This window comes from Brassica napus, chromosome C5, assembly GCF_020379485.1.
Source record: "Brassica napus cultivar Da-Ae chromosome C5, Da-Ae, whole genome shotgun sequence".
NCBI lineage: Eukaryota > Viridiplantae > Streptophyta > Magnoliopsida > Brassicales > Brassicaceae > Brassica > Brassica napus.
The window spans coordinates 10857620-11138673 of record NC_063448.1 but is presented as its reverse complement, the minus strand read 5'-3'; the positions used below and the strand labels follow the sequence as shown (position 1 = coordinate 11138673).

General features: G+C 37.6%; 38 protein-coding genes, 3 long non-coding RNA genes, 1 other non-coding gene and 2 pseudogenes across 65 annotated transcripts; 23 read left to right on the top strand and 21 right to left on the bottom strand.

Moving 5' to 3' along the window:
• Positions 1-23950: 23950 nt before the first annotated feature.
• Positions 23951-24847, top strand: LOC106413747 (auxin-responsive protein SAUR50-like). Its single transcript, XM_013854491.3, has one exon. The coding sequence runs from the start codon at positions 24043-24045 to the stop codon at positions 24496-24498; it is 456 nt and encodes a 151-aa protein (XP_013709945.2). The 5' UTR covers positions 23951-24042; the 3' UTR covers positions 24499-24847.
• A 10742-nt stretch (positions 24848-35589) lies between these two features.
• Positions 35590-36914, top strand: LOC106413534 (myosin-17-like). The gene is made up of 2 exons (XM_048756709.1): positions 35590-35751; positions 35826-36914. The coding sequence occupies exons 1-2, from the start codon at positions 35590-35592 to the stop codon at positions 35982-35984; spliced, it is 321 nt and encodes a 106-aa protein (XP_048612666.1). The 3' UTR covers positions 35985-36914.
• Positions 36915-41267: 4353 nt separating this feature from the next.
• Positions 41268-42152, bottom strand: LOC106413535 (glutathione S-transferase T3-like). The gene has a single exon (XM_048757209.1). It carries the CDS (start codon positions 42150-42152, stop codon positions 41268-41270), a length of 885 nt encoding a protein of 294 aa, XP_048613166.1.
• A 2228-nt stretch (positions 42153-44380) lies between these two features.
• On the top strand, positions 44381-45629 carry LOC106413536. Its single transcript, XM_048757208.1, has 3 exons — positions 44381-44561; positions 44679-45244; positions 45324-45629. The coding sequence occupies exons 1-3, from the start codon at positions 44381-44383 to the stop codon at positions 45627-45629; spliced, it is 1053 nt and encodes a 350-aa protein (XP_048613165.1).
• A 3467-nt stretch (positions 45630-49096) lies between these two features.
• On the bottom strand, positions 49097-50242 carry LOC125587077. The gene is made up of 2 exons (XM_048757207.1): positions 49465-50242; positions 49097-49323 (listed from the first exon to the last, which is right to left on the bottom strand). The coding sequence occupies exons 1-2, from the start codon at positions 50240-50242 to the stop codon at positions 49097-49099; spliced, it is 1005 nt and encodes a 334-aa protein (XP_048613164.1).
• A 3128-nt stretch (positions 50243-53370) lies between these two features.
• On the bottom strand, positions 53371-54627 carry LOC106413843. Its single transcript, XR_001282676.3, has 2 exons — positions 54154-54627; positions 53371-53997 (listed from the first exon to the last, which is right to left on the bottom strand). It is a non-coding gene; the product is annotated as an uncharacterized LOC106413843 (long non-coding RNA).
• Positions 54628-69112: 14485 nt separating this feature from the next.
• Positions 69113-73377, top strand: LOC106415184 (filament-like plant protein 4). 6 transcript variants are annotated; one of them, XM_013855823.3, is made up of 6 exons: positions 69113-69253; positions 69988-70068; positions 70156-70375; positions 70477-72610; positions 72688-72745; positions 72828-73377. In XM_013855823.3, the coding sequence occupies exons 2-6, from the start codon at positions 69988-69990 to the stop codon at positions 73176-73178; spliced, it is 2844 nt and encodes a 947-aa protein (XP_013711277.2). In that variant the 5' UTR covers positions 69113-69253; the 3' UTR covers positions 73179-73377. The 6 variants fall into 6 exon arrangements, with proteins under 6 accessions (XP_013711277.2, XP_013711276.2, XP_013711275.2 ...); XM_013855822.3 differs by having other exon boundaries at positions 69129-69283; XM_013855821.3 differs by having other exon boundaries at positions 69130-69398.
• An 11362-nt stretch (positions 73378-84739) lies between these two features.
• LOC106414541 (auxin-responsive protein SAUR50-like) lies at positions 84740-86562 on the bottom strand. Its single transcript, XM_013855180.3, has one exon. It carries the CDS (start codon positions 86256-86258, stop codon positions 85917-85919), a length of 342 nt encoding a protein of 113 aa, XP_013710634.2. The 5' UTR covers positions 86259-86562; the 3' UTR covers positions 84740-85916.
• Positions 86563-105248: 18686 nt separating this feature from the next.
• Positions 105249-106963, bottom strand: LOC106411591 (protein TRIGALACTOSYLDIACYLGLYCEROL 1, chloroplastic). 2 transcript variants are annotated; one of them, XM_013852377.3, is made up of 3 exons: positions 106803-106963; positions 106439-106532; positions 105249-106363 (listed from the first exon to the last, which is right to left on the bottom strand). In XM_013852377.3, the coding sequence occupies exons 2-3, from the start codon at positions 106489-106491 to the stop codon at positions 105352-105354; spliced, it is 1065 nt and encodes a 354-aa protein (XP_013707831.1). In that variant the 5' UTR covers positions 106492-106532; positions 106803-106963; the 3' UTR covers positions 105249-105351. The 2 variants fall into 2 exon arrangements, with proteins under 2 accessions (XP_013707831.1, XP_013707833.1); XM_013852379.3 differs by having other exon boundaries at positions 106439-106554; positions 106803-106927.
• A 6129-nt stretch (positions 106964-113092) lies between these two features.
• LOC106412421 (protein SHI RELATED SEQUENCE 7-like) lies at positions 113093-114921 on the top strand. Of its 3 annotated transcripts, none has more exons than XM_013853343.3 (3): positions 113093-113439; positions 113553-114215; positions 114452-114921. In XM_013853343.3, exons 2-3 carry the CDS (start codon positions 113561-113563, stop codon positions 114835-114837), a joined length of 1041 nt encoding a protein of 346 aa, XP_013708797.2. In that variant the 5' UTR covers positions 113093-113439; positions 113553-113560; the 3' UTR covers positions 114838-114921. The 3 variants fall into 3 exon arrangements, with proteins under 3 accessions (XP_013708797.2, XP_013708796.2, XP_022558712.2); XM_013853342.3 differs by having other exon boundaries at positions 113095-113439; positions 113556-114215; XM_022702991.2 differs by lacking the exon at positions 113093-113439 and having other exon boundaries at positions 113456-114215.
• Positions 114922-115734: 813 nt separating this feature from the next.
• Positions 115735-118111, top strand: LOC106413538 (transcription initiation factor IIF subunit beta). The gene is made up of 6 exons (XM_013854297.3): positions 115735-117004; positions 117164-117275; positions 117347-117474; positions 117592-117639; positions 117758-117895; positions 117988-118111. Exons 1-6 carry the CDS (start codon positions 116717-116719, stop codon positions 118078-118080), a joined length of 807 nt encoding a protein of 268 aa, XP_013709751.1. The 5' UTR covers positions 115735-116716; the 3' UTR covers positions 118081-118111.
• Positions 118112-118264: 153 nt separating this feature from the next.
• Positions 118265-119835, bottom strand: LOC106415558 (purine permease 14). The gene is made up of 2 exons (XM_013856307.3): positions 119593-119835; positions 118265-119482 (listed from the first exon to the last, which is right to left on the bottom strand). Exons 1-2 carry the CDS (start codon positions 119630-119632, stop codon positions 118401-118403), a joined length of 1122 nt encoding a protein of 373 aa, XP_013711761.1. The 5' UTR covers positions 119633-119835; the 3' UTR covers positions 118265-118400.
• A 15582-nt stretch (positions 119836-135417) lies between these two features.
• LOC106415274 (purine permease 14) lies at positions 135418-138777 on the bottom strand. Of its 2 annotated transcripts, XM_048756707.1 has the most exons (3): positions 138592-138777; positions 137396-138517; positions 135418-135812 (listed from the first exon to the last, which is right to left on the bottom strand). In XM_048756707.1, exons 1-3 carry the CDS (start codon positions 138629-138631, stop codon positions 135799-135801), a joined length of 1176 nt encoding a protein of 391 aa, XP_048612664.1. In that variant the 5' UTR covers positions 138632-138777; the 3' UTR covers positions 135418-135798. The 2 variants fall into 2 exon arrangements, with proteins under 2 accessions (XP_048612664.1, XP_013711385.1); XM_013855931.3 differs by lacking the exon at positions 135418-135812 and having other exon boundaries at positions 137257-138517.
• Positions 138778-143571: 4794 nt separating this feature from the next.
• On the top strand, positions 143572-144820 carry LOC106415277. Its single transcript, XR_001282992.3, has 3 exons — positions 143572-144007; positions 144095-144293; positions 144549-144820. It is a non-coding gene; the product is annotated as an uncharacterized LOC106415277 (long non-coding RNA).
• A 72-nt stretch (positions 144821-144892) lies between these two features.
• On the bottom strand, positions 144893-146628 carry LOC106415275 (purine permease 14). Its single transcript, XM_048756700.1, has 2 exons — positions 146161-146628; positions 144893-146075 (listed from the first exon to the last, which is right to left on the bottom strand). Exons 1-2 carry the CDS (start codon positions 146198-146200, stop codon positions 144967-144969), a joined length of 1149 nt encoding a protein of 382 aa, XP_048612657.1. The 5' UTR covers positions 146201-146628; the 3' UTR covers positions 144893-144966.
• Positions 146629-148082: 1454 nt separating this feature from the next.
• On the bottom strand, positions 148083-149154 carry LOC106415251 (lon protease). The gene has a single exon (XM_013855904.3). It carries the CDS (start codon positions 149152-149154, stop codon positions 148309-148311), a length of 846 nt encoding a protein of 281 aa, XP_013711358.1. The 3' UTR covers positions 148083-148308.
• A 135-nt stretch (positions 149155-149289) lies between these two features.
• Positions 149290-150484, top strand: LOC106415252 (thioredoxin H-type 2-like). The gene is made up of 4 exons (XM_048756706.1): positions 149290-149525; positions 149610-149709; positions 149977-150102; positions 150173-150484. The coding sequence occupies exons 2-4, from the start codon at positions 149620-149622 to the stop codon at positions 150314-150316; spliced, it is 360 nt and encodes a 119-aa protein (XP_048612663.1). The 5' UTR covers positions 149290-149525; positions 149610-149619; the 3' UTR covers positions 150317-150484.
• Positions 150485-150812: 328 nt separating this feature from the next.
• Positions 150813-154442, top strand: LOC106414502 (pentatricopeptide repeat-containing protein At1g19720). Of its 2 annotated transcripts, none has more exons than XM_013855149.3 (2): positions 150813-153630; positions 154245-154442. In XM_013855149.3, the coding sequence occupies exon 1, from the start codon at positions 150928-150930 to the stop codon at positions 153607-153609; it is 2682 nt and encodes an 893-aa protein (XP_013710603.1). In that variant the 5' UTR covers positions 150813-150927; the 3' UTR covers positions 153610-153630; positions 154245-154442. The 2 variants fall into 2 exon arrangements, with proteins under 2 accessions (XP_013710603.1, XP_013710602.1); XM_013855148.3 differs by lacking the exon at positions 154245-154442 and adding an exon at positions 153709-154017.
• LOC106414503 (jacalin-related lectin 3-like) lies at positions 153883-156707 on the top strand. Its single transcript, XM_013855150.3, has 7 exons — positions 153883-154124; positions 154245-154448; positions 154535-154981; positions 155074-155307; positions 155401-155772; positions 155869-156090; positions 156184-156707. Exons 1-7 carry the CDS (start codon positions 154122-154124, stop codon positions 156484-156486), a joined length of 1785 nt encoding a protein of 594 aa, XP_013710604.1. The 5' UTR covers positions 153883-154121; the 3' UTR covers positions 156487-156707.
• Positions 156523-158563, bottom strand: BNAC05G15290D. Its single transcript, XM_013855151.3, has 5 exons — positions 158175-158563; positions 157942-158084; positions 157597-157868; positions 157349-157503; positions 156523-157277 (listed from the first exon to the last, which is right to left on the bottom strand). The coding sequence occupies exons 1-5, from the start codon at positions 158443-158445 to the stop codon at positions 156685-156687; spliced, it is 1434 nt and encodes a 477-aa protein (XP_013710605.1). The 5' UTR covers positions 158446-158563; the 3' UTR covers positions 156523-156684.
• A 1396-nt stretch (positions 158564-159959) lies between these two features.
• On the top strand, positions 159960-163153 carry LOC106416020 (BEL1-like homeodomain protein 10). Of its 3 annotated transcripts, none has more exons than XM_022702813.2 (5): positions 159960-160033; positions 160921-161734; positions 161817-162214; positions 162305-162365; positions 162450-163153. In XM_022702813.2, the coding sequence occupies exons 2-5, from the start codon at positions 161015-161017 to the stop codon at positions 162828-162830; spliced, it is 1560 nt and encodes a 519-aa protein (XP_022558534.1). In that variant the 5' UTR covers positions 159960-160033; positions 160921-161014; the 3' UTR covers positions 162831-163153. The 3 variants fall into 3 exon arrangements, with proteins under 3 accessions (XP_022558534.1, XP_013712298.1, XP_013712297.1); XM_013856844.3 differs by having other exon boundaries at positions 159974-160380; XM_013856843.3 differs by lacking the exon at positions 159960-160033 and adding an exon at positions 160519-160841.
• A 30-nt stretch (positions 163154-163183) lies between these two features.
• On the top strand, positions 163184-165255 carry LOC106411863 (protein YeeZ). Its single transcript, XM_048756701.1, has 8 exons — positions 163184-163574; positions 163654-163746; positions 163839-163917; positions 164010-164088; positions 164170-164209; positions 164280-164414; positions 164499-164636; positions 164735-165255. Exons 1-8 carry the CDS (start codon positions 163375-163377, stop codon positions 164994-164996), a joined length of 1026 nt encoding a protein of 341 aa, XP_048612658.1. The 5' UTR covers positions 163184-163374; the 3' UTR covers positions 164997-165255.
• A 512-nt stretch (positions 165256-165767) lies between these two features.
• On the top strand, positions 165768-167423 carry LOC106416159 (chlorophyllase-1). The gene is made up of 2 exons (XM_013856994.3): positions 165768-166203; positions 166579-167423. The coding sequence occupies exons 1-2, from the start codon at positions 165934-165936 to the stop codon at positions 167281-167283; spliced, it is 975 nt and encodes a 324-aa protein (XP_013712448.1). The 5' UTR covers positions 165768-165933; the 3' UTR covers positions 167284-167423.
• Positions 167424-167918: 495 nt separating this feature from the next.
• LOC106412282 (zinc finger BED domain-containing protein RICESLEEPER 3-like) lies at positions 167919-171171 on the bottom strand. 8 transcript variants are annotated; one of them, XM_048756705.1, is made up of 7 exons: positions 170998-171171; positions 170809-170871; positions 169159-170275; positions 169097-169119; positions 168683-169013; positions 168509-168600; positions 167919-168181 (listed from the first exon to the last, which is right to left on the bottom strand). In XM_048756705.1, exons 3-6 carry the CDS (start codon positions 169526-169528, stop codon positions 168524-168526), a joined length of 801 nt encoding a protein of 266 aa, XP_048612662.1. In that variant the 5' UTR covers positions 169529-170275; positions 170809-170871; positions 170998-171171; the 3' UTR covers positions 167919-168181; positions 168509-168523. The 8 variants fall into 8 exon arrangements, with proteins under 8 accessions (XP_048612662.1, XP_013708649.1, XP_013708650.1 ...); XM_013853195.3 differs by having other exon boundaries at positions 169097-169843; positions 170169-170275; positions 170998-171143; XM_013853196.3 differs by having other exon boundaries at positions 169097-169832; positions 170169-170275; positions 170998-171143.
• Positions 171172-171666: 495 nt separating this feature from the next.
• Positions 171667-174364, top strand: LOC106414994 (bifunctional nuclease 2). Of its 2 annotated transcripts, none has more exons than XM_022702851.2 (11): positions 171667-171906; positions 172175-172466; positions 172546-172716; positions 172812-172861; positions 172941-172997; positions 173089-173154; positions 173247-173321; positions 173421-173539; positions 173630-173721; positions 173862-173940; positions 174037-174364. In XM_022702851.2, exons 2-10 carry the CDS (start codon positions 172175-172177, stop codon positions 173921-173923), a joined length of 984 nt encoding a protein of 327 aa, XP_022558572.1. In that variant the 5' UTR covers positions 171667-171906; the 3' UTR covers positions 173924-173940; positions 174037-174364. The 2 variants fall into 2 exon arrangements, with proteins under 2 accessions (XP_022558572.1, XP_013711039.1); XM_013855585.3 differs by having other exon boundaries at positions 174032-174364.
• A 242-nt stretch (positions 174365-174606) lies between these two features.
• LOC106414993 (phosphatidylinositol/phosphatidylcholine transfer protein SFH4) lies at positions 174607-178124 on the top strand. Of its 2 annotated transcripts, none has more exons than XM_013855584.3 (13): positions 174607-174997; positions 175168-175477; positions 175596-175695; positions 175779-176123; positions 176216-176317; positions 176407-176456; positions 176537-176636; positions 176721-176798; positions 176877-176990; positions 177073-177196; positions 177279-177655; positions 177758-177832; positions 177911-178124. In XM_013855584.3, exons 1-13 carry the CDS (start codon positions 174964-174966, stop codon positions 177929-177931), a joined length of 1830 nt encoding a protein of 609 aa, XP_013711038.1. In that variant the 5' UTR covers positions 174607-174963; the 3' UTR covers positions 177932-178124. The 2 variants fall into 2 exon arrangements, with proteins under 2 accessions (XP_013711038.1, XP_013711037.1); XM_013855583.3 differs by having other exon boundaries at positions 177261-177655.
• Positions 178125-182478: 4354 nt separating this feature from the next.
• On the bottom strand, positions 182479-183171 carry LOC125587076 (secreted RxLR effector protein 161-like). Its single transcript, XM_048757206.1, has one exon. It carries the CDS (start codon positions 183169-183171, stop codon positions 182479-182481), a length of 693 nt encoding a protein of 230 aa, XP_048613163.1.
• A 6249-nt stretch (positions 183172-189420) lies between these two features.
• LOC125588254 lies at positions 189421-189527 on the top strand. Its single transcript, XR_007324641.1, has one exon. It is a non-coding gene; the product is annotated as a small nucleolar RNA R71 (small nucleolar RNA).
• Positions 189528-192329: 2802 nt separating this feature from the next.
• LOC106398547 lies at positions 192330-193355 on the bottom strand. Its single transcript, XM_013839083.1, has one exon. It carries the CDS (start codon positions 193353-193355, stop codon positions 192330-192332), a length of 1026 nt encoding a protein of 341 aa, XP_013694537.1.
• A 612-nt stretch (positions 193356-193967) lies between these two features.
• Positions 193968-194783, bottom strand: LOC125587075. Its single transcript, XM_048757205.1, has one exon. It carries the CDS (start codon positions 194781-194783, stop codon positions 193968-193970), a length of 816 nt encoding a protein of 271 aa, XP_048613162.1.
• A 1553-nt stretch (positions 194784-196336) lies between these two features.
• On the top strand, positions 196337-199145 carry LOC106398052 (jasmonate O-methyltransferase). Its single transcript, XM_013838650.3, has 4 exons — positions 196337-196498; positions 196659-197093; positions 197785-198075; positions 198636-199145. The coding sequence occupies exons 1-4, from the start codon at positions 196424-196426 to the stop codon at positions 199011-199013; spliced, it is 1179 nt and encodes a 392-aa protein (XP_013694104.1). The 5' UTR covers positions 196337-196423; the 3' UTR covers positions 199014-199145.
• Positions 199146-205395: 6250 nt separating this feature from the next.
• BNAC05G15210D lies at positions 205396-206385 on the bottom strand. The gene has a single exon (XM_013839084.1). The coding sequence runs from the start codon at positions 206383-206385 to the stop codon at positions 205396-205398; it is 990 nt and encodes a 329-aa protein (XP_013694538.1).
• Positions 206386-216358: 9973 nt separating this feature from the next.
• LOC106401762 (uncharacterized sugar kinase slr0537-like) lies at positions 216359-218364 on the bottom strand. Its single transcript, XM_013842341.3, has 8 exons — positions 218099-218364; positions 217776-218024; positions 217602-217673; positions 217480-217518; positions 217288-217395; positions 217070-217167; positions 216873-216984; positions 216359-216795 (listed from the first exon to the last, which is right to left on the bottom strand). Exons 1-8 carry the CDS (start codon positions 218240-218242, stop codon positions 216544-216546), a joined length of 1074 nt encoding a protein of 357 aa, XP_013697795.1. The 5' UTR covers positions 218243-218364; the 3' UTR covers positions 216359-216543.
• Positions 218365-218829: 465 nt separating this feature from the next.
• On the bottom strand, positions 218830-222815 carry LOC106401763 (annotated as a pseudogene).
• Positions 222816-224150: 1335 nt separating this feature from the next.
• LOC111205528 lies at positions 224151-226197 on the bottom strand. Of its 2 annotated transcripts, XR_007323403.1 has the most exons (3): positions 225704-226197; positions 224812-225598; positions 224151-224725 (listed from the first exon to the last, which is right to left on the bottom strand). It is a non-coding gene; the product is annotated as an uncharacterized LOC111205528 (long non-coding RNA). The 2 variants fall into 2 exon arrangements; XR_007323402.1 differs by having other exon boundaries at positions 224812-226197.
• Positions 226198-226408: 211 nt separating this feature from the next.
• LOC106401061 (glutathione S-transferase DHAR1, mitochondrial) lies at positions 226409-227518 on the top strand. Its single transcript, XM_013841492.3, has 3 exons — positions 226409-226573; positions 226679-226769; positions 226873-227518. The coding sequence occupies exons 1-3, from the start codon at positions 226516-226518 to the stop codon at positions 227363-227365; spliced, it is 642 nt and encodes a 213-aa protein (XP_013696946.1). The 5' UTR covers positions 226409-226515; the 3' UTR covers positions 227366-227518.
• LOC106401060 (isoflavone reductase homolog P3) lies at positions 227497-229530 on the bottom strand. Of its 2 annotated transcripts, none has more exons than XM_022701510.2 (5): positions 229250-229530; positions 228679-228813; positions 228169-228412; positions 227866-228069; positions 227497-227790 (listed from the first exon to the last, which is right to left on the bottom strand). In XM_022701510.2, the coding sequence occupies exons 1-5, from the start codon at positions 229424-229426 to the stop codon at positions 227600-227602; spliced, it is 951 nt and encodes a 316-aa protein (XP_022557231.1). In that variant the 5' UTR covers positions 229427-229530; the 3' UTR covers positions 227497-227599. The 2 variants fall into 2 exon arrangements, with proteins under 2 accessions (XP_022557231.1, XP_013696945.1); XM_013841491.3 differs by having other exon boundaries at positions 227497-227766; positions 229250-229519.
• An 896-nt stretch (positions 229531-230426) lies between these two features.
• BNAC05G15160D lies at positions 230427-231539 on the bottom strand. Its single transcript, XM_013840043.3, has 4 exons — positions 231428-231539; positions 231159-231265; positions 230960-231021; positions 230427-230854 (listed from the first exon to the last, which is right to left on the bottom strand). The coding sequence occupies exons 1-4, from the start codon at positions 231477-231479 to the stop codon at positions 230722-230724; spliced, it is 354 nt and encodes a 117-aa protein (XP_013695497.1). The 5' UTR covers positions 231480-231539; the 3' UTR covers positions 230427-230721.
• Positions 231540-234008: 2469 nt separating this feature from the next.
• LOC106401174 (protein NUCLEAR FUSION DEFECTIVE 5, mitochondrial) lies at positions 234009-236790 on the bottom strand. Its single transcript, XM_013841635.3, has 2 exons — positions 235499-236790; positions 234009-235269 (listed from the first exon to the last, which is right to left on the bottom strand). Exons 1-2 carry the CDS (start codon positions 236594-236596, stop codon positions 234232-234234), a joined length of 2136 nt encoding a protein of 711 aa, XP_013697089.2. The 5' UTR covers positions 236597-236790; the 3' UTR covers positions 234009-234231.
• A 1633-nt stretch (positions 236791-238423) lies between these two features.
• LOC106425561 (probable replication factor A 73 kDa subunit) lies at positions 238424-240709 on the top strand. Its single transcript, XM_048756698.1, has 9 exons — positions 238424-238718; positions 238797-238887; positions 238968-239092; positions 239213-239294; positions 239404-239521; positions 239622-239779; positions 239863-239977; positions 240065-240250; positions 240335-240709. The coding sequence occupies exons 1-9, from the start codon at positions 238667-238669 to the stop codon at positions 240524-240526; spliced, it is 1119 nt and encodes a 372-aa protein (XP_048612655.1). The 5' UTR covers positions 238424-238666; the 3' UTR covers positions 240527-240709.
• A 912-nt stretch (positions 240710-241621) lies between these two features.
• LOC125587074 lies at positions 241622-246621 on the top strand. The gene is made up of 5 exons (XM_048757204.1): positions 241622-241928; positions 242010-242129; positions 242272-243630; positions 243727-245847; positions 245942-246621. The coding sequence occupies exons 1-5, from the start codon at positions 241622-241624 to the stop codon at positions 246619-246621; spliced, it is 4587 nt and encodes a 1528-aa protein (XP_048613161.1).
• A 911-nt stretch (positions 246622-247532) lies between these two features.
• On the top strand, positions 247533-250040 carry LOC106400122. The gene is made up of 10 exons (XM_022702089.1): positions 247533-247676; positions 248065-248338; positions 248451-248541; positions 248643-248767; positions 248837-248918; positions 248992-249109; positions 249196-249353; positions 249432-249546; positions 249626-249811; positions 249894-250040. The coding sequence occupies exons 1-10, from the start codon at positions 247533-247535 to the stop codon at positions 250038-250040; spliced, it is 1440 nt and encodes a 479-aa protein (XP_022557810.1).
• Positions 250041-253199: 3159 nt separating this feature from the next.
• LOC125587073 (ATP-dependent DNA helicase PIF1-like) lies at positions 253200-257884 on the top strand. The gene has a single exon (XM_048757203.1). It carries the CDS (start codon positions 256226-256228, stop codon positions 257882-257884), a length of 1659 nt encoding a protein of 552 aa, XP_048613160.1. The 5' UTR covers positions 253200-256225.
• A 24-nt stretch (positions 257885-257908) lies between these two features.
• On the top strand, positions 257909-261106 carry LOC125587072 (annotated as a pseudogene).
• The last annotated feature ends 19948 nt before the right edge of the window (positions 261107-281054 follow it).

Here is a 281054-nt window from a genome sequence, read left to right as displayed (position 1 = left end):
TGGTAACTCTAATTTGTATCCGATTGCATTTGGGGTTGTTGATTCAGAGAAAGACGATTCATGGGGATGGTTCTTCAGACAGTTGAAAGTGGTTATTGCTGATAGTCAAGACCTAGCTTTTGTCTCAGATAGAAATGCGTCCATTTCTAAAGCGATTGGGACTGTCTACCCTCGATCAGCAAATGGAATTTGCATTCATCACTTATTGACCTATGTGGTTGCATTTTTCAAGACAAAAGGGTTGACTGCCTTGGTGGAAAATGCTTCACGGGCATATAGGTACACTGAATTTCAAGAACGTATCACCGAAATTTTTGATATGAGTCCTGAGCTTGGAAGATATCTACGGGAGGCTGATGTGCGCAAATGGGCTCGTTCTCTCTTCCCTGGCTCCGGGTATGATATTAGGACCACGAACCCTGCAGAGTCGATAAATTCAGTTCTTAGAATACCTAGAGAATATCCGGTTATTCCTTTGCTTGATAGTATAAGATAATTGTTGACTCGATGGTTCTATGAGCGTCGCTTGTTAAGCTTAAAGCATCTAGATCCCTTAACCGCTAAGGTGGAGAGAAAGATTGATAGAAGAATTGTGAAGGCAAAAGGATTCCAAGTTTACAAGGTTGACAACTTCAGATCAGTTGTAAAAGGAGACATAAATGATTGTCATGTTGATTTGGAAAGAAGAACATGCACATGTGGGAAGTATGATATAGGAAAAATTCCTTGCCGACACGCCATTCCTGCAATTTATTCACGAGGTATGGAAGTATAAACACAAGCATACTTGAGACCTATTTATTTTCAGCATATAGACTCCATGTTGATCACGTTTATTTTGAGATTGACAGGTATGGAAGTGCACAGAATTACTGACGCCTTATACAGCCCTGCAGCGTGGAGAACCGCCTATGCAGAATGCATTAATCCAGTAGCAGTTCTAGAGTCTGAATGGAATGTCCCAGCTGAGGTTAAACTTGCAAAGGTTTTATCACCAAAGACAAGAAAGAGTGCTGGTCGACCAATAAAGAGAAGGTATGAATCAGTAGAAGACAAGATAAAATCTTCTCAAGGATCAAGAAAGAATAAAAAGCACAAGTGCAGCCGTTGTGGAACCGAAGGACACAAGAGAGGAACATGCGATTTACCCATCTATTTTGTTATGTGTGTTCATCTGTCTCTGTTTTTGTTTCTTATTGCTTTTGAAACAATTTGATCTTCTGTTTAAGAACCTATTTGACAATTTGGTAGTTGCTAAACTCTTGAGACAAATCGATTTATGTTAGTAACAACCAAAGTATTTGCAAAATTATTAGTTTCGGTAGATGATGATCACCAAGAAATAACAAGAAACATGGTCTTAAACTTCTTTGAAAAAAAGAACAACCAATTGAGGAAGCACATAAAAGTAGTTGGGCGTGAACTTGCTGCCTCTGTTGAACATCATGCATAGGTATGGTACATGAAGACCATCACCAAACAATACACAAACAAAGCTTTTTATGCTCCTTAGTTCCCTAATGCATTCTGAGGTCTTCTCTTCGCAATGTGCGATTGCATCTTCCATCTCTTCAATTCTACTCTCATGGCATTTCATCATGGCCTCACCAGCTCTCACTGATTTCTGAAACTCGGAATTGTCAATGAGCAGCATGTCAAACAGGTCCTGAAAATCTTCAATTTCCTCAACAACTGACTTGTCAGTCCATTTGAACAAGTGGGTTTTGTCCTTCATCAGTAACATCCAATAAACAGTTAGATTGACCAATTCTACTCTCATCGGACAACAATGAGACAGTTATATGATTAAACGACTAACCTTTTGAGATCCCATAGGACAACAATGAAATAATCTTCCCGGATTTTTAACTGTTTTTGAAGTAAAACGAGACACTGCCTCACCGCAATTGCATCTTGTGGGAATTCCGCGTTGTTTGGCGAGTTGATCTCTTGAAGTGGATGAAGAATTTACTGAAGACATGAGGGAGTCGTTCTCCAAATTTTCGCCTCTGTAAATCTCTGTGTCGAGGAAGAATGAGGAACAAAAGGGACTAGGTAAAAAAAATAGCCAAAACTACGTCGTTTCAGACTCCCATAACGCGTACTCTAGCTAAGGCAGAGCAGAAAAAATCATTAAATTTATCGACCAGACTACAAGAACTTTGTCTTTGAACCCTCAAAATTAATGTTAAAACCTCTTGCAAACGAACGTACATAGCTAGTGACCAATGTACATAAATAATGAATAAATAGATGTCATGTGCGTTTGGAGCGTTGGATTAATTTTTACTTTGGTTATAGTTAAGGGTTTGGTTAGGGTATGGCTACGGTTATGGTTTTAGGGTTTGTTTATGGTTTAGCTGACTACGAATTATGGATTTAGGGTTTGTTTAGGGTTTGATTATGAATTATTATTGTATTTTCAATGTGATTGGGTCCTCAGGTGTTATGATATTGTAGCACACTATTCTTTGTAGAAAATCAAACCCAAAGCAGGAATTGTCACATAATTGATAGAAAACCCCGAAGCTAAAGTTGTTTCATAATTCATAGAAAACCAAATCTAGAGTCATTTCATAATTTTAAAAAAACCAACAAAGCCAGAGTTGTTTTATAATTCTTAAAAAACCAAACTACTAATTAGACAGTTAATCAATCATCCTCGAGGTCAAAGACCTCAGACCTCTCCCATGGTGAAGGCACATATCGTGTCATAACCTCAGTGAAGATGGGGTCATGTGCAGCCTCCCATAAGTCCACTCAAATCTTCTGTCTGCAACCCATGATGATTTCATCATCCACTAAACTGACGTCGAGACCAAGCAGCGAGTATTCCAAGTGCTTGAGCGCGTATGCACCGCAATCACAACAAATTTTGTTCAATCTCATCTTCATAGGCACATCCACGATAGAATATGATGAGAGGAGTAGCTGCTTCTGTCTTTCTGGTGGTCCAACGGCCTTCACTATCCTAGGAATGATAGCAGCAAACTTCTCAACGTATTGTCTGTTCTTTCCCCGACCGCAATCAAAGACTTCCACTTTTCTTTCAATGATGTTGACACAAACACCAATCCAGTGATTACCTGCGTTGGAGTCCACTAAATATTGTAAATGAAGAAATGTAAACTAGGATGTGCAGAGGAGTGAATGATTACCATTTACAGACAGAGGAAAGTAGAGACGATCAACATCAACACCCCAAACTAGATCAGTCCGTCCATGAGATGGATGCTCTCCTCTGCCGTACCCAAGAAGGAAATCAGGCAATTGATAGGCTTTTTTGTTTGGTAAAAACTTTTGGTATGCAGCGTCGAGTTGGAGGCAGAACATAGCACTCATGAAAGCAACACGACGAGGGGCCCAACGATTCAAAGTAGTGTTCACACGCCATATAAACATAACTGCATCCATTTCCTGAATATTCACAATAAAAGTTAACTAATGTAGCATAGAAGAAGTGTTAGCAAGATAAATTCACTAATTAGTAGAAGATTCATTACTTCGTTTCCAAGCCATTTTCCAGCACTTACTACTCTTGTAGCTACAGACAAATTTAAGCATGCAGGACCAATTGTTAAAGGTATTGGATTTAATGCCCATTCCGTGAATCCTTTCCATGACTCTTCGGAGATATATTACAGTGACGCCTGCGGAGAAGCATCTTGGGGCAATGGTGAATCGCTAAGCTGAAGTCATTGACCTTTTCCTTTACACCATTTCTCCCACCGTGACGGCGGTGGAGCTGTATTCATCTCTGTTTTTTCTTTCTTTACTGGATTATCCTTTGAACCTCGACCAAAGTCATTGGAGTCCACCAGTCGTCTTCTTTTTTGGTCTGAGATGGATCAAAGCCTGGCACATACGACGCCTGAGAAAGCCCTTCAACCCTTTGCGTACCTATCCCGCGAACCATATCATCTGTTTCACTATAATTCACATCGAATGTAGTCTGGGATGCATCATGTTATGTCACGATAAATAAGCAATATTTGACACACCAAAATACATTATCATAACATAAATATCTTACTAAAAGTTCACAACCATTACATAAATTCAAACAAGACACTTACAAACCAAGGACAAGTACACACCAAGCACACTTACAAACCGAGACCTTATAAAATACAACAAAATTCAGGCCGATAACTTAGATGTCAATAAACAAACAGACACGCAAACCATCTAATAAACAAGACAAAATAACATTTAAGAGAGTGGTGAAGACTAGTGTTTCTTTACCACGCGTGTGTACCTCCTCAACGGTGTCTGGCTCGTCGATGGCTTTGTCGGTGAAGGCTCTCCAAGCTCAACTTCAACGCTTGCTTCCTTACGTGAATCTTTAAGCTCTATCTGCATCTGCTCAAATGTCTCATCCATCTGTTTCTGTAGCCTTTGTTCCATTCCAGAGAAATTATGCTCAAACAACTGTGTCACAAAAACCTTCATGTCTTCATTAAAAGGTTCTTGCTTTGGGCCACTTGAAAGAACCTTATGTTTCCTCTTTTCCATACCACGATCCGGAAGCCTCTTCTTACCCTTCTTTGATCTAGAACCAACGTTCTTTGATCCTTTCGGAGTCTGAAAGTCTTCATCACTCTCGGTTGCTTCAACATTCACGCTTGCTTCATCATTCACAGCTGATTCGTCATCACGAGATAAAGAAACCACTTCATTTTCCTCAGTTTCCCAAACATGCTCACTAAAATCATGCCCATTCTTTATCAACTCCATCAGAACCTTGATTCTATCATCCTCCACTTCATCATCTCTGCGAAAAGCCTGAGCTTGGGCAACATCATAATTTCCGGTCCATGAGATGTATGCATAGATGTCATCCTACACAAGAAAGGTAAAGAAAGTTAGATCCTAAATACTCATTTCAAACCGGATGGAGTCATCTTAAATAGAGATAATTACCTCGGGTGTAATAATTTGCTCCAACCAAATGATCTCCTCATATGACACCTTTGCAGCTCCCATCCAGTTTATGCATCTAGGACTGTTCTTGAAACCCTTGTCCAGTTTTTTTCCACAAAGCTTCCCAATCTTTGGTACCGCTTCCATTGCCCAAATCTGCAAGGCGTATGAGAATCCATCCAAGACATAACTAGTAGTCTTTTCCTTCAGTTGGTCACAATTTTTGGCTATTGACTTGCAGAGAAGGTCATAAGCAGCAACTCCCCAAGGATACTTTCAAACTTTGTCAAGATCCATGACCACCGTGATGTATTTGAGGGGGATATTAGCCTTCTCATCTCTCGCTAATACCACACAAAGAATGATGGCCAAGTAGATCAGGCGTATGCGATCTGCATTCCTCCACTTCTTAACAGCTTCCTTGTCCTTAGTCCACAGGTTGAAGAGTGTAATTGTTCCATCTTTCTCCTCAAAACCTTGCTCCAGAAACCACCATCATATTTCCACTCTTCGAACTCCTCAAGCGAGATACGAGTATCGCACTCAAACCCGGTTACTGCATGGAACTCTTGTAATGAAAATCGAATTGGTCTCCTCGCAAAGACAAACCAAAGCTAGTGTTGTAAGTAAGTCACCAGCTCCCTACACAAGAAGCTGTGTATCACTCTCGCGGAGTATCCAAGACCATTCTCATGCAGCTTAAAAATCTGATAAAAAACCGGATCTTTCTTCACAACATCCAACTCCTTTGGCAGCCACGCTTGGAACTTTCGGATAATGTAGTTGATCCTGCAGTTGTTATTGATCTGAGTCACTCGGGGCTCCTCGCCCTCCTTAAAAAGCCTCTTTGGTAACTCCTCGGACATATCTACAAACCATGAAAAAATTGTTAGTTCAACATGTTAAAGTATCAATATCATCACACAAATAATGATGTATACGATGTTTAACCAACCCGTGAAACAAATTTACTTTAAGAAACATGACAAATCGTTTTTAAAAAAATCTAGTTTAAATGGAAGAACACTTCGATTTCGTTTTAGATGAGAATCAATAGATGTAATCGAATACCTTGTGTGGAGAAATGTGAGATTTTGACGAAATTGATTGAAGAACACGACGTAATTCGATTTGACCCGACGAAGAGGAAGAACGCTTCGATTTCGTTGTGTCTTCAGTGAGATCGAAGAGGATGATGACGAAGACGAGAGTAGAGACTACGGGCAGATGAAACACCGACGAAGAACAAGACTTCTCTCCGTCGAACCCTAAATCGTCATGGAAGAGCGACGACTCTACGGCAGAGAAGACAAGGAGAAAAAGAAATTAGGGTTGCGGGATGGCAGCGTCTCCCTTTTTCCCCATTTTTTTTTTTTTTTTTTTTAATTTTTAATATTTTAACATTAAAAATATATTACGAAAATTATTAGAATTTATAAATTAATTCAACTTAATTGGTAAATTAAGGGTACTTTGGTATTTACTGGAAAAAAAATCTTATTTTCCTAAAACATCTTTTATAAATCCTATTATGACAAAGTCAAGTTCAAAGTGTCTCATTTTTTCAATTTTTCCTTTAAATAATTACAATGCTACATTATTTTATTTTTAGAAATATGAAAAGTGTATAATTGATGGCAGAGTTTGCAGGTAGATAAAGATGGAAAGAGGTCTTAGCGTATGATGCTTGAAAGTACGTTTGAATAACTAAAGAGAGAATTGAACCCGTAACTCATCCTGATGCATGCCATATCTTGGATTATTTTCACAATGTGTATTTTTAATTGGAGCTGAATCTGATTTAACTGTTATAGTTTATATGAATTGATTCATACATATTAAAAAAACGAATTTCACACACAAATATCATATATGATTCATATATAGTATGAGTATACGACATTCAAATTAACTCTGATCTTTGCAGAACTATTTATAATAAGGTATAGGGCCAAATGATCACGAAGATAAAATTTAACTTGTAATGCTCAAATCTATTTTGGATTAGTTTCTCCTTTTCCAAATTTATATTAGCGGAAGTATAATTGTAAACGAAAATCAATTAACTGAATATTTGAAATGTCCGCCGGCCACGAACGGCAATTCTTTTTAATGTATGTATAGTCAAGTGTCATAGACACTGTGTTTGGGATTGTCCTAAACAAACAAAATCATAAATGAATTGTGAAATATTCAGAATCTTTTTGTAGAGTTTTTGTCAAATTTTAGGCTATATATTTGTAATTAATACAAAGAAAATGCTGCTGGTGTAATTGTTTTAGTCTGTTTCTTACAGCATTTCCAAAAAGACTCTCTATTTTAGAGTTTGAAAAACTCTATATTTGAATTTTTATTGTGTTTTTCTTCAAAATCAAAATTTCAAATATAACTTCAAAATTATTTATAATTTACATTATAATCTTTATATTTGTCATAATTAATGTAAATCCATAAAACTTTTAAAAATAACTAGCACATGTAAAACACACAACAATAATATTAATTAATAAAATTTTACACTAAAATATAAAGTTATAAATAAAAATACATAATTAAATATTAAACTACAAGCAAAATACCACATTATTCCACAAAATTATTTCCGTAATGTTCCATTTTTGGTTATACAAAATTTGTTTGGACAATATTTTAAAGGTTCCAAAACAAATTTACTAGACTATAAATGTTGTTGTAATATTTAAATTTGTGTAACAATTATGTTTTCATGTATCTTTTTTAAGAAGTTTTATTAACTTTCTTTTGTAATATTATTGTTGTCTAATGCTAGTTTTAAATATAATAAATCTTATTTTAAAATTTTGATTTAATTTTATGTGTAAAATTTGAGTTTATAAAAATAATTTTGAAAAATTTATGATATACAAAAGTTTTAAAGATTAAAACGATAAATGAGAAAATACTTAAGAATTATAAATGTGATGTGTAATTAATTATAAGAATCAAAATGCAAATAAAAAGATGAAACTTCAAATTTAGAGTTTTGAGTAGTGAAATTTTAAATATGAAGTTACACTCCTTAAAACTCTAAATTTGAAGTTTTGAAATTCCTTTCTGGAGAGAAAAAAACTATATATTTAAAGTTATAGAGTTTCTTTTGGAGATGCTTTTAACGTCAGTAACGCGGGTTTATGCCTATTTTGACCAATTAGGGTTATTTGGTTATTTTACTATTTTTACTTATGAAGGCCAATTTTGTAAATGCACATCCATCTTCTTTTTGTATCTGTACAAATCTAAAGCGACATCCGTAGCTTTGATATATTCATGGCCCATGCTAGGGTTGGCCAAAAAAACCGAATCCGAAGAACCGAAAAGAATCTGATCCAAAAAAGTAGTATTGAATCCGAACCGAAATTGATTAAATATCCAAACAGGTTCAAAATTCTGGTATCAAAAGAACCGGAACCGAACCGGAACCGAAGTATTTCGGGTAGGCATGGGCATCCGGGTCTTCGAGTCGGGTTCGGGTCGGGTATTTTCGGGTCCGGGTCCTTCGGGTCCTAGCAATTTAGACCATATAGGTACCTATAACTTTTCGGGTCGGTTCCGAGTCGGATCTTGTCGGGTCCGGGTCGGTTCGGGTCTATAATTTCAATACCCGTAAAATATCCAAAATTTTTGGGTATATTTCGGATCCGGGTCGGTTCGGGTATTTAGGACCCGAAATAGACCCTAAATACCCGAATTGGACGCGAAAACTCTAAAAATACCCGAAAAACCGCAAAAATACCCAAAAATTTATCCAAAATCAGACCCGAAAACCCAAAACATACCCAAATTTTACCTGAATACCCAAATTATATTTTCTAAAAATCTAAAATTTCACCAAAAACCTACAATTATACCCGAAAATCCAAACCCGAAACTTAAAAAAAAATCTGAAATACCAAAAAATACCCAATCACCCAAATATACCTAGTATATACAATTATTTGCGGGTACTTCGGGTATCCGAACGGGTCTCGGGTAGGACCCGGACCCGAACCGAGACCTGCGGGTCCAAAAAAAAAAGATCCAATAGGTACTTAGCATGGACCCGGACCCGGACCCGAACCTGTATTTTCGGGTCGGTTCCGGTTCGGGTCTTCGGGTCCGGGTAAAATGCCCAGACCTAATTTCGGGTACCCGAATGTATCTGAAATAGATTTCTATACCCCCTATATAAATATATTTTAGATTTAATGTCTATTAAAAACATCCAAAATGTATAAAATACTTTTAAATTGTCCAAAATACTTGAAATATATACAAATAGTCAAAAGTAAATGTCTAAAATAGCTAAAATATACTCAAAACACAAAAACACTTGAAATATCTGTTGATTATCTATCCAAATATTCAATCCAAATCAAATTATATGTTAAGTATAGGTATTTTGACATATGTTATTCAAATTTGTATGTAATATATTATTTTGCTTATAGATTTTGAGAAATTTAAAGTATATAATGAATTTTAAAATTTTAAAAATAATTTTAATGGGTTATCCGAACCCGAACCGAACCCGCAAAGATCCGAACCGAACTCGGACCGAAACTTAGAAATACCCGAATAGGACTGAAATATTTGATCTCGAAAATCCGAAATCCGAATAGATCCGAGCCGAATCCGAATGGATACCCAAACACCTACCCCTAGCCCAGACGGTGAAATTGTGGCATATAGACGGTTAAAAACTCGGACCACCGTATAATCTTTCTTATTTTTAGAACACGGTATATAATAGGAAAATTTTCAAGTTTACCACATTGTTGATACTATTATTCATGTTTACCTTCACTAAATGAACATTTTCATAAATATATTTTTCATTAAAAAGGTAAAAGATTTTTATATATTTGCTTTATATGTATATAAATATAAATAATAATTTAAATAAATAGGAAAATAAAAAAAAAAATTATAGTTTTTGAATTATACGTTTTAAAATTCAATTTTTTACTAAATTTTCTCTTTTTCGAAATCTTTTAAAAATTTTCTTTTTGAAATTCAAAAAAAAAATTGAAATTTTTTTATCAAAAAATTGAATTTTTTTAAAAATATTACTTATATATTTATTAGAATACTAAAATTCATTTTTTAAAACTCTATTTTATCCATGTACTGTAAATCATAAGTTTAGATTATTATGAATGTGGTAGTTTAGGAAATTTCCCAACATAATATACATATACATAATGCATATATAGTTTCATGATCTAAGATACAATTAATAAATTCGAAAAACACTATTTTCATCCATAATTTACTGTTTTATTTTCTGCAAACGAAGAAATAAACCATTCATATTCTCTATCGTTTATTGTTGTTTAGAGTAATGGTAGGGTAAAATTGTATTGCATAATTTATACGAAAAATTCTCATCCATTTTGTCTTAAAATACTTCGGTTCTTATATATATATTTTTTAAGAATTTGACAAGGCAATTACATATCATTTGATATTTTCCAAAAATCCTACATTTTTTTTCTGCTAAAAATAATCCTACAGATGTGGAAGCCTCATTGGTCCAGTGGTTTGACCAATGGTTCATTAATGCTTCTACACGAGGAGGTTTGGGTTTCAATTCCCGGAGAATGCATAATTATACAAATTAAAGGAGAAAAAAACTTACAAGAGTTTTGCAGCATGGCGCAACGAGTATTGTCAAGCGTGGATCCTACAAGGCGGTTCAGGTGAAGCAGTCAGACGTAAATTCTCATACACCAGGTAGAATTGGTAGCTGTAGAATCGTCTGTAATATTTCTCATAGTTATAATAACATAATTATTCAGCGTTAAAAAAAAAAATAATCCTACATGTTACAAGTTATAGGATAATGGAAAGTCTAACTATTAATTAAGTGTTGAAATCAGATTCAAATGAGGCCTTCTGAGATTTATAATAGTTTTAGTAGACTAAATTTCGATGAGCTGGTCTATGGACTGGCTTGCCCATTGACGTTCTTCACGACTCGATCAAAACCACTAATCATTTTCTCGATAACATATCATATTTGGCCTCTTCTTTGTTTTTTTTGCACATTTATCTATATTATTAAAAGAGAAGTACTCTTTTGAAAATATTTTTACTTCATTAATTAAACTTCTTATTTTTTAACTTGTCATTTTCAGTTGCATTTATAAAATATCCTAAAACAAATAAAATTACCTAATTTATTACTTGTCTTTTCAGTTACATTAATGAAATATGCTTAAATGAATTTAAACTTTCAATTTTATTGTTTGTCATTTTCAGTTACCTTAATGAAATATCGTTTTAAATAAATTTGGACATAATGTCATTTAATCAACCAAAAAAACTTATGAGTTATCTTTACGTGCATAATTTTAATAATGAAAATTTAAAAAACGTGCATCATTAAAATGTTACCTAAAACATGCAACACTAATTTATAACATGCATCAATAAAACTAGAATTTGACTCACACAATTGTACGGATACTATTTTCAGTTGATTAAATTTAAAACTAATTATTTATTCAAAAAATATTTAAAAATGACTATGTTTTTAAAATTTATATGGTATTATTTGCTCATAACTCATTTGTTATTTACTAAATTGTTAGAAAGAAAATTTTAGCATAATATAACTCAGTTGTCATTAGCTAAATTTATGGTTTTTATTTATATTTTTTATTATTTAATTATAATATTTTCATTTTATATTTGAAAGATAAATGAATTTTCTTTCAAACAATATTTTTGTAAATGTATTTTTTTTTAAATAATCAATTTAAATTGTTATTATCATTAAATATATTTATTTTTGACATAATTTGAGTTTACGTTTACATCAAAACTTATCATATTTTAGTATAATTTTAATTTAAAATGTAATTTTAATATTTTTCAAACAAATTCTACAAATATTTTTTAAATATTTTGTTATAATTTTTTAAAAAATATTGAGTTGCATTTCAAATAAAAAGGTAAAGATATTAAAAATATTCTAACTAAAATATGTAAAATTTAATATAGTTTTAAGGAAATGGTCAAAATAAAAAAATTACACATAAAAAAAATCTTGATTTTTGTTAACTGGGCGGATCATTATTTATATGATATCGCACACAAAAGAAAAATTTCTGTTTTTACAATTATCTAATTAATTCTATATACTCATTTTTTAAAAAATATTTTTATATGATATCACACATTCGTAAAAAAATAGATAGTTTAAGATGCAAAAAAAAAATATTTACTTAATGAATATAATATGAACGAATATTACAAATACATCATTTAATAAAATAAATAATTAAAAACTGAAAATTCATATCCGCGCTAGCGCGCATGTCAGGGTCTAGTTTCTATTTATTTAATTATTCGATTATACTATTTTCTGAGCTGTTATTATTAACTGTGCTTATATTTAATTATTTTTGTTTAATTAGAAAAGATAGTTAAGTACTACTCCCTCTTTTTCTGAAAGTAAGATTTTCTAAAGTGTTCAAGCTTATTAAGAATTCAATAAATGTTTATAATTTAATTTTTCTTTTACTTTATTATACACTTTTCAATAACTTTTCATCAATGAAATTTAATCAATTCAAATATTTTTATTTAATGTTTTTTTAAAATATAAAAAAATATCTTAAACATATAGAAAATATATCTTTGTGAAACAACTAAAAAATCTAAAACATGTTACTTTCAAAACGGAGGGAGTATTATTTTATATCCGCTCGCAATTTCCATTGCTTATTTGTTTTCTTTTGCATAGATAAGTTTGAGTAATTAAATTATTTTAGGTAAAGACCTAAGTATTTGTATGCTATCTTTGAATAAGTTGTCATTTTTCTGTTGCACACAACTGGATTCTCTATTTTTCTTTTCTTTTTGTTTGTCTTAGCTAACTCTATTTTACTAAATTTTGTTTAATTATGAAATCACATACGTCATTATGAAATCACATACGTCATTCCTCCACTCTTATAATCAATTCTATAAATCTTTGTTTATATAATTCCACTGCAAGGCTGTTATCCCTTTGCATTCAATTATTTCATTTTCTTTATTGCAGCTTATATCTTTCGGCCTATTTTCTTTCCATTCTTTTCGAACATTTTTTTATTTCCATTCTGCAACCCGTAATTTTATCTAGTACACAATTCATTAACTATAAGAAAAAGAAAATTCTACTCAGACACATTATAACATCGTAAATAGTTATCCTTAGGCCTGGGCATTTTACCCGGACCCGAAGACCCAACCGAAAACCGACCCGAAAAATCCGGTTCGGGTAGGAACCGACCCGATCAAATTACCCTATCGGGTCTTGTTGCAGAGGACCCGCGGGTTTTGGACCCGACCCGACCCAAACCCGAAACTCGATGGACACCCGAATTAATAATGTAAATTAAATAAAATGCATCAAGGGGGAATCGAAGACGGATTATTCGTCTAGAGAACATGGGGGTCAACCACTAGGAGACAACAAATTGTTGTTGTAACTCGCATAGTTTAATATATATACACATTTTAATATAATAAAAACACAATTTTTGAATAAAATTTCGAATATTTTCGGATATATAAATATTTTCAGATATTTTTTTGTATTTTTAGGTCTTTTTAAATTCGAACCCGAACCGAACCCGAACCGAGAATTTGAAATTTCCCTATCGAATCCTAAACTCTTAGACCCAGACCCGAAAAGATCCGATCCGAACCCGACCGGACGACCCGAATGGCCAGGATATATAATAGCGATGCAATGCTATGTCCTCTATCTGGAGGATGTATACAATTTATATGATGATGGTTAAGTAGGTCATTATATTTCCTTGAACTCGGAGGATTCAATTTACTTTCTTAAATCTCAGTTTACTATTTTAATAAATTGGGTAGGAAAAAGTTTTGTTCACCAATCAATATTTCATACTCTTGACTCATTTTCATCATCTTCGACTTACTTACGAGTAAATTGTAAATGTTTTCGTTAGAGTCTACTACTGGAAATGTTACAATAATTACATAATATACTAATTTTATAATAATTTAAATGATTAATTCCTCTCTTCTTTTAATAGGAAACTGTGGGACAGAAGTCCATAATTTCTGGTTATAAATATGTATATTAGAAAATTCCTTCAATCAGCAAATAAAATTACGTAAAACTAAATTATGTACGAAAATTATGTACGAACTAATGATATAATAGCGATGCAATGCTATGTCCTCTCTCTGCTTTTTTCATTCCCTTACAAATTGTCTGCTTCATTTTTTATTACATTTGGCTTGTTTTGTTTCCTGTCTACCTCCCGTGATGTGATCAAATCTAGTGTTACACATGCTAATAGATAAAAGTTTAGTTTCTTAGCTTTTAAACAAATAATCAGGAAAGGAGATAAAGACGTGGCTAAACCTCAGAAGTTGTCAGAAAACGCCGAAAAGATATTTGCCTAAATACAAAGCATAATCCTGATTAATGTCGTAGTGATTAGTACGTCCCTTAATGCCTTTTGCTAAACATATGGCACATCATGTGCCAGCTGTAAACCACATACGGCCGCTTAATTACTAATTAGTACACACTCCGTGTTTTAATATAAATCGTTTTAGACAAATTTTTATGTTCCAAATTATATAACTTTTTCGGTTTTTTACGTAAAATTTATTAACAATTCATGTTATATGACCAATGATAATATACCTTCTATTTTATTATTGGTTGATTTGTAATTAGGTAAATATTAATGATATTTTTGTTTAGAAAATATAAAAAATTAATAATTTTTTAATCTATGTGCATAATTATAAAACGATCATATATTAAAAAACGGAGAGAGTAGTAGTTAATGATTTCTCTTTTATCCACGTTTTTAGTCCAAAATTAAATAGACATTACGGTTTAGTTAAGTACCCAGCTGTAAACTGTTAACTGAAATTTACTTTTTTCCCTTATGTAGTTGAACTTATCAGCTCTCAGTAAATTTTAGAAAAGATTTATATGTTTATTTTAATTTTAACAGGGCAAGATAGCGAACTCAGTTTTATTTCTGATTGATACTAATCAATGCCGTATGGTCCGTGAAAGCTATGAGTACATGTTTCCTAGCTTGGAAAATAGAGGCAGGCAAAACTCTAAATTAGGTTCATCCCCTCTGCTTATTATAGCTAATCACCGGCTCTGCGGCTTGTAATGGAAACAAGTTAGAATACGGAATACTTAAGGCGACGATCGTTTTAAGGAAATTGAATAAATAGTTTTAAATAGAACAAAAAGAAATAGCTAGGCCTGGACACGGATCGGATATCCGGATTTTTTTAAGTTATTTGTGATTTGCTTCGTATGCCACGAATATCTAATTTTCCGATTTGCTTTGTTTCGAAAAAAAAACGGATATTCGGAAAAACGGATATCTGAAAAATAAATAGATATTTGTGGATATTTACGAATACTTACGGATATCTCATATGTTTTGATTAATGCAAATAATCTTAAAATTTTGATACAAATTTGTTTTGTAACATGATATATAAGATAAAAATTAAAAGAAATAGTGAATCTACATAGTTTATAAAGTTTTTAAACTTAGTTAACAATTATAATAAGACAAAACGTAAGAAAAAAATTATAATTGTCATAAATTTATTCATTTTCTTTTATGTAACATTTTTGTATAAGTAATAATGTGAATAGAATTTGTCAAATCATATGTTAGAATAACAATTATATAATTTTATACATTTAAAACTTTAAATATAATCAAGATATACATGTATTTATATATTACCGGATCGGATCGGATATCCGCTTTCCAAAATTTTAATATTTGTGATTTGCTTCGATTTTAGCGGATATTGATTTTTAGTATTTGCTTTGTTTCGAAGGTTTACGGATATCTGGAATTTTCGAACGAATAACGAATCGAATCAAATTTAACGGATAAAATGTCCAGCCCTAGAAATAGCAGAATGACGGAGACGTTCCGTGGGTTCGTAGGTATGGTTAATGCTTTGAAAAAAATACATGAACTTGGAACAAGAAAAAAACGGAATCAATGGTCTATGTATACGTTCGTTTAAATTTTAGTTACCCTATTGTAAAAGAAAATTAATATCCAGATCTCAGTGAGCGAATGGCCTACCTGAAATATTAGGCATGAACGTTCATATACACGTTCAGTTTCTGATCGAGTTTTTTGGATTGGATTCGGGTTGAATGCAGGGTGCATCCTCCTCATGCAGTATGTGCTTATGCAATAGAGTGTAAGCTGTTATGCAATATAGTCAAGGAGGGCAGAAAGAGACAGTACAATGCCGATGCATAGCACTCGGATGGATGGTCATGCAATTATTGTAAGCAATAGTAATGAAATATGCATAGGCAAAGAAGATTTGGTTATAAGAAGGAAAAATTGTAAAGAGACTAGAAGATCCTTAAATCCAACAAGTGGGGTTACGTCGGTACCGCATGAGGGGGATGCACCCTCCTCCTACCCTCCATATCATGCACTTGATTGACCCACTTATGTTTGTTTAATTATTTTGTTATGTTTATTTCTACATATTTACTGTTATAAATCATGGAGTGGATTACCATTAACCAAGACAAGAGGAGAAAGCCCGTCGGCCACATCAAGCCCAGCCGCGGCCGCAAGGAGGAAAGAGAGTCGGTCAATGACCTAGCCGACTTAGAACTTAGGATGTTTTCCTTTTCTATGTTTTAGTAGTTTTCCTATTTCCTATTGGATTAGGATATGTACTATTTCCATTTATCTTCATCTTGTAATCCTTATATAAAGGAACCCCCTTGATCATTAATAACACAGAAATATTCAGTCTCTAAACTCTCTAATTACAACACGTTATCAGCACGATAGACTCCCAAAAACCCTGAGAAAGAAAAACCCCTAACCCTAATCTAAAATCCGTCACACATAAACCCTAAATCAGACGCAACTTAAAATCAATCTATCTCTCAAAACTTGAAGAACCAGACAACGAGCCACATATCATCTTAAAGCTCTTGACGAGACGAATTCATCAGCGCAAACCGTTTGTCGATCCGATCTCATACGCGCTCTCACTCGGAGGAACAATACGTGGCACCGTCTTGGTCTTATGGAACTTGGTCTTATGGAACCCTAATCCGAACCAACAAGATTTTCTAGCCAAATTCAAATCCTGTGAAAGATAAGTTTATCATACCTTAGTTGTTTGATGATATCTTGTTCAGATTATGGTGTTCATGTAATCTAATACTCCTTGTTTTTATTTCATGAGCTGAGAGGAGTTGGTGCAAAGATCTAATCCCGAAGAACCCTAACTTGTTCTTGCTTCCGTTCCGGCTTGCAAACACATGATCAGCTAAAGCCCGTAAGCGTTCCTGATCCTATACATTTGCAGTTTCATGTTCACAACAGAGCCAGCCCACATTCGCATCACAGCCAGCTTGCAATTCAGATCAGCCGCTTGCGAAGGCAGCAGCTCGCGAACTAGATAAGAAGAAGATGCGTCCCGGTCGCGTCTGACTACCTCAGCACACATCCGTGACCAGACGCAAGACCGTTCCAGACAGCTCGCATCCCGTCCCATCTTGCGACCCGATAAGGAGCCAGCTCACCTCCATGTGCAACTAGAGGTTCATCTGACTTGGGTGGTCCGGTTCAACCCTACAAAATAAAGGTAATTCGAAATCTGAAAACAAGAATCGAATTTGGTTGTTTTGTAAAGATTGAAACCTTAAAATTTAATCTCTAAAACTAAAAGCCATAGGTTAAATAGATCAATCCCCTATGAGTAAATCGAAGCTCTATAAGTTCGATCTAAAACCTAAAAACGAGATTGATCCATTGATCAATTAAAATCAGAACCTTAAAGGTTTTTGAATCTCATATCAAATCTCCTTGATCAAAGATCAAAGTTTTCGAAATCCCCTAAAAACCTAATTTTGGAAAATCAGTTTTAATTTTGATTTGAAACTTGAGTGTTTGATTGATCGCCTAGAGCTATGATTAGGATTTTTTTTAAACTTGAATCTGAATCTTGTTTAAACTAAAACCCTAATCTCGAATTTTAAAATTTCTAAAGGCCTTGAAACCTTAAATCTCTCATTACTTAAAGCTTGAAAGAATGATTAAAGAATTTACATATTGAATGAGAGTTAGGTTGCTAGATTATTTAATTCTAAAACCAAATAGATATGCAACTAAGAAATAGGATTGAATGCATCTAGATCCTGTTTTGTATATGGCCGTGTGGCCTAATACATTGTTCATACTTGCAGCCTTGTGCCCTTGATTGATTAAAAGCCGTGTGGCTTAGTGCATATCAAAGTGACCGTGTGGCCTAGTATCCGGATGGTTATATAAACCGGATTGCATCATGGTTCGATCCTTACGATCGTTGTATCTTATAATGGCCGTGAGGTATAAGCATCACAATGCAAAGCCGTATGGCCTAAGCATCATAGACAGACTTATGAAATCATATGCACTGATTATTTTGAATTGGTTGCATTCTAAATCAATGAATTGATTGATAGTATGATTTCAGATGCCGAGATTTGATCCCATGGATTATGCCACTCTAAATCTCTCTGGAAATAATTATCTAGAATGGGCAATGAACACTTCAGCTACCCTGAAATCAAGAGGACTCGGAAGGAGTATCATTCAGGGTGATTATGAACCTAGAAGTGAAAAGTTAAGAGCCATTACAATAATGTGCTATCATCTCACTGAGGAACTGAGAAATCAGTATCTACATATTGAGAATCCTCGTGACCTTTGGACAGAATTAAAGTCCAGATACACTATGGTATTATTACCAAAGGTCAAACATGAATGGATGAGTCTCAGATTCCAAGACTTTGAGACAGTGGCCGAGTTTCACTTTGCCTTGTCCAGGGTCGTGTACCAACTGAGATTATGTGGAGAAGAGCTAACAGATAATGATTGTCTATTCAAGGCATACCCCACATTCCATCCAGAAGATTTGTTGTCAAAACATATCTACATAGAAAGAGGTTCTACAACTTACAATGACCTGATCTCTTGCCTAACGGTGATTGAGAATAACAAGGTACTAAAAAGGAGCAGTGAGATGAGATATCCTGATACAAATAAGACTGATATGAATCAGGATGAATCCAAGGGAGCCGTGTCCAATATAACTCAAGGAGTGGCCGGTATGTCTATTGACTAAGAGGGATCTCGACATTTTATTTTAAAGTCCTTGATTTGTGATTTGCTTTAACCTAATTGTCATTCACGATTTTATATATACAATGGAATTGGTTTTGAATTCATTGTCTTGCCTGATCTTACTTGAACATATAAATGATTTTAAAGAGTTTCCTAAAGGGCATAAAACCAAGGAATAAATCATGAATGGGTATAGTAAGCATAGTAAAGATACTATGGCTAAGGCATTGCCTTAAAAGGCATTATACACACCCAAAAGAACATGTGACCCATTGAAGTTATAATGTATGGTTTCCAAGTAGAAACAATGGGTAAGGAAGGAAACAAGTTCCTTTAGATTTTAAGAAGAAAAACGCCTAAGACCTTGAAAGAAAGTGGTCGAGACTATACCTTATGATCTCTACTGATTTTTAACTATGCTACAAGATCAGTATGATAAGAGGCAAGAGAAGTGGTGACTATACTGATATATCCCACGAAATTTTACACTATATGGCATGATAGGATTAGCCATCCTAAAGTTTAAACCTTATGCAAAGATTGAAAAGGCACAGATTTATCCCGTAAAAGATCTCACGTTGTGAAACATGTACACAAAGGGAAACTCATTAGGCTTAATTTTCCCAAGCACCACGACCTTATAGTATGGTCATGAGGGGGAGAGAGAGGATAAACCCATGATCAATACTACAAGTTCGTGTACCACTATGGTCTAAGACCATGTTCCCATGATCAATACTACAAGTTCGTGTACCACTATGGTCTAAGACCATGTTATATGGCTCGGTCATTACTCGGCCATAAAGGACCATTCCTCGGCCGTAGAGGCCATGATACAAACGGCCAAACCAAAGAGGCCATTACCCGGCTGAAGAGACCATGAGAATACATGGCTCGGCCGTGACTTGGTCGTGACTTGGCCGCATAGTGCAGTCTTGGCCGCACACGTTCCATTACCTATAAAGGTTCGGCCAAGTAAGCTATTACCTATAAGTTATCGGCCATGTAAGCCATTGCCTATAAGGATAAGACTATCAAGTCTATAAGCTTGGGGACATTATGTATTTACATGTATAGAATGATAATATGATCATATGCATCAGGCCATATAAGTGAGCATAGATATTCCCATCTCAGATTATATACGGGTCATAAAACCAGACATACACCATCTTAAGAGATTTTGAATAAACCACCACATACATATATGTGCCGTCTAAGATGGAACCTCAGAAGAGGATTGGGAATATATAAGAATAAGATCTTCTCCAAGAAATCAAAAGGACCAAGAGCCAAAACATGGGTGATCAAATAGTGTCTAGGTACGGATTGCATGAAACAAATGAATCCGAATATTAAAGGAGAAAGATTATAAGCTGGATAAAGAATGTTAAAAGTACGAATGGTTTTAACCATCATTGTCTTGGCAAAGATCATCGGACTAGAGATTATAATTTAAGACGTCCAAAGAAAGATTATATAAAGCTAGCTAATTGAGAAGCTAATTGAAATGCCAGACACTGACTCGAGAAATGACTAACCAGCTTAGCACCAAATGAATGTCCTAGAAGAGACATAATCAAGTTGCTATAGAGTCTATACAAGATAGACCAAGTGTTCCATAAGATAAAGGAATCTCGGATAGAAAAGAATGGTGCATAGAATACATATCCGAGATTATAAGAGAAACCATACCAAGACATTGAGAAAAGGCTGCGCAGCTACACATCTAAGGTACCAAACCATGTGGCTTGGGACACCAAGCTACTAGGTAACAAAGGTCATGGATAATGAAATCTCAAATCTATAGATCATGTCTGGAACATAATGGAACCACATGAAAGTGTCGACACGCACACACACACATTTGTATAAAGATACATAAAGTTATAGCACTTGAACATAAAGAGATGAACGAGGATCATGAACCCACGAAAGAGTACTCATACAATCATAAAAGATCATAGAGATTAGAAAAGATAAAACGTGGAGGTTCAAAGTATCTAAAAAAGAGATGGGCGTATTGGCCATATACATATACAGAAACGCCATCTGATAAACCAGTGAAATAGATGGATCTTGTGAGATAAAAAAACCGTGAGAGAAGGCACATGATCACGAGATCTAAGAGTGTTCATGTCTTCCTACTTACCAGCATTAGATTATAGCTTGTTACACAAGGTACTCACAGAGATCAAAGGAACAGATTATAAGGAGATAAACTCCTATGTGGTGGATGGTGCTACAGATTTTCGAAATTGAAAATGGTCTGGTCATAAGAAAGAAATTAGATACAATGATGTAGTAAGCAGCATATGGATCACTGGATAAGATGAAAGAACAGCTTCGTTCCTAAGCTGATTCATGAACTGAAACATAAAGCAGCTGCATATAGTATGTAAAAGAAATTGATCACGCATGATCATTGATCTTGGAGTTGTATAAAAGACAATCAAATACAGTTCATATATTTGAAATTCCTTATGATTATACTAAACCTTAAGGAGGTTAGTAGGCATTGAAAAAATCTATGTGGGTGTCCGACCAAAAGCGTCCGGCCCCGGCCCTTCAAACTAAAGATGTCCGACTCTGTCCGTCTAAGGGCGTCCGGCTCTTCAAAAAAAAACGTCTGGCTCTTCTACTAGACGCGTCCGGCTTTTAAGACTAAAAGGCGTCTAGCCCTTCTTCTTGATCACGGGCTAGTAGAGACAAAAGATCAATCGGATACAAATGTATTGTAGTCCATAAGCTTGTGAGAGCCGAGATCTATGACCTAATAATATATATTTCAGTGTGTGACATAATCCACAACAACAAAGGTCATGAGACACCATCAAGAGATGGATAAAGGACTGCAATGTCCGAGATAAATACATATGGTATTGCCTATAGCAAGAAAGATCGATGACCATATGTATGGATCATGAATATGTTTTGGCCAATAAGCCATAGTATGGTAAAATTATAAAGCCATTGATGAACATCTGTGTATAGAAGATACACCGAGACATAGGTTCATGATAACCATGTTTAGTACATTGTCCATGAGTACTTGGTATATCCGACCATAGTAAAGAGTTAAGCGTAGACGATCACGTCTAGATTATGGACATATGCAAACACGATTTGCAAAGACCCAATAGTGATCCCCGAGAACAATATGCTTCACATTATTTAGCACACATGTTTTACCGGGACACTCGATGTCAAGAGACATGAGAAACGACCTAAGAGGTCGAAGTGGTCTAGTTACGGCTTAGTAATGAAACTCGCCGATTATTTCCCATCCTATACATACAAGAAATATTACGCACAAGATGCGTAGAATGTAGAACCTACACTGAGGTTCACATCAGGGGGAGTAGTGCGTGTTGTACTCTTTTTCCTTCATCATGGTTTTGTCCCACTGGGTTTTCCTGATAAGGTTTTAATGAGGCAACATGAAGCGTACTACAGATCCTGTATGGTTATGGCATCCAAGGGAGAATGTTATAAATCATGGAGTGGATTGCCATTAACCAAGACAAGAGGAGAAAGCCCGTCGGCCACATCAAGCCCAGCCGCAAGGAGGAGAGAGAGTCGGTCAATGACCTAGCCGACTTAGAACTTAGGATGTTTTCATTTTCTATGTTTTAGTAGTTTTCCTATTTCATGTTGGATTAGGATATGTACTCTTTCCATTTATCTTCATCTTGTAATCTTTATATAAAGGAACTCTTTTGATCATTAATAACACAGAAATATTCAGTCTCTAAACTCTCTAATTTCAACATTTACCATCATAGTTCCAAATAGTTAGCACTATTATTTGTTGCAGATATTTACTATAAGCCTGTAGCATATGTACTATCGGGTTTATTCAAACAAATCTTTCTGTTTTTTTTTTTTGTAGCGAATATATACTATGATGTTAAAAATAGAAATATTGACTAGACCGAATTTGGAGAAATAGGCACAACATTTTTTACCTAGAGTAACAATTGCATATGAAGTTCATTGATTTATGATTCGCATTAAAATTTAAGATATATAATGATTAGTTTTTGCATATTTGTTTTGGCTGCTTGTTGTTCTGGGAATATTTTTCAAAAGTAAGATAGAAAAAAAGATTGAAATGGGTCATCGCCGCACATGGGGGCATGAACACATTTCCAAAACTACAAAAATAAGTGATTTGGTACGTCGTGTTATATAGTATTTCATTTAATTTAAAACATATATTCTGAAAAATAAATTTAAGTTGTTTGGAAAAAAGCATCTTCTGTTAACATTTAACCGCTAGTGGCAAGAGACAAGCTTATACACTTTTTTCAAGCTTGTACAGTTTGATGCTTTGTTATGATAAAATTAGTAATCTTAATAATTCCTGCTACCCATGTGGTGGGTTTTATATATTTTCAAACTTTTAACTTATTAACTTAAAAGGTAAGAACTTGAATTTGTTCTTTTCCTATGCAGTTTTTTTATGAAAGCTTATTCAGATCTAAATGTATTTTTGTTTTGTCAACAAATTTAATGCCTTTTGTTTTCTGCCAACAAATTAAAACATCTTATCAGTTCTAGTGTTTTAGAATTCTAAAATGTGGGTACGTATAGTCAATAAAGTGATAGTTACATCAAAATACGAATCTTATCTTGTGTATAATCTGAGGGCCAGATAATTCTTTCCATAATCGGTTCATTAGTAACAAAGACTCTTAATACGAACCATAATAATTAACAAAAAGATAAGTATAATAAAACCATAATCAAAAATTTATCACTAACTCGAAAAGACAGAAAACAATTTCGTAATTATCTCGAAAACTCAATGGCAATGTTGTATTCCCTTCACTATTTAAACATCGTCTCTCCCAACCGCTCAAATCCCTCCCACCTGACATTTTCTCTCACTTTCTCGTGAAAAAAAAAACATCTCAGCTCCCGAAAAAAAAAGAAAACAATGGCCGGAAGTGTTGGAAAATGCAGCAAGATCCGCCACATTGTGAGGCTCAGGCAAATGCTCCGGCGATGGCGCAACAAAGCTCGGTTATCTTCAGTCAGCCGTTGTGTGCCGTCCGATGTTCCATCTGGACACGTGGCAGTTTGTGTAGGTAGCGAGTGCAGGAGATTCGTTGTGCGCGCGTCGTACCTGAACCATCCGATCTTGAGCAATCTCCTTGTCCAAGCCGAGGAAGAGTACGGTTTCGTGAACCAGGGGCCGTTGGTTATCCCTTGTGAAGAGTCGGTTTTCGAGGAAACGATCCGGTTCATTTCTCGGTCTGATTCTTCCCGGTCAAGCCGGTTTACTTGTCCTGAAGATATCCAGAAATGGCACGGAGGAATCAAAAGCAAGCTAGATCTGTTGATCGAATCTCGGCCGTTGCTTCACGGCGTCGTCGAGAAAGCCGTCTGGTGAAGAGTGTCGGTCTTGTACGATTTCTGACCCGATTTGACTGGGAACGAGTTTGATCGCCATGCGAAGGAAGAAGACGAATTTTCGAATAAATCGTCATTGAGTTGAGTCGGCCGGGTTACCACCGAGTCGGGTGGTCCTAATTTCGGTTTAACTTTTTATATTTTTGTAAATATTTAATTATATTGGGGCCTGTGGTTTTAATCTGGTGGCGAGTTACTCACTGAGTCGAGACAGAGGAGATGGCGGTTAGCAGGTGGGTGAGTCGTTCCACCGAGTCATCCCGGGTTTGAATCCGAGTTCAAAGATTGTAAATGTAAATAAGATCAAATGAAAATTTTGAATCATATTATTTCAAGGGCTTTTGATTTTAATATTATTTTGCTATTTAGTCAAAAAAAAAATTATTTTGCTATGGATATGAACTTAATATAATAAATAATGTAATATATATATGTTAACACCAAATTGTGCAATATATTAAAAAAAATATAACCATAGTTTTGCAGAATTTTTTTTAGTTTTTCAAAATATGAAAAGGTAATAACGAAGTTGTTCGAAAAAAAAGAAAAGGTAATAATGATAAATATAGTTTGCAATACTGCATTCCGACAATGGCCATGTGACGGCAAGACTATTAGCCCATTTTATCTGGTTCGCCTGACTGTGCTCAACTTCTTTGTTTTGTCTTCACTTTCTCCATACAGTAAAAAGTACAGGCTATGGTACACATAATCTTTTACAGCTTACTTTAATTAGTGTACTGGAATTATTTGTGTACTTTCCATAGTTTTATCTAAACTCTGAATTAATGCTCCAACTTAAAAGGTAGTTTTTGCTGAGCTCTTTTGTGCTGGTTCTGAGTGCAGTTTCTCAAAAATATATTAATAATAAAAAAATTTAAAAAAAAGTAAGAAAGACTAAGAGCATGATTAATGATGGGTTTTTAGTAGGGTTGGACGTTCGGGTACCCATTCGGGTTTCGGGTTTTCGGAGTCAAAGATTTTAGCTCTATTCGGATATTTCTAAGTTTCGGTTCGGGTTCGGTTCGGATCTTTGCGGGTTTGGTTCGGGTTCTGATAACCCATAAAATTATTTTAAAAATTTTAAAATTCATTATATACATTAATTTTCTCAAAATCTATAAACAAAATATTATATTACATAAAAATTTGAATAACATATGTCAAAATACCTAAAATTAACATATAATTTTATTTGGTTTGAATATTTGGATAGATAATTAATAGATATTTCAAATATTTTTTGGTGTTTTGAGTATATTTTAGCTATTTTAGACATTTACTTTTGACTATTTGTATATATTTTCAAGTATTTTGGACAATTTAAAAATATTTTATATATTTTGGATGTTTTTAATGACAATAAATCTAAAATATTTTTATATAAGGGGGTATAGAAATCAATTTTGGATATATTCGGATACCTGGAATACTTCGGTTCGGGTCGGGTTCGGTTCTGGTTCTTTAGATACCAAAATTTTGAACCCGTTCGGATATTTAATCAATTTCGGTTCGGGTTCGGTACTACTTTTTCGGGTCGGATTCGGTTCGGTTCTTCGGATTCGGATTTTTTGCCTAGCCTTAGTTTTTAGAGTGGAGTTCTTAGCGGAATATAAAAAACCGTCACTTAACTTTAACTAAGCACCGGGTATTAAATTAAATATTTAAGAGCCGGTTCTTAACTTTTTTAGTTAAAAGTTAAAAGACGGTTTCTTATATTCTGTTAAGAATTTCACCCTAAGAACATTCCATTAATCATGTTCTAATATATAAGTTCTTATTTGTCGTGTACAAAAAAAAAAATTCTTATTTATAAAACTTTGGAGATACTCGAAGAACTTCAGAAGCCGTCCGTCCATTTATAAGTGGCTATTTCTTTTTAAAATTTAAAATTGTTTTGTGTTTTAGATATTCAATGTAGGGTGTGTTTTAGATATTCAATGTAGGGTTGTAAGTTGTAACTGTTGGAGTTATTCAGTGTAAGTGTTTTCGTCTACGTTTATTTATGTGAGGAGAATATTAATAGTTTTAACTAGATTTATAATCTTTTTTTTTTTTTGTATTGTAACCATAAAGTGAACAAAACCAAAAACGCGTGAACAAAACCATATAGTTGATGTACCCTAAAGTGAACAAAACCAAAAACGCAAATGCTCAAATTATTAATTGAGCGTTTGACATCTGTACAAAACCGCACTTACGTAATGACCATGAAATAACTAGCGTATTTGGTCAAATACGCACTTCTTCTGCTGTTAATATTTTATCTTTATATGAAATATTAATTTGTTACTTTTATTTTTAAAAGAAACTAATAAATTAACAACCAGCACATATTTCAACTAATTCTAAAAGAGTTTTTAAACTAATACATAGTTAAAAGTATCTCATTTGCAATTTTAATTTGAACTACAGTGATTCAACTAATGGCATATGGTCTAACATTAATATTAAAAGTTAGTTCATTACATCAATAATCATATTTAAATAAATAAAAGTATTCATATGATTATCAATTAGTAAACAGAAAATTTATTGGAACCAAACAAAAAACAAAAATTTAGATATGGTTTGATAATAAAACATTGGTTATCTCAAATTCAAGTTAAAAATAATTAAATTTTAATTTTAAAAGATTTCTTAAAAAATTATATTAACTTAGATATATTTACTTTAAATAAAAACATTATAATATTATAAAAAATTTATTTTGTATTTTGATTTCAAAATAATTTTAGTAGTTAAATTTATATTTACAAAAAAAAATTATATTTTTATTGAAAATTAATTTTAATTTTCAAAAAAATATAAATTATGATATCATTCAAATCAAATTAAATTTCTAATTGTATTAATATATTTATTTTACATTATTTTCTTTCAAATCCGCATTACCTTTTAATTAAAACCACACTATTTTTTTATTAAATCCGCACTTATCCCGCGAACCGCATGAACCACAGTTAGACCGTACCGTACTTCAATTCCGTACTGCTGATATTACAAAAACCGCGGTCACCATTCGGACCTTTAGAGTTTGGTGGGTGTGGAACAAACATACGGGGGAACTGTTTTATAAAGGTCAACATGAAGTAAAGTAATTTTGTTCAAACTACTAGTTAAGTTTGAAAGTAGAATAACAACTGGATTTCTCTTTTAGCGGTTCATCTAAATAAACTCTAAATCCTTTTTTTAGCAACTAAATAAACTCTAAAGATGAATTATTCATACGCAGTGCAATACCCCTCCCCACAATCACTAATGTCTCTCGTTTCAAGGGATATGGTGCTTCAAAGTCATTTCATATACTTTTCAACTGATTGTTATTAGCAAATAATCGGTAGACGTGGAACCAATCTGTTTTCAGATAAGTATTAGTGATTTAAACCTCCGACTATTTTCAAATCGGATGAAAAACCTCCAACTAAAATTTTATGTTTTTAAACCTCCAACTATTAAACTGTTAATGCCGTTAACTTTCCGTTAACAAAATCATTTTTTTTAACAGAGACCCGTTAAATCGAAACGCAGCGTTTCATGTAATTACGAAAACGACACGAGGTTCTTGTAATCAATGGATATTTTAGTGATTTAAACCTTCAACTATTTTTAAATCGGATGGAAAACCCACAACTAAAATTTTATGTTTTTAAACCTTCAACTATTAAACATTTAATACTTTTAACTCTTTGTAAACAAAGTCATCTTTTCTAAACGGGGAACCGTTACATAAACGACACGAAATGCTTAAAACCTCCGTATATCAATGGGTAATGATGATAAACTTATATTAACCCTAGAGTCAACTCTCTCAAATAAGAGATCGGATGTAGCACTAGGGAATCAGAACACAATAGAACATATTTTAATAATATTGAATAGAGAGAATATAAATGTACAAATATTAAAATTAATACTATAAGTTATCTTTATGCATTGAAGTTTTTTTATTAAACATAAATCATATATTCAAATATATTATCTCAACTAATTATAAAGTATTAAAAATAATTTATTTTAAATTTACTTTATGTGTATTTTTACATATTTAATATGAAATCATTTCAAAATTATTATTAAATGAATAAATGCTTAATTTTAAATTTAAATCATATAATTTTTAGTTCTAGATTTTTAAACAAATTTTTATATATACATATATATAATATATATATATATATATGTATATATATATATATACGCTTCCAACACGTATCCGCTTTCTAATTTATTTAAAAATTGTGCTTATGCGCTTTCATACGTTTCCGCTTCCACGTACCAGGTTCCGTTTCCATGTAATCCTATCTTGATATCAATTTAACAGTTTCCTTCAGAAAATATGACTTTATTTACAGAGGGTTAAAAGCATTAAAAGTTTAATAGTTGAAGGTTTAAAAACATAAAGTTTTAGTTGTGGGTTTTCCTTCCGATTTATAAATAGTTGGGGGTTTAAATCTCTAAAATATCCATTGATTATAAGAACCTCGTGTCGTTTTCGTGATTGCATGAAACACTGCGTTTCGATTTAACGTGTCTCCGTTAAGAAAAAATGATTTTGTAAACAGAAGGTTAACGGCATTAACGGTTTAATAGTTGGAGGTTTAAGAACATAAAATTTTAGTTGGAGGTTTTTCATCCGATTTGAAAATAGTTGGAGGTTTAAATCACTAATAACCCAATAAACTACTGAAAACCGTGAGAAGTCGAAATACAGAAATAGGATGCTTCACTGGTTGCATGTCTGTATAAGATATACATACTTTTTATTTTAAAGGTCAGAAACTTTTTGAGGGGGGAAATCAAAGACTGAGGAAGGTAAGATCTGTCACTTTGGTTGGCAAATGAGAAAATGGTTGTCAATTCTATGTATATATGTCTCTGTTAGTTTTTGGATTACTTGCATGTCTTTCTCGTTTGAAAAGCATTGTTTGGACTTTTAAAGAAAGGATCTATATCGATACCGTCGGGTAGTTTATGTGACTTGTAGTAGTTGTAGGGGTGAGAAATATTGATTCTAGACTTAATTAGGACTTATTTTAGCTGTCATTCATGAAAATGACCTGTGGAAATAAAACATAACTTTTTATCAAAAAAATAAGAACAATAAAACATAGTTCGGTTGTATACTTGTATATCTTTTTGAATCTTATGACAGTGAGCAATTTTGAATGCTAACTCAAACTGTTTTTACTGGGATGTGTCCTGGTCTTTCACGTATAGATTCAATCCAACTTCTCTAATATATATATATTTCTAAGTTTACTCAAACATTATACATTTTAGGACATTACGAGAACCATACAAATTTTTTTTTTATTACTATTTTTTTAATACCTAACGTGTCCTTTTATTACGTTGCGAGAAAAAAACTTATTTACAAGAATTTCATTATTTTTAATGCCATGTAAACAAAAAACCGGCGCCACATAGGAATGCGCTGACATGTATTTATGAATTCAGCCGTAAAGCGCTATAAACTTCATTACAGCTGAGTTATGGTTACTTTGCGGCTGAGTTAAAAAACGCGGCTGACTTATGAGAAATTGGCTGACTTACGAACATAAGTCAGCCGTTAGTGATGGCTGATTTACAGATTTCATGCTGATTTATTGGATAACGGCTTGCTTACGAACACAAGTTACGACTGACTTATATATCGGCGGGCTGATTTCTCGAAAATTCGGCTGAGTTATAGTTAAGACATGGCTGAGTTATGTTTTGCCGGCTAATTTAATGATCATCGCCTAGCTAAGTAACTAAATTTACGGCTGACTTATGAGAGGTTGCTACGGATGAGTTATATTTAATCAGCCGTAACTGGCTAGATTAACAGTAAACTCAGCTTAATTACAACTGACTTATTAGCGAAAGATTAATTACTAGAATATCATTCATTTGACGACTGATTTATTCGACGCTACAGCCGACTTATGATTTTTCATCCTAATTACGACTGATTTTTTAGCAAAAGATTAATTACTAAAATAGTATTCCCGTTTCAGCTGACTTACATTGTACTTGATGGCTGATTTATTTAGGCTGAGTTGTGTTCGTTTGGTGGCTAGCTTACCAATTTTCCATGTCATCATCCATGTCATCAGCTCTTATTTGCCATGTCATTACTAATGTTACAACAGTAAAATAATGGTCTATGTTATTCTTCATTTTATTTATCTATCTTCTTCATCTTTCTCTGAGATCTTATGGATATGGTCATTATTGTTTCCGCAACTAGGTCTAAAAACATAGATTTTAAAAAATTGAAAATCTGAAACAGATCTACAGCAGTTGTCGTCGTTTTCGATGATGATCAGTTAAAGAAGAAGCTTCCTCTCCTCCAATGTCATGTATGGTGGTCCGACACCCTGCTGCTCCCTCTCTCATTGGATTCGTCGTTTTGCAGAAGAAGAAAGACTCAAAGAGAGAGAGAGATGAAGAAGTTAAGTCCCGTAAATTGTAAGAAAAGAAGAGAGTTGAACAAAAAAAAGTAAGAAACGGAGAGAAGACGAAGAAGATGATGAATTTGAAAGCTGATTTTATATGTTTGATGACTCAGATGGTGCGTCATGAATATGATAACTTTACTTCATACAGTGAGTATCCAACACATACGTTATGGCTGAATTATGCATACGTTACGACTGATTTATACCATTCAGATATGTTACAGCTGAGTTATGCATACTTTACAGCTGAGTTATGCATACGTTATGGCTGAGTTATAATCAAATTATGGTTGAGTTATGCATACATATGACTGAGTTATGGTTACTCTATAGTTTCGGTGTTTGAGGTTCAAATTTAAGAAAAAAATAAAGTTTTAATATTGTGTTCAGAGTTGAAGGAATGGTCTTGTTTCCGCCTAAAATACAAAACGTCGCGAAACAAATTACACTTGACGACTGACTTATACGAACATTACGGTAGACTTATACCATTCAGATACGTTACAGCTGAGTTATGCATACGTTACAGCTGAGTTATAATCAAATCATGGTTAATTTATGCATACGGTATTGCTAAGTTATGGTTGCTCTATAGTTTAGGGTTTGACGTTCAAATTTAAGAAAAAATTAAAGTTTTAATATTGTGTTAAGAGTTGAAGGAATGATTTTGTTCCCACCTAAAATATGAAACGTCGCGAAACAAATTACACTTGACGGCTGACTTATAGGAAGGTTATAGCTGACTTATAGGAAAGTTACGGCTGACTTATACATATTTTACGGCTGAGTTATGCATATGTTACGGCTGAGTTATAATCAAATTATGGTTGAGTTATGCATATGTTATGGCTGAGTTATGGTTACTCTATAGTTTAGGGTTTGAAGTTCAAATTTAAGAAAAAATTAAATTTTTAATATTGTGTTCACAGTTGAAGGAAAGATTTTGTTCCCGCCCAAAATACGAAACGCCGCGAAAAAAATTATGATGTCTGACTTATAGGAACGTTACGGCTGACTTATGAATACTACGGCTGAGTTATGCATACTTTACGGCTGAGTTATAATCAAATTATGGTTGAGTTATGCATATGTTATAACTGAGTTATGGTTACTCTATAGTTTAGGGTTTGAGGTTCTAATTTAAGAAAAAGATTTAAAGTTTTAATATTGTGTTCAGAGTTGGAGGAATGATTTTGTTCCCGTCCAAAATACGAAACGTCGCGAAACAAATTACACTTAACGGATGACTTATATGAACACTACGGCTGACTTATACCATTCAGATACGTTACGACTGAGTTATGCATACGTTACGGCTGAGTTATAATCAAATTATGGTTGAGTTATGCATACGTTATGGCTGAGTTATGGTTACTTTATAGTTTAGGGTTTGAGGTTCAAATTTAAGAAAATATTAAAGTTTTAATATTGTGTTCAGAGTTGATGGAAAGATTTTATTCCCGCCAAAAATACAAAACATCGCAAAACAAATTAAACTTGATGGCTGACTTATAGAAACGTTACGGGGGACTTATGCATACTTTACGGCTGAGTTATGCATACGTTACAGCTGAGTTATAATCAAATTAGAGTTAAGTTATGCATATGTTATGCATACGTTATGGCTGAGTTATGGTTACAATACGACTTTGTTATAATCAAATGCTGAGTTATGGTTACAATACAGTTTTGTTATAACCAAGTCCACAAAAAAAGCTTCTAGCAGGCTCAAGATTCATCATTCAAACTTTAATTGAATTTAGAAACCAAAAGAGAAACTAAAAAGACAAGTCTATAGATTAGTAATCAAGAGACAAATCAGTCGCATAAACAATATGTATCTAAAAACTCAAAAATCTGAGACATAACTATTGTAGTGGTTGTCGTCTTCGATCGTGCTCGGTTAGAAAGAAGTTTTCTCTCCTCCAGTGTCATGTATGGTGTGATCCGACATCCTGCTGCTCCCTCTCTCATCGGATTCATCGTTTTGCAGAAGAAGAAAGAGTTAAAGAGAGAGAGATGAAGAGACTAAGTCCTGTCAATTGTAAGAAAATGAAATAATGATTTTTAGCCTTTAGATTTCATTTAATCATTGACCATAAATTGTGATCCTTGGAAAATAAAGATTAACCAATGAAAAAAAAAATGAGGATATACAAAAAGATAATTTTGAACTCTTAGATTAAAATTAATCAGTGGTCATGAAAAAAGCAATATAAATTGTAATTTAGTTCTTTTCAATTTGTTTTAAAAATTGCTTAAATTTAAAGAATGTAATTACGGGTTTAAATCAAAATTTAAAATGGAATTTAAAAATTAAAGATTAATTTTTTTAAAAATGATTAAAATTTGAGTTTAACTCTAAACTATAAACCTAAACATTAAACCTAAACCTTAAACTTTAAATAATAAAAAATATCAGATTTAATGTTCAAAGATAAACTTTATAATTTTTATAACTTTATAATTCTATAGTTTAGGATTAGAGGTTTAGATTTAAGAAAAGATTAAAGTTAGACTTTTGTAAGTAAGAATTGTATAAGTGATTGTAAAAGAATATATATCTCAAGATCAAGTTAAAGTCTTAACTTGAAAATTCAAGAAACTATAGACATTCAGTTGATTTATATTCACTTGATATTGATAAAATGATCTTCGGTATAATTTTCTAAAGTACTTGAATTCAGTTTTCCGATTTTTGGGTATGTTTGAGGTATGGCTGCGTTATATAAATGATACGGCTGAGTTATCTAAACGATACAGCTGAGTTATCTAAACGACACAGCAGAGTTATATAAACATTTTCTGATTTTAGGGTATGTTTGAGGTATGGCTGAGTTATATAGACGACACAGCTGATATATATAAACGACACAGCTGAGCTGTGTAAATATAGCATAAGTCAAATACAAAATACATGGGTGAGTTATGTTTCTTACATAGAAAACCGAAATACAGGTTTTCTGCACCATTCCGGTGATAACTCCTCCATGTCTCCAAGCTTCATTGAATTCTTCTGTGTCGCCTCTGCTGAATCCGTCACTTCTTTCAGTCTCCTCCATTCTCTTCTTGTTTAATCTTTTCTTTCACTCAGATCTGGAAATTGCTTTTTAGATTAACCAAATATGAGTATCAAATCACAAACAAACTTAAATGAATACATCCCACAATTGATAATTTGGGTGTTTTTTGGAATGTATTTCCCTTTTCTCCTCGGAATGCACATTTCTTATAGCTAGGTTTTCGGAGATTGGCGGGAAGTAACTCAGTCACAACTGCATATATAAACCAGCCGTAAAAGAAAAGTAACTCAGCCACAACATAAATTAAGACTCAGCCACAAACTCAAAAACTCAGCAGAGAAGATGATTTTGGGCGATTGCAGCGAAGAATATTTCGTAAAAACGCTTGCGGAGAAGACAATTTCGGTGAAGACGTTATCGGAGAAGACAGTTTGAGAATTTTGAACGATAAACAACAATATCGACTCAAAAGATTAGGGTTTAAGCGACGAACGATGAAACTTGTGATTTTTTTTTTGACGATTCATTGTCTTTCGTCTCTTTTGATCAAAATAATTACAGTTATTAATGTCGTGGATATAGTAATTAATGACATGAATTGTTGTTTAAAATAGTCTCAATTAAATAAAAACTAACCAATGGCCTTAGTTGTTATTTATTAAGAGTATACAAACATTATATTAGTTTTAAAAGATATATGTTATTCTAGTCATATTCCAACTTTTCCATAACATTCTAGTAACTTTTTCTCTCGTTTTTGACAAACAAAAAAAAATGAAATAGCTGGGTGGAACCCAAGCAATGAAGAGAGTGCATCGGAGTACTATAATCATCTTTTCTAGCTCATTTTATAACTTCTCTAATAGATTAAGTGTTTAAATACTCGTGGTACATGTAAAACAAATACTTCTCTAAAATTATTAGAGAATTATCAATAGTAGGTTCTACTCTCAAGTATCTAAAAACATATATATATATATATATATATATATATATATATATACTAGGATAAGCCAGCCCTACAGACGGGAATCAGATCAGTAAATAATTTAAGTAATCAAACTTAATATTTAATATTAGTTGTTATTATTTAAAATATACATATTTGTTAAAAAATATATATGTTATTAGATTTTGAAGACTAAATAAACAATATTATCTGAATAATTGGTTATGATTTTAAATATAAATACTACCTATTATTTTTTAGAATATGATTTTTTAAATAAACCATGTTATCTGAATAACTGGCTATGATTTAAAAAAAAAATACTACTTATTATTTTTTAAGAGGTTAAGATGCTTTTCTTTTGTTTAGTAAATTTATATTTTAATTATAAAGTAATAATTAGATGTGGTTTTACATCATTTCTTGTGATTTCCCGGGGTTGGATGACCAAAAAATTAAGTGAGATCCCTTTTTCCTTTTTGTTAGTAAATAAATTAACTTGTAAATAAATTAAAATATTTTTATTTCATTTAATTTTATATATATTACTGGATTATGTTATTTTTTTTTTTACTAAATTTAGTTTTACGGTTGGCTCTGCAAGCAATGCGGTTGCAAGTTTTTTTTTTTTTTGTTTTTTTGAAAAAGGGCTAATGCGGTTGCAAGTTGAAGAAGCAAACGCTGCTGTGATTAGGGAACGAGAGGCTGCAAGGAAAGCTATTGAAGAAGCACCTCCAGTCATTAAGGAGACTCCAGTTTTGGTTGAAGATACTGAAAAAATCAATTCATTAACATCAGAGGTGGAGGCTCTAAAGGTATTTGTCTTAAGCTTATTATATCATCCTTCATATGTTCATTACTAAAGTTCAGATCATATTTTTTGTTACAGGCTTCGCTTGAGTCTGAACGACAAGCTGCAGAAAACTTGAGAAAAGCTTTCTCAGAGGCAGAGGCTAGAAACTCAGAGCTGGCCACAGAGCTTGAAACTGCTACTAGAAAAGCAGACCAGCTTCATGAATGGGTACAAAGGTTCGTAAAAATATATTGATGGAAGGAAAAACAAAGAGAGAGTACATATTCTAATTGTTCACATTTGTTGCACTTGTCAATATACATTTAACTATTTCGTCTTTTTTTTTTAAATCTTGATGCTAATAAATTATAACTATGTTTCTCCTGTTATGAACTTTCACATATTGATTTTACTTACTGCTTTCAGACTAGAAGAGAAGCTTCCCAATTCAGAGTCAGAGATTCAAGTGCTTCGTCAACAGGCACTTGCTATATCTCCAACCAACATATGAATTATTTTTCTTCTTTCACATATTAATACAAGAAGGCCTGTTTGTTCTTGTAATCTTTTCTTCTCAATGTTCAGAGAACTCCAGAGAATGGAAGCCATCTTAATGGAGAAACAAAGACTACACCGGTAAGGGGAAATTTTTTATTTTCAAAATTAAATTTAGCTATTCAAAAGGAGACCGAGATACTTTCTTGTTTCTTTAATTGCTTACTGTCTATGAATGTCACAGGACATGGCTGCTGTACGAGAACCAGAGTCTGAGGAGAAACCACAGAAATATCTGAATGAAAAGCAACACGTAACTACTCTTGTAACGGTCCCATTTCTTGCAGTATTGCAGTCTGATTTTCTCTTAATATATGTTATAATCTTTGCGTTATTCAGGAAAACCAAGATGTACTAGTCAAGTGTATCTCACAAAACCTTGGATATGCTGGGGGCAAGCCTGTAGCTGCATATACAAATGTCTTCTTCACTGGAGATCATTTGAAGTCGAAAGAACTAGCGTCTTTGACCGTATCATTCAAACTATAGCTTCAGCCATTGAAGTAAGTCGATTCTTTTTTTTTTGCGTCTTTCCTCAAAAGCATTTTATGACACTATTTCAACATGTTCTGCACTCCATAATGTTGATTATTTTTGCGACTAACTTCGCTCAACCACCAGGCTAGCGGAAGGCGCGTTCGGCTAGCCGGTTTCTAAATTCCTAAACTATCCAACACCATTCTTAACCTTCGATGTTAAGCAAGAGGGTGACGTTCACCTCGTTTCCTCAGTTACCGGAACTCAAACGACACCTCCAGAGTAGCTAGTGTTAGACGGCTTCTTCGAGCTTGAGCTCTCCATTGATCATTAGGCACAAACCGGATAGATAAAAGGGAGAAGGAGCATACCACACGGCAAGCACTGCACCACTAGGGAGAAGGAGCATACCACACGACAAGCACTGCACCACTAGAATCTATCGGCATGATTGACACAAACGCGAGTGTGAGAACGACACAGCATCGAGCAACCCGAGAAAGACAGGCTGCGGCGAAGCACCACCAAGGAACAAAGCTCTGTGTCCTGCAAAAGAATCGAAACATTAACCTGCCAACTGGCCAACAGAGCACTGGGATGGCTAAAATCCCACTAGGTCTCCTCGCCGGGAGAGCCTCAACTGACTCAATCAAAACTCTGAACCAACGTCCTAGCCCGGGTAAGAGAACCTGACCCAGTATTCTTAGCGCTGAGCCGTTACGCCACGTTGGAGAGACGAGACAGATACGGCTGAGCGGACACAGAGAAGATGAGACACCGTGAATGACTCGAACACCTTGATCTTGCGAAGAGATAAGCCAGACAAACAGAGAGAAGCCTCCAAAGACATTGCTGTATCCGCCATAGACGACTGATCAACCAACGACTCGGAAACTTCATACGCCAAAATCTCAGACAAACCGCAGCCACGCGACCACCAAGCTGGCTGAGCACGCACCACCAGACCGAACTGATGCCTCCATTGAGAGCCAGCTAAACCGAAAGACGAATCAAGACGCCAAGTTCCGTCCCACGGAGAGGAAGAGAAGCAAATAAAAAATGAGAGGCAAAGGATAGAGAGCCTCCGGCGCCGGAGCTAACGCGAGCCTAGACCGGAGCCGAGGCCTCCGGACGCCGGAGCAGTGACGGAAGATTGATGTTTTGGGGCTAGAGATGGAAGAGAGGAAAAGAGAGGAGAGAGAGGGTAGTATTTTCTCAACTGTTTTTTTTTGGTCTACTAAGGAAGAACGGTAAGAGCATGATCATTCGTGGGACTAATTTTAAGTCCTTAGCATTAATGAACTTTGAAGGGAGTCATAATTTTAATTTTTTATTATTTTTTATTATTTTTTATTATTTTTTATTATTTTTTATTATTTTTTTTTTTTGATTTTTTTTTAAGAAAAATAAAAAATAAAAGAAATAAGCGGACCAATCGCGGGCCACCACATGGCGTGGAGTCCGCGTTACAGGGGTGAACTTGTATCAGTGGAGAGAGCTCACACGAGCTGGGTTCACAATTTGTGGATTATTATAATAGTTTTTTTTTTGGGGAATTGTGTGAACATTATACATGATCCCTTAATGCTGATGCTCTTAGATTAGTTTATTGTTATTTTTATGTTAAGGACAATGGTAAAAGTTAGGATTATTGGTAGGATTTTTAGATGTCTTTTAGTAAATAAATTATATATTTTTAATAAGTAATAACATTTAAAAGATAAAATTAAAATAAAACATTTAATATTAAAATTTAAAACATGAAAAAATTACAAAGTTGCAAAAAAAAAACAAGGAAAAAAATTTCAAACATTATAAAAAAAGCAAACAAACATTTTATTGAATTCATAGAAACTTAAACATTGTAGATATTCGGGAAATGTCCAAATTTAGCCCATATATTTTCAATCAAATCTTCTTTAAATTGTTGATGGTCTTGTGTATCCCGAACTTCTGCTCGACGACCCATTGTAGTACCGAGATTTGTAGTCCGTTTGACTACAAAAGTGGGATCCACATCTTCTCCTTGTTGAAATTCTGAAGCGTTAATGTAGGAATCTCGTTCATCTTCGACAATCATATTGTGGAGTATGATACATGCTCTCATAATATTTCCTATTTTGTTTTTATCCCATAAATTAGATGGATTTCTAACAACGGCGAATCTAGCTTGCAGGACCCCGAATGCACGCTCAACATCTTTTCGCACGGCTTCTTGGTTTTTAGCAAATAAGCAATGTTTTGGACCTTGTGGAAGTCGGATAGATTGAATAAAAGAAGCCCATTTCGGATAAATACCATCGGCGAGATAGTAAACCAAATGGTATTCCCTTCCGTTGACATGGAAATTGACTTTCGGAGCGTTTCTGTTAATTATTTCATCAAAAACAGGTGATCGATCCAGAATATTAAGATCGTTCATAGTACCTGGAGCTCCAAAAAATGTGTGCCATATCCAAAGGTCGTATGAAGCTACCGCCTCCAACACAGTTGTTGGTTTTCCGGTTCCTCGTGAATACATTCCTTTCCAAGCGGCTGGGCAATTCTTCCACTCCCAATGCATACAGTCGATGCTTCCAACCATTCCTGGAAATCCACGTTGTTCTCCAATATATAGTAGTCTTTGTAGATCCTCCGGTGTTGGACGTCTTAGGTATTGATCGCCAAACAAGTGGATTATTCCGGTGGTAAAATGGTGCAAACATTTTCTAGATGTTGTTTCACTTAGACGAACATATTCGTCAACGGTGTCAGCCCCACCACCATACGCCAATTGACGAATTGCTGCGGTACATTTTTGGAGCGGAGATAGGCTAGACCGTCTGGCTGCATCTTCTCTTGGTTGGAAATACTCAACTTCTTGGGAGAGACTATGCACAATACGCAAGAACAATGTCTTGTTCATTCGAAACCGTCTCCGGAATATATTGTGCGGGAATGTCGGAGTCTCTCTAAAATAATCATTCCAAAGCTTCATGTGGCCTTCTTCCCGGTTTCTCTCAATAAAAACACGTTTTTTTCGCTCTTTCGGTTCGGGAATAATATCTGGGATTTCTAAGAGTTCTTCAAACATAGATTCAAATTCAGCATCATCATCTTTGTGGTAATGATAATCGGAAGAATATGCCATTTTGAATGAAAAAAAAAGAGGAAATGTTTTTAATCTGAGTACTAGAGAAGTTGTTTTTGATATGAGAAGTAGAGAAGTTGTAATTTTAACGAGAATATGTTTCTCTTATTTATAGGCTCAAGAAGTTCATATCTTGTGATTGTATATTGTTTGTCTTGTGACCCGTTAGTACATCTTGTGACACTTGAAACTACTTTTTTTGACATCTAGTGAATTATGACACGAGTAGAATCAAGTAACATGTTATTCTGATTCAAATTTCACATGTTGATACTGTAGAGGGAAACTGTCACGAGCTTACAGTAACATGTTACTTGAGTCACATAAAAAGTCACATAAAAACGTAGTTTGATTCTTGTGATCAAATGATCCAAATACACATTACACATAAAATGATCCAAATACAAGTACACATTACACATAATTTGCTTCTTGTGCACAAAGAAACGATGCATACAAAGAGTTCCCATTAGTCATTACACATTACACATAGCTCATTACTAATCCGAGTCATAACTAAACCATAACCATAACACATTAGATAAAGATGAGGACGATACCTATGAAAATTAAGACCATAACCATAACCGCAACAAAGTAATCAAAGCTAGACCTTGATTTATTCTTGGCCAACTCACACACCATGTTCTCTAGTCTAACAAGCTTCTGCTCAGTCTCATAGTCACTCAAGAAGTTCAGAGAATCTACCTTCTCGGCTAACTGAAGTGTGTGTCTATCCCTGGCTCTCATCTCCTCCATTACAGCCTCATCCCACCATTTCCACAAATGACACTCTCCATCATCAACTTTAGTACATGTGTAGTATGTGCGACCTGGATCGGTTCTACTGTGAGACGTAGCTATCTGAGGTTGACTCCCACAGTAGCATGTATGTGGAAAACAGAATTCAACCTCAGGCTGCGGAGGGTACACAAACTCCTGAGCGTTCACGTAGTCTAACTGAGCTTGGTCTTGCTGAATCAGAGCTTATATTTCATTGTAGTCACTGTCCGACTCATCCCACCAAACTCCTCAGACTGAGAAGGTTGGCTATAGCTGTAATCAAGACCCATGTTTAATGAAACCTGTATAAATTTACAAGGTAAATATTAGAGGGTTAAAAAGTCGTTGACAAAGATTGACATGTATTTATAAAGATGGACATTCATTTTAATTAATCAACGAGCAAGTAAACATAATAGATTAATTTATAAAGGTAGACATACAAAGCAACCAGGAAGTACATTAAAAACATAGACACCATTCACATTAAAAACATAAAAAGCAAAGTACTTAAGACACAAATTAAAGACACTGCGAATAAAAAGCAAAGTTCTTGCACAAAGGTTTTAGGAGATATTGTATGAGATATTTCTCTAGATATACTGGGCGAGGAGCTTGTTTTTGGCTACTTCTTCAGCCTCACTGAGTGGTTCAGTTTTGGCAAGGAGAGTGTCTAAGATGGCAAGCTTTGACAGTTTCTCTTTCCTCTCCAAATCCTCCTTCCTCATTTCCCAAACCGTCGTATACTCAGCAAAAGACTTCCCCTTCGCATTACTCCGTTTAGATTTTGCAGCCTTTACACCTTCCGGTCGTATCTCTTGTTCACCAACACTTGTGGTTGATGTTTGGGAAACTGTTTCAACGGTTTTCCTCTTTGAACTTCCAGAAGCTTGAGTGCTGTTGAAGTTAAGCCATTTCTGCTCATACCTCAACACACACCACGCATGCTCAAGTGTAAATTTGGACTCCTGATCAGCGTAGAAGATGTCATGGGACACCTTGAGAACATCATTCTCATGCTGACCACTACTAATTTGTCGCTCCGCAGCCGCATATGCACCACAAAACTTGTTAGTTTGATCATTGATTTTGTGCCACCTCTGCTTATAATGGAGATGCTCACTACTTTCACCACCATCTCCACAATTCAGAGCTGCAAAGAAATAATATCCTACTCGTTTCCAGAATGTCCCTGACTTTTGGTTATTGCCGACTATAGCATCCTTAGATGTGTTTAACCAGGCACTGATCAGCATCTCGTCCTTGGCTGGGGTCCATTTATGTCTCTTCCCACGCTCCACGGGTGTGTCTGTAGGTGGAGTTGGAGCCTCACATTGTTGTGAACTGAATTGAGGGATCTGTGAAGATCCAGAATGAAAACTCTCATAAGGAGAGTTCTCATGATGAACACTTTCGTGTTGACTGTGAAGAAGGCCCATATAACCAGCAGACTGGCTATACAGAATCCTTGGATCCATAGAATTAAGAAGAGAGAAGTGATAAGAGAATAGAAAGCGGAATCTGACAGAGTTATACCAGAGAAGAGAGAAAGAAGATGATGGAGATTAAATCGTTTTTTGGAAAGATGGTTTAATAGGTGAAACTGTAATTAACACTATCATAATGACCTAACTACAAAAGTACATCTCAGTTATTACACATTACACAACCATAATGACCTAACTACTGAGTGCATTAACTACCAAACAAACTAGCCTTGCAAACAAACTAGACTATCAATTCAGTATACAAACAAGAATACTTCATAACGGAAACAAGAGTTCAAGTCTACACGCTTTGGTTGCAATCAAACTAGAGATTTATTTCGGTATAGAAACTAGATTATGTCATCACAGAAACAATAGTTCATGCCTACACGAGTTAATATACCAACTAGATTACTTGGGAGCTGAAGAGAAAGTATATTACCTTGAGCTGTGGACGAAATGGTTGTTTCTCTTAGAGCTGTTTACTAATAGAAACCGGGTTATTGTAGACGAACCTCACCTCACCTATTAACCTCAGAATCAAAAGAACACACATATCAGTAAATCAAAACAGAACACGAAATAGAATTGAAATCCCTAAATCTACACGATAACTACACATATCAGTATCATCAAATAACCACACTCTCTCAAAGACTCTAGAGACGAAAATCGATTTTTGAAATCCCTAACTAGTAAAGCAATCAACGAGTAAAAATTACTATCAGATTAATAACACAAACAAAAAAAATACATGCAAATCCCAACGAAGTAGATCGAAAACGAGAACCAAATACATGAAAATCATACGGAGGAGGAACACCTACACTTTCACCTTCGAATCGCGGAATACGATGTTTATGAGAGAGGAGAACCGTCGAGAGATCCGTCGAGAGAACAGTCGAGAGAACCGCCGAGAGAACCGTCGAGAGATCCGTCGAGAGATCCAGAGTCGGGAGGAGATGCCTCGGGAGGAGATCTGTCGAGAGGAGAACCCTCAGAGAGGAGATGCGCCGTTGAGACAAAATCCCCCTTTCAATCGCCGCGAGAGAGAACGAAAGAGACGAGGAATGTCAAACTCGATCCAAAATCGATTTTGCCCTCACGAATTTTCATCGGCCATTCCCAGCACGCCACGTATCTCCTTAGGACGAGACCAAACACATCTTAGTTAAGCGGCGTCCTTCATGATATTGGCTAATATTGATTTAAATTAAATACGATTAATGCTAAGATATGTCATTAGGGACGCCGATAATGTTGCCCTAAGAACAACACATCACCTACAAATTAAATAGAGACTTCTTAATAGCCATAAGAACATGCACACATCAAGCTTAACAAAAAACAAACGTACCTCACTTTAACTGAAGCAAACATAGTTTTTACTAAGTTGGGTTTGGTTTAATTAAATAAAGGGAAAATTGAGAAAAAGAGACACTTCCAAGTTTGATTTGTCTCAATAAGATTTTTTGAAGATTTTTTTGGAAACTAGGATTTTATTTCCTGTTAATACCATAATGCCCTTGTAATTAACCAAATAATATGAATTTTAAATATAAATTATAATTTTTGTAATTGATTTACTATTAATTAAAAAGTAAAAAAAAAAAGTAAAAACAAGGAAAAAGAAATACGGTTAAAGAGTTTAGGGTAACTCTAATAATCCTTTTTTTATCTCGTCTTCTCCACCGTTTCTCTTCACTCCTTCCATGGCGATTTAGGGTTAAGAGTTCTTCATCATGATTCTGTGAATCCTTTCCTCTCTAACCTCGTTTTCGTCAATTTCCTCTTCGTTCTCAAACACTACATCCAACGAAATCGATGTCTTTTTCCTCAACGAGTTTCGTCCGACTGTTCTTTTCGAAATCGAAGTGTTCTTCCGTCAATTTCATCAAAATCTCACATTCTTCACAGTAAGTATGTGATTTCTTCTATTGATTCGCTTAAGAGATCGCTTCTCTAAACCCTAGATTTGATTAAAACCGATTTGTCATCTTTCTTAAACTAAGTTAGTTCCCTTAGTTTTATGGGTTGATAAATCATCTTAAAACCGATTTGCCATGCATGTTACTGTTTTTGATTTGTAAAGAGTATTGATTTAGGTTTTTGGAAAGGGGAAATTTGTGGGTCTCGGTATATTATACTAGTTGTCGTTCGATTATAATGTTATCTTTTGTTTCTGCTCTCATTTCAATCTTTTATCTTTGATTGTAGGTATGTCTGGGGAGTTACCAAAGCGGCTTATTAAGGAGGGTGAGGAGACCCAAGTGACTCAGATCAATAAGAACGGCACAATGGTATGTTATATGGAGAGGTTGGAGGAATGGCTGCCAAATGAGTTGAAAGAAGTGAAGAAAGATCGGGTTTTTGCTCCAATTTTTAAGTTGTACAAGAATGGTTTGGGTTACTCGGCGAGAGTGATACACAGCTTCTTGTGTAGGGAGCTGGTGACTTACAAGAACTTTTAGCTCTGGTTTGCGTTTGCGAGGAGACCACTTCGATTTTCTTTGGTAGAGTACCACGCAGTTACCGGCCTTCAGTGCGATACTAGTCTATCATGTAAGGAGTTGGTTGACTTCGAGGATGATGGTGGTTTCTGGAGCACAGTGGTGAGGAGAAAAGAGGGAGTAACTATCTTGGACCTTTGGAAGAATCGCCACGAAGCTGTTAAGAAGTGGAGTAATGATGATCGAATAAGACTGGTGTATCTGTGCATCATTGTGACTATGGTTTGCGCGAGAGGTGAGAAGGCTAATATCCCCTTCAAGTATATCAAGTTGGTCATGGATCTTGAGAATGTTCGAAAGTATCCCTGGGGAGTTGCTTCTTTTGACCTTCTCTGCGAGTCAATAGCTAAAACACGTGACAAACTGAAGGAGAAGACTACTAGTTACGTGTTAGATGGCTTCTCCTATGCCTTGCAGATTTGGGCAATGGAAGCGGTACCAAAGATTGGAAAGCTCTGTGGAAAAAAATTGAACAAGGGTTTTATGAACAGTCCTAGATGCGTAAACTGGATGGGAGCTGCAAAGATTTCATACGGGGATTTCAATAGGTTGGAGAACATCTTTACATCCGAGGTAAATATTCCAATTTAAGGTGATTACATCCGGTTTTAATGAGTGTTTAAATCTAACTTTGTTTACATTTTATGTGTAGGATGACATCTATCCATACATCTCGTGGAGTGGGAATTATGTAGTGGTTGAGAATGTTGCTTTTCGCAGAGCTGATGAAGTGGAGGATGATAGAATCAAGGTTCTCATGAGGATGATACATACTAAGCATGACTTCAGTGACCACATTTGGGAGTTCGAAGAGACACCAGAGTTTTCTTGGGGGCTTCATGACAAACAAGGAGAGGATGACAAACAAGGAGAGGATGATGAAGTAGCTGAGAATGATGAAGAAGCTCCCAATAATGATGAAGAAGATGGGAGTGATGAAGACTTTCGAACTCCATGAGGATCATCGGACAGAGTCTCCAGAGCTAGAAAGGGAAAGAAGAGGCTCCCGGATCGTGGAATGGAAAAAAGGAAGCAAAAGGTTCTCTGTTCTAGACCACAACATGCGCCGTTTAATGAAGATATGAAGAGCTTTATGGCGCAGTTGTTTCAGCAGAGGTTCACTTAAGGATGGAAGAGAGGCTACAGAAACAGATGGGTGAAATATTTGAGAAAATGCAGTCTGAGCTTAAAGGTTCACTTAAGGATGCAAGCGTTGAAGTTGACGATATAGAGCCATCGACAAGGAAGCCATCACCTAGGAAGCCATCGCCTATCAATCCATCGCCGAGCAAGCCATCGTCGAGCAAGCCACCACCGAGCATTCCAACTCTAAGGAGGTCCAAACGCTTGGTAAAGAACTCCTAGTCTTCACCACTCTTCTCAATGTTGTTTTCACTTGTTTAGTTTGCATGTATGTTTGTGATAATTTCATCTATGTATCGGCGTGAAATGTTGTGTTTAATGTAGTCTCATTTTGGAAGTGTTGTTTGTTATGTGAACTTTGTATAAGATATGCATGGAATGGATGTTATTGTATCAGTTTTTTATGTGTTGCTTGTGTATTTTTGAATTAACATGATGTGAATTTGAGTCAAGTAGATGATATGGACGAAGACATAGGTACCCAAGGCCTTGAAGGGCTTTCTCAGTCTTCGTATGTGCCTGGTTTTGATCCATCGTAGACCAATAAGGACAACGAAGCACGTGATTGGTGGACTCCAATGACTACTGTCCGAAAACTACCAAAAGTTGAACCAATGGAAGAAACCGCAGCTCCATCACCGACTAAGTGGGAGAGATGGTGTAAAGGACCAAGCAAGAAACTTGAGCTTAGTGATTCACCAATGGCTGACGATGGTTCTCCGCAGTCCTTATTGTATTACTTCAACGAAGAATCATGGAATAGATTCACGCAATGGGCTTTAAATCCAACACCTTTAAGGATTGGTCATACAGCCTTTAATTTGACTGTCGCTCGAAGGATATTAACTCTTGGGAAGTGGCTAGGAAATGAGGTATAGATTTCTAATACAATTTCAATGGTCGTAGGTTCTTAACATATCTTTGATTGTGACATTGGTATTTGTCAATATTCACGAAATGGATGCGATGATGTATATGTGGAGAGAGAACACAACTTTGAGGCGTTGGAATATAAAACGTGTTGCTTTTATGAGCGCCCTTTTCTGCCTCCAGCTCGACAATGCATACCGCAAATTTAATCCTAACAAAAAGGCCTACGAATTGCCGGATCTTTTTCTTGCTTACGGGAGAGGATAGCTTCCGTCTCATGGCCGAACTGATAAAGTCTGGGGTGTTGATATTGATCGTCTCTACTTTCCTGTGTTTGTAAATGGTAAGAATCCCTGCTTCTTATACACGTCTCCACACTTATGTATCTCTATTTACAAATTTAGTAATGTCACACGTAGGTAATCATTAGATTTATGTCTGTGTCAACATCATTGAAAAGAAAGTGGAAGCCTTTGATTGCCAACGGGGAAGGAATAGGCAATACGTAGAGAAGTTTGCTGCTATGATTCCTAGGATAGTGAAGGCCGTTGCACCACCTGAAAGCAAGAAGCAACTACTCCTCTCACCATATTCTATCGTAGATGTACCTATGAAGTCCAGATTGAACAAGTCTTGTGCCGATTGTGGGGTATACGCACTGAAACACTTGGAATGTCTGCTGCTTGGTCTCGACCTCAGTTTAGTAGATGATGAGATCATGCAGGGTTGCCGCCAGAAGATTGCTCTGGATATATGGGAGGCTGCACAAGATCCCATGTTAATTCAGCTTATGGCAGAACATGTGCCTTCGGAGTATGAGACTTCTGATGTCTTTGACATCGAAGAAGACTGATTATGTGTGTTTGTCTTTGTTTTACTAGGATTTGTGTGACAAAACTCTTGATTGGTTTTCTAGGAATTATGTGACAAAACACTTGGTTATTTGTTTATCAATTTGTGGTTTGCTTTTGCATGAAAGAGTTGCTTTAATCAAATTGAGAAATAACGAACCCTCACTATACCCTAAACCAACCCTACCTAAACCCTAAACGAAACCTCACTAAACCCTAAACGAAACCTCACTAAACCCTAAACGAACCCTAACTAAACCCTAAATGAAACCTCACTAAACCATAAACAAACATTGACGAAAGCCTTCATAAAAGGTCCTTATACTCTAAACTCTTATCATTGGTGATGACAATGTATTGAGATTCACCAATTATGTACAGTTTTATTCTTTTTTTGCTTCATGTATTAACAGTAATTTAGAGGATTAGGGGTGATAAGCACCAACGTTTAGTAGTAGGTTTGCGTGGCTTATTTGGCACATTTTATCGATCTACTTTAGGTAGAATACATGTAATCTAATTATTGAAACGATGTCGTTTTTGTTTATGTTTTGACCTACTCTCCTTTGTTCCTCATTCTTTCACGACAGAGAGAAACCCAGGGAAGAAAACTTGGCGACCAAATCAATCGTGTCTTCGGTCAATTCTTCGTCCGAATCAAGAGATGGAATCACCAAACAACGCAGAATTCCCACAAGATGTAATTGCGGTGAGGCAGCGGCTCTTTTCACTTCAAAAACAGTTAAAAATCCGGGAAGATTATTTCATTCTTGTCCGATGGGATCTGAGAAGGTTAGTCGTGTAATCATATAACCTTTCCTTTGTTTCACTCTAACCGTTTGATTGATGGTAATGATGAAGGACAGAACCCACTTGTTCAAATGGACTGATCGGTCAGTTGTTGAGGAAATTGAAGACTTCAAGGAACTGGTTGACGTGCTACTCATTGACAATTCCCAGTCTCAGAATTCATTGACAGCTTGTGAGACCATGCTGAAACGCCAGGAGAGTAGAATTGAAGAAATGGAAGATGTGATTGGACGTTCTGAAGAGAAGACCATCGAATGCATTAGGGAATTAAGGTTCATAAAAGCTTTGTTTGTGTTTTGTTTGGTGATGGTCTTCATGTACCTTAACTATGCATGATGGTCATTGTGTAACTCAATCTGTTGTTTTTGGTTTCTTAAATAAGTGTAAGAATATGTTTCTTGTTCTTTCTTGGTGATTGCTTTCAGTGTTTTTTTCTTGCGTTTGATGTTGTTTTTTAGTTTGGAGTTTGTGGTCCTCTTGGTACCTACCATCTTCTACTATTTTCACGTTCACTTTTGCTTCAGTTTTATGTTATGAAGAAGTTACAAAGCCTTTAAAAAAAAATCCAAAAAGTTTTGAAAAAAACTAACTGTCAAATACCAAGTTCGATTTGTCTCAAAAATACCAATAGAGTAATAAGCAAATAAAGACAACAGAGAACACACAGAACATACTAAATAGGTAAATCACAAGTTTCTCTCTTGTGTCATTCGGTACCACAGTGGCTGCACTCGTGCTTTTTGTTCTTTTTTTATCCTTGAGAAGATCTGATCTTGTCTTCTACTGTTTCATACCTTCTCTTTACTGGTCTACCGAAACTCTTTCTTGCCTCTGGTGGTAGGACCTTCGCAAGCTTAACCTCAGCTGGGACATTCCAATCAACTTCTGGAACTGCTATTGGATTAATGGATTCAACATTGGCAGTTCTCCATGTTGCAGTGGTGTAGACGCCATCAGTAAATCTATGTACTTCCATACCTGTGTCAAAAAAACGGAGACAGAGTAATGTCTATATGCTGCCAAAACACCCAAATAAAATTAGGCACCAAGATCATCTAAGTATACTTCCATACCTCGTGAATAAATTGCATGGTATTTTTCCTAACTCGTATTTCTCACATGTGCATGTTCTTCTTTCCAAATCAACATGACAATCATATTTGTCTCCTTTAACAAGTGATCTGTAGTTGTCAACCTTGTAAACCTGAAACCCTTTTGCCTTCACAATTCTCCTATCAATCTTTTTCTCCACCTTAACAGTTAAAGGATCAATATGCTTCGAGCTTAACATGCGACGCTCATAAAACCATCGGGTCAACATTTCTCTTATACTATCCAGCAAAGGAATAACTCGATATTGTCTAGGTGATCTCCGAACTGAATTTATGGACTCTGCAGGGTTATTGGTCCTAATGTCATACCTGGCTCCAGGGAAGATAGAACGAGCCCATTTTCTCACATCAGCCTCCTGTAGATATCTTCCAAGCGCAGGACACATTTCAACAATTTCGGTGAAACGTTCTTGAAATTCAGGGAACCTATATGCCTGCGAAGCCTTCTCGACCAAGGAGGACAACCCCTTTGTCTTGAAATTTTTTACCACATTGGTCAACAAGTGGTGAATGCAAATTCCATGTCTTGAACGAGGGTAAACATTCCCAAGCGCTTTAGCTATTGACGCAGCCCTATCTGATACAAAAGCTAAATCTTTACTATCAGCAATAACCACTTTCAATTGTCTTAAGAACCACTCCCATGAATCCCCAGTCTCTGAATCAACAACTCCAAAAGCAATCGGATACAAATTGGTGTTACCATCTACAGTTGTAGCAACAAGTAGCACTCCTTTGTATTTATTTTTCAGAAAAGTTCCATCAACAACAATCACCCTACGCATTGCATTGTAGAATCCTCAAACTGATTGCCCAAACGACATAAATAGATACATGAATCTCCCATCCTCAGTTGTTTCATAGTGCGTGTGGGTACCAGGATTAGCTTCTTTAATCTTATGCAAATATTTTGGTATTTTAGCATAACTTTCATCTGGTATACCTCGAGCCGCTGCAATTGCATACTCACGAGCTTCCCAAGCTTGCCAATAAGTAATCTCGCAAGTATGCTCCAGTCTCATGAACTGAATGATGTCATTTGCTTTTGGGCCATCATAGGCATCATCAAATCGATGTTGTATCAGCTTCCCAATTGTTCTTGCCGATGCCGTTTTTCCGAATTTGCTTTTCTTCGAAGGAGCACATGAATGTATTCCCACACACTTGTTGATCATGAAGTATGTAGACCCATCCAAACATTCCGCACGCAGAGTCCAGTTGCACAGTTTATCCTTACATCGAATATACCACCATTTTCTCGTTGATTTGAGAACAATGTAATCATAATTATTCTTCATTGCCCAAATTTCCATTGTTGCCTTCAGAACACGTTTACTTTTGAAAATTTGATCCTTCTTCACGAAATCTATGCTTCCATATTGGCCGTTGCTTTCACGCTCTCCATTGTTTTCACTCCTTAAAACAGCATCACCGAAACCATCTTTAACGACATGATGCTTCGTTTTATCAGTCGACTCTTTTGACGGTATGGCAAAGTCTCCTTGATTTGTTTCAGGAACTTCTTCATCCTCAAAATTGCTTGAGTCAAACGGCTCCTTATTCAAATCGATATTGACTCGTTCCTTTTCTTTTGCACCAGTAGCAGACAACGTGACACACAAGGTTGTAGACGAACTCTTCGTCGTGTAGCTCACAAAATTAGATACTTGTCGATCATTGCTGATAATAATGGGAGGATTCCCTCTTGATTCACCATCTCATAACTGAACTCGGCATTAACGAGCATATGGTCGACCCCATAATCCTCACACACGATGATCTTGAGCTGCTTCAACAAAGTAGTAGTTTCTAATGTTACCATTCTACCGCCCCTTGTTTTGTCTGCCAAGAAACTCCACTGATCACCGCAACTTGAGATCCATTCACCAGATTTAACATAGATTAGAACCATGTTTTATTGATAGATAGAAGATATGGTTATGTCGATGAACAAGAGAGAGAAACTAAGAACGAAGGAGAGAAAGATCGTGGGGTGGGAGGAGAAAAACGTGGGAGAGAAGATACTATGAGAGATTTAGGGTAGATTTGGTTTAGATTTAGGAAAGATATTTATTGAAATATGGAAGTTTCCATATTTTTCGTGATTTACCTATAATATGTAATGTACGTATATCAGAGCGCTGAAGAGAGGGTGGGAGGTTTATTCTTCCTTACGCATTTGATAACGTAAAAGACAGAAAACGTTATGACACATAAAAAAAAGGAGGTATTTCACAGAGTCGAGGTTAGAACTTGTAAAAAAACTTTAAGTAGAGTAAAGATATCTTGTTAAAATATCACCTGACGAAATCTAGCTAGCATAGAATATTGAAGAAAGTTTTATTTGTATTTTGTACCCAGGATAAATCTGTGTTTAATACTTACTATCCGATTTCTAGACTAAGTAGATGGCTAGAATAAATATTATATCTCTCCTAGAACATAAAAAATACATGATTCCACTATTGTTAAAAATAAAATTTAAACATATAAATAGTCATACTAATGTTTACAATGATTTACATATTTTTTTATATTTTTAAAACTTAGTTTACTATTTTTTCCATTACAGAAGGGTGAAACATGTCCAAAATGACCAAAAATATCAAAAGTCCTATTTTGATAAACAAAAGTTGAAAGTGTCTATTTTTTTCCAATTTTCCCTTAAATAAATTTGGTTTACATGCTTTTGGTTCAAATTATGGTTGGTTTGAAACGTTTTGGTTTAAATCAAGTTAAATTACTGGTATATGAAATAATTTCAGAATTAAATGTTTAATCTGGTTTGGAATAACTCGGTTAAGGGTAATTAAAAAAAAATATGTGGCCAAATCATAAATAAATTTGTAGTTTAAGTTTAAACAAATCTGTCAAACTCTAACAAATATGTGGTCAAATAATAAATAAATCTATCAAATTGTAATAAATATGTTATCAAAGAATAAATAAATCTATCAAATTCTAATTAAGTCTGTCAAAATTAAGTAAATTTGTGGATAAAGAATAATAAATCAATCAAACTGAAATTAAATCTGTCAAAAACAAGTAAATCTGTGGCTATAGAAAAAACAAATTTATCAAATCCTACGTAAATCTGTTCAAATTAAGTAAATTGTGGCTGAATAAATTAAATCTGTCAATATTTAATAAATTTGTGGCCATACGTGACAGATTTGTTATAATAAGTCTGTAGAAATTTTATTAAGTCTATTGATTTTTAAATAAATATGTGGCTAAAGAAGAATGCATTTTAGTCTGTGACTACATTAAACGTAGACAAAATAAGTTTGTGGATGGCAAAATCGTAAATATTCTGAAAATTCAGTAATGGCATTTTTGTAATTTTGTTTTTTGTTAACAAAAGAAATAAATGTAAATTAGGTACGACTAGTAATTAAAATAAAATTAGAGTTAAACTAATAATTAATTGATAAATAAGGGTCAAACTAGTATATTGTCTCAAAAATAATTTTCCCCTGGCATCTGCGACGAGGGTAACATTTGTTATGCTTCCATGTTTCTCTGTCCCTTATAGAATTGAGCATATAATATATTAGACCATAGTTTGTTTATAGTCATTCAATTGCTTACTTAATTTAGGAGAACTTTACAGTCGAAGTCCTTAAATAAATATGGAGATGATTGAATCATGTTTGAAAAATCACTTGGTCACATCTCATCTCATCAATACATTAAAAAATAAGCAAGCATTACAATTATGAAACGGTACATTCCATCAAAAAACAAATCGCAAAGAAGCTCCTGAGACTTAATAACTTATTCACATAAAAATGCAAGAAGATGATCCAAGCAACAATTACTATTCTTCACAAAATAAACTTAAACTAAAAAGCCGAGACTTGAGAATACTAAAAAACCATTCCCGCAAACAAATAATTGTGATAATCTTTGGTTTCAGGGAATAAACTGTATTTGTTACCACCATGATATATCAACAGAGACTTGAGAGATTCACAAATAGCAGAACCACATCAACAATACTTCTTTTCTTTATCAACAATAATATTTCTACATGTCCTAAGCTCAATCTCTTCAAAGTTCTACAGACACAAACATAAGAAGTCTACTTTCCAATGGTTCAACATGATTTCAGACTCAATTTCGTTAGCTTGCTCCATCTCTTCCATAACCAGTTAACTTCAGTATGATCTGACCGAAACTGACTCCAAACCAATTCGACAACTTATGGGTATGGGTTAGACCCGGTTAAGGAATATGAAGAATTTCTCGAGCAGTCATCGACGGATAAGTCTTAGAGGGCTGGAAACAAAGCAACCCAGAAAGGGGTCCCAACCGATTAACAATTGAGACATAGCTAAGAGTCCTCTTCCTTCTGGTGGTTCTCGCTGGAGACATAGCTAATCGAGTCCTCTTCCTTCCGGTGATTCTCCCTCTCCAGCGAGAACTTCCACACTGAGAAGATTCATTCGACGGACTTTTCCTCCGACGTCGTCATCCAAACACATTAAGAATTCCTTGATCAAACGGCTTGGAGTGAAGCATAAGGAAAGTTCAATCCCTGAAGAGCGAGGAGCCGAGATTGAGCAGTTGTCTTGATAAGAACAAACTAAACGAACTAATTTTTTTAGAACAGAGGAGTAACCACTTATAATGAGAAAGAAATTTCTACTGCTATTGGAATTGTGAGGATGATTTCTCAGGAATGATGGATTACCTTTTTATAGGTGTAGATACACCGCTTGGAAGATGATAAGAATCATTGAATAAGTGAACATTAATGGCGTTAAATCAATGCAGGTTGTAAAGCATGTGAGGAGATGAATCGATATTGAAGCAACCGAAGAGATGAATCTATACGAAGCACATGAACCGACATAGACGCGACAATCACAGACAGAGCACGTCTCTCTGATACTCTCGTAACTTCCATGGATGGTAGACCTAATCAGATTAGGTAGGAGACGATGAACCCTAAAGATGAACGGTGGTTATAGGTTTAGAGAGTTAAGGCCATATACGGGCCAAGTTTGTGTTCGTGTTCAGCCTAAATAACTATACTCAAACCCACATTAAACACATTCGTCTAAGCCCATCACTCATCTAAACCCACTTGAAACATTAACAGAACCGTGCAATTATTTTATGGACACGTGGCAGTTCCACGGCATTTGAATTGATGACATGTCTCTGTAAGAATAGAGACAAAGTCTATTTTATATAATAATATATATGTATATATAAATATTAGTATTTAATTGCGGGTTAGATAATTTCGGTTGTGTTTTTCCTAGTTTTTAGAAATCCACAATTAAATACTAATATTATATATATGTATTTTTAGAGGCTTGAGAGTAGAACTACTCATTGGAATTGCTTTTACAATTTTAACATATTATTGCTTGTAAAGCCTCAAAAAGGTAATGGAAGCTTAGGATGTTCTCAAGAAAAAAACCCGTAGGTGCATCTAGGTTCTGCTCTCTTTTTTTGCATGGAATATTTTGTTATCTACTGTAAATTTCTGTAAAATGAGATACAAGCCTAAATGGGCTAGGCACGTACACCAAAAAAGAGTTCAGTGGAAAAGTTTATAGAGATATATACCAAGTTTGGTACGGCCTATACAACAAGGCCTATTAAAGACAATTATTAAGAATATTATCATTTATGGGCTAGGCCTTTATTCACGTGGTTTTATTTCAATTCTTTTGAAACCCAAACAAGACACCTCCGCTGGAAAGAACCGGTTCGGGTCGGCTGGGATAGATGGGGACAAGACGTTGTCACGTGATTCAGTTACGAAACATAAACCGTTGGTTAATCACGTGATAACCGATTTATAAGGTTTGGTTAGGCTGAGACGGAGTTTGGTGAAGGACAGCGACACCACACAAATGTGCACTTCAGAAGTGTGTGCAGTGTACAGTACAAATCTCTCCATACCATCTCATCATTCTCTCCAATTCTCTTTTTTTCACACACTTGAGTTTATGATTGTATCTTGTTGTAATCATTACATAAAAGAAAAGAAAATTTAACGATGAGGACCCATTTGAGCTCTCTTCCGATGCTATATATTTTCATGTTTTTACAGTAGTACTACATAAGAATGAAATATAAGTAATAAATTAAACCTTCTCTTATTAATGGTTAAATGTAAGCAAATTTTGATTGAAAAATTGATCATTGTGCTTCATCTAGTTAAATTTGTCGTTCTTTAGGTTGAAGGTGGACATCAATACGTTCCAAAGCATGGACGTACTTGCTTGGCTAACAAATAGTTTTTCTTGATCACTGCAATGAGTCACAATTGTTGGCAAACAAGATATACATATCAGTCCGTAATTTGATATAAAAACTAGTTAAACATATATGTAACATCCCGAGTTGTGATAGGTGAAAAAGCTTAAGAGAATTAATTTGGCTACATATGTCACCAAAGTTGACTTACCTTTTCCGGAGCACATCCTGAAAGAACTCCAGAGTTAAGCGTGCTTGAGCTGGAGTAGTGGAAGGATGGATGACCTATCGGGAAGTGATTCGCGATAGCGTACGAGTGAGGCCAAAACATGGAAAAAGGTCGGGTGGTGATTGCAGGATCAGTAAACAAAGATTTCGAGCCTTTAGAAAAATTAACGGACCGATCGCTGGAACGGGATGGGGACAACGGGCCGAGAGAGCGGGCGTGGTTGGCCCATTAGCCGTGGGCGGTCGGGGCGTTACAAGTGGTATCAGAGCTGGTTAGTCATCTCAGTTCTGACCTGAGAGGCGTCTTGAGACCTGTCGTGGGCCACAACGAGGACGTTGCGTTTTTTGAGAGGGGGTGAATTGTAACATCCCGAGTTGTGATATGTGAAAAGGCTTAAGATAATTGATTTGGCTACCTATGTCACCAAAGTTGACTTACCTTTTCCGGAGCACATCCTGAAAGAACTCCAGAGTTAAGCGTGCATGAGCTGGAGTAGTGGAAGGATGGGTGACCTCTCGGGAAGTGATTCGCGATAGCGTGCGAGTGAGGCCAAAACATGGAAAAAGGTCGGGTGGTGATTGCAGGGTCAATAAACAAAGATTTCGAGCCTTTAGAAAAATTAATGGACCGATCGCTGGAACGGGATGGGGACCACGGGCCGAGAGAGCGGGCGTGGGTGGTCCATTAGCCGTGGGCGGTCGGGGCGTTACAATATAATCGTAGAGAAACACTTTAATGACTATTAAAAATTACATTGTCAAGAGCTACTATTGTAGTGTTTGAGTCGATAGAGCATGTTGAACGTTGCGGTTTCTTCCTCGTCGGTAACTTGGTATTCAAAACTCTGCATCTTAAAATACCTTCCTAGGAAATGTTTTTAAAAATCTATATTTAATAACTATCGTGTAAACAAACAAACTACACGTACGATATATAAATTTGAACCTATCCACACACCTTGGTTTAAAAAAGCGCAACAAGAAAAAAGAAGGGTGGGGAAAATCGATAGAAGGTGCCATGAAGGGATCATAAAGACACAACAACTGCAGAATAGAGCCAATTCATACAAAACAAAATAAGATTTACATCAATGATGAATTTGTGGGTCTTGCATTTCATAATTTGTTTTCCGCAGAATTTATATGTAGATATATATGATTCAGTCTAAAGTTTGGACCACTTAAGTTTCTTTGGCAATATCTGGTGTGGCTGAAGATGAAGTTGTCTAACAAAACTTGAATAAAAAACAATTCCAGAAATCAATGATACTATTTTGTTTCTTTAATCACGAAAAAATGTTTGTTGTTCAAATTGGTTCATATGTTTCTCTTTTAAAAACATTTTCCCCTAAATAATATGGTGAATATAAACAACACTAAAAAGAATGGTTGGGACATGAAGACATGGACTATGAGTGCTTGTAGTGGAAGTATGGAACGTACATATATGTGTATGTATAGTCTTTGTTTCGGTTTCAGTTTCTCTTCTCTGTTTCTCCTTGTTCTTTGTCTAATGAGGAATTGCAACGTACGAACGGACGAGGTCAGACGCACATGTTCGTTAGCAATTGTTTCAGATTCCCCGCATATATTTTCCTAAATTTGTTTATTTACCTATTTTGTGAATCATATTCACGGTGTTACTTAGTAAAAAGAAAAACTAGTGATTGAAGGTGGACATCAATACGTTCCAAAGCATGGACGTAAAAAGAAAAAAACTATTTTATGCAAATTAAAAGCTTGTGATTTAATTAAGTCTAAGTAATGTCAATATATAGATCAAACGTCCGAAATTTCTTAATCAACACTAAAAGTTATGTAATCAACCAAATTTGATTTTATCATACATATATATACTGCTTCTGTGCTTGGAGGCTTTAACTGATGATGTTAGTGCAACTGGCTAAAACTGGTCACATGACATGGTACGTCGGTTTTGATAGATTACGTGTTTGATAGCTTAATGGTTTATCACTAACCAAGTTTTAGATGCCAATTAACGAATTATAATGCATATAACTACCATGATTATAACATGAGGAAATCTCAATATCTCTCTCTCTCACTCATTATTTTCCAAAGTATTTGATTAAAGGTAAACTTGAATACATATGATCATTAGTAAGTACGTTGAATTTAGGTGTCCAGCGGCTGCCATATCCAAGAAAAGACACATTAGCCCTGTTCGTTTGGTTGCCGCAGGTTTCAGCGTCAGCGGCAGCGTCAGCGTCAGCGGCGGCAGCGTTAGCGTCAGCGGCGGCGGCAGCGTCAATGAAGACAGTTGTTGTTCATTTCGCAGACGCTGACGCTGCCGCATATTATATCACGACCGCAGGTTTTATCGGCGTCAGCTGCAGGACGCGGCGTCAGACGCAGCTTCCTGCGTCAACGAAACGAACAAGAGTTAGACGTAAAATGTTGACGCTGCCGCTGCCGCCGGTACCTGCGGCAACCAAACGAACAACCCTATTGTGTATGATTTTTTTTTTGTCGATTTAATGTTTGAGTTACTTAAAATTAGCCCTTAATAACCCCAGCTAAAATCTTTTAACAAAATAATTATATATTTTTTGGAACACCAACAAAATAACATACAATCGAATAAAAATTTAAAGAGTGGGCGAAGGCATCTCAATGACATGAATTTTGACGATTGTGTCATTTTTTCTTTTGAAGCAAAACAAGAATTCCATACAATAAAAAAAAAATTCCACACAATGGTAATACATAGAGAAATTGGGCTATGTATACATAACTACCAAGGAAATTAAGTTTATAACCATTACAAATGTTTGACTATGATATTATGTGTATATTAGGTATTAATTATCTTTTTACCATTTACCACACGCACCACCCATTTCCTTTTTCTCTCTGTTTATAATTATATTTGATCCACTTTCGATCATTTCATTTTCTTCTGCCTCAATCACTTATATTTATAACATCATCATCGTCGTCGTGGTTCTGAATTGTTTCATTTTTCGTCACCATCGTTGCTTCCACCATTGTCGCCATCATTTTCACCGTTTTCTCTTCCACTACGCCGTTGTCGATTGTTTTATTCTTCGCCACCATCATCGTTTTCATTTGCCACCGTGTCCACCATATTCTCTTCAACCACCGCCACCATATTCTCTTCAACCACCGCCACCATTTGTGATCTTTTTCCACCTTTTTTTTTCCATCTTATGTAGTGGTTTATTCTTCTCATGAACTAAAGCAACATAACTAGCAACGAACAATCACACGCGGAAAAAGAAAAAATCATCTATATTTTTACCAAATTATCACAAATACGATGTGTGGCTATATTCTTAGTTATTCTTTACTTTGTACATTTCACAAAATCACCCTAATACTTAATAGTGTCTATTCTATTAAAACACAATCATGTCCAATTGATAAATGTCTGGTCCAATTATTTACAATCTACATTTTTAATAATTAACTAACAGTATTTAACATATGAATATATATCTATAAACATGTTTAATACTATTGTAACTGTCACTTTACTTCCAAACTATGCATGACCCACTTCTCTCTATAAGTAAAAACTACCAGACTAACTTTAACGTGAGTGAGCACGATTACATATAACAACTTGCATTGGTAATGTGTATGATGATACAAATTTGCCTAGGTTTAATGACTGAAAATATACCCGCCCTTTAAAAGGGCGGATCGGAATATAGTTACCTAATAAAGGATAATGACAAGAGAATGGCCCAACTCCACCACTTCAGGTTTATAAGAAAATATTACTCTGGGAGACACAATCTGAGTTGTGAATTACTCTAAAAGACACAATCTGAGTTGACACACTTTCTTCTTGCAATTTTACCAAGATAACCTCCAACTAATGGGGTTCTCGATTTCGTTAGCCTTTCCAACTAAACAAAACAGATCTTCTATTTTATTTTTTATTTGTAAAAACAAATAATCTATTTTTTTAACTCTCTAATAATCTTATCTATTCAAATCCCTAAATCGACAAAAGCTCAAAAAGAGAACCCTAACCCTTTTCTCCCTTCTCCCTCGTTCTTCTCGATCTAGAAATTGAATTCCGACACCAGATGTTAGAGAAATTGAACCTTAATCCTCTAGATCCGAAACCGTCCATAATCCCCTAATCTTCCTTTCGTTCTCGAACTCTATTCTCTCCACTGCCAACTGTAATTTTTCACCGCCGTTGTTTCCCAAACAATCTTCTACATGGAATCCATTTTCCCAATTCTTGTCCACAATCACTAACCCTAATCTCCCGTTGTCTTTCTTCTCCCCGATCAAGAGGTAGAATCACAATCACTACACAAATCCCTCTTGCCCTGATTTCTCTCCTCTGTAACATGATCTCTGTCGTGGCGTCTTTGGTGAAGCGTCGGAGCCGTCACTTTGTTCAATCTCTCTGTCTCCACCTCTAGCTTTTGCTAGGTCTGAGACTGCTCCACCGGATTAGCCTCTCCAGCTCTTCATCCTCGACCATTGGTGAGTCACACCATGAATCCAGAAACTCCAGTCCATTCTCAATCGTTACTCTCTGTTCCTAATTTCATAGATATATCCCTTGTTCGGAAACTCGCTAGGCACTACGCGTGCGGTGCGCCCAGGCCTAGCGATTTATCGAAAAAGCAGGAAAAAATCAAGGAGTATGCGGGGAAGAATTTTTTGTATTTTTATATGTATATTGCTCCATTTATACATATATTACCAATTTTTATGTATAATACATGTTTTTTTACAAACAAAATATATGTTTATGTAAAAAAAATTGTTACTTGTTAATGTAATCATGTTGTCATGCTGTGGATTCATGTTTTTCATTCGTTCATCAGTTTGTTGTATATAAGATGTATCAAGGTCTCCTCCATTCATGGTGAATGAAACAAAACCTTCAATTCTTCTCTCGCAACTGATTAATTTCCTTGATATGCATTATAAATGTTGCATATCAAAACGAAACGAGGAAGTTTAGAGGTTGTCTTCTCTTTCACGTTTCTTTATTGATGAACTCACACAGATTCTAAAGTAAAGTTCTTAAATTTATAAGACATCATTACACAAACTGTATTTTTCTAAAGCAATATTGCTCGATTTTACAGAAAAAAAAAAGAATTAGCCTCCCACTTCACATACCTTGTCGAAACCACCACCACCACCATCATCATCATCATCAGCACAAACCATTGTAACAAGCTCAAGCCTTGTCAACTCCGCCTAGCTAAAACGCCAGACATCAAGCTCTAATTCATTCAACAAACCCAAAGACAACCCATTTGTCCTCACAATGAGCTTTCATCTCTCCTCTGTCTCCACCACGAATCTGAAACAATTTTCCACTGCAATTTCTGCTTCAGACTTTAATGGACGCTCTAGAACGCGGCAGTCCACGTCCGCCTAATGGCCGAGTTTTAACTTTTACGCATTCCACGCTTCTTACTCGGCCTTCCGCATAATTCAACCGAAGAGGCCCAACTCGCCACGTCAACCACCCGAGTCACGTTTAACCGGCCGCTTAATCGCCAACTCGGCCGATTTTTTTAACAAGGGATATATCTAACAGATTCATATATAAAAAGTTAGTTTCTTATCTGATTGTAGTGGTGGATTCCGTGGTGGTGGATGTGGATACGGAGGTAGAAGACGTGAGAAGGAGGAGGTGGTTGTGGTTGTCGTGATGGTGGATGCTATGGTGGTGGATGTGGATACGGAAGTGGAAGACGTGAGGAGGAAGAGGTGGTGGTGGATATTGTGGCTGTGGATGATGTGGTGGTGGATGTGGACACAGAAGTGGAAGACTTGAGGAGGAGGAAGTGGTGGTGGATTTCGTGGTGGTGGATGTTGTGGTGGTGGATGTGGATACGGAGGTGGAAGACGTGATGAGGAGGAAGTGGTGGTGGATGCTGTGTTGGTGGATGTGGATACGGAGGAGGAAAACGCGAGGAGAAGAAGGTGACGGTGGATACGGTGGAAGTGAACAAAAAATATTATTGAAAATACAAGAACTGAATAAATTAGTTTATATAGTATGTCTACAATTCTACCAGCAAGCTAATTCTCAGTCTTTAGATTTTCTTATCTGTAAACTGATTCAACAACCCAAATATTTTTACATTAATTCATACACTTTTTTTTTAATTTTTAAATGAATATTGCATTTATTGTTAAAGTCCACTAACTAAATTAGTTTTAGTTTGCTATCTTTAAAGCATCATTTTTCTCTTTACACAAAGTAGGGTTATTTTCATCTCAAAAAATGTAATAGTACAAAGAAAGTGTGTCAAAGACACAACGTGTCTTTTTATGGGTAAAGAGAAGATACAATTTGTCTTTAAACGTAAGTCTCTCGGTTTATAACGGGTCCTATTCCTCTACTTTTATTTTCGTCATCTACCAAAACTTTGTTTTAACACAAAAAGTTAACAAGAATATATTTTTTTTGTCAACGTAATAAAATAGTTTAGATGGAATAAATAGAAAGGAATAACATAACATTTTATCAAGAAAAAAAACAAATAACAGAACATATAAAGAATGGTATCGGGAATGTAAACGCGTCATAAAATTTAGAAAGAATAATATTTACGCACTCTTTTCTGCCTGTTCACTGTAATTTTGTGAGCATGCTCTGTAAATAAATATGAAGGCAGAAAAAGAAAAAAACAGGTCATCACGATGATAATGATTGCCAACAGAGGAAGCAAAAGATCAAAATGAAAGTTGGATCATGTGACTTTTACAGAACAGAATCCTAAGGAATGTGATCTAATAAATAAAATAAAAATTTAATACATTTTTTGATGATGATGTTGGTAATAATAAAAGATAATGCGTAAATTATTTTCTCAAGTAGATTTTTCTTTCCTACAGAAAAAATAAGTGGAGTAAAGCTGTCTCGTGCGCTGGTGGTGTTTGGGGACCCATCTTCGTTGAAATATCACAACAAACTAATTTACGGACAAAACTTAGGTTCATCCATATATTACTTTTAAATTTACCACCTCTTTTACCACTTTTCAAAGTGTTACCTAGATAATTAATAAAAAATTAAATTTTATTTTAAAAATATTAAAATAGTTAAAAAAAAAATGATGCCCGACAAAACCCTAAACCCTAAATTCTAAACCCTAGATCTAAATCTAACCTCTAAATACCAAACTCAAACCCTATACCTTAAACCCAAATAGTAAACCCTAAACCCAAACCCTATACTATAAACCCAAATCCTAAACCCTAAACCCAAACTGTAAACCCAAATCCTAGACCCTAAACCCAAACCGTAAACTCTAAACTCAAACCCAAATCCTAGACCCTAAACCAAACCGTAAACCTTAAACTCAAATTCAAACTTTTTGGATTTAGGATTTACGGTTTGGGTTTAGGGTCTAGGATTCAGGTTTAGGATATAGGGTTTGGGTTTAGGATTTATGGTTTAGGTTTAGGTTTAGGGTTTAGGATTTGGGTTTAGGGTATAGAGTTTGGGTTTAGGATTTAGGGTTTAGAGTTTGGGTTTAGAGTTTGAGTTTATGATTTAGGGTTTAGAATTTAAGATTTAGGGTTTTGTAAGTAGCATCATTTTTTTTTTCAATTATTTTTGATTTTTTTTAAAAAAAATTAATATTTTTATTAATAGTCTAGCTGGCACTTCGATTGGTTATAAGATAGGTGGTAAATTTAAAGGTTCACCCCCTAGGGTAGGTCTGGCATTTCAACCTGGACCCGAAGACCCGAACCGGAACCGGACCGAAAATTTACAAGTATCTTTTGGGTCTAAATTTTTTTTGCCCGAAAGAACCAGAACCGAAAAAGTACCGACCCGAATAGATCCAGACCCGAAAAGAACCGATCAGAATAGATCCGAGCCGATAAGAACCGATTTGTACCCGACTTAAAAACATGTATATCTAAAACTATGATATTTTTGTGTTCTATTTTATATATATTATTTTATGATTTAGTTGAAATATCTTTTGTTAACAACATTTGTTATTATTTTTAACATTTTTAAAGTAATATAAAGCTTTAAAATGTAAAATTTAGAGTTTTAAAATGTTTTATTTTAATTATTAATAGTTTCATTTAAGTTGTTTTGTAAAATTTTAGATATATATGACAAATATTCTACTAAAGTTGATGGAATTGGGTATATCATGTCCTTTTCAGATCCTAAATACCCGAACCCGATCCGGACCTGATATGGACCCGAAAAATTACGGGTATTTTATGGGTATTTTAATTATAGATCCGAACCGACCCGGATCCGAGAAGAACCGATCCGAACCCGAACCGAAAATTTCTAAGTACCTATTGGATATAAATATTTAGGACCCGAAAAAACCCAGATCCGAAAGAAACCGGCCCAAACCCGACCCGAACGCCCAGGCCTACACTAGGGTGAACCTAAGTTTTGTCTTTAATTTACCCCCGTGTCTTTAGAATGTTAAAATTATAACGTACGAACAAAGCAAAGGCTGGAAAATAAAATTGGGTCTATTTCGAGGTGGAAAATCATTCTCTTGTATCATCGCTCGTCCACTACCGCCAGATCTTCACTCTTTATATTTGCTTAGTGTCATGTATTACTAATTAGAGTAGAGTTACTAACTAATCAATTTTTCAAAGTTTAAATTTATTTGTTTTGTATATTTTTCATATGTCTCGTATTTTATTTATTAATTTGTTTATAAATTAAAATATTGTGGACATAAATTTGGTTATTCTCAAAATCCGTATTTGGCCATTCATTTTTGCCTGTCAACAAAACTTTCTGTGTTATTTCATTTGGTATTCGATTTCTTATGTATTTAAAGCTCTGAATAAATTCAACGTGCAGGAAAACTTCACATGGCATACACTGTAAATATATCTACGTGGCTCGCATGTGCTTCTAACTTGAAGTTCTTCTTTTCGTGTCCTTTTTCTCTGTCTTGGAATTTCGTTCACATGAATATTTTGTTCACGTTTCTTAACGGAAACATTTTACATTGATATACATCAGACAGAATATAAATTGGAAGTGAATGTATATAATATGATAATTAATGTCCACACGGACAAGTAAGAGTTCGAGTTTTGTTTCAGACAAAATCTAAACTATTATTAAAACTAAATATCATAAAAAGTATTTGAGAATATACTTTCCATATGAAAACCAAATAGATAGTTGTATTGCTTAATATATATACATAAAATATGTATTTTATAAGTAGTTGATGTACATCTGTCTTCGTTTTAGCTGGTAAAGGAAGGTTTATTGGTATTTTATTGTAGTTGGTAACAGTTACGAGTATTAGGTCAGTATCTATGTTTATCGGTTAAACTATTAAATAAAATTAAACAACCACCTAATATTTTTAAATCAAATAACCCATGTACCATTTTTATTAAATACTGTAGCAAAGTCCAGCTATTAGATTTGTAATAAAAATGATAATTAGCAGATCAAATTATTTATTGCCATCCAAATTGGTTTGATGGGTCGTCACCGTCCAAATCAAGTAAATGGAACTCCCTGATGAGGAGATTAATCCTATGTATATGGCGTGACTGTGGAACTGATGGACATTATTCTACTTAAATAAATAAATTAATGAGAAATCTATAGAATCACTATGATTAAAACATATACCAACTTTATTTTGGATCGATGTACGTTGGTAATTAATATTTAAAGTTTTAAGTTCAGCGTGTTTAGGTTAGCGGTCAACATCTCAAGTTAAATAAAACAGTAGTTTTAATCTATTTTGTTGGTATACTTAGGTGTCTAATAAAGTTTATTAATAAGTTTTTGTTTCTCTCGCATATTTGTTTTGTGTGAAGTTTGTCGTTTGGTCGAAGAGGGCAATTCACTTAAAGGCATTAGGTATTTAGGTGAGTAAGTAATACGAGTTTTTTCTTCGTGTGAATACGTTGTCGTTTTCGTTATACCACGTATCGAGGCTTTATTTAAATGGACCCAGCCACAGTCTCCCTCAATCAAATAAGACTAGATGGTTAAAAAGGTTAATTTATTATGATTATATACGAAGTTGGCCCACGACAGGTCCCACCCCAATTCAGTCATCCGATGTCGTTTTGTGTGTATAACCAGACGGGTCATGACCCGACTCGGTACACAGACCAAACAGGCGAGCTATGACCCGACCATGGATTGTATAGCATGTTAGTAATGTTTTCTTGTCTCCGAGTCTTATAGTTAATTATGAAATTTTACATGAAATTCATTATCAAGTACTCCATCCGTTTTTAATATAATTCGTTTTAGAAAAAAATTTATGTTCCAAATTATATGAAATTTTCAATTTTCTATGTAAAATTTATTAACACTTAATATTATATGACCAATAATAATATATCTTATATCTTATTATTAGTTGATTTGTAGTTAAGTAAATAATTAATGATGTTTTTGTTTAGAAAATATAAAAAAATTATTATTTCTTAATCCATGTGCACAATTCTAAAACTCCCTCCCTGTTTTAATATAATTCGTTTAAGACAAATTTTTATGTTCCAAATTATATGACGTTTTCGGTTTTCTATGTAAAATTTATTAACTTAATGTTATATGGCCAATTACAATATATCTTCTATTTTATTATTAGTCGATTTGTGGTTATGTTAATAATTAATGATGTTTTCGTTTAGAAAATATAAAAAATTAATGATTTTTTAATCTATGTTCACAATTCTAAAACAACGTATATTAAAGAGCGGAAAGAGTATATTTTTATACCATTTATTTTTAGAACTGCTCGTTTTTTATCAGAAGCTTGTGATTTAAAATTTTTTACATGTTTATTCAAAAAAATTCTATGTTTTAATTGAAGTTATATAATAGAGTTATTTTTTTATGTATTATTCTTTTTTATTAATTTTTTAAAGAGTTTTTTAATGTATAAATTACGTGAAATCTGAATCCTGAGATGGTGCAGATCGTCTTGATAAGACAAATATTAAGCGATGTACTGTATGTCGTATTTTCTTCTCTGTAATCATTTTTGATTTCCTTGCATAGGGATTGCCGAAAAAATTGCTATGATTACTGAAAGATAAAGCATACACGTACTAATGACCCAAGACAATGTAGACATATCACGTGATGAAAAGCGCGTTACGTGGTCTTTATATATTTGGACCCATCTCTAATTACTCTAACTATTCAATTTATCATTCTTCAGTACAGTAGCCACGCGATTCAACACAGCTCATCATATTCCAAACTTGCTTAGAATCCATAACTTTTACGCTTTTTAGATTTATATATAAATACAATACTTTTTTAAAAAGCCTCTTTTTCTATTCGTCTTCGTGAAGTTATAATTAGTAAAGAATCAGATTCAACAATATCGAACGAATTATATCCACTCTTGATTGTTGGTATAATAATTTATCTGTTGTTTCTGGTGAGTGAAGCTAAGAATCATGGATGAAGCAGATCATAACCGTCGGATTGATTATAAGATCCATTGTGCAGCGCATACTAGCTAGGGTGAGACCAAACCGGTGAGCGTGTGAAACGGGGCGACGGGTCTTCCTTGCTGTCAGCTGCTGTTTTGATTTCGACAATAGTTGGATGTTGACTTTTTTTTTCCTCTCGACGATTTTTTTTTACTGAAACCATTTTAATTTCAAAAGGTAATTATTAGTATTTATTTATCTAAAATCGATAAAATGTGTAGGTAGACAGTAGACATAATAGATTACATACCTAATGGACTTGATTATGATTGTTATTATGTAAAGTCGAAGCTATTTGATCCTAAGAAAATGACCTCCTCTATACTTTATTTTTCTCTTCATGTCTCGTTCTTTACTGTAAGGAAATAATGTTTGCTTTTTTTTTTCTGTAAATAAAATAAGTCGTTATATTTAGCTTTTCATTTTTTCTATTAATTTTCCAATCTTCTAAAAAAGATTAAATTAAATTTTTGTTTCTCAACTTTCGGTCCGTGGAATTGCTATGTACAGACTGGTGTACAAACTTTTGTTCGCTGGCTTGTCTCTAAACTTATGTAAATACAATTGCATGTAAGGACCATATCACTGAATGAATTTAACTATATTAAATAAATAGTTTCACGTATACTTGGTTGTTCGTAGCATATGACAAACTCAAATTGTATTTATCCTTTTTTCCAGGAAAAGGTGGAAATTGATAGTGGATTCAATTCCTTATTTCGTTAAGGATAATTAAGCGGTGGGAATAGGCTATTCAAGCTACTATCTCTAGTCTATTTATTATTATGCCACCACTCTACGGTAGTCCGGTTTCCCGTATCTACTCCATCTAGTCACTTACCATAATTATTCTGTCGTTTAGAAATCTATTTCAATCGTATAAACACATACATGTTATATACAACTAATCATTTTCGATGTAATCAGTCAACGTAATTAAAAGGAAAAACCTGTCAAAATTGTAGATGTAATTAAATACAAATATGAAGAAACATATTTATATATATATATATATAAATATATATTTTTTGCTTATAAGAAAAGAAACAAATTGTAAGGGAAAACATACTTAATGGGCATTTATATATGTAAGTATATATATATTCAATCTCAGTTTAATAAGGTGCATTATCAACAGTAATCGTCTGTGCTAAGTAATTTGTCACGTTTATGTTGTTGATTTATATAAAAAGAAAGAAAATATAATAGTACTGCATGCTTTGTACTGTGTATAAACAGTATGCTCACGTAGGATTATGATGAGATGGTGCGGATTAAAACATTAGAGAATACAGAAAACCTATTATTTATAAAAAATGATTTGAATCAAATGATATCCCACTACATATACAATGTTTATAAGTGGTAAAACCAAACTGTGCACACACACAAACAAAGGTTGAGTTGAGTAATAAGTGTCACTATTTAGAGGTTTCGTGTATATAGAGACACCAAGACAAGAGAGACGCATTCAACATCGAAGTCTTATTAGATTCCAAAACGTCAAGGCTTAGGTTTATTTCCTGGTGTCTTCTATTAATGGGATTGACGAGCAAGGAACCACATGTGATACATGTCGTTGTTTGGCTATCATCGTGACAAGAAAACTTGACCAGGATATTAAGAAAGAAGGCTAAATCTTTAGTATTTTTTTTTATTTTTGTTTAGAAAACAAAAAGGCATATATAAAATATAAATTTTAATTAAATTGAATTATTGGTGTTGTTTATTAAATATAGTAAAGAGTCGGAGAAGGATGGTAAAGAAAGAAAGAAAGAAAGAAAGAAAGAAAGAAAGAAAGAAAAGAAAGCGAAGGGTAGCTATCATGGGTGATTAGTTTAAAGGAGAGCCTCTGCTACGTTATAGGGGTTGAAGTGATAGAGAAGGCACACTTCCTCAATCTCTATAGAAACAGAGTAGATTCTCTGTTTTTTTTTTTTCTTTCTTTATTTTTTCAATCTATTGATGATTCAATAGCATAGCTCCTGATTTTATTGGGAGATTCTTCTGTTTCAACTGCTGCATTTTCCGGTGAGATTGCTTTTGCTTCGATTCCGCGTTTTTTTTCTAAGGAGCTTTACTACGTATTCTGCTCTGTTTCTTCTTCTACGAACTAATTTTTTAAAAAAATATAGAGCGTCGGTGACTTTTCGTTTTCAGATGTGACTGTAAAACGTCGGTGATAAGATGCTTTTTTTTTCTTGTTAATGGTGCGGTTACGAGATCTTCCCTGGTGCCATTTGTATTCGTTCTGGCGTTCGAATCCTGAATTCTAGTAATGGCCTTTTGTCTCGATATTCCACCTTGAAATCGGATTTTGGAGCTATTCCCATTATTATTAGTAGTATTAGTTTCAACTCTCTAAGATTCTCACCTCTCTTCTCTTATTTTACTTACAAGTGTGTGTTCAAGTTCTCATCGTAATCAGAATCATACTCGTCTTCTTCGTTTGGATTTGAATTCTCAGTGGATTGCGAGATCGTTCGTAGTTTTTTTGGCTCTGGATCTCTCATTTTTCACTTTCCTTTTTTGGGAATTCTCTTTCACTTTCATTGTTATTTCCCCTGATCCGTTAATTGTATAATGACTGAGAATATTTGATTTTTTTTTTATTTGGTAGATGGATCGTAAGAGTTGGCCATGGAAGAAGAAATCCTCCGAGAAATCTGTTACAGTCACCGAAGCTCTTGACCAACACCAGGTAAACTAACTTCATCTCTCTCTCTCTCTCAGATTCGCCTGAGTTTCTTTCCTGATTATATTTAATTTTTTTTTTTATTAAAAAAAGGAAAATGGGAAGAAGCCGAGCTACATCCAGATCTCATTTGATCAGTACTCACATTTCAACGCTTTGAAAGACGAAGTTCACAAGTACGAAGGACAAGTTACAAACCTAGAAGATCAGATCAAGGATCTGGACTCCAAGCTATCCACAGCTAATGCAGAGATCGCAGCCAAGGAGGTTCTCGTCAAACAGCACTCCAAAGTCGCTGAAGAAGCCGTCACAGGTACACGAGGGAGCCACCACACTGATGAAACGACGCAGTTTTGGCATGTGTTTTTTTTTTTTAAAAACTTCTCCTCACCTTTTGATTAATTGACTTCCCAGGCTGGGAGAAAGCTGAAGCAGAAGCTTCCGCTTTGAAAACGCATCTCGAAACCGTTACGCTCGCCAAGCTCACGGTTGAAGACAGAGCCGCGCATCTAGACGGAGCGCTCAAGGAGTGTATGAGACAGATAAGGAGTTTAAAAGAAGAGAACGAACAGAAGCTGCATGATGTTATCTCGACTAAGACCAACCAAATGGACAAGCTCAGAGACGAGTTCGAGTCCAAGATCGGCGAGTTCGAGCAAGAGCTCCTCCGTTCCGCAGCCGAGAACGACGCGCTCTCCAGGTCCTTGCAGGAGCGTTCTAACATGCTTATGAGGATAAGCGAGGAGAAGTCTCAAGCGGAGGCCGAGATTGAGCATCTCAAGAACAGTATAGAGTCTTGCGAGAGGGAGATCAACACTCTCAAGTACGAGACCCATGTGATCACCAAGGAGCTTGAGATCCGCAACGAGGAGAAGAACATGAGCATGAGGTCAGCAGAAGCGGCTAACAAGCAGCATTTGGAAGGCGTCAAGAAGATTGCGAAGCTGGAAGCTGAGTGCCAGAGGCTAAGGACTCTTGTGAGGAAGAAGCTTCCAGGTCCTGCAGCACTCGCGCAGATGAAATTGGAGGTTGAGAGTTTGGGGAGAGGAGAGTACGGAGATCACAGGCAAAGGAGGTCACCGGCTAGGCCGTCTAGTCCTCTCATGTCTCCGATGTCGCATCAGATGTCAGAGTTCTCGCTCGACAAGTTTCACAAAGAGAACGATCTGCTGACGGAGCGGTTACTAGCCATGGAGGAAGAGACCAAGATGCTTAAAGAAGCGTTGGCGAAGCGTAACAGCGAGCTTCAAGTGTCGAGGAACCTCTGTGCTAAGACAGCAAACAGGCTCCAGACGTTGGAAGCTCAGGTGATGAGTAAGACTAGTCCAACCAAGAGTGGCTTTGACATCTTCTCTCACCAAAATGCTAGTAACCCTCCTAGTATGGCTTCAATGTCTGAGGACGGTAACGAAGATGCTAGATCTTTGATGTCTGAGCTCTCTCAAACAAACAAGGATAAAAACAGCGCGAAGATGAAGAAGACGGAGAGTGCTAACCAGTTGGAGCTTATGGACGATTTTCTAGAAATGGAGAAGCTAGCTTGTCTACCAAATAATGATTCTGAAGCTGAGGTTTCACCAGCGACGCAGCTGAAGAAAAGAATCTCCACTTTGCTTCAGTCTCTCCCCAAAGATGCTGCCTCTGAGAAGATTTTGGCTGAGGTACAATGTGCCATTGAAGATGCAGGTGGTGCTAAGCTGCCTTCTGAATGTCATGAACCAGAAGAAAAGGATGTAGCCATGTCAAACGAGACCACTGAGGAGAAAGTGACCACCGTCGAGGTAATGACACAAGAACTGGCTCATCCTCTTGCTCAGATATACAACTTTGTTACCTACCTTTCGAAAGAAGCAACGCAGTGTCAGGACACATTCTCCCAAAAGGTTCAAGAGTTCTCTGTCACATACGACGGAGTCTTGAGCAAGGAGAAGACTCTGGAGGACTTTCTGTTTGATCTCTCACGTGTTTTAGCAGAAGCTAGCGATTTGAAAATCAATGTGTTGGGATATAACGCATCTGAAGTTGAGATTCACAGTCCAGATTGCATTGATAAAGTCGCTTTACCGGAGAACAAAGCACTTCTTAGGAAAGATTCATCAGGTTGTTCTCAGAGCTCTGACTCCGAGATTCCGGATGACTGCATCGGAACATCTGGCTATGACGCCAAGATCTCAGCAGCAGCTTGTAAGTTTACTTCTGAAGAGTTTGAAGGACTGAAACTCGAGAAAGAAAAAGCGGAGACCAACCTTGCAAGCTGTGAAGCTGATCTTGAAGCAACTAAGTCAAAACTTCAAGAAACAGAGCAGCTTCTTGCTGAGGTCAGATCAAGTTTGGAGTCTGCTCGGAAGTCTAATGGCATGGCCGAGACTCAGCTCAAATGCATGGTGGAATCGTATAGATCTCTTGAAACTAGATCAGCAGAGCTGGAAATCGAGCTGAGTTCACTTAAAGGCAAAATCGAAAACTTAGAAGATGAGCTTCATGAAGAAAAGGAGAATCACCGTGATGCTTTAACCAAATGCCAAGAACTCGAGGAGCAGTTACAAAGGTACCTTATAATTAAAAACATTACTCTCTTTTCTTTCACCGTAAAGTCTCTAACTTTGTTTCTCTAACAAACTTCAGTGACAAGCAAAAGTGCCCGACTTGTTCAGTAACTGAAGCTGATCCTAAAACCAAACAGGTAACTTTCGAAAACAAAAACACATTTATTTATCTAACCGAGACTGTGATTTTAAATCTTGTGTGTTATCGAATGTTTACAGGACAATGAGCTAGCAGCTGCTGCAGAGAAGCTACAAGAGTGTCAAGAGACTATACTGCTTCTCGGGAAGCAACTCAAGTCCATGTGTCCTCCAACAGAACATGTTGCTTCGTCCACAAGCCAAGAACAAACCGTAAACCAAGAAGAAGACAAGGAAGACGCAACTACAAATCCTCAAGAGTTCAGAGCGAGCTCGCCGTCAGAAACACCATCGATGCCTACAATGAGATCTCCGGTAGGGTCAAAACATAGACACACCAAGTCAAACCCATTATCATCGTCCTCGTCCGGACTTACCCCTGAGAAACACTCTAGAGGATTCAGCAGGTTCTTCTCCTCCAAAGCAAAGTAAAATCAAAAGAAAAGAGAGAAAAAATTATAAATCTAACTATGTTTTATATCGTATCTATTGCAATATATATATACGGTATTTTTACTATGTGGGAATGTTTTTCAACTTTAGTTTTTTTTTTCTTTTTCCTTTCCGTAATGACAACAGTTTGGTGTTGAATTCTACGGCGTGTAAATGTCAATCTACCCATCTCTTTGTATTGTTTTTTTTTTTTATGTATAAGGTTTCCAGAAAAATACATTAAATTAAAAAAAGGAATTCTCATTTTTGAAATCAAAATGGTCTATTCATCGCCAAGGAAATCTAACTTTTGAACTAAGCCCAGTCCAGTTAATTCGTCTCGTGGGCTACTTACTTTATCAAATCGCATCATTACTCCTATTTTCAGTTGAATCATCGCTTTTTGTAGTTAAGAGGAAAGTATTGCTATCTTATTAGAACATATCATTTGTTGTAAAATCACACCAGTGGCGGAGGTAGTGAAGCACTAGGGGGATCGTATAACCCCTACGAACAAAAAAATTGTTTTATTTTTAGTGTAATTTTGAATAAATTTAATGAAATATTCAGTTAAAATTAATGTTTGACCCCAGTGAATATGTGTTCAATCTTCCAAATGCACCCCACTATTTATTTTATCAATGATTATATATAAACTATATACTGTAAATATATATATATAAAAAAATTATTATGATCCCTCGTAGAATTTATTCCACCTCCGCCACTGAATCACACTTCGTTAGTTGGCAAACAAACAGAATGCAAATCTCTTCGAATAGATTGTTCGTGAACGTGAATTTTAACTCGATTGTTTACAATAGAATAACTGTACGTCCCAGCATTTGTCCAGAAATAAACATCAATAAATTAAAGTTTGAAGGCCGCGAATCAAAATTTGAATTCGAAGTTTTGTTTTATAAAATAATAAATATGGATTTCTAAAAACATTTTTAAAAGACACTCTATAACTTCAAATATAAAATTGTTCGCTCTCCGAAGAGAAACTTTAAAACTTCAAGTTAGAGAACTAAAACTCTATATTTGAAGTTTCACTATTCAAAACTTTAAATTTAAAGTTTCATATTTTTGTTTGAATTTTGGTCCCTACTATTACACATCATATTTATGATTCTCAAATATTTTTGGTTTATCGTTTTGATCCTTAAAATTTTTATATCTCCTAAATATTTTAATTTTTTTTATAACTTTAAATTTTACACATAAAATTAAATAAAACTTAAAAAAAATTTAAAATATTTTATAACTAGATTTATACAACAACAATATACAAAAGAAACTTAACAAAAAAACTTTTAAAAAATTACATAAAGACATAACTATTGCACAAATTTAAATATTACAACAACACTAATAGTCAGGTAAACTTGATCCGAAACCTCCAAAATCTCCAAAATATTGTCAAAAAAGTTGTGTAACTGAAGATGGTTGTTGTTTTTTTTATGTCTTTTTCGCATGATTAGTTATTGTTCAGATCGAATGTATTTACGAGTATTAATATCATATGTAGAAGTTAAGTCTTCTAGCAATATTTTGTTTTCTCTTTTACTTTCTTTTTCAGATCTAATGTATTTTCAAATATTAATATCACATGATTTCAACAATTTTTAGTTCATAATCTACAAATTGAAAATAAAGAGAGTAATTTTTACTTCGAAATGTATTGGATGATCATATATGCATTACGGTAATGGTTTTATAGAATATTATGGTATTTTGATTAAATTTTAATATTAATTATGTTATTTCTATTTAAAATAACATTTTATTAATTAATATTGTTGTAATATTTTTATATTTGTGCTAGTAAATTTTGTGAATTTAAATAAATTATGACAAAAATTAATTATGACAAATATAAAAACCAAAGTGTAAAATATAAATAGTTTTGAAGTTAGGTTTGAAGTTTTGCTTTTGGAGAATAACACATTTAAATTGCAAATATAGAGTTTTAAAAACTTCAAAATAGAGTGTATTTTTAAAGATACTCTAAGGGGAGTGTATTGAATCTGAAATTTGAAGTGATTTGATTTTTAATGAGTTTTCAAATGGTTGTAGGAGAATCTGAGAATTTGGTGTGATTTTTTTAAATAATTCTAGAATCCCATATAAAACCATGAGATTTAGATTTTTATTTTTATAACTAAAGAACTCCTCTCAAACACTCTAGAAACACTTAAAGCACTTTAAAATCTCTAACTTAAATTTTGTTCAATAACAGTGGATTTCAGAGTGTTTTATAAAATGACAAGTTCAATAACACTGGATTTCAAAGTATTTTTTAAAATCCATGTTTGAATAACAGTGAATTTATCATTTTAATATAAATCAGTTCAAACTCCAAATTGAACACATCCCGTAAGTGTGATAGAATGTCCACTTTATAGCATTAAATGCGTTTTTACTGGATCAACCCATAAGATCTATCAAAAAAAAATTTAGTTTCTGTAGTTGCCAATAAATGATTGTAAACCCATCAAAAATATATAAGGAGTGAACGTTCTGATATATTGATTATTATGGTTAACAATATTAATTGTGGAACTATAAGTATTTAGTTTTCAGCAATTAGGGTTAGTTTAATCAAGGCCGATATTTTAACATCTAGCTTAAAAATGCTTGATTTATTTTTTTTGCTTAGAGGCTTTTGTAATGCTTGATTTATAAGGCTATCACGACGAGAGAATTGGTGAAATGACAAAAATAAAAACAAAATTAGATTTTTAGAGAGAAGATAGAGAAAGATAGGAAATGAAAGGAAAGAAAAAGAAGAAAGATAATGAACTTTTGGTTACTTATTTAATTTAAGTTTTTTTTGTTAGTTACCGGGTGAAATTTCCCTATCACATATTCTTTGACAAAAAAAAAAAGGTTATCACATATTCATGTACCAGAATATCCACCTATCATTCTATTAGATCTGACCCTAGCTAGTTCAATTCACATTCACCCTCATCTACCCTAGCTAGTTCAATTCAAAATACTTATAATGTATATATATATATATATGTATATATAATAATTAATTTACACTCACAAGAGCTTCTTCTATTATTTTCAACAGTTTATAATAAAATCTTTACACGATTTTAATAGAATTAAATTTTTTCCAATGGTGCAAAAATTATACTGATCAAATCATTGACCAATTACCTTATACTTTAACTATGGATGAAGTAAACTAACAAATTTAAACCCACAAACGCATTTAATCTTAACTAGTTTCTCTTCTTCTGAAACTCGGATAAATGTATACTAGATGATAATCTGCGCGCGGGATGAGTTTTTTTTAATAATGTTTGTTCATTAAATGATTTTAACATTTTTGCAACACTATAATCTTTATCGATTGTAAAGTGACGAATACAAATACTGATCTCTTAAATGTATCATCGTTGTTGAAGAGTTGATGTATTACAACTCATTTTAGTTATTTTTAAGACTTCATATTCACAAAAGAAAATTAATTTTTGCGGCTGACACAAAACACCAAAACCAAATAGACAACATCGATTGTATAACGACGAAAAGAGATTAGGTTTTATGCTCTTAATTTATTGATTCTCCATAAGTGCTTTTATTTTCTACCTCTATAAAATTTGTTTTCGTTCTCGTCTCTTTTTAATTGATACGAGATTAGTTTTTTTTTTAAACTTATTCTATGAATTCAGTGAATTTCATAAGTGTCAATTTAAAGATGGACATATGTAAAAAAATAGGTCCCCTCCAGATACATATCTAAGAATCAAAATTTTGAAAAAAATCATCGGCTAACTCTATTAACGGATTAGTGTTCAAATCTAATATATCAAGTTGTTATATAATATAAGTGCAAGCTCGAAATATAAATGTTTGTCTAGTATATATTCACCCGTTCGATCTAAAAATCATCTAATTGTACAACAACAAAACAAATTATTTATTTTATTAGTCTATGCTTTTGATGTTTAGTTACTTAAGTATATGTAAACTATGTATAAACTAATAACTGTTTGATTTGTTAAATGATAAACCAGAAAACTTATAATAAATTGTTCAAATATCTCATTTTTCAATTATAAGAACTAGATATGATATTTGGGAGAAACAAATATTAAACGAATGATCGAATCCCTCATTCTTCAAACAAACTCAAAAGGATGTGACTGAAATCTTGTCATAATATTTCATTAAAAGCTTTTTAGAAATAAAAATCAAGACTAAATTATTTAATCTGAATGAAATAATATATATATAGTGCTTCCAATATTAAAAATTCTTCCATTTGAAGAAGTGTATTTCTGGGATTGTCATGATCAAATAAAATGTTAGAAACCACCTATTTTAAAAATAACGTGTATGCATAAAATTATATACTTAGAGACTTAGAGTAAGCACCTAAATCAAAACTAGAGTAAGCACATAAATCAAAACTAATACCTTTTGTTAATTTACAATTACGTCTTTGGTAAATAAATCAAAAAAATTATTTTATTTACTTTTTATGGTATAAATTAAACTTTAGTGATATTGACATATATATAATATATTTTAATATAAATATTATTATTGACACTTGCTACTCATATGATTTTTATTTCTATTTTATTTCTCTCATTTTATTTAAATTTTTTATATTATTGATGCACATTGTTCAAAATTAGATAATATACATATAATTACGGACAAAATCATTTTATACTCACTTAAAATACATATCAAGCTCTTGTTTCTTGCATTAACATAAGTTCATCTAAATTTTCAAAATAACAACTAAATTAGTGTCTTTCTATTTTTAGAGTTTTATTTCCAGACCTATTAAATAGTTTAATCTTTTAAAAATTATAAAAGCAGTTAAGTTAAAAGTATATTTTAAATACAAAAAACTTAAACAATGAATAATTTATTTATTTATTTTTCAAAATTTAAATATTCGAACCTAACCCAAAATATCCGACCCCAAACATAAAATACCCTAACCCGAGCCAAATGGTAGAAATACCCGAACATGTTCTATACCTTTATACTGAAATACCCAAAAATCATCAATACCTTATACCAAACCCGAATGGGTATCTGAACGTCCACTCCTACGATATATGATCTTTTGTATCTTGATTGAACAAAAAAAAGTTAAACCATTGATCACAAAATTTTCAATTTGGTATTTTGCCATTTTTAATAATTTATAGTCGTTTTCAAAAATTCAAAATATAACATATAAGAACAAATCTATTTTTTTATTAAATGCTTAATGTGATTGTTTAATTTCATTTAATAATATAAAATTAAACAAAAAAGAGAGAGCATACAAAAATTGTTATCAAATATGTATTATTCATAATCATTTATTGTCATATATATGTTAATTATATTAGGTAATTCTGTAGCTTTTATTTAAGGAAATAAAAAATATTTTTTTGTACACTATTAATTAATTTGATATTTAGTTTAATAAAAATATAGTATATGTTTATATAAACTAACTTATTTCTCTATTCTAAGAATCATTTTTGTGTCATCACGTGACTACAAAAACACGTTGTAATGATCCGGGATTAATATACAGGGGATGTGTGTGTCTGTATGTGTTTTGCTAAGTCGTTGTCATTGAAGACAGCTAATATTATGATTAGGTGAAATTTGTATTTCCATTAATTAGCCCAGCATATAAATAATGTGCGCTGTTAATTAAGATTTGTTCAACCAGAAATAGAAAAGATTTTGAACATGATACAGTAAAACCTCTATAAATTAATAATGTTGGGACTTTGAAATTTTATTAATTTAGAGAGATTAATTTAAATAAGTTTTCTTATTTAATTTTTTTTCTATTTTTAATATGTCTATATATAAAATACGAAAATGTTTGATTTTATCGTATGTACATTATTCAAATTTTAGAAATTTGACTTTGATATTGTTTTATTATCTTATTTTGTGTATATTTTTATGTTTTATATGATTGTTAAATGGTTTTCGATATAATTTTACTAAATATTATCAAAATATATTAAAATGTTAAGAAAAATAAAGATATTTTCATTGTGAATATAAAATGAATAATATAATGTTTATTTTGTACTTATATAAAATTATATATAGATAGATTATTAATTTATGATTTTAATGGGACTATATATTTACATGAAAGTTTTAAAAATATTATTATCTTATTATTTTATCGATTTGTGTCATATTTTACATTGGCCCAAGTTGGGACCGGCAAAATTTATTAATTTATAGAGATTGTTAATTTATCGAATATTAATTTATAGAGGTTCTACTGTAATAAGTATGTATTACCGAATATATTATACAAATGTGACTTTGATGGATCCTTTGACGTTTCTCTCTGTTTTGTACTTTGTCAACCATTTTTCTTGTTTTCTTGGTTTCTAAGATTAGGTAGTTCTCGTACATCACTAGAAATTGTATGAGCTATCAATTTACTACTATCCACGTAATCTATACTATTAAAGTAGAATCCTATTTAAAAATTTTGGATTATGCCCTTGAGTTTTTATCATATTTACAAGACAATGTCACTCTTTATTTTTAGAATTTTGAACTAAAATTGGAAGGAAATATAACAGATTTTATATATATGGAAAACTATATATATGGCATGTCAACAATCATTATTATTTTAATAGGTTTTGGAAAATATAAATATATTTAAAACGATTTTCCAAATTATGGTAACCAAATTTGTCTCATCATTTTAAAAAGTCACAATATTAAAATATTAACAATATATTAATTTTGAAAATCCTTATACGCTTCAAGGTATTCCCTAAAAATACTAACAACCTAAATATTAAAAGAGTTTAATGTGTTTTCCTATCTATATTATTAAAGTTGAAGTACATATATGAATTAAAATTTGAAATAACCTTTTAATCACATCTACTTTCATTTCTTTTTTACTCATAAATATAATTAATGTTAATAAATGAATTTACAAAAAAATTTGATAAATATGAGTTTCCTTATAAATCGTAGGTATTACAATAAATTACCTAATATTTAGCTAATTGAAAAGATTGCAATCTTTCAATCATTTAATACTTAACAAAAACGATTTTATAAATAGCATATATATATATACAATCATATCTAATTTTAAATTTATTTAATATTCTCAAATCTTGGTTAGAAATTATTGTGAATAATTATTTGATTTCGTTTGATCTATGTAGAGGCCGGTTCACTTTCATAAGGTAAATTTGCTACGTGTATCAATTTCTTACTAACCATCTTTTATTGTTTTTAACTAAATTTGCATTATTTTGAACCCGCTAAGCATGACAACTGTAGATACTAAAATTTTTATACATGAATTACATTGATTTAATTTTCTATTTTTTTAAAATAAAAAATCTAAACACTGTTTTCAATTTTTTAGAATTGAATTAAACATTTCTTAAGAAAAATACAGTACAAATCTATTTTTCTAAAAACTAAATGATTTTGGTCACTCAAAATTAACTCAAACCGGTTTAAATAGAGAGAAATTTGCCAAAACTAACCCACAACTTGATTTTAACCCCAAACCTATACTCAAACTTGAATCAAATGCAAAACTAACCTAAAAGTCTTGTGAAATTACATTCCAGCCCCTTGTGACCAAACAAAAAAATCATTGAAATAATAAACTTCAGTAGCCTTTTTTTTATCAATAATAAACAAATCAATGAAATAATAAACTTCATTAGCCCGTCTTCCGCTGATCCTCTCACAATTTCTTGCGCATATAACAATGCTCTGTATGAAGTGGTGTAATCAAGTGTCATGCCAAACATGTTCTTCATTGCATCTTTGATATGCTGCGGATTCAACCCATCAATGATTCCAACACGATCTATGAAAAGTCGATCAATGTACTTCGGAGTACAGCGTTTCCGCTGAGCGATTCTGTCTGGGATGGAAAATGTATGAGTTGCCACATACTTGGTTACCCAAAACGTTTTAGTCCCATGTTTCACACTTGCTCGGACCTTCCATTGACAACCACTAACACGACATGTTGCCACAAAGAGAGTTTTCGTTGACTTGAATATTCTGAAGGAGAACCTACGCCTCACCACCGTCAACCGCAACTTTGAAAGCAGTGCATCCTTACTAGCAAAACTCTGGTTGACATAGATTCTGTCTGCAGATGATCCTTCTCCTTCACAACCATATGCCCCTTTGTAATCATCAAAACTGATTTCATCATCTTCTTCCTCATCCTCGTCTTTAACCTTTCCATACTCACTATAATCCTCAGCATCAGCGACAACAGGGATGTCAACATCCTCCTCCCCATCATGATCCTCAGCTTCATGCCCCTCCTCAGCTTCATCCCCCTCCTCAGCTTCATGCCCCTCTTCATCTTCATCCCTCACATCAGCTTCATCCCCCTCCTCAGCTTCATCCCCCTCCTCAGCCTCATCTCCCATATGATCTTCATCCCTTTCCTCTGAAACCGTTCTCATCTTGCTAAAGCTTGATACACAAAGACGTACTTCATGCGTTTTAGTTATCTCGAGCAAGTTCCGAACTTGTCTATCACTTGTAACATGAATAGGAGGAAGGTCTGGAGCCATCTGTTGTAATGAGTAGGTTAACTCCACAGACTATGTGTTCATGTCCAGGTTATAATCTTCTTGAGCCATTGCAACAAGATCAGCATGTGTCGAACCTTCACTCAAAAATAACATTCTCGCTCCTTTGAAATGATCAACCACAAAATTCCAACATCCATCTTTCAACAATCATTCTCCATACACTGCATGTAACTGACGCATCATCTGAAAAAGTCAAAATAAAACACATTAGCAAACTTAGAACAAAGAAAACGAAAGTTTATTAAAGATCGAAGCGGACGACTTCAATCGAAGTACTCCTGACGACTAAACTATACGTCTTCTGGTCAACGCAGAAGTTATTTTTGCAATTGACTTTGAAATCTGTTACTTCAGACGACTGAAAAATAAGTAGTCTACTTTTGTTTGGCTAAAAAAAACTCCAAAAAGCTAGATGACTTACATTTCAGTCGTCATAGGTTAGTTTTGCATTTGACTGGATTATTTTAGAAGTTTGACTTTCCTGGACGACTCACATTTCAGTCGTCTCGTGAAAATTAAAATAATAATATTTTTTTTAAACTAGACGACTTACAATTAAGTCGTCATAGGTTAGTTTTGCAATTGAAAAAAAACTTCAATATTTAATTATATATAGACGACTTACAATTCAGTCGTCCAGGATTTACGAAGTTTGACCAGAATCTCAGAATAAAATCTTGGACGACTTACATGTAAGTCGTCGGGCGGATGACTGAATTGTAAGTCGTCTGGGTATGATTAAATATTGAAGTTTTTTTTTCAATTGCAAAACTAACCTATGACGACTTAATTGTAAGTCGTCTAGTGTTAATAAAATATTGATATTTTAATTTTCACCAGACGACTGAAATGTAAGTCGTCCGGGAAAGTCAAACTTCTGAAATAATCTAGTTAAATGCAAAACTAACCTATGACGACTGAAATGTAAGTAGTCTAGGTTCTTTGGAGATTTTTTTGTAACCAAACAAAATGAGACGACTTAACTTTCAGTCGTCTCAGAAAGCCGATTTCAAAGTCAATTGCAAAAATAACCTCTGCGTTGACTAGACGACTTCCAGGTAAGTCGTCTACAGCCAGACGACTTCCAGGTAAGTCGTCTACAGCCAGACGACTTCCCATGTAAGTCGTCTGACGAACAGATCTGGAAAAAAACTCGATTTCATACCTTAAATTGGTGAGATAACTTTCTTAGCACACATAAGGCTTCTCCAAGCACACAGAATCTCAAACGAAAGTGACCCACCCAGAATAGTTAGCTTCTATGACTCTATGAACCATAAAAAAATGTAGAATCAAAATCTTGGGTTTTTTTTAGCTCATTGTGGAGAGAAAGTGAGAGATATGTTGTGTTTAGTTCACAAGAATGGAAAAAGAAGAAGGGTAACTCGATTTTGGGAGCATTAAAAGCTTCAAATTGGTTGTTCATGGTGGTTGGGGTATTGATGACAATGGCAATCTTGTAATTACTTGAAGATGATGAGGGTGAGAGAGTAAAAATGTCATTTTCGAAAAAAAATAAAAAAAATTGATGGCATTTGCATGAATTATATGAACTTGTGGGGTGAAAAGGGCAAAACCAATTTTCAAAAAAATGGGAGGTTAGTTTTGTGTTTGACTTTAAGTTGTATGTCAATTCTGCAAAAAACCCTTAAATAGATGATCAATACAATTACATGAATCTAAATGGATAAAATTATTAAGAACTTAAAAGTAAATGGGTTCACACGGTCAAGATATAAATGTGTTCGCCAAAAATGAAACAGATCTAAATAAGGTGAATCTACCATTTTATCATTCTTAACAAAGAATTTGACAAGTTTTTATTAGAATTTTACAAGGCATACTATTCCGCGCTTTTAAATCGCGAGTAAAAATCTAGTTTCTCTTATATTACATCATACGTTTTTTTTTGCTTAAACACATTACACATTATACGTTTCATGGAGCAAACGGCCAACTGAAAGAAATCTTATACAGTATTTATAAGTGATTAAAGTATAATATAATAAAGTTCAAAAAGTATATTCATACTAAATTACTAATATAGCAGTTCTTCGGGCAATCAGGCATCACGTACTAGTATTTCTCTCCATCAATAATATAACGGTATAGAATTCAAATTCTCACTTTTAGGAAGTTCTACTACACTAAAAAATGATTTCAAAATTCTAATGCAAGTTTACACCACATAATGTAAGTTTTTTGTTAAAGAATTTCTCACTAATTAATGTAAGTTTACATAATTAAAATTTCGTTGTAAAAATCATTGTTGATAAAAGTCATCCTCATTTCTCAATAATGCAAGATTCTCTTCTTCTTCTTTTTTGTCAAATACTACTTTGAAGGCTCCGTCAAACGTTAATATTTTTACCCGTAAATAATTTCGTTAAATTATGTTGGAAGGAAAAAAAGAAAAACCGTGAGTTCTTATGATTGTAAGCTTTTAAGGAAACTCGACCGTCCGTTAAGTACCGTACGGTCAGGGAAGAAAATGGCATATATATAGGTGAAAAATAAATGGAAGAGCATGCGATATGTTCAAAGTTCGCGTTAAATCTAAGCCGTCAAAAGACCTCACAGAAAATGTGTGCCGTCACGTACCCTTCTTGATAATAGGATCATAACTCCAAGACATATAGGGATCTAATTTTATTAGATTTCGAATGTGTGGGTACCACTTGCATGTGCTATATCTCAGACATTGATATGATATTAATTTATAAACCAGTCACTCTTAAATATTTTAAAGAAATATATAATGCAGTTCACTATCATACTTTTCTTTTCGTGATAAAAGTTTATTTCTGTATATTATACAAGTAAGATTAGTTTGACAAAAAAAAAAAAAAAAAAAAAAAAAAAAAAAAAAAAAAAAAAAAAAAAAAAAATATGTTGTCAGGTGATATGTTGTCAGGTTAGTTTGACAAAAAAATACTAGTAAGATATGTTGTCAGGTGACTAAGTTTTATAATCGATAATCGGTATATACTAACTGCACTAGTGCTTTGATTATTCTCTCTGACTCGCAAAATTTGGAGCAAATCATGGAACCGCTTAGAACTTTATCCAAGTCTTCGTGATTACCACCAATGCCCAAAAGAGTATTTGAATGGCAGTGAAGAATCTTCTAACCAACTAATTAAATACAATTCTTCGTAGCGAATAAGGTCAATGAAGCGCATGAGATTTGCTGAATAATATTATTATATGGCCTGCTTCTGCATGCGTGTGTTATTTTTTTTTTTTGACTAATTTTGAAAAAAACACTAAAAAAATATGTAGACCCCTAAATTTGAACCCATGTGGTTGGTCAAACGACAAAGTATTTTACTACCGGGCTACTGGCACTTTCAATATTTACATGTTGTGTTATCTTGAGAAGGTTCTGGTCCTCTGTATGCACATTTCAATACTTTTCAAAATTAATAGGGTCTCAAATTAATATAGCTAGTTTCGACAGATTTAAACGGCTTAAAAACTGCTTATTCCCAAAGAAGAAGTCCTCGTGATTACTTTCCTGGACGAGCTCGCACAATAACGTTCTATATTGTTTTCATTAAAAAATAAACAATTTAGAAAGTAGAACAAGTACCAAATTCATTTCATACTATATTCAATAATCTTCCACTCGTGTGAATGAAATAAGTTTATATATATCCTCAATTGTACCATTATGTTTGTTTAATAACACATATATATATATATAGACTATATTAGTAAATTCTTTAAATGGGAAGTGTTATGCAATAGTAGATGTATATAGCGTTAAAACCAAAGAAGAAGAATATATATATATACACAAACACATTCCCTGGTAGAAAATAGAAAACACAAAGTATTAGAAGAAAAACAAAATGCATTCACTGATATTTTAATATAATAGTCACACCACCATGAGGAGAGAATATTTATCACACTATTTGCTTAACTACTCCCTACAAAATCCAAGATAATAACCAAGATGGTTTTATTGATCACTCTTAATTAGAGGTATCTCTAGAGTTAGTCTCGTTCAAATGGAAACACTAACCCGATTTTATCTCATATTATTAAAAATTAAAAGCTAAACGAAGCTTATTCCTCTAATTAAAAAGTTCTAGAACCAGCAGAGCTAAACATATATTGATCAGATCAGCATGGAGGTGACAATGGATTTGAAAGCTACTTCCTCACAAGGAATAGTGAGGCCCATGTCGTGATCGAAGCCAAACTCTTCCTCAGCTTGTTGTAGAAGAAGCTTAAACTCGGGTCGGGTCAAAAATGAAATGTGTAAAACGTACCTGACCCGATTCTCCCCTACGTAGACAACGAAGTGACCTTTGGGCACATCTAGAGGAAGTGATTGTCCATCATGTTTGTCGTTAAATTCACTACTCTGTTTCTTCCCCAAACTTGAGCACCTCTTCAAAATTTGCTTTATCATAGTCGTTTGTGTTAGCATGGTCGCCGTCAAGGTTTTAATCGCCATTTTCTTTGAATCTCTCTGAAACGAAACCGGTTTTTGTTTTGATTGGGAAAAACAATCTCGAGATTCTTTGGGTTGTGTTTGCAATATCTTCTTGTGTTTATATATATATATAATTCTTTATGTTCCTGTTAGGGGGGTGGAGAGAGTCAGGGAGTAAAGAATGGTTTCTTGAGTTGTGGTTATGGGGTATTTATGGATGGTTTCACGAAATTTATATAGAGATATACATTTATATAGATTGTGAGTCCCATGAAAACATTTTATACTTGGTGTAAAAATTTATATACCACTCCATAAAATCAGAGAGATTATGATGGGTCCAAGTCACAAGACAGATCCTATTATTGAACTGGAGAAACTTTCACGTTTTGAAAAATAAAAACAAGAAAAATTATTAGCCAATTATATACCTACGGAATTAGATTCGTCAAATCTATCATTTTTCTACTATGTAACGGCCAACGCAAGTTGGTGTTGATGCTTACATAACTACGTGCTTCGACCACCAAACTAAACTAAACTTCAAACCTTAAAAGGGGATAGCATAGAAATGATTTACACAATCTGTTAAGGTTGGGATGGATTACACCATCGCAATATCTCTGTACAAAATGTAAGTATTTGACTATTTCTAACATATGCATGTTATACATGATTAAAGAAAGGAGATTTTGAGGCGTGGGGTGAAGTAAGGTGGGTTTGTCTATAAGGAATAGACATCTGTTACGCTATATATTTATATATTATATTTATCTGTTGTACATTTAGACATTTTTATCTTTTTCGAAAATATAAATCCTTTTTAATAATATACATTTTTACGTTTTTAAAATTGTTAATCACAAAAACGAAACAGTACATTTATAATAAGCTTTAATTTGTTTTCTAAATATATATATATATATATATTTTTTTTTTTTTTGTAGACTAGGATGGTTTCGGGCCTTCGGCCTTAATCCCACCTCAGGCCCGGGGCCGGCCGGCGCTGATACCGATAACATGGCGTAAAGCACCCCTCCCCATGGGAATCGAACTAGGGGTGCAATGGAACCTATTCCAAGCACTAAACCACTAGCCCAACGCACCTTGGGTGTTTTCTAAATATATAAAAACTGAAAATGTTCTAAAATTTTTTGGAACTGAGAGAACATAGAGCAACACTATCGGGGACAGAACGTATAAATTACTTAAAAATTAAAAATAATATCATTTTAGTTAGATTATTGTATTTCATTTATTTTTAACTAATTGAGCCTTTAGATAAGTTTAATATTGAGAAATCCCCTTAAAAACTACCGTCAAAGGTCAAAGGTGATCTCAGAAACAAGAAAGTGACATTTTCATCTGGCTCAACTTGAGAAACATGCCAAATGTAGGATGCAATAAAACTTTGTTAAATGCAGATTAATGGTACAAACTAGTTTTTTGGTGTAAATGTTAAGAAGGTACAAATTAATCGCAGAGACTGCATCTAACTTTCAAACTTGATCCGAAATTCTAAATTTTCTAACAAACTTTCAGGTCACACAATAAAAATTGCTCTAAATTTATTTTAGTTGCAAACATATACAATGAACACAAATTTTAATAGCCAAGTGAGTTTTTGTAGAAATAGCTGTAACTAAGTTTACGCGTATGAAGTTTAAAACTTAGTTACAATTTTTAGTTTATTTGTGTCCAAATCTCAATCGGCGAGCTCACCGCCGAGTTACCGTCGCCGGCTAGTTATGTGCTCTAGTTCAGAACCTCTGCGTCTTCTCCAAGCTCTGTTGTTTCAACCATGGAGATGACCATTGAAGCTTCGACGACACGAGTTGATGCAAACAAACCACCTAGCTCCGGCACCGTTGTCGATGTCGAATCTGACGAAAAACAAGCTACGACCCTAGATCCTAGATGGCCCTACCTCAATCGATGGTCATCAAACCCGCTTCACGAAGCTTCAGCACCGGCTGCGTTGAAGCTCGTCCCACCGCATTCTCCGACTGGTCCTATGGTTGAAACAGAGTCCGGTACTTCTCTGACTGATAATGGTGAGAATGAGAGTCCGCTGGATGATTTGAAGATAGCCGCCCCTCTCGGCGACAGTGGCACTCCACCAACATCTTCAGCCGTTCCACCTTCTGTGACTCACGACCAGGAATCCTCGCTGGTTTCTGCAGCTCACGACTCCTCTTCCGTCTCTGACATCCATAACTCCTCCCTTGTCACTGCCGTCCACGACTCTCCCGTCGCTGTCGTCAACGAGTCTCTCGTCGTTGCCATTGATGAGGTCATTGAAGACAAAGCTCCACCACCAGCAAGCTCTGACTTAATTGGTGTAGATGACAAGGATGAGCTTAATGAAAACGAGAATACTGCACAAAAAAATACTTTTGTTCAGTCTTTGGGTGCGTGGTCCAAGCCTCTTCACTTCACTCCTCCTCCACCACAACTAGGAGTTTCTGAGGCGGTTCAATGTCAGATAGATTCCTTCTGGCCGACGATCGGTGAGGCTATTGTAAATGGTCCCAAGACCAAGAAAGGACAGAGGTTGGTTCCTGAACAAGCAAAGTCGCATCTACCGGTAAAAACAGTTCTGCCTCCAGCTCTTAAGGAAGATGGTAGTCTTCGATTCCCATGGGCTGCACGCATGAACCAGTCTTCTAGAAACCTTTTTCGTGCTACTGAACCAACTTATCGTCCGGACGGTACACCTCAAGTGACAATTCCCGCAAAGGTTCTTAGATTAGGACCGGAGAACAAGGAGGAATACGTTGTTGGACAGTTTCATAGGTGTTCAAATCCGCCTGGGGGTCTTATCCATGCAGTTCTGAATAGGTTATGGGGTCGGGAATGTAAGATTTCCTGCCAAAAGTTAGGAGACTCATCATATTTATTCCATATTCCTCATGAAAATACTCGTAAATGGGTTATTCAAAGAGGCGTGTGGCATGTTGATGATTGTTTACTCTTTGTGGCTCCTTGGAATCCTGTTGACTCATTTAAAACACCCGAGATATCTACCTTGCCGGTGTGGGTAACGCTTAAGAATATTCCAGATTCTTGCTTCTCTAGACTAGGAATCAGCCACATAGCATCGGGTTTGGGAGAGCCTATGCTTACACACAGCCCCGTTTAGATCCAATCAACATGGGGGAAGCAAAAATACTAGTTGAGGTGGAGTTAGATAAACCATTCCCGAAGCTCATTGCACTTGATGACAAGCAAGGAAATATCTACTTCGTAGAAGTTGAGTACTCTTGGATTCCTAGTGCTTGTGAAAGGTGTGGAGCACTTGGACACAAGGAGAAGAGGTGCTTATTACCACCTCAGTCACAAGATTATGCTCCTATTACAAAAGAGCATCATGTCACAAATGAAGAGATCCCAATGGTGGACATTGTTAAGTTGTTGCAAAATTCCTCCGCATCTGGTGTAGATCATCCAGAGCCAAATTCACGCTCACCCATTACCCGGCAAACACATGAGACTTTCAAAAAGCCATTGGTCTCTCTTCCTCCTAAGGATGCATTTGCTAGTCCGGTTACACATTCGCATGAGGTACACTCGGACCCTTGCTCGCAGATTAATCACACTTTACCCCTGTTAGCAGTAGAGAAAGCTGCGCCAGTTCAGTCACATATTATGGAAAGCATTCCATCACATTCTATCTTTTTGGAAGACTCTGAGGCTTCTAAAATTGAGCAACCATTTGATACTCGTTCTCCTCTCTCTTGATCATCACAACTTCCATACGGAGGATACTCCACCTGTATATGGGAAAGGTAATGGTTTTGATGTGGTTGGAGATTCCTCTAGTTACACCATAACTAGAGGTGGAAGGACTATAAAACCAACACAAAAGGTTCAAGATATGGGGTGGACAAGGGCTAGTGGAAGAGGTAAAAAAGGTCATCGTGGCCGAAGGAACCAAAATCACTAGTTAATGTCTCTAACTATCTTGTTTTCTAAGATTTAAATATGAATCTTTATCTAGGGTCTCTATACCCTTTCATTTGTGTCAAGCTTTATCAAACTTATGAGTGAAAACTCATACTATGTAGTTTCTTACACTTTAATATGAAAGCTTTTTTACAAAAAAAAAAAAATATTTAGTTTATTTGCATGCTCCAAAGCTTACAATATAGTACAATACGTAGCAAACAAAACAAAAACACGACGTCCGTGGTTTCCTAGAAGAAAAGAATAACTAAAATAGGAATCTGATCAGCTAATTTTAATTTAAACATCAGTTCGAACGTAAATAATCTAAGTATGCAGAGATGCACAAATCGTGGAAACTATCACGTACTGTCCCTAGTCCTCCACGTATTTCAATTTCAATATCTACAAGCTGAGACTAATTGATGACTAGTAACCAGAAAATGGTAGCATATTAAAGCATATTAAAGTTGCACAAACACAAAGATTATAAGAACTTCTCTTCTTATTAGATTTAGAAACTCTCTCAAAACTAAACCTTTCATTGTGTTTCTCTTGATGGAACATCTCTCCATGAGAACTCTTTATATAGGAAGAAGCTACATCTTTTCCTAAGGGCGAAGCTACATTTTTTCCTAATAATAATATGGAAACATTACTAAGCTCGATATGTTTTCTTTTTTCCTTAACCCATCAAACTTCACTTTAATGAGTTAACTTGCTCCTTAAGTTAATTGGAATTATCCAACATTCTCCTCCTTAATTCCAACTTGAATCTTAGGTATGTTGATCTTCTAAACTCCGATGAACTTCCATAGACCGTTAATAGGTGCATCGCATTTCTTCGACACGATGTTGCATCAGAACGTGAGTATAGATGCTTCACTGCTTCTCTATGATTCTCTCTTAAGCATCTTATGGTGCTTCGATACGATGTTGCATCAATCTAAGGCTCCTCCTCTGCCTTTGATACTTTCAAACTCGTGTGCATCAGAACGTGAGTATAGTTACATGACTCCATCTTCGTCTTGACAAGTATACCAAGCGCGTATCCTTCTTGTTTGATGTGAATGCCATCAGCTCCTTGCGTTACTTCTATACCAAGATAGTATGTAAGCATCTCGAGGTCTGACATCTCAAATCTTCTTGACATATCATCTTTGAATTGCTTGATAACATTGAGTGAAGTCCCTGTTACAAACAAGTCATCGATGTATATAGCTATGATCAGAAGCTCCCCCTTCTGTTTCTTTTGATATACCGCAGGTTCCTTGGTGCACTTCGTGAACTCCATCTCCTTTAGAACACGGTCGAGTTTGATGTTCCAAGCTCTTAGAGCAACTGGTGCAAACACTTCGTAGAAGTCTATGCCTTGTTGTTGCACGTAGCCTTTTGCGACTAGCCTTGCTTTGTATTTGATCACCGTTCCATCTCTATTCCTCTTGATCTTATAGATACACTTCAAACCTATCGGTTTCACACCTGCCGGCTTCTTGACGAGCTTCCAGGTCTTATTTTTGATGATAGATTCGATCTCTGCGTTCATTGCATCGATCCAAGCTTGTATCACTGCAGCTTCGATGTAACTTTCTGGTTCACCATCGATGGTGAGCAAGAGTCTGCCACTTTCAACTTCAGCGAGTAGGATGTAATCATCGAACCGCTTTGGTTTTCTGATGTTACGACCTTATCTAGATGTTACATGCGGGTCTTGTTTTGCATCGTTGTTCTCTACTACTTGCTCTTGTTCATCTGCGACTACAGCTTCTTCTTCTTCATTATTGTTTTGCTCTTCGTGGTGTTGGTGATCTTGATGCTCATCACCATCTCCTTCTTCTGTAACATTAATATGAGGAAGCTTGAATGATCCTGGTTCTTCGTCTACGTTTGTTGATAGTGTGGACCAATCCCAACTTTTCTTCTCGTCAAAGATTACATCTCTACTAACAACTATCTTCTTCGCGACCGGATCATAGAGTCTGTAAGCTTTTGAGCCGGGCTCTGTGCCTAGGTTGATCACCATCCTTGATCGATCATCCAGCTTCTTGAGATGAGGACTGTTGATTTTTGCAAAAACTACACATCCAAAGACCCTTAGATGCTCAATGTTCGGTTTCTTAACATACAAGCTTTCGTATGGAGTCTTGTCTTCCAAAGCCTTTGTAGCAATGCGGTTTATGAGATACGTTGAATGACGTACTGCTTCTCCCCATAGCTGATTAGGTATCTTCATAGCTTTCATCAAACTTCTAGTCATCTCCATTAGTGTTCTATTTCTTCTCTCAACCACACCGTTTTGTTGCGGTGTATACGGTGCGGTGAGATGTCTAGTTACACCGTTTTCTTCACAAAAACGAATGAAATCAGAAGATGTGAACTCTCCTCCTCTATCGGTGCGAAAATTCTTGAGTTGTAGCTTCGTTTGATTCTCCACGAACTCCTTGAACATTTTGAACCGATCGAACGCTTCACTCTTCTCTCTTAGCAGCATCGTCCACATATATCTTGAGTAATCATCAATTAAGACGAATACATATCTATTGTTTGCTGGTGTTGATGGTGATATCGGACCGCACAAGTCACCATGTACCAACTCCAATGCGTGTGATGCTCGATACTTTGCTTTAGGCGGGAAAGACTTCCGAGTTTGCTTCCCAACTAAGCAGGCGCTGCACACATCTTTCTCGTGTATCACCTGAGGCATCCCTACTACCATCTCCTTGTCTACCATATTCTTCATGACTCCAAATTTCACACATGTCCTAGCCGTTCATGCCATGTCCATGTAACATCAGTTTCTTGTATTTGAAGACACTTCGGATATTCAACCTCCATTGGCGTCTTGTACAATCGGTTTGGTTGCCTTGCGACTTGTACTAATAGCCTTCCACGGAGATCTTTCAGCATCAGTAAGTCTTCTTTCATATTAACTTCACAACCCATCTCGGTTGCTTGTCCAAGACTTATGATATTGTGTTTAAGACTTGGGATGTAGTAGATATCTTTGAGTGCTCTTCTCTCCCCTGTTTTTCCGATGAACGTGATCGAACCTTTCCCAACAATCTCGACGTTTGATCCATCACCGAATTTGACTTTGCCTTTGATGCTCTCATCTAGGTTTGAGAAGAACTCTCTCTTGCCTGTCATATGGTTACTTGCACCATTGTCAAGGTACCATATACTCGTATTTCCATCGGATACATCAAACCTCTTAGGAAACACTCTCTCTTCGTTGAGGAATACTACTTCATGCATATATAATGCATCTGCTTCTTGTGTTTCCGTTAGGTTAGCTTCTTCTCTTGGTCGTGTAGGACAATGTGACACGAAGTGCCCCATCTTGTCGCATCGCCAACATCTAACCTTAGAGTAGTCCTTCTTGGTCTTGTCTGAAGCTTCTCCTCCTTTGTTATGACCATCAGAAACATTAGACCTTCCTTGTCCTCTTCCTCTTCCACCATAACCTCTACCTATGCCTCTTCCTCGCGAGTTGTTATGGCTTCCACCACCTTGCATATCATTCTTTCCAAACATGAGCTTCGATTGACCTTCATCTTGGGTTTCTTCTTTGATGCGTTCTTCGAAAGCCTTCAATCTCCCAACAATGTCTTCGAATCCCGTTGAATTTAGATCCAGCACTTGTTCTAACGAAGCTACGATGTGAATGAACTTCGTTCTTGGAAGTCCCTTCAGAAACTTCTTTACCAGCTTCGATGCTTCCATTATCTCTCCTAACGCGGCTGCTCTCGATGCTAAGCCTGAAAGTTTTCCTGCGTAGTCATCCACCGTGTCTGTGTCTGTCATCTTCAGTTTGTCGAACTCAGACATCAAAGTTTGTAACCTTGCTTCTCTCACGCGATCAGCACCTAGGTTACGGGATTTGATAGCTTCCCAAATCTTCTTCGATGTATCATGTTCTCCAATCTGAAGTATTAGCACCTCCGGGACTGATTGAAAGATTAGAGCAATCGCCATATTGTTCTTTTTTGCATCGTTACTCCCTGGATCAATTGTATCCCAAACTTCGTATAAACGAAGCATCACTTTCATTCGCATCGACCATACGGTGTAGTTGGTCGATGTTAGCATCGGACATCGTATGCCCTTCTTCATCTCAAGACCTTTATCACGTGCTTGAGAATCGTCTCCCATGTTTTGATCGAAGTTACAACTCCTCTTGTAAACGACCTTCGAAACCTGGCTCTGATACCAATTAAAGTTGCACAAACACAAAGATTATAAGAACTTCTCTTCTTATTAGATTTAGAAACTCTCTCAAAACTAAACCTTTCAATGTGTTTCTTTTGATGGAACATCTCTCCATGAGAACTCTTTATATAGGAAGAAGCTACATCTTTTCCTAAGGGCGAAGCTACATCTTTTCCTAATAATAATATGGAAACATTCCTAAGCTCGATATGTTTTCCTTTTTCTTTAACCCATCAAACTTCACTTTAATGAGTTAACTTGCTCTTTAAGTTAATTGGAATTATCCAACGGCATATCGATGAGAGATCATGAAAAAGACAATTTAATGCAAATGTGAAGGACGAAGGACAGTACTATAACCAATTAAGGGTTCCTCAATTACTATTCGTGCCAGGATGCACATGGACGTTCCAAAACATCCCATTTACCTAAGAGATTTTTTTTTTTTTTTTTTTTATTTATTTGAGAGATTAACCTTTTCTTCGAAGAGAACATAATTTTATTTAAGACATTACAGATGATTAACCTGTTCATCGAAGAATTTAATTAAATGATTTATTTTATTATTATTTTTGCTAAAATTTGGTGATAATGAGTGAGGATTTCCATTTATTTAAGAGAAAATAATTTTATTTTTGCGCTTAATGATCCAGTAGAGAATTCGTGTTAGGTCGTTCTGCATCAAGTCAATATGAGGTAAGCTATTAACTAGCAAAGATGCAAATAATTTAATCCTTGTAGTTTAATTAGTACTTTTATTTGTGGGAACCGAAATCCGCACTGTCGATTTCCGTTTAAATAAGAAAAGTAGGAGAATCCTAATTTCTCAGAGGTCCCGGATATCTGCTAATACCACACGTCAAGCAATCAGAACACGAAACGAGAACAGTAATAAAATAAGAAATCGAAAAAGAGAGCAAGATAGTTCTTATTCCGAATCTGCGTTTGAGCGTTTACAACAAGGTAAGTGCCTGGGTTACGAGAGCTGTCGGCGAGATTCCTAGTTCTAAAACCCTAAGACGGCAAAAACCTAATTGAGTCGCAGCTCGAATAACAAAAACGGAAAATTGCCCAAAATCGCTCTAAGTGCTAAGTTTGATGTGAAAAAGTCCTCGCCTTTGCTTCTCGCCTAGGACTCCTTATATACTGGCTCCAATGTCGGTTTACGCTTTTCCTCTTCTGCCCTTAAGCCGTCATAGCATAAAAATGGAGATATTCCATTTTTTCCGATCTTCGTAATTATCTTCAAAATTTCGTATTTATCCGCGGAAACTTAAAATTTATCTTTCCTTGCGAACCGAGCGTAAACCGTCATGCGGCTTACGGGTTGTTGGTTAAGAAATCGTAAGTTAGGCCTCGAGTCATGTCTTAGGTCCCTTTGGGCCGTCTTTCGACTCGAAGTGTTTATTACGGCTTCTTTCGATAAAGAATGAACTTTTCGCGGTTTTTACGGTAAAGTTTGATTGATAATTTAGAATGGCGGGGAACGTGAAATGGGTTCGCTACGGTCTTCGGGAGATAACATCGAAGGGTAGACGAGAATGCATGGACTAATGTCGTATCGACATTTTGGAAGAGCTCGAGCTCGGTCGCTACGTAACGACCGAGCTCCTACTCGAGCCCGGTCGCTACGTAGCGACCGAGATTTGGCTTGAGCTCGGTCGCTACGTAGCGGAACATTCGTTCGGTTGCTGTGTAGCAACCCTCTTCGAGCTCTTGTCCGATGACTCGCGTTTCCTCCGCAAAGCTTTTCGTAAAGAAGAATATATTTCGAAAAAGTATTTGTCGAAGAAGGTTTCTACGTTTCTTCTTCAGAGATTTTGACGTTAACTTCGTTGCAACCATTTTCGACCCCAACAGTTAGCCCCCCAGCTCGTTAGAGTCGAGACTCTTGCGGGCGGTTTGACGATTTTGGCAAAGTTAGGCGTATTGAACGAAGTTTACTTCAAACTCCGCGGAAGAGAATTCTCGAGAAAGTGTTTATTTAAAAAATATAAAATTCCGAGCCCATACTTCTATAAGTAGTGAGCTCTTGTCATTCATTTGCTTCACACCTTCCCTTCTTCAAACCTTCAAAACCTCTCTAGCTCCAAATCTCTTGTTTTTAACATGTCTTCTTCCCATAGTGACAGGCGAAGTTCCGATGTGGAGATGGGCGAGGCCACCTCTCCGGCGCCGATTCCGACTTCTCCGGTCGAAGCGCCGGCTTGCGTTGCTGACCATCTCTCCTTTCGAGAGAAATTAGTTCGTCGCCAAGCCGAGAAAGAACAGGTTCGAGCCGGCGCCGAGTTACCGTCCTCTTCTGCACTGGCCGTTGCTTCAGGTCATGGGACCGAGGGCGTAACTCCGCGAGATACGGGAACTATCGCAGGCTCGGTCATTTCGGATACTTTGGCTTTACCTGCTGGATCGTCCACGACTCCGATTCTCGTCGAAGATAAGGAGAGGACTGCTGACTTTATGCCGCCTCCTCCGGCCAGGAAAGAGATCGTTCTAGCGCTGCGCGCTCCTAGTGTTGTTCCGGTTGCTCAGCCTAAGGGCCGGAAGAGGAAGTTTACCAAGGGCGGTGAAGAATCTTCGCAGCAAGGAGACTCGAGCATAGCGTCAGGGCTTCGCGAAAAGGTTTGTTGCTCACTTACTTTCTCGATTGTTACATATTTTTCTAAAAGACAAAGAATCCCTAACTTTCTTCTCGTTTCACAGTTCATGTCGTTGATCGACGGGATGATCAGCGAGTGCGGTTCTGAGACCAGTCGTCTTGCCGGGGAGTTGTTGGAGCTGCAGGGTAGATGATCTGAAACCGAGGCCATGCTGACGTCTGTCAAGGATTCTCACTCCGTGAAAGTGTCGAAACTTGAGGTCGCGATAGGGGAGCTCGAGAGGGACCTCGGGAAGACGTCGAGTTCATTGCTTAAGGGGAAGAAAGCCAGGAAGGCCAAATCTTCGGAGGTGCGTCGTCTTCAGCGTCAGATCGAGGGCGAAGCAGGATTAGCGAGCCGCGGGATTTGAGAGGCCAAGGACGCTCTTCGTTCTGAGTTTCAAGCTCGCTTGGCGAAGATCTCCGCCTTTCTGGGCTCTCTCGAATGCATCCGGAACAGGGATTTAGCCTTGGCGACGATTGAGGGCGGGATGGAGGTGGTTCAGTCGTTCCAAAGTGAGACTCCTCCGACCTTAGAGGCCTGACTGTCCGGCTGCAAGGGAGATTTGGCAGTCGTGGATGGAGATTTTGATCTCATCCTAGCTGACCTGAAATCTGCGTGCTTTCTTCCGACGTGTTCAGAAGGCCCGGAGGGGAAAGATCCGATGCTCGGAGGTGATGCGGCTCCAGGTTTGGACGAAGCGACGGGTGAAGAGAGAGCGTGAGCTCTGAGGATGACTTTGGTTAGATCTCTTGCGGGAGATTTTTTTTTATGTTTGATGTTTCGGCCTTAAATGGCCTCATTTCGTGTTTCGGGACTGGCCGTATGTGGCTTTGAATCTCCGCCGCTCTGCGGCTTTTTATCACAAGTTGGTCGAGTTGCATTTTTCATAACCTTACGCATGGCGTGGAAGAAGGGTGATGAGTTGTCGTCTCATATCCTTTTTCGATGTGAAATTTTTGTTCGAGATCTGTTTCGAGAGTTTTTCCGCGAGATATCGACTTCGCGGGATATCTGAAGATGTCGAATATAAACATAGAGGCATGGTTTTGGGATCTCGTATCTTTTGGATATCATGCCTTGAGATGTTAGAGACCAATGCGCTGGGTTTAGGGCAAGACCTAGGTTTACTTTCGGTTTTAAGATTTTATGCGGTGACTAGCCGGCTATCGATTTATCTGTCGCGATTTTAACATGATCCGTACCGATTTAAAGTCCGCGATAGGTTCTCGGCTTATATGACTTGTTAGATATGAATCGAGCATCTCTCCGGAGATAATTTTTAAGCCAACCGGAAGTGCTGGACCAAAATTTCGGGTTTCTTTTATAGCGCTATTATCCTTGTGTCAGATGTACGGGTGTCATCTTCGTGAGATGGCTATGTCTGTTTAGGACGTTCAAGAGTTCGATGTGATCAGCACTGAACTTGGCGGCAGATGCCGTCGTTTAGAGTTTTTGCGCAAGATACGTGTTAAAATGTTCATCATTTTTTGACGGAGTGTCCGTTTTCAACGTTCGGAAGAAGTAACCCTCGAGGCATCTCTCGCGACGTCTCGCGATGCCAAAGGCTGCTTCTCCCTAGCGGCTGATTTATTTTCGAATATCGAAAATATTTCGCGGATAAAAGATAATTTGCTTGGTTAAGATATGTCGGAAACATCGAAGGCGTGGTCGAATGTTTTCGAGTTTGAGAGTATACGAGTATATGTATACACTCCCCCCCTCCTTTTTGATGAGGAGGGACAACTGAATTTGCCTTTCAACAAACTGCCTACGTAGTCCTTATGGAGATCAAGCCGTCTCGTAGTTCGGTGATTGTGAGTTGGTTAGTGATAGTATTTTTTGAGATGCATCGCGTTCGAGGTCCTTGGAATTTTTATGCCTTGCATGTTGGCTATTTCGTAGGAGCCCGGTTGGACGAATTTTTCGATTTTATAGGGCCCTTCCCAGTTTGCTCCGAGTTTTCCCGCGTTTCGTTCAGCGGTGTTTTGGAAGACTTTGCGAAGGACTAGATCTCCCTGATTAAATCTGCGATTCCGTACGTTGGAATTGTAATACTTTGCGGCTGCGTGTTGGTAATTTTGGATTCGGATGAGCGCTCGATCTCGGCGCTCGTTAATGAGATCGAGATTGTCGAGGAGCATTGCGTTCTTGAGCTCCTCTCGTTCGGGAAGTAATCTTCTTCGAACACCGGGGAACTCTACTTCTGCGGGAATAATGCATTCCGTTCCGTACACCAGAGCGAAAGGGGTTTCTCCTGTTGCTCGCCTCGGGGTGGTACGGTGGGACCAGAGGACTCCCTCGAGTTCGTCGGCCCACCTGCCTTTTTTGGCCTCTAAGCGTTTCTTCAGTCCGTCGAGAATGGTTTTATTAATCGTTTCAGCTTGTCCGTTACACTGCGGATACCTGGGCGTTGATTTGTTAAGTCGTATCTTCCATTTTTCGCAGAATGCCTCGAACCGGGTGGAGATAAACTGAGATCTGTTGTCGGTTACGATTTCGTAAGGAACTCCATGCCTACAGATGATGTTTCTCCATACGAAACTTTCGACTTGGACATCTTTTATACTTGCGTACGAATCTGCCTCTACCCATTTTGAAAAGAAATCGGTGAGGACTAAAAGGAAACGCTTTTGCTTTGAATTCTGAAGGGGACCGACGATGTCCATGGCCCAGCGCATAAAAGGATAGGGCGATGTGATGGAGGAGAGAACTTCGGCTGGTTGTCGGATGGTTGGAGCATGCCTCTGGCATTTTTCGCATTTACGTGCCAACTTCTCGCAATCTTCGATTATAGTTGGCCCAGTAGTATCCATGACGCTTGATTTTCATTGCCAGTGATCTTCCGCCGGAATGATTGCCGCAAGACCCAAAATGTACTTCTTCCATCACTTTTTTCGCTTCTTCCCCTTCCAGGCACGTCATGAGTGGTCCGGAGAATCTCCATTTGTAAATTTCGCCGTCTACTGTTACGTAGCACGCGGCCTGTGTTCGGACTTTACAGGCTGCCTATTTCTCGGTGGGCAGGCGTCCGTCGATAATGTTGTCTCGAATTTTCTGCAGCCATGGGGTATCGCAGCCGTAATCAGATTGCTCTGATTGCGGTCGTATTGTAACTTCTTCTTCTTCGTCATCTTGACCTTCTATGAGGTTGACGACGATTGGTGGTCCGATACTCGGGTGTTCGATGAACTCGACCGGAATTACCCTTTTAAGTCCTGAATCAGAACTTGATGCTAAGGCTGCGAGAGCATCTGCCTGGACGTTTTCGGAACGGGGAATTCGCGTAAGGGCAAAACAGTCAAACCTTTGAGCTAGTTTTCGGACCAGTTTGAGGTACGCGTACATCCGTTCGTCCCTGGCTTCATACTCTCCACTATACTGACTTGCCACTAACTGGGAGTGGTAGTAAGCGTGGATGTTTCGTATCTTCAAACCGTGAGCCAAACGCAGTCCTGCGACGAGTGCTTCGTATTCGGCTTCGTTGTTTGAGGCGTGGAATTCTAGCCTAAATGATTGCTCTAAGATCTCGCTCGTTGGAGATGTGAGGCGAATTTCGATGCCTGATCCCTGCTTGGACGAGGATCCGTCGACGTGAAGGAGCCAAGTGGAATTTGGTTCCTCGTTGGTTATGGTCTCTGTCGGTAATTCGACCAAAAAGTCCGCAAGCACTTGTGACTTTGCGCTTGTTCTTGGTCGGTACTCGATATCGTACTCGCTCAGTTCGACCGCCTATTTGGCTAACCGGCCCGATTGACTCGGGCTATGCAGGATCGTTCGTAGGGGAAAAGTTGTGAGGACGACGATCGTGTGGGATTGGAAATATGGTCTTAGTTTTCGAGCCGATGTTACGACCGCACATGCTAATTTTTCCATTAGCGGGTATCTAGATTCGACATCTAGCAAGGTTTTGCTTATATAGAAAATAGGTTTCTGTTCGCCGCGTTCTTCCCTGATCAGCACGCCGCTCACAGCTGTTGCCGATACAGCGATATACAAGAACAAAGGTTCCCCCTCCATGGGTTTTGCGAGGACTGGAGGGGAAGCTAAATACCGCTTCAGCTATTGGAAAGCATTTTCGCATTCTTCTGACCATTCGAATTTTTTATTTCCCCGTAAGACATCGTAGAAGGGGAGGCACTTATCTGTCGATCGTGAAATAAACCGGTTAAGTGCCGCGACTCTACCGGTCAGCCTTTGGACTTCCCGCTTATTCTTCGGTGAAGCCATCTTGATCAGTGCGTTGATCTGTTTCGGATTAGCTTCAATGCCGCGGAATGTGACTAGGTAGCCGAGGAATTCCCCTGTTGCCACGGCAAACCTGCACTTTGTCGGGTTGAGCTTCATGTTATGGGAATTTAACTGCGCGAAACATTACTCGAGATGTGATACGTGATCCTTTGCTCGGAGGGATTTGACGAGCATGTCGTCGATATAAACCTCCATTGTTTTACCGAGTTGCTTAGAGAACATACGGTTCACGAGTCGTTGGTAAGTTGCGCCAGCGTTTTTGAGGCCGAAGGGCATTACCCTGTAGCAATAGGTTCCGCGATCGGTAATGAACGCAGTTTTCTCGTGATCGTCAGGGTTCATCATAATCTGGTTGTAACCTGAGAAGGCGTCCATGAAAGACAGAAGTTCGTTTCCCGCCGTTGCTTCTACTAATCGATCGATATGTGGCAGAGGGAAACTATCTTTTGGACATGCCTTGTTTAGGTCGGTAAAATCCACGCAAACTCGCCATTTTTCGTTTTTCTTTCTGCCTACCACAGGGTTAGCGAGCCAGTCTGGATACCTCACTTCCGTTGTTGACCCGACTTTAAGCACTTTTTCGACCTCTTCGTTGAACGCGGAAGCTCGTTCAGGTCCTAGCTTCCGCTTTTTTTGTTTGACGGGTTTGAAAGTCGGATCGATATTTAATTCGTGACACGTTATGTTAATGTCAATCCCTGGCATATCTTCTGCGGCCCATGCGAAAGTATTGAGGTTCTTTTTTAGACAGGTTATGAGCTCTGTCCTCGACGCATCGTTCCGGAGATGCTTCGTCGAGACAGACTATGACCACAGGTTCGCAAGTTGGTTTGCATTTTTCCTCTTGGGCCGTGATGTTACGAGACTGCCAGAAGAGTTCAGCCGAAACTTGACTTCGCGAACCCTGGTCGGAGACCTTTTTCTCCGTTTTTCTAGGAGTGGTCTCGAGGTCAGGTCTTTTTCATTTTTGTTCTGCGGCGTAACACACCTGTGATACTCTTGGGTTTCCCCATATTACTTCGATTCCGTTAGGGGTTGGAAACTTGAGGCAAAGATGGTAGGTTGATGGGATGGCACGCATGGTGTTCAACCATGGCGTTCCCATGATAACGTTGTAAGATGCAGGACGGTCAACGACTAGAAACTCTGTGACTCTTGTCACGGTTCTGGCTTTGACTGCGGGATTAATCGACCCGTAGGCCATGGTCGTTTCTCCCGAAAGTCCCAGTAGTGGGCTAGGGTATTTCACGATTTCGGATTGATCGATCCCCATTTTCTCGAGAGTATCTTTGAAAATGATATCGGCCGAACTTCCGGTGTCGATTAGCACCCTAGCGACATCGATATCTCGGATCGTCAGTTCGATAACAAGGAGATCGTTTCGAGGTTTGGCTCGATCGACCATTGCTCCCCCCTTGAACGAGATGACGTTCGCGCACGTTGTGTCTCGCATATCGTTTCTGATCGTTGAGTGGCTTTTGCGGGTTAGATTGATCCGCACCCCCTCCTTCTAGCGCCAAACTGTGGGAACCGAAATTCGCACTGTCGATTTCCGTTTAAATAAGAAAAGTAGGAGAACCCTAATTTCCCAGAGGTCCCGGATATCTGCTAATACCACACGCCAAGCAATCAGAACACAAAACGAGAACAGTAATAAAATAAGAAATCGAAAAAGAGAGCAAGATAGTCCTTATTCCGAATCTGCGTTTGAGCGTTTACAACAAGGTAAGTGTCTGGGCTACGAGAGCTGTCGGCGAGATTCCTAGTTCTAAAACCCTAAGACGGCAAAAACCTAATTGAGTCGCAGCTCGAATAACAAAAACAGAAAATTGCCTAAAATCGCTCTAAGTGCTAAGTTTGCTGTGAAAAAGTCCTCGCCCTTGCCTCTCGCCTAGGACTCCTTATATACTGGCTCCAAGGTCGGTTTACACTTTTCCTCTTCTGCCTTTAAGCCGTCATAGCATAAAAATGGAGATATTCCATTTTTTCCGATCTTCGTAATTATCTTCAAAATTTCGTATTTATCCGCGGAAACTTGACATTTATCTTTCCTTGCGAACTGAGCGAAAACCGTCATGCGGCTTACGGGTTGTTGGTTAAGAAATCGTAAGTTGGGCCTCGAGTCATGTCTTAGGTCCCTTTGGGCCGTCTTCCGACTCGAAGCGTTTATTACGGTTTTTTTCGATAAAGAATGAACTTTTCGCGGTTTTTACGGTAAAGTTTGATTGATAACTTAGAATGGCGAGGAACGTGAAATGGGTTCGCTACGGTCTTCGGGAGATAGCATCGAAGGGTAGACGAGAATGCATGGACTAATGTCGTATCGACATTTCGGAAGAGCTCGGTCGCTACGTAGCGACCGAGCGGAACATGCGTTCGGTTGCTGCGTAGCGACCCTCTTCGAGCTCTTGTCCGATGACTCTCGTTTCTTCCGCAAAGCTTTTCGTAAAGAAAAATCTATTTCGAAAAAGTATTTGTCGAAGAAGATTTCTACGTTTCTTCTTCGGGGATTTTGACGTTAACTTCGTTGCAACCGTTTTCGACCCCAACATTATTTATGTTCCCGTAACGGAAAAACCAGTCGTACAAGTCTATTTTTCTCTGAATCTACCTTAATAAATATGGAGTGATATATTTTTTGAAGGGTCTGACTGATTTTTCCGCTACCACCCGCAAACGCAGCTTTGCTGTAACAATAACAGCAAACGCGACAAACCGCTTCATACCATCCTAAACCTCTCAAAATCAAAAATTGGTCGCAGTTAGCGTTTGAGGTTGTGGACGGTGTGCAAAGATAATTCTTCTTTTTTTTGTAAAATTATATTAATATAAAAATAAATAGTTTTTAAAAAATGAGATAATATAAATTCTAATATATATATAAGTTTAATACTATGATTTTTTGAATATAATTTTATATTTGTTATTTTATTATTGGGTTTTAAAATTATCATTTTGTAATGAACTTTTTCTCCATTAAATATTTTTTATTAATTAATTTTTGCATCTGCAGGTAAGCTAGTAAAAAATTATCCGCAACCTTAACAACTTTCAAACGTTATGTCAATCATAGGAAATACTTAATAATGCTTAAAACCGCAACCACTTCCGCAAATTCCCGCACTCGCAATGCGTTTGAAAGTAGTCATGCTCTTAATGTATCGTTTGTAAAAACGAAAAAACAATAGTATTCGATATTTAATAAAATTTTCAGATGAGGAGGATGTAGGTCAATACGTTTTAGTCGGCAAAACGTTGATTTCAGAACTAGCATAAAAAAAAACTAGCATAACAGCAGAAAATTTAACCTAAATTCTGTCGGACAAGGAGAATGCTTTACGTGCAATAAGTTACTGCTTTTGATATTAGCTTACCAGCCCAATTTGATATTAGGCTGATAAACATTGATTTCTCTTTTATTTAAACCATCGTTAACAAGAGAAGGATTCTTTACGATTCCTACTGAAACTTGGGAAGATATTGGTGGTCTCGATCATATAATAAAAACAGTTATATCGTCATGTAGTCAAACCGTTAAAGTATCCAGAAGAGTGTGAGGCAATCGAGTTCTGTCAAAGGGCTGTTTTCTTGCTCTATGGACCCACCGGGTTGTGGTAAAACATTAGTTGCCAAATCGGTGGCTCACGAAGTAGAAGCCAACTTTATCCACGTCGAGTGTAGAGCTTCAGAGCAAATAAGTTGGAGACACCAAGAAAGCTAGCTAATAAGGAACTATTTAGCCGCACAAGGATGTGTGCGCATTGCATAAGCTTATCTGACGAGGTTGATTCATTGACAACAAAACGTGGAGGAGAAGGTGCTCTTCTCAATGAGCTACGATAAAAAACTCTTGCTAGTAGTGTTCCTTTAAACCCAAGTGTTGAGTTGGATGCTGCTGGCATGGATGGCGAGACAGGCTTGAAGGAAGAGTAGGATGAAGATGAATCATTTTTAATGAAGCCTTTACTCATTTGAAACCTTTTCTTAAGAAAGAGTAATTAATTAGTTTACTAAAAGCGATCTAAAACACACATGTTCGAACTAGATCAGAAAGACAGAAAAAGAGTGTGTCACACACAGTTCTTTAAAGAATCTCCGGCACCTTGAAAGAAGAAGGAAGAAAGCACAAAATCCGCAATAAAGATTCCGACAAGAGACATAACAACGGCAGAAGTTGTAGATTCTCCAACACCTTTAGCACCTCCAGTAGTAGTCACTCCCCAAGAACAGCTAATCACCGATATAATAGCTCCAAACACCTGAGATTTAATCATGGCACTCACAATGTCCCACGGTCTAAGCGCTCGATGAGCCGAGTCCATGATAATGTTAATACTAATCCCATAAACCGCATCAGAGAGCAGAGCACTCGAAGCCATCCCAACAGTGAAACACATGAGCGTCAGAAACGGTAGAGCCAAACACGAAGCGATGACTCTCGGTGTTATCAGATAATCAATCGGGTCTGCTCCTAAGACACGAAGCGTATCCGTCTGCTCCGAGACTTGCATTGTCCCTAGCTCAGCAGCAAACGCGCTTCCCATTCGTCCAGCAACAACAATCGAAGTGATGACTGGACTCAGCTCTCTAGAGAAGGCTAAAGCCAAGACGCCTCCAATGGATCTGTTGAGGCCTAGTCTAGTAAACTCTCTAACGAACTGGATAGTGAAAGCCATGCCAACAAACGTAGAAGTCAGGAGGCAGACTCCTAGAGACTTGGGTCCGGTTCTCTCCAGCTGCTGAAGAGTGTTTCTCCAGTGGATCTTACCCTTCAGTATCCGGAGAACGACTTGTCCTGCTATGATGGGAACCGATAAGCCTCTCCAAATGTATTTAGAAGGTGACCATTTGCTGAACAGAAGCTCAGCTTCTGGAGAAACCGGCGCGGTGTTTTCAGGGGAGGTTTCTTCTTCAAACATAGACATGGATGGGTGCGCGTCATTAGCATTCAAATTCACATATAATCTCCTTCCCCGTGTAAGGTTCGAAATCCCCAAAGGATGGTTTTTTCCAGTGAAACCAAGTTTACAAACTCTTGGGGGTTTAATACCGATGGCAGAAGCATCACACCTTGGAAGAGTTCTGCAAGAATCCAATATAACATATTGGAATCAATCTGACAGTGAAGCAAGCAAAGGAGAAACATTTTAAGATTACCTATGAGGTGGGGAACTCAAAGACTGATGATGGAGACAACACGTCTTCATCATTCTTGTCTTCTTCCTTAGGAGCTCACTGATTCAATTCCCAGCTAGTAAATCGTGACACGAAACCTAATTAGCATGCTAACTTAAGCAATATGACATAGAAAATCCATAATCAATTTTGAATTGATTTATATCGCAGATCCAAATCGACGCTAACGATTCCATAACTAAGCAACACTTCCTGAACAATTAATCAATCAATCTATAAGGCATTCATTTTCGAATTCAATCTAATACTTCGAGATCCGTATACTTCGAGTAACTACTAGTGGAGAAAGTAGCATGTATGAATTAGAATCTTCAACAGAACTTACGTTTAGAATAGAAACGAAGAGAAACTAGGAAGCTAAGAAGGTCGAAGAAGATGAATTCATCGAGAGAGGAGAAAGTAACAGAGAGCTAACAGTCCCAGGCAAAGAGGAAGCAGCAGAAAAATAATAATCTGGGCCGTAAAGCCCAATACCTCTTACAATTGAAGTGTGGACTTAATGCCTTCTACATATAGCCCGTTTGTGTAAATTTTTTTTTTTTTTTTGCGACCGTATGCATAGATGAATAACCAATATTTCAAGGAAAATATATCATCATTATGTGTGTGAAAAGAGAAATGGTGGTGGTCACATGACTGAGAGTCTTTGTAACCTTTACGGAGACAACAACGTTATCTTTTTGTTCAGCCGGTCCGTTCTTTAAGGGCACACTCTCTCTATAATATACGCCTCTCTACGTTTTTATGTATTCACATTTACCCTACTCTACACTACAAACCAAAAACATTACTTCTCCTACAAAAAAAAAAAAAAAACTGATTCAATGAAATTGAGTACTCCATTTTGATTAATAAATAGAAGAAAATAAAAGGAAGGTGCATACTTTTATATGTTATGAATTATATAGAGAGTAAGCATATGTGATGTGGTGCATGTGCATGTGCATGGGATGGGGAGATGGGGCCCGCGGGCTGATGAAGGCCCATAAAGCTAATAGAAGAGGAGAGAGGACCACGTGGCCGGGGGGGCTAGCTAGTTCTACAAGTGGAGTGGATACTAAGAAGTAGGAATGAGTTGAATCTCGTGATATCGCACTGCTTCTACTATTGGCAATGCAGTGTTGCTTTCATCTAGGGTTTCAGAACTAGCCCCTCTTCCTTCCTTTTTTCTCACTTTACATCTCTCACCTATCCTCCTACCACACCACTTATGTTCCCTTGCCTTCTATTTTTTTTTTATAATATCTCGTGTAATATCGTATAAGCTAGTTAAGGAATTACATTTTCTTGATATATATATATTATATATTTCCAATTTATGGTTTTTATCCTCTTTCATAATTCGTGTCTTTGATTATCTAGCCAACGATTTCTAGAGGGAGTCTTCTCTCCCCCCAACATTTAGTATTGGATTCAAAATTTATATTTGATAGAATCAATATTTACAATATATGAACAACATGTTAAGTTTAGCTAACCGTGTTAGTAAAAAGAAACTTAATTAAATATCTCTTCTTTCGTACTAAAATGATATTTAGCATGTTCTTCATATAATGTGTATACTAAGATTGTACTAAGAGGATAGTTGAGGTCGAATTTTAAAGTTTTACGCGTATTTACATAGTATATACGAATAAAGTTTCCATATCTTAACTTTAGCAAGAAGCTTTGAGTCACTTCCTTACTTTTTTCAGCAAGACAAAAAGCCATTCGTGGCGGAAAGAGCATAATTATATCACTTAGCTTTAAGCTAAAAAACTGACGGTCACAGAGGTTTTGATCAGTCTTATGTTAATTTTAACAAAATCTACATTTATCTATTTTCTTGTTACGGGTTGGACTTTTATCACGTATCTCTCCATCTTGTTGTTGTAATAATTTATAGAGATTAGTGTATATTATGTAGTGGCCGATAAGAAAATGTGTATCTATCAAAAACCAAGCTACAATTTGGGCTAATTATGTATAGAAACAAAACTGCACTAGTTTTATATTTTTAGGAAGAAAAAAATCAATGTTGGCTAAGGTTTTTGGTTAGTATATACAAACCCTATCATTTCTTAATGATAATCGATAATATAATCTAGATATGTACATTTATATTCATTTAAATAAATATATTTTTAGCATTTAGAAAGCTGATGTAGTTCCTGAGGAGGATATTGCCTTGTAACTGTACAAAAGGGGACAAATACAAGAAGCAATTCTCGTCGAAAAACCATTCTGGATGCTTTTGCGAGATGAAATGCCGGTATGTAATTAGACTAGATGGGTTTTGTTTACTCATGCTATCCCGCAATATGATTTTCTGGTACAGAATTCAATGTAGAATAACAACATGCGATATGATGCACAAATGGAATTTGAATACATCATGTATCTTGTGTGAAACCCTAATGAAATACCATTTGCAACTATATAAATGTCATATGTATCCCTTCTGCAGAATAATTATGATCATGTCAAACAAATAAAACTATCATCATACAAAATTAATTTTTATCACTAGACCAATCTCTTTTATATCCTCATATTTTAAACATCATAGCCATTAACAATAGAGTTTCTAGCTTGGACACATCCTACGTTAGGAAACTCTTTCATTGTTATAAAAAAAATTATTAACATGCCACAGTAACATGTGTTCGTCATCAATGCTAGCCAACTAACCCAAACAAAAACGCATGTATATACTATATACTAGCTAGCAAGGATAATGATTGACTTCAAGTTTAAACTTTCAAGAGCGAGAGACAGAGAGATGAAGCCAAAGGTAAGCGTAAGGCTCGAGAAAGAAAGACAAAGACATAATAATTGGGATTTCTCTTCGTCTATAAATTTCCCCAAACAAGTCATGCATTCCTCACTCTCTACTTGCCTTTATGTGTGTACAGTGGCAAAGCCAATGAAGTAGCTGGGGTCAGCTGACCCCTGTCAATTTTCAAATTTAGGTTTATATAGGCACATAGTTGTAATATACATTAATAAATTTGTACATATTAATGGTTTAATCCTTTTATTAGTTGTTGAACTTTCAATATTAGAGACCCCTGTCAATTTTCAAATTTAGGTTTATATAGGCACATAGTTGTAATATACATTAATAAATTTGTACATATTAATGGTTTGATCCTTTTATTAGTTGTTGAACTTTCAATATTAGAGACAAAGCTTTCCACGTCGGATGTTGGAAAAATTTCCAAGTAATATATAAGATAAAATGATCATTTCACTTATCACCATTTGATTTTAAGTCAGAAACATATTTAACTTAACATGATGTAAGAGCTCGATCCAAACAATCCAACCCCACGGCCGGCTCAACACTGTTAGGGGTCCTAGGGAAAAAAAAAAATTACTGTCTAAAATTTATATGTAGATAATATTTAAAATATTTTAAAATTTTAATCAGTAGTATTTTGTATATTTTGTAATGAAAATAAAATTATATATATCAAATAATTGTGGGCTCTTTTCAATTTTATTTATTATATTTATAATTTATATATATAAAAATATAGATTTATAAAAAAATGAGCCCTTTAATTATTATTATACGGAGGAACACGATCTTGGGCTCGGGGCGGTCGCACCGCTTGTCCTCCTAGTGAACCGGCCATGTCCAACCCAATCCACATCAATCTACCTCAATGTTTGATCTTTTTCCGAACATTACAAAATTAATGTTCAAAGAGCTATCATCTCGAGAGAACGTATTATACACAAATTCTCCTATATTGGATGTTGCAAAAAAATTTAAGTAATATTTAAGATAAATAAACCACTCTATTTATCACCAATTAGTTTTAGTTTAGAATCTCATCTAATTTGACATCCAATACTACGTAATTTTGACTTCGATAGATTTTGTTTCTAACTCCACCACTGTGTGTATATTGACAAACCATGGTAGGATCATGTGATTATGTTCCGACAATCATTTACAGTTTAACCACTAAACATCGCGTATATGCTATATATCATTAGAAATAATTTTTCAACGCACGCAATATAGTATATAAACTATCACCGGGAATACATACCTTTCTACCGTTAAGAAGAAGAAATGTGAAAGTTATTGATTGGTTCCTCGTTAATACAATACGAGATGTCTAAACACAATCTTTACCAGTGGTTTCTCACCATGAAATTCTTAGCCAAAATATTAGTATATACATTATTATTATTATTATTATTATTATTATTATTATTATTATTATTATTATTATTATTATTATTATTATGATTTAATTACGAATAAAACTCAATCCAAAATATAAAATCTATAATTTTGAGATATCAAACCCGACAATTATAACATATATATTTTATAATATTTTGAAATTCTTTGGTTAAATATTTTTAATGAGGTTGTTCTAATAGCACTAAAATGGTGATGCCTATGGTCAAGAAAACATTGGGAACTTTCATCATTAACCCTTTGAAGAATATATAGTACAATCTCATTACCTACGGTTCTAATTTACAAGACAAGTTATTCCTAAGATTCTTGATGGTTTACATAAACAAAACAAACAAAAAAACTAATGCATGCTAATTTGAAACAGCAACAAAAACTTGCGGTAAGTGTGAGAATGAAAGCCAGACAAAAAGAAGGTAGGAAACGTCTGTACAAACTAAATAACACATTATTTTTAGAGAATTTTTATTTTATGAGTCGAGAAAATAAAAATAGTATCTAGTGGTACTAAAACTAAATGACATGCAATCTTAAGTTAACATTAATTGCGCCGCTTAATCACGCGGTTCCAACAGATCAGACTACCCGGATTGGATTAGCTTGTTTAGTCTCACTCTCACGCCGATCAATAGATGTCTGTTTAACTTTTTCTCCAATAGTTTATAGACTATTATGATATCGCCAGGGTTAATTATACGAATCAATAAGCTCACGGATTTAACTATGATGAATTACAATCATATCAATTGTACGTCTTTAATAATTTAAAACCTCTGAACCATTTCATGGAGTAGTTTGGTTGGAGAACGTAGTGGATCCTATCCATCCGTTCCTTGCTAATTATTACCCGTGATCTAGAACTTAGACTATAGGGTTTGCTGTCAAGCACACCCACTAAACAAATTGAACATTTATATAAATATTTTGTTTAACCGCATATTCACAACGCTTGTTAGTTTCAATTATGAAAACACAGTTACTCTTATTATTGTGATTATGGTTACATTGTATTCTGATAAGCTCATGAACGGTATTAATAAACTCCGCGATATATATAGACATTTTGCTGGACTTCAGAAGAATCCCGTTTGATAGTTAAGCTAGTTCCGTTAAATATCTTAATGGTATACAAACTAAAGGATAAACATGTGAAAATATTAATGTTAGTAACGTACCAAGTGATCGAAGATAGTTGTACTCGAAATCTATAAATCTTACGATTAAGTAACCTTTTAATATTTCAGCCAAATAGTACCTTTGCGGCGTCCTATCTCAGTTAAGCAATTGAATCTGTTAATTATTGAAATAAAAACGCACGAGGCAGCGTTTGAATAGAATAAATATTCCATCACATCAGCTAAATTATTTCAAAGACCGTCTAATCGCTCTCTGATTAAGCGGCAACTTTTTTTGTATTTCCGACAGAGAGTTTGTACTACTTTGTACAGGCAATGAATAAGTAATTATCTAAATTTTGAGTTATTAACTAAAGAAACAACATGTTTATGTATTATTCCGAGAATATTTGATAGACAAAAATTAGTTTCATACGTTTAAAATACATGTAGTTTATTTAGTACTCGTATCGATCGAGAACATTACTAGAAAATCCATTAAATTTTAATTAAAATTTGCAAATCAGGATTTTGAGAGATGTGTATATTCTTCTATTTCGGAGGATTCCGATTAAACAACAAAACAAAAAAATTATCTGAAAAATTAGACAAGGGGCTTTCGTAAAAAAAACATTGGAAACAAGGGGTAAAACTACGAGGTAAAACTGAAGACAGCGAAAGTGGAGTGCGATATGAAAAAATGAATAGTTAGACACGTGGCGCTCTGTTTACCGTTCGGAAGAAAGAAATCAACGGCGCAGCAAAAAGTGTGAGCTGTTTTTTGGTTGTTCTGCTGTTAAATTTTTTTATTGTACTTCGTTGTTCTAAATAAAATCGTAGAAACATTTGGATTTGGATATATTATTAAGACACTAAAGAGACAGAGAAAAAAGAGCAAAAGAGTAACTAGGATCCCAATATATAATCGAATGATTACTCAAGAAGAAATTACTTAAAAAATAGCGTCTAGTAAAACTATCATTAACGCAGGATTCTTAGTACATGGTTCTTACCAGAATATAAGAACCCGAAAGTTAAGAGTCGGCTCTTAAATCTCTTATTTAAGAGCCGACTCTTAGCATTTTCAGTTAAAAATTAAGAGTCGAGTTCTTATATTCCGTTAAGAGCCCCGTCTTAAGAACCCCGTTAATGATGCTCTAATAGTTCCAGAAAACAAAACAAAACATATTTATTAGGCTATAGTTTAGTTTGTCCATAATATACACACACATGTATTATATATATATATATATTATTTATTTATTAATCTTGTGCAATATTTATTGTGATAGGGATTCATTGCAACTGGGCTACAACTGTAGAGAAAGTGCCCCATTGAAGAAGATCTTCATAGTACTCTCTATCTCTTAACCCTTCCCCCACCCCTCTCTCTCTCTCCACTGAGAAAACAGCAGTTACTCGAGTTCTTGATGAGAGAGACCGAGAGATAAATAATCAAATGTCTTAAATGTCTTAAATGATTTGAACAGAAGCAATAAACCTTGGCGGCGTTTGCAGCAGTTTCTTAAATTTCCTTACCATCATTACTCTCTCATCCGCTCCCAGTTTCACTGCTCCTTTCAAATACCTAACACATCTTCAAGTCTAGAAATTAATGAGCTAGGGAGCAAAAGAAAAAGAAGAAGGTAAACTCGAATCCCCAAAAATAATTTATTTCACAAACCCCTAACAGAGTCTCATAAATATTCTCTCTCTTTTTCTCTCTCTCTTTTCCGTGGCGTGTGTTTGTGATTGGAAGTAGAAGAAATGGCTGGATTGTTCTATCTAGGAGGTAGAGATAACAACAAACAAGATCATCATCATCAAGACAAGGATCATAATGAAGACAGGAGCAACAATTATCTTCATCTATATAAAGACGAGATCTACAACAACAACAAGGGTTTTGAGATCTGGCCACCCCAATATTTTCAGCAACAACAAGAACAACAAAACCACGTCGCTCCTCCTACAAATTTCTACTCTTTTGGTATGGTTCCAAGTGGTAGCAGCCATAACAATAACCGGAGTAGTAATCGGAGTTTGTATTTCAACGTCGTCTCCGACCATGAGCCGGTGAGATCGTCCACGGGAAGGTTTACGGTAACTAGGCAAGGAAGCATGAATTGCCAAGACTGTGGGAATCAAGCCAAGAAAGATTGTCCTCATATGAGATGCCGTACTTGTTGCAAGAGCCGAGGGTTTGATTGTCAAACCCACGTGAAGAGTACGTGGGTCCCTGCTGCTAAACGCCGTGAGAGACAGGCCCAGTTAGCTGGTTTGCCAACTAAGCGGAGCAGAGAGGCTAGCTCTGGCGGTGGTGATGATGATGATGAAAGAGAGGGCGATGAAAATGGAGCTCAAGGCGGTGGTGGTGGATCAGCTCTTGCTTGCATCCGTGTAGTCAATGCTAGCTCTTCAGGTATTTTGAGTTTTTAATTAACTAACCTAATTTATCGGTACCTGTAGTGGAACATTAACTTTGTGAGATCATAAGAAGATGTAATTTTGATTGTTTAGTCAAATATCATTTGAGTGTGAATGAAGTTTTTCTTTACAAGTATTTGGTTTTATAACTTTTATTCGATTATATGAACTTTATATTAAAATACGTGTTATGTTTGGATTTATAGTAATTTTCTTTTTTATTGAATTTAGGGTTTGAGAGTAGTCACTTACCACCGGAGGTAAGTTTACCCGCGGTTTTCCGGTGTATGAGAGTCAGCTCAATTGATGATGAAGACGAAGAGTATGCGTATCAAACGGCTGTGAACATCGGAGGTCATGTGTTCAAAGGCATTCTCTACGACCAAGGTCCGTCAGATGATCACCGTTACAGTTCAAGCCCTGCTGCCGTAGCCGCAGAAACCTCTCAACACCACCTTAACCTCTTGGCCTCAGCCTCTTCAGTCGCCACTGCAACCGGTGTGACCGCGAGTAATATTAATAACGCATCAATTGACCCTTCTTTGGTTTACACTGCAGCACCGATCAACTCTTTTGTCACCGCCGCTACATCCTTCTTTGCATCTCCTAGGTCTTAAGATTTAAATGTTATGTTTTTAAAACGTTTGTTATTACTCTTATAATTATCAGAGGACTACCAGTACCAAAAATTATTATTTCAAGGGTTTTGTTGTTGTCGGACAACGTGGTAACTTTCGTACCTAGCTAGGGTTTGTTAGAGTACTGATTAACATGCACATCGTACGTTTTCTAGAGATAAATGATCGATTAATTATTATATATTTTCTTCTGAGAAAGAGGATATTATTACAATTAAGTTGATGTCAGAGTTACAAGTCTGATCTTCTGCTTGTTCTTTTTAATGTTTAATCTTCCCAATGCGATCAGCATAACTCTTTCTTTTCTATCAACCATTTTAATTTTCTTATAAATTCTTTTAATTTTTTGTAAGCTAGACCTTCTGTATAGAATAGGGTTGGGTTTGATAATGAATTAGCTTTCTGGCTGGTGTTGAACTCGAAGCTGCTTTTTTCCAGTTTATCCGTTTGCTTGCCGGATCTAAACAGGACTTAACTAGGTTTCGTGTTCAATTGAGCAAACAATTTCAAATCTACTTATATGAAATTCACTTTTATGCTGCCCAATCCAATTTCCACAGAGTGAAACAGTAGAAACCATCATCAGTTCACAAACTCATATGAGACATTTTTACATTTATGCAAATATTAGTTCTTTTATTCCAAAAACATGAAAAACAAATTCAAGGGTGGATTAAATTATGTAAATCAAGTCGTATCGTTCTATGTATTGTTTTTTTTTTTAAATATCGAAAGTTTAACTATAATTTTTCCAAGTGTCGGCATAATCAAGTATTCCAAAACATGCTTGAAATTCAGTGGATGAAACAAATTAAATCAGGTTCCTCATCTTTGATGGACAATATATAGCTACAAGTTATCGTTCGTTCCTACATGGAGATGAATCTTCGAGACTTTGATCGACACGATATATGTAGTTACAGTTTGTCACTCGCACTTGGAGATGGCGACTTATTGCGGAAGATCGGAGTTCACAGTTAATTAGTGTGAAGAAAAACGTCAAAACCATTTATGAGGTCTGAGAACATTACAATACATGTGAAGTACTAATTGTTGTGGATGAATTGTAAATGGATAGTATGTTATATAAGTTTCATATCTACTATAGCTACTAGTCTGCTTCTCTCGACATAACTTGCATTGATTTGACTATCGACTTGGTTGTTGATTAAACCGATCATTTTCATATACACATGTTTTTTTTATTAATTTCTGGTTAGTAGATTGTTCGAAGTAGCAACCCTCCCCTGTGAATATATAGGCTTAATAGTTAATATACAAGGGTTTCTTTTCGTTTTAGAAGTATATATTTCAATTGGTACCATTAAAAGGTTTGTGAAAGGAGCATTTACTTTAAAATTATTAGAGAAAATGTGGAGTATAGCCCTATGTTTGAAATAAAAGAAATGAAAGGAGTCAAGAAACATAGTAAAAGTCAATGGTCAAGGTAAAAAGAACATAGAATTTATAAAACATAGGGTTTTTGTTTTATGCATCTCCTACACAACATCTGTATACCTAATTCGACCGGGGCTGATATGACATTTTATTCATCAAAACCCTCTTTTCGTAAAGCAAATAAACAGTTCCTCTTTACATATCAAACAACGACCATTTGAAAAAGTGTGATCCTTTAAATTCAATGATTTTATTTTCTCTCTTTTTTCGTGTTTGGATAATCTTTTAACAAAAATAAAGGCCCCCGGCACGCACTATAACTCTATAAGTAAACCCATAGAAGACTTATTGGGCCTCGTGTAACCTATAAAGGTACTTACTCTTTTTGTTGGGCCGGCCTCGTGTAAACTATAAAGGCACTCAACCTCTCTCTCTTCCCGCTTTCACAGAACAAGAAACAATGGGGATATCCGAAATGCAGAAGAAGAAGAAGATCCAGAGAAAGAAACTGCATGAAGAAGAGAAGATTCTTTCAGAGGAGATAGAACGATTGATGGAACTAGCGGTGGAAGAGTTTCAAGAACTCGAAACGGAGAAAGCGGACGAGATGGTTTTGCTAATGAAGTGTCCACCAAGGGTCGACAAGGCGTGGCGCCAACTTTCTTCTTCGTATTCTTCTCAGGAACTTGTTCTTGTGGCGAAGTATAGAGAGTCCGTCGATCTCTTGCTGCCAGATTTGTCGCCTGAGGTAATTCGATAACACATCCCTCGTTCTGTTTTAGGTCAGACGAACTTGGGAATCGCGTCTTGCTCAGCTTGATTCTTGCTCTTCTTGATGCATGGGTCAGTGTTTCAGGCAAACATCTCTTTATTCTGTTTGATTGGGGTTTTTGGCGGTGTGTTTTAGTTGAGAATGGAGATGGCTAGTGCTGAGCTATGTAACATTTCGAAGCTCTATTCTGTAAACAAATCCAAAGACTTTGTTGGTCCAGTGAGTCTCTTCTCCGAATCAAATCAAGGTCTGGTCTTTTTCTTTGGTTTTCATATACTTGGAATTATTATTACTTGATACTCTACACATGGTATTTAGGTAAGCTTGCGGTGGAAGGAACGGTGACGCATAAACTCGATATGAGACCCCATGATTGCATTGAAGAATACGGAAAGCTTTTACGTCAGAGGAACAAGAAACCTGTGGCTGAAAATAGACGTATTCAGGTTCTTTGTTGTAACTCCATCTATGTTCAAGTTAATATGTAGTCTTGGTCATACCATTTAAAAAAAAAAAAAAAAGCTAATTAGGTTAAACTTCTTTCTTTGAAATCACTCTTAAAGGTTATTGATGATCGCCGTGGAGAACACATGATGCCCAAGCCTCCATTGGTAATGCTTTGCTTCTCTTCTCTTTTGGTTCTGTTATGTGATAGCCTCCATTGGTAATGCTTTAATTAATTACTTGTAGTTCTTTGACTTATATATGGTTCCTGCCTTCATGAAACAGGTAACAGAGAAGCTTAAACGAAGGGAAAAGAGGACTAGAAGCGACCGTAGTGAGGTGGAAGCAAAAATGTTCCAACTGTTTGAAAGAGAACCGAAATGGACACTGAGACAGCTTGTTATAAAAATCAACCAACCAGAGGTATATGCTCTCTCTTCTTAAGACTCGTATCCAGAAACAGCATTACATGTTATCTAAATCTTGCTTGAAACTCTGTTTGCTTTTTTTTTCAGATATTCTTGAAAGAGATACTCAAAGAGCTTTGTGTGTATTCAAGGAGTGGTCATTCTTACGAGCTTAAACCAGAATACAAGAGGAGTACTTAAGAAGGCACAACTGGGGTTCAGTAAACAGGCATCATCAGATTATTTTTTTTGTGTACAAAAAATAAAATAAAAAGGTTGTAAAAATTGGAGCTTTTCTTTTTGAACAGGTAAAGACTAAAACTTTTGAACTATAATGTGAAAAGGCATCTTTCATGAGGTTGTTATTTTTTTTTGTTACTTTAAGTAATACACACTTCCAAATATTTATTTCACCACAAAACTTACAATGTGAAGACAAAATATACATTTAGCACCAACTCACACAGAGAAACAACACGGTTTTAACAAAACAAGTAACCTTTTTGAAGATCGCCGCCACGTCAGTAGCTAAGATTCTCTTTGTGAAGCCTATAGAAATAAGCGGCCGCACTTAAGGAGGCTGTGACCAAGGCGACACCTTTAAAGACATCAAACTCATCGTTCACGTAGCCAAAGAAGATCACCACAAGCACCGACACGATTGGCCATGTAATGACACTGATCACGTTAGCTAAGACGCTCGAGACGGAGAAGACTAGTCCGACGATCCCAGCCCAGTAGACCTGCCACGCAACAACTTGACCCACCATAGCCATCACGTACGCACCTTTCCCTTTCGAGAAACCATTCATGTCCCTCTTGAAATCGTCTTGCTCGCCCTCGATGAGAAGACCCGCGGCTGAGCTTATCGTAGCCACTAGGGAGGAGATGATCAGGACTTGGTAAACTGATGCAAAGCTTGGGGCTTTGGTACGTTTGAACACGTTTTGAATGACACAGAGGAGGAGAGAGAAGTATAGGCTGGAGATTAGAGCAGCCAGTGAGCCTCTTCCGTTGTTCGCCTCCGCTTCGTCAGGCTCGCCGCCGAATGAGGAAGAGAAGGTGAGAGCTCCGGTGGCGGTTGCCAGGATCAGTGAGGTGATAATCCAACGGTTGAGTTTGATCTTGTTGATGAAGGCGGCGAAGATGAGAGTGAAGAAGAGCTGCGTTGTGTAGATGAGCGTGAAAACCCTAAAGGGGAGTTCGAGCTTTGCCTTGGCGGAGAATCTTCCTTGATTCGACCAGAGGATTCCGATGAGACCGGAGAAAGATATTATGTACTTGGTTGAGGTTCGGTCGGAAGTGGTTGGAGATTGCTGTTGGTTGTGTTTCTTGGCGGTGAAGATATAGAAAGGGAGAAGGAGAGGGAATCCAACGGTTTGGAGGAGAGATTGAGTCCAAACGCCGTCGTTTTGATGGTTGTACTTGTCGTCGTGGTCAATTTGGTCGTAGTAGAAGTTTTCGAGGATGTTAGCTATGGATTGACCTGTGATGACGAATATAATGCAGAGGATAATGGTTGGCCAATGGTTGAGTTTCCGGTTCGAGTTTCCGAGTGCGATCAAATCTTGCTTGGTATAAACTGGTATACGCACAAATGTTTCTGCGAAATCAAGAAGAATAACAAAGATTGAGAATCAAATAGAACAGGAATCGAGGTAATTTAAGAGAGAGTAGTGGATAGTGAGATTATATTTGGGTATATAATTTTACCTTGTGGCTTGGTTTGAATTGGTTGATGATTCTTGGCCATGGTTTCAGATAGATCTGTGACAGATCTTGGAACTGATCTCAGAGATTGTACATAAGTTGGCTCCAGTATTCAGAGATTGGATGTATTTGGATAATGCTTGGGAAAATCTAATGTGTGGTGTTTATTCTGTACAGTGAGGGGTCGACCGAGACAGTGCCACTAGCAGTGTACTAGTCAATGAAGTCGGGGGATATCAATGCGATTTAGCCTTCTCGTGTAGGGTTGTTTTTGCTCCCGCTCAACCATATCAACTTCATGAGAGGATATATAGATTACTATTCTTTCTCTCATGAAATTGTAATAATTCATGAGGAATATACTTCAATCTAAGTCATTTATCTAGATCTTTTTAATCTTTACATGAAGAATTTGTTTATTGTATATGTCTCAACCTCGAAATTTTGATAATCTTTAACATTTCAATGTTAGCTGAGTAGCTCCATTGCCAAAAGTGTTATTTTCTTCTTATAAGTAAAGAATAAAAAATGAAACATCTAACCAAAGTCATTTTACCATATGTTTTAGATACTAGATACATACTGTAACTGTAACACTTTATCTTTTTTTTTTTTGTTACTATACTGATTCTACACCCACTAAATCAAGATGTGCTGGTGGTGGTGCATATTAACGTATTTCCTGGGCCATCCACACTTCCTTTTCGTCTAGTTGGTAAAAAGACCATTCAAATAAGAAATATTTACGCCCATTCATCTTATGAATTACATTCTAAGGCACTTTGGTCTAAGTGGACACTTTTTCTTAGTGAAATGTCTAGCTTAACCCTCACCTCTTAGTGAAAGTGGGTTTCATTAATTCTCTAACCAGAACAATTGATTTTCCTAACTAGTAACAATAAAACAAATAATATATTTTCAGATATTTTTTACTTGAAATTTAAAAGAATCGATTTCTCTTTTTTTCATTTTGTAGATTCCAAGAGACAAACCCTAGTTTTATCTCTCCCCCGACTTCTTGTAGATCTAAAAACTGCCACGAAACGGCTTGGCCCACCATAGCCATCACGTACGCACCTTTCCATTTCGGGAAACCATTCTGTTAAGCTAGATGGGCTTCCACCCTAAAACCAATTGGTGATAAGTGGAGTGGTTCATCTATCTTATATATTACTAAAGATCCCTTCCAACTACCGATGTGGGACCTTTGTCCCTAATACGCCCCCTCGAGATGATGGCTCTTTAAGCGTCAATCTTGGAATGTTTGGGAAAGGATCGAGGGCCAACTTTGGGCCGGGTCGATGTGGATCGGGTTGGACTGCGTGGATCGGGCTCTGATACCATGTTAAGCTAGACGGGCTTCCAACCTAAAACCAATTGGGGATAAGTGGAGTGACCCATCTATCTTATATATTACTTAGGATCCCTTCCAACTACCGATGTGGGACACTTTGTGTCTAATACACCCCCTCGAGATGATGGCTCTTTGAGCGTCAATCTCGGAATGCTCGGACAAGGATCGATAGGCCAACTTTGGGCCGGGTCGATGTGGATCGGGTTGGACTGCGTGGATCGGGCTCTGATACCATGTTAAGCTAGATGGGCTTCCAACCTAAAACCAATTGGTGATAAGTGGAGTGGTTCATCTATCTTATATATTACTAAAGATCCCTTCCAACTACCGATGTGGGACCTTTGTCCCTAATACATCCATCTCCCTCTCCAAACCGTGTTGCTCCCCGGCGATGAGAAGACCCACCGTGGAGATGAGCGTGGCGACTAAAGAGGAGAAGATTAAGACTTCAAAAACGGACGAGAAACTCGGTTTAGTGGTTGGTTCCGTGCGTTTGAAGATATAGCTGTCGAAGACGTTTTGGATGTTACAGAGGAGGAGAGAGAAGCAGAGGGCGGCGAACAGAGCAGCCCATCCGCCTCTCGCGAACTTCTCCTCCCCACGCTCTGGCTCGCCGCCGAACGTGGATGAAAAGCTGAAACCTCCGGTGACGATGGCGAAAAACAAGGAGATAACGACCCATCTATTGAACTTGATTTTGTTGACGAAACGCGCCAAGATCGGAGTGAAGAAGAGCTGCGTTATGGAGATGAGAGTGAAGAGGATAAATGGTATCTCGAGCTTTCCCATGGCGGAGAGTCTTGCTTGGACCGACATGAGGATTCCGATGCAGATGTAGATGACTGCTAATGATTTGTAGTGGAAGTTGTCGGAAGTGATGGGAGGTGTTGGACCCAATTTCGGTCAAAACATTAATGGCCGCGATCAAAGTTATGGGCCTTAAGGAACCGAAGCCCATAACAAGCAATCGAGCTCGAAAGCAAAGGAGTCGAGGTCCCAGAAATTGCGGAGCAGCTACGGAGATCACGAAGTCGACTTACTATATAGAAAGGAGAAGAGACATGAAGAAAGACACGTGGAAAACCCTAGAGAGAACTACACACTATAACATCGATCTTGTTTCCTCCCAATGTTAGACTCTTTTCTTTACGGTTCTCATTTGTATCACTCGATCTAGTTCAACTCATTGTATTCGATCTTATTCATCAATAAAGTCCATTTTTACATACTGGAAACTGTTTAACATCGTTGTGTTCTAAAGATATTGTTGCCTACATCATTTGTCTTCCCTAGATCAAACTCCGATCACTATCAAATACTTAGTGTAGATTTTAGGTTCTACATTTTGGCGCCTACTGTGGGGAAGATAAACAAAAAAACATCTTTGCTAAGAAACCGATCTAAGTTTCCTAAGCGCGACTATGGATCCCAACCAACCTCCGGAACCACACCCTCAAGAGTCAACGACATCGATCCTATCGGATCCCACTCGGGGACCGAAGTGACACCAACTGGGTTAACGGGAGCCAATGACGCGACCGGAACAACCCAGACACAATGAATCCCTATCGCGACTTCAAGTCAAGATCGATCTCTTCCGATCAATCAGACATCGATCCCATAATGAGTCGGAGCTCGATTTTGGAACCGTCCCAGGGACAGACAATCCACCGATGACCTGACCCGATCTCAATCCAGAACAATTTCGCCGACCCCTCTAGCACAAACTCGAGAAGAAATGACCGAACTTCGAGGAATGCTCTCATCTCTGATCGACGAAATTCATAACCAAAGGGTCGCCAATCAAACCATCACTAACCGACTAGACCAGGCTGAGAGGGAACTCGCAGAGCAATGAGCTGCAAACATTCGAGAAAGAAATCAAACGCCCCTCGATCCGTTAAGAGCGACGTCGAACCCCCAAAGCACTGGTATGTTCGGTACTCCAGAGATCCCAAGCGCTCGATCGCACGCTACACGGGAGAAAACTCACAATGACCCCCACCGCAGGGCATGACCCACTGAAGCTTAAGCTACATTGGATTGGACAAAATCGACACCGGGCTCCAACGCCCACGAAGCACTCCGATCCAATTCCAGAACGGATTAACGGAAAGACTGGGAGAACCGAGAACACGGATCCCGCCGTCGAACCATTCGATCCCCAAAAATCGAACTCCATCCGCCACGAGGACCTTCCACCAAGCGGGATTTGATAACTCAACAGAACAAACTCGGAGGCATGATCTTCGCGGTCCCGTCAATATCGATCCCCAAAGGGAAGACCTAGGGATCCCGAATGAAACCGGAGCGTTTCAGAATTCTATCGAGAGGAACGATGCCGAGCTTAAAAGGATACATGCGATCGTGCATATGGCAACAAGCTCTGCCCTAGATATCGACATGGTCATCGAGGAAACCAGAAGGACTCCATTTACAAACATAATCGCCAGCGTCAGGCTGCATCACGTAAGGAAGTTAAAATTCCTTGAATATGCAGGAAACACAGACCCAAAGGCCCACGTACGAGCCTTCCGTTTGGCAATATCCAGAGCACACCTCACTGACGACGAAAAAGAGGCAGGCTACTGCCGCTTCTTCGCCGAGAACCTCATGGGGGCCGCCCTCGAATGGTTCGCTGGACTAGAAGAAAACTCGATTGACAATTTCACTCAGTTGGTATCTACGTTCCTCAAACAGTATTCAGTCTTCATAGAGACAAGAGTTACCGAGGCAGATCTTTGGAATCTCAACCAATCACCTTTCGAGCCGTTGAGAGCGTACATAAACAAGTTCCAAGAAATCAAGGCCAAGATTTCGCATCTGAACGAGGTCGTCGCCGTAGCAGCGTTGAAGAATGGCGTCTGGTTCTCATCCAAATTCAGGGAAGAACTAGCAGTACGAGCACCTATCTTGTTGGATGACGCCCTACACCGAGCCTCTTACTTCGCCACCCACTAAGAGAAGGTCGCATCCTTAAAAGAACAGTATAATGCGAACAAGAATAATGCGGCTAAAAAGCCTACTACTCCTAAGGAGCTGGCGATCAAAGGACAACATTAATATGCAATAAACAACTCACCGTAAAAGTCTTCGACGTACGACCTCAGCAAATATTGTGCCTTCCATGACCGCAAAGGCCATTCGACCAAAGAATGTTGAGCCGCACTTCGCAGTCAGAACGAAAATAAGAAAACCACTGAAGAAACCAGAGAGGAAGAGGAAGAGCCAGTAACTCCAAAATCCAACCGAAAAACCAAAGTCTCGATAAACAAAAGAGGCAGGGAGACCGAGCAGGAATCGCCAAGCTCCCCACCCCCAGCTCCGAAGGAAAGAGTCGACATGATTTCGTGGGGGACAAACACCAACACATTCGACGAAATTAGGAGCCAGACCGAAGGGAAGATATGCTTCGAGATCACAGTAGCGATCCGTACATTGGAAAATCCCGATGAAGCTACTCCTCCTCCGAGCATCACTCAGTACAACCCAAACATGAAGTCTCCTTGCGGAAAAATCCCCAACTTCAAGCAAAAGAACAAGATGACCAAAATTCGCGAGCTACTGGAAAAATCGATTGCCCTACAGATTCAGAAAAAAGACTGAATGTAGACCCTTAATCACAATCTGTCTGGGGGCAGAGACACAAGAGACACTACCGACCAGCACTGGCTAAAAATGGAATTTTCTGGCCCACGACAAAGGCAAAAAATGAATCGACTTCATTTACGGAGGCTCCAAGTTCTGTAATTCGGTCAACTCAATCAAAGCGTACCAACGGAGAGCCTAAAACAATGTAGGAGTGAGAGAGAGCCCCTATCAGGTCCCGATTATGAAATCACCTTCGACGAAAACGAGACCGCAAGTCTCGATAAAACACACGACGACGCTCTCGTGATACGACTCGACGTCGGCGGTTGCGAACTATCTCGAGTAATGATCGACACCAGAAGCTTGGCTGATGTCCTTTTCTACGACGCGTTCAAAAGAATGGGATTCACCAAATCACTCCTAAAGCAAGAACGAACACCCTTCATCGGGTTTGCATGAGAAACCACCTATTCCCTCGGATCGATCAAACTCGCGGTAACCGCCGGAGAAATTAGGAAAATCGTAGATTTAATTTTGATAGACCGTCCAGCTCCGTTCAACGCAATCCTTGGGAGGCCTTGGCTATATAGCATGAAGGCAGTTCCTTCAACATATAACCAATGCCTGAAATTTCCAACCCCGAAAGGAGTCGAGACTATCACAGGAAGTCAGAAAAGCTCCAGCACATGCTACCTCGCAAGCTTCAAAGACATCGAGCAACACCCTTAGTCAAGCGGCCAAAACCAAAAACAAATGTACCCATGTACACGAACCACCGACCAACAGACCCTGTCTCAGGGAAAACAATTGAACTACGTTATGACTTGATCCCTCGACGAGGGTACGTAGACAACTCACGACACGACTCCAGTCACCCTCCAACCACAAAACTCAGAATGAGCATATCGCAACACCCGAGGAAGAACGACACAACAATAATAAACTGCCTTCTTTTTACAAATCTGTAACGAAACAAAATCCGGCATATTAATAAATATAGCTCTTTGATATTGCAGTTCGAGCATATCAGATTTCCTACATCTACAAACTGCAAAACTATAACAGTCGACCGAAAACCGAGACCCTGATCAAGTCTTTGGTTGCCGCCAACGAGCGCGACAAAACTAGCAAACAAAACCTTTTGTTACAGCAAAACCATAGATGAAAGTATGTACAACAAATCGACTCACGGCCCAAAAGATCGGCCTCGCATAAACACAAAAACTAAATAATAACAGCAAACAAACCGGGACTCATGACCCCCTCTTTATTAAATAATAATTAATAAAGCAACAAGAAGCAAAAGGGAAAACAGAAACAGAAAAACCATAAAGCTACTCTTCGATGCCAAATTCGCCATCCTCGAACTGACCACCTGAGCACTTCGTCACATCGTCCGCCGCAGAGGGAACCTTAGCAACGAAATCCTCTGGTAGATCCTCCGATATCTGAGGCAGATCGAGCTTCCCAACGGAGAAATCTGAAACCGCCATCACATCGAGCTCGGACCCGAGCTCGACCTCCTTCGTTCAAAGTCGCAACAACTCATCCGAAGCCAGAAGATTGTTATTCATGATTTCTTTCAAGATATCTATGTTCGCCATAACCTCCCTAAGACGAGCTTCACAATCAGTTGCGGCCTGCTTCTTCTCCCACTTCTCCTTCAGAGATACCAACACGTCCAAATAGCTATCCACCAGACCCTTTTTAGCGTCCTAAGTCACGCGACGAAGGTCATCAGAGAACTTATTAGCAGAATATTCAACCTTCGCTTCCAAAAAGGAAACTTGCTTGAGGGCCGATTTCCTCTCGTTACTCACGACTCACAGACGAGCTTCGAGCGAAGCAGCCTGATTCCCCAATTTCTCAGCGGCGGCCAGTTGAGCGACATTGGCACGCTCTTGATCTTGAGCCATCTTTAGACCAAGCTTCAGCTCTCGAACGAACTTATTTATCTCATAAAGCTTGTCAGAGCGCGGGACGTCCTGCAGACGTTTTTCCAAAGTCGCCGCGAACTCGTTATTATCCTCCATGGCCTGAAACATAGCAAATCAGCACAGACAAAACGAACCAAAAATTCGACAAGGATCGAGTGTCAAAAAGAACGACCTTAGCATGAGCCACATCCATCTTCACATAAGCCTCATGTTCCGTCATATTTCGCAAAGAAGGAAGTGGACTCCCATCAGGTTTGAAATACCTCACCAAGTGAGCAACACTGTCCGAGTCTTCCGTAATAGGGCAATCCTTGGAGTGTGAGAACTGCCAATGAAACGGTTTAGATACGGCCGCTTCACCCGAAACACCGAGACGATGGTCCGAACCACTCGTCTTCTTCGGGGGGGGGGGGGGGGGGCGGTCACGCCCCTCTGAACCTGTTGGGCTACTCGACTTAACACGAGCAACAAATTTTTCACCCTCGAGGTCCTTGGCCTCTTGGGTTGAAATCCGCAGAAGTCGGGTCTCCTCACGAAGAACTTCTGTGAGCGCTTCGCTCACGTCTCCGGATCGAATGCGTTCCGCATTAGCACTACCAGTTCGAGTTTGCACCCTATCAGACTCGCGAGGGTTAGACCTTCTCGAAGCCATATTTCTTTGATAAGCAAAAATGAAATTGAACAAAACACTACGGTAAATCCTATAAACAATGCGAAGCTTTATAAGGATCAGAGCTTCGTCGTATCTCAACGACCCTGAAGAAGAAAACGTAAAACCTTCTTCGACAAATACTTTTTCGAAATAGATTCTTCCTTAAGAAAAGCTTTGCGGAGGAAACACGAGACATCGGGCAAGAGATCTAAAAGGGTCACTACACAGCGACCGAACGCGTGTTCCGCTCGGTCGCTACGTAGCGACCGAACGTTCATTCCGCTCGGTCGCTATGTAACGACCGAGCTCTTCCGAAACGTCGATACGACATTAATCCATGCATTTTTTTCTACCCTTCGATGCTATCTCCCGAAGACCATAGCAAACCCTTTTCACGTTCCCCGCCATTCTAAGTTATCGATCAAACTATACCGTAAAAACCGCGAAAGTTCGTTCTTTATTGAAAGAAGCCGTAATAAACGCTTCGAGTCAGAAGACGGTCCAAAGGGACCAAAAACATGACTCGAGGCCCAATTTACGATTTCTTAACCAACAGCCCGTGAGCCGCATGGCGGTTTACGCTTGGTTCGCAAGGAAAGATAAATGTCAAGTTTCCGCGGATAAATACGAAATTTTGAAGATAATTATGAAGATCGGAAAAAATGGAATATCTCAATTTTTATGCTATGGCGGCTTAAAGGAAGAAGGGGAAAAGCGTAAACCGACCTAGGAGCCAGTATATAAAGAGTTCTAGGCGAGAGGCATGGTAGAGGACTTTTCTCAGAGCAAACTTAGCACTTAGAGCAATTAGGCAACTTTCCGTTATTGTTATACGAGCTGCGACTCAATTAGGTTTAGCCGTCTTAGGGTTGTTAGAACTAGGAATCTCGCCGACAGCTCTCGAGCCCAGGCTTATACCTTGTTGTAAACGCTCATACGCAAATTCGGAATAAGACTTCTCTTTGCTCTCTTTTTACAATTTCATATAATTTATCGTTGATATCTCGTGTTTTGATTGCTTAGCGTGTGGTATTAGCAGATATCCGGGACCTCAGGGAAACTAGGGTTCTCCTACTTTCCTAATTTAAACGAAAATCGACTGTGCGAATTTCAGTTCCCACAAGCTAAGGAAACAAAGATATCCCAAAACATTATACTTATCCATTAAGAATATCCGAGGTATCACGATCAAAGGTCGCAGAGAACAAAAAGATATTTAACAAAAAAAAAAAGAAAAATTTAACTAGAAGCGGTATCATCGGGGACAGACGACCCCCCAATTTGATCCCCTGAATCCTCAGAGATTTGAGGAAGATCGAGCTAAGAGATCGACCAATCTGGCACGGTGGCTGAAGCGACGAGGTCCTCACAATCCTTTTCCATCTCCTTTAAACAAGCAAGCTATGCGTCAACGGTCAGGCCCCCGTCCTTGAGCTCGTTCAGAAGATCAATATTGGCGGTCACTTCTTGCAATCAGATCTCGGCACACACTTCCTTCTTCTTGCTCGTCCACCTACCCTTCAAAGATTCAAGGATCTCTCTTTACCCTCTCGACCTCGAGCGCCGCGATTTTCGCCTTCTGAGCAACCACCTGGGTTGTAAGAGCCTCGTTCTCCTAGTGAATTCTCCTCCAATCCCAAGTCAAAGCCTCAATCTTCTCGGCATCCTTCTTCCCTTCTCGCTTGGTGACCTCGAGCTCCTTCGAAAGCCTCTTGATCTTGGAACCAATGCTCTCGATTTCCTTGTCGTTTCGAGAAGCCAAGACGTGGTCTTCCATCACCACACTGTATTCATTGAAAGCTTCCATCACCTGAGAAGAAATCAAGACAAGCAAATAAGAACCTCGAAGCAAACTTTCAAAGAAAAGAAGGTGGGAAATGAACCCTAGAGCTCGCAACCGCAACCTTGGCGTAAGCCTCCTTCTCGGCTGAGGAAGCAAGAGATGGAAGACGGCAGCCTGCAGACCTCATGCGACCAGCGAGGGAAATTAGGTCACCTTGGGCCGCAAACAAAGAACCATCTCCCTCAGGAACAAACCTAGGACGAGATAGGCCGGGCAAGGCACCCTTCGACGACCGGCGTCGTTTGCTAGTTGCCGCAATGGTTTCGTTCTCCAAGCTAAGGCTCAACGAGACTGGAGATCGCCTCTCTCCCAAAGCGTTTTCATCGTCGGAGTCGTGAATCGAGATCAAGGGAGATTTTCCAGAAGCCTGGCCCTTCGACACAGACCCGGAAGTACGGAATGACGACCTCCTCACGAGTTGTCTAGTTAATCGATCCGAAGACTGGACCTGAACGGAAGGAGTCGCTATGAATTCATGGGAGTGTTCGGCCTCGTCATCAGAACCCCCAACCAGAGGGGCCCTGTTGATCCCCTCCAGCATAGCTAAGACAGTTTGAATCCAAGTTTGGTCGAATGAAGACCAGTTCGAACGACCTCCCCGAAGAAACCCGATCAAACCACGAATCCCGTCTGACATCGAAGAGCTTCCGAAAGGAGCTTAATCGATCAAAGAAAAATGAAAAGTTAAGCCACCCGCTTTCCAAAGAGAAAAATCGACACATAGACCAAAGAAAACTAACCGATATTCTCGGCCCAGCTCCGAGGAAGCCGAGAGAAGTCAAATTCACCCATAGATGCTCGATCCACCTTGAAAACAAAAAATTGCTCACGCCACTTCTCATCGCGGTAGGGGATGTCCTCGATGACGTGGAGACCTGGGCGCGGAGACACAAAGAAGGTACCAGGGTTCTGCTGGTTCCGCTTCACCAGAACGAGCTGTCGGAACTCACTGAGGCCAAAATAAAGATCTTCCTCCCTAGCCCTAACCAAGAAGGCGACAAGATACCTAAGAAAGTTTGGGAGGATCTGAGTAAGCGATAACCCAAGCTCCGCCAGAATCTCAAGTATCGGCTCCGAGACCGGGAAGATAAGACCACATGAGTGAAAGAAAGAAAGATAGGCTCCGCAATAACCTTCCTGTACAGTTTCGGGAGTCTCAGTTGCGCCGGCCGAATCGAGAGCGACGACACGATCGACCCCATACGTCTTATGAAGATCCTCGAGATCATCGGGTGTAGTCGTCAGACGAGGGAAATTGAACGATGAAGACATCTCAAGTTCGGTGATAAGGAAATTTTAAGAGCAGAAGAAAAACGAAGAATGCAAAAAAGGATTGACGTGAAAATGTAAAACCTCGCGTATTTATAGCAATCCTAACGGCTCTATCGGCATCCCCGAGAAAGATAATGATGACCTAGGTTTTGCCCTAGCGGCGGCTGATATAGCCGTTACATCTTTTTTCAAAAATAAAAAGAGAATGAAATTTACGCGCCAAACAACGGTTTCCCAAGAACCATCAAACTAAAGTCGCATCGGTTATCAAGCGACAAAACCCGAATTGATAACTAACCGCCTCTTTATTCTTTTCGATCAAATCAAAAAAGACTGGGGGACAAATGTTGGATCCAATTTCGATCAAAGCGTTAATGGGCCGCGATCAAAGTTATGGGCCTTAAGGAACCAAAGTCCATAGCAAGCGATTGAGCTCGAAAGCGAAGGACTCGAGGTCCCGGAGATCGCGGAGTAGTCTCGGAGATCGCGGAGCAGTTACGGAGATCGCGGAGTCGACTTACTATAAAGAAAGGAGAAGAGACATGAAGAAGGACACGTGGAAAACCCTAGAGAGAGCTACACACTAACTTCGACCTTATTTCCTCCCGACCTTAGACTCTTTTCTTTACGGTTCTCATTTGTATCACTCGATCTAGTTCAACTCATTGTATTTGATCTTATTCATCAATAAAGTCCATTTTTACCAACTGGAAACTGTTTAACATCGTTGTGTTCTAAAGATATCGTTGCCTACATCATTTGTCTTCCTTAGATCAAACCTTGATCACTATCAAATACTTAGTGTAGATTTTAGGTTCTACAGGAGGGTTGTTGTGTTTCTTGGTGGTGAGGATGATGAAAGGGAGGAGGAGGAGAGGGAATCCGACGGTTTGTAGGAGAGCTTGAGTCCAAACGCCGTCGTTTTGGCGGCGTTCGTTGTATTCGCTTCGGTTGATTTTGTTGTAGTAGAAGTTTTCGAGGAGTTTGGCTATGGTTTGGCCTATGATGGCGAAGATGGTTGAGAGGAGAATCGTAGGCCAATGGTTTGGTATCCGGTTTGGGTTTACGAGTGTGGTTGAGTCACGCCCGATGTTGACGGGAATCTGCACAAAATGTTCTGAAAAAAGAGAGAAATTAGAATCACATCGTTTGTAGAAGAGGGGATCAAGAAGAGAATCATTTAAGTAGATTACTATTATTACCTTCTGCCTTTGTCTGAACGGTTGGTTGATGCTGAGCCATAGTTTGGAACTGATTGTAGGAGATCCGGTTTGTGTTTGTGATATTTTTGTGTGGATGGTGGTTGTAGTTTTCTGTGGACAATGGAAGAAGTGATTTTGTGGGGGTGACTAGAATGAGCTGTAGCTTTATATTTTTGTTTTAAAAATAAAATTGTAGATTTTTTTTTGATGTGGCTGTAGATAATTTTGCTGTAGAATATCAACTGTAGGTTTAAAAAGATTCAATGACTTACTTATAAATTTTTTAAAGAAAAAAATAAGTGCTCTAGATTTATGGCTTTCTATAGCTAAAAATAAATAAAAAGGAAAGAAAAATATGTAGTTTTAAAAAATCTTTACAAAGCATAAGCATGATTGGCAAAAATTTGGGCTGTAGAAATAATTTAGGCTATAGAGAGATCTTACACCACTTTTAAAGCACTTGCCAATACGAAAGAGAAGTCTTAGAGCATGATTAACTCCAGCTCTTAATTTGGGGTTCTTAACTTATGATTTGACATTTTTTTGTTCTTTTTTTTACACTTTTCAGTTAAGAACCGGCTCTTATATCTCTTATTTAAGAGCCGATTCTTAGCTTTTCTTAGTTAAAAGCTAAGAAATAGTTCTTAACCGAAGCTAAGAACCCCACCCTAAGAGCATGATTATTGGAAGGTTCTTAAGGTGGAGTTCTTAGCGGAATATAAGAACCTGACTCTTAACTTTTAACTAAAAAAACTAAGAACCGGTTCTTAAATATGAGTTTTAAGATACGGTTCTTAGCTTTTTTAGTTAAAAGTTAAGAGACAGTTTCTTATATTCCGCTAAGAACTCCACCCTAAAAACCTCCCAATAATCATGAACCTGAGTTAATCATGGTCTTAGAGCATGATTATAAGGGTTTCTTAAGAGGGGTTTTTAAGTTAATAAGAGATTTATTTAAATCAAAACAAAATTAAAAGGTTGTTACCGATCCTTAAATCATCAAATATAAAAATATAAAATTAAAAATGGTTATGAATAGATAGTTATGAATGAAAAATTAAAAATTTATGGGGTAGGATGTTGAATTTTATTAAACAAAACTATTGTAAAAATTTAAAATGAAGTGAGTGTTGAATAAAGAGGTGGAAGATAGAGAAGATCATACGGGTGGTTAAAATAAGAAATGAAGGTGTTGAATTTACAAAACCATTGTACATGGTCTCAGTAAAGAATAAAAAATGAACCAGCCATTTTACCATATATATGTTTTATAGGTACTAGAAACATACTGTAATTGTTACCCTATTGATTGTACACCCACTAAGTTCAGTAAATCAATAAAGATGTGCTGCTGCTGGTGCATATTGACGTATTTCTTGGGTGATCCACACTTCCTTTTTGTCAAGTTGGTAAACAGACCATTCATCATCGTCATCTAGTAACCGTTGTTTTACAAATTGCCTTTGAGACATTGTTCGTTTATTACCACTCTTCACCATAGTTAAAATTAAAATGGTTTCAACGTAGAAGTAAAGGTTTACTCGTAACGTCACTACGAGAAAACACAAATTTAACGACGGCGGTTTTCCGCCATAATTCCTCGTAAAATCGGGTTTACGAAGAATTAGCGAGGAAACACGTTTCGTCGTTAAATGTTCGTCGTAACGCATATTTCTTCGCTAATTCGTCGTAAATTAGCGAGGAAATGATTTCGTCGTAAAGACGAAGAACAATATTTCGTCGTAAAGACCACGTAAGGACGTCGCTTCATTTCCTCGTAAATACATTGAAAGGTGCCCCTCGTAAATTACACGTAAATATCTCGAAAGTATTTCCTCGTAAAGAACACGTAAATAACTTGAAAGCATTTCCTCGTAAAGTACTCATTTATTATTCCTCGTCATTTTCTCGTAAGGTTTTCCTCGTAAAAATACTCGTTAAGTTTCCACGTAAAGAAATTGTAAATTAGCTACGAATTTGCTTCTTTTTATTTGACAGAATATAAAAATATAATTTAAAAATAATTAAAATTATTTAATTTATTAAGAAAATTAAAATTCTAAAAAAATCAATACCGAAATATTTTATATATAAATAAGTTTTGAATTTATAATACAAGAACCGGAAAAAAAGAACTAAGAGTCGTTCATCGCCCGGTAGAATGCATCACTCGTCCTCTCTACATCCGCCTCGGCATGTGTGTGGGATGATGACTCGCCTGGAATGGGATTTTGTCGTCGCAAGTTCCTCAACAAGGACTCCCATTCTGGATTAACAAATTCTATAAATCTAGCTAAATTCTCTACATTAACCACCTAATCAACACTAATCAGTAAACCTATCTAAATTCCCTATACTAACCACCTAATCTACCCTAAACGAAACAAATTAGAGAGGAAATAGAGATAGAAAGTACCATAGCTACGAAAGGGAGAGGAAGTGGAGAGGAAACGGGAGGTGAAGCTCGCGTGTATATATAAGAAATTAATAGTCATCGTAAATTCCTCGTAAACTTACGTGGAATGAGCGAGGCCCGTGTTTTGTTTCCTCGTAACTTCCTCGTAAATTTACGAGGAATTTCAAAGGCCCGCGTTTTGTTTCCTCGTAAAGCCCACGTTAAATTACGAGGAAATAGCAAGGCCCGTGTTTTCATTTTACGAGGAAATAGCAAGGCCCGCGTTTTCCGGTTACGAGGTCTTTACGACGATTTCTGCTTACATGGAATTAACGAACCCCGCTCTTTATTTTTTAATTTCGTCGTTATTTCGTCGTTATTTTACGAGGAAATTACGAGGATTATGTTTAAATCCCTAAAATCTGAAACCCCAAACCCCATCTTCCTTGTCTTCTACTTCATATATTCCAAACCCTAAACCCATCTTCCCTTTAACCTCAATCTATTCTTTCCATTCCAAACCCCAAATTCTAAAACCACAATTCCTTAACTTATAATCTCAAGCTCTTATTTCTAATACAAACTTTCATTACCTTACACAAAATCAAATTATATAAATAGCTTTTCATGATTAAATTAATCAAATCACATGCATTAAGTCTGAAAATCAATCTTATTAAAAACAAATACATCAATCGGATACATCGACATTCTCGTCATCACTAGAAACATCATCATTTTCATTAAACTCGTCTTCATCAACAGCTTCGCCTGTGGCATCGTCGGTAAGATCTTCATACTCATGATTATGCGGATCAATGAGAAGGATGTCATCAATTTCTTGTTCAGGTTCTTCGACTTCATTTATCTGTTCTTCTTGCAATGATGGTTCTTCTCCACTGATGATTTGTCCTTGAGGTGTAACTTTGATCACAGCTAACCAATTTATTCCCGATTCTCTCATTCGAGGGTATGGAAGGAAGTTAACTTGGTCTGCTTGTGAAGCTAAGATGAAAAGCTCGAATTTGTTGTACGTGCAAAAATAAAGAAAACGTAGTAATTAATTTATTTTGCTCATGTATGGTGGATTCAAAATTTCCTCGCTAAGTAGACGTAAAATATTTCCTCATAAATTTACGAGGAATTACAACGGCCCGCGTTTTGTTTCCTTGTAAAGCCCACGTTAAATTACGAGGAAATAGCAAGGCCCGTGTTTTCATTTTACGAAGAAATAGCAAGACCCGCGTTTTCCGATTACGAGGTCTTTGCGACGATTTCTGCTTACGTGGAATTAACGAGTCCTGCTCTTTATTTTTTTATTTCGTCGTTATTTCGTCGTTATTTTACGAGGATTATTTTTAAATCCCTAAAATCTGAAACCCCAAACCCCATCTTCCTTGTCTTCTACTATATATATATTCCAAACCCATCTTCCCTTTAACCTCCATATATTCTTTCCATTCCAAACCCCAAATTCTAAAACCACAATTCCTTAACTTATAATCTCAATCTCCTATTTCTAATACAAACTCCCATTACCTTACACAAAATCAAATTATATAAATAGCTTTTCATGATTAAATCCATCAAATCACATGCATTAAATCTGAAATTCAATCTTATTAAAAACAAATATATCAATCGGATACGTCGACATTCTCTTCATTACTAGAAACATCATCATTTTTATTAAACTCGTCTTCAACAGCTTCGTCTGTGGCATCGTCGGTAAGATCTTCGTACTCATGATTATGCGGATCAATGAGAAGAATGTCATCAATTTCTTGTTCAGGTTCTTCGACTTCATTTATCTGTTCTTCTTGCAATGGTGGTTCTTCTCCACTGATGATTCGTCCTCGAGGTGTAACTTTGATCACGGCTAACCAATTTATTCCCGATTCTCTCATCTGAGGGTATGGAAGGAAGCTAACTTAGTCTGCTTGTGAAGCTAAGATGAAAAGGTCTAATTTGTTGTACCTGTAAAAATAAAGAAAACGTTGAAATTAATTTATTTTGCTCATGTATGGTGGATTCAAAATTTCCTTGCTTAGTAGACGTAAAATATTTCCTCGTAAATTACACCTTACATTTACGTCGAGTTTACGAGGAAAGCGTATTTCCTCGTAAAAGCCACGTGACATTACATCAACTTTACGACGAAATGATTTCGTCGTTATTTTACGAGGAAATAACGTTGATTTTATATTTACTCGTAAGTTCCTCGTAAAGTCGATGTAAATTTACGAGGATTAATTTTCCTCATTAAATTTCCTCGCTAAAATAGTGTTTTCTAGTAGTGCGTGTTTATGGGCTACTTACATTTAGCCGACACTTCCAATCATTTCATTGTAAAACAAACATATTATAATTAGATAAAATATACATTTTGTAACCACATACTAACACTTATGTAAAAAAATCCATAGACTATATCTGCGAAGTGATATTGCCACATGTCATTTCCACAATCAATTTCACAAAATAAATATGACATGGCTTCCAAAAAAATATGACATGGATAATTTCATTTAATGTTGATTTATATTTTTGAAAAACTTATTAGAATATGGTAATAATTCATATATTACATTTAATATTGATCTTTCTTTTTGGTAAACTTTTTTTTAATATGGTAATAGCTCATACGTCATTTATAAAACAAAAATATTCATATATAACATTTCAAATTTCGAAATATTATTATTTTTGTATAATTATACAATTTGTATTACTAAAGCTTTCAAAATATTTTATAATTTAAAAAAAAAATATCTAATCGTAAGATCATTAGTTTCTTATATATCTACAAATTTTATAAATATTGTTTAGGTTACATTTTGTGATAATTATACAATTTTATATCATTTTATTAGTTTTATACAAATTGATTTAATATATATATCAAATCTACATTAAATATTAGTAAAAAAATAGTAAAATCTATAATATTTAATAAAATGTATTTTTAAATATAAGTTAAATTTAAAAAAGGGCAAATCTCCAAAATAACACATTTCTAAGTTTATATCACAAAAATAGCACTCAAAAACTAAAATGACCAAATTAGCACATTTCTAAGTTTATCCTTTGAAAATTTTAATTTTTTTATTTTTCAAAATTTTAAATCTTATCCCCAAAACCTCATTTCTCAACTCTAAACCCTAAACCCTAAACTCTAAACCCTAAACCCTAAACCATAAACCCTAAACCCTAAACTCTAAACCCTAAACTCTAAACCCTAAACCCTAAACCCTAAACCCTAAACCCTAAACCCTAAAATCTAAACCCTAAACCCTAAACTCTAAACTCTAAACCCTAAACCCTAAATCCTAAACCCGACCATTTAATTCTAAACCCTAAGTTTGTGACTTTTGATAAAACATTAAGTGCTATTTTTGTGACTTTTGACTTTGAGTGCTAGTTTGGGAAAAAAACTTCATTTAATGTTATTTTTGTCTTTTTTTTCTTTAAAAAATTTCTTAAAACACCTAGTAAACAATAAAAATATAGTACGATTAACTTACCCACAAATTAAGGAAAAATAAAAACTTAATACGCACTATTGCGATTCTCTTTGTGAAGCCCAAAGAAATAAGCGGCGACGCTTAACGCGGCAGGAATGAAAGCGAAACCTTTGAAAGTATCGAACTCATCATCGCCTTCGCCCGTGAAGTTCCTGAAGTTAAAGAAGACCACAACAAGCAACGACAAGATCGGCCACGTAACGACGCTGATCACATTCGACAACACGCTCGAGACAGAGAAGACGAGTCCCACGATCCCGACCCAGTATAACTGCCACGAAACGGCTTGGCCCACCATAACCATCACGTACGCACCTTTCCCTTTCGGGAAACCATTCATCTCTCTCTCCAAACCGTGTTGTTCACCGGCGATGAGAAGACCCACCGTGGAGATGAGCGTGGCGACGAGGGAGGAGAAGATTATGACTTCGAAAACGGACGCGAAGCTTGGTTTTCTGGTGGTTGATTCCGTGCGTTTGAAGATATAGCTGTCGAAGACGTTTTGGATGTTACAGAGGAGGAGAGAGAAGCATACGGCGGCGAACAGAGCGGCCCATACGCTTCTCGCGTACTTATGCTCCCGGTTGTATGACACGCCGCCGAACGGGGATGTGAAGGTGAGAGCTCCGGCGCCGATGGCGAAAACCAAGGAGATTACGACCCATCTGTTGAGCTTGATTTTGTTGACGAAGCGCGCGAAGATGGGAGTGAAGAAGAGCTGTGTTAAGGAGATGGGAGTGAAGAGAATAAACGATATCTCGAGCTTTCCCATAGCGGAGAGTCTTGCTTGGACCGACATGAGGATTCCGATGCAGATGTAGATTACTGCCAAGGATTTGTAGTGGAACTGGTCGGAAGTTATGGGAGGGTTGTTGTGTTTCTTGGTGGTGAGGATGATGAATGGGAGGAGGAGGAGAGGGAATCCGACGGTTTGGAGGAGAGCTTGAGTCCAAACGCTGTCGTTTTGGTGGTGTTTGTTGGACTCGCTTCGGTTGATTTGTTCGTAGTAGAAGTTTTCGAGGAGTTTGGCTATGCATTGGCCTATGATGACGAAGATGGTTGATAGGAGAATCGTCGGCCAGTGGTTTGGTTTCCGGTTTGGATTTACGAGTGTGGTTGAGTCACGCTCGATGTTCACGGGAATCTGCACCAAATGTTCTGTAAAAGAAAGAAATTAGGATCAAATTGTTTGTTTGTAGAAGAGAATCATTTGAGCAGATTACTATTATTACCTTCTGGCTTTGTCTGAAACATTGGTTGATGCTGAGCCATAGTTTGGAACAGATTGTCGGAGATCCGGTTTGTGTGTTTGTGATATTTTTGAGTGGATGATGATTGTAGTTTTCTGTGGACAATGGAAGGAGAAGTCTTATTGGCGGGGTAATAGGAACCCTCCAATAATCATGCTCTTAGAGCATCTTTAACAGTAAAATCGTTTTCAAAGTTTCTTAATTTTTTTTTTTTTTTTAATTTGAAAAAAATATCAAATTAATGGGGAGCTGACACGTGTTGTTAAGGCCCACAAATAGTGACAAAACCTCTCTATATTCAATCCTTATTGTGTATCTTTTCTGAGTGGTTTTTCCTTTTATGTGGACTCCACACTTGACTTTTGGCATAAGAAACTTATCAAAACCCACCGATAATCGTGGTCTTAGGGTGGAGTTCTTAGCGGAATATAAGAACCCCCTATTAATCCTGCTCAAAACTCATTCTAGAAAAAAAGACCATCCTTTCTGTCTCGAAATTCTCGACCCCTTGAAGAAACCCTAGCGAGTCATTAGCGGCGTCGGAGGCTGCTCCTTTAACTCTCTCTCTCTCTCTCTCTCTTGTTTTCTTTTGCCCTACCAATACTTCCCCATTCCTCGGCGATAAGATTGCTGACTCTGGTGAGTTTTGACAAAGGTTCCAGGTGGCTGTTCTGACAGCGGCAGAGCAAGATCTGGTCAAACCGATGACGGCTCTGGAGCGACAGCGAGTTGAGTGAAAAGGAGGTCACTGATTGGGTCGGCTTTTAGGGTTCTACTGTCGGAGTTGGTTCAAGCCGTTTTACTTTGGTCTCGTCGGCTCCCAATGAAAAGGCGGTGGCGCTTGACTGTTTTCTCTTAACACTTTGAATGCAGATTTGGAGGCTGGTTTCACCTTGTGGCTTGAGTTTCAGATCTGGAAGGAAGGGGTGAGAGTGGTGACATTAGGAGCTGTCTCGGTACGTGAGATGCTTTATGTCTCCTCCCGCTCAAGTTAACTCCAGAGTCTCTTTCTGGAGGCACACCGAAGCTCGTGCGGAGGATATGTTTTGGATTCTGATTTTAATGGTAGAATTTAGTAGTTTAAGAGACGGTTCATTTCGAATAGTGAGATGATCTTATTCTCGTAGTGGTAAAATGCAATAACGGATTAATTCAGGTAGCGTAGGATCCTTCTAAGTGTTTTTAGGTGATATTAAATTCCGATATTGTACGTGGAGTAACAATTTTGTAAGTTGGCTAATGAAAAGTTAAAGTTAAGCTAAAAGAAATATAGCTAAATCAACAACAATGTGCTGCTGCTTGTGCATATTGACGTATCTCTTGGGCGACGCATACTTCTTTTTCGTCAGTTTGGTAAAGAGACCATTTATCATTGTCATCTCGTAACCGTTGTTTACAAATTGCCTTTGTGACATTTGCCGTTTATCACCACCCGAGAAGAGAATTTTTCTATACTTCCCTAAATCTTCACTTTTCTTCACCACAATTAAATTAAAAAAAGATTTCAACGTAGGTGTAAGGTTTTTTCCTCTTGGGCTGGGTTATGTTTTGGTTCAATTAATAAATACTACGTGTTTATGGGCTAGTTACAAAGACTTGACACTAGCAAACATTTTATTGTAAATCACACGAGCATTATTACATTCCTAGATTAAGATCTACGCTTTGCATATATTATGAAATAATAAATGACAATTCTCCTAAATAGATAATTTTTAAGTTTTGGTCACAGAATAGAACACAAAGAAGAAAATGACCAAAATATTTTATTTAATAGGTAAAATGACTATAATATCCTAGATATATAAAAATAATTTTTTTTATAGTTATAGATTATATGTTTTCAAATTTGAATTTTTTTGTAAAATCTTTTCTTTTGAATTTTTTTTTTCAAATTTTTTTTTATTTTTTTCAAATTTTCTTTTTGTAATTCGAAAATACTTTTTGGAATTATTTTTAAAATTTTTATTTTCAAAATTTTAATATTTATCTTTTATTTTATAAAAATTTAAACCTCAATCCCAAATACCCACCCCTTTAACTCTAAATCCTAAGGTTTGGATTAGTTAACCCTAGGGATATAAATATATATTTACCTCTTTAATGAAATATTTTGGTCATTTTGATCCTTAGAGTCTATATTTGTGACCAAATTTTTTTTTATGCTATCCTAGGGTATTTCTCAATAATAAATATATAATGAATAATTAAAAAGTCAGTAATTATTACGTATATAATTAAATTGGTGCAAACATATAAATAAATTTTATTTTTCCAAACAATATTTTTTTCTATTTGATATGGTGTATAACTAAATTTAAATGATATTAACATAAATAGTATATTTTAAACATTAATATATATTAAATAATGTTTTCTATTCATGGTTTTTCATATCAATAGTATCTTTTATAGCAAAAACTTTAAATTACACGTAACAAAATTTTCATTGTGTGATTAATAGTTTTATTAATCACCCAGGAGCTCCCGGTTCCCATTCAACATTCATTAATCATAGTATTTATTCTCCCCTTGCCATCCTTCACTGTTTTCGGACTGCTTTTAGTGTTGGTTCCTATGCTTCCTGCTTTTGACTACTTGTCTTTCTCTCTCTCGGAAATCAACTCCATATCAATTAATTACACTCACACTTCTTTTGCTTTTTAGAATCCTTCTATGCGTGAGTTGGGACTATTTAAAAAATTAAGTTTTTAATATTTGTTCAAAGATTTTATCAAAAAAAAGATATTCAAAGTAAATTTTGAAATTAAAATATTTATGTATTTTTAAATAGTAAATATTTTAATTTAAAACTATATATATAGTTTTTAATCTTAATACTTATTAAATGAGATTTTCTACTTATATGATTTTGTAATCATGTGTATCTTGTCAAAACAAAAATTTTAAACCATTGATCACAACATTTGAATGTAAGACTTTTAACATTTTAGTAATTTTATAAGTGTTTTTAAAAATCCAAAATATAAAATATACAAAAAATCTAAATTTTTATTATATGGTTTATGTAATTGTTTAATTTATTTTAATAGTTTAAAATTAAACAAATATGATAGAAGATACTAATTTTTATCAAATATTTATTATTTAAAATCATTAATTGTCGTATATACCGTAGCCACATTAGGCAATTACGTAATTTTTATTTAAGAAAATAATGAGAAACATTAATAATAAATTTATGGTTAGTTTAATAAAAAACTTATTATATATATAGATGAATCAACTTATTTCTCTTAAGATTCTAAGAATCACTGTAGTGATGACATGTGGCTGCAAAAAAATATTGTAATGCTTCTCATATAGGAGATACACACAATCTATACTATTATTTATGAAGTGATTTAGCTTATTTGTCATAATTTTAGGTAATTTTGTTTATTTGTCATGTTTTAATTAGGTTTAAGTTGAGTCATTAATTTATTAATAGTTTTTAGTTGAGTCCATAATTTATTAATTTAAATAATACAACTATAAAATATGTAATTAGATATATAATTATTTTGATTTTGCTTATTTGTCATGTTTTCCATGATTTTAGTAAATTTTGCTTATTTTTCATGTTTTTATTAGGTTTTAGTTTAGTCATTAATTTATTAATAATTTTTAGCTGAATCACTAATTTATTAATTAAAAAAATATCTGTAATGAATTTTATATATAATTAAAAACGAATTTTGATTTAATAATATTTAAATCTATATTTTATATTAAAATTCTTATTTTCTTATTTGTCATATTTTATTAGGTTTTAAACTTTTATATAGGTCATTGATTTATTATTAGTTTTTAACTGAGTATTTATTAATTTTCACAAAACCCGTAATGAATTTTATATATAATAAAACACGCATTTTATTTTAATAATATTAAATTTATATGTTATATTAAATAATTAATTATAAACTAAGATAATAAAATTGTGAAAATATATTTAAAATTAAGAGAATTCTTATATATATTGTGTTGCTATCTGAAAACAATATTTTTTATTATAAAGTTAAAAAACTAAGATATAAAACAGTTTATAATTAAATATTAGTCAAACAAAAATATTTATATAAACATATTTTCTAAACTATTTCTAATATATAAGTGTTTTAAAACTTTTAACACAATAATTACTACATAGTTTGATGAACGTTTTTTTGACATATATAATAATTTGATGTTTCATTTAACTATTTAAAATCATAAATAATAACTTAACTTGTGGCTGAGTCCAAAATATTTTTTTTTGCTTTTAGTTTAAACGAGTTTAAGTTTAATTCGTGAAACACTATAGCTTCAGTTGGTGACTACTAGAAGAATGAAAAAAAGAGCAAAATAAAAAATAAAATTTCATTTGAGGAATTGAAAAAATAAAAAAATATGAATTTTTGTCAATTTATTCCTTATCAAAATTGCATAGGGAAATTTTTTCTTATAAATTCATTCCTCCATGGGGAATTTAGAAGAAAAAAGTGGGATCTACCTTTCAATAATTTGACTAAAATTTTAACAAAAATGGTATAAATTTTGAGGAACAAAGAATTCACCATAATTTTTTTCCTTCAATATGTTCACCAATTAGAATATAATGCTGATTTTTGGATTAATAAGACATAAAATAATTATTCATAAGATGATTATGTCCGTATGTGCGGGCAAAACACCTAGTTAAACAATATAATATACGACACAAAAATTAAGGAAAAATAGTTTGACCAAAAAACAAAAAAAAAATTAAGGAAAAATAGAAACTTAGACCATCTTTATCCCAGTTTCTTAGCATGGTTTTTAAGGAAAATAACTGATTTAATTAAATCAGAACTAATTAAAAAGCACATTACCGATCCTTAAGTTGGGTCTTTGGCAACCGATTTTTGAGTGGGTTTCATAACCACGTGTCAGCAAATAAAGAGTTCTATTTTTTTTTCCTTTTTTTTTTTTTTTTTTTCTTTTTGTCGTCTTCTCTATCATTTGGAGAAAGAAACCACGACGTCTTCTCTCATCTTCTCCGTCAGAGACGATCGACGATTCGATCAGTCCTCACGGCGTCTCGTCCTTCTTTTCTCTTGTTCTCCGTCAGACGATCGATCCTCACGGCGTCTCGTCCGTCTTCTTTCTTGTTCTCCGTCAAACGATCGATCGAAACCCATCTCTCTCTCACCCTTTCTCACACCACCATCCTCTTCTGTTCCCCTGTCCTCGCATCAACAGCCCCCTTCACCTCAATCTCCGACCAATCCACCGTGAACGCGTTTCGTAATCTCAAGTTTCTTGGTAAGAGCTCGGTTCAGGTTCCGTATAGTGGGGAAGATGAGTCGAGGGTTTTGAAGAGAGTTAAAGGGAGCTTCTCTGATCAGGAGAACACAGTTGTTTGTGTCCTTGACAAGTAAGGAGGATTTAGAGACCAAAAGCTTCAAACTTTTTTTGACATAATTGGACATTGATTCATGTTGTCTTGCGTTGTTGTGAATAGTTTTGATGGTAACTCAATGAAAGTGGCTGAATTGCTGGTTGAGAATGGATTCAAGGAGGCTTAACTTGAAGCTTTCCTACGCAATGTTGTTTGTTTTGATAATTATCAGATATTGTTGATAGTCATGCGTGTTTATTTCTTCAAAGTTTGTGGCCTTACGGATTTCACTTCCTTTTCTACCTGTTCAGTGCTGTTACAGGTATGATACAAAACATAGCATTCATTTCGATGAGCTACATTTTCTTTAGTGTGCTACTGTGGTCATGAATCAAATCATCAGCTTCTCCCTAACTCATGATATAAAGAAACGTTTATAGATTAGTAAAAGTATCTTCAAATGAAGCTGTTTTGATTGTTATTTTTACAGAGTCTAATCTGAACGAAGCATTAAAAGTTGTTGGTTAGTGTTGATTCTCTCATCTGAAACTCAAATAAACATTAAACTCTCTGGCAGGTGAGAATGTGCACGTATCTTTTGCTGGTTTATGGACCTGTAAGGAGCCACCTCGGTTTCCCTGCTTGGAGACTTCGATACACTGAGATAGTGTATGTGCTTTGTACTCTTCTTTTTCTGAAATTCCTAATCATCAACACGTATATATTCAGAGCTAAATCTCATCAAGTTTGTCTTTTTGCGGTATTTGTTTGTTGATAGACATATAGGATCGTTGAAGTATGTGAGATATGGTTTTCTTTTGAAGGCAATCCACACAAAAAGTTAATTTTTTTAAGAACCTCTAATTAAAAAACTACCATTGGAGCACATATTCTAATTGTTTCTTAACTAGAATTCTTAAGTACAACTAAAGTATAATTAATTAATTAAATAATCATTAAGAAACTCATATGAGGTAACAGGGATAATCATGCTCTTAGTATGCACTATTACGATTCTCTTTATGAAGCCTAAAGAAATAAGCGGCGGCGCTTAACACGGCAGTGATCAAGGCGACACCTTTGAAAACATCCAACTCATCGTCCATGTAGTTAAAGAAGATCACAACAAGCACCGACACGATCGGCCAGGTAACGACGCTGATCACGTTCGACAACACGCTCGAAACAGAGAAGACAAGTCCCACAGTTCCAACCCAGTAGATCTGCCACGAAACCGCTTGTCCCACCATAGCCATCACGTACGAACCTTTCCCTTTCGGGAAACCATTCATCTCCGTCTTCAAATCGTGTTGTTCTCCGGCGATGAGAAGTCCCACCATGGAGATGAGAGTTGCGACTAAAGAGGAGAAGATTATGACTTCGAAAACGGAAGAGAAGCTTGGGTTTCTCGTGGTTGATTCCGTGCGTCTGAAGATATAGCTGTCGAAGACGTTTTGGATGTTACAGAGGAGGAGAGAGAAGCAGAGGGCGGCCAACAGAGCAGCCCATGAGCCTCTTGCGTAATTCAGCTCAGCTTCGTCCGGCTCGCCGCCGAATGAGGAGGATAACGTGAGAGCTCCGGTGACGATGGCCAACACCAAGGAGATAACGACCCATCTGTTGAACTTGATTTTATTGACGAAGCGAGCGAAGATCGGAGTGAAGAAGAGCTGCGTTGTGTAGATGAGGGTGAAGATACCGAATGGTATCTCGAGCTTTCCCATGGCGGAGAGTCTTCCTTGAACCGACATGACGATCCCCATGCAGATGTAGATTACCGCTAAGGATTTGTAGTGGAACTGGTCGGAAGATGGTTGGTTGTGTTTCTTGGCGGTGAGGATGATGAACGGGAGGAGGAGGAGAGGGAAGCCGACGGTTTGGAGGAGAGCTTGAGTCCAAACGCCGTCGTTTTGGCGGTGTTCGTTGTACTCGCTTCGGTTGATTTTGTCGTAGTAGAAGTTTTCGAGGAGTTTGGCTATGGATTGGCCTATGATGACGCAGATGGTTGAGAGGAGAATCGTCGGCCAATGGTTTGGTTTCCGGTTTGAGTTTATGAGTGTGGTTGAATCACGCTCGATGCTGACGGGAATCTGCACAAAATGTTCTGCAAAAGAAAGAAACTAGAATTAAAATTGTTTGTAGAAGAGGGGATCAAGAAAAGAATCATTTGAGTAAATTATTACTATTACCTTCTGGCTTGATCTGAAAGATTGGTTGATTCTGAGCCATGGTTTGGAACTGGCTGTCGGAGATTCTTAGCGAGTTTGACTTCAGTGTAATGTCGGAGATCCGATTCGTGTGTTTGTGTTTTTGTAATATTCTTGTGTGGATGATGATATTATTGTGCTGGGGGATAATGGCAAGAGAAGTGTTTTATATACACGGAAGAGAAGTCTTCTTGGCGGCGTAATGGTCAATCAAGTGGGCTCGTGTCTACGCGTCGTTGTTTAGATATTTTGAACATCACTACGATAAGTTAAACACATATTATATGAATGAAATAATGAAAGTAATTAATCCCACACAAAGGTTATCTTTTCCACTGCCATTCATTGTACGCAGTAATTTGTTTGCCAGTTTAGAACACAATTCTATGTTCTTCAATGCAGACAGTAATCATTCTCAGGCCAAATGAATCTCCGAGAGATTTTGAAACAAGAAATCAAGGAAGATGAATAGAGAGGCAATTCATTTGGTGCTCTTTTAGCATTTTACTTAGAATCCTAAGTCTACAAATTGATTATACGCAATCTACTCGAACGTATTAGTCGCTTTTGATCATAAAATGTCCCCACACTGTTTATACGTCGCTCTACACCTACTAGACCCTAATCTATCTCTTCAGTATTGATGAATTGATACTATATGCCCCATAGACATAAAAGCTCTCAACCACACTGCATCCTATGCAAATAACACCACTCGACATTGCAATCAATTAAAACTGTAAACGTTAAAGCTTATGGTTTGACAAAGAAACTGAGGCAGCCATGGTATGGATGCATAGGTTTACGTAGCATAACCTAACTTGTGTCAACAGATTCACAAAGTCAAAGTAACTACTACTAGCCATCATGGATTATATATATTTCAGCTTTCTGTTACCCAACCATCATCTATGCCAATTTTCTACAGGTTCCTCAATACATCATAGGTGTAGCAGTTTTAGACCACCTCGAAGGTTATCTAATCGGAGTCTCACTATTAAAAATAAAGAAATAAAAAAAGAAAATAAGAGAATTTAGTTATTCAATTAAAATATTTTTTTTTTAGAATATCACCTAGTTTCTAATGGTTGGAGATGTTTTTACTGCTGAAACACTATTGAGTAAATGAAACTTTGACGAAGGAAACTTCTTTAGATCTCATTTTACATGCCTTTTAATGAAATTGCAAACTCGAGACGCAAGAATTAGTATTAACAACCTTACTTGCATCACTAGACTAGTGTTTGATCATAGAGACAATCAATCAAGCAAAAACTCTTTTCTTCATCCAGCTATGTGGTTCTATGATGCTATAAGGGACAAGCAAAGATTGGTATTAAAACCTTACTTGCATCACGAGACTAGTCTTTAAACATATAGACAATCAATCAATTAAACACTTTTCTTCATATAACTATGTGGTCCTATGATGCTAGAAGGGGCAAACAAGGATTGGTGTTAAGAACCTTACTTGCATCATTAGACTCGTCTTTGATCACAGAGACAATCAATCAAGTAAAATCATTTTCTTCATCCAGTCATGTGGTCCTATGATACTATAAAGGCAAATGGGCTATTAAGGATCTGGCATTGAAACTCCGTTTAAGAAAACTTCTTTGGATTTCATTTCAACAGGCTTTCAATGAATATATATGCCAGCTCAAGCAATGATTTTGTATCAAGAACTTTAACTTGCATCACCAGACTATGCTTTGATTATAGAGGCAAACTCGAGAAGCAAGAATTGGTGTTAAAAACCTTACTTGAATCACTAGACTAGTCTTTGGTCACAGAGATAATCAATCAAACAAAATCCTTTTCTTCATCCAACTATGTGGTCCTATGATTAAATAGGTGCAATCAAACTTCTTTAGAAATCAATTTTAACAGGCTTTCAACGAATATACTGAAGAAGCAAATATATGGGATTAAGAACTTAAACTTGCATCACTAGACTATATGCTTTGACCATAGAGGCAATCAAGCAAAACACATTTCTTGATAAACCCAAACTATAGGATCCTATCAAACATCTCCACCATCTAGTACCTATGAAACTTTACACAATGATCAAATATAGCGTATCCAATAAACTTCAAACACCGAAGAGAGACCAGTACCGATAATAAACTAACTCGACGGGAAGACATCTTTCACAGCAGAAGCTGCAGTCAAGTAATTAAGCGTATTCCTCAGCGTCTCCCTCTCTCTCTTCAACCTCGCCGCAGTATCCTCCAGCTCCAGCAACGCCTGCTGCTCCATCGGCGCCCCTTCGAACGTGCTCCCGACGAAGAACGAGAACGGAGTCGGAAACTGATTCTTCCTCAGATCCCGCGACTCCTCCTTCTCCGCCTTCCCGTTCAACCTATTCGACAATCGAATCACTTCCTTCATCAGCACCTCCACCTCATTCGCCAACTCCTCGAGATTCTCCTCCCCGGAGGGCCGATCCTCCAGCCACGTCACCTTCGCGACTAGATAAGGCTTCGTGCGGACGAGATCCGAGACGCGGAACCGCTCCTGACCCTTGCAGATTAGGAAGAACCGATCATCGACGAGGCGCTCGTGCTTGATGATCTCCCCGACGCATCCGACTCCCGCCGCGGAGCCTGAGACGGCGTCGGAGTAGACGACGCCGAATCGGAGATCGGATTGGAGGAGGGTCTGCATCATGACGCGGTAGCGGTACTCGAAGATCTGGAGCGGGATGGTTGCTCCCGGGAAGAGGACGAGGGGGAGAGGGAAGAGAGGGAGCTCGACGAGGTCGTCGGATTTGGGCGGGTTGGCGTTGTTGTGGTGCTTCTCCGAGAAGGAGGAGGATGAGCATCGGAAGGAGGTTAGCTTAGAGAATCGACGGTCGGTGGTGGTGGTGCTCCGGTAAGTAGGTGGGAGAGTTAGAGGTTGGTGGTTGAAGGCGGAGAGATGCGGCGGCGTGGATTTGATGGTGGAATATGGGAGTGAGCTTGGAAGCGCCATTAGAGGGTGAAGGACGGAAGGAAGGAAGGAAGAGGGTGAGTTGTGTGGTGGTGAGCCACAAATTAAGAGATTAAAAATTTAATGATTCCTTTATTTAAAAATTTAATATTATCTGTTGCAAAAAAAAAAAAAAAAAAAAATTCTTATCTGATATTTTTAGTTCATTCGTGTGAGTCCACGTTTTAAATTTTAGATATGAGTGGAAGAGCGAGTTCGAACTTGGGACACCGGAGACCTCTTCTTCAATTGGACTTCCATCGACAATTTTTTTTATTAATAAACGTTTTCCTTGTCGTGTCTACGTGCATGAGGCTTTAGCGAGCCCACGGCCCAGCTGTATGCCATTTCGTAATAACCCTAGATGCACAGGGGTAATTCTGTCAATGTAGTTTCCTCTTTTATAAGCTAGCTTTGCTTGAGTGTTTGAGAATTTTAGGTTTTCTCAATTTTGTCAGATTAGAAGAAATGGCGGCAGAAGAGGGACAAGTGATCGGTTGCCACGCGAATGATGTATGGGCCGTGCAGCTCGACACAGCCAAACAATCCAACAAGCTGGTGAAAATTTATCTCCCTTTTTGAATATCCGACAAGCTAATATGTCGGATTGTCGGTATTGTTTCGTCTGTTTGATTTTGGAATAAGTTTTTTTTTTTTCATTTCATGTGTGCGATTGGTTTAATTAGAGTATATGTTCATGGCAACATTAGGGTAGAGTGAAATAAAGGGATTGATTGATTGGCAATATAAACCGGTCGATCTGCCATGTAGTACTTAGATGAATTTGATGGTATCATAATGGGTCTCATTGTTTTTTTTTTGCAGATTGTGATAGATTTCACTGCTTCATGGTGCCCACCATGCCGCATGATTGCTCCAGTTTTCGCAGATCTGGCCAAGAAGTTCATGTCAAGTGCCATCTTCTTCAAGGTGGACGTCGATGAACTGCAGGTCAACATCATTCTTATGTTTGCACTTATAATTATTTATTATATTATAACACTTGTGCTGTTTTCAACAGAGTGTAGCTCAAGAGTTTGGTGTGGAGGCAATGCCGACCTTTGTGTTCATCAAAGACGGAAATGTTGTTGATAAGGTCGTTGGTGCAAGGAAGGAAGATCTTCATGCCACAATAGCCAAGCATACTGGTGTTGCTACTGCTTAAAGTTGGTTATAAGACAATAATAAGCTCCAGTTAGTTTTATTATAAGTTTCGCTAATAGTAATGGGGATATTGTAGATTGAGTTGAAATAATGTAGTAGTTAAAAGTGATCTCTGACTCTTTCGAGTCTGCAACAATATTTATAATACATCATAAGCCGATTGCCTTTATTATTTTGGTTACGGGCTTTTCCTCAATATACAAAACAGAACAGTTACGGCACGATATGTAGAAAAGCATCTCCATGAGTCCTTCATGGTCCAACTCGTGACATTTGAAGATGGCATAAAGGGAAGTATAAAACAGAGTAGAACCAGATTCATGCACCCCTCAAATGACTTGACTAATATACATAATTCGAATATATGAATCATATACTTTTACTGATCTAAGCGCTGAAATGTGCGAGCAGTCATGTGCCACGTGTCTTGAACTCATTGGTAGTTGAAATTCTTATCATGTTTCATATTTGTAGCCGAAGGATTCCCACTTACCAAAGTTCCTTATCCTCTTCTTCTTCTTCTTCTTCTTCTTCTTCTTCTTCACCGGGGTGCATACTCTGTAATCTGTAAACTTTCGTCTAAAAAGAGAAGACGGAGGAGGAGGAAGAAGAATGGAGAAGCTTTTCATACCATCATTCCCCAAAACTTGTTTGAACTATCAAATCCCAGCAAAGGTAGAGACTTCACCAGAATCCCATCCAAAATCCAGGAAAAAGAATCTCTCTTTCGTCAAGAAGAAACAACCCATCATCACCCCCGACGAGCAACTCGACTACTTGTGTAGAAACGGAAGCCTCCTCGAAGCCGAGAAAGCTCTAGACTCCATGTTCCAACAAGGAACCAAGATGAAACGAAGCACTTACCTCAACCTGCTCGAATCCTGCATCGATTCCGGCTCCGTCCACCTAGGTCGTATCCTCCACGCTCGCTTCGATCAGTTCCCCCAGCCCGACGTCTTCGTGGAGACCAAGCTGTTGAGCATGTACGCGAAATGCGGGTGCCTCGTCGATGCGCGCAAGGTGTTCGATTCCATGCGTGAGAGAAACCTCTACACTTGGTCTGCGATGATTGGTGCTTACTCGAGGGAGCATCGGTGGAGAGAAGTCTCTAACCTCTTTCGTATGATGATGGAGGACGGAGTTTTGCCTGACGATTTCTTGTTTCCCAAGATACTACAAGGGTGTGCTAATTGTGGAGATGTTGAGACCGGGAAGTTGATTCATTCTGTTGTTGTTAAACTCGGGATGACTTCTTGTCTCCGTGTCAGCAACTCGATTTTGGCCGTGTATGCGAAATGTGGCGAGTTGAGTTTAGCTACGAAGTGTTTTAGACGCATGGAGGAGAGAGACGTGGTTGCTTGGAACTCGGTGCTCTTAGCTTACTGCCACAACGGTAAACATGAAGAAGCTGTTGATTTGGTCGAGGAGATGGAGAAAGAAGGGATCTCCCCGGGGCTTGTTACTTGGAACATATTGATTGGAGGTTACAACCAGCTGGGAAAATGCGATGCTGCGATTGATTTGATGCAGAAGATGGAGAATTTTGGTGTAACCGCTGATGTGTTTACCTGGACAGCTATGATCTCGGGGTTGATTCACAATGGGAAGAGATATCAGGCGTTGGATACGTTTAGGAAGATGTTTTTAGCGGGTGTAGTGCCGAATGGAGTCACTATTATGAGTGCTGTGTCTGCTTGTTCGTGTTTAAAGATTCTGAACCTGGGATCAGAAGTTCACTCTATCGCCGTGAAGATGGGGTTTATGGATGATGTGCTTGTGGGGAACTCTCTGGTGGATATGTACTCAAAGTGTGGGAAACTTGAAGAAGCCAGGAAAGTTTTTGATTCGATAAAGAATAAGGATGTGTATACTTGGAACTCGATGATAACTGGTTATTGCCAAGCGGAATATTGCGGGAAGGCTTATGAGTTGTTTACAAGGATGCAGGAGGAAAATGTAAAACCAAATATCATCACATGGAACACGATGATCTCTGGGTATATTCAGAATGGAGACGAGGGTGAAGCTATGGATCTGTTTCAGAGGATGGAAAAAGATGGGAACGTTCAGAGGAATACTGCCTCATGGAACCTAATCATTGCTGGTTACATACAAAACGGAAAGAAAGACGAGGCCCTGGAGCTTTTTCGGAAAATGCAGTTCTCTCGTTTCATGCCAAATTCAGTTACCATACTGAGTCTCTTACCTGCTTGCGCTAACCTTCTGGGGGCCAAAATGGTAAGAGAGATACACGGCTGTGTGTTGCGGAGAAACCTAGATTCTGTTCATGCTGTTAGAAACTCTTTAATAGATACTTATGCTAAGTCAGGAGATATAGGATACGCAAGAACGGTATTCAAGGGTATGAAAACGAAAGACATCATAACTTGGAACTCACTAATTGGAGGCTATGTTTTGCACGGTAGCTATGGTCCAGCGCTTGATCTTTTTGATCAAATGAAGACAGAGGAGATTAAGCCGAACAGGGGAACACTTTCGAGTATCATCCTTGCACACGGTTTGATGGGAAATGTAGACGAGGGAAAGAAAGTCTTCTCCAGCATAGCGAATGATTACCATATTATTCCTGCTCTGGAACATTGTTGCGCTATGGTATCTTTGTACGGACGATCCAACAGACTTGAAGAAGCGCTGCAGTTTATCCAGGAGATGAATGTTCAGTCAGAGCCACCTATCTGGGAAAGCTTCTTAACTGCCTGCAGGATTCACGGTGATATTGACTCGGCAATCCATGCAGCAGAGCATTTGTTCTCCTTGGAACCTGAAAACCCAGTCACTGAGAATCTGGTATCCCAGATCTATGCCTTAGGTGCAAGACTTGGGAGATCTTTAGAAGGAAAGAAGCCAAGGAAAGAAAAACTGCTGAAGAAACCTATTGGGCAGAGCTGGATTGAAGCTAGAAATTTAGTTCATACATTCACGACAGGTGATCAGTCTAAATTGTGTACTGATGTGCTGTATCCATGGGTGGAAAAATTGTGTAGGATGGATGATAGAAATGACCAATACAATGGAGAACTTCTGATTGAGGAAGAAGGAAGGGAAAAAACTTGCGGATTCCACAGCGAAAAGTTTGCCATGGCTTTTGGTCTAGTTTCCTCATCGCGCGAACCTAAGACGATTAGGATCTTGAAAAATCTTAGGATGTGCCGGGATTGCCATAATACTGCAAGGTACATCTCCAAAAGATACAGCTGTGAAATATTGTTGGAGGACACAAGATGCTTGCACCACTTTAGGAATGGTGATTGTTCCTGTAAAGATTATTGGTAGAGTGGTTAACCAACCACTAAGGTACTACTTAACTTGATTTGAGCAGTCGTTTTAAGGACATAGCCAACCTAATGTATCACCCTCATATATTTTCTGCAGTTGAAGACTGAGTTTGTAGCATGGCTTGAGTAAATTTTGGTTGAAGTCTGAAAGCTCCTTATACTCCAGTGGTGCCTTGAAGTCATTTTCTTACTTATATGGGCACCGTGTAGATAGGGAACCTTACCAATTTAGGAATGGTTCAATAGTGCGTGTTTTTGTTATCCTGGAAGATATGATTCTTTGAGAATATGATTCCCTTTTCCTTCCATGACTTCCCTTGAAAGTGGAAACGCGAATGAATTGCTTGTAATGACGTGTATTCTGCATCTTTGATTTTATATATTCCAGAAAATGCCCAACCACAAACGTAACCTTTTCATCCATCATAAATACCCATCAAATGTCTAAGCTATGTAGTCAACTACTCGAGCTTCTTGCACTTGTTTTGAGTCTTTTGAGATCATCCGAGAATGGTATTGGCAACATCTTTTGTTTAGCCTGATTCTTTATTTTATGTATATGTGTTTGTGCACCTTGAAAACCTGATTTTGCAGTTATGGTGATGTGAGATTAACTTGAAGTTGTTGCTGCAGAGTGTTCAAGGAAAGCCTGCATTAGTTGGCCCATGGGGAGGCCAAGGTGGTCATGCCTGGGATGATGGAATGTTCACCACAGTAAGGCAAATAAACATAGCGCATGGCTCTAGCATAGACTCCATCCAAGTTGAGTATGACAAGAATGGAAGCTCGTTGTGGTCTGAAAAACATGGAGGAAACGGAGGCTCGAAGTTTGAAAAGGTAAGACGAAGAGACTCTTTCCTTAACTAATAGTTCTCTTAGTTTTCAGAAATTGATCACCGTTCTCGACTTCTCGTTTTGATTAGGTGACACTTGATTACCCGCATGAGTATTTGACTTCAGTACATGGAACCTATGGCAGCTATGACATCTGGGGACATGTATGTGTTCGGTCGCTTACCTTTGAGAGCAACCGCAAAAAGTATGGACCATTTGGAGTTGAGTCAGGCACATGTTTCTCATTGCCAAAATCAGAGTCGAAGGTTACTGGTTTCCATGGGAAGGCTGGTTCGTACTTAGATGCTATTGGTGTTCACCTTCAACAAATTCCTAAAGAGGATAATCCCTCCTCGAGAATTGTTATGCACTCACATCAGAATGTCCACAGTGGTGATAAGGACTTCGAATACTCAGTGATTCAAGGAAGTGTAGGTCAAAACTTTGATATATTTGTTGCACTCAAGAAGAAAGATTCAACTTTGCCTTCTCATCAACCCCGTGAACACACAGGTGCTGAGATCACCAAAAATAAGGTGAATTCAAAACTTTTATGTTATACACTCAGGTCTTTCTATTTTTTACCCCTTTTTGTTAACCAAAAGAGCATCAAATTTGTTTCTATCAGGTGGTGACAGATACTGAGAAGGCGCAGCCAAAAGCTGGAGGTGGTGCAAAAACATATGGACCATGGGGTGGAGCCGGTGGAATCGTATTTGACGATGGGATTTATACCGGTATTAGACAAATCAATTTGTCACGCAGTGTAGGGATTGTATCTATGAAGGTGTGTTATGATTCTAGAGGACAAGCTGTTTGGGGAAGCAAGCATGGTGGCAGGGGAAGTTTCAAACATGAAAAGGTGTGTGAATTTAAATTTTTTTTAAGAGCTTGTTTAAAGCTAAAATACACCACAAATAACTACTATAACAGTTTCTCTGTTTTTGGTTTGCAGATTGTATTTGATTACCCATCAGAGATTTTAACACATGTAACGGGAACATATGGACCGTTGATCTACATGGGACCTAATGTGATAAAGTCACTGACTTTCCACACCAACAAAGGAAAGCATGGACCTTTTGGAGAAGAACAAGGACCTTCTTTTACTCATAAAACGGATGATGCTAAAGTTGTTGGATTCCTTGGAAGAGAGGGTTTGTTTCTTGATGCAATTGGTGTTCATGTTATGGATTGCAAAATAAGTCCCCTCAAGCCATCTCCTCACAATGCAATTGTTCCACATAATAACTCTGGTGTTGTGGTAATCGAAAATTCCCCATGGGCTAACAAGCTAGTCCTTGCAGCAAACGGCCGTGGCGAAGAGGTAACTTGTAGATTCTAACTGTACTTTGGTGTATAGGGTTTAAGGATTGAACACCGTAATAGCAGCTTACTTGTTGAGTTTAAATCAATTTCACAGTTTGAGCGTGGAGTCGTCAAAGAACCAACACCGAGCGGGCCTGGACCGTGGGGAGGCAACGGAGGTAAACCCTGGGACGATGGTGTATATTCAGGGATCAAGCAGATATTTGTAACAAGAGGGAATGATGCCATCTCTTCATTACAAGTCGAGTATGATAGAAATGGACAATCTGTTTGGTCCGTTAAACATGGTGGTAACAATGGAGTCTTCACACACAGGGTAAACAACAATAGATTCTTCTTTCATATATAAAGCCAGTTTTCGTTATATTTGATGCATCACAATCATGCTGATCTTAAATCTCTCTTGCAGATAAAACTCGAGTATCCAAACGAGATGCTCACCTGCATTTCAGGGTATTACGGACCTCTGAACAATTCAGACAAAACTAACGTTGTCAAGTCTCTGAGTTTCTACACGAGCCGTGGCAAGTACGGTCCTTACGGTGAAGAGACCGGAACTTATTTCACTTCAACTACAACCCAAGGAAAAGTGTTGGGTTTACATGGTAGAAGCAGCGCTTACTTGGACGCCATTGGAGTTCATATGCAGCACTGGCTCGGCAACAACAGTAAGCCTCAATACAACAGAGCTTCCTGTTTCAAGGTCTACTGACAATCTTGTCTGCACAAAACAAGATATGGTTGCAAGTAAAATAAACATGCGGCTAAACGCATTGAGTTTCCTTTCCAGATAAATAACTTGCTGTTTCTATAAACAGATGAACACCAAAAGCAAGATAAACAAGAAGAAAGTGTAAAATAAAATGTAACAACATTAGCATTTCCATGCTAAATTCTGTTTAATGATACACTATTTTGTTGTTCGTGAGTGAACTTTTGCGTGTTGCAACACTTCTCTGAGCACAGAAGATATTCGATGAGACATATGATGTTCCATAAACATCTCTTTTACCCTCTCATACCCTTTCTTCCCCATTGTCGTCCTCATCTCCGCGTTTGTTGCCAGCTTCACAATGTTTCTGGCAAGAGGTAACACACCCTCTTTACCTGCGTTGTGTAATAGACCAGTTGTTCGGTTCACTACAATCTCCATTGTTCCTCCTGCTGCGGTACCGAGTACAGGAAGCTTAAAGGCCATGGCTTCGATTGTTATCCTCCCGAAGCATTCTCCTCTGGCTTGGGAGTTTTGGACTAGAACGTCAATGGCTGCTAGATAAGGTGCTACTTTCATTGTTTTGTTGACAAAGTGGACAACTTTCTGAAGCTGCTTCTCTTGGACAAATCTGCGTAGCTCTGTCTCGAATTTTGTCTGTGCGCTCATGTCGCTTCCTACTACAACTGCATGCATTGTTGGTACCTCATGCTTTTTAGTCTCTTTGATTATTTCTAGACTTTCATGGAAGGCTCGGAGGAATAGGTCTTGTCCCTTTCCTCTAGATACACCTGCAATAAAAAAGACTATATAGTTCTCGAGGAAACTGAGTAACAAGAAGAGTGTTTGATAGACAGCTTACTATTGATAATGCCAAACAGTATGTCATCACTCTGCACTCCAAGAGATTCTCGAACTTGCTCACGCAAAACTTTCTTGGCGAAACTATCTTCAGCAACTTCCATCAACTCCTTGCTATTTCCTAGGTGCACGACATAAGTTTTAGGCATTTTAATCCTGTGTTACAAACAGTTCAAAGTAGAACATTAACGCCAAAACCCGAGATAAGAAACAAACCGAAACAAGAAGTGCAAAGAGGAGGAAACAGACCCTAAGCGATCATGAGTCCTGTTCTTCCAGTACTCAGCTGTTGCGTGCGAATCGATCATTGCCCCCGCAACAAACGGAAGATGCTTGACTAAATCTGCCTTGAAATAATGACCTCTCATCTCATGAATCCACCAAAGGATCTTGGGAAGAACTTTAGGAACATTGTCCTTGAGAACAGCATCAAGCCATTTCCCAGCAACAGCGGTGTTCAAAACAACCAAATCAGACTTGAGAGCTGTATCTATAGCTTTCTGACTCTTCGCTGAGATAACCTAAACCAGTCAAGAAGATTGATTATGATCAGGAAATAAAAAGAACAATCATGGAATGAATTAAATCTCAAACCTTTACTCCTCGATCCAACATCTTATGTTCCAAAACATTAACCACTTCATCTGCTTCAACAGGTTTCTGATTCGTGGTCCAAACAACTTCAGCACCAACTCCTCTCAACAGAAACGCAAGCTCCATTAACAGCAAAGGTCCACCTAAAACCACAAACACTAACTTCACTTGAAAAGACGAAAACTTTAGCTCGACCCGAGATTCAGATGTAAAGAAAGAGCAAGAACAGTTACCTGAGAGGGAGAGTTCGTGAGAGACGAGTAGAACGAGCTTCGATTTCATGAAACCCAGAGGATCCGCCGATCGGATCTTCACGTCGCTGCTGTCTTGCTTCTCCACGACGAATCGTCCGCATCCGTTTCCGCTGATACTGCAGGAATCGAAAGCGGATCTGACGAGAATCATTCCCACGGTTGATACAGATAAAAAGAGCAGAATCATCAGTGGCCATCTCTTCTTCTTCTGCATTGTTATCCACACACTCGTTGACGACGTCTTCCCCATTTAGTTCTCTCCGACTAGATTCACCACATCCTAGGGGTTTCCAAAGTCACAGTCCATCTCCGTGATTCCAACGTTCTCTTACGAAGAAAACTACAGTAATCGAGTGGGGGAATTTGGTAGGAAGATGATGGGATCTCTGTCCCAACTTCAAGCCGTTTTCACGTAATACGAATGGACTGCTCGCCGTTGTATTAGTGGACAGGCAGGTTTTGCATTGGGCCTAAAATACCTGATATATTGGTTATCCATAAAGGCCCATATTCTTCTTCTTTTCTTCTTTTCGGTTTGGTTTTGCTGAAATTTCAGAAAGCATGATTTTTAGTGGTGGTGGATCCATTGTCTTATATGGTCCATCGATGTATGTGGCAGTAAAGACATTTACTTTTTGTTTCACGACCATAACTTGTGGCTGTTTAATGTTGGATTTCCACGCAAATTAGATACTTGACAATTGGCATAACTTTATTAATTTATTTTTTTTTTCTTTTCAAATTAGAGGTCTTCGTTTCTTGCCAGACCATTTCCCAATTTCGTACTAGTAGCACCATCGATTCATGAATCATCATCGGTCTCTTAAATTATTATACTCTGAAAAAAACTTATCATAGTTATACTCCGTGTTTATAAAAAACCGTGTAGTCAATCAAATTTAATAGTTTTATTTTATAACTAGTTGAGTAGTTTTTAGTTTATAATTTTAATGATATTTTTTAGGTAAAAAATAATTTTTTAATAAGTATGTACTACCCAAAACATCTTACATTTCAGAACAGAAAGCATGACTATAATACTACATTTTTCACCGTAACATTTTGAAACCAATATAAAAAACATATCAGCTTTTTACTACATTTAATCCTCCCCTCACCAGCTAACTGCCTATATTATATTTTGAACAAATCAACATCCACGTGGGAACAAAATCAATATAATCACCTCTCGAAAACTAAGAAAACTATACATTAGCCATTAATTAGCTATAAAATAGTAGTTGTATTTACGTACGTATCTTATGCATTACGGAATACGCAAATACAAACATATACTAATAGACTGATATACATAGGTGTATTGCTAGCAAAAAGGATTATAGCTAAAAAGAAATGAAAAAGACAAGAAACTTAGAGAAAATTGGGTATAACAGAAGAGTAAGGAAGGGACTCACCAACTGGTGGTTAAGTCATTTAATCCTTCAATTAAGCAATTGAACAGACACCCACCCACCTTTGTTTTTTCTTTCATCTTCTTCTTCCCTAGACCAGCTTAGCATATTACTTTTTTCCTCTAAATATATGTTAGATTTTTTATTTTTCTTTTATAATGTTATTCTCATATACGAACAGTAACACTACTATATAGTATTATTTACCATCGCATTATTGCCTTCAAACGTTTTTGTTTCTTTTTGTATTTAGTTAACATAAAAAAAAAGTAGTAGTCTAGTGTATGCGCCAGGTCAATGACGATTAGTGATTTATATGTTCTCACGTGTTTACATAGGAATGGCTGGCAGACAAAAAATCAGTTAATTAATTTACACTCGACGCATAAGGTACAGAAACTTCTACCGGAAAAGATTAAATTAAAGGTAGCGGTTGTCAAAAATTTCCGGTAGTGTCATTATTTTATTGTTGATATATTGCATACCAAAGTTTGAATTTTAAAATTGGGTTGGTGTCTAAATGTCCCCAATGATAAGAATATGAGTTGGTTTTGTTTTTTGTGGAGTGAAATTTTTTTTGGTTTATTTCAGAATTTCCAATTATTAATCGTTTTTTTTCTCTCTCGGGATTGGGTCTCAAGTATTTTCTTTTTGTCTTGGACTGTTGGAAACTCCTTCTCTTTTGTGTTTCCTGATATAGCAGCCACATCCACACTCATCACAACAATCTCTAATTCCTAGGGTTTTTAAAGTTTCATCTTCTCCTCCTGCAGGTAGTTTATCTTTTAACTTTAATCAAGTTCTTGATTCTCTATATGATTGCTGATCTGCTCTGTATTTCTTGATTCTTTGTATTTTTTTACATCCTGTTTCTTAAAAAAATAAAAAAAAATCTCCCTTTTTGAAAATTCTCATATGAAATGAAATCATCAAAAAGACTTTACTTTTTTTCTATATGTAATAATTGATCTTCTCTGCTTTTGAGTCACTGAGTTGAACTACAAAACTTCTTTTTACTCTGCATTTTTCTTTCATCCTCGAGTTAGGTTTTCTTTATCTCCAAAACAATATCGACAGGATCGGGTTTACTATTTCCTCTTCTATTACACAATCCTTGAATTGGGGTTCCTGGGTTTCATCAGTTCTTGACCAAAAACACTTGCTTTATCAATAATTTGACTTTAATCCATAAAAGTTTGTTGCTTTCCAAACTGTTAATGATCGAACTTGTTTGGTAAGAGGGATTACGATGTTTTAACTTCCACTCAGACCTTACACGACCCTTTTTTATTTTTATTTTATTTTTGCTGCAGGAACTCATTTCTTTTCCGACCAAACTCATGGAAATTAAGACATCACTGTAATAAAATTCCTGCAAATTCACTAAAAAAAAAAAGGCAGTTAACCATGGCGGTTTACTACTCGAGTAATGCCAATTGTTACCAACAAGAACCAATCTATCTCAACCATCAACAACAACAACAACAACAAGCTTCTTCTTCCTCCGCCGCCGCATCTTTCGTCGGCGAAAATGTTCGAAACGAGATGGCTTTCATTCCACCAACCACTGGTCTTCAGACTCTCAACGGAGATGTAACCGGAAACGGTGCCGTTTCCAGCAGCGATCTAAGCTTTTATGACGGTCAAGGACTGTCTCTAAGCCTCGGCAATCAAATTTCTCTTCCGTCCTTTCACCACCAACAATACCACCATTTGGGTTTCACCCCAAATCCTTCAATCTCAGCTAAGGAAACGCCACCGTTTGACGTGGAGGAGAAGAGCAAAGAGATGATGTTGTCGTTGGTGGGTCAATCTGATCCTTCCTCCGGTTATGCTGGACTCTACAACAATTACCGGTTTAACGAAACCTCAGGAGGTTTCATGAGCGGCGTGTTGCGTTCTCGGTATCTTAAACCGGCTCAGAATCTCCTCGATGAAGTGGTTAGTGTCAAGAAAGAGCTAAACCAGATGAGAAAGAAGAAGAAGAAGAAGAAAGGTGAAGACTTTAGCAATGGTTCAAAGGATACACAAGGAGAGTTATCAACTGATTCGAATGTGAAATTATGTACAATAGAACGTCAAGAGCTTCAGAACAAGAAGAACAAGCTCTTAACAATGGTTGATGAGGTAGTTATTTTAACTAACTTAAACTCAAATCTCTTAAATACTTAGTTCTGAGTATGCTTTGCTTGTGTTGTATTAATTGCAGGTAGATAAAAGATACAACCAATACTACCACCAAATGGAGGCATTAGCTTCATCATTCGAGATAGTAGCTGGGTTTGGATCAGCTAAGCCTTACACATCAGTGGCTCTCAACAAAATCTCTTGCAGTTTCCGCTCTCTCCGCGACGCGATAAAGGAACAGATTCAGATCATCAGAGAGAAGCTTGGGGAGAAAGGAGGAGGAGAGTTGTCATTAGATGAGCATCAAGGAGGAGGAGAGAGGATACCGAGACTTAGGTATTTAGATCAACGGCTGAGACAGCAGAGAGCTTTCCATCAACAGCTTGGAATGGTTAGACCATCTTGGAGGCCTCAGAGAGGCTTACCTGAAAACTCTGTCTCTGTTCTCCGCGCTTGGCTCTTTGAACATTTCCTCCATCCGTATGTGTTTTCCTTCGCTCACAAGTCACAAACCTTTTTCAGTTTCATGTTTTATGTTTTATGTTTTATGTTGTGGCTGTTTATTTGTAGATATCCGAAAGAAGCTGAGAAGATGATGCTTGCAAAACAGACAGGACTGTCTAAAAACCAGGTAAAAAACTGAGCTTTTTTTTTTGTCTCGCTTTGAAAGTTGCAATCTTTGTGTTCTGTTTGAGTCATTTTAGTTTCTGCTTAGGTTGCTAATTGGTTCATAAACGCGAGAGTTCGTCTATGGAAACCGATGATCGAAGATATTTATAAAGAAGAGTTTGGTGATGAGTCTGAGTTACAAATCTCCAAGTCTCCTCAAGAACCTAACAGCACCAACCAAGAAGACTCCTCCTCACAGCAGCAACAGGAAGATAACAAGAATAACCTCGCTTATCCATCAGCAGACACAACAAACATTGATGACGAGCCACAACAACAACAGATGAACCGGTCAGGGGATTACGAGACGCTAATGAACAACTATCAAGGGTTTGGTGTGGAGGAGGAGTACCGTTACGTGGGAGGGAGCAACCAGGAAGACAGCAGATTCTCGAATGCCCATCACTTGCACGACTTTGTTGTTTGATACTGGAACAGGAGGACATGATACTTGAAGCGCAAGAAATGTGCTTGTTTTGCATTTTCATAGTTAGGCATATATATAATACACGCACCCATATCTGTGGCGTAAAAAGCAGATGCATAGGTTGCTTTTGTGTATAACGCCAAATATTGATATGTGTGTGTATAAGGTTCACAGTGGTGTGCAGAATACTTGAAAAAGTGTGTACACCGTTTCATTTAACATGTTAGAAAAGATCGAGAGCTCTTTTTAACAACAATACGTATTCAAAAACATGTGACACGTTTCTTGGTTTTAATTTGGTAAATGATAGATGTCTTACATTATAGTTTATTCCGTAGTAGAAGACTATGGTGGCGCTTGAGTCAGTGAGAAGTAGTTGATGATTGTCTCGCTGTTTTGGTCTGATTCAAACTAGAAACGACGTGATGTTTCAAGTTCAGTAAACAAAACGGCGCTCAATCCTCTCTTTTATCATCGCAGGGAGTGTAATACTCAAAGCGGGACATAAAAGTTTCATCGTGAAAGTATCAGTCCTCCGATTTCAATGGAAGTTGTTTTTCAGTTGTCACCGGAGATTCCTTTCCGTGTCAATCCCAAACCGCTAACCGTTTCAAATCGTAGTAGAATCGACTTCTGCCGGCCATTATCAGCAACCAGCGATTCTCGATCCCGGAACCGGATGTTCGTTCTCGGGATGGGATTCGTCGGAGGGTTCTTCGCGGAAAAGCTCAAAGAAGCAGACGGGTAATGCTATTAATTGCTCTCGCGTAAGTATGATTGATTGATTGATAATCAATCAGATTGACAAGCTGAGTGGGTTCAGGGTGGTTTCAGGGACTTGCAGGAGTGATTCGAAGAAGGAAGAGTGGGAGAAGAAAGGAATCGATCTTCACCTCTTTTCCGCAGATTCACCTGAGTAATGTTTTTTTTTTTAACTATCAACACTTTCCATGGTAGTAATCTCTGAATCTTATATAAACTCTTTCGTTTGCTTCTTAAACCAATCAGATGGAGCTTGCTCGAAACAGTTAAAGATTACACTCACCTGCTCGTTTCCATTCCACCTTTAGCTGACATTGGTGATCCGGTTTTGCTTTCTTTCCTCTGCCCTTTTTATCCTATCCTCTCTCGCCTTTACTGACAAAAAAGCTTCTCTCTTTTTTTCGTCACTTGAAAAAGATGTTGCGGAATGTAGATCTTGTCAGAGGGAAGCTTTCGAGTGGAAATCTTCAGTGGCTTTGTTATCTCTCATCAACAAGTATGTAAAGAACCTGCCTTTCTTCTTCAACTCAAATCTTTTTTCTTCGTTTTTAGTTGGGTTAAAGATGATTCTCTTTAGGTGTTTATGGAGATTATGGTGGTGCTTGGGTCACTGAAGAGTAAGTTATTTATTTATTTCTCTCTTTTCTGCCATAGTAAGTCTAAAGGTCAAATCCATCAATCTTGTAGTCATCCTCCAAATCCTAGAACTCAGTCAGCCAAACTGAGGTTAGCTGCAGAGGAAGGATGGTTGAGCTTGGGGAGTGATCTTGGGGTTTCTACTCATGTCCTTCGACTTGGTGGTATCTACGGACCTGGTCGCAGGTTATTCACTGCTTCTGCTTGTTATTTCCCTAGAAAAAAGGCTTTTAAAGACTGATCCTCAAAACGGAGTGTTTGTTGCTGCAGTGCGATTGATACCTTGTTAAAGCAGCAGCATTTGTCTGAAAGTCAACTGAGAAGAGCGTCCCGGAGATTCACGTCCAGAGTCCATGTTGAAGATATATGCCAAGCTCTTCAAGCTTCCATTGAAAAACCATCATCAAGGTATACATTTATGTATAGGTGGTGGTATATGCCACTTCATCTTCAGTTTGTGAGATCTAATATGACGTGAGGCTGATGATATCCGACTGTTATGGCAGAGAGATCTACAACATTGTCGATGATGATCCAGCACCAAGGGAAGAGGTGTTCCAATATGCCTTGGAGTTGATTGAAAAACGTTGGAAAAGGAAAATCGAAACAAAACCATTTCTGTATGAGTCTCGGGAGCAGAGTTCACTGAGAGGCGAAAAACGAGTTAGTAACGAACATATGAAGAATAAACTTGGAGTCAAATTGCTTCATCCTTCCTACAAGTCGGGATTGCAAAGCATTGGGGAGAAGATGGACAACCCGTTTTAAAGCACGGATCACGACAAGAAAATGGCATCAGTCTTTGAGAACATCAGACGCCAGAGAGTTGTTAGATTTTGGATTTTGCATCAGTTAAATAATTGATGGCTAAGGGTGGGTGTATACTCCACTTGGAGCTGATGGAACCAAATGTGCCATTTCATAAAAGACTTATAAGACGTGGAGCGTTTGGTGCTCGAACAATGATAACCATCCCTATCACCGGATTAATGTTTCCTCAAATACAAATTCTACATATTTTTTTTTATCATCACGATTTAACAAAGCTAGTTTATTCATAACATGCAATGCTAACTGGTTAGTTAACTACTTATAAGCTCAAGGTATATCATCAACATATTAAAATCTCAAAATATACAAGAGAGAAATTATCCATGATTCTAAAAGTAAAATCTAAATATAACATGCAGTAAAAACAAAGGAGACAAATTCAGCAACAAATGCAGAAAACGGAGGACTCAATACAATACACCGATCAACTAAGGGTTTCTTCCGCATGTTTGAAACGAGGCATGTGAAGATGCTACGTGTAACACTCAGACTGGGATCCAACGACTGAGAGCGGTTTCAAATAGTTGACGGAGATGGCCGTCGATCAAAACCAAAGGAGGCGGTTGGTAGAGCGAGCTGTTTGACTTTGCATGGCGTCTAGGCGAGAAATAAACAAAGCGCGCACAATAATTTTCTAACTAACAATTGTAATAATTGGAAAAATGAAAATCACGTGCTCTTTTGCATTTGTCGGATTCACAGATACTATTGAATCACATGTTGAGTTTACTACGAGAAGCCGAGAACCACAGAACGCAAACCGGCAAATGGATAAGAAAAATTCACGTAATAACTAGAGACACTCGAGACATTCATCACCATTTCTATAAATCATACGTCTTAATTAACACACTCTTTTTCCAATATTATACAAATGGCGGGGAAGGAGGACAGTGAGACGTTTTTCTCGGCGGCAACTCCTTTGGCGTTTGAGTTAGGCAGCCTTCCAACAACCGTGATCCCCGCAGACCCGTCGGCAACCGATTTGACCGCACCTCCAAAGCCTGTAATAATCACCTCCCCAACCGTCGCCGGAACTTACCCCGTCGTCTTATTCTTCCATGGATTCTATCTTCGTAACTACTTCTACTCTGATGTTATTAACCACGTAGCTTCTCATGGCTACATTGTTGTAGCCCCACAGGTATGTATTTTTTTAAGTTTATTTATAGTATATTAAGTTTATGGAAGTAAAATAAAATCGAGTTGATCTTTTTGTCTACTAATAATATAGTTGTTATTAGAACTATTCTATATAATTTCCTTCTCCTAAAAAAAAAAAAATCCTTCTCCTAACTAATAAAATATGTTTAAAATATATTCGACTTGTATTTCATTTTTCGGGTGGTATGTATACCAAATAAAATACATGTTGTATATGCATTGATTACGTGAATTTATAAGCTAGACATTTAAATTGCCTATTTATCAAACGGATATAATAGCAAGAATTTTAATTATTTTAAATTTATAAGTTAAGCCATTTGAATATCATTTGTTTTTTTGGTATGACATGTAGCTTTGCAAGATTTTGCCGCCGGGAGGGCAAGTGGAAGTGGACGATGCTGGAAAAGTGATAAACTGGACTTCGAAAAACCTCAAAGCTCACCTCCCAAGTTCAGTAAACGCTAATGGCAACTACACCGCACTCGTGGGTCATAGCCGCGGTGGTAAAACCGCGTTTGCGGTTGCGTTAGGCCACGCCGCAACACTAGACCCATCCATCAAGTTTTCAGCTCTTGTAGGAATAGATCCAGTTGCAGGAATCAGCAAATGCATAAGAACCGATCCCGAAATCTTAACGTACAAACCGGAATCATTCGACCTGGACATGCCGGTTGCAGTGATCGGTACGGGTCTCGGACCGAAGAGTAACATGCTGATGCCACCATGCGCACCAGCGGAAGTGAACCATGAGGAGTTTTATATTGAGTGTAAGGCTACGAAGGGACATTTCGTGGCTGCGGATTACGGACATATGGATATGTTGGACGATAATTTGCCCGGTTTTGTCGGGTTTATGGCGGGTTGTATGTGTAAGAACGGTAAACGCAAAAAGAGTGAGATGAGAAGCTTTGTTGGTGGAATTGTGGTTGCGTTTCTAAAGTATAGTATATGGGGTGAAATGTCAGAGATTCGACAGATTTTGAAGGATCCTTCTGTTTCTCCAGCGAGGCTTGATCCTTCGCCGGAGCTGGAAGAGGCTTCTGGTTATCTCGTCTAGATTTGTGGTTATGTAACGTATTGGTATCCTCAGAGAGACTCCAAACTCGTAATAAACTTATTGCATGTTTCACTACTTTAATAACATATTGAATATGTATCCTCCAAACTATGAATAATGTTTCCAAGTTACTTATGGAATTCCAGTACCAAAAATATCAGATTATTATAGTACGTGGAAAAATAGTTACAATGAAAATTTTCAAAAATGCAAATAAAAATAAGTGCTGAAGAAAATCTAAACAAAGGTCCTAATAAAAGAGCCTGGCATATGTTGTTGACAAGAAAAGGAGTGATTTATTTTTGAATTGATTAATTGTGTGCAAAATATCTTGCATAGAACTATAGAATTGTGTTATAAAAAAGACAGATACGAAAGTCTCGTTTAAATTTTGTTTGTTTGTATGGTCCTAATAGATTCACATGTGTAAAGAATCTTTAAAATAGCAATGTTAGTAATAGAGATATGAACTCATTAACCCGCGAAATACCCTAAACTAAAAACAACACAAATGTATTTGAGTTTTAACAGTCTAGCCCGTTAGTAATCCTATAACAACACTGTGTTATTTTTGTCATGTTTTTACTAATGGTTTAAGAACAAAACAAAAATGATCGATCCTTCCTTGAAACATATAGTTGTCAAAAGCTATTAAATAATTTAAATGTCATCACAAATAAACTGAGTTTTGAAACACCGGGGATTTTGGTCTGTGAAAACAAACAAAACATTCAAAAGATGATTGAGAATATAGTTTATTTCTCATCAACGATCTTGCTCTTCTAGCTAACGTAGATACTGACAAGGAACTTCATTCAAGTATCAACCAAGACTACCTTGGAAAACGCAGCTCGAACTCTCATCATCTGTCTATTGTTTAATCCACCATGACAAGAACCTGCAAGATCAGTTACAAAAGAGAGTCAAAATGGTGAGGCAAAGTGATCAACACGATCAAAAGAGTACAAAGTGTTCAACAAGATAGGTTTAGCTAACATCTGAAACGATTCTGAAGATTCATCTTCAACGCAGCCACACAAGTAGCTAATACTAAAGTTCTAGCTAGCTGAATCATACTAGTACAAACCTACACAAAGTAACAACAAGAAAGCCCACAATATACAAACTCGACCAAGTTAGCTAGCTGTTATTGTATAAGCCTATGAGAGCTGTTCAGTCAAGTTTCAGAGTATCTAAACTATGGTCAAGTTTCAGAGTACATTACCAAAGAGTTTTAACCTCATATTGCAGAACTACATGATGTGGTTGTTGGATCCTTGTCTAAGTTGTCTTCATCAAAATAATCTTCAACATCACCTGAAATTATAAAATAAATTATGTAGTTACATAAAAGTTCATATATGAAATCAGAAACCAAATATCAAAACTAATATTCTACCTTCAAATTCAGCAAAACCTCTTAACCAGTTCCGAATACAAAGGAGTGCTTGAACATTTTTTGGAAGAAGACGGTTTCTGTAAGGACTAATCATCTGTCCTCCAATGCTAAATTCTGATTCTGATGCCATAGTTGTGATTGGAATGATGAGCAAATCACATGCAAGAGAAGCTAAATCACCATAGTGTTGTTCTTGATCTTTCCAATAACCTAAAATCTCTATGTCGGTAAAAGACCTCGAATCTAGCCTAGGATCTTCTAAATACATCTCCAGATTTGTCTTCTTATTGTCTAGACCAGGCTGGATGCTCCGCTCAAGTTCAAACAGATCCTATGTTATTGTATTAAACAAGCATCACATTAGATATATAACAAGATTATGATATATGAATTTATAAACTGCAAAAGACTTACATAATTCAGATCATCTTCTAATGGTGACTCAGTAAGAAGCTCATATGGAGTCGGTGTTGCTGAAGAGGTTGAAGAAGAACTCTGAAACTTGGCTCCATACTCTTCATAAAGCTTTTTCAATTTCTTCTTAACAACTTCAACCTTTTTCTCAGCGTTTCTCGGATCCACTTCGTCATAAGCTGTTCTAAGTATTTGCAGCTTCAATCTCGGATCTAAAACAACCCCCATAGCTAGAACGAGACTGTATTCATCCCAATACTTAGAAAACTTAACTCTCATTTTCTTAGCCATCTCTTTCATTACTGGATCATCACAACTGGCATACTTCATCAGTAAGCATTCAATTTTCCACACTTGTAAAAAATATGCATTAGTTGTTGCCGCTATGTCGATGCTTGAGTATCTTCTGCATACTAACGTTATAAGTAGCATTATCCAAGGTCATAGAGAAGACTTTTTTCTTTAATTCCTACTCCTTCAAATAACTATAAGTTTATTAGCCGCTTCTTCACCAGTATGTGGAGGTTTCAACTCACAGAAGACTAGTATCTTGTTGTTCAACTCGAAGCTCTCACCAACATAGTAAGCTGTCAGACAGATATATCCCGTCATAGTAGTAGAAGATGTCCACATATCTGAGGTAAAAGATACCCGACCTTTGAATTCTGCTAACACTTTCTTCAGCTTCTCTCTTTCTTCCTCATATCTTTTATAAACATCAGCTCCGGCTGTTTGCCTACATATATGCTGGCATTTGGGATTCAGATACTTTTCCCTAGCCCTAACCTTCTCATACCCAACATATTTGAAAGGCTGATCATGGTAAATAATGATCTCACTGATCATATCACGATCAACCTTGTGATCATACTCACGATCACCACTTGATGCATGAGGCTTTTTGAGACAGATTTCTAAATGCTGTTTCAAAGAAGATGTTCCTGAGGCAGATTTCTGATACTAACTTCTTATTACAATGAATGCAACGACTCCTTCTTTTTTCATCTGCCACTACTCCTACTACTACGAAAGGGTTCCAAACAAGAGACTTTGCGCGTTTAGAATGACTCACAGTTTCAGTTGCTTGAACATGTTGAGTTTCACTTTGTGCTTGTCCTTGAGTTTTTGTGTCATCCTCATCATCAATCTCCATTTGCTCATTTGCAGCATTAAGAGCTGCTATTGTGTCAAGTGATTGTGAATCCATTATGCAAAACCAGTAAACAATCACAAAACTTAAGCTATTATTGAATAAAAAAAGATACACACAAGCACAACATTAACGTAACGGCGCACAAGACTAACGTAACGGCACACATGCGCACACATTGAACAATGTTGTTGTTTCAGCACTAACGTTGATCAACCAACCAATGATCTATAGCACCAAGATAAAATGCACTAATTAATTAACATTGACCTTTCTTTTGCAAAATTAAAACTTGTTTCGTAACCCAAAATCAATACGAAACAATATCAAATCAAAATCCCCAAACCAAATATTATAATAGAACTTCCAGTAAATATAATGATACTGTCTCATCTCAGAACAACCTAAACGAAACTCAGAGGTTATCCCACTCAAGAGCATATGTATTTTCAATTCAAGTTCTTCCAAGTTCTAGTTCTTCCAGAGAGTTTTAAGAACAAACAAAAGCAGAGAGTTTTATGAACATAAAACCAATTCCAAAAAGTTTTAAGAACAAACTTACAGAGCTCAAATGGGGAGGGAGGCAAACAGATGGTTAGAAGGACAGAGAGTATCAGCGCTTAACCTAAACACATTGAAATGCAGAATCAGTGGTTAGCCATGATGCCCATGACATGATTCTAAAGCATAAGAAACCTCTGTATAAGATGATAGATCAATCAAAATACAAAAACCCATTTCTCAATCTTACCAATGAAACCGAGGTGTCTTTATCAGAATCGTCTTTCCAAAAAAGAATATTTGATTTCGATATTGTGGCTTTGGTCATGAGACTCACGACTCACGGGAAGAGACGAAAGAATTAGGGTAAAAACACGAAACGACTAGTGAGCTTTCTAAAAAAAACCCCATAGGGTAACCGAAACCCGATAAAGTATACCCGATAGGATAATTTACAAACAAAGATCCGCCCAAATAAAACCCACGAGTTTCAAATACTAATAATATGGGTTTTTTGTTTAAAATTTTAATAGGGTTGAGGGTCCTATGGGTTTTTACCCATTGGTAACATCCCTAGCAGGTTGCCATTGTTAACATCCGTAGCAGGTTGATTTAGCCAATTTTAAAAGAGAAGTGTGTCCTCACTCCTCACGGACTTCACATAAGGTAGTAGTACTGTTGTAGTTAACCTGAAGCCATTAAAAACCTATAACATTTGGGCCAATAATTATTTAAATGGGCCTAAAGCCGATTTTGTTGACATTGACTTTCGACGCTACGAAACAGTCCACTAATGTCACTCTCCCCTCTAAATCTAATATTATTATCCAAACAACCTTATCCAACCATACTGACACGAGCGCCGCACACGTGGCATCCATTCAGGGATAATTATTCGGCGACTGTTACTTGATGACTTGTCAGTATTTCACGAGTTACCCTCCGCGTCATCATAGCTAACGTGAATTCTCGTTTCTACCCCTCTCCATGAACATAAGCAAAAAAATGCAAGCAACTAATGAAAAGGGGCAAAATCGTCAAATGAGGCGATAAAAATATCTTTATTATTTTATCCATCGTTGATCTGTCTGTGCAATGTCCAGGATACTTCCTTTAGTCATCTGTTGAATCATCCAATTGAATCTTCCGGAATTTTAAGGTAAGAATCCAATTCTCATTCTGATATTTCGATTTAGATGTTCATCGCACAGATCCAGCTACGAGATAATATAAACTATAGTTTTAACTTCTTTTTGATCGAGAATACACCGATCGTCGAGATTAATTCATATTAGCTGTTATGGTCTTGTCTCGTATCAGTAATTTGTATATAGAATTTTGAGTTAAAGAAGTTGCTATTTGAGAATCGAGAGATATTTGGTAATGTTTGATTCTAAAAAAAAAGTTTTCATTTTTATGTATCGAAGATGAGGTCGCTTCAAGCACCGATCGTTTGCCCTAGTGTTCGTCCCAGACAATTGGGTGTGTCTGCTTCACTTGTCAACTGCTCTGTTTCGAGACCTCGGCTTCTCAGAAACCAGTTTTGGGGTAATCCGACCAGAAACGTCAAGTCCCAGGTTGCTTCAGTCACTCTGATGGTGCGGAGGTGTAAGGGTATACAGTGTCTTTTCAGCTCGCGTTCTGATGGTAACGGAAGCACAGCAGAGAATTTCAACGAGAACGATGAAGATTATGTCAAGTCTAGTGTACTTGAAGCTGGTGATTCTCGGTTAAATCTTATCTTTTTTTTTTTATATATGTTGATTCTGATCACCGATGTCTTCTTGGTGTTTTTTAGTTGAGGTAAGAAGTGGACCAGATGGGTTCATGGTGAAGATGAGAGACGGTAGGCAACTTCGATGTGTCCACAATAATCCTCAGGGTGGGAATCTTCCTAGCTATGCTCCACACTCTGCTATTGTGCTGAAGATGGAAGATGGAACTGGTCTTCTTCTTCCTATTATCGTCTGTATGTGGATCTAAGGTTCATTTGTGTTGAGTAATATCTATTTATTTCCTGTGTTTTTGAATCTCCTCCTCTTTTCTATTGGGTTTGAATTGCAGTGGAGATGCCAAGTGTGTTACTTATGGCAGCAATGACGAATGTCAAAATAGTATGTTTTTGTATATTATTATCTCCAGCTTCTGTGTGAATCAGTTGAGAGTTATTAACATAGGGATTAATTTGTGTAGGCAAGGCCAACTATGTATGAAGTGGTGATGGAGATGGTAGATAAAATGGGTTACGAGGTGAAGCCTTATGCTTCTTCCTCTCACCGTTCTTTTTTTTTTTTAATACAAATTCTTATATTATGAAGAAAGTAACCAACTTCCCCTGCAGGTTAGGCTTGTTAGAGTTACCACAAGAGTTCACGAGGCGTATTACGCGCAGTTATTCCTTTCAAAGGTTTGCAACTTCTGGTCTACAAAATGCATCTTCCATTTAGTGTCTCATTTCTATTTCTTATGCTAAGGCTGCTTCTGAATGGGGATTTGCAGGTGGGTGATAAGTTGGATTGTGTCAGCTTCGATCTTCGTCCTTCAGATGCTATTAATATAGCTGTCAGATGCAAGGTATTATAGTTATATTAAAGGGAACAATCACATAGAGAGTTCTCTCCATGGGATCATCTTAACCACTCTTGAAAAATGGTGTGACTCCTCACTCTTTAGGTACCTGTCCAAGTGAACAAGTTTCTAGCTTATAGTGATGGAATGAGAGTCATCGAGTCTGGAAAGCTATCAAAGGAAACACCTGCTTCTGATGGTTTATTATATACTGAACTAGACCGGTAATTTCTATATCGCTAGTGAAATTAGTCTGAACAACGTTGACAATCGCGAATTTAACAACGTTGTGTTTTTTTTCCTACTTGTGTTAGGCCAAGTGGTCAGCCTTGTCTCGATACAAAAGAGTTTGATCTTTTGAACAACATGATGCAAGCTGTTAATGAAGAACGGTATGATGAAGCAGGTAACTTTACTCTCGCCCTCTGCCTGAACTCTCCCATTTCAAAATCTTTTTTTTTTTTTTAATTTGGTGATCTTGGTTCTGTTTTTTTTTTTTTTTTTTTAAATGTCCTGTATTGTGTGTGGTTTCAATGGATGTTGCAGCTGAGTGGAGAGACAAGCTTGGCCAGTTTCAAGCAAAACGCAAACTAAGGAAATACACATGATCGACCCACAGGATATGGTAGAGAAACAAAAGCTCAGTCTACTTTGTGGCTTTTATAGGCAAACTAAAACTAGTAATTTATGTTGTGTGTTTTTTTCTTTTACTGCAGAGCAGTTCGGAGACAAAAACATTTATATAAATATTAATTATGTAAATAATAAAGAAGCCATTGCTAGAAGCTGTGATCAAAGTGATGGAAATGGACGCTCCCAAATTGCAAAAGAAATAATCTCTTTCGTTCGTGTGATGGAGGATACTTGATCTCTATCTACACTTGTGCACGTTAGTAAGTTCCCGAAGATAAAGACAAAATATAAAATCTTGTATGTAGTGTTATCGTGTGAAACCAATCAGCGGTGTGTACATAATCATGCATTGATCATCCCTCGTATCGTAAAGTAAGCCTACTCTGATTAGATTAATATTTTTAATGAGTGTCTTACTTGATCATTTTGTTTTTTTTTTGTCAATTTGTCCTTAGCGCATTATTGCAGATTCCGGATTACCGAAGTAGGACCGCACGTATAATTACCTACATAAAAATAAAATATCTTTATAACTTTAATTACATTATAAAAAAAATTATTTGACGTCTACAGGCAGATTATTTTAATGCAAAGCCAAACTTCAAAAGATTCTGAGAAAAAAACAAAAACAAGTCATAATCGAAAAGAAGTGGGTTTCCGCCAAGAGCTTCACACGTGTCTTTGATGTCTGAATCAAATAATAATAACAAAACGAACCGCTGTTGGATTGTAATTAATAAAAAAAAATATCAAAAAGAAACAAACGAAGAGGCAGACGAAAGGGAAGAGAAGAGACAATATTCAAACATTGATGGCAGAGATTTCTTTGTATTTCCGGCGGCCATGGAAATAACATTTATTCCACATTTAATTAAATATCATAACTGCACCCTAAGAAAAACTTAAATTTCCTCAGTAAATTCTTCATCTACCGTTTCACTATATCTCTCTGCTTTCTCTCTTTCTTCCGAATTGTCAAGGCTCGTCGACTCTTCAACTTCGATCGGTTCTCATCATGTCTGGTCCTCTTGATCGTTTTACAATACCCTGTAAGTCTCATCTCACATCTCTTCATCGTCTTCTGTTTACCAAGTTCCCTAGGGGTTTACAGTTACTATTATCGGTTGTTATATGTCTTGAGAATGAAGATTACATATTTTTTTACTTTTCTCAATTGTATAATTTTCTTATAAGAATCTTGAATTGTTTGTCTTTCAAGGTTTTGAAGGTTTCTCCAGCACTGATGAGAGGAAAGAACGGAAGTCAGATATCGAAGTTTCTGAGGACGAGAAGAAGACTAGAATCGGAATCTTCAAGAAGAAAGCGTCAAAGGCTTCTAGCAAACTAAGACGTTCTCTGAGCAGGAAGAGGAGACCAAGCAAAGGAAGAAGCATCGATCGGACTCCATCTCTTACCTTTGAAGACATACATGATGTTGAGGAGTTGCGATATGTGTCTGAGTTCCGACAGTCACTCATCTCTGATGAGTTGCTCCCTCCAAATCTTGATGACTATCATATGATGCTTAGGTCCTTTTTTTTCTTTCCCTATTATAATCATGTGAATCCATGTATTTGTTGTTGTACTAACGTTTATGTGGTTGATGAGATCATGCATATGTTTTCATGACATGTCTTTTTTCTGTAGATTCTTGTATGCTAGGAGATTCGATCTTGGAAAAGCAAAGTTAATGTGGGCTAACATGATCCAATGGAGAAAGGATTTTGGTACAGACACCATTTTGGAGGTACACAAGGTTTTTGTTAATTTTCATTTGTTGGGTGACGTGGAAATATATTAGTTTGCTGACTGGGTTTCTTTACTTGGCAGGACTTTGAGTTTCCTGAACTGGATCAAGTACTCAAATACTACCCTCAGGGATACCATGGTGTAGACAAAGAAGGAAGACCTGTTTACATTGAAAGATTGGGAAGAGTCGACCCTTGCAAACTCTTGCAAGTCACTACATTGGAAAGATACCTGAGATATCATGTTAAAGAGTTCGAGAAAACTGTTACCATCAAGTTTCCTGCTTGCTGCATCGCTGCTAAGAGACACGTTGACTCCAGCACCACAATTCTTGATGTCCAAGGCGTGGGATTAAAGAATTTTACTAAATCTGCTAGGGATCTTATCACCCAGCTTCAAAAGATTGATAATGATAACTATCCTGAGGTAATAGCTCTGCTCCTGCCATTCATTTTCTTATAAGCAAAACCCTGTTTTTGAGCATAGTTTACTAACATTTGTTATGACATATGTGCAAGACACTTCACCGTATGTTCATCATTAATGCTGGCCCTGGTTTTAAGCTACTTTGGGGCACTGTTAAATCGTTTCTTGATCCAAAGACTGTCTCCAAGATAGATGTAACTTAAATAAAGCCTTTGTTTTTACATATCTACAAAATTTTATTTTCCTTGTGGAATAATTAATTACATCAATGTGATCCTAATAGGTCCTTGGAAACAAGTACCAGAACAAATTACTTGAGGTGATTGATGCAAGGTAGGGAGTCTTAGAGTCTTCTAACGGTTTTGTTTTCTTATCATAATTGTATCATCTGAACATGTTTAGTTATTTTTCAGTCAGCTGCCAGATTTTCTCGGTGGTACTTGCACTTGTGTAGATCAAGGAGGCTGTATGAGATCTGATAAAGGGCCGTGGAAGGACCCTGAGATACTAAAGGTGGAGTGATTGTTTCTTGATTGTTCATTATGTTTTTGTTATGCATATATGATCATTCTAATGGTTTTCTCAGCCTTCATGCAGATGGGTCGTAGTGGTGGGACGTTCTGTAGGCATGCTGGTGCTCAAATATCTCCATCTCATAAGCAAACATATTATGGGGTAAGGGGTGTCTATTCTTTTTTGGTATTTAGAACATAAATTTTATCACTGTAATAGTAATATCCTCTCTTGGTTCAGATGAAAGCTAGTGACACATCAACAGCAGAGTCAGGGTCTGAAGTAGAAGAGTTGTCTTCACCAAAAACAAATATTTATAATCATGTACCTAAGTTAACTCCTGTTTCTGAAAATGTAAGCGTTCAAGTTGCATGAAAAACGTAGAAGTTTTTATTTCTTGACCGGACCTGACATGCTGGTTATGCTTTCATTTTAGATCAAGGCCATCGGTAAAGTAAGTCCTAGTGTTTTATCCGAGTATGAAGACTGTGTGCCAATGGTGGACAAAGTTGTGGATGTTGCCTGGCAGTCCCAAGAGATGATTACAAATGTTTCCAAAGGTAAGACTAGAAACTAAATTGTTATATTTCTAAAATGTCAGACATATAATGGAATGTGTTATAGGTCCTGAATATACATCAGGTTTGGAGAGAATAGGAACGGTTAGTCATATCTGGAGGTGGCTAACTATGTTCTTCATAAACATTTTGGCACTATTCGCTTCTCTGACTCTGCCACAGACTATAAGGCACTCACAGTTGATTCCCTCAAGCGCTAGAGATGAGCTGTGTGATGAACCAAATGCAAGGGAATCTCGTCCTCCTTCGCCTTCTCGTCCAAGTACTATCGATGAAAGAGTCATCATTTCCTCTGTTGTAAGTAGGCTATGCGATCTGGAGAAACAGATAGAAACCCTTCACTTGAAGAAATCCGAGATGCCTCACGAGAAAGAGGAGTTGCTCAATACTGCTGTTTATCGCGTGGATGCACTAGAAGCAGAGCTTATCAACGCAAAAAAGGTATAAGCATAAAGCATCTAATGGGCTGGTTCTAAAACTCTCAATGATGCTGATAATAAGTCATTATGAACCTTGTAATGACCTAATATCTGTATTGAGCAGGCATTACACGAGGCCTTAATGAAGCAAGAAGAACTTTTGGGTTACATAGACAGGCAAGAGGAAGCTAAGTACAAGGTTAGTCTCTATTTGCAGTTAACTTTTCTCCAACTCTATTTTAATATCTATGTTTTAATGAGTGATCATATGATACAGAGAAAGAAGTTCTGCTGGTGAAGAGATGCGAGTTAATTAGATCATGGAACATTTACTATAGGTCTGAAAGCAAAGGTTGCAGTGGATTTTTATGTATATAAGATAAGAAGAAACTTGCAGTGAGATTTTAGTTTAATCCAAGTTTTTTTCTTCTAATAATCAAATTCTGCATGATGCTACTATTGAATTGTGTGAATTATTGGTGTTGCCACAATGGATTCTGTATTGAAAGTTCAAAAGTAAAAAATAAAGGAAAAAAACAAAAATAAAATAAAATGATTTGCGACATGGATTGCATAATGTATGGTCCTGCATGTTAAAAGTGGGACTCATCGACAATCCACATGTTTTTTTTTTTTTTTGATAATCAATCCACATGTTGATATGACCAAACAAAGGACTCGTCGCAAGTTTCTGGTACAGTTTTTTAACCTCTTTTAATTGTAATAGAATAGCACAATTCTCCCTAAAAATAAGGAATCATCCATCACAATGCCACACAACAATAATCGTTTTTTTTTTCTATGAGTTGCGATACATCAAATTAGGCTGAGCGGAACGAGGACAAAAGTGTGAATGGAATCTTGATATAGTACAACATGGTTTGGCATAACAAACTTGTGGAGTCTCTCTCTAATTTAAACCAAATTTCTTTTTTTTTTTGATCAAAAACCAAACTTAAGACTGATTTTTTTTCCAACCACAATAAAATCAATCAAAAATGCATTTTCTTTCTTTTCTTTTTCATTTTATGAGTCGATGCCTTTGTATCCACAAAAGTATAAAAATTAAGAGTGAGGTTTTGTTTAGTACAAGGAATTTGGTTCCTGATTAAGAGATTTTGCACTATGATTACAAGAGCTAGCTAACTAAAGTTTGGAACACAATGGGTGGATTCACTTGCCATATAACAGTACATTTATGTCTGTTATTACGTACTCAACTGTTAGATATTACTTATTAGGATCATCTAATAGATTCTTTTTTTAATCTGAAGGCAATCTACTATTGAAAAAAAATAAGAAAACACATTCTTATTTACAAAGCAAATGGAAGCTCGCGGAAAATCCCTTCAATGATTTGCTCCCTCCCATAAGTAGTCTGTATTGGCTCTTAGCTTCCAGTTTATTTTTAAAAGTCGGGCAGGTGCTTGTAAAAAGAAAAAAAAAAAATACGCCATTTTTTTTACTTCGTACCAAATTTGTACTTTAATTCATTCATCTTATAATCTTATTGCGGATCTTTTGGCAAAGCAAGCTATGATTTGTAGATCGTTCGATTAATACTAGAGTCCAAACAAAGTTGGACAGGACAGGACAGGACAGGACAGGAGTGCAAGTTTGTCATCGTTCAACTTTGTAAAACTATATCTTTTTTTTCTTTTTGGACCGGCTTGCTTCGGTGATAAATAGTACACAGCTGTTAGTTTCGCCACCAGGATTCGAATTCCAGTCACTGGAGAATTCACATGCGGAACTCCAGCACCCGAGACCGAACGAGACCGAAGACCGTTCACGGTGACCCACATGGTGATCAGCTCGCTGGTCCTTGGTCGCTTTGATCTCTAGTCTGGACCACTTCGGTGGGGTAAAGACACTCGGTTATAAAAAAAACTATATCTTTTGGAATTTGAGTTGTTGGGGGTTTATTACAATTTTTTTGTTCTGACTGTGATCATTCTTCAATAGGGCACGAAAATTTACAAATAAATAAAAGGGATAAATGGCAACAAATTATCTTGAAATCAAGGATTAATAGAACCGGTTAAATGGCATAAATGTTTTGGAAAAAAAAAAGATCTAGATTTTGGCTAGTTCAGTTTGAATTATATATTTTGTTTGATTTAGCAAACCAAATAAATTTATTTTATTCAGAGTACTTTATAATTTAGTTCATATTTGGATTCAAAAATTTTTTGTTCCTATTTGAATTTTTTTGCTTAGTTAAGAAAAAATTCTCAATTAAACAAAATTATGCCAGACACATGTTTTGCCAATTCTTTGATAGTTTTTCTTTTCTCGTCAGAACTAACCAAACAAGTAAGCAAACACTGAGTTAGACTAGTGTCCTTTCTTTCCAAACAATCTAAAGGTAGCTTTATCATTTATGACTTATTCAAATATGAATAAATAAAAAATGGTAAACCATTTCCGGAGACAATGTGACAACCCATGATGGTCATGCGCGTGAAAATCTGATGTGGCGCGGATTCGAATTCGGATCTCTTGGGGTTCCACGGAACGCCTTGACCACCCGACCACAAACGCGTGATTCAAATATGAATAAATAATTATATTAAATGCTTTAGATTGAATCATCCTTGTTTTTATTTGGGATTTTTTATTTTCTGAAGTCTCTACAAGTTTATAGTTCTCCCCTAAAACAGCATATGATAACTGTTAATCATGTGAATGGAGATAATTTATCAATCATATTTTTAAAAATCTATTTCTAATATTTATTTAAATAGATGTATATCTGTAATATTGATTTAAGACAATTTAAGAAATACAGGGTATAAAAAGAGACTTACAAGACATGTTAACATAAAAAGAAACACAGCTCAACAAAAGTAAGAATTTAAATTAGATTAAAGAATACCAATTATATATAACGAGAAAGAGGCTCATCGTCAGAACTTGAAGCAGAATGTACACGTGAAATTACTACCTCATTTGGCAATCTATTCGCGTTGGAAAATTGCTTGGCGGCAAATCCCACGTGGTTCACCGAAACTTGTTTATTTATTTTTTCTTTAATAGTTTAATGATGAAATTAAAATATACATATGGAAACGATTGAGATTTTTTTTTGTTTAACCTGGGGTGTCCTAGACCCCCGGAGAGGCCCAGACTAATCCTCAAGGGGAGGTATAGCCCACTGATAGATCTTCTCTCTAGGTATTCAAATGAGCCCTAAAGCATAGGTTCATATCTGTGTGGGTGATATGGATGGAGAGTTCGCCTCTGTCTGGCGTCGAACCCGTGAACATGACAATTGGCCCCCAACGTCCTTACCAAACGATTATATTTTGCTTGCAAGAAATCAGTAGATAAAATATTACTCTTAGTTTCGATACTATATAAATTCGTTCTTAGATACCACACCTGAATACCATAGACCGTCTCTTTACTGTGGGACAGGTAAAAAACGTGACAAAATTAGTAATGCTCTCTCACATATATTTGTCTTAAGGAATGATTCGAATGTCATCTTTGAAAATATATGATGTTCCACGAATCGTATGCCATGGGGTCCAAGAGAAAATAAATCAATTCATATATATTTTGATTCGGGTCTTTATTCGGTCTATATTAATAATATTTTTAGATTTGCGACCTGAGAGCACACGCATCGGTGGTCTCTTCCACTCAATTTCTCATGTTCTAATTAATAAAGAATTACAAAAGCAGGAGAGATGAACCAGAAAAGAGAGAGTCGTCCCTTTTTAAAAAAGCGTTCTTCTGAATATGAGGTACCCATGTTTCAAATGTGAATTTATGATTGGCTATATTTTTTTTTATTTAATTTTTAATTAGATAATAAATTATATTGATATTAAATATTTGAAGTACTCTACCGATAATTGAACCAGTAATGAAGCTCTTATATGCCTAAACTGATTGATATCGTGTATTTCAGAGCACTGAGTTGTAGCTGTGTTGATTAGACGAGTTCTTAACAAGCTCAATCGGTTGGTACGTCTTATATGTTGACATAACTAAGCCCAAGCTAACACAATTTATACGTAAATATGGGACCATAAACGCACATACTAGACAAAAGACATGTGAAGTGAGCTAAAATGGTTTTTTTTGCCTGCCTTAAATACTCGAAAAGACAAAACCGATTTTAATAATACAACATAAGTTTAACTGTGTGTTACAAAAAAAAAGGTTTAACTGTAGCATGCAGTCGATCTAGACAAATCCTCAGGGGTCAGGGCCGTCAGTTAAAAACTTGAAGTCAATCAGTTAACTGTAGTTTATAATTGTCTGTTAATACACTATTACTCGAAATATCAGTATTGGTTTGGAACTTTGTTAATAAGATTAATCAGTCCTACCTAACAATTCATCGATAATAGAAAAGTCTTTAAATTTGGTAGACCTAACAAATACAAAACGTTTCCATATCCAAAATATATTGAATCACAAACAAACCTTAACAAAAAATCATTCTCTTATTGGTCACTTAAATCACAAATCACTCACACAATTCACACAAAAGATGTAAGCACATATGGATCTCTATTTATAAAATTAGATAACTCCTGATCCTAACAAAATAACATTTTTAATATTTCCTAATCTCTTTTAGATAAACATAACACAAAATAGAAAACATGTAACTCAAGCTTATCCAACATTGTCCCCCTTAAGCTTGAATCCATCTTCGCTTACATCTCGAACTCCGACAAGTCTTCTCATCTCTAGGAACTTAACTCGGCCAAGTGATTTTGTCAAGATATCAGCTCTTTGTTCATTTCCCGGAACATGCTCAACGTCCACTTGTTCGTTCTCAATACACTCTCGTATAAAGTGAAACCTTTGATGTATGTGTTTGCTTCACCCATGAAAAACCGGATTTTTCGTCAGTGCAATAGCCGACTTATTGTCCACATGTATTGTTACTTCCTTGCTTGACTTCCCGACGACTTCTCCAAGCAGGTCTTGAAGCCATATCGCTTGTTTAGCTGCTTCGGTTGCAGCCATAAACCCCGCCTCGCATGATGATAACGCAACGATCTCATGCTTCTGTGAACTCCAAGATATCAGACTTTGATCTAGATAGAATACATGTCCTGTAGTACTTTTTCCATCGTCGTTGTCTACATTGCGGGAGCTGTCACTGAAACCCATCAACTCATGCTTCTTTGTCCGTGTAAACACAAGCCCGAGTGCGGTTGTTCCCCGTAAGTATCGTAGTACTTGCTGTAGCGCAACACCATGAGATTCCTTGGGCTCTTGCATGTATCTACTTAACACCCTAACCGAGAAAGATAAATCTGGCCGGGTATGAAGCAGATAACGTAGACAACCTATGCTCCTCCTATACTCTCTTTCATTAATGCTCTTTTCTTCAGGGAACTTTGATAACTTCACATTCCTGTCCATCGGTATATGCGTCGGATTGCTCATGCTCATGCCAGTTTCTTCTAGTATCTTTTGGGCGTACCTTTCTTGTTTCAGTACAATGCCTTCGCCATATTGATGCACCACAATTCCCAAATAGTAAGTGAGCTTCCCAAGATCGCTCATCTCAAACTCGATGATGGATCACAGCGATGTACCAGTTACAAGCAAATCGTCCACGTACACTACCACAATGAGAAGTTCCTTCTTTTCTTCCTTCCTATACAATGAAGGTTCCTTCGAGCATCTTTGAAACTTTTGTTCCAAAAGAATCTTGTTCAGTTTGGTGTTCCAGGCCCTGGGTGCTTGTTTTAAACCATAGAGAGCCTTCTTTAGCTTGTAGACTTTGTTTTGCTTTCCTGCGACTTGAAATCCCTCTGGCTGTAACACAAACACTTCTTCCTTTAATTCACCGTGCAGAAACGCTGTCTTCACATCTAGATGATGAATTTCCCATCCTTCGCATGCTGCTAACGCTATGATCAGACGAATGGTATCAATGCACGCTACATGAGCGAACACTTCGTCGTAGTCAACACCATGTCGTTGAACATACCCTTTTGCCACTAAACGAGCTTTATATTTGCTAATAGTTCCATCTGCATTTCTTTTTATCTTAAAGACCCACTTCAAACCGATAGGTTTAACTTCTAGAGGAAGACCAACAAGCTCCCAAGTATCATTCTTCTCAATCGACAAGATCTCTTCTCCACATGCATTGAGCCATACTTTCATCTTCTTTGCTTCAGCAAAGTCCCATGACTCATTGTTTATCATCATAAGAAGTCGTTCACACTCTAGTTCTGCGACAAGGATGTAGTCATCAAGATACACTGGTTTACTAACGGTTCTAGACAATCGACGTACTTCAGGTTGACCCTGCTCAGATGCTTCGTCATTATCATATTCTTCATCGCCTAACTCATGTTCTTCGTTGACTTGATTAGTGTCATTCGACTCAGAAACTCTCTCTTCTGCTCCTTCCTTTATTAAGTTGTAACCAACTGAAAACGTGTTGTTATCGGGTTGAGTTGTGGTCATCTTATTCCAGTCCCATGCTTTGTTTTCCTCAAAAATAACATCACGGCTCACTACAATTTTCTTGCTCGAAAGATAAAACAGACGGTAAGCTTTTGAACCGGGTTCGGTTCCCAAGTGAACTAAACTTCTTGACCTATCATCAAGCTTTTTTTTCCCCACCGTGTCTGTCCTAGCATGACATACACAGCCGAACACGAGAATATGACCATGTATGGTGCTCGGATTCCGAATATATGACCATGTATGTTGGGTCGGTCGTAAGTGCCAATGGGTCGAGCTGACCGCGGTTGGTGTTCTGCCCCTTGCGGTGGATCTGCCATATCAATATCCAAGTGGGCCTGGTGTTCTTCTTCTCTTCTAGCTCTAGCACACTCCCTCTCAAAAGCTCTGATGTCTGCTACTATTGGAACTAGGTTTGATGGACCCCTGCTCCTCAAGTTCATACACCTGAAAGTGAAAGGTAAGTGAAGAAGAAGAATCAGTAACAAAACAAAATTAAAATGACTTAGTCTCAAGCAAGTGACTAAATCTCAATGTTTAAATCTACTCAGAATTTGGCAACGGCGCCAATTTGATGTTAGGAGTTTTCAAGGCTCCTAAGACAAATGTTGTAGTATAGTGATTGTCGAACCAGTTCTGAGGGATATCAAAGCACCGAGAATGCAAGTACTCACTTAATCTAAGTGCAACCAATGATTTAGATGAGTTTTAAGCAATGACTAAAACTAAAAAACAATAACAGAATGATACTTTCTTGACTAAGGGAAAAGAGAACTCATGGGCATAGGGATTAGACCTTGGGTGATCAAGTTTCGAACTAAGGATGACAAATGATCAATCAAACTATCGACCTTAAGCCTAGACACAATTCTAAGCAAGCTCTATGTCTAGATGAATGCTCATTTGCTAATATATCTCAAACATCAAATGTCTTTGGTTGAATAATATGAAAGCAATCATTACTAACAAGTCTACTAGCTATTTTAGCACCTTTAACAACAAATGTCTTTGGCAAAGTATACTAAAAGCCTAGGAGAGTTGTTTCAGGCATTTCATCAAACACCTTTTGGGTGGGAAATGCATATTGATCAACTTTTGAGTGGCCAACTCAGAAGATGCATTATCAATACTCTACTAGCAAGGAACAAGAATGATCTACACTAAAACATCCTAGAACTAACCTAATCACCCTTGATCTCCCTAACCCATGAATTCAAAAGGTGATTACTCACTATCTCCATGATTCCTCTTAAACCCATATTAGATTTCAGATTAATCATGTAGAGAAATAGATAAGAAATCAACAATAACACAAGAACATAACAATCAAAATCCAAGAGATGAACTTCTCAAGAGAGTTTTTGTATATTTCTCAATAGATCAAAAGATAATCTGCCTCCTGGTGGCTTACAGAGTATTAAAACATAGGTTTAGAAAATAAAAACGTGCATCATGAAATGACCAAAAGGCCCTTGAGAAATCATAAGTTCGAGCAGAAATAAGACGCGGAGCGACCTCCGCTCGTCGCTCCGAGTAGTCGCTCCATGCTTCGGGAGCGACCTCGCTGTGTCGCTGCGAGAGGTCGCTCCGAACTTGTTCTCGCGTTTCCGAGTGATGAAAACGCGAGCGACCTCCGCTCGTCGCTCCGAGTAGTCGCTCCATGCTTCGGGAGCGACCTCGCTGTGTCGCTGCGAGAGGTCGCTCCGGACTCGTTCTCGCATCTCCGGGTGATCAAAACGCGAGCGACTCTTCCTGTCGCTCTGGTAAGGTCGCTCTGATAGGGAGATCAGAGCGACTTGACGGTGTCGCTCCGGACTGGTCGCTCCGGTAAGGTGCTCGCCCAATGATCACTTTAAACACTTCTTTTGGACTCCAATTGCACCCAAATGTCTCCAAGAACTCCATGTGGTACTCCAATACCTGATAAGGACTCATGTATGCAAAATGCAACCTAAACATGGCTAAATCCTAATCTATATGATCAAAATGCACATGGGTGAATGGATAAAACATTAGAAATATGCAAGATATCAACTCCCCCAAACTTGTTCTTTACTTGTCCACAAGTGAACTTTCTAGAACTCATAGGGAGAGAGGTTTGAAGGTGGGAGCTCATAGCAAAAAGAAACACAACTAGCAAACACGATTAGCACACTCTCTTATTACACTCTAGCTTCTCTAGGCCTATCTCAACTCCTTTTGTCCCTACACTCATCATCAAGCATCCACACATTCAAATCAACCAACTCTCACATTCATTAAGCACAAAACATCTAGTGAGTTCTTGCAAATGGTCAGTCGGTCCAAGTCATTTGGGTAAGGGAAGGCTTTTATTCAAGTGATTCAAAAGGTTCGAAACATAAAATCTTTAAGGTGGTTTACTCTCGAAACAAGTAGCTTTGACATTGCACATAATATATCTAAGAAAAGGATCAACTCATGCATACAATGCTCAATCTCCATTGTTCTACCCTTTTCCCAAACATACAATTACACAATCATTCTCAAATGTCAAACCCAACTCACATCTCTCACCAAAAGATCCTAAGAACATTAACTCTTTCTCTTTGAAATCTACAAGGGATTTTTCACAACCTCAAAACATTACTTAGCTCCTAACAATTTTCCTAGCCCCCTTTTTCTTTCTTTTTCTTTTCTTTTCATATATTTTTTTTTTTTAAATGGGGGCCAAGACTTTTCATAACTTGAGCTAGAGGTTTTTCTACTTATCCCAGTAAGACAATTCACTTAAACACAAAGAGTTATTTCTTTTCCTCTTTCATTGCTCCCAAATCATAATCACAACTCTCACCCCCCCCCCCCCCCACCTATAGCTAGACAATAGAGTGCCCAATCTAGCAAGAATGAAGATCAAGCATTGTCGTTCCCGATACTCTCAACATTATGCACATGTAAGACTTTCCGAAGAAGGCCTCACTCATCAAACAATGAAAGCTTAAAAGGAGGGAAAGGTTTTGGGAGTGGTCTACCACTAGAGTTTGTGAGAATAAGATTGGCATAAAGGATGTGACAACTCAGGTGTGTATAGCCATGACTCAGTACACAAGGGACCATGAGCAAGAAGCATTAAGTTCGTTTAGTTCAAATAAGGTTGTAGTTGGCTTCAAAGACTGAGTTTCAGCAATCAACAAGTTTCAGGAAGAGTTTTCAAGGCTCGAAACATACAAGTCTTTTTGAGAGGTGCAAAAGCTACTCAGGTGCAATGTAGTGTTCTTTACAAGACATTTAAAAATCATTGCTCCCGATGCAAGTAAATGCAACCTATATGCTCTAGACTCTCCTAGAAATGCCAATGATGCAAACTAAATGAATTTTTTTTATGCAAATATATATGTATAATGCAATGCATGAGACTCAAATCATCAAAGTAAACGTGATCAAATACTTGGTACCTCCCCCAAACTTAAATGACACAGTCTCTGTGTTGTCAAGGAGAGAGAGATACCCAAAAAGAGAAAACTAATATGCAAAAACGAAATGGTATATACAAGGGAAAGTAGTGGGTTACCTTCTATGGAGAATGAGTAGAGGGAGATGCTCCCTCCTCGTCGTCCTCAGGTGGTAACTCTTCAAGGTGCTCATCAGCAAAAGTGCCCATCTCTTCAATGTAGGAGGCTTGCCCGAACACAGTTGGTTTCTTCATTTTCTCCTTGATGTCAAAGTGGAGAACATGCCCTTTACCCAAATGGATCAATCGTGCCCGCTTTCACCTTAACAATTGCTCTTGCTGTAGCTAAGAATGGCCTTCCAAGAATCAATGGGTCTTGAGCCTCCTCACCCATCTCAAGCACCACAAAATCTGTAGGTATCTCATATTTTCCAATCTTCACAGGTAGGTCCTCTAAGATGCCCACAAGGTACTTCACTGAACGATCAGCTAACACCAGAGAGAGTTTACACTTCTTGTACTGAGTGAATCCAAGCTTCTTTGCAACTGACAAAGGCATCACGCTGACACTAGCTCCCAAATCACAGAGACATTTCTCAAATATCATAGGTCCAAGAGCACAAGGTAGTGTGAAGCATCCTGGATCCTCTAACTTCTCTGGAACATCAAGCCTTTGGATGATGGCACTGCACTCATGGGTAAGAATCATCATGCTTTCCATTTCCTTCTTCTTTGCAGCTACAACATCTTTCAGGAACTTGTTGTATTGAGGAATCAACATGAAAGCATCGATGATGGGCATTGCAACCTGAGCTTCACTCATTTGCTTGTCAAACAAAGCCTTGTACTTCTCTAGCAGCTGCCTCTTGAATCTACCAGGGAATGGTAGTTTGGGTTCATAGGGAGGACGAACAAAAGAATTCTCACTTGCTGGAGCAAGAACTTCACCATCTTTCACTGTTTTCTTCTCTTCCCCAACCTTTCCTTTACCCTTGGCTTCCACAATCTTCTCCAAGATTTCATCATTGATTTTCTCATCAACAATCACCACTTCATCATCTAAGTTGATGGCCACCTCCTCACCTAGTTTCTCAGCATCCCTGGTGAGGGTTGTAGGAGGTAACTGCTTACCACTCCTAAGGGTGATAGCTTTGGCCTCCTTGGGGTTTTGGTCAGATTTTCCAGGTAGAGATCCTTGCTGGCGAGTCTGGTGAGTGTTCATGGAAGCAAACTGATTCTCTAAATTCTTGACTGTAGAAGCAAGATGTGAGAACTTGTTGTTGAGCTCATTGTACCTCCCATCAATCTTGGAATGAAGGTTTTTCAACTCATAACCAACATGCTTCTCACTTCTAGTCTGAGACTCCAAGATTTGTTTCAGCAGGGTGTCAGTGCTGCTCTCTTGAGGAGCAGAGGAACCAGATGAGGGGTTTTGCTGAGGTTGAAAGCTTCCTTGGTGGTTGTTTCGAGGCGGATAACCACTCTGTTGGTTGTTGGGATAGAATTTCTGTTGGTAGTTGTTGTACTGAAAGTTGGGCTCTTTTTTGTACCAGCTACCATTGTTGTTGATGAAACACAGCTCTTCCTGACCTTCCAAACCCTCAACCTCATGGACAACAGGTGGTGTCTCTTGGCTTGGGTTACCAACAAAGTGCAGCTGCTCTTGTGTGGCTTTATCAGCAAGGAGGGTGTCTATCTTATCCTGTAGAGCTTTCAACTCCTTCCTCGTCTGCTTATCATCTGTTCGACTGCTTCTGTCGTGGTCTCCACTGTAGACTGCATCACTCTTAACCATGTTGTCAACCAGCTCCTCTGCATCTTCCTCAGTTCTCCCCAAGAAGAACCCATTGCTAGCTGTATCCAGTCTGACCCTGTACTTAGGAAGAGCACCACGATAGAATGTGCTCAGTAAGCTCTCCTTAGAGAAACCATGGTGTGGGCATTGAGCTTGGTAGCCCTTGAATCTCTCCCAGGCTTCACTGAAGCCTTCCAAGTTCTTCTGTTGGAAACTGGAGATCTCATTTCTCAGCTTAGCAGTTCTTGAGGATGAGAAGAATTTCTCCAAGAATGCTCTCTTGCCCTCATCCCAAGTAGTGATAGAGTCGCTGGGTAGAGACTTCTCCCACTGACGTGCCTTATCCCCCAAAGAGAAAGGGAATAACTTCAGCTTTAAGGCATCCTCTGACACACCATTGGTTTTTGACAACCCACAGTAGCTGTCGAACCTGTCCAAGTGATCAAATGGGTCCTCCAGAGCCAAGCCATGATACTTGTTGTTCTCGATCACGTTGAGGAGTCCTGACTTGACCTCAAAGTTGTTGGCTGCCACAGCTGGTGCTCGGATTCCGAATCTATGACCATGTATGTTGGGTCGGTCGTAAGTGCCAATGGGTCGAGCTGCCCGCAGTTGGTGTTCTGCCCCTTGCGGTGGATCTGCCATATCAATATCCAAGTGGGCCTGGTGTTCTTCTTCTCTTCTAGCTCTAGCACACTCCCTCTCAAAAGCTCTGATGTCTGCTACTATTGGAACTAGGTTTGATGGACCCCTGCTCCTCAAGTTCATACACCTGAAAGTGAAAGGTAAGTGAAGAAGAAGAATCAGTAACAAAACAAAATTAAAATGATTTAGTCTCAAGCAAGTGACTAAATCTCAATGTTTAAATCTACTCAGAATTTGGCAACGGCGCCAATTTGATGTTAGGAGTTTTCAAGACTCCTAAGACAAATGTTGTAGTATAGTGATTGTCGAACCAGTTCTGAGGGATATCAAAGCACCGAGAATGCAAGTACTCACTTAATCTAAGTGCAACCAATGATTTAGATGAGTTTTAAGCTATGACTAAAACTAAAAAGCAATAACAGAATGATACTTTCTTGACTAAGGGAAAAGAGAACTCATGGGCATAGAGATTAGACCTTGGGTGATCAAGTTTCAAACTAAGGATGACAAATGATCAATCAAACTATCGACCTTAAGCCTAGACACAATTCTAAGCAAGCTCTATGTCTAGATGAATGCTCATTTGCTAACATATCTCAAACATCAAATGTCTTTGGTTGAATAATATGAAAGCAATCAGTACTAACAAGTCTACTAGCTATTTTAGCACCTTTAACAACAAATGTCTTTGGCAAAGTATACTAAAAGCCTAGGAGAGTTGTTTCAGACATTTCATCAAACACCTTTTGGGTGGGAAATGCCTATTGATCAACTTTTGAGTGGCCAACTCAGAAGATGCATTATCAATACTATACTAGCAAGGAACAAGAATGATTTACACTAAAACATCCTAGAACTAACCTAATCACCCTTGATCTCCCTAACCCATGAATTCAAAAGGTGATTACTCACTAATCTCCATGATTCCTCTTAAACCCATATTGGATTTCAGATTAATCATGTAGAGAAATAGATAAGAAATCAACAATAACACAAGAACATAACAATCAAAATCCAAGAGATGAACTTCTCAAGAGAGTTTTTGTGTATTTCTCAATAGATCAAAAGATAATCTGCCTCCTGGTGGCTTACAGAGTATTAAAACATAGGTTTAGAAAATAAAAATGTGCATCATGAAATGACCAAAAGGCCCTTGAGAAATCATAAGTTCGAGCAGAAATAAGACGTGGAGCGACCTCCGCTCGTCGCTCCGAGTAGTCGCTCCATGCTTCGGGAGCGACCTTGCTGTGTCGCTGCGAGAGGTCGCTCCGGACTCGTTCTCGCGTTTCCGAGTGATGAAAACGCGAGCGACCTCCGCTCATCGCTCCGAGTAGTCGCTCCATGCTTCGAGAGCGACCTCGCTGTGTCGCTGCGAGAGGTCGCTCCGGACTCGCTCTCGCATCTCCGGGTGATCCAAACGCGAGCGACTCTTCCCTGTCGCTCTGGTAAGGTCGCTCTGATAGGGAGATCAGAGCGACTTGATGGTGTCGCTCCGGACTGGTCGCTCCGGTAAGATGCTCGCCCAATGATCACTTTAAACACTTCTTTTGGACTCCAATTGCACCCAAATGTCTCCAAGAACTCCATGTGGTACTCCAATACCTGATAAGGACTCATGTATGCAAAATGCAACCTAAAAATGGCTAAATCCTAATCTATATGATCAAAATGCACATGGGTGAATGGATAAAACATTAGAAATATGCAAGATATCACATAAACTCACCACCACGGCCTGTTCGAAACGTTTTTAGCTCTCCTTTTGTTTCTTGCTCTGTTAGCGTCTTGAAACGTTTGAATTTTTCAAATTCTTCACTCTTCTCAGACAACAAAATTGTCCACTATGTAACGAGTATGATCATCGATTAGAACAAAGACATATATTTTTTTTGTGATGGTGTTGATGGCATGATGGGTCCACACAAGTCTCTGTGGACAAGTTCAAGAGGATATGATGCGCAGAATGTAGTTGATTTTGGAAAAGGTTATTTTATTTGCTTCCCAAGTAGACATGACGTACATGTATCTTTCTCAACTTCAATGCTTGGGATGCCAGCGACTAATTTGCTTCTGATCATTGCCTTCATCGTCTCTGTATTGACATGGCCGAGCCGAGCATGCCATTTATTTGACTCGGACATAACAATCTTCAAGCATTCCACGCTCTCATAAACCTGCAATCTGACTTTGTACAACCTATTCATCGATCTAATTGTCTTCACCATTAGTCCCACCAAGTCTGTCAAACAACATCAAAACATCACCTTTCATGCTCACTTCACAGCCGGCTTCAGTGGCCTGTCCCAGGCTAACGATATTACTCTTTAGTCCGGGTATGTAGTATACGTTGTGCAGCACCTTCTTCTCGCCTCCTTTTAAGATAAATTGAATAGATCATTTTCCTAGTATATCGATTCGAGAATCATCTCCAAATCTTACCTTTCCCGTGATTGTCTCATCAAGGTTCACGAAAAATACTCGGTTCCCACTCATGTGGTTGCTTGCTCCATTGTCAAGGTACCATATGTTCTTCATATCAAGTTCAGTTTCAAAGACGATTGGATTCACCTTCTTTTCATTAAGATAAACAACTTCATGCATCATCAGTTTGTTGGCTTCCTCCGTATCATCAGTCTTGTTTTCAGCAGTTTCTTGTAGTTTAAGTAACTTATCGGGACAATCAGTTGCATAGTGTCCACGCTTATCGCGGCTAAAACAGGTTATATGAGATATATCTCTCTCTTGCCCATGGTTATGTCCGTTGCTCTGTCTGTAAGCATCTCGTTGTGTATGAAAGTTTCCACGACCTCGACCTCCGCGTCCTCTTGTACCGCGACCGCCGTAGCTATTGTAGCTACCTTGCTGTGATTCCGCGTTAGCATACATTAATTTTCCTTGGTCATCTTGCTGATTCTCTTCTTCTTCTTCTTCACAAACCCTTTCTTTGTATGCTTTCAACCGACCAACAATGTCCTCGAAACTTGTCGTATTCAGATAAGGAACTTGTTCAAGAGAAGCAACAATGTGTATGTACTTTCTTCTTGGCAAGCTATTTAAAAATTTCTTCACAAGCTTTGATTCTTCGATGGTTTCTCCCAGAGACGCATACTTTGAAGATATCTCGGATAACTTGCCAACAAAGATATCGATTGTATCTTTCTCCTTCATCTTGAGTCTGTCAAATTCCACCATCAACATTTGGAGCCTTGCTTCTCGCACTCTCTCTGCGCCGACATGTCTCGCCTTAATTGCCTCCCACACAGCTTTCGCTGTGTCGAGATCTCCAACCTGAAGTGTCAACGCCTCATGGATGGATTGGAACATCAAGGCAATAGCCATGTTATTCTTGTCCTCAGCCTTGCTTCCCGGGTTGATAGCTTCCCACACTTTGTTCACCTTGACAGCAATCTTCATACGCATTTCCCAGACAATATAATTTGTAGAGTTTAATATAGGAAAACATATAGAGGAAGGTCTAGACTCTGTGCACTCATCTCGTGTTCTTCCTTGATATCGCTCATGGTAATAAGGTTAGCACGCTTTCGTCGTTAACCTTACTCGTAGATCTTTTAAATATGTTTGGCTCTGATACCAAATATTGAATCACAAACAAACTTTAACAAGAAGTCCTTCTCTTATTAATCACTCAAAAGCTCAAATCACAAATCACTCACACAATTGACACAAAAGATGTAAGCACATATGCATCTCTATTTATAAGACTAGATAACTCCTAATCCTAACAAAATAACCTTTTTAATATTTCCTAATCTCTTTTAGATAAACATAACACAAAATAGGAAACTTGTAATTCAAATATCAAATAGAGCACTTTTTGTTATGCTTCACGCATATGTTCTTGGGTATATATTTGAACATTAAAAATGACCCTCATCTAATTCAGTTTTCCTTAAGGTTATGAAAACTTTTCATTTTTGTTTTGATGAAATTTTAAATTTATTGATCATCAATGAAAAGAATAGTTATGTACAAAAGACTAAAGATTTAAAAAGATGGACGGAATCCTAAGACCTATGTATGTGTTTTGTACCACTCTTGCATAAGATCTCTCAAACGTTGCTTCTCCCAATATCTAGTAGCTAAAAGCCGATTACGAACATTTTTATCAATGATCTTCGCAAGTTGGTGATGCTGTCTAGGTTTCTTGAGATGCCTTCTATCATTTCTTTCCCTCCAGATCATATATATTGAAGCTTGAAACACTAACCTCAATAGAATGTAGCCAAGATAGCTGAAACTATGGGTTGTTAAGTGTTCGAGCGTGCTTCCCCAGTCAGGGTCAGGAGGTCTCCCCAATAACGTACCCACCACTTCAATCCAGAGAGTATAGGTGTAAGGACAGGCGAAGAACGGAAGGTCCCTTGTCTCGTTTGGCTCTCCACAAGACAGACATCCTTGCACTTGTCCCCAAGATCTCATACGGTCACCTGTTGACAATCTATTATTAACGGCCAACCATGTAATGAAAGCAAACCGGGGAACTCCAAGAGAGAACCAAATCACTTTAGTCCATGGTTTGATCGGTTTGTTCACTCGAATTTGCTTCCATGTCTGAGAGGTTGAAAACTGATTACAGAACTCATTCTCATTCTTCCTCCATAGAACAATATCTTGAATGTGTCTAGATTCACTCAGTTGATGAGTTTCAATCGAGTTGATAATCTCTCTGAGTTGTCTATCACGAGTTCTACGGAAAGCCCATCCTGCCTCTGTTCGTACCTCACAAACCAGAGCTGATCTAGTGATACCAAGTTTCTGCGTTCCGGATTCGCCTGCAACTTCATTTTTAACACCATCGACCGTGTAAATTGAAATAATATCCTTCATTTCTTATATTTTCTTCACCATTCAAGATATTGTTCTATGGAGGAAGAATGAGAATGAGTTCTGTAATCAGTTGCCGATACAAAATTACATGATTTTACATACGACTTGGGTTATTAGATTGATATTTATATCAAGAGTACTTTGCAGATTACCGTACAATTAATATGTATACTAAGGAACACAACACACAAAGATTAGGTCCCTCAATTATTATTATCGATCACTATTATATATGTACTTGTACGTAAGAGTAAGAGAAGAACAAATACTAAGAACATCTTTATCGCGTACTTTTTAGCGTCTCTAAAAGGGGATCCAGATTTCAGAAAAAACTGTATGTTAAGTGGGCAGAATAAGAGACATCTGTTGTGTGTTTTTTTGCACTGTTCACGGGCCCCACCGACACGTGGTGACCCACGATTGATGCGATTTTTAATTTTTTTTTTTTTAATCAGAAAAAAAAAATTTAAAGAAAAAAAATAAAAATAAAAAACCCTTAATATGGTATATAGGATAAAGATGCTCTAAGACCATCATTATCCCAGAAACTCCATTTGGGGTTTCTTAATTTTTTTTTTTTTACTTTTTCGAATTTAGAAAAGAAAAAAAATGAACCAATCGCGGGCCGCCACGTGTCAGTGGAGCCCGCGAACAGTGTAAGAAACTCTTAATGACCGACTACTATTTGGTAGTTTTGGTAACCGGTTTCTTAAAAAAAAAATAGTCCTATTCGGAATCCACACGCTAAGAACATCTCTAGTATCCTTGGATAAAGTTGCTCAAAGTGAACCCAACCGAAAAAGACCAATTTCCTTGAGTGGGTGTTTCTTAATTTTCAAAAGACCCAATTAATATTATATTTATCTTTTTTTTTTTTGCTTAAATAGTATATTTATCTTTTTTTTTTTTTTTTTTTTTTTGTAACTGATATATTTATCTTTTTGCTTTATTGTTTTCATAAATTCCATGAGAGGGCACCAATGAAGTTGTTTTTGGCCATAGTTCTCGCTACGTACGTACTTCTTACCTGTGCATACGGATTAAAAATGTATACGATCTTTTTCCGGTATAGTGTGTCTACGAAAGCCATATGAAATCACATGTGGTTAATAAGAATCTATCTTTTAACCAAACTAACCCAAGATTGAATAGGTTTTTTCAATACAATTTAGTTTTCCTTTTCGTTCACGTACCATTAATTAAAAGTGAAGTATTTGATTTCATCCATATTATCCCAAAACATAACAACAACCAAGTTTAACCGTACCGTATCCAAACGTAGCAACTTCAATCTGATTGAATGAATATTGGAGTAAATATATTCTAAATCAGCTGAAAAGTATATAACTAGGAATAATATATAAAATTATATTATATTACTAATTTGTTTTAATCTAGAATGACTTGTAACCGCACATGCTTTCTAATAACCTTGAACAATTTTTAATTTAAAGGATATTCGTAAGAAGATAGCGCTATTAATAAACTCAACGTACATAAGATGCATGTGGTTGTGGCTGTTATAGAACTGCTCTCTTATTACCACACTTACCCTATTGCCTTATATATACCGAGCCAACATCACTTATTATCTTCATTAACCTTCTGCCTTAGAAAGAAACATAGATCTAGAGAGAGAAATGGAAGTAATGCGAATTCTCCACATGAACAAGGGAAACGGTGAAACAAGTTATGCCAAAAACTCCACCGCTCAGGTTGAAGTTTTATATAAAAAATATTCATAGTAGTCATGTGTACACAGTATATATAGAGTATATATTGTCATGTCAAAAACCATCTATATTTATATATTTATTTTGGTTCTAGACCAAAAATTTTAACAACACATGTGGACAATGTATATGTAACTCGCAGAGCAACATAATATCTCAAGGCAGAAGAGTATTGGACGAGACCTTGAAGAAGCTAATGATGAGCAGTTCTGAAATTTCGAGCTTTGGGATCGCCGACTTAGGCTGCTCCTCCGGTCCCAACAGTCTATTGTCCATCTCCAATATCGTAGACACAATCCAAAACTTGTGTCCTGACCTCCACCGTCCTGTCCCTGAGCTAAGAGTCTCTCTCAACGACCTTCCTAGCAATGACTTCAACTACATCTTTGCGTCTTTGCCAGAGTTTTACGACCGGCTTAAGAAGAAAGAAAATAGTAATAAGGCGGCTTTAGGTTTTCAGCGGGGAGGAGGACCGTGTTTTGTGTCGGCGGTTCCTGGATCTTTCTACGGGCGTTTGTTTCCTTGCAGGAGCCTTCACTTTGTTCATTCTTCTTCTAGTTTACACTGGCTGTCTCAGGTGTGGTTTCTGATTCTCTATGCGAATTTTACTTATATATGATTTTACGAGTATGTGCTAAATAACTAGTTTCTTCAAAAAAAAATTAATGCCATTTGCCAACTTACATTCTGACATTGAATTGTTAAATACTTAAATCTAAATATACTACTCTCTTTTTCACAAGATAGTCATTTTGCCACTTTTTGTTACACAAAGGGTGTTATTTTAAAATTTCTATTCAATTTATACTTACTTTAAGTTTAATATTAATTACAAAATACAATGATCTTATAAATAAATATTTTTATTTCAAATATAATATATAAATACATTTCAACCATTTTATTATTTTGTATGAAAAGTGTCAAAATCACATTATTTGCAAAAATGAAAGAGTATTAGGAATGGATAATTGTAGTTACAATTAACTATTTTATTTAACAAATATCTATACTAAGATACAGCTTTCACGATACAGCACCAGGAAAATATTTACGCAACTAATATACCTTTTATTAAGAGAAATCTAGTGCGTGGGAATCTTTCTTATTCGAGAAACCAAAAAAATAATAATAATTACGGAAAAACCCAGTGGTTCACATATGACACATCATACAGCACACTAGAAAATCACTGTTTCATTTCTTTTAAATGTTACACTATGGTAATCGGTACAGGCTAACAAATGAAATTATCATCTATATACAAGGTTCCATGTGGTGAGATGAACAACGAAGATGGGGTGGTCATAACAACTAATCTAGACAACAGGGGGAAGATATACATATCGAAGACAAGTCCTGAGAGTGTACAAAAGGCCTATGCTCTTCAGTTCCAAACCGATTTCTCCGCGTTTCTGAGATCGCGATCCGAGGAGTTGGTTCCTGGAGGCCGAATGGTTTTATCGTTCCTTGGTAGAAGCTCACCGGATCCTACAACCGAAGAAGCTTGCTTTCAGTGGGAGCTCCTAGCTCAAGCGCTTATGTCCATGGCCAATGAGGTATGGTGTTGCAAATATGTTTACATATAAATAGAACCAACATGTATCTAGTCTTTTAGATATATATGGCTCATATTACTCTATAGGGATCTGACCGTGGCACGTTACTTGACCAGTTAAGTTATCCTGGTAATGTGGCCCCATGTGTGCTTTTCCAAATTTGTTGAGTAGTCTCAAATGTTTCAGTTTAGCCAATTTATGTCAACTGACATATATATCATATACACATTTTGATATCATATACGTTTTGTTTGGTAGTGCCAAACAGTAGCAAATATAACAAAATACATCCAAACTATAGTAGAAATCAAGTAGACTGATGACGAAAATCACTTTATATCTCAATTATGTAGCCTGAATTTTTCTCAGAGCCCATTCAAGATTAGTTCCTAAGCTTTTTAGATATTTGATCAAACTAATGTAGATCTTGGGTCTGCTCCAACAAGATCTTGGATTCTTGGACGAATGATAATAGCCAACCCTTAAGATTATTGGATCAACAAATAATACTCAATACCTCATTTCTAAATGGTTCCTTCTTTTATTTTCTTCATCTAAAGGGTATCATTGAAGAAGAGAATATCGATGCTTTTAACGCTCCTTACTATGCTGCGAGCTCCGAAGAGTTGAAAATAGCGATAGAGAAAGAAGGCTCATTTTCGATTGATCGACTTGAGATAATTCCGGTTGACTGGGAAGGTGGGAGTATCAGCGAGAAGAGCTATGACATAGTACACTCCAAGCCCGAATCCCTAACTAGTGGACGACGAGTGGCTAGGACAATACGAGCCGTGGTAGAGCCGATGCTTGAACCTACATTTGGTCAAAACGTGATGGACGAACTTTTTGAAAGGTACGCAAAGATAGTGGGGGAATACTTGTATGTAAGCTCCCCTCGGTACGCTCTTATTATCGTTTCCCTCGTGAGAATGAGTTGACCATTATGTTATAACCTAGGCTTTTTACATGTCTTTGGACCTACAGTGACATGATTCAGTACCTTTTATTTAATGAAGTATATGTAATGTCATTTGCTTCGAGAATAAAAAAATGTGTGATTTTTTTTAAAAGCACATGTTTTAACATATGTTTGTTAGAAAAATAAACTTAGTTCGGCGTTTAAGTCTTTAAGAACAACGCAAATGATGCTCGCTAAAGTTTCTTATTTTATTTTTTTATTTTTTTATTTTTTTTATTTTTTTCCGATTAAAAAAAAACGCATCATCGCGGGTCGCCACGTGTCGGTGGGGTCCGCGAACAGTGCAAAAGACACACAGTACACGTTTCTTATTGTGCACACTTTGTATACCCTTTTTTACAAAATCGTGCCCCCCTTTAGAGACGCGTAAAGACGCGCAATGCAGATGCTCTGAGTTTCTATCTAGATAAAATAATAAATAAAAAAAGAAACAGTAAAAGAAAAGAAAAAAAAAGTAAGAGAAAAGAAGACTAAAAAAAAAACTTCCTTTTTAAGAGACTTTTCAATATTTTTTAGAAACTGCAAAACTATTTTGTCCATCTTTTATCCACTGAAATTTAGTTTAATTTTTGAAATTTAGTTATTTATCTAACTTATTAATAAAATAATATGAAGACAAACTTTGAGAGACTTGTCAATAAGGATGCTCTAATCCTCTAAGTATACTACTCAAGCTAATTGTAGTGGATCCATATATTTTAAATAACTGATATATATGTCCAGTGTTAAATTTAAGCGTATGCTCTATCCTTTTTATATTCATGCATCGAATCAACTATGAAAAAAGATTCAAATTTTTTTGATAATAACGAACATGATTAATTTCAAAATTTGCACAGTACTGGTGGCTTAATCTTTCAAACGGTATCCATTAGCAAAATATATAGTGGCTAGTTTTCTGAACTTTGAAAACAAAATAGATGGAGCAATTTGGCTGGCGTACTGAGTAAACAAAGTATTATATAACCATTTTGACCCCTAACTATTATATATAGCGTACTGAGTAAACAAAATATGTTAGCAAAAAAAAAAAAAAAAAAAAAAAGAGTAAACAAAATATTATATAACCATTTTGACCCCTAACTAGTCAATAAGTGGCATCCTCCAAACAGAGTATGAGGATCCTTCAAGACGCAAATAGAGTGGCACACATTTTTTGCTAAACATTGTTTTTTACTCAAATTGTCTTCACATTCTTGCTCGCTTGCATCTTATTTGTATAACGACTATATATGGAACGTCCAGTTAATGAGTTTTTACGTCAAAAAGTGCCAGCCTTTCATTCCATGTGACAGAAATTAATAGGAGCATTAGGACATGATTATTAGTGGGACTAATTTCTAAATCTTTAGATTAGTTTAATACTATTTTGATGTTAAGAGAAAAAGTTAAGGACAATGCTAAAAGTTGGGATTATTGGTAGGAATTTTAGATATTTTTTAGTAAATAAATTATATATTTTTAATAAGTAATGATATTTAAAAGATAAAATTAAAATAAAACATTTAACATTAAAATATAAAACATGAGAAAATTACAAACTTGGAAAAAAAAAACAAGGAAAAAAATTACAAACAGTAAAAAAAAAAAACAAACATTTTATTGAATTCATAGAAACTTAAACATTGTAGATATTCGGGAAATGTCTAAATTTAGCCCATATATTTTCAATCAAATCTTCTTTTAATTGTTGATGGCCTTCTGTATCCCGAATTTCTGCTCGACGTCCCATAGTACCGAGATTTGTAGTCCGTTTGACTACAAAAGTGGGATCCACATCTTCTCCTTGTTGAAATTCTGAAGCGTTAGTGTAGGAATCTCGTTCATCTTCTACAATCATATTATGGAGTATGATACATGCTCTCATAATATTTCCTATTTTGTTTTTATCCCATAAATTAGATGGATTTCTAACAACCGCGAATCTAGCTTGCAGGACTCCGAAGGCACGCTCAACATCTTTTCGCACGGCTTCTTGGTTTTTAGCAAATAAACAATGTTTTGGACCTTGTGGGAGTCGGATAGATTGAATAAAAGTAGCCCATTTCGGATAAATACCATCGACGAGATAGTAAGCCAAATGGTACTCCCTTCCGTTGACATGAAAATTGAATTTCGGAGCGTTTCCGTTAATTATTTCATCAAAAACAGGTGATCGATCAAGAATATTAAGATCGTTCATAGTACATGGATCTCCAAAAAACGCGTGCCATATCCAGAGGTCGTATGAAGCTACCGCCTCCAACACAATTGTGGGTTTTCCGGTTCCTCGTGAATATATTCATTTCCAACCGGCTGGACAATTCTTCCACTCTCAATGCATACAGTCGATGCTTCCAACCATTCCTGGAAATCCACGTTGTTCTCCAATATATAGTAGTCTTTGCAGATCCTCCGGTGTTGGACGTCTTAGGTATTGATCGCCAAACAAGTGGATTATTCCGGCGGTAAAATGGTGCAAACATTTTCTAGCTGTTGTTTCACCTAGTCGGACATATTCGTCAACGGTATCAGCCCCACCACCATACGCCAATTGACGAATTTGTGCGGTACATTTTTGGAGCGGAGATAGGCTAGACCGTCCGGCTGCATCTTCTCTTGGTTGAAAATACTCAAATTCTTGGGAGAGACGATGCACAATACCCAAGAACAATGTCTTGTTCATTCGAAACCGTCTCCGGAATATATTGTGCGGGAATGTTGGAGTTTCGCTAAAATAATCATTCCAAAGCTTCTTGTGACCGTCTTCTCGGTTTCTCTCAATAAAAATATGTTTTTTTCGCTCTTTTGGTTCGGGAATAATATCTGGGATTTCTAAGAATTCTTCAAACATAGATTCTAATTCAGCATCATCATCTTTGTGGTAGTGATAATGGGAAGATGATGCCATTGTGAAAGAAAAAACAAAATTTGAATGAAATAAGTAGAGAGGAGAAGTATGTTTTTAACGAGAAGTGCATATATATAATTGTGAAGTTGGTTTCTCTTATTTATAGGTAAAAGAAGATCACACTCTTTGATTGTTTCTTGTTAGTCTTGTGACCCTTTACTACAACTTGTGACCCTTTAACTTTATTTCTTGTCACAATACAAGTACTCCTGTGACACACACAGACTCACGAGCATACTTGACAATACAAGTACTCCTGTGACACACACAGACTCACGAGCACACTTGACAATACAAGTACTCCTATGACACACACAGACTCACGAGCACAGATTACATAAAGATGAGGACAATACCTATGAAAATTAAGACAATGGCCATAACCGCAACAAAGTAATCAAAGCTAGACCTTGATTTATTCTTTGTCAACTCAAACACAAGGTTCTCTAGCCTAGCCAGCTTCTGCACAGTCTCGTAGTCACTCAAGAAGTTCAGAGAATCTACCTTTTCGGCTAACTGAAGTGTGTGTCTATTCCTGGCTCTCATCTCCTCCATTACAGCTTCATCCCACCATTTCCAAACATGGCACTCTCCATCATCAACATTATAACATGTGTAGTATCTTCTACCTGGATCGGTTCTACTCTGCGATGTAGCTAGCTGAGGTTGACTACCACAGTAGCATGTCTGTGGAAAACCGAATTCAACCTCAGGCAGCGGAGGGTACAGAATCTCCTCACCGTTCACGTAACTTAGCTCTGCCTGGTCTTGACGAATCAGCGCTTCAATTTCGCTGTAGTCACTTTCTGCCTCATCCCCACCAAACTCCTCAGATTGGGAAGGTTGGTGTAGCTGTAGTCAAGACCCATGTTTGATGAAACCTGTAAAAAATAACAAGGGTAATATTAGAGAGTTAATTAATAAAGAAGGACATTCATTTTAATTAACCAACGACCAAGTTCAACAACCACGAAGCACATACGTAACATAATAGATTCATTTATAAAGATAGAAGTACATTAAAATATAGAAAGCTAGGCATAAATTAAAGACACTTAAGGAGGTTGTTTATGCGACATTTTAGGAGATATCTCTCTATATATACTCGGCGAGTAGCTTGTTTTTGGCAACTTCTTCAGCCTCACTGAGTGGTTCTTTTTTGGAAAGTAAAGTGTCTAGTATGGCAAGCTTGGACAGTTTCTCTTTCCTCGCGAGATCCTCCTTCCTCATTTCCCAAACGCTTGTATAATCAGCAACTGAATTCCCCTGAGCATTACTCCTTTTAGCTTTTGCAGCCTTGACACCTTCAGGCCGGATCTCATGGTCAGTAACACTGGTGGTTGAAGGTTGGGAACCTGTTTCACTGGTTTTCCTCTTTGAACTTCCAGAAGCTTTAGTGGTGTTGAGGTTAAGCCATTTCTGTTCATGCCTCAATACACACCAAGCATGCTCAAGTGTAAATTTCGATTCCTGATCAGAGTAGAAGATGTCATGGGCCACCTTCAGAACATCGTTATCCTTCTGACCACTACTAATTTGCCTCTCTGCAGCCGCATATGCACCACAAAACTTGTTAGTTTGATCATTGATCTTGTGCCACCTCTGCTTATAATGGAGATGTTCGCTACGTTGACAACCATCTCTTCTAAGTAGTGCCGCTAAGAAATAATATCCTACTCGTTGCCAGAAGGTCCCAGACTTTTGGTTATTGCCGACTATAGCACCCTTAGATGTGTTTAACCATGCACTGATTAGAAGCTCGTCATCCGCTGGGGTCCATTTGTGTCTCTTCCCACGCTCCACGGGTATGTCTGTAGGTGGAGTTGGAGTTGGAGCCTCACATTGATGAGAACTGAATTGAGGGATTTCTGAAGATCCAGAATGAAAACTCTCATAAGGAGAGTTTTCATGGAGAACACTTTCGTGTTGACTATGAAGAAGGCCCATATAACCAGAGGACTGGCTATACGGATTCAATGGATTCATAGCAGTAAGAAGAGAGAAGGGACCCGAGAAGAGAAGAGAAAGAAGATGATGGAGAAAAAATTATCTCCTAGAAGCTCGGTTTGATAGATGAAACTGTAATTAACACAACCATAATGACCCAACTACCAAAGTACATCTCAATTATTACACATTACACAACCAACTTTGCAAGTGCATTAAGTAACCGTTAATGATGACATTTACATAATAGACTTGGTCGCAATCAAACTAGCCTTTCATTTCAAACATGGCAAACTAGCAATAAAGGTATACAAACTAGCATAGTTCATTACAGAAACAAGAGTCCAAGTCTAGACGATTTGGTTGCAAACAAACTAGAGAGTTATTTCAAGAATACAAACTAGATTACTATCATGTCATTATACGAACAAAATTACTTTGAGAGCTGAAGAGAAAGTCAATTACCTTCAACTTTGGACGAAATGATTGTTCTTACTTAGAGTTGTTTCCTTTCCCGGTAATTGCAGACGAACCACACCTAACAAAAGACTCAGAATCAAACGAAAAAAAAAATTCAGTTTCATCAAATTAGTATTGATTTCCGAAACACATATCACTTTCATCAAATAAGCACACTCTCTCACACTCTCACAGACTAGAAAGCCGATTATAGATTTTTGAAATCCCTAATTCTACAAGGCGATCGAAATCCTAATACATGCAAAGACTCAATACGGAGGAGGAACATCTACCCTCTTCAACTTCGAATCGAGGAATACACTGGTTAGTCGAGAGAGAACCGCTGTTGAGTCGAGAGAGAACCGTCGAGAGTCGAGAGAGAACCGTCGAGAGTCGAGAGGAGAACCGTCGAGAGATCGAGAAGAGAACCGTCGAGAGTCGAGAGGAGAACCGTCGAGAGATCGAGAGGAGAATCGCCGAGAGTCGAGAGAGCACCGTCGAGATATCGAGAGAACCCTCGAGAGAACCGTCGAGAGAGCACCGTCGAGAGAACCGTCGCGAGAGCACCGTCGAGATATCGAGATTTCGAGATAGAAGAGAGAACCGAGAGATCAGGAGAGAAGAGGAGAGATCGAGAGAAGAGAGATCGAGAGAGAAGAGAGATCCGACGAGGAAAGTGTTTCTCGTTCCCAAATCGATTTTGCCCTACCCTTTTTTTTCGGCCATTCGCGACACGGCACGTGACTCCTTAGGACGCCACCGAAAAACTCTTAACTAAGGCCGTCCCAGTTTTAATTGCATGTTTTTCATTTAATTAAAATCTGATTAATGCTAAGATATCTCCTTTGGGACGCGATAATCATGGCCTTATCTGTATTAGTAATACATCATTAATTACTGGCCGTAAAAAAACAACCAAAATTAAAATTTTGAAACATAAACTACAATAAAAACTATAAAAGCCTCGAAAAATTCAAATTTTCGAGTGATATAAGAGAATCAAATTCAGAATAATTTTCTGTTACTTCTACATAGTCGCCTCGCTCTAATCCAAAATAGCCAAGTGCGGACCATGACTACTAGTACAGCCAGGACCACCCACGAGCCTACGACCAGTCCCATCGTAATCAGGCTGCCCTTGCAACTGAGGATAACCGTTTTGCCAATGGTGAACGCCTCCGTTTTGCAACTGAGGGAAACCGTTTTGCCACTGGTGAACGCCGCCGTTTTGAAACTGAGGGAAACCGTATTTCCAGTGATAAGGGACGCCGTTTTGCAACTGAGGAACACCGTGTTGACACTGGTCAGCGTCGCCGTATTGCAGCTGAGGGCCACCGTTTTGCCGGTGATCAACGACGCCGTTTTGCCAGTGATACATCATCTTCGTCTCCATGATAAAAGTCTCAATCTTCATACGAAACTCCTCGCTGCTCAACTCATCCATCATGTCCCGCGACGACCTGCACGACGCCGTTTTCATCACTCTCTCCGATTCCATCCTTTGATGACACTCCACCGTCGACGACCTCGTCTTCTTCATCTTCTTCTCCGAGCTTATCATCCTCTTGTAACTCTTGGAGTTCGTCTCCATCACCACACGTTCATAACGGCTACTCTCCTCAACCGTATTAACCGCTTGAAACGGCTGCACACTCTCCTGGTAACAAGAGTTATTATAATGTCCAACCTCCATCGGGGAAAAAGACTGCTCCGGCGAAGAACGGACGTCGGATGGTACGGCGGTGATATATTCATCACGGAGACTCGGTTTCTTTTTCTCGGTGGCTTTGAGGAAAGTAAAGTATATGGAGCCGATGAGAGCGTTAAGGATGATGAAAATGAAGAAAAGGTTTCTTAGAACCAAACGGAACCAATCGAACCAAAGTATGAATCCTTCAAGTACATTTACAATCGCCGGGTAACCGCAGTAACCGGCGAAGGCTAGGCCGGCTGAGACTTGGACGATGAATAAAATACTATGTAAGCTAAACGTATTGTCATGTCCCTTAGTGGCCTCATCGTTCTCTGCCTCCATTGTTTGTTAGTATATTGGATCGTGAGCTTGACTAAGGCTATATATGTGAAATAAATCTAGGGTTTCGGGAAAACAAAACGGGAAAGTGAGGATATATGATAATTTTTCTAGGGGAACTTGAAAGGGAAACTGGGAGAATTAATGAAGGAAATGTTACAAGTTTCTATAGGAGAGGAAAATATTATGTCGGAGAAAAGAGATGCACTGATCGTGAGACAGGTACGGTCACTTGAAACTAGTGGTCCTTTTATAGAAAGTATATCGTATGGATATAGCAAGTTTTCGATACGAGACCCCAAAAATTTATTTAATGAACATCTTACTTAAGTAATACTCCTATATAGATTCGGGTATGGATATTTTACATTTATCAATCGAGTTTTTCTTTTAGTCTTTCCTAAGTAAATTTTCTTTTGCATCAAGTAATAATGTGTATCATAGTTTTTTTTTTGTATCACACATAATAATAATATATTTTGAGTTTCTATAAAGGTGATCTCTAAGAACAACTGTCAAAAAGTGCATATAGTATACGTACGTACAGTTGAAGAGCATCAATTATCTGTAGATGGAGCCTGGAGGACGTTGGTTAGCATATATAAAGTGCATAAACCTCGCCGTCAAGTAGATGCAACTAAGAACGAACTTATCATACAAGATGATTCGGAAATAGTATCACACTCACGAGGGTCATGGAAATCAAAAATATAATGGTCGAGATCCGAGAACTACATATAACGTGGATGAGTTGCTCAAAAGCATATGTACAGCTTGCAACGAACAAAATAAAAGATGGAGATGTAACATTTTATAGAGATAAAATAAAAGGCTGAATCAGTTTTTCAGAAATTGGAAGGGCTTAAAAGAAAGTACAGACAGATCGAGACTGGTTTCTTTATGTGCGGCAGATCCAAACACTGTGGTCGCCATTAAACAATCTTTGTAATAATCGCAAGTTCACAACATTTACACATAAATTTCCACATTATCAAAGAATTAATTAGATGTTGAGAAAAGAAAATCAAAGTACTAATTAATTTGTGCGGTTACATTACATGCATGCCAGATACAGTTAGCCAGGTTCCAGTTCTGATTTGACCACCGTACAATTTCGTTCGAACAGTTTGAATTAAATATTATAGTTTTTTTTTTGCATACTTCATCATATAGTATGGGTGGTCCAGCTCTGGCACCAGACTAGAGGTATCTAGGTTGTATATGAAAATATATCAAACATGTTCTTACAACCAGAGATGGACTTCCGCATCTATCGTTTTAAAAGTTTTTATTTTTGATACAAACATAACATCTGAACAAACAACACACATATGTTGAGTGTGACAATGTCATAGTAACATGTCCAACAAATTAAACGTCAACACTCTTTGATAACGAAGAATGCTCTGAATTTTCTTCGTGTCACTGTTTCGTTTCTTTTGTTCTGTTGCAACTCCTATAGTAACATTTAGCTTGAGTTATATAATATAATCCCGTTTGTGTGATTGGGAGTTACCACTGTATATGGCTAGTGATAAAATCTATTATAAGAGGTAATGCGGTCACAAATCACTTGTTTGATAGAACTACAACTAGCTTGCACTAGTGATTGCTACAGCTTCATAAATGAAATCAGATTATGAGCGTAAGCTCCATCCATTAACGATTCGACCCTTAAAGGAATTGTAGTGATTGCTAAAGCTTCATAAAACCATCGTAAATCTTGAGAATTCCTGGTCAGTGGTTGAACCAGAAGTCAACCAAGCTGTCCAAACCGGCCATCTAGGAGGTACCAGCGATAGAGGTTCAGTCCAAGGAGTACATATCAATACCAGAAGGAATTTTGGCATGAAACCAATTTTCACGGAAGGTCAACTCAACGATTCATCACTGAAGTTTGGAATTACAAGAAAAACTTCACGGAAAAAGAAATTATAGATTTTACAAACTGGAGGTTTTCCAGTCCGTCTAATTGCAAGTATCAGCCATTAAAAGTGGATTTCAGCCCGACCATGAAGCGGCTTTCTCCAGAATCAAGCATGAGCTTCAAGATTAATGTCTTATATTTCCAAAAAATCCGAAATCAGAAGAATTTGTCAAAGAAAAACCAAGATGCAATCAATTTTCTAAAACCGGCCAAACCGACATCAATTTGGAATTTTCCAACCATTTCGATTTGGTCCGACCCAAACCTATCTATGGAAACCAGGTACTCTAGACCATTCAGAAGATATCCACGACGTCCATATAGCTGCACCAGCATCCAGATGATCATGAGGATTCTCTCTACCATCAGCTTTTCTTATTTGGATGCGTTCACACCATTTACTTGCAAGGAAAGTCTTCATCAGTTTATGGCAAAGGAGCAATGGCCATATTTTTCATCAAAGCCATGCAGAGACATATCAGGAAGACTTCTTGATCGTGGCTACACCCAGAAGCTGATCAGATACAAAGGCTCCACAAGTTTCTTTTTGGCTCAAGAGCAAATTAAGCCTAAAGGCTATATTCCATGGAACCATCAAAGTTTTGATTTTCTTTTTTTTTTATTTCGAGTTTATTTCTTTCCTTTTATCATTTTATGACTGTTAGATTGTCATTGTCGAGCTTATATAAACTCAATTCATTTGTCTTTGTAAATTATCCATGTTTGAAAGTAATATAAATTATTCAGTTTTTCTACTTTTGTCAAAACTATTATTCTAATTAGTCTTTAGAATGTTGTGAGAAACAGCTCCACAGCACCTTGACTTATCAAGGCTCTTTTCCATAAAGTCTTGTGGCGTCCCCAATCCACCATCACATCCATTCCATTCGTTGCCAAGCTTGAGAGTGATACACATCCAGCAAGCTTTCACTCCATCACATCCACTTCGATCATCTTTTGATCAGGCTGATTCTATCATATCCTCTATTTATTTATCTTGTTTTATTCTCATTATCATCAGCATCTCATTTGTTTTGCATTTGTTTCAGGTTCATAACCAGCATTCCATTCATATCGCCCACCCGATCATATAGTTGGTCGATCCATTCAAGCTTCAATCAACCATCTTGCCAATCCTGATTTCCAGCCTGTATCATTTACCCTCTTCCTGGACAAATTTTCGACCTCGAAACTGGGTAGCATGCGCCAAGATAGAGAAAGTCAGCTTTCATTCTCTTTTGAGATTCTAAAGCCGTACCTTGGTATTGTTTTGGTTCGGGAATGGGTTGTGTATCAGATGGTTCTCCTTTGAGCAGATAGGATATGATCACGCCTCTGCTCTGGTCATGTCCATTGTATCTCTTCTGGAAGGGATGATCCTTCATACTTCTAATAGCCTCTGTTTGGATCATCTTTGTAGTTGGTTATCCTAGCTTCAAAAGATAATCCGGTGGAATTTATTTGAAGCTTTCTTCTTTTGTTGTAGCCCTGAAATTCGTGGTTCAACCAGAGACTCACCAAACCTCCCAAACCGACCACCTAGGAGACACAAGCGATAGATGTTCAGTCCAAGGAGCTTATCTCGACAACCAGAAGGATTTTTCTATGAAAACAATTCTCCAAGAAGGCTAACTCATCAATGAGTCATTGAGGCTTGGAATTTCAAGAGAATATTCACGGATAAAAGAGTTATGAATTTTAAAAGTCAGAGGTTTCTCAGCCCGTCCATCTGAGAGTATCCGACTTTAGAAGAAGATTCAAGCCCAAGGAAGGAGCGGTCTGAACCAAAGCCCATCATAGGATTCAAGAAGGATCTCTCAACTTTCTAAAAAAGCCCAATTTGAGGAGAAATGGACACGGAAATCAGAAGTTAATTCATTCTCCAGAACCGGCCAAACCAGTTCTACACTTGCCTCAATTGGAAGCTAACCGGTTCAATCAGTTTCAAACCAGACATTGGCGACCAGGAGATCATTTCAACCAATCAGGAGACATCATACACGGCCAAGAGTAGTTCTACAAGTTCATACCATGCACCAGCCAACATAGGATCAAAAGGATCCCCATTAACTCCAACTTGCCTTATTTGGAAGCTTTTGAATTCAAACTCCAACAGCTCTTTTTCTTTGAGTTTATGCACGACATCAGAACCTTCCAAGCCATCCAGAAAATCCCAAGGAAGCTCTATTATCCCCTTAAACCTTCCATTATTAAGAAAGATCAGATTCTTTACTTGGAGCCAAAATCCCACAAAAGGCTCCAACGGCTAGTTTTCGATTTCTTTCTTAGTTTTGATTTGTTTCCTTTTCTATTTGTTTTAGAACGTTAGGACCTTTGTCTCTGAGCATTATATAAGCTCCTAGACGTCCACTGTAAAGAACACCCTCAATCATCTAAGAATTATAAAAGTTATTCAGTTTTTATCAAAGAGTGTTATTTGCATAAAATATCGGTCTTTAGGATTCAAAGAGTGATTCTTTGTTGTTCTATTGATTTCGTGAGTCTAGCTTGTGTGTGAAAATCAAACAAGCTCAGTACACAGATTTAGAGAGTCAATCACATCGTTTTCATCATCCATCAGATTGAGAGATTCAATCAAACCTTCATCCGCAGATCCACTTCAATCCATTATTTGATCAAGCTGAGAGTGATACACATTCAGCATCTTGATTCCACCTTATCTATCCTTTTTCTTTCATTAAATTATTCTTATTATTGTTATTATCATCATCATCTCATTCGTTTTGCATTTGTTTCAGGTTTACAACTTGATTCCAAACCTCAGGCCATCCATCCGACCAGCCTGAATCTGTGCCCACAATATTTTTGGTATCAGAGCACATATTCAGGCTGGTCGGATGGATGGCATGAGGTTTGGATAGATCGATCAAATAGATGATCGGGTGGGCGATATGATTGAAATCAAGTTGTAAACCTGAAACAAATGCAAAACGAATGAGATGATGATGATAATAACAATAATAAGAATAATTAAATGAAAGAAAAGAGATAGATAAGGTGGAATCAAGCTGTTGGATGTGTATCACTCTCAGCTTGATCAAATAATGGATTGAAGTGGATTTGTGGATGAAGGTTTGATTGAATCTCTCAATCTGATGGATGATGGAAACAATGTGATTGACTCTCTAAATCTGTGTACTGAGCTTGTTGATTTACACACACAAGCTAGACTCACGAAATCAATAGAACAACAAAAAATCACTCTTTGAATCCTAAAGACCGATATTTTATGCAAATAACACTCTTTAATAAAAACTGAATAACTTTTATAAATTCTTAGATGATTGAGGGTGTTCTTTACAATGGACGTCTAGGAGCTTATATAATGCTCAGATACAAAGGTCCTAACGTTCTAAAACAAATAGAAAAGGAAACAAATCAAAACTAAGAAAGAAATCGAAAACTAGCCGTTGGAGCCTTTTGTGGGATTTTGGCTCCAAGTAAAGAATCTGATCTTTCTTGAACCTGGACGGTTTAAGGGGATAATAGAGCTTCCTTGGGATCTTCTGGATGGCTTGGAAGGTTCTGATGTTGTGCATAAACTCAAAGAAAATGAGCTGTTGGAGTTTGAATGCAAGAGCTTCCAAATAAGGCAAGTTGGAGTTAATGGGGATCCTTTTGATCCTATGTTGGCTGGTGCATGGTATGAACTTGTGGAACTCCTATTGGCAGTGTATGATGTCTCCTGAGTGGTTGAAATGATCTTCTGGTCGCCAATGTCTGGTTTGAAGTTGATTGAACCGGTTAGCTTCCAATTGAGGCAAGTATAGAACTGGTTTGGCCGGTTCTGGAGAATGGATTATAACTTCTGATTTCCCTGTCTATTTCTCCTCAAATTGGGCTTGTTGGAAAGATTAGAGATCCCTCTTTAATTCTATGATGGACTTTGGTTCAGACCGCTCCTTCTTTGGGCTTGAATCTCCTTCTAAAGTCAGGTACTCGCAGATGGACGGGCTGAGAAACCTCTGACTTTTAAAATTCATAACTATTTGGTCCGTGAAGCTTCTCCTGAAATTCCAAGCCTCAATTACTCCTTGAAGAGTTAGCCTTTTTGGAAAATTGGTTTCATAGACAAAATCTTTCTGGTTGTCAAGATAGGCTCCTTGGACTGAACGTCTGTCGCTGGTGTCTCCTAGGTGGTCGGTTTGGGAGGTTTGGTGAGACTCTGGTTGAACCACGAATTTCAGGGCTACAACATCTTTGCAACCTGAAAAATTCTCAGCATTCTGGACAAATATCAAGTGAATTATATCCGATACTGGAGTTTCATGAACATGTTTGAGTTGATGGCTGCCTTTGTTGCAACTTCAGACCTTGGTTGGTATGACCTTCTTCTTGTCTTATCTCTGGATAAAAATTTCTTGGAAAATACAAGTGCATTATATCTGTGTAGATGATTCATGAACTATATCATCAAGTGTAGGACTTACCTTAGCCTATACTTGCTTAGTAGCTGGCTCCGGTTTTGCTATGGTTCTGCTCAAAGTGTTTTGGCCGACACTTTTACTCATCTTCATGGCCTTTGGGATGTCACTCTTCTGGTCTAAGCAATGAAAAATTGCGTGCTCCTGATTTAACTGAAAGTTTTCTTGTTGAGGCAAGCCTCTCTCTTATGCTACAACTTTCCTTGATTCTTTGGAACCATGAGTTGGATACCTCATTGGGTATAGTTCCTTGATTTCAGAACTAGTAAAATCCGGTGCAAATCTATCCCTCATGAATTCTTTAAGAGCTCTCCACGTTTTGATAGCTGGCTCCTTGTAAAACTGCCTATCATCTTCTTCTTGTATCTATCATTCGAATGCTTCTTCTCTATGTTGATCAATGGAAATAGCTAGCCTCTCTTCTTTCTGGATGTTGTGGTAGTGAAACCATTCATCAAGGTTCCTCTCCCATCTTAGGTAACCTCCTTTTCCTGAAAATGTAAAGAGTTTAACTTTATGAGCAAAAGATTAAATCAAACCGAGAATTAACAAATGGTTGTGGGTTTTAGAAATTGGATGTGGGTTAATCCTAGAAGGATCTGGTGGTTTGGACTCGACATAAACAGCCTCAAGTGAATCTCCAAATATTCTTCTCTTTCTCCTTGCTGTGTTTGTTGGCCTTGTGCCTTGCTTCTTTTCTCTAACCGAGCAATCTTGTTTTGGAGCTCTTGTAGAGCTGCGACTGTTGGCTCAGTGTGGCCTTTAGAGTTTGGCCATGTTTCTTCTTACCATTGCTTTCTTAACACAATCTCAAAGATCAAGTGAAGTATATGAGAAGTACTGGTCGAAAAAGAACCAATGTAATAATGCAAAACTAGTTAAAACTAAACCGAGAAAATATATGCAATTATGAACCGAAATGAAATAAACTATGCAAAATGATTTTTCTTTTCGTTTTCTGGATGCAATATCGAAATGAAGCAATATAGAATGATAATAAACACAATGATGAGAAATTATGGATAGCAAACTATTACTGATTTTTTTTTGAATTTTCTTAAGACGCAACAATTAAACCACAATATGCAAATGATATGAACAATGCTCTAAAACTATTTCTTTTTCTTTTTCTTTTTCTTTTTATGCAAGCACGAAATGAAGACAATGTTAAATTAATAAACACTGTGGAAAGAAATATGAGATGCAAGCTAACAATGAGTTTTTCTTGAGTTTTTAGTTTAAAGAATGCAATAAACCGAGAAATATGAAAAATATTATATAAACTATGATGAATAATATTTTTATTTTATTTTCTGAATTTAAGAAAAAAAATGATGAAACAAATATGGTATGCACGAAATAAATAAAATGATATGCCTTTCTATTTTATTTTTAATGCAAGATTCAAACAAGAACAAATGTGGAATGCAGATTTTTTTTTACTTTTCTTAAACGGAAACAAACTAACTAAATGAATGCAAACACGTTTTTATTTTCTTTTTATGGAAGAATTGAATCAAAATAAGCAACAGGTTGTCTCCTACCTCACACTTTTTTCTGGTTTTCAATTTTAGATGAACAAAGAACACAAAAAATGCAAAACTGTTTTTTAATGGATTTTCGATTTATAAATGGGAAAACAAATGCAAACAAATATGAATGACGCAAAGATAGAGTGAACCTGATTCAGGAGCTTGAGCTTTGATACCAATGATACATGCTTGAAATCAGGGCTAGCAAGATGGTTGATGGAAGCTTGAATGGATCGACCAAATATATGATAAGGTGGGCGATATGAATGGAATGCTGATTATGAACCTGAAACAATTGCAAAATAAATGAGATGCTGATGATAATGAGAATAAAACAAGATAAATAAATAGATGATAGGATGGAATCAGGCTGCTGAACGTGTCAATCAAACCTTCAACCGCAATTCCACTTTAAGCCATCATTTGATCAAGCTGAGCGTGATACACATCCAACAGTTTGATTCCACCTTATCTATCGTTTTTCTTTGTTTATTGTTATTTTTTTATTCATATCATCAAAAGCATCTCACTTCATTTCCATTTGTTTCAGGTTTGCAAGCTAGATTCTAGACATATCGACCAATCGATCACTTCTTTGGTTGATCCGATTTGAACTTCCATTAACCATCTGGACGACCCCCATTTTGGGTTGTATCAGTAATTTTCTGTTCTCAACAATTCCTCATTCCATCCATCCTTGATTAAATTAATCTCCAGATCTGCCAGCTCTTAATTTAATTAATGTCTTATAGCTATACCTAATCTGATTCCCGGTAAGATTTCTTTCATAAGTAATAAAATAAACTTTTTATTTTTTGTTCTTATTTGTTTTAACCGTTTGGACAGATATTGTTCAAATACAACGGACCCCAAATTACTATTTGATCCACAAATTGTTAGATTTACAATGAAACTAAATGATTTTTGTATTTTTTTCAAGATTGTGAGAATATACTATATTGATCTGCGGTTGCGTTGATGTCATCTCCGACTCTTCCTAATCTTCGTTTATCATGCGAAAGAAGATACAAGTTGAGAGACAATGAAAATGACATCTACCTTTTTCACTAACTTCCTACTCTGAGTAGAACAAAAAAAACACTGGAGAATATCCTATTTTGATATTTTGATCTAAAAAAACAATTTATTTGTTATTTTGGTCTAAAATTTACTAAAACTGCCACATGATATTTGGTTTATGGTTTAGTAAACTTATTTGATATTATAAACTTTATTTTGTATTACTGTATAACTAAAATGTGTTAGTGATTTTGACGAAGCTTCAGTGGATCTTACAAGAAAATGATGGAAAATGCTAGAATTTAAAAGCTTCCCAATTAAATTTCCTTAAATATATATTTTATAGTCTTAAACTAATATGTATAAGTAAAGAAGTTGTTAAATATTTGTATAGATAAATCTAAAACTAATAAGTAAATTAGAAAGGCTATTATCATTTTTTAAATACCTCTAAATTCTTTTAAATTATTATCAGACCATCACGGCTTGGTAAATCAGAAGGAATATAATATTATTTATGTAAATTGAGCCACTTTTCCCATGATTCAATTCGTCTTTCGGTTATCAATTTGGTCTTATTTTGTCACCACCGGAGCGACGCTGGTTCACAGACATGCAATCTACTTTTTTGATTACCCACTCCTTAAAACTCGTAAATTACTATAACATCCTTGTCTCTCCTATTTTGTCACCACCCGACCGACCCTGCACTAGTGATTGCTATTCATTTTCATAAATGAAATCAGATTATGAGCGTATCCATTAACGATTCGACCCTTAAAGGTTACGGTTTATGCAGCCATGTTTCGCCTCTAAGGACTAAGGCTCTTATAGGATTCGCCTATTCCCCGAAGACTAACTAGTGTCTCAATCATGTCAAACTTATAGATTCACTTTGTGACATTTATTTATCAGCTAAATGGACTAATTAACATATCTCTGTTTTCATGCTTCCTTTCGACCCGGTAGCCCAAAATTGATCCTTGTGAGCCACACAAAAGAACTTAAACCCTAAACACTTATTAAGCCCTTTCACTCTTTTCCGCATAAACTTGGAAACAACCAATTGTGTACTGAATTAAAGTGAGACTTCAGTAAAGATACAATGCATGCTGAAAGATAGGTTCTCTGTGGAGAAGGTAAAGCTTAAGAGCCGTTCAAATATGAAACGGGCCCTTTTTAAGGCGCAATCACTAGAAATTTGAAAGCCAGATGACATCCAAAAGTCTTTTGTTGATCATAAGTTGCGAATGTCAGGAACAGGTAAGTTCTTCAACTGCAACTGTTTGTGCATCCACTGCCAGTTCTCTGGGGTTACTTCTCCTCCAAGAGCACGGATGACTGATCCCCCACTGCATGATCCCATTTTGCAACACTCTTCCAAAGGCAATCCCTTTATCAATCCATACAGAAACCCGCTTGCGAACAGGTCACCTGCTCCTGTAGCATCAGTTGCTATTGTCTCTCCTATGGCTGGTACTTGTACCACCTGTTCAAGTTATGAAATAAAGAGTTAACTCTAAGTGAAACGTAAAGTTACTGAGTTTTAGTTTCGAAAAGACAAACCTCCTTATCATGTTTTGCAATGCACCCTTTAGACCCTAAAGTTACCACAGCCCAACTGCAATGCCTGCTTAGGAACTCAAGAGCAGCCTCCGGGCCCGCTTCTTCTTCGCCCCTGAAACTCACAACCTAGAGAGTCAGAGTGTACAAAAACCAGAGTAGATCGTCGCAGGGGAAGGGATAGATAAACATCGGATTACCTTAGCAGCTCAGCTGCTTCATCCTCGTTAGCAAAGCAAAGATCTATGTTACCAGACTCCAGAAGCTGTCTCAGCTCTGATCTATAATTCCGGACCATCTAATCACACAAGAATGAATGTTTATATCATTTTAATTCAAAACGAGAAAATCTCAAATGCTTAATCATTTGTAAAGTCACAGATCAAATCTCAAATGGGGGAAATTATGGATAGCTTACCTCAAAACTAGCTAAATCCAAAGAAACAGAAAGACCTTCTTGCTTGGCAAATCCAATAGCTGCTTTAATTACTTCTAAGTTAAGAACTGCATATCTTAGGACCAACCACTGTAACAGAGCAAGACCATCAACATCGTTGTTTTACAATGCTTGGTATTGGCAAAGAAAGAATAGAGGGAGCTAGCTATTAACCTTAGAGCCAGTGAAATCATCTTTGCTTAATTCATCAGCCTGAAAAGAGAAAAGAATTAGTTTTTACCATCCCATCTCATTCACTTAAACTAGAAACTCCTCAGAAAGGAGAATAGACAAACCTGAATCTTGACAGCACTGGAGAGACATGGTCGCATTGTTCGATTACCAGAGTCATCAACCAAGCAAACACACTATATAATAAATAGAAACCAGTTAAGGAAGATCAAAACCAACTCTTTCCAAATAAAAAAAAAAAGAAGAACAACTCCACAGTTAAGCAAAAAAAAACAAACCTGCCCAGTGGAACCTTTCTTCTTCCTCAACCTTGAGATGCTGACACCACTGAAACCCATATTGCTCACAAACAACTGCCCTTGTTCATCGTCTCCATAAGCCCCGATGATCCCCGTGGCTACACCGAAGCCAACACTCAATCCTCGAACAGTATTAGCCACACTTCCTCCAGCCATCTTCTTCAATGGAGCCGCGGTGACATGTGTATCAAGCTCTTTGAGTATGTGCTCTAACTCATCCTTTTGCACCTACAAAAACAGAGTGTCCCTTCAAAATCGGCACTGATAATAAAGAAACACAATTTCGAATCCAGATTGCTTACGGGAATGGAGCCACCACGATCACCGGGAATTTGATCGAGCAAGGACCAATCGACGGGAGCGACGTTATCGATAAGAGCTGCTGGTTGGAGTCCAATTACCACTGGAGGAGCTTCGTGGCTATTGGGCAAGGCCTCAGCTACCATTCTCCAGAGATCTCTTTCTCTCTCTTTTTCTTTGTTTCTGTAATCTGTATTGTTGTGCAGCCTGCCTTGCCCGATATTTTTTGCTTCCCTACGTATCAGTTTATATACTCTCGGTGGTGGTGGAGACGAGGATGAAGCAGATATGTGGTTCTTTTTTACCAAATTATCCCTGAAATAATGATCAAATAGTAATAGGGCCCATAATAATAGTTCTGTGAATAGATAACGCCTTTTTTTTTTTTTCTTCTTGATTTGTTTCCCTGAATGATTATTTCTCACTCGTGTAGTTGAGTGTGCATCGCATTTGGCGCCGCATATAAGAAGAGAAAGATAACAACTTTGCTACATTTTTTATTTACTTTTTCTCTTTAAATGTTCTCATATGGTTTTCTTTTGCTCAAGATATTAGCGATGCACTGGAATTATTATATGCTAGACTCATCATACTACCTTTACCACTTTGTACGTACGCAAAACAATCATGGAAAGTGAAACCAAGTTTATACACATTATTACAATTTAGTGGCCGAAAGTTTTATTTTGATTCCTGCAGAAACTGCAACTGAAAGATGGAAACCAATCACAAATATTAACAAACGATAAATTTCAACAAAAGAAATGCCGTTTGACAAAAAGAAAGAAAGAAACTAATCATAATAGAAGATACACGATACAAGATTTGATTTTATTCACACAAATAAAATAAAAAGACGACCAAGCAAGCGTAATTCACGGTACCAATACTATCAACCCCACTAATAATTTGTTGAAATTATATAAAATATATCAAGGGTTGGATCTTTATTCTTCATAGCAACATAGGCGCACATGAATTACCACATGCATCACTCTATTATTGTTCACTCCTCATGTTTCATATGATTCTTAATTTCAAACTAATAGCATCCAAAGTTTGTCCTCCTGACAAGACTACTCCCTAAGAAACCATGAAGAAAAGTCGAGTAAAAGCTATAATTTCAGTCTAATGTACTCTACCTGCCATTATTCAGACCAGCGGCGGAAAGATAATCTTCTTCAGACATTTCATACTATTAAGGTTTCGATCAGAAAGCATACCACAGAAAACAGTTCACATTTGAATAACGCTTGGCTTCTTTATAATGCTCTATGCTGTAGAGAGTTTAAGCTCTGGTGGAGTTTCTCTCACAATACCAAGCATCGCGTCATATTCCTCGTCTTTTTGACCCTTCTCGAACTCGGTCGCATTTAGTGGCTTTGCATTCTCTGCAGCGTGAGCCTTCGCCAGGTTTGAGTAGTTTTCAGCTGACTTCGGGAAAAAAAAAGTCAATTTCCTCAAGCTTCCTGAGGAACTTTGCTGGGTTTCCTCCCCATATCTTCTGAAATATTATAAACCAATACGATAAAAAGGAATGTTAAACGTGTCAGTAAATATGGCTGTTGAATTGGTCGAGATGAGATACAAACACCCTTTTGTATTCACATGCTGGTAATTTGGTAAACCGTAAACAGAAGAGCATTACTGATTGTTTACAATGCACTTTAACCTAATTGACCATAGTCATAAGTCTTTTAAATGAACGTTAAACTTCTATTACTTCAACTGAAAGGTGGATAAATTATGTTTTATCTAGACAGAGAAGAAGAATTCATAGGCTAGGACGGCATTTCAACTTCGCATATAATCTTTGATAACCTCAGAAATAGAGATGATTATCATAAAAAAGAAACGACATTTTCAAAGATATAGCCTATGCTGTCTAAGTAGCAATAGAAGTATGTCAGCACAAATGGGGTTATGGGTCTTGAGATAATGCAAATGTTTTAGGCAAGAGTACCTCTCCAGAAGGAAGGAATTCTAGTGTTTTGTTGAACAAGCGCGCACCAGCAGCAACCATGTCATGCTTTTCAACGACCACACCGTCAAGAAGTGTCGCACCCATCCTTGATAAAAGCCTCATTTTCAACAGTACATCCATGTAACAAAGCACTATGACCTGTTATAAATCTAGTTTAAAACAATATCCCTAATGATTGGCGAATATGCATGAATATCAGACACTACAAAACAAACAGCAAGAGATTCCCACTAACCAATGATTACATTGTCCCCGATGATGATGGTATGGAGGCACTTTACCGATTAGGTATGATTTTGCCACATGCACAAGTGAGTTGTCCTTAATATTAGTTCCTGATCCAACACTGTCAGTATTCACATCCCCTGCGCAGAAAAAAAAAAAGAGAGAGCAAGTTTAGACTGTAGATTAGTTCACTGTTTCTTGGTAAGAAGTAATAGGCTTAACCATGCAGTCAGTATCAATGTTGAGTGACATAACAGCATTATGTACAAAAGGACAATCTAATTCCAAAACCATATAAACTAAAGAAAAACGAAATAACTCATACTTACACTAGTGATCCAAAAAAAATCGATATCATATACTCAAACGTTTCATCAAGAGAAGATATAGTATAGCTGTAGCATAACATTGAGAAGTCTTATACTCTTAGTCATCACTAAACCACAAAAGAAGACTAAAGAACATACATTGGTTCCCTACTCAGTTGACCTAGCTAAGGATACAGACGTCGATGATATATCTACAAGAAATCAAATCAGTCAACCACCAAACACTGGAGGCATAGTAGCTTGCTCACCTCGTTGAACGAATACATACCAAATAGATGATCATCTTCCAATATGACGGTTACAAAAGCTTCCTTATCCAGAATCGGAGCCTTATCAAATACATTCATCAATGCCCGATGCCTGGATACTACAGAGATAAGCCACAATTACATATGAACAAACACAATCCTATAAAAGCTGATCAGTTCATCCCTTCCGCTATTCAAGTCTACAATCACGATACATCAATTCCAGATCTCTAACCTAATCAGCAGAGCTAAGTAACCTAAGCGATGGCTCTTTTTCGTACGAATTTGAAATTGGAGTGAAAACTTAGAGATACGATAAAGCTTACGTTGTTCTCGGAAGCAATTGCTGCCTGCGACATCCGAGGCGATCGAGAGATTGGCCGGTCTCTCGGATCCAAAATCAGACGGATTAAAATGCTCTGCCTAGGGTTCCCATTGGTCGTCGTCACCTTGTTAGAGCTAGAGTTAACAGGCAAGGACTCGGTGACGAAGACGAAGATGGTGGAAGTGAAGGGAATAGACTATGGAACACGACGAATCCCCAGAGTCCATGACAATTAGATTGGTTTATTCTGGTTCAATCAAACCGCTATAATGGATCAAATGGATAATTTTCTCAATTTAACCGGATAAGGTCTTAAGAAAGTGATCAACGCCTAATAGTTACGCTAAACCGAATTTTATATTATAACTACATCATCTGGAAAATTGCTTTTAAAAATTTACAATTAGTTTTGTTATTTAATTATAGAATATTGCAGAATTTTCATATGTACATAAACTATGTACTATGTAAAATATAGTATATGAGGAGAGACATGGGTTTTTTTTTTTTGTTGTTTTAGTGTTTCGTATATTTTTAGCATTTTTGTAATTAGATTTTTTTATTAGTTTGTAAAAATACCAAAACTGAGTTTGAAATAGAAAAATAGTTTGGATGATGTTGGAAGTTGTCCGTTAGTGTTTCCTCGATTATTGTGTTCTAACTTCTTCTGAGCTAAGCAATATATAGAAGGTGTAACTCTAACTCATGTATTGAATCTGAGTTAACGTTATTAAAACATAAATTTTCCAGCCATTAATTTTCATCTCAAATTATTTTTCTAATAGTATAAAATTTCTTCAATCTTTTTTATAACATCATCATTTTATTGATTTCAAATCAATCTAACAAATTACATGGAACATGAATTACTATGGTCGTACAACTATTTGCATCCTTTATAAGTTCCATAACACTTTAAATAGAATAAAATCAGACAAAAACAGATAAAAACACGCTTCCCAATTTATTTCGTTAATTTTTTTTTGTTGCCTATGAAAAAATGAGATTTCTATTTAGTAGTAGTTGTAATCTCGATTAATTTGTCTCTTTTAAATTGTCAAATGGTTTTATTGGATTAATGTACTGATATATATAGTACTCCATATGTTTTATTATAAGTGTCGTTTTAGGTTTCGACACACGGATTAAAGAAACAATTAATTTTGTACATTTCCTATAAAAAACACTATTACCTATACACCTAACCATATTTCAACCAATAGAAAAATAAATTTTGCATAAAATTAATAAATTTTGCATTGAAAATCGAAAACGACACTTATTTTGTAACGAAAAAATTCTGTAAAACGACACTTAGTATGAAACGGAGGGAGTACAAAATTAAGGTTACTCTTAAACGATTACATCCACTGATCAAGAAACAACATGTGGCCTATTAATCAATATGTATTAACATTTAAATTTGTATTTGTTTCTATCCTTGTATATTCTGGGAATAATGTTTGTCACCACAATAAATTTATATTTCCGGTTACTTATGCTTTGCAGCTCCCTGAATATAGATGTTTGGTTGTCCCAAAATGTATATATTTTTTGTTAGATTTTATTATTTATGTTTCTATAGTAGTTATTTGTTATTATTTTTACCTTTTTTGTATATATACACATTAATTTTTCTCTACAAAATTGTTTTTTGTTTTCATTAATCCTTGATCTTTTTTATCCCATATGAATAATTTTTTTTCCTAACTCTACTCGAAATGTAGTCATAAGGTTATTAGTGTATGGTGAAAACTTCGTTCATAATTTTGTCATATCATCTCTATCACACCTTTGAAATAATGTTCCTATATAGTAGTAATTTCAGTTACGGAGAAAAATAGATTTTGGACAGTAAAAGTAATCATGGTCATAAGCTGTCAAATACGTTTCCAATATCTTAATCTTGTTCAAGTCCTGGTCTTCAATCCATTTGTAAACTTCATATCGCTCTGTTGTTCAATTTTAATTGCTCGGCCTATACATCTTTGCCAAAAAAAAAGTAGACAAAAAGCATCACACAAAGAACTTTCAAGTTTTTCAACGTGTTAAACTATTTCATGCTTCTCCAATTTATGAAAGGCCGTTTGGAATTTAGGGAACGTTAGATATTGCAAGCATGCAATATAACTGTCAACTTTCATCAGTTTCTGAGAAAGAGAAAAGTTAGAAAATAAATATATTGTATATATGTTTTTTTTTTTGCTTTAAATTTGGTGAATATATGTATGTTGTATTTAGATTTTAACAAATTTAGTTCTTCTTATATTTAATGACTCACATGCCCGGGGTTTTCAAATAAAATTTAATTAAATTGAGATTTTTTTATTTATATTTTAATATCTGTTATACATATATTTCTACCAATTACAAAAACATAAATTAGTAGATTTAAATTTTTAATGTATTTTTGTCTGACAAATTTAGAATGGCAAGAGCTCACAATTGGTTGTAACTTTACTATCCTATTAAATTTTCTGTAATTTTATGTTTATATAATAAAGTAAAAGTAGAAAAAAGAATAACTCATTATTTGTTATAGTTTTATTATTGGAATCATATATGATGAAAACGATGAATATAAGTTAATTAAACTTTAATTATAATCTTTGTACTCTTAATCTTAGATAATTTAGGCTTTTATATACAACAATTATTAGCTTATAATTGATTTAAACTTTGTTTTGTCTTTAAGATTATTGAATTCCAAGATAGAAAATATTATTTTATACACTTTTGACCGTATGACTTCCAAACATTACTTTTTTTTTTGTAAACACTACTTCCAAACTAATATAGTGAGTAATATACAAAAATCTTAGTTGGAATCATTTTATTTCTTCGTACCAGTATGAAAGTTATGATATCATTTGAATTTGAATATGCTGTCTTTAAACTCATTTGCTACCAATTGAGATAGTTGAAAAGAGAGAAGTTTGATCACCTCGAAAATTCTAAATGTCCTTATTTATAGTAAAAATAGATAATCAACGTAATTTTCACTGCACATCAGTTTATTGCGTCCAAAGTATCAGTCGAGTGTTCTATTTGAGGTGTCCAGTTACTTTTTTTCCTCTCAGATTCCATCACCCTCTTTTCTTTCAGTCCTCGGTTCTGGTTTTGATCTGATCCACTTCGTTTCTCACATGCATGTTCTTATAGAGTATAATGACCACCAACGCTAAGATTCTCTTGAATATATTCTTCATGAACCATATAGTTCCACGACTCAGGATTATAAGCGAGTAAAATCAGTAAACCAAAACTAAGACCATTCTCCTTGCAAGATGCAAGAGAATCTCCCTAGTCAGTATCTATTCATTTTTGTTCCTCCAAATTTTGTTGATCATTCACTTGGCTCTCTTGAGCCTCTCTTCTTTTCTTCTCAAGATAACTTGGCCACCCAATGGTGACTCTCGGCTCTGTTTTCTCTGCAGCTTCTCACCTCTGCCACCCAATGTTATATCACTGTTTCTGTTCATGCGTATTCTTTTGCACCTCTCAAAATCTGAATATAACTGTTCTTGCAAATTTTCAAGAGTATTAGCTACGATATTTTTCGAATCAAAGGAAACATGTTAGTTCAAAGAACTTAGAATCATACAGTGTTGCAGTAAAACAGGACTTGTCTAAATGAGTTAGCTCAAGTTCAGAATACTCGTCCAGAATAGCACGCCTTGTAATGCAGCACTACATATTTTATAGCTTAGAGTCCCCGTAATATGTCTTCCAAGATATTAAAATTAGGTGACCATATTCCTTTCAAAGTAGACAAAATTATATAGTGGAAATACGAACTATTGTTAATTTTATTATATTGCAACAGAACAACTTAAACATAAAAGATTTTGGATATGAAGCTTACCAGCTTTTTCTTTACTTGTCGGTTCTAACTTAACCGTTGGAGTGGTAGTGTGAAGCAACTAACAATCTGTACAGCTAACAATTATAACATAGACTGAACTGAAAAACATTTCAAAAGTTCCTCTTTCTATAAGTTAAGTTATCACCAGATGAGAGATCATTTCTTCCCTTCTTCATACTTTTGATCATGTGAATCTCGAAACAATGAGCTACAGTTAAAAAAAAAGAATTCATGAGAGACGTTTCACTTTTGAAATCAAATCAAGAAGCATGAACAAATCTATGTACAGACGAAGAAAAATATGACAATCATGGCTCTTTTTGTGAAGAACTTCCAAACCTTTGAACAAACCTCCACCACAATGAAATGTAATTGAAGCTGTAAAAAAAAAGTTTTAGGTAGTTATCACAAATTGGGGAAAAAGAAAGCCGTGAAAGTCTATTGGAATAGAAAAATGAGTGATCTCTCAAAAGGGAGATAATTCATCTATTAAAGACTTCTTGAGATCATCCTCACCTTGCAAGCTCTGATATCCAGCAAATGCAAAACAGAAAAAGTTTGCATGTCATCAACATAAGTAAAACATCTCTTACAGATAAAAAAAGAAGAGCATTGGTATAAACGCCCATACCTGGACATGGGAGACTTTTCGTGGATTTTGTGGCAATAGCTTTATCTTCTTGTGGATTTCATGGTGATAGCTTTTATATAAGAGAAGAAACAAAGGGAGGAGAAACGAAACCATAAATAAAGGAATAAAAAACAAACTGAATGATTCAGAGAATGTGTGGTAACGGCAATTGGCAGGGATGCGAGCGATTCCGACGAAGAGGAAGAGCCGGAGAGCCGGAGAGATCATCGATGGCGTTGAAGATTAGGGTTAGAAGAGATGGGCTTGAAACGGGCTATCTCGAATTGTTTTAAACCTATACAAATGACTTCGCTTTTTCTGTGAAGACTAAAAATATGTGTGGCATTGTAATTTAAAACTCTATGAGTGGTCTGAATTTCCAATCCGACGTGGACGCGCTTAGAAGGTTTGATATCCGCTTTTTGTATTATTTAGATTTTCGCTCTGACCCATTGATGCATTCTATATGATGATTATTCAATTAGTAAAAAATCTGAATCACAAATTAGTAGTTTAATTTGTGTTTTGCATTAGTGTTGTCGGTTAAGTTAACATAGTGCTAAAACCGTGAGTGACAACCTTACCGACACAGTACAAAACTTCAAATGGTCTTGCTTGCCACGCACAACACGTGGAAAAGATAACATTGTCCTTCTCAAAGCTTCGGCAATAATGGACCACTGGTTTGGTTGAACCACTAAAAAGAGTGCGTGTGTGTGTGTGTGTGTGTGTGTGTGAGGGACTCTATTTAAAAGCACTGCTTAACTCAATAATTATTCCATCGCTCCAAAATAAAAAAGAATAGCTAAAAGATGGCTCTCGAAGTCTGCGTGAAAGCCGCCGTTGGTGCCCCTGATGCTCTCGGCGACTGTAACTTCCCTTCTCTCTCTCTAGCTCTTTTTTTTATATCAGATTATGATCTCTGATGATCTTCAAATGTAAAATTTATAATACATGATTTGTCTGTCGTTTCAGGCCCTTTCAGCCAACGGGTTCTCCTCACCCTCGAGGAGAAGAATCTTCCCTACAAAATGCATCTGATCAACATCTCCGACAAACCTCAATGGTCATTTTCTTTCTCTCACCCAAAAACCTTAGATTCGATCTTAGCTTGTTTCACCTGTTCTACTCATTGACAAGAAGCTGGCTTTGGTTTATATATGATACAGGTTCTTAGCCATTAGTCCTGAAGGGAAAGTACCAGTCCTCAAGAACGACGACAAGTGGGTGTCTGATTCCGACGTCATCACCGGCATTCTCGAGGAGAAGTATCCTGAGCCATCTCTCAAGACTCCTCCCGAGCTCGCCTCCGTTGGATCCAAAATCTTCGGTACCTTCGTGACCTTCTTGAAGAGCAAAGACTCCAGCGACGGATCCGAGAAGGCCTTGCTTGATGAGCTTGAAGCTCTCGAGACTCATCTCAAGACTCATGACGGTCCTTTCATCGCCGGAGGGAAAGTCAGTGCTGTGGATCTAAGCTTAGCACCGAAGCTTTACCATCTCAAGGTCGCTCTTGGCCACTACAAAAGCTGGTCTGTCCCCGAGAGCTTGCCTCATGTTCATGGCTACATGAAGGCTTTGTTCTCTCTTGACTCGTTTGAGAAAACAAAGACTGAGGAGAGGTATGTTATTGCAGGATGGGAACACAAGGTTAACCCCTAAAAACTACTACTAGTTTCGTCTGTTTGTGTGTGGTGGTGATGATTTGGTTCAATGTCTTATCTACTCTATCAACTCTTATCAGTAAAATAATGTTCCTGGACCTGTTATGTTTTGTTATTGTATCAATCAAATAATAAGCCTCTTTTGAGATAAGATTAGCGTCTAAAATTCGAATGAATCGTATCTCAGATTATTGAAATAGTACATGCAACTCATAAAGGGTGTTGTTTGTTCTCAAACAAACTGGTTGAGAAACTCATCCACGCTGGTGTACTTGACATCGGGGTAAAGCTCGGAAGCCTCCACTCCAACAGAAGGATCTATAGTGAAGGAGGTGAGATCACCTTGCACAAGTACTGCATGGATCAAACCCATCACAAAGTCCATTGGATGCTGAGCCTCTGCACCAAGTGAAAAGAAAGAAACTTTTAGAAATACTTTTTTGACTGATTAGTATCAGATATTAAAAACGGTTTACATGGTAAAAGTGATCAACCAACCTTGGATGCTTTTGAGAAGTTCTTCCTCTGAAACATAAGTCTTCTCCAGAGTCTTACCGATCTTTCCCTCCCACAAGCTGACCATATCGTTCTGCGAGACAATGTTCTTGGGTGGATGGACGTAGAGAATCTTGTTAAGTGTTCTCGGGTCATCAACAGCTTTCATTGTATACGCAACGATGTCTTCTTCAGTGTTGATAATAGCTAGCAACAAAGAGACAGAAAAAAGAGAATCACAATTTCATTACATATACTGAACAAGTGATTGCGCTGAATGTAACGACAAGTGGGTGTCTCGAGTACCTTTAGCATCGCCACTGTCGTAGATGAAAACTTTGTCAGTAGGAGGGGTTCTGAGTCGCAAGTGGCATTGGCCCAAACTAGGCATGAAAAAGCCAGCAAAGCAACCTGTGACAACATACGTATAAGGTATCTCCGCGGCTTCTATGGCACGCCGTATCTGAGCTTTCATGATGAATTCCGATAGCGTAGGCTCGATGGCCACCGTACGGTCCACGTCGTTGCCAAATTCCGAAGGTAAGAATCTCTGCATGAAGAAAACAAATCTTTCTGAAAAATCCTATTGAAACATCTTCTTGATCATGTCAGAAAAGTATGGATGTAATGCATGTGTCTATAACCAAGTGTCGTTTAGCTCAACTTAAAAACACAAAGTCTTAAAAGTCACAAGATTGAGTGACATTCAGACAAAATTAATATTACATATTGTGGTTTGGGTCTAGACTCTAGAGACCATAGATCCTGAAGCCACAACCTCCTGTTAATTCAAAAATATGTGTTGAAAAAACGGACCTTGACATTTCCAGCTTCTTTGATGGCGTCGATGATATTGACCTGATCTAGAATCTGAGTTCGACCAAGGGCAGAAATCACGACATCTACTTGTTTGATCGCTTTGACCAAGCTCTCTTTCTCGTTTAAACTTCCTGTTTGTTATTACAACAGAATCAGCGGACTCTAATCAACAAATATTATTTTAAAAAACAACATATTTTATGCAAGGTTAGAATAAGAGCAGAGTAAAAGAGAAAGCAGGTCAACGGGGTTTTATACAGACGTGATTCAAGGCGTTTTCCAAACATTTTAGGTACAACTGTGAATGCGCTACGATGTTTGGCACTATTATGCTTAAAATCTAATCGTTATAATTCGAAAATATCATCTAAAACGCTGATACCAATCTTAAAAGACAACCTGAGAGTGTTCACACGAAAAAAGTTACTATACGGAATTCAATTAACATTGAATCATGGCTGGAAATACGTAAACCTTTCTAGATTGGAAAAAACAAAAATGAATTAAAAAAAAAATAAGATAGAATTTTAAAACAAACGTAGGAGAAAGGGTTTAATAGTCAACGTACGTAGAGTATGGTTACGCCAAGATCTTTGAAACTCTGGACTAGTTTGGCCTTAACGGGATCGGTGAGAGAGGATTCTCTGACCAGAGCGAAAGTGGTGCGGCCAGACTTGACGCTTCCCTCCACGAAGACTTTTCCTATGTAGCCTGTCGCCCCGATCACCAGAATCTTGCTCGTCATCTCTTCTCTCTTCTTGTACTTCTTTTCCGTTGAATTTTGAGTTTCGGAGACGAGTGAATAAAAGAGAGCGAACCGACGACGCAGATTTATTGTAATCGTTTCACGAGGATTTAACGTGAAGTTACCTATGTACCCTGTCCTTGTTTGAGCTGCCTTATTTTGACCACAAATTGCCTTACTGGTAGTTGGCTTTGATTTTTCCCAATGAATAACGTTTTTTCGAAACAAAGTGGTTTTAAAAATTACGATCCTCACGGAATTACAGCCCACACAGCCACACAGGTCTCTCAGATGAAACACTATATGCGCATCTACCAAAAAGCATATTTTTAAAATCTTCGATATAGTTATTGGTTTAGTGGTTCGACCGGTTGAAACTCGGTATAGCTATTGGTTTAGTAGTCCGACGATTCAACCGATCAGACCGAATTTTATGTTTAAAAATAAATAAATATATAATCATATATTTATTTTATATAGATCTAAAATGCAGTTGTACATATAATATTTTTTCTTTTATTAATTAGACAATACATAATAATCATATGTTTAGTTATATGTACAGTTAACAAGTGAATACTATATCAAATAAAATTGATAAAAATAAATGATCAACTGTTTAAATAACGTATTTATTTATTTTAACAATTAAAAATCTTAAATTTTATAAATATAGCAAATTGAAAATATAATATGAAAATCAAAAAAAAATATTTTAACATTTTTTTAAAAAACGAGTTAAAAACTAATTAAAATAGTAAAAATTAAAAAGATATTAATTATATGTCAATTTTTTTAGAAACCATGTTTTGAAGTTGAACCAAATCACCTGTTTACCAGTTTTTCTTTAATCCAAATTTTAAACCGTCCAGTTTGCCACAAAGACCATTTACACCCTATTCAAATAGCACAAGACTTGTTATAACTTATAATAGACTGTTGATAAATGGTTCGATTACGAGTCAGGAAATAGGTATAACATAAAAAGAGTCAATTTCAGTACTACCAAAAGATGGCCACGCACCCATGCAGCCTGCTCATAAAATGATATCAAAATATGCAGAAATCTCACATTGTGAGATCACACTTCCTTCCCACACAACCAAAAATATAATGGTACATATAAAAAAAGATTAAAATCCCACACCATTGTTACATGATCTATACTCACATTCGGATACTAATACGGCCAACACATTAAAGTAACCACCATATCATACATAACATGTGACTTCCCAGTAATTAAATCATCACAAAAGAAAACTAAAATCACAATTCACCGAGATGACTTGTGATTAGCCGGTGACTCCAGCGCTGTTACTGGCGATTTTGGCGATGTGAGCTACTTGGAACTGCGGAACGTAATTGTTGGGTCGACCCTCTTCCTCCCTCGGCTCATTCAAGAACGCCCAGTTGCTTCTTTTCCACCTAACAACACACATCAATTCATCTTAATATTTTACAATGTCCAAAGTTATAAGATTGACTTCAATTAACCTACAAGGCTAGATAGTATCAAAGTATGCATATTACCATCCAGTCGTCTTGCTTTGGTTTTCATAACGATCCTCTATCCCCTGACTTTCCGCAACTTCCTGTGAACAAATTTTAAGGCTTCTTTTAAGATTTTTTTGGTAATTTATCAAGTCGATTACTAAAGATCACTGACGAATATTAATTCTTCTTTGGGGGCTGATTTAAAACTTGAATAAATAAATAGTTTGGTCCTGACCTGAGCTACCAAGTTGGAAACGGCTTGAACATGTTTCTCTTCGGTCTTCTTCTTTGTTTTCCAGAAAGCGTCGATTTCTTCTCTTGTCAGTGACTTGCACCTTCTCACTGTAAATTTTCAGTTTCATCATTATTTCGGAAAAAGATGACCATGTCTAAAATTTGTGTGCACAGTATCATTTAGATGATGGATATATGATATAATCCATGTACCGACGCATGACCATTAATTAGTCGTATGTGTATACATACATGGTTATATTTGATTACCTGAGTTGGGATCCTTTGTTGGAGAGTCCCATCCTGACATTAAAGAACCCATTTGCTCTTAATCTTTTTCCCAGTATGCTTTAAAATTTCTCTGATCAGTAGATATGTTGGAGTTGTGTGTTAACATTTTTGTATATATAGTGCTCCATGCAAGTGTGCGCAAGTCATCTAGATAATTCTTATCCCAAAGGATATTAAGTTTGTTTTTTTTTTTCATCAAATACAGACTCATACTGATTATGTGAACCACTTCGGATCCATGTGAACGATAAACGACGGTTGTTTCCTGGCACTGCGTGCTAGGCTATTAAGTTTGTTTTTTATTATTATTTTACTCTGATCCAAGTTCATCTATATTATTAAAAGAGAAGTATCCATTAAAAAATACTCTTAAATTTTCTAACTTATTTACATTTCCATGCCACCGAGAATTAAATTAAATTACATATTTTAATGCTTGTCTTTTCCAGTTAAATTAATGAGTTTTCCTTAATCAAATTTAAATTTAGTGTCATTAAATGAACCTACATATTTTAATGTTTGTCTTTTCCAGTTAAATTAATGAGTTTTTCTTAATGAAATTTAAACTTAATGTCATTAAATGAACCTAAAAATACATCATATTTAACGTAGCTTATTACGGACGAGTACGGCCCAATAATAAACTTGAATTTTATTTTTACGAAAACGTGAATCACTTGACTTATGTAATATTTAAAATATATTAACTACAATATAACAAATGCATATAACCTACCTATACTTTAGTTTAAAATGATCATGCTCAAGTTTTATATAGTCAACTTACATCATGCATCGATCGATGTACAATAGTCAAACCACCTATAGTTTTCGTTTTCTTTATAGGATGTATCAACCAACCAATCATCTCACTGATTTTCTAAGCTTTATAAAAAAACAAATCAATAAATACAAACTCAAAATCCAATATCTTCTATTAATCAAAACAGAATATCTTCAAATTCGTATCTTTAATGTACCTATTAAATATAGAAACTGTAACCATAATTATACTAATTATACGATTAGATTTGATTCCAACCAATTGATCTATTACTTCGGTAATTGATTTGCTTGCAGAAGAAGAAACAATAAATTTAAAATTTATAAGAATATAAAGATATAGAGATTCCAACCAATTGCTTATATTTGCGTATGATTTTCGCATAATAAGCTTCAAATTGAACATTGAAAAAGATAGAGAGATTTTTTAAGCTTTTACCGACACAGAACTTAAACAAAACGAAGAGTTAGAGATAATTTTTTTTGTTACACTTCCCGGAAAAAAACGGTTACAACATGGGCTTTCATAATATGGCTTTTTAACATATTAATGTTATGGACATTTAATAATTATCTTGACGAAAAAAAAAGACTATAAATAATTTATTATTAACAAAAGTATGAAATTATTTACAATTTGATGACTAATTCATCACTTTTTTTTATATGTTAAATTTTTTATAGAAGTTTAAAAATTATTTTATTTTCTTTAAACATGTATAACTAATTTATAATTTTTTATGCCATACTAAGTCATGATATAATATTTCTTCATATTTTACATTAATAACCATTGTTTTTATACATCGTCTACAATTCTCTAATTACGTCTATTTGTTCAATTTTGTATATGATATCGAATATTCATCATAAATAGATGGTTTAAGATGCCAAAAAATTATTTACTTTATGAATATAATACATCAAATATTATAAATACATTATTTAGTTAAATAAATACCCATAAACCGAAAATTTATATCCATGCTGGCGCGCAGATTATTTAAGAAGGAATCAATCCCATCAAACTATTTTTTTTTTCCGGCTATTGGAAACTACAGATAAGCGCCCACTGATTTAGGTAATTGTTTTGATTAAACTATTGAAAATTGCTGAGAGATATTTTAGCATGCTTCCCACCGACGTTATTGAGTTTATAACCAGCTTATCTTGTCTATCTCTTTTGAGGGTATGAATATATTATCCTATTTTTCATTCGAATCCGATATTTCTTTAAAACAGAATTTGTTATAACGAAGATACAAAACACTAAATATGATGTCGCAGTTTTGTCTTTTAGGATAGAACGATCCATGTCAATGTGATAACCTCGGAAATTATTTGAAGTGGAAAATTCAATCCGTAACAGATTATTTGAACAAATTCAACAACTAAACGTGAAATAAACAATCGAATACTGTCGTCGTTAATGGTTTTCTGACTTAAGAAGAGCAGGAATTAGCTGACACGTGTACGATGCGTGGCAGACACATCTTACATGGACATTATCATCTCCTTGAAATTTTCAAAATGATCTAGTGGATCCACGCGGTGGAAGAAATTATATATTCGCTTTCTACAAAGTAGATAAAGACATTAAAAAGAAGGGAATTCGAGATTTGAAACAAAAGTTAGCTAGCCTATAGATAATGAAATAGCTGCTACAAATGCCTGGTTAGTGTTTTCATTTTCCCCAAGATGCTAGTTAAAACTTAAAAGTTAAAACAAACACCGGTTCAGCATTGTGGCCGGTTAAGGCGGCACGAAATGAAACCGATTGATCTTTTGGAAACTGTAGAATAGAAAATGAAGCGGCGAATGGTTTCCAAAAGTCCAAAGGAAAAAGATTATTACATAACACAACACTGTAACTACTACAGTTTTAAAATCAATGGAGGAAACATAAAACTCTGAAACGTGAGTTCACTCGCAACATTAAACTCTGGAGGAATGATGAAAGCTTCAAAAGTTCCTTTCACTTTGAAACATCTTCTATCGTCTCACTCTGTTAAATCCGGACCCAACGATGGTGATGCGCCCATATCGATCTTCAATCTATCCGAAGGCAGAAACTTCCGCGCTTCCATATGCTTAAACATCCTCCTCGCATCTTTCTCAAACCCACCGGTCTTCAACCCAGTGATCACTCTCTCAAACTCGTTAGGTCCCATCTGATCTCTCTTAGCTTCCAAAACACCAAGTGCTTGCAGAGTCTTCTTCTCGTTCCTGGCGGTAGAGTACATATAGCACAAGCTCACCTGGAGCTCAAACGGTGGAGCTTCCCCTAGCTGGGAGATCTTAACCAGAAGCTGCTCAGCTTCCTCGATAAGCCCGAGAGTAGCCATCCAATCAACAAGAACCGTGTAAGTGATCACACCGATCTCAATCCCGTCTTTCTCGAGCTGCAGCAACAGCCTCAGCGCTTTATCCAACGAGTTCTCTCTCTTATACGCTCGGATCATATTGGCAATGCACTTATCATCGGGTTTGAACCCGCGCGTTCTCATCTGATCGAAGTTGATTTTGGCTTTATCCGCTTTCCCTGCTCTCCCGTACGCTTCCACGAGCAAGCCATAAGCTTCGAAACAGTTCGTGTCCTGCATCGAGTTAAAAATCCCAGCAGCTCCGTCGGCGTCTCCCGTTTGCGCAAAAGCTCGAAGCATGGCCATGTAGACTTCATCCGAACACTTCATGTCTCTTGCCTCCATGTCTCTCATCAACCTCTCGCCTAGTTTGGGCTTGCCAGCGTTCACGTAGCCCATGATCATCGATGTGTAGATCTTATTGTCTGGACGTAAACCATAGCTCTTCAAGCTCTCGAACGCCTCGGTGGCTCGCTCGAGGTTGCCTGATTTGCTGTACAGATGGATCAACGCAGTCGCGATCGAAATGTCTGGAAATATCCCATTTTGAGACATTTTCTTGAGTATCCTCTCGACATCTTCCGTGTGGTTCTCTTTGGCATGGAAGTGTATGAGCTTTGAGTAGTCCGAGATGCTTGCCCTGAACGATTTATCTTCCAGAACATGTTCTGCCACCTGTTGAAACATCAAAACCAGTACCAAATTGATTTAAAACACAAACAACCTTACACTATTGATATAAACAACAAACATGATCCTATTAAAAGAACTACATAAATCAAATCACAGGACTTACTAGCCAGAAACTAACCATGACTCTATTAACTGATACTAATCTCCAATTAGCAAATTTGATACGAGTCAAGAACCAACACTATAGGAGAGTATAGGCCAAAGGTGTAACCTTTAAGTATGCATTGGTGTTTGCTTCTCTAAGCTGATCAAGCAAAGCAATCCAGTCAACACGTTGAGGCTCCAATAACTCAACCCATTCAGCAATCAATCCCGAAGGATCATCCTTTTCCTCCAAAGACTCGAGCTTCTCCATAACCAATTTGCATTTTCCAGTAACAGGTTTGGCCTCTCTCCAATCAGCTTCCTCCTCAGCTTCGTGGATCTTATCAGCCACTTCACCCCATTTCGGATCAGACAACTCAAGCCCGTAGATCTTGTACTTGAACTTGCCCTTACGCTTAGGAAGAGAGATACTCCGAGGTTGAGCTTCATCAGAGTCAACAACAGACACGTCTTCTCCTTCCTCATCAGCCATAGTTTCGGAATCTCGAATTGAAGTGTCCAAATCACGCATCTGTTCCAAGCTCTCGTTAAACTCAGCTTCCTCCATCTTGTCCCTCGCCCATGTGAACCTAAGCTCCCTAAGCAAATCCCCACGGATCCCAATCTCTCCAGCGAACCTGCACATCTCCATCACCTCGGGAGACTGAACGTACACCTTCATCTTCTCCTTCTTCCTCTCCTTGTACATATCTTTCAGCACCGTGTTGCTAACTTCCCAGATCGTAGCCCACAGATCGTCGCTGAACTCCGACGACGGAGAAGGCGGCGGAGCTGCTGATGATGATGATCCTCCGACCTTGCTGAACCCGCCTCTCTCGATCTCCGCCACGACTTTCTCGACGATGAGCAGGAGCATGCCGTCGACCATCTTCTTGTCGGAGTCCGGGAAGGCTTCCGAGACTTTCCCGCGCATTATCCAGACGAATCGGGAGAGGAACTCGTTCGTGGTCCCGTCTTCTTCTTCTTCGTCCTCGTCGTGAATCTGGGAGGAGGCGGTGAGGCGGGACTCGCGCGTAGAGTGGAAATGGCGAGTGAGAGACGATGAAACGGGTCTAGGGATTGGTTCGTCGTAGCTTCTCAGATGACGATCGGAGCGAGAAATCGACGGTGTGGCGGCGGAGAAGTTTCTGCGGAAAGGTTGGGGTTTTGAAGACGAGAGTGAAATGCGACGGATCGCTTGTCGAGAGAGAAGGAGAGATTTCATCTTCTCCGATGGGGTTTTGAACAGAGATGAAGGTGGATTGGTAAAACCCTAAGCCCTTGCTAAATATTGAGTGGGGGGGAAGAGAAGAAGATGAGGTCAAGATCACAGAAATGGAACTCGAACTAGGGTTGTGCCTTGCCGTTCTCGTAATTTTTCGCAGAGGACCCTCAATTTTATGATATAATTCTCATTTCATCCAATACATCTACATTCTCTGTTTCGATCCAATACATCATATGCATCTTTTTGATATTTTCGGTTTTGCACAAGACAATAACATCTTCTTGTATATTAAAACACAAGTCACAACCACCTTGATTTATGTGTGATTTTTTTAAAAATAGACTCATACATATTTCTACAAAGTCATGTTACATTTAATCTCTAATCTTATCATTTAAATTTTGGACCTACCAGAAATTTTTATTTGGCTATCAATAATTGGATTTAAAGAATAGATGATCCATTGGATTATTAAATAGTATAAATTAAATAGATATAATTTAATGTTGTAATACTATACCTTCATATGTTAAATATTTAAATATTTATCGATATTATCTTTTAAAATTATAAATATTTTTTTTTAAATAACAAAAATCATTATCTAACAATGATTAATCTATACTGCCTTAAACCAATAATTTTTTTTTAAAACTATATAGTTTATTTTAAAAATTAAACAAAAACTAAATGTTTAATTATTTACTCGATAATATAAATCTATGAAGCGAAAAATTTAATTTTTAAAAAACTTTCTAAATTTGTGAAATGTTACAATATCTTTGAATATGACAATAAAACAATATTTTACTAATCTTTATATATATAGTTACGATTTAAATAATGAAATAATAATCCGAAAATATATATATAGAAGAAGATACAAATACATATGAAAGTTTAAAACAATCTATTCAATGAAAAAAATATACCGTAAACTTATTATGTTTTAAAAATTGATAGACATATATATTATAATATATACCAATTTAGAATTGAAAACAAAATATTTATATAAAAATAAATGAAAACGCGCGGTTGCGCGGATCGAGATCTAGTTTTATTAACATACGAAGGATCAACAATTTTTACGTAATTATATGACACTCTTATTAACTTGTATTTTGTTAATAAAAATAAATAATCTATACTAATAAAGTCAGTTTTTTAATCTCCATGGGGGAATAATGACATCTGTCACCTGCTGATTGGGTCATATTTTCGTATTGGGCTTTATTGCATAAACTGTGTTATGTTTTTGAATAATATAGTGTCAGACCCGTTTCATAAAATATCCCTCAGACCCGGGAAGGACTCACGTCCTCTAGGTCAAACCTTCCTCCCACGGACGCCGCTCTCTGCAGATGAAGTCGATTGATAACTCTGTGGCCGTTTCAACGTTTTCATGTTGCTCATCTTTATTGTTTCTTATCTTTATTTCCTGTCAATTCACATTGATTCCAACTCTTTCGCTTCCATGGTTACTCAGTAGAGCTTCGGTATAAATACCTCCTCATCCAGACATGGTCATTACAGCTACGACAAGAATCAGAAAATCACTTTTTTCAAGTAACTGTTATTACCATGGCGAATTCTCAAGTCCTTCTTGCCGATTTGAAAGCAGGTCGCTGTTCGAACGTTGCGGAGGTCCGGTTGTTAAGGTTTTGGGAGGCCATTAATGTTAGGAAAGGGGGAGAGCTTATGAGTGTTGATATGCTCTTTGTTGATGAAATGTAAGGATCTTAGCATAATTATTTCATTAGGATTCTGATTAGTTTTACGCCGTTTGCGATTGTTACATAAACATTGTTCTAACTTTAAAATTTCTTCCTGCTGACAGTCAACGCTAACGCAAGGATCTGTTGGGGCGAACCGTCAGCTAAGGTTCAGAGATCGTCTCAGTGAAGGCTCTCTCTACACGTTAACCGGATTTGACGTCACACGCAGCAACACCAATTTCCGTTTGTCTGATGCTCCTTTCTCGATTTGGTTCAATGAAGGAACCAAACTTGAGAAGATTCCAGCGTCTGTTAGGCCCATACCATACCTACGGAGCTTTTCAGGTTCATGCCATACAGCCAAATACTTGAGCTCGCAAACACTGGCAAGCAGCTTCCTGGTATGTAATTTTATGTTTAGTAGTTTGTATGGTTCTGTTATAGCATGTGTTAACGTAAACCCCATATATGTTGATCAGACATAATAGGTGAGTTGAATGCGATCAGAAGCACAATCACAGACCGTTTACCAGGGGCACAGCGTGTCATGCTAACTCTGCGTCTTGAAAGGTTTTTGCTGTTTTACGAACACCATTTTTAGAATGAATCTTCATAGCATCAATTGACTTTCCAGTATTCATTCTCTGCAGTGGCGAAAACGTGTGTGTGAGTATGTTTGACTCCATGGCTCTTGCGTTTCATGCCAAACTTGACAGTTATGGGAGGGAGCCCAAAGTCATAATTGTTACTAGCGTCAATCCTAAGATAGTTGGTGGTATGCCTTTTTTTTGTTACATGTTTTTAGTTGCACTCATACATATGTTCCTCGAATCCACGGCACTCTCTATTTGTTTGTGACTTAAATCTTTTTATTTATCTTTTTGTGTTTTGTCAGGCCGTCTGTTTTTGAATGGTACTTCCGGCACACATCTTTACTTTGACTCTGAGACAGCCGCCGGGAAAGATTTGTTTGACACGTACGTCTCATAATTTTACTTAGAGTTACACAACTTGATGTTGTTGCAAGTAGAGCAAGCCTTAGATTTACTGATTTGATGAGCGTCTTTGCTTTCCTTCTCTTTTCAGGTTGCCAGGTCATGGGGGAGACCCAGGATCATCTACTTCGAAGGTCGTTCATGCACAGAAGATTGAACCAATGACCATCTCCGAGCTTAACCAGTTCATTACCACCGCTGATTCACAGGTGATGTATCTTTTCCTATATCTACAAGTTGCAAATCCTAAATTAATGAAACATGTTGAGCTTATTCTTGTGATTGGTCTGCATCTTCAACACTTGACAGATAATAGAGTTTCTTTGCACCGCTAAGGTCACTGGTATCCAGCAGGATGACGGTTGGTGTTATATTGGTTGCTCCGGTTGTTCAAAGAAACTTGTCCGGGAGATATCCTCTTTCACATGTGCTTCATGCAATGAAACTAATGATGTTGCTGCGCTCAGGTTAGTAAGATTTAGCTTTTGTGTATTAACCGTATTTAAAGAAAATAACATCAAGTTGCAGTCACTAACGTTGTATGAAATAGGTACCGAGTGACGTTGTCTGTCTCAGACAACACTGACACCGCATCTTTCCTAGCTTTTGATATGGAGATGGCTAAACTAACTAACATTCAAGCATCTGAGGCTGCTCAAATTGTGGTATGACCTTCCATCAACCCCTCGCCAATACGTTCTGATATGGCTGTTGCTAAGAATACTTATAGAACAATGTTTCACGGTGTGCAGGGGATTGGTGTTGATGCTCAGGTTGACACGGAACTTCCTCGGTCCCTTGCTGATATTGTTGGAAAAACCTACACCTTCCAGCTCAAATTGAATGATTTCAATTTCTCCTCCAAGCACCAAACCTTCACTATCTCTCGCATCTTTCCGGAGCGAGTGTTTGCGCCCATGCCTGCATTTGTAGTTGCTGTGTGTTTCTAATATGTTGTTAAATATGTTATTGTTTCCAGTGTCTGCAGTAATTAATATGTTCGTTTGTTTCATCCTTTATAGGACGGAGCAGATGTTCCCGTCGATGCACCTCCTGAGGTAGTGGCTCAGCCACCAAATGCCAACGTTGGAACCACTTCCACTGTAGCAGACAATCCAACTTCATCTGATGCTTCAACTGCTAAACGTCCACCACCGGCCAAAGACCAAGATGATGTTGACAAGACTGCCCCAAAGAAGGCACATGTGGAATGAGTCCATTACTCTAGCTTGAACAACCACAGCTGCTTCAGTTTCTAATTATGCTCTACTTTTTTAATTTCTCCTTTTGGACTATCTCGCTTTGTCTTTTAAAGTGTTGTGTCATGCTTTAGTGTTTTTCTTGTGGTTGTGAACTATTTCGCTTTGGCTTTTAAATGAATGTGGTTGTTCTTTTTATTTTATAAATCTACTCCTCTTCTTATATCATTGTACTTAGCAAGACTTAAAAATATTCTTATGAGTTTGAAAATTTTGCATGGTTTTAGTGACCATAACAGATATAACTGAGAAACGGTTAGCATATATATTCCACTCACTTTGCATTTTTATACTATATTTCTACTATTTTAATTTCCCCTTTTGAACTATCTCGGTTTGTCTTTTAAACTGTTGTGTCATGATTTAGTGTTTTCCATGTGGTTGGGAACTATTTCGCTTTGATTTTTAAATGAATATTTGTCCTTTTTATTTTATAAATCTACTCCTGTTCTTATATCATTGTACTTAGCAAGAACTTAAATTTTTTCTTACCGAGTTTGAAAATTTTTCATGGTTTTTGTGACCATAACAAGCATGGACATTGAGAAACGGTTAGCATATATATTTTACTAACTTCTCATTTATACTATACTTTAATAAAAAAACATAGCTTCGTTACTCTGAAACAAACACAAAAAAAATCAAAAAGATTAGAACATGATGATCCAACGCTCCCGTGCTGTACAAGCAACTAGAAAAAAAAACAATTACCGGGAAGAGCTGTCTCAGGCAAGGAGCACAACGACAAGGACAAGCATTTTAGACTCCTCATCTTTATAAATTGGTTATGAAGATTTTTCAGACGCGACTTTTGGAATACACTTACCAAGGACAAGCATATTAGAGTCCCATGAGAAGGAAAGCTTAGCCAAACTGTGACTGCATACTAACAAAATGTCTTGCTCCTTTAATTAATAGTAACTGTAGATTGGTGTCTATACAACTCCCATTCTGTTACAAATGGAAAGTTATTTCAAAGGCTGGCCGTTACAGACGTACCCGCATATTGTTCCTCTCTTCTAAAGCTTAACCAACAACGTATCAAAAGACATGGTGAAGACTCAAGCTGAAGGTAAAGCAAAAGCTAAAAGAGGGAGACCTTTCAAAAATCTTAATATTTCTGAAGCTTCTACAGCATCATCATCATCTACAGCGAAAAAACCCATAAGAAAAGGAATGGTTAGTCCTAAACAAACTTCTTCCTACTCTGTACAACTAAGTATTATGACTAACTCAAGTCCTTTAAAATCGGATCATGCAGCACCTGATCTAGAGAAACCTTGGTTTCAAGAGCAATATCTATCACTCGCACCAGGCCTCTTAGTCGGCCAAATATCAGATGTAGCTCGCTCTAATGGTAAATCATCTGTTATGCCGTAATTCAATTTCTTTCCACATGTTCTTTGACACACGTTCCCGTACTCTTTTCTACTCACAGTGGCTAATGGAAGACTGGCAAGACACATAAGACTTGCAATCCGCCGAAGCAAACATGACAAGTTGCAACAGCAAGGCAAGCTAAAAACATACAGATACTTTGCAACGCTTCCAACTGAATGTAATAAAAATTACTAACATTTTTTTTAAAACAGCAACTCTTACTACAAGTGGAAGCCGTCAAGGTATTATAAATCTACCTGATCATGTTACACATACTTACCAGTACAATTGTGACTCAGAAAAGATTTTTGAAATGGCAGTGAGGAGAAGAAAACCAGATGTAAATAAGTGGGAGTTGGTAACATGCTATGCTTGTCAAGCTATTGTCTGGATTGGTGAGGCTGTGGTGCAGGAGACACGAAATTCCCCCAGGATGTTTAGCATATGCTGTCAGCAAGGACGTGTGAAGCTGCCACCTAGACGTCAGCCACCATCACCTTTGAAAGAGCTGTTTGATAGACCAAGTTTTATGCTACAGATTCGAGTGGCTAATGGAATGTTATCATTCACATCGATGGGTGGTCAGATTGACCACACTGTGACAGGCACTCCTGGACCCTTCGCATTTAGGCTCCATGGACAGACTCACCACAGGATTGGCTCTCTCCTTCCACCTGAAGGCAATGCTCCACAGTATCTGCAGATGTATATAGTGGACACAGAGAATGAGGTAGCAAACAGAAAGAAGGCTTTCAGCAAAGGTACATCCTCTGTGGAGATTGATGACAGTTTGATAGCTGATTTAATCAAGATGTTGGATGAGAATAACCACCTGGCCAAAACTTTCCGTCATGCAAGAGATCGTCTTTTATCCAGTGATGCAGTTGAGTTCAGTCTCACCTTGGTAAATCAAAAGCATAGAGGGAGGCAATATGACTTGCCAACTGCTGGAGAGATTGGTGGCCTTATAATTGGTGATTTCAATTCAGAATCGGCAGGTAAAGACATTGTGGTTGAGTACAAATCAGCAAAGCTCCAGAGGATAAGCGATTTACACCCTCTATTTATGAGCCTTCAGTACCCATTACTCTTTCCATATGGAGAATATGGTTATGACGAGAAAATACTCTATGATGTGTCTGTCAACTCAAATATAAAAAGAGAATACATGACAATGAGAGAATATTATGCTCACCAGATCCAAACTAGGCCATCTGAGGGTATGACTATCATCAAGTCAGGAAGGCTACTACATCAGTATATTGTTGATACCTACACTGCAACAGAGCAGGAGAGACTTCGGTTTCTCAGACTTAACCAGAAGAAACTGCGAGCTGAATTATATACAAATGTCTGCGACACCTTAGACAGTGGAGATACAGATGCTGCGCACATAGGGAAAAAAGTCATACTGCCTTCTTCATTCCCTGCAGGACCCCGCTATATGTCTGAGAAATATCAAGATGACATGGCTCTCTGTCGTTTTTATGGTAACCCCAACCTTTTCATCACATTCACAGCAAAACCAAATTGGGTTGAACTGAAAGAGCACCTGGACGCCTACGAAGGTGACTCGCCCAACAACATACCAGACCTTGAGTGCAGAGTTTTTAAACTTAAGCTTGACGAGATGATGTCAGACCTTAAGAATTGTGTTTTCCTTCCAAAAACGGCTGCAGGTATATTATAAGCTACGTTATATTCATACATGTGGTATCCTTGTCGTAATTTACTCAGTTTCTTGACTAACAATGTATTTTTATGCTATAATACAGTAGCCTACACGATTGAGTTTCAAAAACGGGGACTCCCCCACGCCCATATTCTTCTTTGGTTCGAAGGATTTAGAGGAGAGGCCACAGCAGCAGATATTGATCAGTACATATCAGCTGAGCTCCCTGACAGAGACACAGACCGAGAGGGCTTCGAGTTGGTTAAGAGACACATGATTCACGGGCTGTGTGGAAAAAGACGGCCACAATCACCCTGTATGGAGAAAGGAGAGTGCACAAAGAAGTATCCTAAAGCCTACTCAAACAACACAAAGATTGATAAGTCTGGCTTTGTTGTTTACAGAAGATGTGTTCATAGCAGCGCCTACGTTTTGAAAGGAACTGTGGAGCTAGACAATCAATACGTGGTGCCACATAACCTACCACTCCTCAAAAAATATCAAGCCCATATCAATGTTGAGTGGTGCTGCAAGACCAGTGCTGTTAAATATATTTTCAAATACATAACTATGGGGGTGGATCGAGCACTGCTACTGCTTCAGGAGAAGGGGAAGAGCAAAGAAGAAATAGAGAAAAAGAAAAAGCACCTTGAGCTTGATGAAATAGACAGATTTCAGGAGTGTCGTTATATTTCAGCATGTGAGGCTTCATGGAGATTGTTTTCTTTTCACATCCACCACAACCAGCCTTCGGTGATGAAACTGGAACTTCACCTTCCAGGGAAGCACAGGGTTCTAATTGATCCCATTAAGAGTTTAGAGCAAGTTCTCTCAAGAGAAAATATCGAGAAAACAATGCTCACTGCGTATTTTGCTGCAAACGCCAAATATGAAGAAGCCAGGGAGCTTACGTACATTCAGTTCCCATCCCGGTTTGTCTACCATAGTGACATAAAAGAATGGACACCACGGAAACATGGTACATCAATAGGCCGAGTCCCCTATGTCCACCCAGCTGCAGGCGACTTATACTACCTTCGAATCATCGTCAGCGTTGTTAAAGGGGCACTTGGTTTTGAGCACCTCGCCACTGTGGGCACTACAACATTTAAGGAGTATTGGGATGCCTGCTATGCGCTTGGTTTATTGGACAACGATAATGAATGGCATGATGCTATAGTTGAACCATCTTTCTGGGCAACAGGTCGTCAGCTAAGGAGGTTATTCATCACGATCTTGATCTACTGTGAAGTTGGAAACCCTCTTAAGCTTTGGAATCATGTGTGGAACATATTGGCTGAGGATATTTTGTATATGAAACAGAGAGAATTTCATTTTCCAGGCTTGATTCTACAGGAAGAGGAGTTGAAGCAGTACACATTAATGGAGATAGAAAGACTCCTCAAAGAGAATGATAAATCACTGGCTGATTTCCCTGGCATGCCAAAGCCAAATAACAGTGTTCTTCAGGAGATATCAAACACCGTCCTCCGGCATGAGCTCAACTATGACACCGAAAAAGAGGCTGCAGAGCATGACAAACTTTTTACCACGATGAATGAGGACCAGAAAAGCATCTACAGCTCGGTTATAGATTCTGTCAACAACAAATCTGGCCAGTTGTTCTTTGTTTATGGGGCTGGAGGAATCGGAAAGACTTTTTTATACAGAACTATTATTGCCAAACTCCGATCAGTTGGTAAAGTGGTGATACCAGTGGCATCAGCTGGAATTGCAGCACTGTTATTACCAGGAGGAAGAACAGCGCACTCCCGCTTCAAGCTTCCTCTCAAATTGAGCGAAACATCTCTCTGTGAGATTAAATATGGCTCTATGTTGGTAAATCTGATCTCCAAAACAGACTTGATCATATGGGACGAGGCTCCTATGGCTCACCGTCAGACTTTTGAAACGTTGGACCGCACACTTAGAGACCTACAAGCTATGGAGGATCCAGCAGCTGCTGATAAACCTTTTGGTGGAAAGACAGTTCTTCTTGGGGGTGATTTCAGACAGATTTTGCCTGTTATAACTCAGGGATCTAGGCAGGACACAGTCAGAGCTTCTATCAGTAAGTCGTACCTCTGGCCCTTTGCACGAGTCCACACTTTAACCATCAACATGAGACTGAGCCAAGCTGACAAAGAATTTGCAAAATGGATACTCGAAGTTGGTAATGGAACAACGCCAACTATGGCAACAGAGGGTAGATGTGAAGAGGAAAGTGATTGCGAGGTCTGATCATCCCCATCAGGCTATCTCAGATGCTGCTTATCCAGACTTCGTTAAGAATTATTTAAACCGGACCTATTTAACAGAAAGAGCTATCTTAGCACCCACAAACGCTAGTGCCAATGAGATCAACTCCTATCTTCTGTCTAAGGTTCCATCCGCAGAGAAAGAGTATTTAAGTTCAGACAGTGATGCTTTTGAGAGCACACCAGAGGAGGATTTTACAAATAATTACACTCAAGAATACTTAAACTCGCTAGAGTTTCAAGGTTTGCCACCGCATAAACTATGTCTGAAGGTTGGTGCTCCTGTGATGATGTTGCGCAATCTGGACCAGTATTATGCGCTATGCAATGGAACACAAATGGTTATTTCACGGTTGGGCCACAGAGTTCTAGAGGCTGAGCTTTTAACAAGGACTCATGTTGGAGACAGAGTTCTTATTCCAAGGATACAATTATCCCCAACGGACAGTATTCATCCTTTTACTTTTCGCAGAAGGCAATACCCAATCAGATTGTGTTATGCGATGACAATAAATAAGAGCCAAGGTCAGAGTCTGAAACAGGTTGCACTCTACCTTCGTAGACCAGTTTTTAGTCATGGCCAGCTGTATGTTGCTCTCTCACGAGTCACGACTCCAGAAGGATTGAAGATACTTGATGACAGTGAAGGCATGGCAAGGAAAGACGTTGTTACTAATATTGTCTACAGAGAGATATTCAGTAATCTCCAGACCAGTAAGTCACTTAGAACCAAACCCTGATCAATATACTTCTACCTAAACACATTATATACGAACCTAATCTTCACTCCATTCGTTACAGGAACAACATAGGATCCCGTACTGGTACGTAATACCACAGAAGTCAGGAACTGACGGTTTTCATGAGATGGTGATCCAATATTTAGACTACTCTGTTTTTCAAATTTGCAGATACTTTTTAAAGTCACAGACTCAACCGTTCTAAACACCAGATGTTTCTTACTTTTTATGCAACATGTTTGTCTTACGAACCAAATATCTTATTGTCGCAAATACCAAATACAGTCAACGTCCTTAGCATATCTACGAAGCTCTATATTAATATTACGACACCGTAATATACTAATATAGAGTTTGTTAGAGAGATTTTGCTTCAGAATTTTTAAAAAGTAAGTTTGTTAGAGTTTTATAGAGTTTTAGGACATTCAACTAAATCCAGTCTTTATATATAAAGTAAGCTTTGGATCCCTCCTGATGATGCCAACAAGGACGCCACGTCATCAATTCGCGGGCTCCTGTTCCGACACGTCAGAAACGCACCGTTTCATTAAAGCGTGATTCTATTTATACGGGCTTGGCGTTTGGGCTTCATGTTGCGTTTGGGCTTCATGTTGCGTTCGTATGCGGCCCGACGACCACAATCTTCTGCTGGAACCCTAATCAGCCTCTACGCTCTCCTTCGTGTTCTCCGCTCTCCTTCGATCGGCGCAGATGCGATCCAGCAGCTGTAACGGTTCTTCGATAATTAATGGTCTTAAATCTTCTTTAATCACCATCCCACTACGAAGCTCCCTCCTGCGCCGTACCTCTGCTATATAAAGATCTCACCGGTGCGTATCGCGTTATCTACACTTTTATACTCTCGCGACTCATTCATACTCGAATCTTACCCCTCATCTTTCTCAATGGCTATGGCAAAGGTTTTCTTTTCCGATCTCAAGTCTGGGCGGTGCTCATCTGTTGTGGAGGCGAGACTGCTTCGATTCTGGGAGGCTAGGAATGTTAAGCGTGGTGGAGAGCTAATGTGGATGGATCTGCTCATGGTTGATGTCAACGTGAGTTACTCATTCTGATTAAATCTGAATGCGTTTGTCTAATATTTTTTAGAAATGTTGATTTTCCCATATGTTCTTTGTTCTAGAAATATTAGAGTCTTACTGATCTGATCTAATATTATATATGAGCCGTAACGTGATTATGCGTTTGTCTAATATTTTTTAGAAATGTTGATTTTCCCATATGTTCTTTGTTCTAGAAATATACGAGTCTTACTGATCTGATCTAATATTATATATGAGCCATAACGTGATTATTATTATTGATTTGATTTGGCATTGATCTTGCTGTTTATTATTTAGGTTTTGGTTCCTGTTATTTATAGTACTGATGATCCGTTTGGGTTTATACCGTTATAACACTGACATATTCTTTACTGCATTTCAGTCGACTATGATGCAAGTCACGATCAGTGCTGGCCGTCTCCCACAGTTCCGGGAAATGCTCCATGCCGGGACAATGTTTTCCGTGTCCGGTTTTGAAGTCTCCAGATGCGCGCAGAATTTTTGGTTCACTGATTCGTCTTTGATGATCCGGTTCAACGAGTCCACCTCATTCCAAAAGTTGACCGAACCTGTCTCCCTCTTGCCAGAGGAAGCATTCCGGTTCCATAACCAATCGGAGCTGATTGGTCTTGCCAATACAAATACTCAGCTACCAGGTATGTTGATCACAACTGAAACGTCCTTATATGTTGTTGATGCTCTGAGTATATAGAGTTATGATCAGTCTGACTTTATAAGAAAATAATACCGGCTTCGAACTTGATGTAGACATCATAGGTGAGATATTGAGTGTGAAGAGCACGGTTTGCGATCCTCCGGAGGAGAAGAATCGTGTTATTGTGACTCTGAAGCTGGATAGGTAACTGTCATTGTGTCTTTGCTATATATGTTGTCCATATATTAATTCCGAACGTATTATATGGATTTTTTTGATGACAATTAATTTTCTGATATGTGCAGTGATGAGACTGTCACTTTAAGCTTCTTTGACTCTCAGGCTGTTGCTTTCCATAAACAGCTTGAGGCTATGAGGTTTGATCCAAAGGTCATGGTCGTCACTAGCATAAATCCCAAGATTGTCAGAGGTATTGAATTGTGTGGTCTCATTTAAAGTCATAGCACTTTAGTCTTGACAAATTTATTAATCTACGTAGGTCGTCTGTTTCTTAACGCTACGTCGGGAACACACGTGTATTTTGATAAGAAGACTAGAGCAGGGGATGCTCGATTTTACAAGTATGTTTGTCGTTTATTAACCGTGTGTTTGTGCATTCGGTTGTTCTTTGCCTTATCATTATATGCTGCATAGGTTGATCGCCAGAGATACCGGTTTGCCGTCGGCCGCTCCGCTGCTAAGGTCGTATGCGAAGGTGAAGACTATGACAATTGCTGACCTCAGCAGTTTCATCGTTACTGCTGAATCTCAGGTATACTAGCTCTTGGGTTTGTTTTGTACTTTTGATTTGTAATGTTAGTGTTTGCTTTGCACGTGAGTCTTACTTATATGATGCAGGAGATTGATTTTCTGTGCACCGGGAAGGTTGTCCGTGTTGACACGTATAAGGGGTGGTGTTATGTTGCTTGCTCCAAATGCAGTAAGAAATTACAGCGGACTGAGTCTGCATTCACGTGTGGAGTATGCAATAATTCACATGCTGTTGGGGCCCTTCTGTAAGTAGCGCAATCTTTATATATGAGGATTTATACATCTGATGGGAACCTGACATCGCCTTTATTATCTTCATATAGCTATCGTGTGGAGATGGCAATATCTGATGATACTGCAGAAGGAACATTCGTATGGTTCGATGGTGTATTAACGAAGCTGCATAGTATCCAAGCAAGTGAAGCTGCACAGATGCTGGTATTAATCATAACTTTTTACATTCGTGATGTCAAACGTTGAAAGCATTCTTACTTACCATCTTATTTCCTGTCAAAAGGCTGAAGACGGTGTGAACCCTGAGGACACTAGGTTACCTCCGTTCATTGCAGACATGGAAGGAAAAACGTACACTTTCCAAGTGAGGGTCACTGCGTTCAACTTCACCGAGCATCACAAGACATTCACCATAACACGTATTGCTGAGGATCATGGTCGTCTGCCAGTAGATGGCGTGGGGAACAATGTAAGTTACATGTGTATCGTGTTGTTAAACTAGCTGCTTGCTGATTGCATATACGTGTTTGTATTATAAAATCAATGTACAGGGAGATGATGATGACGATGATGATAATGCTGACAACCCGAACATCAAGCCATCACCTGCTGCTGATGACCAAGGTGGAACCAGTAAGGCGCGTAAGAAGACTGACGCAGTATCGTCAAAGATGGTGAAGAAGGCACGTGCTGGTTGAGATTTATCAACGATCAATAATGTTCAGACTATCGTTCACATAATGCTTAGGCATCTTTATTTGGTTTCGCATATTTGGATGTTTCTATGTTGGATAATCCCCATTATATGGGCGCTTTAATTTTAACTTTATTGCATTCCGGTTAATTCTTGATTATGAGGTGTTATCATTCCGGTAAGTCTATTATGTTACATTATATGTGTTTAAAAATAAAAATAGGATTTTTTGTCGTTAGTTACGTATCTATATAGTAAGCTTTTACATTATATATGTGTTTAAAAATATAAATAGAGTTTTCTGACGTTAGTTACGTATCTATAGAGTAAGCTTTTACATTATACGTGTTTAAAAGTAAAATTATAATTTTCTGACGTTGGTTACGTATCAAATTTGAAGTTTGGTTAGTCTGGTATAAAATTAATATTGTCGTGTTCAACATTCCGGTTTAGATTATGGTTTCTTTTATACTGGCCAAGTATCTTTACGGTGTTCTTCTCATGGCCACGGGTATGATCAACAAGGGGAAGAAGATACTTTCAAAGCTGACTGATGCTATTGGTCTTGACTCCGTTGAGACGAGCTGGGAGAACGTCCAGGCATCCTTGAGTCATCTTACCGTGGAAATGAAAGACGTGTACATGGACTCCGTCATAAGCATGGAACCAGAACTCAATTGCCATCCACCAGAGGTCAACACAGTCTGCTTCAAATGTTACCACGCCTACATCATGACAGAGTTTTTTGAGATGGACTTAGGGCTCAACCCAGCGGTTGTAGCTGCTTGAGGAGTTTATCAGTACACGATGAAGGCGGTTGGACCATATTCATGTTTTCATGTTCTTTTTAAATTTTCCATTTAAGCTATTATATGGAATTTTCTATCAGTTTTTTTTTATATTTCCTGTTATGTTGAGTTTATGCTCAATAATTTCAGATTTATGTTTTATTTAATGAAAACTCAAAAAAAAAACAATGTTAATTATCCAATAAAGAAAACAACGACACTCAACTTACTCTGGTAAATTGAATATTTCCATAAAAAAATAAATTTAGAAAAAAATTAAAATAAAAAAACCTACATAATTAATATATTAATCTATAGATATCCAGATCCAAACCGGGTAACTCGAACTGATAATTGCAGCTGCATGTATATAACTTCGGTTGCGTCAGACCCACGTAAATACGTATTGTCATTCCCTACACACTACAAATTAGCATGCAATGCAATTGCGACTACAACTCTAATCAAACACAAACGCACTCATCTACATCTTCCCACGTCATTCCATGGATCCAAGTGAATTCAGCATGAAGATATTATCAAGCATTTCCAATCTTTATTTTATCACCATATTCGTTTCGGAAAATTCCAGCTCCATTGTGTCCAAAAAGGCCCAAACTGATCCAATTAAACGGTAGGCCCACCTGGCCCACAAACAATTGATCAAGATGAGTTTCCAGATTATAGCGAGCGTATAACATATGCATAATATGATAAATAGTGGCACAACTAAACATCATAAATATTTTAAAATGATTTTCCACAAAAAAATATACAGTATATATTGTTTCCCAGGTTGAGTATCAGATATTCTATTTGTTCCGGTGTGAGGTAACGTAATTTGTGGTAAATTTGTTTTTAATAAATTAATAGCTGCAACCGCATTTAGTCACGCAGCCAAATATGGAAAATAATTGACTACACATATTTCTGAACTAATTATTTGGTAACGGTCGATGAGATGCATATCGATGATCAATAGTGTTCAGAACCATTTTAGCCAAAACCCGATTACCCTAAGACCTGTGTGAAACTATCAAAGTAATGGTGAATAAAACACGTAAAAGAGATTTAGATCCTGGTGCGGGTGAGCCAAGGAGTAACAATGAAAGAAGCTTGGGTGCGTACAGAGGAACAGCATACGACCGCGTGAACATGGGAGTCTCAAGTACTGGTACACACAACGAACTTACGGTTTTAACCGATGAAATTGGGTACGTGTTGTCACGATTTATAACATTGCCCCTGTATACTCTTCATCAGGTGATCAAACGGCAATCGAATCGCGTTTATCCCGACGTGCACGAATGGTTATTCAGTCATCAAAACGGACTCAATCGCCTTCAATTGGTTAGTAACTATTTAGTGTGACCAGCAGTAGATCATGTTATCATCATTCACCTGTATTAACTTAAAGATCGGACTTTCCGTAGCTAACACGCAACCCATGAAGAAACGCAGAGTTGGCAGACCAATGATCATCTCAGGTACAGATAGTGATCCAAAGTTTCTTTAATATATATATATATTTCTAACAAGCCTAATCAACGCGAACAGCTTCTCCAACACCAGCATCTGTTTCAAGCGACGCTCATCCCCCCGACACTCCTTATGCAGTATCATCTCGGATCGCCAGACAACTTCGGCTATCAATACGTAGATAGGAAAAAACAGCTAGGTTGACGGCGTCGGCGTCCGCATCTGGTAATTATTTGGACATGCCTAGCTAATAGCAAGTTAAACCAAATATAGTTACAGATATTCTTGCGCTGACATTGTCCTACAGCGTCTTCATCAAACAGCTCAGTAACTAGACGCGCGGCGTCTACATCAAGCGGCTCAAGACTTAGACGTATGCTGAGTAAACTCCGGAATCGTTTGATAATATGGTCGTAGCACATAGACATAACTTGACTATGTTTCATTTTGATTCAAGGTACAAAAGGCCACAAGCCATGTGACAAATGGGATATAGTCCATCATGTCCATCGTGTAGAGCATTACTATGGAATGCAGAAGCAACTGGTGTACAGACGAACAGAGATGCAAAACAGTTTAGTCTATGTTGCCAGAGAGGTCGAGTGAGGCTTCCACCGGTCCGAGAACCACCATCTCCATTGCTAGAGCTCCTAGAGTCGCCTAAATTCAGACCCCACATCAGAGTTGGAAACAGTTTGCTTGCTTTCACATCCATGGGTGCACAAGTCGATCATAGCGTTACTGGAACTCCTGGACCTTTTACGTTTCGGGTTCATGGCCAGATCATTCATAGAATTGGTTCTATGCTACCTGACGATGGTAACGATCCCGAGTATTTGCAGCTCTATATTTTCGACACTGATAATCAGGGCTGTGCCTGACTATAGGCTGATCAAGCACATGCTTGGGACCCTGATGTGTATAAGTATTTTAAGGGTCAATTTTTTTAACAAAATGTGGTTAGTTCTATTTGTCTTTGTCCATTTATTTCCTACAAAGGGTTGGGGGTTCAATTCTTTGCCCCATAAATTTTAATGCTTTTCCATGATAAATAATTGAAGGGCCCAAAAAAGCCAGGCACGACCCTGCTGATAATGAGCTAGAAAACCGAAAGAAGTCTCTTACAAAAGGTTCATCTCCGCTGGCAGTGGAGGATACAGTCATCGTCCAGTTGATTGAGATGCTAGATATTAGTAACCACCTAGCCAAGACTTTCAGGCACGCACGCGACCGTTTTCGAGCGACCGGGGAAATTGAATTCAGTATCACATTGGTCAGCCAACCAAATAGAGGTCGTCAATATGATCTTCCTACAGCGAGTGAGATTGGTGGACTAATAATTGGTGATTTGTCTGCGACCTCGGTAGGAAGAGATATTGTGGTTGAGCTCAAATCATCTGCGCTACAAAGAATAGGTGATCTACACCTGTTACTGATGAGTCTTCAGTATCCATCATTGTTTCCATAAGGAGAAACGGGTTACCATGAGCGACTGCCATATGAGGGGCCTGAAGCATCCACTGTGAGAAGAGAATACATGACGATGCGAGAGTTCTATGCTTACCAGCTACAAACTAGGCCTTCAGAAGGAATGACAATTATTAAGGGTGGATGATTGCTGCACCAGTACATTGTTGACGCGTACGTGGCTGTAGAGACGGAGCGTCTGCGATTTATTAGTCTAAATCAGAAAAAACAGCGAACAGACCTGTATAACAATGTATGTGACGCCGTTGAAACCGGCGATGTGGATGCTACACAAATTGGTAAGAAGATCATCCTCCCTTCATCCTTCACCGCCGGACCCCGGTACATGTCTGAAAAGTATCAGGACGCAATGGCTATATGCCGTTGGTATGGGAATCCTCATCTCTTTATCACCGTCACCGCGAACCCTAATTGGGTGGAACTCAGTAATCATCTTGATGCGTATGGAGGTGATTCCGCTAATAGCCGACCTGACCTTGAATGTCGAATCTTCAAAATAAAGCTTGATGAGATGATGGCAGACTTCAAAAAGGGAAAATTCTTCCCTAAGCTAGACACAGGTAAAAATCTTATTATCTAATATTATTTTTCATTATGTTACCCACCCATAAAAGAATGTTATTATTTTATTATGATTCAACTCACATTTGCATTATTCAAAGTAAGTTTTAAAATAATACAATTTACTATATTATAAAATACTAAGGATTCCAAAAGTTAGTTTGAGTGCTGAGACATCACGGAGCTATGTATATATATAGATATATATATAAATATAATTCAACAAACATTTTAGATTTGTATAACCATAAAGTTTAAGACCACAACATAAAGCGGAAATAATAGTCAAAATAATACAATTTCTCAAAAAAATTAACAGAAAATATAAGAAAATATCAAAACTATAAAATACTAAGATGCTAAATTAAATACATATAATTCGGTTTGAAAAGTTTGAATCACTCAAACACAATTCCAATGGAAATCTACAATAATATATTTTATTCATCACACTATTAATATATTTGATGGAAAATAATAGGAGTAAAATTCGAATGTCAGGCAACTTCATCTCTATTGCTAATTTTCCCCCAAACCTCGATATTTAGATGCATATAGAATTCGATAAATTTTTCCGTCTACGGGTTGTTAACTTTGTTATATCTTTGGCTACATATTTTGATAGTAATTAATGATATTGGAATGATTTTCGATCTATGTTATCATCTAATATATCTCTTTCATCATTATTGTAGCTGTCTACACCATTGAGTTTCAGAAACGAGGTCTGCCCCATGTCCATATATTACTATGGTTGAAAGGAATAAAGAAGGAAGTAACCGCTTCGATGATTGATGAATATATCTCAGCTGAGTTTCCCGATAGAGAAGTTGATAAAGAGGGGTTTGAACTGGTAGAGCGGCATATGATTCATGGCCCGTGTGGTAAAATGCGACCCAAGTCGCCATGCATGGAAAAAGGAGAGTGTACTAAGAGTTTTCCTAAACCTTCTTCGGATCAAACAAGAATTGAAAAATATGGATTTGTTGTTTATAGAAGGAGAGCTGGTACTGGAGATTTTGTAGTCAAGGGCGATATCGAGCTGGATAATCGTTTCGTTGTGCCTCATAATCTTAGCCTGCTGAAAAAATACCAAGCCCACATCAACTTTGAATGGTGTTGCAGAACCAGCGCAATAAAATATATTTTCAAATACATAACGAAAGGCGTTGATAGAGCAACTGTCCTTATACACAAGAATGAGCCGGACACGACTAACGAGATCAACAACTTTCTCTAGTGTCGGTACATATCAGCTTGCGAAGGTTCATGGAGATTGTTCGCTTTTCCTATACACTATAACCAGCCCAATGTTGTGAAGCTTCCCGTACATCTACCAGGTCAGCATGTGATGGTGTTTGACGAAACTGCTGACTTATCAAAGGTGGTCTACCGAGAAAATATTGATAAGTCAATGTTAACAGCGTTCTTTGAGGCATGCGACACGTATGAAGAAGCTAGGGAGCTGACATATGTTGAATTTCCTTCAAGGTTTGTCTACCATTCAAGCGACAGGATATGGACACCAAGACTGCAAGGGGAAGCTATTGGGAGAGTCGTGTATGTCAGTCCAGCGTCTGGTGATAGATACTTCTTAAGGATGTTGCTAAATGTTGTTAGAGGTCCTAGAGGGTATGACGTGTTATACACAGTAGGGGATGTGGTGTATAAGAAATTCAAAGAAGCGTGCTATGCACGAGGATTACTTGATGATGATAAAGAGTGGCATGAAGCAATAGAGGAGCCATCTTCATGGGCAATCGGTCGGCAGCTGAGAAGGCTGTTTGTGCTTATCTTGGTTTATTGTCAAGTCGTAGACCCACTCAAGCTTTGGGAGCATACTTGGATGTTTCTAGCATAGGACATACTGTACATGAAACGAAAGGAGTTTCGATTTCCAGGTCTCGAATTACAAGATGAGCAGTTAAAGCAGTATACACTGCTCGAGGTTGAAAAACACTTAAAAGAGCATAACCAGTCTCTAGCAGACTATGTTGATATGCCTCAGCCAAAGAATTCAATACTATCAGAGATAAACAACCAAGTTTTGCGGCAGGAACTGATGTATGACGTTGAAAAGGAGAAGGAGACACATAGAGTATTGTTTTCGGCGATGAATATTGATCAGCAGAAAGTATATGATGCTGTTCTGAAGTCAGTAGACGAACGGTTGGGACAATTAATTTTTGTCTCAGGTGCAGGAGGCACAGGAAAGACATACCTATACAGAACTATTATCGCAAGGCTTAGGTCAGTTGGCAAAGTAGTTATACCGGTTGCTACATCTGGCATCGCAGCACTGCTGCTCCCAGGAGGAAGGACAGCGCACTCTCGGTTGAAATTACCTCTGAATCTAGATGATCGTTCAATGTGTGAAATTCACAAAGGGTCAAGTTTAGCCGCATTGATATCTAAGGCGGACCTAATAATATGGGACGAAGCTCCGATGGCACACCGACACGCTTTTGAAACCCTGGATCGTTCCTTCAGAGATTTGTTATCGCATGAGAATCCAGAAGCTGGCACACAGCCCTTTGGTGGCAAGACGGTGCTTCTCGGCGGGGATTTCCGGCAGATTTTGCCATTTATTCCACATGGAAAAAGGCCAGACACTGTTCTCGCATCCATTAGCAAATCATATCTATGGAAAATGGCACGCGTATTCACCTTATCTATCAACATGCGGCTGCGGCAAGAGGACAAGGACTTCGCAAAATGGATACTACAAGTCGGAGATGGGGAAGCTGACGCTTTGACGTCGAATAAACCAAAACACGAGGAAGGGAATCAGATTATTGTGGACAAAAGGTTCTTGATCTCTCGCTCTGAGCCACCACACGAAGCTTTGGCGCATTCTGCTTATCCGAACTTTCTCCATAACTACCGGGATAAGGATTACCTAAAAGAGAGAGCCGTGCTGACACCTACCAATAATACCGTACATGAGGTGAACGCCTATCTCCTCTCCAAGATCCCATCACAGGCTAGAGAGTATTTGAGTTCTGATTCTGTTGAGCTAGAAGCTACGCCAGACGATGATTGGACCACCCACTACCCGCCAGAGTACCTCAATTCACTAGAGTTTTCGGGCCTGCCTAACCACAGATTGTGCCTCAAAGTTGGTGCTCCGGTGATGATGCTGCGCAATCTTAACCAGGATCAAGGTTTGTGCAATGGTACAAGAATGGTGGTTACTCGCCCAGGTAACAGGGTTGTTAAGGCGAGAATCATGACTGGGACAGATGTCAGAGAAGAAGTTTTGATCCCTAGAATACGACTTAGTCCCACTGATACCATGCATCCCTTCACCTTTAATCGAAGACAATTCCCGATCAGACTGTGCTATGCCATGACAATCAACAAGGGCCAGGGCCAAAGCCTGAACCAAGTTGCTTTATATCTTCCTCGCCCTGTTTTTACTCATGGGCAGTTGTACGTTGCCATGTCTCGAGTAACAACTCCGAATGGGCTTAAGATTTTAGACGAGACTTCCGATATGGACGGTGAAGATGGAGTTACTAATATTGTATAGAAAGAAATCTTTAAGGACGTCCGGATGACCGAGGTTAGCGCTACACATATACTTTACACATTTTTAATATACCCGATTCTGTTTGCATTGACTAACTATCGTAATTTACATTGCATATTGGGACGACTCAATTCTCTAAGTGAACGGATACACATCGTAGGCATCGAAGTGGACAAGTTCTTCTGCCATCCCAATCTTATTTTAAAAATTTTAAAAACAGTTTATTATCAGGCCATGCGGTCAGTGAGTTGGTTACCTTATTACACTTACTCAAAACATCGTCTACGGAACGTCACAACCTAACGTTTATTCTCTATCCTCTGATTTGGGTTTATATGCTTCAAATACCTTTAAATGAAAATACTCAAATAGTAGTAATATATAGGTATAAAAAACCAATACACACATAATATAGATAGATAAATATGTCATTAACCAATTCATTCCAACGAAACAATTAGAATTACATTATTTTTATACGGAGAAGATTAAAAAATCATAGTATATGTTCCTTTGTTACTCCTTTGTCCATACTCCCAATAATATTAAATTTCATGTATCTACGTATTACTTAACAACATATAACAAAACTCAAACAAACCATTAAACTCCCAAGCACGCCTCCCTCCGACAACAATAATAACATGAAACCTATGAACAACCAAGGTTTATTATACTTATAATTTTAGTTTCAAGTTTATTTTATAATTTACAACCCATACGGGCGGACCGATCCTAGTAACTATATAAAATAAAACCATGAATGAAAAAAAAACTCCAGCTCTTTAACAATTCCGAATAGCGTTCACACAAACGTTAAATAACAATTTACTACGGGCTAACGAGTGAAGTCTAACTCCAAAAAACAATAGTCTGTGCAACTTGGAAATTATTAAAAAATTACAACAATACACACTTTTTGAATAAAAATATACTCACAATATTCGAATCCTCCCTCATTAAACCCGTGTGCAGATAAAGGAATATATAATCAATCATACTAAAATCAGAGACAAAAACAACCAACATTATCAGAATATCTTGCGGAACACGTCACAAACTTTAAGCAAATCCCTCAGCTCATTCCATAACAGAACCGTCAAATCTTCATAAAAAGGGCAAGCCGGAATCTTCAATATTTCCTTCCGGACCCATTCAATACAGTATTACAGTATAAAACTTGCAAGCCGCACCCAAGAAAATAAATAACCTAGCCCTCTCATTTAAACAACCATGGAAAATCCCAACAACCTCTCTCTCTCTTAGAATCATTACCCAGAGACTTGCTTGGGGAAATACTCTCACGAGTTGCCTCCTCATCCCGCCAATCTATCCGCAATTGCCTAACTGTTTCAAGAAGAATCTCATCAGCTGTTCAAGATGATCGTGTCTTTAAACGCCTAACTTGCGACCACAAGCGATGAACCCTCTGGTCACGTATGAAGCCTACCACAATCTTATGGAAATATGTCTCAGAAGTGGAAATCCGGTTTCACACTACATTGAAGGGATCAAGCTCTACTTTGTCCAGGAAAGCACCGCAATGGGACTTTTTCACCTTAAGAAGTCTGCCGAAGGTCTCTATGACAGTGGGACCTATCTTTATGCCATCCTTATGCTGTTCACAGGAAACCAAGCAGAGGGTACGGAGTTCTTACGTTCCCTTGGGTGGGAGACAAGCAGGCGTCGAGCTGATCGTTGCTGGAGAGAAAACAGATTAGCACTGCGATTCGTCATCATCCCCATGAAGGATGAGTACACGATCAATATCAATACGCACGCACCGGAAGAAAACTGTCACCTCAACGACCTGGACACACGCTGCAAACGATGTTACATCTACAAACAAATGTGGAAATTCTTCGAACTCATCAATGAACACCACATCTAGGTTTCTTAGTATGTCTGGTTTCTTTTGCTATCTCTATCAAGTTTTTGTTTTCACTTTCGTTTTCTGCATTTCTATGTCGCAGTTTGTCTTTAATTTTTCAACTATTGAACTTATTATGATAACTGTCTGTTTTCCTATATCAACTTCTTAATATACTTCTTTTTGTTTTACTACTTAACTATCTGATTAATACTTTACTATTACTTCAAAAATAGCATTACAAATGCAAGTAATTTGTAAATAATTTATATATTTTGAAATTTTTTTGTTCAAATTTCGAAGTTTTTAAAAATATATTTTTGTACAATTTTAAACATTGGTTAAATCCGATCTGAACCAAACCCGGAAGGAACCGAACCGAACCCGATCTGATAATTAGTAACAACCGAAGGGTACTTATGAGCACAACCCCAAAAATCCGAAAATCCAAATCATCCGGAGTGAAACCGAACGGACCAACAAAAGCCCAGGCCTAGGAAAAGTGATGGATGGGCTCATTTGACAAACAAAGACCCACTTTAACTCTAATTGACGAGATTAGGAGCCCTAAACCGCTTTGAATTATTAAGTGAATGAACCTTCTTTATTGTGGAAACACCTCATTCACAAATACACAAACTGACTTTAAATATAAATAAATTAATCTGACATAACTGTTTTCCCCGCTTATTCAAAAACTCCGGTTGCAACCTTCAACGCAATTCTAAAAATATATCATATACTCCAAAACAACTTCAAATTAGAAAAACAGCAATTACTACAAACCCTGCAAGAATTAGCAATTCAATATGTTAACATGTTCCTCCTATGGGTTAAATTAAGTAAAAAGTAAAAAAAAATTCAAAATTCAAAAAACAAAACGATAAAATCATAAATTATTGTATCATAAATATATTTGAAACATTTGGTACAATATGACCATAGAATCACGCCTTTATTCACTTATTCCTACACTCACGCCTTTATTCAATTAACGACCGAAGATTTGATTTTTAAAACATAACTACAAGCGATATCATCGGATCAAACCTTCGCATATCCATATAAATTTATCATCTCCCCCACTCCGGCAACCACTCAACCATTAGAAGGAGACACTCACAAAATCAAGATGGTGCGAAACAGAGCTACCTCTAACCTCGAACGCCTCCCAACTGATGTCCAAACTGAAATCATTTCGCGTGTAGCAAGGCACACCAGGAGGTCAGTACGAAATCTCATGGCCGCCATTCCTCCTCTAGCCATCTCTGCCGCAGTTCCTATTGTCTATAGGAACCTCAATCTCCACCCGCTTACGTTCATCCACGAGCCACGTTCACCAGGTATCACAGTCTTATGGAACACTGCCTCGCCAGCGGTAACGTCCAGGCTCACTACATCCGTGGAATACATGAATATTTCAAGAAGAACAACAGAGATGTGGGCTTGCAACACATACGCTTTGCAGCAGAAGGTTCTTACGACAACGCTATTTATCTTTACGGTATAATAATGTTGTGTACTGGACAGCCAACAATTGGAGAGGCAATGGTAGACTCCCTTCAATGGAGAGTAAACAAAGCACGAGCAGACAGATGCTGGAGAAGAATCAAAAGATCAATCCATGGAATAACGGTCACACAACTTGAGTCGTACATGACAGCTTACGGTTAGTGCAAGATGACACAACAATAGTAATGCAGAAAGTAAATCAAGAGAGACAAAATACACAAGCACACACCAGTAGCTTTATTAGAAATCGACTTGTACACTCAATTACAAGATCTGCTTAATCAGCTTAGCCAGCCTGTTAACACCCTAACAGCTACTACTGAAAGATTCCTAAGCTACCCGCTTATGTCTCTCTACCGTCAAGTACTTCAGCCCCTGCTTCAGCACGACCAATAACACTTCCAAGAGCTTCTCTCTCTCTATAAGATCAGTCTCTGTGTTTCTGTCTCTATACAGACGACCCCATAGCTATCTTATAGTTATTCTCCATGTTCCCGAAACCCTAGTCTCCAAGGCAACATGTATGGACATCTTCCATAACAATAAGTGCAACTTTCATTTTCTTGGAATGCACTTATTCCTCTTTCTTTAAGTCATAAACTTGCTCCTCAAGTTTATTCCTCTTTCCATATCTCCAAAATACTCCCTTGCTCTCCAAGTCTACACGACTCCAGCTCAGCATCTTGACTCCACATGGTCTTCACCACTCACTACGACGTCTGCTTCAGCAACTACGTCAGCGACTACTTCAGGGCAGACATCTTACATCTTCAATCTCCCCCTTTTAGCTTTGTGTGCCGATCAAGCACAACACTCTTCTGGTTCAGCAACCACGTTGCAACCACGTTCCTCACCTGGAAACTTTCATACCAAATGTGCTTTTCTCCCCCACAAGATGTGCACCACACCATGCTTTTATCCCCATGAGATATGCATTCTATGTACCAGAACATCATCATTCTCCCCCTGCTTGATTGCATACTAAGCTAAAACACAGATGCTTAGATGTCAAGCCTTACAGACCCATCCGTCTGTTTCTTCATGTATAATCATGACACAGCCCCTGCTGCAGCGGAATAACAAGTACTGCATCACGATCTAACGCATCTGTCGAGCTACCTCTCGACCCACTTCTGTTGAGGACCTGTCTACCTTCATGTGTCGTCTCCTTGACCATGAGCCCTTCCCCATCCGCACCGAGTGCCCTCTGCACTCGTTGCTATTGTCTTGGAGTGATTTCACACCCCTGAAGATCATCTCGCACCACTTCCTGACGCACTTCGATCTCCTTCCCCTTTGTGTCACAGACAACTCCGTGTCCTGACTCCATGCTTGATGCTTCTTGATCTTCCTGAAGATCACTCCTAACAGAGCTGCATCCATCTTCTGATGTCTCATCCTTGATCTCATCAAATAAGCCACTCTTGGCTAAGGACACCTCCTCAACCCTCCTGGGCTTAGTGAACGTCTTGTTCACCTTCTTGGCCATATTTCTGCTCTTTTCACGAGCAAAACACTCCACCTTCTTGTGTCCAACCTTCCCATAGAACCAACAGCACATCCGATGCTGCTTCTTGCTTGGCCTGACACAGTTGCTGATGCACCGATCAGTCTCCTTCCTTGTACTAGTTACACAACCATACTTCAGAACCTCCTGTCTGACCTTCATGTTGTTGCACTGATGTACTACTTTCGGCTTGTTACTCACAGCTGCGCGCGGTAGAACTTCCTGCCTTACTCCCTGTCGTACGTCCCGACGTACTTCCTGACAAGCTCCTTTGGCTCCACTTTTTGATGTGCTCCCATGCACGAAATGTGATAGCCCCTTATGTTGTACTTCCTTAGTACTCTCAGCTCCTCGATATCCCAGTCCCCAATTCGCCTTGGCTGGTTGACCCATCGAGAGTATCTTATCCAACTCTTTGGATCCACTATTGAGCATCCTGATCTGTTTGCGATTCTCAGCCAACTCACGTTCCAGCCTCATTGCTCTCTCACGTTCATCAATAGCAACCTCCCTCAGTTTGCTAACCTCCTTCTCCAGAGACTCATAATTCTCATTTACAGCAGCAAGTTCTTCAGCAAGATCTTCATACTGCTCACGGCTCTGCACCAGATCGTGTTGCAACCTCAGATTCTCATTCTTGAGATTCAACCACTTGTTGAGCATCACTTGATAATCCTCAGAGTCTGTACTGACATATGAATCCGAAGATTCACTAGATTTCTCCTTGCGTGCACCAAATGCAACCATATTCTTCATCACCTTTCCATCTTCTTCAGACTCTGAATCATCAGACGACTGCAATGGAACTCCTTTTCCCTTTTTTGAGTTTGGACATTTACGCCGTGTGTGTCCAACAACTCTGCACTAAGAACACTTAAGTTCTCTTAGCTGTGCTACAGGACAGTCAACTCTTATGTGACCAACGCCTCCACACTCATAGCACCTGAGACTTTCTCTCCTTCTGCCATTGCCACGATCACCTCCCTGGCGACCATACTGATTCCTCCCACTAGAAGAATTCGTCTTACCAAAATTCCTAACCAGCATACCAATGTCATCTTCAATCTTCTGAAACCTATCAGTATCTTTGTCAGCTACAAGCGCCACACTCCTTGGCGCACTGCTTGATGTAGAGACTGAACTACTGTCTGTCTCCATCTCTTGTGCCTTCAGCATACCCACAAGCTTGTCAAACTTGAGCTCATCCGTGTTTGTAGTCATCTGCAAAACCGCCTTGTGAGCTCCAAACTTTGTTGGAAGACAGCGTAGTAACTTCTTTACCAGCTTCTTCTCCTTGTACTTCTTCCCAAGTACAAATGCTTCATGCGCCATAGCACTGAGTTTGGCACTGAAGCTCGCCACAGAATCATTATCAGACCACCTGAGATTCTCAAACTGCGACCCAAGATGATCTAGACGTGTCCTCTTGACACTTTCATCTCCTTCAAACGAATTCAGCACGATCTCCCAAGCCTCTTTAGCCGAAGTACTCCCCTGAATCAGCTGAAACTGCTCTGCTTCAACAGCTCCAAAAATCACCGACAACGCCTTTGCATTAAATTTTGATGCATTGCGTTCTGCCTCTGACCAATCCTCTTTTGGCTTAGGCTTCTTCTCAGCTCCTGTGACTATGGTAGGCTCCTCCCAACCAATCTCCACAGCTGTCCACGCATCTTCATTGATTCCTCGAATCATCTGCTTCATGCGAGCCTTCCAATGACCATACTGGTCCGCATTCAACACGATCGCCTTCTGCACAGAGATAATCGTGTCCATCTTCACCTTCAGGATCACACCAGTAACTTAGGTGACCCGCTCTGATACCACTTGTTAGTGCAAGATGACACAACAATAGTAATGCAGAAGGTAAATCAAGAGAGACAAAATACACAAGCACACACCAATAGCTTTATTAGAAATCGCCTTGTACACTCAATTACAAGATCTGCTTAATCAGCTTAGCCAGCCTGTTAACACCCTAACAGCTGCTACTGAAAGATTCCTAAGCTACCCGCTTATGTCTCTCTACCGTCAAGTACTTCAGCCCCTGCTTCAGCACGACCCATAACACTTCCAAGAGCTTCTCTCTCTATAAGATCAGCCTCTGTGTCTCTGTCTCTATACAGACGACCTCATAGCTATCTTATAGTTATTTTCCATGTTCCCGAAACCCTAGTCTCCAAGACAACATGTATGGACATCTTCCATAACAATAAGTGCAACTTTCCTTTTCTTGGAATGCACTTATTCCTCTTTTTTTAAGTCAAACTTGCTCCTCAAGTTTATTCCTTTTTCCATATCTCCAAGATACTCCCTTGCTCTCCAAGTCTACACGACTCCAGCTCAGCATCTTGACTCCACATGGTCTTCACCACTCACTACGACGTCTGCTTCAACAACTACGTCAGCGACTAGTTCAGGGCAGACATCTTACATCTCCACTTACATTAACAAAAGGGCGACCATAACATGCCACCAAGAAAACTTGTGCAATAGGTGTGACGAATGCTATTATTATAAACAAATTGCAAAATTTGTTTTCATTGCCTAGACCCAAGAAGAAACAATCCGATTTCTAATGTTTACGGTTTCCTTTTTTCCCTTTAATTTTCTATCTAAGCTAATAAGTTGTTCATTGTACTCCTCCCGAGAAGGAAACAATAACACCAATTTTTCTGTTGTCCTGTTTCAATTATTTTGAACTCCACTCTTTCTGTATTTTGATTTTCCAAAATAAAAATTCTTTAAAAAAATAACTCCCAATTTGCATACAAAAAAATAATATTAATATTACACTAACTTGATAATATACGAAAAAAAAAATTATAAAAACATTTTCAATACATGACTACCACATAGATCCATAATCATTCTGGTAAAAACTATAAAACTCGACAGACAACCTACGTGTTTCTATATATTCCCCGACACAAATCCACCGCAGTACTCTTAACGGGAGGTTTTGAAAAGTTTAAAAGTGGAAATAACAAGAGGGAAAGAGAATCACAGCAGGAGAAGAAGATAAAGCTGAAGGAGTGTCTCCTTCCTATGTTTACAATAAAGAAAAAGTTCGTTAGGGAATGCAAATTTGGAAACAAAAAAAAAACATTTGTATAAATATCAGAAGCAACCAAAAAATAATACAATTATTCCAACAAAAAAATACTCATACTTAATTGCACAACTATACAGACACCCGGGGCACTTCCCTAGTATAACATATAATATTGTATGATTGGTAAGTGTTGTGCTTTCATTTTTCTGCTGTAAAATTATAGCTGTGATTATTTTTATTTTGACTTTAGATTTTTAAATTTTTAAATTTTAAGAGTCATTAAATTTGGACTGTAGTTATTTATCTCTCCACGTCAATTATAATATCATAATTTTAAAGAAAGACTGTGATTTTTTTAAAAATTGATGTGAAGGTTAAAAAAATGATAAAGCTTGATTGCTTTTGATTGAGTGCTATGAATTTAAATGGTGTATTATCTACATCTTCCACAACTGGTACCAATCATCCTCATAGTTATAAAATTATTAAGATAAATTCATTTTCACAACAAAAAATTGTGATATAAGATATTTCTTAAAAAAACAAAACAAAAGTGATAAACCACGTACAACTAGGTATGCGGGTTCGGTAGTTCGGTTTTCGGATAGTTTGGTTCAGGTAAAATTTTGCCGAATTGAACCATAAAAAAATTTTGTTCGGTTTGGCTTGGTTTGGTTCTCAAGTAGTTTGATTTCAAAAAATTCACCAATTTTTTCGGTTTTGCGGTTAGTTTGGTTAAATTTTCGGTTTAAATTAAATATAATTCAATTATTTTGGTTATTCAAGTTAGTTCGGTTATTTCGGTTCAGATTTTGGTTAGTTTGGTTCGGTCTGATTATTTCGGTTAATTTGGTTATTTCGATTTGGATTTTGGTTAGTTGGGTTAGCTCGGTTTGGAATTTTGGGTAGTATTAGTACTGTTTGAAATAATTTGTTTTTAGAAAACAGAACTAACCGAATACCAAATCAAACTGAGAACCAAAATTTATTTTGTTACCGAACCGACCCAAATTACCGAACCGACCCAAATTTCCGAACCGAACTAACCGAAAACCAAACTTTCGGTTCGGTTTGGTTAAAATTCCCAGCCCTACTTACAACTACGATAAGAATCAATGCACAGATATGGGATACTGGAATTTTATCCCCAAAGGAGATGATAATATCCCTTATGGTATTATTCTTTTTCAGCAAATTATAAGTGGCTCTTATTAAAAAGGTTGTCGTCCAAATTTGATTTCATCCATCACACGCGATAAGTTATTAGATTCAAAGTGCCCAAGAGTATCGATCCATCTCCTTTCAAATAACTATTCTTATATAAAATATATAATCGATGATAAAAGTATATATAAAAGTTATCAAAACTCTCCATGAAGTTTGGTGCATGAGATGACATACTGAATCAAGCAACGATTGTATTAACCAGTTTACAATGTGAAATTAACTTTTAAAAAGAAGAGATATTGTAATTCATCGAATCAGCAGCTCAGCACATTCTTTTGGTACACTATAGCTAAGTGAATCTGATTCATTGGAGTACAACGACAGGATGGGGTCTTAATTGTTCAGTCTTCGCTTTCTCTGAATACCAGTATACCACTGTCTTCAAGATTTCTTTCTAAACGTTTCCTTAATGATTTCTTTCGAGCACACTGTAACTACGATTGTAGTGCTTTGGTGATGATTATCGATTCTGGTTAGCTAAATTGCGGCTGGTTATGTCAATTGAGCTGTCAAGATTGAAGATGATGGTTTATCCGGTTCAGCAAGGCGGTTAGCTCATGGTTTACGGTTACAATACCGACTTAGTATGTGTAATAGACTCTATCATATAAATAGAACATATGTGGTTTAGTCCCTCTCTCTTGTGAGCTAATTGTTTTTGTAAATAACAGAATAAAACAGAGGATTTTGGACTGAATATTATTATCTTTGCTTAAAAGATTACAAAGGGTTTACATCATGCTCTTGTAGGCATACGAGGAACAACTTAGAATAAGACAGATAAGGTGACAGCTAAGAAAGACAGCTGGAAAAGATCATCCTTCTTCAACAGATAAGAGCGCGTCATACTTGTTTCTTAGCTCCATAGTCTTTGTCTTACTTTGCAGGTACAACCTTGGACGAAGATGACCGTTGAAGACTTGATTCTCTTGGCTTCTGTGTAGTATGGGCTTTGCCATTGCCTAGATGGGCCATTGGGTCATTCATACTTACATTGCCCCTCAAATTTGAGGTGGGAGGATCACCAACTCCAAGTTTGTCTCGCAAGTCAACAAACTGATGCTTTGGCAGTGACTTCGTGAAGATGTCAACTATCTGTAGAGACACTGGGATATGACGCGTTTCAATGAGGCCAAGAGCAACCTGTTCTCTTATGTAGTGATAGTCCGTAACAAAGTGTTTAGAGCGGTTGTGGAGAGCTGGATTGGTACTGAGATAAACGGCTGAGAGATTGTCGCAGAGGAGAAGAGTAGGATCCGTCTGAACAATCCCAAAGTCTCGAAGGAGGAAGGAGAGCCAGGTAATCTCTTGAGCCATTGATCCAAGAGCTCTATACTCCGCCTCTGTGGATGATCGGGAGACAGTTGGTTGCCTCTTGGCTGACCAAGAGATAAGGTTGTTGGGGTCAAAATCGGTCACGACGGAATCAATGTCTGAAAGTGGAAAAAGATTTATTTTTACGAAAGAATCTTGCGGAGAAAGACTCGAACAAGGTTGCCGCGTAGCAACCAGCGCAAAAGCTGGTCGCTACGTAGCGACCAAGCACGTACACGGCTCGGTCGCTATGTAGCGATCGAGCTCACATAGCGACCGAGCTCTCACCGAAGCTCGGTCGCTACGTAGCGACCGTGCTTTCTTAAAAATCGATACGACACGAATCCATGCATTCTCGTCTACTCTTTAATGCTATCTCCCGAAGACCGTAACCAACCCATTTCATGTTTCTCGTCATTTGAAGTCATCAATCGAACTTTACGATAAAAACCGAGGAAAATTCATTTTTATCGAAAGAAGCCGTAATAAACGTTTCGAGTCAAACAACGGCCCAAAGAGACCTAAGACGTGACTCGAAACCCACTTACGATTTCTTAACCAAAAGCCCATTAACCGTAGGACGTTTTATGCTTGGTTCGCAAGGAAAGATAAATGTCAAGTTTCCGCGGATAAGTACGAAGTATTCGAATAATTAGAAAAATCGGGAAAAACAGAATATCTCCATTTTTAAGTTATGACGGCTTAAGGGCAGAAGAGGAAAAAGCGTAAACCGACCTAGGAGCGAGTATATAAAGGAGTCCTAGGCGAGAGGCACATGGAGAACTTTGGGAGAGAAAACTTAGCACTTAGAGCGATTTAGGCATATTTATGTTTTTGTTATTCGAGCTGCGACTCAATTAGGTTTTTGCCGTCTTAGGGTTTTAGAATTAGGAATCTTGCCGACAGCTCTCGTAGCCCAGACACTTACCTTGTTGTAAACGCTCAAACGCAGATTCGGAATAAGAACTATATTTCTCTTTTTTTCGATTTCTTATTTTATTATTGTTCTCGTTTCGTGTTCTGATTTCTTGGCGTGTGGTATTAGCAGATATCCGGGACCTTTGGGAAATTAGGGTTTTCCTAGTTTCCTTATTTAAACGGAAATCGACAGTGCAAATTTCGGTTCCCACAAAGGTTCGGTCCAAGAAGTGTACAGAAGCCAGTGGTGGATCGTCTGGTTTCCTTACAACCTGTCCAATCGCTATCGCAATATGCTGATAGTTGCAGACCATTGTTTTTCCTGATATGAATACCCAACTGGAGAGTGCCTCTGATGTGATGAAGAATGCGTTTCAGATGCTCAAAGTCTGCCATTGTGGGACTGTGCATTCGTTGACATACTCAGTTCACAGCATACTGTATATCAGGCCTGGTTATCGTCAGGTATTGGAGTTTGCCAGCAAGACTTCTGTAGTACGCTGGTTCAGGTAACAACTCAGACTGATGATCTTCTATTGTGACAGGCAGAGGGGTTGGCATAGGTTACAATCAGAAATGGCAACTTGATGCAGAACGTCTTCTGCATAAGCACGCTGATGGAGAAAGATTCCCGCTGTATATTATAGCATCTCAATACCAAGGAACTGCTTAGGTGATCCCATATCCTTCATTGCAAACCGTTGATTCAACACAGAGAGGAGTTCACTTAGAAATGCATCATCATTCCCCGTTAATAGTATATCATCAACATAGAGCAAGAGAACCAAGGTCTTGTCTCCCTTGTGATAAGTAAATAGGGAAGGATCAGAACGACTGCAAGTGAAACCAAATTCGATAAGGAAGCTACTGAACGTGTCAAACCTGGCCCTGGGAGCTTTTTTCAGGCCATACAGAGCCTTGGTGAGCTGACATACATAATCTAGTTTCTGAGGGTTGACAAAGCCATCTGGTTGATACATGTATACAGGTTCAGAGAGGTCTCCATGAAGAAAGGCGCTTAAACATCTAGTTGCCTTACAGGCTAATCTTTTGCAACTGCAATGTTGAGCATCAGACGTATGGTAGCACTTCGCACTACTGGACTAAAGGTCTCAAGGAAAGCTCTCCCTTTTTCTTGTTGAAAACCTTTTGCAACAAGCCTTGCTCTTGGCTTCTGTTTCCCATCAGGAGTGAGTTTGTCAGTATACACCCATCCACTGCTTACTATATTCATATCTGGCGTCTGCGGTACCAAGGTCCAAGTATGAAGGGTGTGAATGTTAACCATTTCCTCGGTGACTGCATGATTCCACTCCGGATGAGCCATAGCTTCTCGTATGTTTCTCGGCTTCTTTGTGTCCAACTTTGAAGTTAGCAAGACGTATCTAGTGTTTGGTTTCAGTATTCCAGACTTTGCACGAGTCCTCATGGGGTGCTGATTAACTTGATGTACTCCAGCCACAGGTGCTGCAACTTCAACCACTGGTACAGCCTGAGGAAGAGGATCAGGTGGCAGAGCGGCAACAACCGGTGTTGGGGCTGCAGGTGCTTGCGGATGCAACATCGCAGCAGGTAGGAATCGTGACACTTGATCAACCTTCGGAGGTTGAATAGGAGCAGTAGCTTGTTGCCATGCTCGAAGAAGACTTGTAGCATACTGAGGAACCAAACTCTTGTACTGCTCTTTGAAGGGAAATAATGTCTCATCGAAAATGACATGTTGTGTGATGTACACTTTCCCGGTAGGAGGGTACAGACAGCGGTAGCCTTTATATTGAGAGCTGTAGCCAAGGAAGACACATAACAGCGAGCGAGGTTCAAATTTGTGTTCAGCAACCGGACGCAAATAAGGGTAGCATGCGCTCCCAAAGACACGCAAGTGACCATACTCAGGAGCTTCCTTCGGTAGAACTTCCGAGGGACTCTTATTCTCTCTAGTCGCTACTGGAAGAAAATTTCAGACATATGAGGCTATGTAGAATGCCTCCACCAAGTATTTCAGAGGTAAGTGACAGTAGAACATCATTGAGAGACCAAGTTCAATGAGATGCCGATGTTTTCGTTCGGCTATACCATTTTGCTCAGGTGTGTATGGGCATGAAATCCTGTGTGGATGCCGTGATCTATCAAGTGTTGTCTCATCTTGTTGTTGATGAATTCGACACCACCATCAGTTTGAAGCATTTTGATTTTTGTGGAGTATTGATTTTCGACTAATCTTTGAAAACCCACAAAAACTTAATAAAATCCTGCTTTATTATTCAAGGGATAGAACCAACAGAAGCGAGAATATTCATCAACAAACACATCATAAAATCTAAACCCCTGGTTAGACACAACAGGAGAGGGACCCCAAAGATCACAGTGGATGCATCCTAGAGGTTCTGAGACTAATGAAGTAGAAGAAAAAAACTGCAAACAGCTACTTTTGCCCATTTGACACGGCTGACAAATGGGTGATGTCTTGCTCTTATTGATGGTGATGGCGTTGCTGCTACGAAGATGTTGAAGAGTGTGTGATCATGCATGAGCGAGACGATGATGCCAGACCTCCTCAGAAACGGATACTTGACGACTGGAGTAAAAGGCTTGAAACTCAGCACTCTTCAACTTGTACAAACCACTACTTCTGGACCCCTATGCTATCACCTTCTGGTGAGGTATATCAATCACATACACATGATTAACATCGAAAAAGATTCCACAAGGGTAGTCCTCACAAAGTTTCGAAACAGATAATAACGATTTCTTGATGTCAGGACAAACCAGTACTTCATTAAAATTTATATTACTTGATGGAGTGGTGATAGCAGCTGAGCCAACATGAGTCACAGGAAGAAAAGCTCCATCTCCCACCATGACAGCATCATGAGCTTCGTAGGGGTGGGAGGTTTGTAGATTCTGAGTCGACGAGGTGACATGAACTGAGGAACCAGAATCAGGGTACCATTCTCTTCCGTGTTCATCAGCAACACGAACAACCGTATAAGCTTCATTACTTTGGTAGTTGTTGTTGAATCTGTTGTAGCACTTCAGAGCTGTATAACCAGTGCGACCACAGATTTGGCAAACAAGACGCTCTCCAGAGGCTGTTGGTTGTGACTGATGTTGAATAAAGCCTCTTCCTCTGGAGGTGTAGCCTCCTCTGCCTCTGTAAGAAGATCTCCCATGGCCTCTGTAGTTTGGATTGTACGCTGGAGCCGAGCTTCTGTTGTCTATGTTTGGAACTCCGGTTTGAGTAGCAAAAGCAAGATGAGGAGTTACCGCTGCGTTGTCGTCATAGGATTTTAGCTTGGACTCAAACCCTTGAACCTCTGAGATAACATCATTGAAGGTGGGCTGTGGAAACTTGGTCAGCGGGCTCTGTATCACCATCATGATAGGATCAAACTCGCGACCTAACCCAATGAGGAACCCAAAGATCTTCATTGACTCTTCAATGGGCTTGCCAATGGAGCTGAGGGAGTCACACAGGGTCTTGAACTCACGAACATAGACAGCCAAGGTCTTGCCTTTGTTGGTCAGAAGTTGGAGGTTTCGTTGAAGCGTGAACTCCCGAGCAAGCGAGCGAGCTCTTGTTAAAGTTTTCGGCTAGACACAACCAGATCTCACGTGACGTTGTCAAGTTGTGGACGTAGCCTAAAACTTCGTCTGACAGCGTTCCAAATAGCCACGATCTGACAAGCTGATCCGTACAAAACCAATACTCATACAACGGATTCGGCGTCTGCGTCGCAACGTTGCCTGTAACCACCGTTCGTGTTGGTTCCGGCGGCGTGACACCTCCATTAACGAAACCAATCAACTTCTGGCTGAACATCAATGATTCCATCTGAGTCTTCCATAAGAGGTAGTTGCTATCGGTGAGCTTTAGGGTGACTGAGCTGAGGATGTGGATTTTACTGGGGAAGGGATAGGGATTAATTGGATCGGCCATAGCTACCTGTTAGGGTTTCTATGGCTCTGATACCATGTAAATAACAGAATAAAACAGAGGATTTTGGACTGAATATTATTATCTTTGCTTGGGTTTACATCATGCTCTTATAGGCATACGAGGAACAATCTAGAATAAGACAGATAAGGTGACAGCTAAGAGAGACAGCTGGAAATGATCATCCTTCTTCAACAGATAAGAGCGTGTCATACTTGTTTCGCAGCTCCACAGTCTTTGTCTTACTTGCAGATACAACCTTGGACGAAGATGACCGTTGAAGACTTGATTTTTTGGGTCTCTGTGTAGTATGGGCTTTGCCATTGTCTACATGGGCCATTGGGTCATTCATACTTACAGTTCTAAGTGAGCAAGAGAGGGATTCTCAGATTATTTGATACATTGTAAACGAAAGAAATATAGTGCATTGTTGAATCTTCTTCAGCACTGAGTAGGGTTGTTACTCATTCGTGAGGGCCCGAATTCGTATAATTCTCGTGTCTTCTTCTTTTTGCTTTCTTTGATTTAGTTGATCGGTTGAGAGTGTTCGTTGATTAGAGCTCAAGATCCTATCAACGATTTACTACTATACACCAATTTAATCTGATGGCTAATAAATGGTTGAACACAACATTAGTTTATCTAGTTTATATTTTATGACAGTATTATGTTATCTGGTTTGAACCACATTGTTTGAGGGGGATTTTACCTTCCTCCAAATTAATCAGATTCAAGAATTTGTCCCAATAGTCTAAAAATTCGATAAAGTAATAGATTTACGAAGATTCATTCCGAATGGAGATGGGTCAATACCCACCTGACTCATTAACCCAATACATAAAGAAAATCAAAATTTAAAGATATTTTCAAGACATGGGATACTAGTCGAAGATGACACCATCATTGCGATTTTTCTCCTAAGATATATAAGAGGATGGTAAAGAATATGGGTCGAGCGAAGCTAATTGAGAGTAGTATCAATTAAAATATTTGTTCGAGTCAACGTTTGTAATCAAATACTTATTCCTGTATTCGGGTTAATGACGGTAAAGAATAAAGAGATGGGATCCAATCCTCTTGATATCAAATTTATATTCAAATTATTCTCATATTTACTTATATTCTTATATCCCATGTTCATCACAGTTGTATAAACTGATAAGATTAATAACACACTTTTTTTATCGAAATCATCAATATATAATTTTTTATAATTTAGTTTTTGACTTTTTTTGATTCGTTATTCTAAATTCCAAACCTAAATTTTTGAGTAAATTTTGAGATCCATCACACATATAGCATTTTTCAACTATAGTTGTCGTAACACTCATAAAGTTCAACAGATCGTGGAATGTTAAATAAAAAAGTTAACAGATAAATGAAGTTTTGATGAATAATTATATGATAAAGTTAAATTAATTTTAGCTATATTTAAAAAGAAAATATTGTGAATGATATAATCATATACGTAATATGACGGGTACCTTTTGAATAGAGCTGGTTACCACATGAGACACATTGTGTGTTTGGATTACATAGAAAGACACATCTTGCTTTGTAGACACAATATCTTTGACCAAGAAGAAAAATGGACATTCCTGCCCTTGATTAAGCGAGACCGAACTTTCTGTCTGGTTAGGGAACCGGTTTGCAAGCTGTCTGACCGGGTTGCAAGCTGTATGTCTTATCTTTTACAAAAAGCGGGGAACACTTTCTCACCGTAGGATAAAAGAAAAAGCAATTTTGATCCTGCGGTTAGATTTGAAAGTTGGTTTTGCCAAGGACGTAGATTAAATGCATTGTTGTGTTTGTCGTTGGGGAGCAAGAAAGAGAGACGTTCTTCTGGGGATTTGCAATAGAGGGAAACCTAGGTTAATATCTTTTTGTCTATGATTGTTCATGAATGTTTTGGAAAATCGGATCTTGTATTCAATAGAATGTGTTCTTGCCCGTGGTGTAGGTGCTATGGAGGACCAGTGCATGGTGATGTGTGGCGACTAGGTTTGTGGGAATGGATGCAAGTGGGAATTTGTGGTCGACAAAAGGAAGATGGCACGGCTTGTACCGATTTCCGAATCTATTGCACTGAAAGAACTTCAAGAGAGTGTTTTGCGGGAGATTGGTAAGGAGGATAAGCTGTGGGAACCTGTTCTTAGTTACTGGCCGCCAACAAGCTTCGAGTTATCGACGGGGATTCGAACGCCTCATGTGCAGCTTACAAGTGATGGAGCTATCAAGTACTTTGTTCAACACATGAAGGTGAAGGGGGCTATGAATCTGTTTGTTAGGTTTGAGAGGAACGTGACATTTTCTGAGAAGGACAATGTTGACGACTCAGGAATGGGTTTTGTAACTCTGGTTGCATTTGGACCAAAGAGTTCTTCAAAGTTAGGCTCTGGTACTTCGAACGGAGGATATGTTTCGACGGGTGCTTCTATCTAACATTGTTGACTTGGAAGATGTGGAGTTTCTGAGTGAAGTGGAGAGAGTTGAGGAGGTAATTAAAGGCGGTAGCAAGTGTGGAAAAGAAGAAGCATTAAGCCAGAGTAGTGTTGGGGAGGAAGAAATTGTGGTGGAAGAAGTGGACGAGCTAGACATGAGACCTTGAGGCTATGACGAAGATTTCTGAAGCCCACTACTGGAAACTGACTACAAAGGTTCGAATGCTGTTAATGTCATCTACAATGAGGAGGAGATTGTTGCTGGTTTGACAAAGAATAGTGGTCCACGGCGTTACACTTGCACCACGAATGAAGCGTTTGACCATGTTGTTGAAGTCGTCGGTAGTAGCAGTGGTGTAAATTTGCCAAAAGATGAGGACTTTGGCAACCAAAACCCATGGCTGCATGGCGTGGATGAGGGTGTTGGTGTGGTCATGCAGCAGAGGTCGTCCACAAGGAAGCTAGATCAAGTTGATGATGAGGAGTTTGATATCGCTCCACTGTTTGATGATACTAGCTATGTTGCAGCAGAGATTCCGGACAAGGATTTAGATGAGAGAAATGGGAGGATATATGTTGGGAAGGTTTTTGGTAACAAAGAAGATTGTCAGATATCGTTGGCAATATATGCTATCAAGAACCAATTCCATTTCAAACAAACAAGAACGAAAGTTGATTCTTTTGTTGTGGAATGTCCAGATGAACACTGTGATTGGAGAGTTACAGCTCATGAGATCAGGGGGTGTGGGTATTATGAGATAAGGAAAGCTCAACTTGATCATAGTTGTCCCATCGAGTCAAGGCAGGGGTATAAGAGCAAAGCTACTTCGCGGGTTATTGCGACAATTTACAAAGCTAAGTTTGGGGAACCTGGTAAAGGACCAGTGCCTTCGGAATTACAGAGGCTAGTGCTCGAGGATCTTCGAGTGACTGCATCATACATGAAGTGCTATAGGGCGAAAGAGAAAGCTATCATGGACATTCGTGGATCAGAAGAAGACTCGTACTTGAAGCTGCCAGAGTATTTGCACATGTTAAAACTTGCAAATCCCGGCACGGTTGCTGATTTGGAGACTGGGGTGGATGAGGACGGAGATGAGCGATTTCTTTATCTGTTCCTTGTCTTTGGGGCATCCATAGATGGGTATAAAAAGCTGCATCGTGTGCTGGGGATAGATGGTACACACCTAGGAGGGAAGTACAAGGGGGTTCTATTGACTGCAAGTGGACATGATGCAAACTTTCAGATCTTTCCTCTTGCTTACGACATTGTGGACAGTGAAGATACTCAAGCGTGGACATGGTTTCTACAAAAGGTTGAGCGTATATTGGCTGATTCCCCAAGTCTTGCCATTATATCTGATCGTGCAACATCCATTTCTAATGCTGTAAAATGTTTTTATCCATCTGCCTAACATGGGGCGTGCATTGTCCACTTAGCAAGGAACGTTAACTCCCGCTACTCGAGCAAGAACTTGGCAAAGATGGTGACTGCTGCTGCAACTGCATACAGACCACGGGACTACAAGGATCTAAACGCTAAGGTTAGAGCAACTAACAGTGGATGCAGAGTTTATTTGGGGAAGATCGGTGTGGCTCATTGGTCTAGGGTAAACTTCCCGGGAGAACTCTATAATATTATGACTAGCAATATAGCTAAGCAGCTTAACAACGCTTTGAGGGAAGGGAGGACGTCACCAGTTATGGAGTTGGTGATATTCATTCAAAGGATGATGACAAGGTGGTTCTCAGCTAGGAGAAAGAAAGCAGAGAAGCATAGGGGGATTGTTAGTGTGGAATTTGATAAAGAGATGACCTCTAATATGGAAACAATGAAGGGTAGTAAAGTGAATTCTGTCTCGAATTGAACTTGTGAAATAGTGGGGAAATTTGGAGGAAAGGAGCGTGTGATGCTTGCTGAGAAGCAATGTAGTTGCAAGTATTTTGATAAAATAAAAATACCTTGTGGCCATGCTATGGTTGCTGCAGATAGTTTGGGGGGTGACTTATGAAACATTTGGTGGGTCACTGGTACAAGACTACGACTTGGAGGGAGACATATGCTGGGATAATTAATCCAGAGGGAGATCCTAGGGATGTTGATGTTCCGGAAGACGTTAAGAATATGGTGTTAATGCTGCCCTTGACAACGAGGCCATCAGGGCATCGTAGGAAAAACATGATTCCCTCAACTGGTGAATTTCTGGTAAGTACATGCATAGTTAAGAGTTCCATAGTTAATGTCTAGCTAAATGAATGTGTGGAATTGGAAAATCATAGTACTTGAGTGTTTTTAATTTGTGTTGCAGGTGGCGAAGAAGACGAAGCTGGTTCCTAATAAGTGTCGGAAGTGTCGTGGTGAAGGGCACAACAGGACCCGTTGCACAAACCCCATATAGAGTTGGAGGCAGGGCATGAGAATTTTTGGCTGAAATCATTACTGGGATATCACCTAATAAGAGGAATCAGTTTTTTTAATAAGAAACGAACTGGATTATGTTATGTTTTGAGACGTTTTTGTGACATTTGAGTCGGGTATTAACGTTTGAATTATTTTGTTGGAGAGACAAATTACCTTGAATTGTAGTTGAGAGAATAATGAATTGTGTTTCCAGTGATTAAGGATTTTGAGGTATTTCTGGTGGTGTTAAGTAACTCTTTTGCATGCTGATTAACTCTAAGAGTAATTTTGTGGGAACAATTGTATGTCGTTTGATTATGTGATTTAGTAGTAGATGTGGACAATGGGTAGTACCTGTGTTCGATGTATAACATATACATTAAGCTTCACTTGATCATGTTAAGCCATATACACTAAGCTTCACTTTGACCTATACAATAAGCTTCACTTTGACTAACCTGTGTTCATAGTATCTGTGGACAATTGCCATATGCGCGGAGCAAAGCAAGCAATGTTATGGTACATCATGATTGAAAATTTGATACAAAACCTTAAACAAGAACAACTGAATCAAAGACAGAAACAACTAGCCAAAAGAACAATTGTATCAACGACATAAACATAATATATTACAGTATGATTGTCTAGTTTCTCCAACCACAACATCCAAGCAAAAGTCTAGAAAAAGCAACACCATCCGAAACAGAAAAAAGTTGCATAGAGCAAGTTTCATGCTACCGCTAATAGAGAAGTGAGTAAATGGAATTGGGATCAACCGAATGTTGGAGTGTGATAAGCAGGTAGGATGATGGTTTTGTAGACATCCATAGCATACTGTTTGCGTAGATCATCAACGGTCCCGTCAGTGATTCCTAACATGTATTGAAGAGGATCACCGTGAGAGTGTAGCTCCATAAACTTGATGCTGACTGGACCACAATCACCCGACCGCTCATTTATGTAGCTTCCGGTCATCCTCTGCCAATGAAAAGGCTTGAGTCCACGAAACTGAGTTTGTTGTGGTTTAGCAACCTTCTTGACGAGGTAGGGCAGTGAAGTGAGGATGGGCTCCATGAACTTCACAACCTTCTTATCATCATACAACGTCGGGAGTGGGTCGAAGATATCAACATAGCCCATATCAAGATTTATAGCTAGTCCCACCCAGTGTCTATCTGCCCAGATCATAGGAGTATATATAGTGAACACATCTTCCATCCATTTCTTTCCTGGCTGAAGCACCAACTCAGTCAGACGGTCTTCCCATTGGAATCAGTCTTTCCTTGCCAATTTCTTGAACCTCTTGTATACCTCCTGAATCCCGGATGCTAGATAGGGTGTTGTGAAAGCAAGCTTCTCTCGACCAAGCAGCTCTCTGTGCCTTTCAGCAAGCATGTACATCAAAATTTCCATGTGCTGGACCAGAATGTTACGTGTTATTCAACATGACAATACAGAGTAATCATCAAGAGAAGCAGAGAAATGAATATATGTTCGAAGGGGACTTACAAATGTGGTAACCCATTTCTGGCGCTGCGCTATTTCCAGTAAGAATTTGTTGGAGAAGTCAAATTGGGACGGAGTAATGTGGAAGCTTTGATATTGTTAGAACATTAATTAAGAGTTGAAATAATCAGCAATGTTTTATGCAATGAAGGTTTGGATCAAGGCAGTACGTACACTTGCTTATTAGCTGTCAGAGTCGAGTGGAAGAGGTCCCACTGTTGCTGCGGTTGCGGAGTGATGAGGGCTAGTGTTGGAATAAAAGGGCATTTGAAGAGTTCTTCTGCTAGGTGGCATTCCTCATCTGATGGCTGATGTCTTGGAGTTGGCTTTGCAGGGGAGGAGTCGCTAAGTTCAACAACATCCTCGTCGTCTAGATTTTCCTGCACTCAAGAGAATGAAGGCACTTAGTAGAGGTTCTCCAATAGAAAATAAGCCAAAAAACAGTACATGACTTAGTTCCACGTTCAAGATTGGGAGGGAGGTTCGTTTTGATGTAGCGGTAGAAACGAAGGCATTGACAGATGAGGCATGTTCAGCAAATCCGCTACTCTTAGTTGGAGAAGTCTCTGGTGTGATGGGGTGTAGTGGAGGTTTAGGCGTAGCTCGGTGGGTTGATGTGTCGTATCTAGGATTATTCAGTGATGGGGGATCAGGACTGATGGGCTCGAAGATTTCCCTACCTTGGAATAGGAGGTGGTGGAAGGGGGGGGCTATTACGATGATCAGTTGCATCATAGATGGCAGGTGGAGAAGACGGAGACCTCAAGAAGGGAGGTGTGCCTGAAGGAGTATCTGAGATGGGTGTAGTGTGTACGGCTTGGTTATTGACGAGGGAGGCGTGGTTGCTGGTCTTGAATACGGGGGGGTTATGGATTATAGGAGAATTAGGGTTGTGTTTAGTGGGGGTGTGTTCGGGTGAGGTGTGTTGGGGTGTGTTGTGTACAGGAGTGGTGTGTACGGGTGTAATGTGTTCGGGAGTGGTGTGTTCGGACTCTGCAGGGAGATGTGTTGTGTGGAACGGGGATGGCTCGCTGGAAGGTTGGCCGTAAAGCTGAGCTGCATATTGGCTGACAATAGGGGAGGTGCATGCAATACGATCTTCCTCCATAGGGGACTGCAATGTGTAGACAGACATACAATAAGTCAATAAATTGCAACAAAGACGTTGTTCATTATAGGAAAAAGAAGAAATGGTACCGTCTTGTTAGGTACTTCCTCTGTTGACTGCTCTGTAGGGCCAGTCTAACATCCTCTATGTGAGAATTGGCGTTTGTGGGAACCACCAATGAGAGAGTGGAAGGCAGAACGCTTGTTGTGGGTTCGAGACTTCGTGCGTTTGATGAGTTGGCGTATCAGCTTAGTCTCCTTCTGTAGTTTGGAAACTTGCGTAGAAAGGTTAGAAAGCATTTCCATCATCTGATCGTTTGAATTGCTGGTTGAACCAGTTATGAGAAAGCAGTTGCTGATCCTTCTCTGGTTTCGGCA

Coding starts and splice junctions, on each gene's coding strand:
- LOC106412282 (XM_048756702.1), bottom strand. CDS start 169,528: ATGCTACTTATAACGTTAGTATGCAGAAGATACTCAAGCATCGACATA. Junction 169,014..169,096: donor TAGAAGATGATCTGAATTAT/GTAAGTCTTTTG, acceptor ACAATAACATAG/GATCTGTTTGAACTTGAGCG. Junction 168,601..168,682: donor AGGTTTTGCTGAATTTGAAG/GTAGAATATTAG, acceptor TTATAATTTCAG/GTGATGTTGAAGATTATTTT.
- LOC106415275 (XM_048756700.1), bottom strand. CDS start 146,200: ATGGCTCAGAATCAACCAATCTTTCAGATCAAGCCAGAAG. Junction 146,076..146,160: donor CTTTCAGATCAAGCCAGAAG/GTAATAGTAATA, acceptor TTTCTTTTGCAG/AACATTTTGTGCAGATTCCC.
- LOC106413538 (XM_013854297.3), top strand. CDS start 116,717: ATGGGGATATCCGAAATGCAGAAGAAGAAGAAGATCCAGAGAAAGAAA. Junction 117,276..117,346: donor CTTCTCCGAATCAAATCAAG/GTCTGGTCTTTT, acceptor CATGGTATTTAG/GTAAGCTTGCGGTGGAAGGA. Junction 117,640..117,757: donor TGATGCCCAAGCCTCCATTG/GTAATGCTTTGC, acceptor TTCATGAAACAG/GTAACAGAGAAGCTTAAACG.
- LOC106425561 (XM_048756698.1), top strand. CDS start 238,667: ATGCCATACAGCCAAATACTTGAGCTCGCAAACACTGGCAAGCAGCTT. Junction 238,888..238,967: donor CTAACTCTGCGTCTTGAAAG/GTTTTTGCTGTT, acceptor CATTCTCTGCAG/TGGCGAAAACGTGTGTGTGA. Junction 239,780..239,862: donor AATGATGTTGCTGCGCTCAG/GTTAGTAAGATT, acceptor TGTATGAAATAG/GTACCGAGTGACGTTGTCTG.
- LOC106398052 (XM_013838650.3), top strand. CDS start 196,424: ATGGAAGTAATGCGAATTCTCCACATGAACAAGGGAAACGGTGAAACA. Junction 197,094..197,784: donor GTTTACACTGGCTGTCTCAG/GTGTGGTTTCTG, acceptor TCTATATACAAG/GTTCCATGTGGTGAGATGAA. Junction 198,076..198,635: donor TTATGTCCATGGCCAATGAG/GTATGGTGTTGC, acceptor CTTCATCTAAAG/GGTATCATTGAAGAAGAGAA.
- LOC106401060 (XM_022701510.2), bottom strand. CDS start 229,426: ATGACGAGCAAGATTCTGGTGATCGGGGCGACAGGCTACATAGGAAAA. Junction 228,413..228,678: donor AAGAAGCTGGAAATGTCAAG/GTCCGTTTTTTC, acceptor TTCTTCATGCAG/AGATTCTTACCTTCGGAATT. Junction 227,791..227,865: donor ACTTCTCAAAAGCATCCAAG/GTTGGTTGATCA, acceptor TATTTCTAAAAG/TTTCTTTCTTTTCACTTGGT.
- LOC106414502 (XM_013855149.3), top strand. CDS start 150,928: ATGGAGAAGCTTTTCATACCATCATTCCCCAAAACTTGTTTGAACTAT.
- BNAC05G15160D (XM_013840043.3), bottom strand. CDS start 231,479: ATGGGTTCTTTAATGTCAGGATGGGACTCTCCAACAAAGGATCCCAAC. Junction 231,022..231,158: donor TTTCCAACTTGGTAGCTCAG/GTCAGGACCAAA, acceptor ATTTGTTCACAG/GAAGTTGCGGAAAGTCAGGG. Junction 230,855..230,959: donor CAAAGCAAGACGACTGGATG/GTAATATGCATA, acceptor GTGTGTTGTTAG/GTGGAAAAGAAGCAACTGGG.
- LOC106416159 (XM_013856994.3), top strand. CDS start 165,934: ATGGCGGGGAAGGAGGACAGTGAGACGTTTTTCTCGGCGGCAACTCCT. Junction 166,204..166,578: donor ACATTGTTGTAGCCCCACAG/GTATGTATTTTT, acceptor TATGACATGTAG/CTTTGCAAGATTTTGCCGCC.
- LOC106411863 (XM_048756701.1), top strand. CDS start 163,375: ATGGAAGTTGTTTTTCAGTTGTCACCGGAGATTCCTTTCCGTGTCAAT. Junction 163,575..163,653: donor AAGCTCAAAGAAGCAGACGG/GTAATGCTATTA, acceptor GAGTGGGTTCAG/GGTGGTTTCAGGGACTTGCA. Junction 164,210..164,279: donor GGTGCTTGGGTCACTGAAGA/GTAAGTTATTTA, acceptor TCAATCTTGTAG/TCATCCTCCAAATCCTAGAA.
- LOC106398547 (XM_013839083.1), bottom strand. CDS start 193,355: ATGCGTATGAAGATTGCTGTCAAGGTGAACAAAGTGTGGGAAGCTATC.
- LOC106401762 (XM_013842341.3), bottom strand. CDS start 218,242: ATGGTAGCTGAGGCCTTGCCCAATAGCCACGAAGCTCCTCCAGTGGTA. Junction 217,674..217,775: donor AGAAAGGTTCCACTGGGCAG/GTTTGTTTTTTT, acceptor TTTATTATATAG/TGTGTTTGCTTGGTTGATGA. Junction 216,796..216,872: donor TTGCAAAACATGATAAGGAG/GTTTGTCTTTTC, acceptor TAACTTGAACAG/GTGGTACAAGTACCAGCCAT.
- LOC106413535 (XM_048757209.1), bottom strand. CDS start 42,152: ATGGATCCAAGGATTCTGTATAGCCAGTCTGCTGGTTATATGGGCCTT.
- LOC106401174 (XM_013841635.3), bottom strand. CDS start 236,596: ATGAAATCTCTCCTTCTCTCTCGACAAGCGATCCGTCGCATTTCACTC. Junction 235,270..235,498: donor ACACCAATGCATACTTAAAG/GTTACACCTTTG, acceptor ATGTTTCAACAG/GTGGCAGAACATGTTCTGGA.
- LOC106413534 (XM_048756709.1), top strand. CDS start 35,590: ATGCGGTTGCAAGTTGAAGAAGCAAACGCTGCTGTGATTAGGGAACGA. Junction 35,752..35,825: donor CAGAGGTGGAGGCTCTAAAG/GTATTTGTCTTA, acceptor TTTTTGTTACAG/GCTTCGCTTGAGTCTGAACG.
- LOC125587077 (XM_048757207.1), bottom strand. CDS start 50,242: ATGCGTAGGGTGATTGTTGTTGATGGAACTTTTCTGAAAAATAAATAC. Junction 49,324..49,464: donor GGAAAGAAGAACATGCACAT/GTGAGAAATACG, acceptor TTTTTGACACAG/GTATGGAAGTACATAGATTT.
- LOC106413747 (XM_013854491.3), top strand. CDS start 24,043: ATGGCCGGAAGTGTTGGAAAATGCAGCAAGATCCGCCACATTGTGAGG.
- LOC125587073 (XM_048757203.1), top strand. CDS start 256,226: ATGAAACGAAAGGAGTTTCGATTTCCAGGTCTCGAATTACAAGATGAG.
- LOC125587076 (XM_048757206.1), bottom strand. CDS start 183,171: ATGAGCGATCTTGGGAAGCTCACTTACTATTTGGGAATTGTGGTGCAT.
- LOC106400122 (XM_022702089.1), top strand. CDS start 247,533: ATGGCAAAGGTTTTCTTTTCCGATCTCAAGTCTGGGCGGTGCTCATCT. Junction 248,339..248,450: donor TACAAATACTCAGCTACCAG/GTATGTTGATCA, acceptor AACTTGATGTAG/ACATCATAGGTGAGATATTG. Junction 249,812..249,893: donor TAGATGGCGTGGGGAACAAT/GTAAGTTACATG, acceptor ATCAATGTACAG/GGAGATGATGATGACGATGA.
- LOC106413536 (XM_048757208.1), top strand. CDS start 44,381: ATGTCTGGGGAGTTACCAAAGCGGCTTATTAAGGAGGGTGAGGAGACC. Junction 44,562..44,678: donor TTTTAAGTTGTACAAGAATG/GTTTGGGTTACT, acceptor TTTCTTTGGTAG/AGTACCACGCAGTTACCGGC. Junction 45,245..45,323: donor AGAACATCTTTACATCCGAG/GTAAATATTCCA, acceptor TTTTATGTGTAG/GATGACATCTATCCATACAT.
- BNAC05G15210D (XM_013839084.1), bottom strand. CDS start 206,385: ATGGAGGCAGAGAACGATGAGGCCACTAAGGGACATGACAATACGTTT.
- LOC106414503 (XM_013855150.3), top strand. Junction 154,982..155,073: donor CTGAGATCACCAAAAATAAG/GTGAATTCAAAA, acceptor TGTTTCTATCAG/GTGGTGACAGATACTGAGAA. Junction 156,091..156,183: donor ATGGAGTCTTCACACACAGG/GTAAACAACAAT, acceptor TCTCTCTTGCAG/ATAAAACTCGAGTATCCAAA.
- LOC106414994 (XM_022702851.2), top strand. CDS start 172,175: ATGAGGTCGCTTCAAGCACCGATCGTTTGCCCTAGTGTTCGTCCCAGA. Junction 172,467..172,545: donor GTCTAGTGTACTTGAAGCTG/GTGATTCTCGGT, acceptor GGTGTTTTTTAG/TTGAGGTAAGAAGTGGACCA. Junction 172,717..172,811: donor TCTTCTTCCTATTATCGTCT/GTATGTGGATCT, acceptor TTTGAATTGCAG/TGGAGATGCCAAGTGTGTTA.
- LOC106415252 (XM_048756706.1), top strand. CDS start 149,620: ATGGCGGCAGAAGAGGGACAAGTGATCGGTTGCCACGCGAATGATGTA. Junction 149,710..149,976: donor CCAAACAATCCAACAAGCTG/GTGAAAATTTAT, acceptor TTTTTTTTGCAG/ATTGTGATAGATTTCACTGC. Junction 150,103..150,172: donor TGGACGTCGATGAACTGCAG/GTCAACATCATT, acceptor TGTTTTCAACAG/AGTGTAGCTCAAGAGTTTGG.
- BNAC05G15290D (XM_013855151.3), bottom strand. CDS start 158,445: ATGGGGAAGACGTCGTCAACGAGTGTGTGGATAACAATGCAGAAGAAG. Junction 157,869..157,941: donor TGTTGGATCGAGGAGTAAAG/GTTTGAGATTTA, acceptor TGACTGGTTTAG/GTTATCTCAGCGAAGAGTCA. Junction 157,504..157,596: donor AGGACTCATGATCGCTTAGG/GTCTGTTTCCTC, acceptor TTTGTAACACAG/GATTAAAATGCCTAAAACTT.
- LOC106411591 (XM_013852377.3), bottom strand. CDS start 106,491: ATGATGAAGACGTGTTGTCTCCATCATCAGTCTTTGAGTTCCCCACCT. Junction 106,364..106,438: donor TTGAGTTCCCCACCTCATAG/GTAATCTTAAAA, acceptor GGATTCTTGCAG/AACTCTTCCAAGGTGTGATG.
- LOC106415251 (XM_013855904.3), bottom strand. CDS start 149,154: ATGGCGCTTCCAAGCTCACTCCCATATTCCACCATCAAATCCACGCCG.
- LOC106415184 (XM_013855823.3), top strand. CDS start 69,988: ATGGATCGTAAGAGTTGGCCATGGAAGAAGAAATCCTCCGAGAAATCT. Junction 70,376..70,476: donor CGCTGAAGAAGCCGTCACAG/GTACACGAGGGA, acceptor TTGACTTCCCAG/GCTGGGAGAAAGCTGAAGCA. Junction 72,746..72,827: donor CTGATCCTAAAACCAAACAG/GTAACTTTCGAA, acceptor GAATGTTTACAG/GACAATGAGCTAGCAGCTGC.
- LOC106414993 (XM_013855583.3), top strand. CDS start 174,964: ATGTCTGGTCCTCTTGATCGTTTTACAATACCCT. Junction 175,696..175,778: donor GTACAGACACCATTTTGGAG/GTACACAAGGTT, acceptor TTTACTTGGCAG/GACTTTGAGTTTCCTGAACT. Junction 176,991..177,072: donor TAACTCCTGTTTCTGAAAAT/GTAAGCGTTCAA, acceptor CTTTCATTTTAG/ATCAAGGCCATCGGTAAAGT.
- LOC125587075 (XM_048757205.1), bottom strand. CDS start 194,783: ATGAAGGATATTATTTCAATTTACACGGTCGATGGTGTTAAAAATGAA.
- LOC106415274 (XM_048756707.1), bottom strand. CDS start 138,631: ATGGCTCAGCATCAACCAATGTTTCAGACAAAGCCAGAAG. Junction 138,518..138,591: donor GTTTCAGACAAAGCCAGAAG/GTAATAATAGTA, acceptor TTTCTTTTACAG/AACATTTGGTGCAGATTCCC.
- LOC125587074 (XM_048757204.1), top strand. CDS start 241,622: ATGGTGAAGACTCAAGCTGAAGGTAAAGCAAAAGCTAAAAGAGGGAGA. Junction 242,130..242,271: donor TGCAACGCTTCCAACTGAAT/GTAATAAAAATT, acceptor TTGAAATGGCAG/TGAGGAGAAGAAAACCAGAT. Junction 245,848..245,941: donor GGGTAGATGTGAAGAGGAAA/GTGATTGCGAGG, acceptor CCTATTTAACAG/AAAGAGCTATCTTAGCACCC.
- LOC106414541 (XM_013855180.3), bottom strand. CDS start 86,258: ATGGCGATTAAAACCTTGACGGCGACCATGCTAACACAAACGACTATG.
- LOC106401061 (XM_013841492.3), top strand. CDS start 226,516: ATGGCTCTCGAAGTCTGCGTGAAAGCCGCCGTTGGTGCCCCTGATGCT. Junction 226,574..226,678: donor CCCTGATGCTCTCGGCGACT/GTAACTTCCCTT, acceptor CTGTCGTTTCAG/GCCCTTTCAGCCAACGGGTT. Junction 226,770..226,872: donor ATCTCCGACAAACCTCAATG/GTCATTTTCTTT, acceptor TATATGATACAG/GTTCTTAGCCATTAGTCCTG.
- LOC106412421 (XM_013853343.3), top strand. CDS start 113,561: ATGGCTGGATTGTTCTATCTAGGAGGTAGAGATAACAACAAACAAGAT. Junction 114,216..114,451: donor AGTCAATGCTAGCTCTTCAG/GTATTTTGAGTT, acceptor TATTGAATTTAG/GGTTTGAGAGTAGTCACTTA.
- LOC106415558 (XM_013856307.3), bottom strand. CDS start 119,632: ATGGCCAAGAATCATCAACCAATTCAAACCAAGCCACAAG. Junction 119,483..119,592: donor AATTCAAACCAAGCCACAAG/GTAAAATTATAT, acceptor TTGATTTCGCAG/AAACATTTGTGCGTATACCA.
- LOC106416020 (XM_013856843.3), top strand. Junction 161,735..161,816: donor TCTTAACAATGGTTGATGAG/GTAGTTATTTTA, acceptor TATTAATTGCAG/GTAGATAAAAGATACAACCA. Junction 162,366..162,449: donor CAGGACTGTCTAAAAACCAG/GTAAAAAACTGA, acceptor GTTTCTGCTTAG/GTTGCTAATTGGTTCATAAA.